The sequence below is a fragment of the Schistocerca gregaria genome, chromosome 6 (assembly GCF_023897955.1).
Source record: "Schistocerca gregaria isolate iqSchGreg1 chromosome 6, iqSchGreg1.2, whole genome shotgun sequence".
NCBI lineage: Eukaryota > Metazoa > Arthropoda > Insecta > Orthoptera > Acrididae > Schistocerca > Schistocerca gregaria.
In genome coordinates, this window is record NC_064925.1 from 503,696,067 (window position 1) to 503,984,424 (window position 288,358).

A 288,358-nucleotide genomic window follows, 5' to 3' on the forward strand; every position below is an offset into this window, starting at 1 on the left:
TTTAACAAATATGTACACTATTTACTCAATATGACTATAGAGATGGGTCAATTGCAGTGCTTCTGGTTATCATAACTCTTGTTATAAATTGTATGAAGGAGAGTTAGCTTGTATGAAATGACAAGCGATTTGAGTATAGCTGTACAATAGATATGCCCTCAACATTTAAATTAAAATAGCCTCTTAATATTACAATAGGTGCTGGTACTTGTGTCATTCTGCTTAAAGGTTAAAAACTTTAACAATGCATATAATTATTTAATACATAACTCAAAATCATAAGAGAGAGTTCTTTGTATCAGGACTATGAACTTCCCATCAATTCTTTTTCTATAGCACAAGCTTCAAAATGCCAAATGGGAGGGTACATTTCGTATTACTTCCATGAATAACTTTAACCTAAATTTCCTACTCAACGTGGGCAAGGCAAAATGAAACAAAACTGCACAACCGTGCTTAATAAAGAGAGAAGTGACCCATTGCCATATTGACACACACCGCTGCCATCAGTATTGCCAGGTCTCCATACATTGTTCAGCATGCTCGATAAGTCTCACTGTCAGAGTGTAAATTAATATAGTTTGTGTAGAAGTGTATGTAGTTATATAACAACTGGACATCAAAATGGAGGCAGACAGATGGACACTAACTGAAAAAAGCCGCTATACTGTCGCAAGCCAGCACCCAGCATTATGCTTGCAATAATGACGTAACTTCCTGAAAAACCAGTTCATGGAATAAAACATAATTATTCAAAAAAGTGGCTGGTTGCAGTTTTGTATAATTTATTTACATGTAAGTGTTTTTTACACCCCATATCTGTTGGTCAAAAAACATGTAGCTTGAGACTAGCTGATGACATATCAATAAGTTTAGGTTGCCTTTGCTGGGTACCAGAATTAATTACATGCTTCTTACCACCCTCGTGCTTTACTATATCACTTTTACCAGATACAGTTTTTAGATTACACCACATGCGAACAATAGCCATTCTGACCTTTCTTGCCATTTCCAAGCCAACCACTGAACACTGTTTCCGTTTCCTGTTGGGGATTATGTTGTTGTTGCGGTCTTCCATCCAAAACTTGGTTTGATGCAGCTCTCCATACTGATATATCCTGTGCAAGCCTCTTTATCCCCAAATAGTTAGCGCAACCTATTTTCTTCTGAATCGGCTTACTGTATTCATCTCTTGGCTCCCTCTAGGACCCCCCCCCCCCACACACACACACACTTCCATTCAATACTAAATTGGTGGTTCTCTGATGTCTCCGAATGTGCCCTAACAACAAATCCCTTCTTCTAGTCAGGTTGCTCCACAAATTTCTGTTCTCCCCAGTTTTATTCAGTACCACCTCATTAGTTATTTGATCCACCCATCCAATCTTCAACATTCTTCTGTAGCACCACATTTCAAAAGCTGCTGTTCTCTTCCTGTCTAAACTGTTTTTCATCCATGTTTCGCTTCCATATGTGGCTACACTCCATATAAATAGTTTCAGAAAAGACTTCCTACCACTTACATCTATATTCAATGTTAACAAAATTCTTTTCTTCAGAAATGCTTTTCTTGCAATTGCCGGCCTACACTTTATATCATCTCTACTTCAGCCATTATCAGTTATGTTGCTGCCCAAACGGCATAACTCATGTACAACTTCAAGTTTCTTTTTTCCTAATTTAATTCCCTCAGCATCACCTGATTTAATTCGACTACAGTCTGTTATTCTTGCTTTGCTTTTGTTAACCCTTTCGTGAGCTGTGGAAAACGCTTCCCACTACAAGGAACTCGCTCCTAGTCCTGTGGGATTCACAGTTCCCACCTCTGTACGGTGCTACCACCTAGTGAACAGTATAGGGTACTACTTCCAATCGGAAGTTCCCACCGTTTTTGCTGTACCTTCACACAGAGGCATTGTATAGCTGAGTGTTGCTCTGTAGAGGAGCCTTTCAGTGCTGTTTGCGTGAATTTTGTGATTTTTTCCTCAAAGCTATAGTATAGGGTAAATACTTTTAATTTACCCAAATTTATGAAGGAAAACTTAAAATTAGCCATTTCTGCAGTAAAATCGATGGATAACCGTCCAGTCACTTTCCTGTCCTCAATTCATGACCCATGAGAAACAGCCACACTGAAAAGGAAAAACAAGGATTGTACTAGTACAGAGATTTCTTGTCCTGAAGTTGTGGAAGAATACAACAAAATAATGTGTGGTGTCGCTAAGTTTGATCAATTACGAGAAAGGTATGCTATTGGCAGATGTTCTGTAAAATGGTGGCACAGAATATTTTATTTCCTGGTGGACGTTGCTGCAGTGAGCAGTTTTATCCTGTGGAAAATAAGTAAAAGAGAAAGTGGACAGCATGATGAGCTCACATACAGGATCCATCTAGCCAGACAATTGATCGCAGGCTTCTCATCCCAAAGAAGGCATGGACAAAAACCTGTCTTTCCGGCAAAAGGGGTAAAGTACCTGAAGATTTTCGTGATGCGGCTGTAGGGGAGCATCAACCCATTTTAGAAGAAACCTACTGGATGTGCCATCATTGTAGTACCAAAGCTGCGGAAAAGAGCACTTGCTCTGTTTGGAAATTTGTCAAATACCACTTTGCATAGACCCATGTTTCAGAAAATTTCATGGCAAGTAATTGTGAACAATCATTGTAACAAGAGAAATAAATTAATCAAATAAATATGACATATATTGAAAAAGTTGTTTTTGTCATTTAACTCCAAGGAAGGGCAGTGGGAAGAATACTTTCCACCTTGTTGTGTGATGTCACTTTCACAGTTGGAGCAAATTTGCTATTCTGTATGATAAGTATACCTATCTGTTAACTACTATCTGCTCTCCGTTAATTAAAAAAACTGCTCAATAATTTTGCCCACGAAAGGGTTAATGTTCATCTTGTACCCACCTTTCAAGACACTATCCATTCCATTCAACTGCTCTTCCATGTCGTTTGCTGTCTATGGCAGAATTACAGTGTCACTGGCAAACCTCAAAATTCTATTTCTTCTCTCTGAACTTTGATTCCTTCTCCAAATTTTTCTTTGGTTTCTTTTACTGCTTTCTCAATGTATAGATTGAGTAACATAGAGGATAAGCTACAATCCTGCATCACTCCCTTCTCAGTCGCTGGTGTTCCTCCCCCCCCCCCCCCCCCCCCTCCATCCTGCCCCTTGACTTATAACTGCCATCTGGTTTCTCTGAAAGTTGTAAGTAACACTTTTTTCCCTTTATTTAAACTGTGATACTTTCAGAATTTCAAAAGAGTAGTTCAGTCAACATTGTCAAAAGCTTTCTCTCAGTTTACAAATGCTATAAATGTGGGTTTGCCTTTCCGTAACCTATCTTGTGATATATGTCATAGGTACATCTACATCTACATCCATACTCCGCAAACCACCTGACAGTGTGTGGCAGAGGGTACTCTGAGTACCTCTATTGGTTCTCCCTTCTATTCCAGTCTCGTATTGTACGTGGAAAGAAGGATTGTCGGTATGCTTCTGTGTGGGCTCTAATCTCTCTGATTTTATCCTCCTGGTCTCTTCGCGAGATATACGTAGGAGGGAGCAATATACTGCTTGACTCTTCGGTGAAGGTATGTTCTCGGAGCTTTAACAAAAGCCCGTACCGAGCTACTGAGCGTCTCTCCTGCAGAGTCTTCCACTGGAGTTTATCTATCATCTCCGTAACACTTTCGCGATTACTAAATGATCCTGTAACGAAGTGCGCTGCTCTCCATTGGATCTTCTCTATCTCTTCTATCAACCCTATCTGGTGCGGATCCCACACTGCTGAGCATAATTCAAGCAGTGGGCGAACAAGCGTACTGTAACCTACTTCCTTTGTTGTCCGATTGCATTTCCTTAGGATTCTTCCAATGAATCTGTCTGGCATCTGCTTTACCGACGATCAACTTTATATGATCATTCCATTTTAAATCACTCCTAATGCTTACTCCCAGATAATTTATGGAATTAACTGCTTCCAGTTGCTGACCTGCTATTTTGTAGCTAAATGATAAGGGACCTATCTTTCTATATATTCGCATCACATTACACTTGTCTACATTGAGATTCAATTGCCATTCCGTGCACCATGCGTCAATTCGCTGCAGATCCTCCTGCATTTCAGTACAATTTTCCATTGTTGCAACCTTGCAATACACCACAGCATCATCTGCAAAAAGCCTCAGTGAACTTCCGATGTCATCCACCAGGTCATTTATGTATATTGTGAACAGCAACAGTTCTATGACACTCCCCTGCGGCACACCTGAAATCACTCTTACTTCGGAAGACTTCTCTCCATTGAGAATAACATGCTGCGTTCTGTTATCTAGGAACTCCTCAATCCAATCACACAATTGATCTGATAGTCCGTATGCTCTTACTTTGTTCATTAAACGACTGTGGGGAACTGTGTCAAACGCCTTGCGGAAGTCAAGAAACACGGCATCTACCTGTGAACCCGTGTCTACGGCCCTCTGAGTCTCGTGGACGAATAGTGCGAGCTGGGTAGAGGTTTGCACGGATAAGAAAAGTGCAATCCGCATCCGCACCGCATCCTCAAGGTTCTAATCTGCAACCGCATCCACAGCAATTAATCCGCATCCGCAAATTTCTTATCCACATTCGCATATATTTAAGTTTTGAATGAGTAATTAATAGTAATAGACAGTAGTACTTAGAATTATGGTATGTAATGACATAGTTATTGTTAGGGTGCCATTTCTGCGGCAACTTAACTACTTTTGACTTCTTAAATCACAGGAAATGCTCTATACGTACTCTAAAGCAGACCATTCCAAACAGGAAAGCATTGGCACTCTGGAACACACACAGTAGCGGCTCGGATCTCATGTGATTGGAAACGCTATTTAAAAAATTAAGATTCAGTGTAATAGTATTAAATGATGAAAATACGTGTATAGAAACAATTATATTTGGCTGCTATCGTGCCAAGGCAGCTGAAAATGACGATGGTTTTAAACTGTCACTAGCACATTGCATCATTTACCGACAGTTTTTTTGTACTCACTGCTTGGATGTGTCAAATTTTGAAGCCATTCAAGTCAGCTGATGATTATATTACAGCTTACGCGTTCAGTCCTCGTCATTTCCAGGTGAAAATATTTACAGTATTAGGCCTACAATGCAAAATGCTGGCGCAGCTGTGAGAAAGTTAAACTGCCAGCAATAATTAACGTCTGGAAGAAATAACTCGTCTTCCGAAGAGTGACAACAAAATCAGTGGTTATAGAAATTAGGAGTGGTTGGATGAGGTAGCAGTTCCTTAGCACTCACTGCACCATACTTGCCCCCACATCAATAAGAAACTGTGCTGTCTCGAGAAACCCAGATCAACATGCAACTTCGAATGGTAAAATGTCTTTGCTGACAAGATTAATAAGTTTTTCTGTCACGGCTGTCTTCAAATTTGGCGGAACTTCAGGAACTTTCACATCTCTCTTGGCATTTAAATAAGTAATTATGCTACTTCGTCGAGCCTCACACTAATGTTTTAGCAAATTTGAAGTTCCACTTTTGTGTCCAGTGTAGGAATATACTTTTTTACATGCAAAACAAGCCACTATATCTATTATCTTTTCGTTGGCATCAAATACGTATGCGAATTTTTTCCAAGTTGGCGATTTCAATTCGTTTCCCTTCACTAATGTAAAATCACCTTTTTTCACCTTACACGAAATTGTATCCATCGATATGGTGTTCATTTGAAGAAAGAACTCTCACTGATATTTGCTACGATGCACGTTGTCACTCGGTCACTACAAATCGCGAACTGAAGTCAGCGGAAAATTGCAACAGGCACCTGTCTGGTAGACAGTGGGCAGTTTTGCCACCCAGAGAGCTCTTCACAGGCCACACAAAAGACACGGTCGCGGAAACGGATTAGGCGCAGGTCTCTTGGGTACAGCTACATCGGTCGTAGCCAGGGGCTAAGGACAACAGACATCCGCTCTATCCCGGCCCTGCAAGATTCCAAGAATGTCAACACACTTGAAGTTTTCAACTAACATTGCAACATACGTACTGGGCAGATGCCTTGCTCATTATCCGCAGATGACCTACAGATATCCGCGCCAGTCGCGATTTTATCCGCCAAGTAACAAATACCCTGGATAACTGCGGATATCCGCATCCGCGCAGACCTCTAGTCATAGGTCAGTATTGCCTTGTGTATTCCTATTTTTCTCCATATTCCAAACTGATCTTCTTCAACGGCATCTTCTATCAGTTTTTCACTTCTTCAGTAAAGAATTCATGTTTAGTATCTAGCAAACATGACTTATTAAATTGATAGTTTGATAATATTCACAACTATCAACATATGCTTTCTTTGGAATTACTACATTTTTCATGAAGCCTGAAGTATTTTCCCTGTCTAATATATCTTGCATACCAGATGAAAAAGTTTTGTCACAGCTGGCTCTTCCAAGGCTATCATGACATCTGATGGAATGTCACATACTCCAAGGGCCTTGATTTTACTTGGTCTCTCAGTGCTCTGTCAAATTATTCTCACAATAGTGTGCCTCCCATTTCCTTTTCATCTACATCATCTTAGATTTTCATAATATTTCCTGCAAGTTCATCTCCTTCGTACGGACCTTCTATATACATAGATTGGAATTTAAATAGTGGCAACACTGCTGTGGAGACACTATGCAATGGAATCTACTATTTTCGCTGATTGCACACATTGTTGACATACCTACCTTACCTCCGAAGAAATGGATTCGCTCGTTCCATGTCACCGGCGTGCGCACAATCGAGGGAAACTCAGCCACTTGTGAGCAAGCGGTCTAACGTAGCGGTGTCACTATGTTTTTGAAACAGGAACAATGGAGTTGGATCAAGATTGAATGTGCCAGAGGCTGTATAGCACACCAGTGTCTTCAATGTTTTCAAGAGGCATGCAGGGAATCTGCATTGCCATACAGGACAGTGGTACGTTTGGTAAAAGCCTTCAACAAAGGTCAGCAAACTGTGGCAGACATGCACTGGGCAGGTCGTCCTAGCGTCTCTGAAGAAGAAGTGCAAGCTGTTGCCGGGCTAGTGGACAGTGATCGATGCCATACAATTCACGAGCTCACCCACGAAATCGGATTAGTGCATATGACTGTGCTTCACATCCCGAAGGAATGCCTGGGCATGCGAAAAACTGCATCGCGATGGGTTCCGGCATGACTTGATGGAAATGCAGAAACGGATGTGTTATGATGCTGCTCAGATGCACTTGGAGCTCTATGAGCACAAAGGAGAGGCTTTCTTAGACCGTATCGTAACACTGGATCAGACATGGGCCACATTGTACAAGCCAAAACTGAAATGCCAATACAACAAATGGTGTCATTATGGGTCGCTGCGAAAGTCGAAAGTGTGTCAGAGCCCCGTGTGGTGAATGTGCAACAGTGATGGTGTTATCCTAACGCATTACTTTCCTCCAGGGCAGACCGTCAACACATAGTGTTACCGTTCATTGTTGGAGCTTCGCCTGTGACCAGCTTTGCGAAAGAAGCAGCGACACTATCTGTGCAACCCACCCATCATTTTGCATGGCAATGCACGGGCGTATACAGTGCAAGCTGTGGCTGCTCTGTTTGGTCGATGGGACTGGGAAGTACTGTACCATCCACCATGCTCCCCAGACTTAAGTCCCTGTGACTTTGATCTGATTCCAAAGATTCGATCGTTCCATTTGCATCGTCAACAGAACAGGCTCTGCTAATGGTGTACTACGCATTCCACAATGCTGGTAACGGTATTCTTCTGACCAAAAGTCCTGTTCTTCCTGCTACCAAACTTCACAAATGCCTACTATATCTAGTTTCAACCTATCCATTTCCCTTTTTAAATTTTCTAACCTACCTTCCTGATTAAGGGATCTAACATTCCATGGTCATACACATAGAATGCCAGTTTTGTTTCTCTTTATGGCAATATCCTTCTGACAAAGCAAACTCCCCATTGCACCATCCTCAGATTAGTGGTAAGATTGCCCACTGGATAGCCTGTCAAAAACTGAACACAGATTACAAAAATTTAGCTGAAAGCTAAAACAATGAAAAATTTCTGGGTTCTCCCTGGCTGTCCCAAGATGTATATGCCCTGGCATAACATACAAGGACTACATGTAAGACTGGTAGAGAAGGTGGGGGGTTGGGAGGAAGAATAGCAATGGTTTAACTTGGTTTTATGACAAACTTTGTTGAAAGTTTGAATAAACCAAGTTGGGACAAAATACCTCGGATAGAATTCAACGCCATTTTCTCTCTTTTTGCATCTGCACAGATTACAACTCTGACAGTTAACCAACCCCAACTTTACTGTTTCCCAATTGGTGATTATATGTGTAGTTGCGAGCTTGATTGATACTACATTTTTGGTCTTTGGCTTGAGCATTTGAAGATAGACTTGTGAAAAACATGGAACATGCTGTACAGATTTTGATGGCTATAGGGTAATCATAAGGTAGTCAAATGACTGTTCACAATTATGAATGTATACCACACTACAGGCTGTAATTTGGATATTTGGTTTGAATATTTGAAGATAGACTTGTGAAACACCTGAAATTCGCAGTACAAATTTTTGACAGTCATGATCGATCACAATCATGATTGCACACCATGGTTTTGAGTCTATTGTTTTGAAATTTTGGAAGAAAAGCGTGTGAACCATCAGAGACTTGCTGTATAGACTTTAACGGCTGTGGACTTTCTTCAGATTGCCAAAGAGAGTGTCAGGAGCACATATGGATATCGTGCTATAGGCTGCAATTTATTTTGAGACACACTTGTGAGACACTCAGAATTTACTGTAAACTCGTTACGAGAATGAATGGATTACACTTTCCAGTTCACCATTGCTTCTCGCAATTACTTTTGCACTCAAAATTGTAAACTAGGGCTGTTGATAAAATATCGATATTTCCCCAAGAAACATCATATATATATATATGGGCGGTATTTTTCCCCCAATATATCGATATCAAAATGACAATATCGAGTGTCGATATTTCTATATTATATTATTATTTTCTCACAATCTTCGGTAAATATTTGAAGTTGTTCCTTTCAAATTGCAGTAGAACATAATTTTACTTTCACTATGTGAAGGAGTCTGACTACTGAGTTTTCATCATGTCCAATCTTTCACACCAGTGACATTAAAGAAAGGAACAAAGAAAAGGAAAAATAAAATAACCATAATTAGTGTGGTATTTCTTCACATCAGCATTTTAGAAACAGTATCTGAAAATTATTTACAAAGATCTAAATGACAAGATTGGTCTTTGCAGTGGACACACACATTTGATGGGAAATGCTGCCATAATCGGCATGCGCCGATGCCAACATAAACTGCAACACTTAGCTTCACCATGCAGTGGCAGAATATCAAAGTATCTCCATAGCTGTTCAAACTTCTATAAAAACTTTAAACTAAACAGTGGCCTGATGGCTCAAACAAACATAGTTCATCCTCGTTTAGTCAAGATTTGTTAATACATAAACTAGAATTTTTGCTTTCTCCTAGAAAAAAACTAAGATAGTCTACCTTATTTTTTAAGTATGATACTGACATGCAAAAATGCCATAGAGTTATAACAAAATAGGGGGAGTTTGTTCTGTCTCAATGCAGTACACTTTGTACTTTGTCACCACAGTCTGTCTCCACACTTAAACTAAAGAAGAGTGGTGAGAGTGTTGAGCCCATCCTAACATTATTTTCTGTGTATTTAGCATGTGAGGCTTGTTTACTATTACACAAAGCATTTTTTTGGTCACTAGACGTTTACCTACTCCATTTAAATGTAAGGCATGGGAAGTGTGAAATTGGTGTCCGAGTCCATTTCCACTTGATGGAATGACATTTTTGAAGTGTTTACATATATTTTAAGACTATTGGTTTGTTGCAGTTATTTCTTGGTTAACACAGGACCACCATAGCAGATCATAACTAGGAGGTTGGTATCTGTCAGTAGACCCAAACATTTCTTCAATTCTTGAGTGGTTATTTACAAAGAAAGTTGATGCATATTTCTGAGGAGGATACATATTTGTTTTATTCATACTTGAAGAATTTAGTACCATTTTTGAAGAATGGTGAGATTTGCCAGCTACAAATTTTATGCGTAAAGAAATATCCAACGGAGATGCCAGGCTGATCAGTCAAAAACCATATATGAGTCTGTGCTGAAAAGTAACACGTCTGAATTTTTTATTCTATTCTCAAAATCAGTTGACATGTTATGTGTCTTGCATTATTCAGTAGACTTTCCCACTTTACAGACTCACAAGTTGCAACCCTCTGCCACCACTGTGGAGCATAACTATGTTGGTGTGAGAAACAGCTTGCTGTAATCAAGCTTCTAACTGCAGAATGGTTCATCCACACATGAAGCACCTTCTTCTTCAGCATATGACAATGCCAGACTACTCAGGAATGCTGCCACATTTGCAACAATCTGACACTTTGGGTTCACTGTCATCATCATCCTCCATACAGTCCCATACGATTTTCATCAGTTTGCAAGACTTAAAGAACACGCTTGAGGACTTCACTCTGATGGTGATGAAACGATGCAAGCAGAGGTGAGGTTGTGGCTCCACCAACAGAGTCAAACATTCTACAGTGATGGTGTCAACAAACTTGTCTCTTGTTGGGAGAAATGTGTTCATTGCCGGGGTGACTATGTTGAGAAATAAAGATGTAGACTGGAAGAATAAAGATGGAGAATGTTGATAACATTTGTTCTATTTAAAAGGCATTACAAGTTTCTGCGTAAAAAACGTGGAGCCATTACTTTTCAGTGCTGCCTCCCTCCCCCCCCCCCCCCCCCCTGCTGACACTAGGCAAGTAAACAAATTCAAAAGAATGTGAAAATTCCTGATTATCAGCCTGCCCAATGGGAGTTACTCAGCAGTTGCTGAAAAAAGGGGCAAGACTAAAAAGTTAACACATCTCTAGGAAGGCCCTACTGAATAAGACACTTAATCTCACCAGTAAATTTGCAATTACAGCTGCCAGACCAAGTAGTTGTGATGCACTTTGGCTGCCTGCAAGCACTTTGACTGCCTGCAACTTCACACAACAAGACGGCAGTGTTTGGCAGAAATCAGCCAACACAGTGCCCCAGACCAATAAAAGGTCAGCCACACATTGTGAAACCACGCCTTAGGCAGCAGCACACGATTAAGTGTCGGTATAATCTATGATCGGCACTTCTGTATCATTTTCGTTCAAAGGACTGAACAGCTAGCAGGTGGGAGAGTATATTAGATTAATATAGTTACTGCTACCTTCCAGAAAAGTTACTATTTTTAACATATTTAATTAATGGTTAATACATACACAGTTACACAATGTGCAAAGTGTAACATACCTTTTTGGGGAAAGTTGTGTTTCACTCTCTTGCCTTTCTTGCCAGTAAATGATGATCATGACCTTCAGAATCATTGTTTCATGTTTGTTAAGTGTTACATTTTGAATAGCATATTATAGGAAATTACGTGCATGTTCATGAGTTGAGATAGAAGCAGTTTATTTGCTGGTTGGGGTGCTGTAGACAGTCTTCCCATGTTGCTGCACTTGGTGCTCACCTGATTACTCTGTGCCATCTCTGTCCCACCTAGGAAATGTTCTGCAGGCCATCAAAGAGTGGACTGTGATGTCCACACTATTGTCACGGGAACACAAGCTGAAGCTGTTATTACATTCAATGAGATATCTATGCTCTGCTTGGAAAAGAACTGTCAAACAAGTGGTAATAACTGTTTGACTTGCAAGCATATTTCATGTATATGAAATTGTACGAGGTGTTACAATGGTACAACATTTTTACTTATGAATAGTAGTTCTCAGTTGAAGAAATAGATGAGCACTTGTTTCCAACACAGACTGCAAACAAGAAGTCCATCAGAAGATTACATGGTTTAGGAGAACCAGAAAATCAAGAGATATTACTCTGGCTTTTTAAAAAGGGTCATAAATTGAAATTCAATGGCAGTACCACTTAGTACCAAGTGGCATTGCATCTAATGTGGTTTTCACTTTGTCCCTTATTTTTGTGTGTTAATGTTAAGTTAATAATGTTAAGTTAATAAATGTGGTGGACTTCCTTGCCAAAGATAAAGTAGATGAAATATTGTAATGAGATCTAATGTTTCACATTTGATGGATGTGCTCCTTTTATGTCTGATGCCTGTAATTGATGGGGACCAATAATGTCAGCTTTGTCACACACTGGCTGATGTAACAAATGCCTTTACCATACTACATTTTTTAGTGTAGAGTTCAATAGCATGTAGTATGGCTTTGTGGCAACAGAGACATGTCAGTGGATATTGGCACACGAAGTCTAAGCAAGCAATATCTTATTTATTTCTCCCCATCCTCACTCATTAATGAGTTATTGTGTTTCTTGCACATTTTACCTACCTTTTGGGATGCCGAATGCACGTAATGCTTATATACAAGCGTCTAGGAATATTTTATTACTTTCATGTTCATTTTAACAATGGTCTAGCTCAAGACTTTTTCTGCATCCATGTGCTTTCCTACAATGCCTCATTACTGAAGAAATCAGTTGCTTTCCTCTTATTTTGTCCCACGATTGGTTCTTGCAAGTTAGGTATCTGGAGGATGATGTCATGGCTATTATGACAGCTATAGTAGAAAACCTTTCCCGTTTTATTAGTTAAGTCCTGATGATAAGAATGATCATTTTGCTGCACTTAACATATTCCCAGATATGTAAATGAGGTCAATCTTAGTCTAGTTTGATGTAGTTAATTTGGAACCTAATAAGGCATTGGGAATATTTAGCTTGCTTTTTAGATGACTCAATGTACCATTTTATGATGAATCAAATATATTTGGTTTATGCCAATTTTTCAAACTTCCCAGAAATATGTTTACATTACTTACCTTTGATTTTTGTCACTGCTATTCTTACTGTAATAATGTGCAATCATTTTATTCTCAAAGCAAAAAAGTAAAAACAAAAGTAATTACTGTGAAGTTCTAACTTCCCTGTAGCAATTAAAAATTTTTAGTTATGATGTTCCATGGCCCAGCTGTAGGATGGTACCGGTAATGTAGTAATTTCCCCCCATCACTGTGCTCATACAAGTTACATGAGATTCAGCTCACCTTCATGTATGTATTATTACCAGCCTGGTAGCTACTCTGTCCCATCTACTGCTACTTTGGTGTCAATTATGTCTTCATCTTGTTACCTCTAAATTCAGAGCCTATCCTGTTACCTATACTTCTAGCTTTGCCATTCTGCACACTTTCAATAATACTAAGCTGTTTATGTGGCATGTAATGATGTCCAAATATATCACTGGCATGATTAACCAATGGCTGGTATCTGAGATAAGGAGCCATGGTGGCAATTGAAAAAGATGAGAAAGGTGACAAAATATTTGAAAAATATGATTAAAAGGCGATAAAATACTTTTAAAATGTGATTAAAAGGTGACAAATTATTTTAATACACATTTGTGGCATAAATGAATTGTTTTTATTTATGATAATCTCCTATAAAAAAGGCTGGTTAAGACCATAATAAATATTTCTATTATGATCCTTAATGGGATACAGCCATGTTTTTCTTCATACCTACTTATTAATCTATGCAGATACATTGATGATTCCATTTTGGTAATTGTATATTGGTGGTAGTAATAATACACAAACAAAACCTACATCACATTTTTAAAACTAACGACTCTCTACCCTTTAATACTGAAGAAAGATCAACATATATATTTCTGGATTACTGTTACTTTCAAATCTTAGCAATAAAAGAAATAATTGTACTAGATTTTATTTTCGCAAGATTTTTCCTAATAGTTTCCACCTCCCTTTCTTTCACTCTTTCTTCCACTTTTTTGATTTTTGCACCCTCAAGTACATCCTTGCTAATTTTGATGCTGTTAAATCATTAATTCGAGTGCTTTTTTTCAGTTTAGCTGAACCTCGAAAGAGAAGTTTTTTTTCATGCTTCCTTTAATTTACTATTATTATTATTATTATTATTGTTATTATTATTATTAAGTTTTCTTTTCCTTTCATAGTTTTTTTTTGTAAGGAGTATAAGCTGCATGTGCTTGTTGTCCATACCTAATGAGCAATGATTCAAAGGACACAGAAACAAATGGGGGTTTTTTCCTACAGCACCCCTCAGTCAAAACACTGTTCAAAAATGTTTTGGTCTTCACTACCTTGTCTTCTCCTAATGTGTGCTCTGAAATGGAATATCTTCATCTGTGTCTGCATTTCCATGGGGTTATGTAAGAGAAGCCTTTAAAAGTTTTTTAAACAGGGATCATGGGGCTCTTTCTGAGATGTGCTTGTATAGTTCACAATTCAGTAATTGTCAAAAATGGTTCAAATGGCTCTGAGCACTATGGGACTTAACATTTGAGGTCATCAGTTCCCTAGAACTTAGAACTACTTAAACCTAACTAATCCACACATCCATGCCCGAGGCACGATTCAAACACCGTAGCAGTCGCACAGTTCCGGACTGAAGCGCCTAGAACTGCTCGGCCAAAATGGCCGGCAGTAATTGTCAATGGCTTTATCATCTAAAGCGACGTTATCTTTTTGAAACTGAAGAACCTTCCACTCATCTAATACATAATCTTGCAGGACACTGAACTGCATCATTTTTGCAGCTTTTAATGAATCACTGCAGCTTCTGCTCTTTATTCTTTCTTTTGTGCTTAAAAACCTAAAACTTTTCAGTGATGCTCTTGATAAGCATGGCTTTTCCTTCTCATTTGCAAGGTGTGATGTACTGTCATTGGGCACTGTTTAGAAACCACAACTTTTCACTGTCTTTCAGTTCACTATGCTTTTTGGTTACTTGTTCACTAGCAACTAGTTGATAAAGAAAGAGCAGATTATTAAATGTAAGGGGTTCATTATGAAGAACTTCAGAAATACTCTCAATTTTCCTCAAAGCAGAAACCTTCAAAACATGAGCCAAAAAATTAAGTATCTTTTCTGTTTCTGTCTGCACCTTGTGAATCAAAGGTGTCTGGCTTTAAAAATGTTGCATGAACTTACTGGGTAGTTCTTTGGCTGAAATTAAAACATAAAGATTCACTTTCACTAAAGGCTTTTGAAGGTATTCACAGTGGCATTGTAAGATTTGGAGTGAACAATAGCAGAATTTTTCTTTTGAAGTATTTGCTTGAGAAACTAATATTGAATATGATCCCACTGTTCCAAAATCCTGTTGGCTGACAGTCTTAAAGTATGCCAGCTTGTTGTTGTATGTCTCAAAAATGTGTGATGCGGAATTTAAATTTAGACTCAATTCCTCTGAATTCTTCCCAATGAGCAGGCTAACTATCAAAATAATGTTAAATATTGTGCAGAAATTTGGATGCTTCTTCATACAAGCACTCCTAAGCTTTTACATGGGCATTATACAATGTATGAAAGTTCCAAGGTCTGATGTTTATAAGTTGTCTGCTTGGGTCACCTGGACATCACTATCTAAAAGCCTACACACTTTTTAATTGACATTCAACCTCTCTGAGTCCAGCATGAGACAAGTTGACTTCGGAAAGTGCTTCATATTACTTCTGAAACTTAAAAAAAATATTTTGTTCCTAAAAAAAAGGGAAAAAAGGTGACAAAAGATGACAACACTGAAAAAAGGTGACTACAGGTGAGGAAGATGAATGACTCCTCTCATTGGGTATCTGATACATGGGTCATAATCATGATGACCTGATGCTAGACACTTTCGCTATCACCAAGATAAGAGAGATTGATAAGACACCTATATCAGCGAGCAATATACATTTTGGCAAACAATGCAAATATCTGAGATGCAATATTGTGTTCCAATATGAAAGCATTGTAGATCTTTTGTTGAGCCCCATATTCCGTAACCATGCAATAAAACCTCTTATTGTGATATTCTTCCATTTTTATAAGGGCTGGACAAAGTAGCATCATGTTTGGATATAAACTGCTTAGCTGAGTGATTTGTTTCAGTGACAATCAGTTGAAGTAACACTACATTTAAAAATAACTGAAATATTTAATAGCAGGAGATCCCATCAGTGGGATATGCTTTGGTCCAGGCAGCGCGTGAGATGGTTATGGTAGTGACTGTAGAGCTTCAGGTACAATCAGTTCAGTGTACTGTGCACCTTCCATTTCATCTTCACTTTCATTCAACATATGAGCAAAATCATCACTGTCACTTTCTGAACCATTGCTACTTTCACTGAAATACTCTCTGCCACAAGTATTTTCTCGTACCTCATGAACTTCATTGGCAGTAAGTCCCCTACTTGGGCCACAGATTGGACTCACTCAAAAAAAAAAAAGTCGGTGACATAAACAAACTACAAAAAGTAACTTAAAGCAAAATAGCACAGAAATAATATTTAAATAACTATACTGCAGAAAACAACACTACAGTATGAAAAAACAGAATGTAAACAAGAATTATGAAGCATGATCTCAACAAATGGACAACACAGTTATATGCCATTGATATTTCACTGCAATGATGCTCAAAGGTCAATAACTATCAATGTACACATAAATAGAAGCATCAAGCTTCAATACTGGAGCATGATAGCACATTCTATGATGAATTTTGTAAGTTAAGCAAAACTAAATAGAATACAGATGAATCGGCACTCTGACAGTACTGATATCTGCAGGGAATGATTATTGTTATCTTGATATACAAAGTGTTAATGAAGGCCACCTGCAACAGTGGCTGACGGGTAGGAAAATTTCACACATGATGACTCACCTTCAAGAGCAAGATACAAGTGGCAACTGAGATAGTGAAGCAGTCAATTAGAATTGCAATAAAGCACACCGGTTGCCACTGTATTAGTTACATAACCCAAATTTCTTAATTTCCCAGTAAAAGTTCTACAGAATTTTCTCACATTGACATCGCGGTATCATTCACTCTTCTTATGGTGGACAATATTTTGAGGACCACCTTAACTTTTCTGTCACCTGTTCGCACAGCACTGTTGTTCCCCAAATGCTGTAGCTGAGATTTATAACAGTTTTTGTCTTGGAAATGCGCACACATAGTTAACAGCCAATGTCAATACTCCTTTTCACAAAAGTGGCACGTAAATTCGGCGACACACAAGGTACTCTAGCCATTGTTAACACTTTAAAGTGTCTTTTTTTTGTACACATTGCACTCAGTGAACTTATTATAGTAAATATGGATACAATTCCATGTGTGCCAGCTTACAATACATTGATTGCCAGACTGCATGACTGGGTTATCCTAAGCTAGAATATCTAAGAGGAGAAACTTCTCTTCTTTTCACATCTCCACTGTAAACCTGATCTTGAGATGAATATTATCTGTGATCAATGAACTACTGCAGTATCCCAGCTATCAGGCCATATCAAAACCCTATAATGAAGAAGAAAACAGCAGGTATATGCAAGCAGTGTTTGAGGCACACTCCAATCCATAAAAAATTTGGCTGTGACTACTGATAAAGAATAATTCATGATTACCACATTAGGAATTTATCACATACAGTGTGAACATTAATAAAAATGACAAATTGCAGGGGTGGATTTCTGACTGGAAATGGAGGAAGAAAGAACATGTGTCCAGAAATGGATGGTGTGTGTGCAGTGACAACAAATTGTTCTAGAACACAGTACAGAGCTGCACTGCATCCACATTACAACAGATGTTCAAAGTAAACTCCATGGTAGCAGTTCTCATGGAGGATGCGCATAATCGTCCTTTGGCTTACACCATGTAGGCAGGCCACTTGCCTGGAGCTCGTACTAGGATTCGTCTCAATATCCTGTAGAATCTGGTCCTCCAAATCTGGTGTACACTGTCGCATATTTAAAAATACAACGCTTGAAAGGCAACAGAACAGCAGCCAGAACAAATAAGTTTTTTTGAAAGTGTGCAGAGCATAAAGGACATGCCACAGGAAGGGTGTTGGTTTGGGCATTGGCTGGAAATGTTAGGTACACTCATGAGGTATCACATAAGCTCTTGTGTTGAGCCACGAGGCACGAACGTGCGTTGGCAGTGACCATATATGGTCATACACAAGGCCCCGCAGGGCGCTGTCCAGAAGTGCTATCGTGAAAGAGGCGCCATGGCTTGCCGCACCGTATAAATGCAGAAGCAGCGTAGCCCGAGAGAGAGAGAGAGAGAGAGAGAGAGAGAGAGAGAGAGAGAGAGAGAGAGAGAGAGAGAGAGAGAGAGCGGTACAGACAGACTGCAGTCCAGGAGGGATGTCTGTGTAGGTAAGGCCCGGGGCCTGGACTTCTAGTTTTTGTTCTGGCTCTGCTTGCACTCATACCTAGCAGCGTGCCTCCCTCCACGCAATTTTGCAATCAGGAGTAGTGTACATTCATTCAAGTCATTATCCAATTCTTGCTAAGATGAGCAATTAAAGATTATAGTTATTCAGGTCCTGGCCTTGTTCGATTATTTCGGGACTGAGTTCCATAACTCTTTCAAATTTCCAGTTATTCATCTTCACGTTAGTTGGCTGGATGGGTCATCTCCAGTATCCAATGTCACTGATTGTGTAGACAACTTGCTGGACATGACAACACACAGTCCACTGCCTCCCTACTTGTTTGTCTGTCTGAAAAGACCCATGATCACACAAGTACCCAAAAAAGGACTTGAAAAGTTGTGTGATGTGGTTGGTGTCTGCGAGGGTAGTTGTTTTGGTGTAGCCATACTGCCTCTCAACTGTTTCCATCTGCTTGGCTATACACAGACACAATCTTGGCTTGTTCCTGACTTGAACACCGGATCTTTCTGCTGCTTACAGTATTCTGTATCAATCACACACACCCCTGCAGGTTCGGGGGTAAGAATCGGCCCGTGGTATTCCTGCATGTCGTAAGAGGCAACTAAAAGGAGTCTCAACTGTTTCGGCCTTTAATGTGATGGTCCCCATTGGGGTTTGACCTCCATTTTCCAAATTCAACAGAAGTACGAGCCTTTTGGGGAAGGACACATTACGTAGTGCACCATCAGTCCTCTGTACCCTAAGACCTCGGCACTCTTTATCGTCTTGGCATCATAACTGCACCCTCCATCCCTCATTTTGGGCATACACACCTGATGGACTGTGTAAGTTACGCCCTTAGTGCATCGCCATCTGCACCCACGATCACTATGGACTACCCATGGCACCCAAAATCCAGCACGGTAGCCAGCCCGTTGTGGTGGGGCCGTCATGTACCCTCTAGGTTGTAGCCCCCTGACAACACAGGGATCGTACTGCCGATGCCTGAGCTGACACTTCCCCACGTAAGCCAAGGAGTAGATGCCTGTCTCTCTGGGGCATTGGGACTCCCTGCAACGGCCATCCTGCCAGGTGGCCTTTGCTGTGGCTGGGTGGCGCCCGTGGGGAGAGCCCCTGGTCGGAGTGGGTGGCATCGGGGCGGATGCCCCGCAATGAAGCAGGTGAAATCTCAAATCTCAATCTGGTGGTCCCCCGACTGCCAATGGCTCTAAGCGTGGTAAGGTGGAATTTAACGCTGTGACATATAACCCGAAATCATTCCCTTCCCTAGCCACACCATGGGAGGAACGTAGGGCTGCAGACAGACAGGAGCCGTATTCGCTGCAATACCTTGTACGCAGCAGAACTGATGGGGATTGGTTTTTGGGGACTAAGGCTCTTTTCTTTGTGCACAATCTTGAAGATAAGTTTGGGGAAGTGGTGTCTCTTTCCAAAATGAGGAGCGGGGCCATTCTGATACAAGCAGCTTCATCTGCACAGTCCCAGGCATTACTCGCCTGTGAGAAGCTCGGTGACATCCCCGTTACCGTCACTCCCCATAAGTCCTTAAATTTGGTCCAGGGGATTATTTTTCATAAAGATCTTCTGCTACAGTCTGATGACGAGCTACATGAGAACCTGGCATGACGAAGTGTACACTTTGTCCGTCGTGTCTTTAGGGGGCCGAAGGATAATAGGGTCACTACCGGTGCTATGTCAAGCCCTATGTCCCGCCCCCTATGCGATGCTTCCAGTGCTGGAAATTCGGACACATGTCCTCCAGGTGCACTGCCAGGTCCACATGTCGAGATTGTGGATGCCCTCTGCATCCTAATGCTCCATGTGCTCCGCCTCCCACCTGCGTTAATTGTGGGTAGCATCATTCTCCCTGCTCACCAGACTGTGCAGTCTATCAATGAGAGCGGAAGATACAAGAAATTAAGACCTTGGACCATTTAACTTTCCAAGAGGCAAAGAAGAAGCTAGAACGACTCAACCCCACACCTATGTTGAGGAGTTATGCTACCGTCACACTGCCGCCACCAGCTCTTGCAAAGACTCCCTTCTCCATTGGCCCACAGAGAAATCAAGTACCCGCCTGCCCCACCACTGGGACAGGCCTGTCTCTCTTCCACTACTCCCAAAACACCCAGTTTGGGAGCAGAGCGCCCCAAACAACCGGGGACATCAGTCCCCACCTCTCAGACGGAGCGGCGACCGCCCTCTCCGGCTCCTCAGCCGGGGAAGCAACAGCTCTCTCCAGATGCTCAGCCGGAGACGCAACAGCCTCCTCCGGCCTCACTTGTTTGGAAGGGATCCCTCGGGGGACTCCCTTCCAAGGACTTCACCAATGTCTCACAAGACACTAGCCAGTGGCTGAAGAAGCCACCAGCTGCTGGTCGAAGGGCTTCACGCTCTTCCTCTGTTCCTGATAATGTGTCAGGAAAGCCCTCCCAGCATGCCAACCCTCCTCCCAAAGACAAGAGAGAGAAGAGGAAGCTCGCCAAGAAGGATAAGGTCCCAGTGGTTCCCACACCACCGCTTCCTGTCAGCTCAGCCTCTGAGGATGAGGTCGAGCTCTTTGTGTCCCCTGATGTCCTGGATCTCGCCGTCTCCTCAGAAGCAATGGTCGTAGCGACGTCCGTCCCTCGGTGGCAGCATGTGACCCTGCGAAGTAATTTGCCTTTTCAGTGCCTGAATGCCCCTACAGGACACGCTTTGTACAATCCTCCAGTGGAATTGTAGTGGTTATTTTAGCCATCTACCTGAGCTACGTCAGCTTCTAAGCACGACACCTGCTTTATGCATTGCCCTTCAGGAAACGTGGTTCCCGGCTATGCAGACCCCTGTCCTCCATGGATACAGGGGTTATTACTGCAACCGTAGCACTTACAGTTGTGTGTCAGGTGGAGCCTGCGTGTATGTCCTTACCTCTGAATATAGTGCTCCTGTGCTCCTTCAAACATCATTGGAAGCTGTGGCTGTCCGCGTAAGGACTACCCAGGACATAACCGTCTGCAGTGTCTATCTCGCTCCAGGTGGTACAGTCTCCCTGACCGAATTGGCTACACTTGTCACCCAACTCCCCACGCCTTTTCTTCTCCTGGGGGATTTTAACACCCACAATCCCCTGTGGGGTGCAACGAAGATTACTGGCTGAGGCAGAGATGTCGAGAATCTCATCTCCCAACTCGACCTCTGCCTCTTAAACACTGGTACTGCCACACATTTCAGTGTGGCGCATGGCACGTTCTTGGCCATAGATCTGTCATTGTGCAGCCCAGGGCTTGTACCAGCGGTCCACTGGAGAGTCCATGATGACTTGTGTGGTAGTGACCATTTTCCCATCTTCCTTTCACTACCCAGCGTCGATCCCATGAACACTTGCCTACATGGGCATTTAGCAAGGCAAACTGGGAAACGTTCTCATTTGTTGCCACTGTTGAATCTTTCCCCCACGGTACCATCGATGTGGCGGTTGAGACACTGACTGCAGCGATTGTTTCCGCTGCAGAATGTACCATTCCTCGTTCGTTAGTGGGCCCAGGTGAAAGCCAGTGCCTTGGTGGTCTCCAGAGGTCGCTGAAGCCATTAAAGAACGTTGGCGGGCTCTTCAGCGACATAAGCGGCACCCGTCTTTGGAGAACCTCATTTTCTTCAAACGTCTCTGTGCTCAGGCACGGTGGCACATCAAGAGGTGGAAACAGGAGTGCTGGGAGAGGTACGTTTCCACCATTGGTTCCCGTACTTCACCCTCCCAGGTGTGGATGCAGATTTGGCGCATCTTTGGATTGCAGCACTCTACAGGTGTCCCAGGGCTTACCATCAACAGGGCACTATCCACCAATGCCGATGCAATCACCGAGCATTTCACACAGTACTATGTTCGGGCCTCTGTGTCGGGGAATTACCCGCCCGTGTTTCGCGCGCTAAAACTCCGGGAGGAATGCAAATGGCTTTCTTTTGCTTCTCGCCACCCTGAGGCGTATAACACCCCATTTAGTTTGTGGGAACTCCAAAGTGCCCTGGCACAGTGCCCTGATACAGCCTCTGGGCCAGATGGCATCCACAATCAAATGCTCACACACCTGTCCCCGGACTGTCAGCGGTGTGTTCTTGCTATCTCCAACCGCCTGTGGGGCGATGGTGTCTTTCCGTCGCAGTGGCAAGAGAGTGCCTTCATTCCAGTGTCGAAGCCTGGTAAGGACCCACTTAATGTGGATAGCTATCGGCCCATCAGCTTGACAAATACTCTGTGCAAGCTACTGGAACGTATGGTGAGTCGACGGCTGTGTTGGCTGCTCTAGTCTCGGGGTCTTCTGGCTCCATGCCAGAGTGGCTTCCGTCAGGGCCGTTCCACTGCCGATACTTTGGTCTTCCTTGAGTCTGCAATCCGTACTGCTTTTTCCAGGCGCCAACACCTCGCCTATGTCTTTTTCGATCTCTCCAGAGCATATGACATGACGTGGCAGCACCATATTCTCGCCACGTTGCACAGGTGGTATCTCAGGGGCTCTCTCCCAACTTTTATTCATAATTTTTTATCTGTTCGGACATTCTGCATTTTAATTGGCACATCCCGTAGTTCAATTCATATCCAGGAGAACGGCGTTCCACAGGGCTCTGTATTGAGCGTGCCCCTTTTCCTTGTGGCCATTAATGGCCTTGCAGCAGCAGTAGGGTTGTCTGTCTCACTCACTTTATATGCTGACGATTTCTGCATCTTTTTCAGCTCCTCCACCATTGGTGTTGCAGAACGTAGGTTGCAGGGAGCCATACGCAAGGCGCAGGCGTGGGCCCTAGCCCATGGGTTTCAATTTTCTCCTGCGAAGACTTGCGTTATGCACTTCTGTCAGCGTTGAACTGTCCATCCCCACCCTGAGCTCTATCTTCAGGATGCCATGCTCAGGGTTGTTGACACTTACTGTTTTCTGCGATTGCTGTTCAATGCCCAGCTTACATGGCTGTCACATATTCGTCAGCTCAAGCGTCATTGCTGGCAGCATCTGAATGCCCTCCGCTGCCTCAGCAACACAACTTGGGGTGCAGATCATAACACGCTGCTGCAGGTCTACAAAGCCTTTGTGCTGTCCTGACTGGATTATGGAAGTGTGGTGTATGGCTCAGCGTCGCCCTCAGCGTTGTAACTGCTGGATCCCGTTCACCACTGTGGGGTTCGACAGGCGACAGGAGCATTCCGCACCAGTCCTGTTAATAGCCTACTTGCTGAGGCTGGCATTCCTCCGCTTCGCGTTCGGCATCAACAACTGTTAGCCCTCTACGCTGCTCACATCCGTTGTTCGCCCCGTCACCTTAACTACCGTCTCCTTCTCGCTAATGCGGCAGTCCATATCCCACACCGGCAGCTGCGGTCAGGCCATACAATTAGGATCCATGTTAGGTCACTCCTTAATGAACTCGAGTCTTTGCCTCTTCCATCTGCTTTTCAGGTCTACCCACATACACCACCTTGGTGTATTCGTCGGCCGCAACTTCGGCTGGACCTCTCACTATGGTAAAAAGATTCAGTTCCTACTGCAGTCTTGCGCCGCCAATTTCTTGCTCTCCTCGGCACATTCCGAGACTCAGAGGCTATCTATACAGATGGCTCGATGGTTGATGGCCCTGTGGGGTACGCTTATGCTCATGCGCACTATGTACACCAGCACTCCTTGCCGGAAGGCTGCAGTGTTTACACTGCAGATCTAACAGCTATTTTTCATGCCCTTGAGCGTATTCGTACCAGCCCTGGAGAGTCTTTTGTCATTTGCAGTGATTCTCTCAGTAGTCTACAGGCTCTTGACCAGTGCTACCCACGCCATCCCATTGTTGTTGCCATCCAGGAGTCCGTTCATGCTCTTGAACAGCGGGGATGTTCAGTGGTGTTCATATGGACCCCGGGACACGTTGGGATAGCGGGAAACGAACTCGCCGACAAGTTAGCCAAAGACGCCACCCGCAAACTGCTGTTGAAGATCGGCCTCCCGGCAACTGATCTCCAATCAGTGTTACGCCATCGGGTCTTTGGGATGTGGGCAGACAAATGGCGCACTCTGTCTGTACCCAACAACCTGCGGTGAGTCAAGGAGACCATGACTGTGTGAGGTTCCTCCATGCGGGCCTCTCGCAGGGATTCTGTTATTCTCTGTAGGCTCCGCATTGGTCACTCTTGGCTAACGCATGGTCATCTGCTGCGTCGAGAGGACCCCCCTCATTGTCGCTGTGGTGTAATCATGACAGTGGCCCATCAGTTGTTGGAATGTCCTTTTTCAACCGCTATCAGGCGTGCTTTTAATCTCCAGGGTGATTTACCATCTCTTTTAGGTGACAATGTCTCTATGGCAGATCAGGTTTTAAGTTTTATTTGCGCAAGCGGCTTTTATAGGTCCATTTAATTTTATTCCATCACCCTCTTTTGAGCTGTATCTTTTAATTAGTTTTGTGTTGTAATTCGACTCCATCCTAATCTTTTAGGCTGGAGGTTTTAACGTGTTGCAGAGTGGCTGGCTCATCCTATTATTTTTGTAATCAGCCAGCCATGACCCTCTGCTGTACAGTTTTAATTTTTTCTGCCTTTCTTCTCTTTGTTGTTTTTGTTGCTGTGCTCCGTTTTCCATGTTTCTTTATTATTGACCTTGGGGATTTTCTTCCCCTGGAATTTTTATCTTGTGCTTCGAATGACTAATGGATGGTTTCACTGTGCTCTGTATGTTTATGAAACAAGGGACCGATGACCTGTGCAGTTTGGTCCCTTTAATCCTCAAAACAACCAACCAACCATCAATCACACAGCCTGCAACACAAGGAACACACAGCGCGTGATCAGAGGGATGTTCATTTGTCAGCACCATCTAATGTGGCAACAATGCATTTCCGGACACATGTTCATATGACCTTCTTTCCTCCATTTCCAGTCAGGAATGCATCCCTGCAGTTTATCCCTTTTATTAATGTTCACCTTGTATATCACTATAGGAAAAGTAAGTGGTGGTGAGAATATGCCAAAAAAATCTGATGATTGCGGGAGACAAATGGACTGCCAGCCGTTTCATGATCTACAGGCTCCTTCACAAAGAGCACATTGTGACTGATCAAAACTTCAACTGAGCCTATCTTCTGTCGTTTGATAATATCAACAAAAATTTGAGAGTTCCTAGTTTGGTGATCATAGCACTTGACAATAGGTACCAGTAACTTAATCCAATATTTGCTAATTCTGTAAATGAGATGTGCGAACTTGCAAGATTACCCATGATACACTGATTCTGTCAGCAGCTACTGTGCAGATGGAATCACTCGCACATGATTCATGCGTACGATCGCTTGGTGACAGAACTGGATGCATCCTATTTTCATCCTTATGAAGGTGTTCAACATGCGCAGATGACCGTGTGGGGAGTACAGCTGACAAACAGCGCAAAGTTTTTCTGTGGATTTTGTAGCGCTTTTCTGCTCAGTGAAACTTTGCAGTTTGTTAGTCTCATAAGTAGTTAACAGATGAAACATCCACTATTTTCTGTGAGCATTATTTGAAGCTTTGTATTAGTTACAGGTCTATGTGCAAACAGACTTTCACTGGAACTGGTTCATGTTTATTTTCAATTAAGAATACTTGTTCACTGTGTATATATGTATTTTGCAGAAATGGAGTGTAATAGAAGATTGGCCGAAATGTTAATTTCAGTGTACTAGGAGTAAGCATCACTGTTTAATACAATAGAATGAGGTAAGGCAGTGATAATTTTTCTATGAACTATTTTTAGGCTGGTGCATCAACAGATTAAATTCATAGTTGTTACAATTTCGTAAACTTTAAAAGTTAGATGAAGTTGTAGATGTGAGCACAAAGTGTTATAACACTATTTACATAAATTAACTTTTTTCAGCATCCAAGGAAAGAAAAAATCACAAGAGTGGCAAAGAAAGTAGGAGAAGTATTGTCCAGCGTCACAATGGAGGATTGCAGAATGAAGTTTTCAGTCCTTTCCCTCATCACTCCTGTGAAGCCATACTGAATCTAGCAGCTTCTATTTTTTCGGTGTTGTTCTTCTGGCTTTTTCTTTGTGATAATAGCCACAGCTATGGTAGTAAGAGCCAAAGTGACATTTTCTTCCACCCTACTGAGCCTCCTCAGCATTGTTTTCTGACAGTATTTAAAAGGCAATTATAATGAGGATGTTTACACATAGGAGCAACTTAGTTTCACAAAATGTAATTGAACAGATTAAAAAAATCTACTTACCAAGTAGTGGCAGGAGAAAACACAGACAAAGATAATGAAATTTTCAAGCTTTCAGAGCCAGTGGCTCCTACTCCTGGTAGAAGGGTTGAAGGGGAAAGAAGAGGAGTGAAGGAAAAGAACTGGAGACATTTAGGAAATGGAATGAGTTCAGAAAAGTCACACAGAAGACTGTGTCAGGATGCAAAGGAAAGACCAGTTGTTGGGAACTGCACTAGGCAAGATTTGAAAACCTGAGAGCTTAAAGATGGAAGATAGGGTAATATTAAGACACAAATTACTGCCAGAAAATCGTCCATGAGTTAATAAGAGCAGAAAGCTAAGTGCCTCGTATTTGCTAGAGGTGGAGGGTGGGAAAAAATAGACAGGCTAGAAAATAGCATAGGGTCTTACAAGGATATAGCGGAAATTGGGAGGGGACAAAACACTTTTCTATGTGTGGTGGGCAAAATGTTGGACAGAATGGACCTCACTTCAGGGCACAAGTTTAGGAAGTCATTGCCTTGTAGAAGTAGCTGATTAATACATCCGAGACCAGGAAAATACTGAGTGATAAGAGGTTTACTCCTAAGTTGTTTTTTGGAGGCATCAGCATTACCAGGATTGTATGTGATGGCCCATGAAATCTACTTTTGAACTAGGCTGGTGGAGCAGTTACATCCAGTAAAGGCTGAGGAGAGAATGGTGGTCTGTGGTCCACTGTTGTAAGGAGTCTGCACCTGAACAAATAAATTTGCCTTGAATGCTAAGGTTGTATGGAAGGAAAGATTTGAAATCAAAAAAAGGATGGCAAATGTCAAAATATAAGCACTGATGTTTGTTACCGGGTTTAATGTGAACAGAAGTGTGTGGCTAACTCTCAGTAAAGATGAGTTCAACATCAAGGAAAGTGGAAAGGGATTCGGTACAGGACCAAGTGAATTTTAATTGGAAGAATGTTTTTAGAGATTCCATAAACAGGCCAGCCTCACCAAAGTCCATATGGCAACAGTACTTACAGTTGCCATATTTTCCCCATCAGATGTTTCCTCTCCCCTACAGCCCTGGCATTCGACGCAAACATATTTGTTCAGATGCAGATTCTTTACAGCAATACAACACCATTCTCAATTTGGCCTTCACTTATCCCACCAGCCTAGTTCAAATGCAGTTTTCATATGCCATCACATCCAATCCTGGTACTGCTGATCTAAAAAAAAAGCTGGTTTGACAAGGGTATGATTTCCTGCAGTCATGCCCTGAAATGAAGTCACTCTGTTCAATATTTTGCCCACCACACTTAGAATAATGTTTTGTTGCCCTCCCAATCTTCACAATATTCTTGTCAGACCCTATGATCCTTCTGCACCTATTTCCCTACCCTATGGCTTCCACACCTATGACCATCCCCACTGTAAGACTTGCCCTATGCACCTTCCTCCCATCAACTACACCAGCCCTTTAATTGGCAAAATGTATTCCATCAAAGGGAGAGCCACCTGTGAAACAAACACATGTGCACAATTGTGTGATGAGAGTCAAAAACACCATACTATGCATAATATGAGATGTGAAATTTAATTGTTTGCCACTCACAGCACATATCATATGTTTTAGTGATGTCACTCTGTTTTATTGATTCTGTAGCAAAGGAGACTACCATCCAATTCTTATTTTGACATTGGCTTATCAATGGTTTGAGCCTATTTCACTTCTGAATATGAAAGTTTAAAATATCAAAACCAATAAAGTGAAGCAAGTAAAGGTTTTCTTGTGCAGCTGATGACTGAGTTTTTATCTTTGTTGAACAAAATCATTTCTGAAAATGACAAATACATCAATATCAAATATACATTTAAGCATTAGTAAGTACTTTCTGAAAGCATTGTCTAGAGTGTAGCCTTACATCAGGGCCGGCCGTGGTGTGCCAAACCACAGGCGAGATGGATGAGCTTGCAGGCCGAGGCTTGGTCTGTCTCAGCGTTGCTCAGTCCTCCTCAGAAGTACTCAGAACAGCACGACATTTCATTTAGTATTGCGGTGTGACATTTTTCGGTCACCACAGTGCTCTTCAGTTCAGCAGAACTGTGGGGTCAGTGCTGTTTGCCCTTCGCTATTTATTTGTGGTATGGAGGATGATCACAGATCCAGTGGTTGTTTGCACGAAAAGAGCAGCCTAGCAATCTATCATCACAAGCCTTTAAAAATGAATGGTAGTCATGGAAAAAAGGATGAGAATTCGCAATATCTATTATGCAGTTGTATAATTGTTTGGTACTGCAGACTTGCTATGAAATAACGTTACAACCCTATGCAGAAATAACGTAAGGATTTAGTTGACAAAAAGAGCAAAAAATTACAATGACCGACAAACAGGATTTGAGATCTGTACATTAACAAGCAGTTTGTGCCAAATTTGCAGGCATAGAGTGTGTGAAGAATTTGGTGGTATGAACAATAAAATTTCTATAGTTGCATGTATTGTTCTGCTGTCAGTTGCAACTGCTCTTTGTATATTACTGCACATGACATGCCTGTTATGATTTTTCAGTTTAAAACCTGCTATTATTGCACTTCTGGAGGAAGAAGTAGTGCAAACATAGAAATCAGATCATCTGGTATGGACTGCATACCACGCATTTTTAGTGGACTTTCCACAGTAAGACACTGGACTTCCCACAATAAGACACTGCAAATTGAGAAACAACTTATTTCTGATTTGATGGGGATGCATTTAAAAACTGAATTGTAGAAGGGGCAGATTCTGACAAACACAGTCCAGTTCCCTAAGCTCACTGGCATTAAAGAAAACACAAGGTCTGAAGAAATCACTGGGGCTTTGATAGTATTAGAAGAATAGTTTCCAAATTTTTGAGGGCACTGCCAATCTTACATCTGTTTTTGAGACCGTTTGTCATTGCAGTTGAAAATGCCACCCCTGTGCATGTGCAAATGTAACTGATTGATATGTAATGTAATTTTCATTTTAAAGATAAATCCTTTTATGTTAAAACTGTCCAGGACATCTACACTGTTTCCCTCAGTTGGTTTCCACAACTCCATAATGAGGTTGCAAAAGTGCTACAATATTTCAATCAATATATGCGTGTGATTATGTAGGAACTTGAGTGCAAAAATCTGTGAAATTGTTCGTTTCTGTCTGTGTACTGACAGTTTGCACCAGATAAAAATAATATTGTCTTAAAGAGTCCCAAAAATAATTTAATAATATTGAAAGTTTGTATTTTTTGTGATCTATGTTCCTGAGAAACATGAAACACACTATATTATGAAAAGTATGGATCACTGCTCACTGTAACGATAACAAGTTGAGCTGCAGACAGGCACAATGAAAAGACTGGTACACATTTACCTTTTGGACACATCTTCTCCAGAAAAGAAAAGAAAAACACACACACATTCACACAAGCAAGAACACCTCGTGTATGCAGGACTGCTATCTCCAGCCACTCTGGCTAGAATGCAACTGTCACATTGGACAAAAGCAACAATCTGGAGAAGGACAGGCAAGGGGGAGGGGTAGCACGGTACGGATGGGGTAAGTGAAGAATGCTGTCTGGCAGAGCACACAGGGACTAAATGTTGGCAGGACAAGGCAGCTGGGTGCAGTATTTGGAGACTGTGCGGGAGGAGCAGGAATGGGAAGCAGAAAAGCAGAGAAGGGGAAAAGACCAATGAGTGTGCTGACAGACAGTAGTGCACAAAGGAAGTCAAGGGATGTGAACTGGGAGGAGGTAATAGAACAGAGTGGGCAGAAACTTTTGGGCGAAGGGCGTACACAGTAGGTTACCCTAAGTTGAGGCTGGGAGTAACAATATATCCTTTTCATCAATAATCATCATCATCATCATCATCATCATCATCATCATCATCCGTATTCCTTCTAGCAAGCCAAGTAGAAACTCTGAACAATATGCCTTCAACGATTTCTGTCCTGGTATAGCTTTTCTCTCTCTCCACTGCATCCCATATTACTCTTCTCCTCATGAGATCTTCATTAAACTGATCTGCCCATCTTTTCCTAAGCTGTCCAACCGATCTTTTCCCAGGTACCTCCATACCCAAATACCAATGAGCAATTCAAGTCAGGTGCATTCACTTTAGGAACCCTTACCACTTCAATCTCACAGTGCTCATTCTTTCTTCCATGGTCAAGGTCAGCTTCAGGTCTCTCCTTACATATTCATTCCTCTCTCTCTCTCTCTCTCTCTCTCTCTCTCTCTCTCTCTCTCTCTCTCTCTCTCTCCTGGTTTTTTTGTAGTGCAAACCTAAGGAGCTTCATTTCACATTCTTGTATCTGACTCTCTTTTCTCTTATTTATAACACATGTCTCGAGAATAAATGTCATGACTGGCAGGAGACAGGCTTTATATATGTTGTTTGTTTTGCCCTTGAAGAGACTCCCTTGTTCCAGATAAGGTTTCGTACTTTGTGGAAGCTGTATCCTTTTGCTGCTCTATTCAAAATTTCTAGTTTGGCAGTTCCATTATTTGACATGACACTACCGTAATAATTAAAACTCTTCACACATTCAACCTTCTTTCCTTCCATTATGACATTACAAGATGTGGGTGTCCTACTCATTTCTATTGCGACTCTCTTGAACTTACAGTCAATTTGAATTCTTTGATTTTTTATTCAAGTAATATTGTCTCCTCTGAACCTCTGTTTCTGTCTCTCCATGAATGGCAATGTCATCAGCAAAAGCAACAGCCCTGAGATCTTCATTTACTACTTCCTTGATTTCTGTCATGATTGTGTCCATTAAGTGTAATGAAGAGTAATGGAGAAAGCAAACTACTTTACTGAACACCTCTCTGTCTTAAACCATTCTGAACTTCCATCTCCCATTTGTACATGGCTTTCAAAACCTTCATACAGTATCTGAAGTTTTTTAAATTAATGAATCAGGAACATTATGTTTTCTCAAGCATTTCCATTTTTACCCCTAGGTACACTGTTGTAATTTTTTTCCCCTTAAGTCATGAAACATTACTATCAGGCACATTCCTTTTTCCCAATACTGACAGAGGAAAAAAAATGAGGTCTATCACTACCCTGTTACAAACCATGATGTTGTCCTCAAATTGGTGTTCTAGGATATTTCATCCTGGACTCCCTGGTGACTAGTAATCTATCCTTTTCAAGATACTGTTGATATTCCAATCTGGCCTTTCCATTGTTTGAAATATGGATCCAAGATGTACGCACTGTGACTGGACTGCCATCTAAATACAGCATGTTCAAAGTTCCCCCCACCCCCTTCTTCTCCTTCAGACAACATGACATGGTAGTGGGGGATACGTGCAGCCAGACTGAGCACTATGGCATACAAGCCAGGGTGCAACTGGTGAGCCAAATTCTTGGCTGTCCCTGTCTTATGTGGAAGAAAAATATGGATGATAAGCAGTAAGACAAGAAATGAATACAAATTTTTGAAATGTGGTGCTACAGTAAAATGTTGAAGATTACACAAGTAGATCAGATTACCAATGAAGAGATACTCAACAGAATCAGAGAGAAAAGAAATTCATGGCATAACTTAAACCATTTGCAGGCACATTTTTTGTAGCAACTCAGCGAAGATATTTTTTTTGTTTTCCTATTAGAAATATGACAAACTGACAATATTTATTGTTTGATAATTTTATTTTTGTGATTTAGGACCAGAAACTATGTGGTACACATATCACCAAGGCACACTGAGAGATATTAAAACTGGTGGTAAATAGATTTCCCACTTCCCTTTTGTGTGCTGTTATGCATTGCCATTACACATAAAAAAAATAATGAACACTGTTTTCTGTTTCTATTTTGTTTTATTTTATTTTGTTTAAAAAATATTTGTTCCTGATATTAAAGTTCACTTACCACAATGTGAAAACAATCCCTGAAACTTTATAATGCAATAAAGGATCTACATCTACATCTACATCCATACTCCGCAAGCCACCTGACGGTGTGTGGCGGAGGGTGCCCTGAGTACCTCTATCGGTTCTCCCTTCTATTCCAGTCTCGTATTGTTCGTGGAAAGAAGGATTGTCGGTATGATTCTGTGTGGGCTCTAATCTCCCTGATTTTATCCTCATGGTCTCTTAGCGAGATATACATAGGAGGGAGCAATATACTGCTTGACTCTTCGGTGAAGGTATGTTCTCGAAACTTCAACAAAAGCCCGTACCGAACTACTGACTCCGTAACGCTTTCGCGATTACTAAATGATCCTGTAACGAAGCGCGCTGCTCTCGGTTGCATCTTCTCTATCTCTTCTATCAACCCTATCTGGTACGCATCCCACACTGCTGAGCAGTATTCAAACAGTGGGCGAACAAGCGTACTGTCACCTACTTCCTTTGTTTTCAGATTGCATTTCCTTAGGATTCTTCCAATGAATCTCAGTCTGGCATCTGCTTTACCGACGATCAACTTTATATGATCATTTCATTTTAAATCACTCCTAATGTCTACTCCCAAATAATTTATGGAATTAACTGCTTCCAGTTGCTGACCAGCTATTTTGTAGCTAAATGATAAGGTATCTATCTTTCTATGTATTCGCAGCACATTACACTTGTCTATATTGAGATTCAATTGCCATTCCCTGCACCATGCGTCAATTCGCTGCAGATCCTCCTGCATTTCAGTACAATTTTCTATTGTTACAGCCTCTCGATACACCGCAGCATCATCTGCAAAAAGCCTCAGTGAACTTCCGATGTCATCCACCAGGTCATTTATGTATATTGTGAATAGCAACGGTCCTATGACACTCCCCTGCGGCACACCTGAAATCACTCTTACTTCGGAAGACTTCTCTCCATTGAGAATGACATGCTGCGTTCTGTTATCTAGGAACTCCTCAATCCAATCACACAATTGGTCTGATAGTCCATATGCTCTTACTTTGTTCATTAAACGACTGTGGGGAACTGTGTCAAATGCGTTGCGGAAGTCAAGAAACACGGCATCTACCTGTGAACCCGTGTCTATGGCCCTCTGAGTCTCGTGGACGAATAGCGCGAGCTGGGTTTCACACGACCGTCTTTTTCGAAACCCATGCTGATTCCTACAGACTAGATTTCTAGTCTCCAGAAAAGTCATTATACTACAACATAATACGTGTTCCAAAATTCTACAACTGATCGACGTTAGAGATAAAGGGCTATAGTTGTGCACATCTGTTCGACATCCCTTCTTGAAAACGGGGATGACCTGTGCCCTTTTCCAATCCTTTGGAACGCTACGCTCTTCCAGAGACCTACGGTACAACGCTGCAAGATGGGGGGCAGGTTCCTTCGCGTACTCTGTGTAAAATCGATCTGGTATCCCATCAGGTCCAGCGGCCTTTCCTCTTTTGAGCGATTTTAATTGTTTCTCTATCCCTCTGTCGCCTATTTCGATATCTACCATTTTGTCATTTGTGCGACAATCTAGAAAAGGAACTACAGTGCAGTCTTCCTCTGTGAAACAGCTTTGGAAGAAGACATTAAGTATTTCGGCCTTTAGTCTGTCATCCTCTGTTTCAGTACCATTTTGGTCACAGAGTGTCTGGACATTTTGTTTTGATCCACCTACCGCTTTGACATAAGACCAAAATTTCTTACGATTTTCAGCCAAGTCAGTACATAGAACTATACTTTCGAATTCATTGAACGCCTCTCGCATAGCCCTCCTCACACTACATTTCGCTTCGCGTAATTTTTGTTTGTCTGCAGGGCTTTGGCTATGTTTATTTTTGCTGTGAAGTTCCCTTTGCTTCCACAGCAGTTTTCTAACTCGGTTGTTGTACCACGGTGGCTCTTTTCCATCTCTTACAATCTTGCTTGGCACATACTCATCTAACGCATATTGTACGATGGTTTTGAACTTTGTACACTGATCCTCAACACTATCTGTCCTTGAGACAAAACTTTTGTGTTGAGCCATCAGGTACTATGTAATCTGCTTATTGTCACTTTTGCTAAACAGAAAAATCTTCCTACTTTTTTTAATATTTCTATTTACGGCTGAAATCATTGATGCAGTAACCGCTTTATGATCGCTGATTTCCTGTTCCGCATTAACTGTTTCAAATAGTTCGGGTCTGTTTGTCACCAGAAGGTCTAATATATTATCACCACGAGTCGGTTCTCTGTTTAACTGCTCAAAGTAGTTTTCAGATAAAGCACTTTAAAAAATTTCACTGGATTCTTTGTCCCTACCACCCGTTATGAACGTTTGAGTCTCCCAGTCTATATCCGGCAAATTAAAATCTCCACCCAGAACTATAACATGGTGGGGAAATCTACTCGAAATATTTTCCAAATTATTCTTCAGGTGCTCAGCCACAACAGATGCTGAGCCCGGGGACCTATAGAGACATCCAATTACCATGTCTGAGCCTGCTTTAACCGTGACCTTTACCCAAATCATTTCACATTTCGGATCTCTGTCAATTTCCTTCGATGCTATTCCACTTCTTATCGCTATAAACACGCCTCCCCCTTCACTGTCCAGCCTGTCTCTGCGGTATACATTCCAATCTGAGTTTAGGATTTCATTACTGTTTACGTCTGGTATCAGCCAACTTTCTGTCCCTAGTACTATATGGGCGTTGTGACCGTTTATTAATGAGAGCAGTTCTGGGACCTTTCTATAGACGCTCCTGCAGTTTACTATTAGCACATTAATATTGTTATTCCCTGTTGCATTTTGCCTATTCCTACCTTGCCACGTCTCAGGAGGCGTCTTGTCGGGCCTAGGAAGGGAATTCTCTAACCTAAAAAACCCCCATGTGCACTCCACACGTACTCCACTACCCTTGTAGCCGCTTCCGGCGTGTAGTGCACGCCTGACCTGAATAGGGGGGACCCTATATTTCTCCACCCGATAGCAGAGGTCGAGAAATTTGCACCCCAGCTCTCCGCAGAATCGTCTGAGCCTTTGGTTTAAGCCTTCCACTCGGCTCCAAACCAGAGGACCGCAATCGGTTCTGGGAACGATACTACAAATAGTTAGCTCTGATTCCACCCCGCGAGCGAGGCTTTCCGCCTTCACCAATTCCGCCAACCGCCTGTACGAACTGAGGATGGCCTCTGAACCCAGACGGCAGGAGTCATTGGTGCCGACATGAGCAACAATTTGCAGTCAGGTGCACCCAGTGCTCTCTATCGCCGCCGGTAGGGCCTCCTCCACATCTCGGATGAGACCCTCAGGCAAGCAGACAGAGTGAACACTGGCCTTCTTCCCCGACCTTTCCGCTATTTCCCTAAGGGGCTCCATCACCCGCCTAACGTTGGAGCTCCCAATAACTAATAAACCCCTCCCCCCGTGTGCCTGCTCGGACCTTGCTGAAGGAGCAGCCACGTGTCCACTCACAGGCAGAGCGGGCGGTTCCACACGGCCAGCCTCCACATTTACCCTCCGTCTCGTGCGCCGCGAACGCCGCTGAACCCGCCACTCCCCTTGGGGAGATGGTGGCCCAACCGCGCCCGGTACCCGCGAAGATGTCTCGACAGCAGGGACAGTGGGTGAAGCATGTAACACCTGGGGTGTACCTTGCGACGCACCAGACTCCCCACTGTCGCTACACTCCGAGGCAGCAGCCTGAAGACGGCTGACTGTGGCCATCAACACGCTCAGCTATTCGCGAAGAGTGGCCAGCTCCTCCTGCGTCCGTTCACAGCAGTCACACATCCTATCCATCCTAAGGAATCAATTTACTGAAGAGACTTGATCAACTTTTAACTAGACTGCTAATTCACTAAAGGCGGCTGATTATTGACTAAACTGTGATTGCTAGCCACTTCTTGTAGAAAACAATGAAAATAGCACTACCTTTCTCTGGACTGTATCGAAAACAAACACTAGCACTACTAGCACTATGGCTGACTAAAGGGACTCTCTCTGACTGTATTCAAAACAAACACGAAATCTATGGAACACTATTAATAGCACTCGACAATTAAAGCTTCCTAAAAGCAAAAACATACGGAAGAAGAAGTGTCAAGTAAGAAAAATACAGTTAATACTTAAATTAAGGTAGCTCGCTACACAGCAAACTTGAAGCAGACGGCGGTTAGGACGACACTGACTACTGGCACTATGGCTGACTGAAGGGACTCTCTCCGACTGTATTCAAAACAAACATGAAATCTATGGAACACTATAATAGCACTTGACAATTAAAGCTTCCTAAAAGCAAAAACACATGGAAGAAGAAGTGACAAGTAAGAAAAATACTGTTAATACTTAAATTAAGGTAGCTCGCTGCACAGCAGACGTGAAGCAGACGGCGGTTAGGACGACACTGACTACTGGCACTATGGCTGACTAAAAGGTATGAGCTGAACAGGTCACAATAATGTCTATTGCAGAAGCAAAGCAATGTATTTTGACAATAGTAGTGATCCCATGACAAACAGAAACTGATTGCTGTAGCAGATTTCATACTCCTGGTCCAGTGTACTACCACAGGATGTCAGGTGTAGCCAGAGGAGGTAAAACATATTCCCAAAAGCTTTGGAATAACCCTAAAGTTGGTACATATGCTTCCCAGGACCAAAAATGACAGATTAATTTTGTAGATAGTATACTTCCTACACCCCTTCCAAAAGCTACACTGGTGGTAACCACACTTCCCAATAACCATCAAAACACTGTTGTTTGCTGGGATATACACTTCCCACAGTCTGAAAGCTATATTTCACAACAAACAGAAGCTACAGCTGGTGCAGGGGACTGCCACTGGATGTCAGGAGCGTACAGAAGTATTCCTTAAATACTGTAAAGAAATACCTTCAAAAGGGTTAATAAAAAGAATGCTGAGCATCAAGAAATATTTAAGTTGGTTTGGAGGGGGAGATTTTAGAGGGAAGCACCAAGGCTTGACTACTACAGTAAGCAGGTTAAAGTGGATGTGGACTACTGTATTAATGCAGAAATAGAGAGACTTTTACAGGATACACTAGCATTGAGAGCTGTATCAAGCCAGTCTTCAGTCTGAAGACAAAAAAAATGTCATGTTATATCATGCCTTATCAGTGAGGTAAAATAACTATTCACATATCAGTAATTTTATTTCTCTTCTTCTATATCTCCAAAGAGATTTACAATGAAAATTCTTCAAGTTTTATTACATGGTCCACCTTAAAAGTTACCCTTATGCAGTGTAGAAGGCACTATCACAATTCACCTGTTAAACGTGGGCCTCTCTTTATTTCTTTCTTTTTCTTCTTCTTCTTAGCTGGAACCTGTGAAACATATTCTTCTGCGTTTGATGAACGAATTTCCCTCCTGTAAGGGTTAATGTAATCAGGATGGCGCTCAGTTATATTAAGTTCCATACTGACCTGAAGCAAACAATTATTTCTAAGCAACCAGTTCAATTACACATTGGCAAAATTGAATGTTAGAATGGTAAAAAAATTATTTCTTACAAGATCAATAAGCTTTCTGGTACTATTGTCTAACAGTTGTGACTGATTTGCAAAATTCAAGCTCCATTCAAACATAACACGCCATTCATTATTGGAGTCAAGAATCTTCGTAGAAATTTCTGGAAGATGAAGTAAAATATCTCCAAACAGTGCTGTATTTTCCAGGATATTGGCCAGAGCTGTTGACAGTTCATAATGGAATGAAAGCATAATTTTAACTTACACAAAATTGAGCAGAATTTTGATAACATTGTTAATTAGGACGTTGATAAAACGCCGAATTTTTACAGTGTATGCAGATTGCCTTATCCGACATTTTTTCCAGACACAGCGGACAGTGTATCAGGTGGCTGCAACCTGACAATTTACATGGTATGTATACATTTGCATCAAATGGAACACTAGATCTCTATTAATTAAAAAACATGTAGTCAGAACAGAGATACCAAGACTTACCAAGCGGGAAAGCGCCGGCAGACAGGCACAATGAACAAAACACACAAACACACACACAGAATTACTAGCTTTCGCAACCGATGGTTGCTTCTTCAGGAAGGAGAGGGAAAGACGAAAGGAAATGGGTTTTAAGGGAGAGGGTAAGGAGTCAAGGAGTCATTCCAATCCCGGGAGCGACAAGACTTCCCTTAGGGGGAAAAAAAAGAACAGGTGTACACACACACACACACACACACACACACACACACACACACACACACACACACATCCATCCGCACATACACAGACACAAGCAGACATACTTAAAGGCAAGGCAAAAGCTTTGTGTGTGTGTGTGTGTGTGTGTGTGTGTGTGTGTGTGTGAGAGAGTGTACACCTGTCTTTTTTTTTCCCCCTAAGGGAAGTCTTGTCGCTCCCGGGATTGGAATGACTCCTTGACTCCTTACCCTCTCCCTTAAAACCCACTTCCTTTCGTCTTTCCCTCTCCTTCCTGAAGAAGCAACCATCGGTTGCGAAAGCTAGTAATTCTGTGTGTGTGTTTGTGTGTTTTGTTCATTGTGCCTGTCTGCCGGCGCTTTCCCACTTGGTAAGTCTTGGAATCTCTGTTTTTAATATATTTTTCCCATGTGGAAGTTTATTTCTATTTTATTTAAAACATGTAGTCAGTTAGATATTATTTATTAAAATCCACTACGGATAATTGCATAAGGAGGTGAAAGTATCAACACTGGTTTGATAATGTATCTAGTTTCTTAAATAACTGTTTATTAGAGACTTTTACTCTTATTACATGTTTTTTGATATCGAATAATAATGTTGGTGCACCCTATAACATTTCTTCTTAGTTATAAAAATGCAATGGACAGTATTTCACTGTCAAAATCAGCAGCAAGGACAGTGCAAATTTACTGCACTTAGGTGTTTAAGAATAATACCCAATTTATTCTTACTTGTGAACATATTCAAAACCCTTATTGTGTGTCAGTAATGATTTCTTCTAATTGAAGACAATGAGTTCCTTATACAAACTCATGGACATTCCCAGAATGACTATCTCATTACGCTAATCCCTTCATTAACGTACACAAATGTTTAGCTGGTAGCACTTCTAGAGAATGGTTTGGCACAGAAGTTTCCAGTGTCTACTAGACAGAAGATGCAGCAAGTTTTCTGGCAGTGAATGGACTATTGTTACCTTCCATAAGGATTTTAAGAAGTATCTCAACAGATATGCAACCACTATTCAATATCTTAGAGTAAATCGACACAGAAAATGAATAATGATGATGCACTCTCATGTGCTATTTAACTTACTTCTGGGTTAAATAATGCAAGGATGGGGAGAAAGAAGGCGCAACAGCCATAAAGCTTGGCCACAAGAAGGGAAATGTGAATACAAGCCGCTTAGCTTTTGTTGATGATTTAGTAATCTTAGATGAAAGAGAAGGCAAGCGAAGATGATACTACAAGAGCTACATAACAAACAAAGAGATAAATGTGATGGCACACTGGAAAACTGCATATGGTATAATGAAGAAAGTTGGACAACTCAAATTTTTGTTATTTATTTATTTATTTTGTGTTCCAGTGATCCTTGTTGTGAATGTATAACATATTATGGAACGTGTCTGTTTTACAAGTTTGTTGTGGTTGCATTCTATGTTGTTATGTAAACAGTATGCTACTAATTAGTTTCACATTAAAGTATCTAAAACTTAGGTTCTATTCCAGAAAAACAGAGAGTGATAAAAATTAAACTTTGAAACCACTGTAGAAATAGCACTACTGGTCAGAATGACGTCAAACCGCAACGGAATATTATCGGAGAAGGGGGGAAACGTATGGCAGAAGACAAATAAATAGTTACAAAAGGTAGCAATAGATGGTGCTGTAAGCATCATAATTTAATAGCAGTAGGCTACATATGACAAATGAATCATACAGCAATGCCTATGGTGTACGTTTGATGTTAAACAAACTGTACAGCTGTGTGCATAGGTGTACAGGATTGGTACTGTTAGTTACATAAGCCCACCCACCATCGCAAGATCATATCACATCAGATGGGAAAAATCAGTTTTTAATTGTTCTGAGGCCAAAAGCTGCATAAAAAGCATCACTCAGATTGGTTTTTAATTGTCCTGAGACCAAAAACCATATAATAAGCATCAATCAACATAAAATTGGATTATTAATTTCCACTCAGATTGGTTTTTAATTGTCCTGAGACCAAAAACCACATAATAAGCATCAATCAACATAAAATTGGATTATTAATTTCCATGTGACAGGCGCAAAACATGTTCAATATGCTGTCCATCGTTTTCTGCAACAAGTTGAAACCAAGAAACAGCGTGTACCACAACTGATCAAAGTGTTTTTAGGTTCACATTCAGAATGTGTTGCGCAGTGCGTGCCTTCAATGCAGCTAAGTTTGCAATCGGAGCACTGAACACAATATCTTTCAGATAGCCCCACAGCCATAAGTCACACAGATTACGATCAGGTGATCGGGATGGCTAGGCTGTAGGGAAATAGTGGTTGATAATTCTAGCATTTCCAAAATGGCGCTTCAGCAGGTGCTTACCTGAATTTGAAATGTGCGGATGTGTGCCATCTTGCATAAAAATGATCCATGCTGTTGGAGAGATGGACTGACGTGGTTGCACAAAAGATACTCATAATGCTTACCAGTGACAGTACAGGTAACACCACCTGTCTCTTCAAAAAAATATGGCCCTATCATAAATGATACCGTAAACCCACACCACACAGTGACCTATTCAGGATGAAGTGGTGATTTGCATTTGGATTTTCCATTGGCCATATTCGACAATTCTGTGTAGTGACATAGCCTGTCAGATGGAAGTGGGTTTCACCTGTCCCCAAAATCTTCCATGGCCAGTCATTATCCACTTTCATGTGAGCAAGAAATTCTAAAGCAGAGGTCTCTCTTGCTGGAAGGTGAACAGGAAGCAACTTGGCACATGGTTAATTTTGAATGGATAGCAAAGAAGGATGTTTCGTAGGATTTTACGCACCGTTCTCACGGGTATGTTCAATGTTCGGGCAACTGCCAGTACACTACACGTTTGCACACCACCACTCATCTCCTCCTACATTGCAAGTCGCCACTGCTTCCACTGACGTCGAATCAGTTCATTTCCTCCCTCTACCGGGATGCACACCAAATGAACCCGTCTTTTCGAATTTCTGAATCATTTTCTCCAGACTCACCACAGCCATCGGTCCAACGACTTTTTTCACAGCCTTCAGTGTCCAGAACTACTGCAGAGCAATGTGTGCACAGTCACCATTCTTGTAATACAGCATTTCAAGCAGAGCACAATCCTGCATTGAGACAATAATGGTGAACATCACAGATGCGAAAGGAGGAAAAGCCTTGCACCCAGGGCGTTTATACCAGCTTCAGAGGGTTGTGAGCATGACAGGTGTTTTTATTTACTATTCTGACACATCCAGCGCCATCTGTTGATCAATTTTCACACTATTTTCTTTTCTTCTACCATATGTTTTCCCTCTTCTCCGATAATATTCCATTGCAATTAGACATCATTCTGACCAGTGGTGTTATTTCTACAGTGTTCAATTATAATCATCCAGTACATCACATAAAATAAATATTACAGAAAGATAATATTTACAGAAAAATAAACATTTGTATAATAATAAACACACATGAACACAAATAAAGATCTGCAGATGCAGCTGAGTGCTATGATATACTAAACATTATGGCTAAGGAACTATGGCTAAGGAACTCTTCCATAATGTAAAATTACCCTTGGGAATAGAACTGCCTTAAGAATTTTTTTTAAGAGCTCATTATACACTAAATGCTTACTTTGTGAAGAGAGTGCACTACAAATTTTACAGCCACTGACCCCTTTCTGTACTCAGTTTTGTATCCTCACAGTGGGCATCATCTTTTATTCTAGTATCATCACTATGTGATATGCAATATTAGGTTTAAAAAGGAGCTTTCCCCCCCCCCCCCCCCCCCCCCCCCCCCCTTATGAAACACGTAAGTAAGAACACAGATAGTGAGGTGGATGTGAGGATTTCAAGTTCCTCAAAAGATTTCTGCAGGTGGCTGTAGGGTGGACTTCACTCATATTTTTAGAGTTCTTTTCTGTGCATTTAGCACTTCTGTAGTTAGTGGCAAATTTCCCCAAACTATGATTCCATGTGCGATAATGGCATAAAAATAACCATAATAATCTGATTTGATGGTTTCCATGTTTCTATAAGAGCAAAAAAAAGTGTAATGAACAAGTTGCAACACACAGTCTTTTCCAAAGAGCCAGGATGTGGTCTGACAATTTTAATTTGCTACCTATATGTAAGCCAAGGTATTTTGAAGTATCTGCCCTAGTTATCTGCCCATGACTTAGTTTTTCTCCTGTTTCTACATCTTTAGAGGTTGTATGACATGGATTTAGTTTAATGGATAGATAAAAATCTACTCATCACGCAACAGCAGGGGAACACAGAGTGGCAGGGGAGCACACACACAAAACGGTTTAACTTTTACAAGCTTTCAGAGCCAGTGGCTCCTTCTTGTGGAAGATGAGTTGAAGGGGAAGGAAGAAGTGTGAAGGAAAAGGGCTGGAGAGCTTTAGGGTAAGGGGTACAGTTCAGAAAAGTCACCCAGAACCCTGGGTTAGGGGACACTTACTAGACGTGATGAGAATGAAAGACTTTTTACGGTATGAGAAAGAAAGACTGATGGTTAGAGACTGCACCAGACAAGATTTGAAAACCTGAGAGCTTAGAGTTGGAAGACAGGGTAATATGCAAGACAGATGTTACTACTAAAACATTGTGCACGAGTTAGTAAGAGTGAAAAGCTAAGTGCATTGTCTGTGACAGAGGTGGGAGAGAGAATGGTGAAAAATAGACAGCTCAGAAAATGAAATATATAGAAAACTAAAATGGAATGAATAAATGAGTGGTTACTGTGAAGAAATGCTGAGGCAGAAGGAATTAACATTGGCTAGCAGAAAATTCATGAATTGATTTACAGAGCCTTGCAATCCTGTTTGTTGTGTTACTATTAAAAAAAGTATTAAATCACTATATCAGCAACTGTTGTTGAGTCACTAACTAGATGATTCTCACTTTTGTATAGATATTTACTCTACAAACTGCACTTTTCCCCACTTACTTCTTTATGAAATTCCAGACAGTTTTTATTTTATTGCTTGAGTTATCAATTTCTACATTCAAGAACATGTCCTTTGCTGCCTGTATGGTCTCATTAAGAATTCTATTTTACAGTTTATAATTTCTAATATTACTGGGATTATTTGATTTCTTGGCTGCCACATAAAAATTGCTTCTCGTTCTGCAAGAAATTTTGTTGCCCTTTGTAGTACAACATCCATATCCTGATTTAAAAAATGTTTTCTCTCACAAACCTTTTATGAAATGTTTCCTCAAATAGACATTTAAACTTACACATAAATATATTACATCAATACCAGTACATACATGAGGCCAGCCAACAAGCTGCTTCTGATGATTAAAGTGGTGTGTCTGTCTATGTCTGTTTATCCTCATGTTTCTCCAAATGAAATTTACTTTTCTATGTATATTTACTTGGTTTATGGTGAGAAACTGTCCCTCATGATCAAGAAGACCATTTATAATATTTTAATATTATTTATAATATTTTTGACAATTAAATTATTATATGTAACCATATCAGTAATTCTGTTATTTACTAAAGCACTAGAACTCAAACAATGGAAAATCCTGGATGGAATAATGACAATATTATGGGAAGTACAGACTGCTATTCACCATTGGGGTGCAGACAGGCAGAACAAAAAGACAGCAATACACTTGAGCTTCCGGCCAAAAGGCATCCTTTTAAAGTAGAATTTGGATAAGCAATAAATATGTCTGTAAATTTAAATGGAAGTGAAGTTGCCATACTGTAAAGAACATAAAAAGCTGTACAATGTCACTGTGTAATCAAAACATATAGTCTTGTATGTAATTATACAACATGCATCAATTGAAATACATCAAATGGCTGAATAAATAAACATGTGTTCCCAAAAGCACAACACAGACACACACAACCTTTGTCTTTGTCCACTGAGGCTGGGCTGTGTATAGCAACTGCAGTAGTTGGTATACGCAGTCCAGCATCAGCAGAGACAGTGGTCATCTGTGTGTGAGTTGAGTTTGTCCAAATGTATGTGTTTGTTTGTTTTCTACTATGGGTGAAGACCTTGTGGCTGCTAGCTCAAATATATAGCTGTCTTTTTGTTGTGCCTGTCTGCAACTCAGCATGTGCTCTATATAGTATGTAGCAATCTATTCTTTCCATAATATTATCATCAAAGCACTGGAACTGGCTTTTACCCTAGTTGGAAACTGTGCCACCGATACTAGATTGTAAGCGCACATCAGGTGTTCAGGACCCATTCTGCTTCTATTTTTTGTTACACATCACAGTCACCCATTACAAAGAATGAATTAGTTTTTCTAGACAGGTGGGAGAAAGTGATTCAGTGTGTCTCAGAGAAACATTCAGATTTCCAGCAGGTGCCCTGTAAATTGACAGCACAATAACTGTTGCACTCTCTGCTGTTATTTCGATGCCACACATCTGTTCAGCACAGTATTTGCTTAAATCTAGAGATATATATACATTATTTTGAACAAATATTGTGACTCCACCTTTTCCCATAATAGATTGATAATGATGAACAGCTAAACAATAGTTTTCAACAACATGTGATTTCCATTTGTAGTATGATATTCAGAGAAACATAGTGCATCAGGTTCACTTCCATATTCAGTAATACTACAAAAAGGGTAGACTGCTATTCACCATAAAGATAAATGCTGAGTTGCTACAAAATGACTGTTACACAAACACTCACACATGCATACACACATATGAGGTGGAATTCACAATTTTCAGGACTGGTGCTACCATTTGGAAAGTAGGAGTAGTAGATCTTTGCACTGCTAGGTGGAGAGAGCTGCATATCTGATGAGTCAGTGTGAAGAGTGGCATTCAGCTGGGAGGACATGTTGTGTAGCCACAGCGATTTCCGTAATACTCTGTATTTGGTGTGTGGTGATTTTACGATAGCTCCGCGAACAGAACAGTGTATGTTTATAAAATTCTGTGTGTATCTCAGGAAAAGTGCTATGGAGACCCTTGCTATGATTCAACAAGTGTTTGGGAGACAGAGCATGAGCTGTACGCATGTGTTTGGGAGGCATGCTCGGTTCAGGGCCGGCCGTACAGATGTCGAAGATGATGCTCACACTGGAAGGCTTGTTAGCTGCACAATGCCAGACATTTTTGCCAAACTCCAACAACTGGTTCGTGCGGATAGACGTCGAACCATTCAAGACCTTGTGGATGAAGTGGGTATTGGTTATGGGACATGTCAACGAATGTTGACTGATGAATTGGGCATGCATTGTGTCGCTACAAAATTTGTGCCAAGGATCTTGACTGCCGATCAGAAGGAACAGCATGTACAAGTGTGCATGGACCTTCGTCAGACAGCATCTGATGATCCAACCTTCTTGTCACAGGTTATCACCGGCAACAAGAGCTGAATTTACGGTTATGACCCAGAGACAAAGCAACAATCGTCCCAGTGGAAGAGCCCGGGCTCTCCAAGACCCAAAAAAGTGAAACAGGTGAAGAGCAAAGTGAAGAGTATGATCATCTTTTTCTTTGATACCCAGGGAATTCATCCCAACCAAACAGTGAATTCCGTGTACTACTGTGACGTTTTGCGACGGCTCCGTGAAAACGTGCAGCGACGACGGCCTGAACTTCGGCGTCAAGGGAACTGGCTGCTGCATCACAACAGCACGCACTGTCACACGTCCTTGCTCATCACGCACCGTACTCTCCAGATTTGGCATCTTGTGACTTCGCACTGTTCCCAAAACTGAAACTCCAGTTGAAAGGCCGTTGGTTCGAAACATTAGACAGAATTCAAGAAGCATCACTGGCGGTGATAAACACCCTCAAAGAACAGGACTTCCAGAATATGTTTGTTGACCAGTGGCAGAAGCGATGGGACCTGTGTACGTGCGGATGGGAACTACTTTGAGGGTAATGGTGACCATTAGTCCAAAGGTAAGGTTTTCAACAGATGGCAGCACCAGTCCCAAAAATTTTGGATAGCACCTCATACATACAAAGCAAGCACATCTCATGGATACATGACCCCTATCTCTGGCCACTTGGGCTAGAATGCTTTTGTAGATATGAATGAAAGTAGCAATCCGGAGTGGGGCAGGGAAGGGGGAGAGACAGCAGGGCACAGGTTTGGGGAGAGGATGTGGGATAGACATGAGCACTGTCTGGAAGAGCATGTAGGGCCTAGAATGTGGCACAACAGGGCTACCAGGCGCACCATCGGCAGGCTGTGGGGTAGTAGGCATGGAGTGGAAAAGGAGAGGAGCAGAGAAGAGGACTGGTGGAGTGTGCTGGGTACATGAATTTGGAGGAGGTTTGGGATACAGGGTGCTAAAACTGTTAGGTGGAAGGTGTGGGAACAGTAGGTTACTATAGGTTGAGGAAAAATAGTTTCAGGAGTAGAGAAAATGTTTTAAGTGAAACTTCCAATTGTGCAGTTAAGAAAAGCTGGTGGTGGAGGGCAGGATCCAAATAGCCTGGGTTGTGAAGCAACCACTGAAATCAAGCATGTCATGTTCAGCTAAATGTTGTGCAACTGGATGATCTATTCTGCTGTTCACTGCAGTTTGGCAGTGGCCATTCATCCTGGTGGACAGCTGGTTTGTAGCCATATCAATATGGAAAGCTGTGCAATGATCACAAGAGAGATGTTATAAGACATGGCTGCTTTCACAGATGTCCCAGCCTCCGATGGGGCAGAACAAGTCAGTGACAGGGCTGGAATATGATGTGCTGTGTGGGTGGATTGGGGAGGTCTTACACCTGGGTCTTCCACAGGGACATCGTCCCTGTGGCTAGGGGGTTGTGATTGGGTGTGGCATATTTAGGAATGGACTAGGATGTTGTAGAGATTGGACAGGTAACAGAATACCAGTTTAAAAGGGGTTGGAAAGATCTTGGATATGATGGTCCTCATTTCTTTGTGTGTGTGTGTGTGTGTGTGTGTGTGTGTGTGTGTGTGTGTGTGTGTGTGTGCTACTACACATTAAGAAGAAAATTATTTTAAGGAAAGTGAGGTGGCTCTTCACTACAAAACAAGAAACTGTTGGTGAAAACTAAGAACTATTCAACACAAGGCAAGTAGTTGCAAGAAAAGTTTAACATATACAGGGACGTACCTCTTCAATTGCCTTTCACACAAAATCAGCCAAATGAAGAACTTAAATGCCTTTGTGCATACAGCCAGAGAAAAATGCACTTTATTAAATGATTTTTTTCTGATTAGTGGAAGTTAAACCCAAAGAAATATGCATTCAAAAGGAAGAAAGTAGAAGCAACCATCATTCAATTTGGATAAGCAATAAATATGTCTGTAAATTTAAATGGAAGTGAAGTTGCCATACTGTAAAGAACATAAAAAGCTGTACAATGTCACTGTGTAATCAAAACATATAGTCTTGTATGTAATTATACAACATGCATCAATTGAAATACATCAAATGGCTGAATAAATAAATTAATAAATGATGTTGATTGTACTACAGTTTGAACAGACTGCCAATGATACCCTAAGAATTCACCACACCTTTTGTTTGCAGAACATTCCAAGCAAACACTAGAATATCACAGATATAATTATCACTTGATGCCTATATGGCATACTATAGTCAAAGCGTGACTGATGCAATTTCCTCCCAGCAGCACACAGGTAAATATTTCTGTTGCAGTTTTAGCTTGACATGTTGACTGCTCAGTGTACAAGGAACCACATGCAAAAGAATCACTGTATGTAGTCCACTGTCCAACAATGAATAAAGAAAAGTATTGTACATAGTACTGCTCCCTGCCAGGTTAATTTGAGAGGTATCTTGACAGTTCATCAACAGCCAAAAGCTAAAATGTATAGCAGTTTTTCACTTGCCAACATCCCCTCTACACAGTGAATGGCAGTATATCATTTTCATAATACTGTTGTCATTCATCTTGGACTTTCAAAGATTAGGATCAGTGTTTTCATTTTAAATGTGCCATCAGTGGTACTGGAATTTCACCTCCTGAAGTTAAATGATGGCCAGACACTTTTTTTTGCTTCCCAGTCCTTTACCTGCAAACCTCTAACACCATTCCAATAAAGCTAGGGAGCCTGGTAAGTACAGTTATTGTGTATGTTCTCCCTGCTTTTGAAATCATGATGTTCACAAAGGTTAACTCAGAGTTATACAAGTTACTCAGTACAATTAGTGGAATTCTGTATGAATTTAGCTGTAAAAACTAAGGAATATGGATTATTTTGTTGAAAGCTTTTGTCTGTGTAAATAAAAACCCATTACTGAGGGGGAAAATACACCCTACGATATCAAGGCTGTACCCACTATTTGGCTAAATTTTTATGAGTAAACAAGAGTACTTTTAAAAAATATGCATATAACACTAAATATTGTTAATATAAAATAAATACAGCATTCTCAGGGGGTTCAACCTACAACCAATAAAGAAATAATGTTTGTCAGGTGTAATAATTAACAGCAATGAAGCTTTAATGAACATTTTGTGAGATCTGTCTGTCGGCATTTTTTTTTTTTTTTTTGGGGTTTTTGGTTATTTGTCTTCCTGAAGTATGATAGCATGAGTGGCTGACAGTGTTGAAGATCTATTCTTGATTACTGATAGGCTTGAATCAAGCTGCAGATGGAGGTTTTAGACACTCACATGTGATCAAGGAAATGTGACTGTAATGTGAAAACTCAAGACTATGAGCAAAATGCACACAAATTATTGGATTAGAATACTTTCAGAAAACAGAACGCAGATACGACAAAGTGGGTTATAAAAAATATGAAGTGATTTATCAAGGTGTCTTATCCCACTGTAGAGTTACATAAAAATGTAGGTAGACAGAACACTCGATTTATCAAACACATTCATGTGCGCGACATTTCACAAGATTAATAACATCAAGGTGCCACTAAACATTTAAATGGAGTTTTATAGTTTCACTTTTATTCATGATTTCGCAAAGCAACTTCACACGAAATGCCATTTATGCCAACAGCTGTAGGACGATACTCTCTCTCTCTCTCTCTCTCTCTCACACACACACACACACACACACACACAAACACACACACACACACACACTCATGAGAAGTTTAAGATGCAAGTTCTCGGCTCAATGAATAAAAAAGTAATGGTGTGGTATATGGACAACACCACCTTTATTGCATGGAGTCATAATGAGAAAGGATTTGGTGACTTCCTCATACATATGAGCAGCCTCAATTCTACTATCCAATTTGCAGTGAAGCTGGAAAATGACAAACAACTACAAGCTGCACTAGCCACTGGCAATGGTACCGATATTGCTCAAAAAGTACATCTGCTAAAACTTTTGTATCACCATCTCATTAGCAAAAGGGGCATGGCCAATATTTTTGTGATGGTTGTAAGGCAAACACATGGGCCACAGCACTTCAAACAAGAGATGAAACGCTTGGGGATGTTCTGAGGAGCAATGGTTACCCAAATAATGATATTAGAATGCCATAAGTAGCCTGGGTGATCTGACATAATTAGTTGTATATTACACAAGCAAAATATAAGACAGTAAACACAGCAACATAGGACAGGTGGGACCCACATTGTCAAGAAAAACCTGAGAAAAAACATGCTGAAGGATCCACCAAAAACAGGAGCACTGAATGAAAATGGAACTACAAGCTGAAACACAAGGAGGAATTAGCCACAGATGGGCATATACTGAGTGGCCACAGTTATGTAGTAAAACCCAACAACATGCAAGTCTTGCTGTGCGGAGTATCTATAATGCCTGTTTAATCAGAGAAGCCACTGAAGTGCACAAGCATGGGGAAAACTCTCAAAATAACTGGACCCTGGGATCCCCTTTCACAGTGAACTCCTGTTGCACTTAGAAGACTGTAAACCACATTAGCAATATGCAGGAAAAGCTGAAGAATAGATAGTGCACTGACTGGGTGTCTGAATCCTTTCAAGAAGAACAAAATGCAGCACATCAAGAAATGGCCATGAAAGCCTTCACGATTTTAGCTTTTACTCTAAGCAAAACTTAAAATTCAAAAGCAATAACTGTTAATTACATCTTAAAATGGTTCCCATTTGATTATTAGTCTAACAGATGCAGCTCCTTGTAGTTTCAATACATATAAATAAAATTTGCATATTATCACAAACCATTAAGCAGTTCCTCATTCCTGGGAAAACTGCTAAGTCCAGGGACATAACCAGAACTTTCCAGTGTGACACGGCTGTTCTGAATTACCTGCAAAAGTAAAAACACTGATGAGTAAACAGTAATAAAATGTCAGAGAATACTTTCAAAATAGATCAACTAATATTTTCACCCTCATATCTCCAATAAGTATACAGTGGTGACATATCACCCTCCTACCACCACCTATACCAGCCCTGTAACTGGCAAAACATATAAGGTCGAAGGGAAAGCCACCTGTCAAATGACACATCATATACCAGCTGTTATGTAAACACTGTTCAGCCTTTTACAACAGCATGATTACCACCAAATTATCAGTTGGGACAAATGGACATAGGCAGAGGGAGTATACTGGCAACACACAATATACTGTTGCAGAACCTCCTGTACAACATGACAATCACGACCCTGGTGTCTGTTTCACCAAATGTGCCATCTGGATTCTTCCCCAGACACCAGTTTCTTAGAATTCCACAGGTGGGAACCAGCTCTACATGTCCTTGGTTCTCGCCACCTATCAGACCTTAATTTACATTAACTTCTTCCATCTTAGCATTTCTTCACAATGACTACTGCTTTCTTCACTCCATTTTAGTTTTCTACATCTTTAATTTTCTTACCTGTCTATTTTTTGACCCCCCCCCCCCCTCCCACCTGATATGTACAATGCACTCAGCTTTTCATTCTTATTAACTCGTGAATGATGTTTAAGCAGTAATTTCTGTTTCCATATTACAATGTCTTCCACCTTTAACCTCTCAGGCTTTCAAAACTCATGCAGTGCAGTCCCCAACGAACAGTCTTTCCTTCTCGTCCCGTCTGGTGAGTCTCCCCTGACCTGCGGTTCTCGGTGACTTTCCTGAAATCTACCCCTTTTGCTAGACCTCACTAGTCCTTTTCCTTCACTCCCCTTCCTTCCCCTTCAACCCTTCTGCCTGAAGGAGGAGCCACTGGCTCCAAAGCTTGCCTAGTTATAACCTTCTTTTATGTGCGAGTTCTTCAGCCACTTGATGAGTAGATTTTTTTATCTATCCCATTACATTTTGTATATATGCATAGCTGCATAGATGTAAAAATAATATATATGTAAAAATATCTTAGAAAATAGATTAAGAAAAGGCAAACCTATGTTTCTAGCATTTGTAGACTTAGAGAAAGCTTTTGACAATGTTGACTGAAATACACTCTTTCAAATTCTGAAGGTGGCAGGGGTAAAATAAAGGGAGCAAAAGGCCATTTACAATTTGTACAGAAACCAGATGGCAGTTATGAGTCGAGGGGCATGAAAGGGAAGCAGTGGTTGGGAAGGGAGTCAGACAGGGTTGTAGCCTCTCGCCGATGTTATTCAATCTGTATACTGAGCAAGCAGTAAAGGAAACAAAAGAAAAATTCAGAGTAGGTATTAAAATCCATGGAGAAGAAATAAAAACTTTGAGGTTCACCGATGATATTGTAATTCTGTCAGAGACAGCAAAGGACCTGGAAGAGTAGCTGAACAGAATGGACATGGTCTTGAAAGGAGGATATAAGATGAACATCAACAAAATCAAAACGAGAATAATGGAATGTAGTTGAATGAAATCGGGTGATGCTGCGGGAATTAGATTAGGAAATGACACACTTAAAGTAGTAAAGGAGTTTTGCTATTTGGGGTGCAAAATAACTGACAAAGGTCGAAGTAGAGAGGATATAAAATGTAGACTGGCAATGGCCAGGAAAGTGTTTCTGAAGAAGAGAAATTTGTTAACATCGAGTATAGATTTAAGTGTCAGGAAGTCGTTTCTGAAAGTATTTGTATGGAGTGTAGCCATGTATGGAAGTGAAACAAGGACAATAAATAGTTTAGACAAGAAGAGAACAGAAGCTTTCGAAATGTGGTGCTACAGAAGAATGCTGATGATTAGATGGGTAGATCATGTAACTAATGAGGAGGTACTGAAGAGAAATGGAGAGAAGAGAAATTTGTGGCACAACTTGACTAGAAGAAGGAATCGGTTGGTAGGGCATATTCTGAGGCATCAAGGGATCACCAATTTAGTATTGGAGGGCAGCGTGGAGGGTAAAAATCGCAGAGGGAGACCAAGAGATGAATACACTAAACAGATTCAGAAGGATGTAGGTTGCAGTAGGTACTGGGAGATGAAGAACCTTGCACAGGATAGAGTAGCATGGAGAGCTGCATCAAACCAGTCTCTGGACTGAAGACCACAACAACAACAACAACAACAATGTAAAAATAAAAACACAAACATAAATTACGTACCGTAAATCTAAACATATGTTTGCTAATTTAATATAACAGACTTCCAGTTACATCATTTTCATCTTCAAGTTTGGATCAATGAAAAATGTGCACACATGTATTGTCATATCACTTATTTCAGGCTGTTACTCAATTTTGTTCTTGAGTATAATATGCGGAAAATCTATGGATTTTTCCAATGAAATCAGCATGATTAGTTTGACATCTTATTAGTTTAAGATTCAGAAAGTATGACGGTGCTCGAATGTTTATCATATTTCTGGGAAATCTCCCTAAACATTCTCTCTACAAAAGCCTACAGAGCATCAACAATAGTTGCTTGAAGACTGTGACAAAACAGTACACAACCAACTGTATCCCAGGCACATTTGATGCGTGACATGTTAGGTGAAAATGCAGTCCAATGAGATGTGGTACCTGTTGTTCTTCAAAAGAAAGTTTGCAAACTCCTCATAACGTGAGGCTGGGCACTGACCTGAAATACGAAATGTGGAGTAGACTGGAGCAATTGCGGAACTTCACACTCTAAAACTTTGCTGTTACAGTGGTTGCTGTTTAGGATCTCCTTCATTCTTATAAGTCAATATCATAGTTTGTATCCAATGGTGTTGCAAACCAACACAGTTGGAGTTAGTTCATTACACTGTTCAACAGTGCAAATTGTGACAGCCATGATACCGTCTAACATGTTTGTAGTGACCACTGCAAAAACAGCTTAAAGCATGGCTCATATCAAATCAATATATTTTGCCAGTCAGCAAGTCAGTGAGGTCATTTACATATCAATTGCTATCTGAAGTACTTGTGATTTCTGTACAACAGAACTCCATGTAATAACATGTGTGCCACCAGTCTAGCAGACTGCACAGTCACTGCAATCAGGCTCCGACCTGTTACAGTGTTCTCGTGTCAAGTCAACTTCATAGATAAAAAATGTAGTTTTCATTACAGAAATGCAGACAAAATGGCAGTCCTCTGCTCTGACCACAACACAAGGTCCAATATCCTTTCACTCCTGTACACAATTCTCTTCAGGTTCTGCACATAAATCATTGTTGAAGCAGGATGCCCTGTAGGAGCTGAAATGTGATGGTTTTACTCACCTATTTTCCAAGGACAGATGATTCTATCTTGTTTGAACTACTCATTTACTGATATTGTGAATACTGACGTAGGAGTCCGTTCATCAACTGAGCTTAGTATTCAGAACGAGATTTTCACTCTGCAGCAGAGTGTGTGCTGATATGAAATTTCCTGGCAGATTAAAACTGTGTGCTGGACCGAGACTCGAACTTGGGACCTTTGCTTTCGCCGGCAAATGCTCTAGCATCTGAGCTACCCAAGCAAGACTCACGCCCCATCCTCACAGCTTTACTTCCTCCAGTACCTCGTCTCCTACTTTCCAAACTTCAGATAAGCTCTCCTGCGAACCTGCAGACCTAGCACTCCCGGAAGAAAGGATATTGCGGAGACATGCTTAGCCACAGCCTGGGGGATGTTTCCACAATGAGATTTTCATTCTGCAGTGGAGTGTGCGCTGATATGAAACTTCCTGGCGGATTAAAACTGTGTGCCGGACCGAGACTCGAACTCAAGACCTTTGCCTTTCGCGGGCAAGGCAAAGGTCGCGAGTTCAAGTCTCGGTCCGGCACACAGTTTTAATCCGCCAGGAAGTTTCGAACTTAGTATTGTTAGCTGCAAAACACAGAAGACGTGCTTTGTTGGTGCTGCACTTTTTAACGATTTTAATTGAGATAAACTCACTCTGAAAGGTTCTTCTTCAGCACCCCACAGCAGAAGTGTGCACAGAATCACCAAAGCGAAAAATCCACGCAATACGCACGTTTGTTTATATATAAAGGCTGACTTAGGAATTTTCCCTTGTAAGGGACTGCATGTATAAGGCTGTGAGCTGATTTAAAATCCTAGATTCGCATATTTTACTGTTCGCATCACTTCTGTATAATCTTTCCTTGATTGTATCAATACACATTTGTATTGTGATGTACTGTGAAATTTTGAAAATTCACGAATGCCATGATAAACTAATACTATTATTGTCAATTGTAGGCTTACATTTAACTGTACTCTTTTAAAATTTTTGAGAACAGCAGGCCTATTATCATTCAAAATGATCTTCCTCTAATTTCATTGTACAATTACATGAGAAACAGGTTAGTCTGAGAATGCCTACAAAACTACATTTTCGTAAATTAATGGTATGAGTGTTTTGGATACGTAATTTATTTCGTTGCAAATCAGTGTTTGCGATTCACAGTTCAGCCACAGAATGCATCATCCCTGAATTTGATTGTATATCAATGCAAATAAATGTGGATTTTTGAGAATTTTCAGAGGCTACCATTGTTCTTTACATAATCTAAGAGCAATTTGTAGCAAATCAGTGTTTGTGATTTACTGTAGCAGACTTTCTAACATGTTGTGCTACATCTAGTTCTCCCTTAAAGAGGAGCAGCCATATATATTGTGTGCATTTATAGCAAATGAACTCTGTTTTCAAGTTTTCTAACAACTATAATTAACAACAAAACGTTTTAGTACACTAGTCATTTTTACCATAGGTTTTTGTGTTGCCCTAAAAGAAATCTTGCTTTGCATATCTGCTTCAATTCTTACAAGAAATTAGCAACTTTTTAGTTCAACAGATTAAAAGATAGTCAGGGGGCTTAATTTAAAGTTATTTGTTCACTGCCTTGTGTTCATTGCACCTACCAAAATGCAGCCCCACTGTGAATGCTGTTCTCAAAGACGGGATGAGTTGGTTGATGTCCGTACACAGCTGGAAATCACCTTGACTATTGCCAGACGATTGTCAGCTGCTGTGAATTGGTGTGCTTGAAGAATTCCCGAGAGTCATGTCTCTGTGATTCCTGGACCAGAGGTAGCTCAAGTACTGTCCTCTATCGTGGATTTTGTCTCCTCTGCACAAAGTACACACTTGATCATTATCCGTCCACTTCACTGGAGTGGCATGTCAATAGTAGATCTAGGAGTTCTATACAGGGTGGTTAGGGTCCAGGGAGGACTCAGGGTGTTGTACTGATCGCCAAAACCAACAAGCAGCAAGTTTAAGATGCTGTCTTTGACTGAAACTGAACCACGGGATTCACTTCACCTGTTTTGGGGAAACGTGTTTTTTCTGGTGTCAGGAAAACTCAAACAGAAAAGGGTAGGGGTCTATTAATCTCCAGCAGTTCAAATGTATGCCGAATGAGGGTATCCCTTAGAGAAATGGCAGGAAGTGACAGGACAGTACACCAGGTGCACTCAGTGTGTATGCCTAGCGACCTCATTCAACACGTTGAAGAGGCTATTCTGGCGGTCAGTGAGGGAACAGATTGCAACCAACTGCAGATTGTGGTGCACGTTGGAACAAATGATGTCTGTTGTCTGGGCTCCAAGGTCGTTCTTAGGTCATTCCAGCCATTGGTAGAGAAGGTTGAGAAGACCAGCCTTGCAAATGGAGTTTCAACGAAGCTCAAAATTTTAAGCAATGTCACCAGAACTGGTTGTGGCCCTTTGGTTTTGAGTCGAGTGGAAGGGATGAACCAGAAACTTCGAAGGTTCTGTGATAAGTTAGGCAGCAACTTCCTGGACTTGTGCCGTAGGGCTAAGAACTACAGGGTTTCCCTAAATAGGTCAAGTGAGCACTACACATCAGAGGCTGCTACTCAGGTAGCTGACTAATGTGGAGTACACACAGGGCTTTTTTTTATTATTATTATTAGGTGACTCTCCATCCAATTTAAATATTATAGCTGTAGGAATCCCAGAAGTATCAGTGTAAGGTCGAAAGAACTGCCTCCCAAAGATGAGAGTATTAAAATCCTAATGATAAGCTGCCAAAGCATTCAAAACAAAGTGCCAGAGTTTGAAGCACTCATGAAAAACAGTGAAACTCACATAATACTGGTTGAAACCTGAAATTCATGGCAGTGAGATTTTTGGAGGAAATTTAAGCATATGTCAAAAGGATAGGCAAATGGGATATACAAGAAACACAAATCTGATGAGACAGAAATTGAAGATGAATGTGAGGTGGTTTGGGAGTCGCAGAAACGCACAGCAAAAAGACTCTCACAATTAAAACTTTCAGCCATTAAGGCATTGGGCAACAATAGATGACACACACAAACACACACACACAAACACACACACACACACACACACACACACACACACACACACACACACACACAAACTCGCACACATGACTGCAGTCTCAGCCAAATGAAACCACAGTGTGGTTTCGGTTGCCTGAGACTGCCGCTGTGTGTGCAAATTGCATTTGTGTGTGTGTGTGTGTGTGTGTGTGTGTGTGTGTGTTTGGAGGGGGGGGGGGGGGGGGGTGTCTACAGTTGACGAAGGCCTCAATGGCCGAAAGCTTTTATTGTGAGAGTCTTTGTTGTGCCTATCTGCAACTTCCCTTTACATAATATTGTCCAATATATTTGATATCAATTTCTTGTAGACTCTTAGAACATATTCTGAGCTCGAACATAATGACGTATCTTCAACAGAATGACCTCCTCAATGCCAACCAGCATGGATTTCAAAAACAACGACCATGCGAAACCCAATTCACACTTTTCTCACATAACATACTGAAAGCTTTGGATCAAGGCATCAAATAGATGTAGTATCTCTTGATTTCTGAAAAGTATTTGACTCAGTAGCAATCTTACACTAATTGTCAAAAGTATGATCATATGGGGTATCAAGTGAAATTTGTGACTGGATTGAGGACTTTAGGTAGGACATAACATGTCATCTAGGATGGAGAGTCATCATCAGATGGAGAAGTAATATTGGATGTGCCCCCTGGAAGTGTGTTGGGGCCCTTGCTGTTAATTCTGTATATTAATGACCTTGCAGACAATATTAATAGTCACATCAGGCTTTTTGCAGATGATGCAGTTATCTGTAAATAAGTACTATCTGAAAGAAGCTTTATATACAGTCAGATCTTTATATAAGATTTCAACATGGTGCAGAGACTGACAACTTGCTCTAAATGTTTGTAAATGTAACAGTCTGCATTTGAGAGGGGGGGGGGGGGGCTTAGTATCCTATGACTATAATATCAATGAGTCACTGTCGGAATCAACCAGCTCATACAAATACCTGGGATATGAAGTGGAATGACTGCTTAGCAGGTGGTAGACTTCAGTTTATTGATAGAATACCGGGAAAGTGCAATCAGTCTAAAAAGAAGATTGCTTACAAATTACTTGTGTGACTGGCTACTGCTCAAGTGTGTGGGACTCAAACCAGATAGAACTAACACAGGGTATTGGATGTATATGGAGAAGGGCACCATGAATGGCTGAATCCATGGGAGGGAGTCACAGATATACTGAAGGAACCAAGACTCTTGAAAATAGACACAAACTATCCTGAGAAAGTCTACTAACAAAATTTCATGAACCGTCTTTAGATTATTACTCTAGAAATATACTAAAACTTCCAATGTAGTGCTCGCATATGGATCGTGAGGATTGCTCACAGAGGGAACATGAGGATAAAATTAGAATAGTTACTGCATGTAGAGAGGCATTCAAACAATCATTCTTCCTACACTCCATATGTGAATGAAACAGGAATAAACCCTAATAACTGGTACAATGGAATGTACCCTCTGCCATGCACCTCACGGTTATTCGCAAAGTATAGCTGTAGATGTAAACTCTGCCCTGATCCGTCACACAAGTAAAGGAGGAGGGAAAGAAGAAAGATTAGGATTGACAATGAATTCATTACAGTAATATCAAAAGCATGGATTGCTGAAGGATTGGAAAGAAAACTGGGCATACATTTTTCAAAGACACTTTCCACAATTTGCATTGAAAATTTTAGAGCAATTAAAGAAAACCTTAATTTAGATGGCCAATGGGTGATGGGGAACCCCTACAACTGAGTGTCTGTCTAGGGCTTTAACCACTGTGCCAGTTGATGGACACAGAAGAAAGTGTTGTTGGATAAATACATACACCATCAACGTGTGATTCTTTATCATTTATTTTTGGTACATTGCTCAATACATCCCACGAGTCTGAATTCATTTGCACCACTTTCTATGAGTGTTGTAATTTTCACAAATGTTGCTGTATTTGCTCAAGGATCTGCAATCTATTGCAAGTAATAAGCATAGCTAGTACATAATTTACTGAATTTCAACTGTTAAGAAACTAGGTATACCTTTGATACCCATTCATATTAGTGTAACTCTAAAAATCATTGGTATCTTCAAGTTCCTTGGCTGTGCGTGGTATTTGGGACTATATGTGTTGCCTTAAACATAGTTTTCTAACATTTCGGCAATCAGTAAACACAACCAAATGGCACCATAGCACGTGATGGCCAAAGCATACATAACATCATGTCCGACAAGAAGAATATGTGACTGATTTATACAAGTGTTTGTTCATTTCTGTGCTAACAAATTTCAAATAAATCTGAATGAATTATTATGGTCTCAGTTCATGTGTGTTTTGCCCATTGTGATATGGTGGCTTTTTACTTGTGCTAACCCAACTTAAGATTCTCAAAAGATCTCCATAAAATGCAAAGCATCTTGCATTCATGCTGTGAATGGCAGCTATATAATCTTTTTCGCATGGAACATTCCTAAGTACTTCTAAAAACCCCAAGTGGATATGAAATGAAATATAAGTGTACAAGCCTCCTACAGATGAAAGCTGTATATTCATACCACTCCAATGTAAATAATCACATGAACTGTCATTGCTTCAGAAACTGTAAATCAATTTACATAATGCTTTTAAGACGGTATAGGAAAGGTTACAGTGCCAATGGGTAAATTAAGATAAACTGTTTATTGGTTAAAATCATATTACCCACAGGATCATACTACCACTAAGTCTAAGTTCCACAAGTTGGTCAAAAGTTGTTCACTGAATGAATGTCATCAGCGGTAGAGCGTCTGTAAGACTAAGGAACTGAAACCCTAGACATTACACTCGAGCTATGCAAATGAAGTTATCTTTGAACGACACAGCGCTCCTGCTTATTCTCCAGCTGCTGCACAGAAATCCAATAATTTTATCTCCAACTGGAACAGAGAACACATTTTACCAGATATGAACAATGGGGGCAGGTCATGGTCCGACTGTATAAATCAAACAATCATTTTTTATTACTTACAATAAACTGCAACTGTGTTCAAAATGTGTGTGAGTGATGTGGTGCTACAGTCATTACAGTTCTAGTATAAGACATCCTCGGGGGAAAAAGGAGGTCACTGGCAAATGATGATGTGTAAGGCAAAAGCAAGTACCAGAAATCAAAGCTTCAGTCAAAGATAAGCAATATAACATTTAATCCATTCAAAGAACAGTGATAAAGCAGGGCTTATCAATGGAACTAATATGGCACAGTATGTGGAGCTTATAACAGACCTTTTAAAGGAAATGAAAGAGTCTGTATGGAATAAATATACCGAGTAGCAGCAAAGAATTAATTTATATACATGTGAGAGGTGAAAGAGATAGGTCTCAGATAATTTTTAAAGCAAAAGACAAAAACTTTCAATTATTATTCTTCTGTTCTGTTTATTAGTGTTGTAAGAGGAATATCTTAGCATAATCTACCAGATGCTGTACAAAAGTTGATAAAGTAAGTAGTCAAACATATTGGTGCTTTATTTCAAATGACAATATACCGACTCTAATTGCTTCTGTCTTAAACAATTTGTATTTGTTTAGTAACATTTTGCAGCAATCAGTGTGAAGATAATTTCTGTTAACTATCATTTTATTAGCAGCAGTCTCTTATTGTCATGTATGTTGCTTCAGACCAGCAACCTGTATCTTCTAAATATCGAAGTATGATGTTTCCTTGTTCACCAATTGAAAGTTACAAAACAACATTTTTAATGTTTTAATTATGAGAGCCATTATTCCTTTGAGGTTTTGCAAAAATTATTAAAAAGAAAGTCTCCATAAAAGTCAGGCAAAGTAAAATTAAAATTAAAACTGGAATTCTATTTGAGAGACCACAAATCGAACCTGTAATACGAATATTTATCTCATTTCAGGAATAAGCCAACCTTTATTGGTGACCATGACAGGACCCGAACATGCAATAAGGGCAAACCAGTCTGCCACTCGCACTTCCAGCTTTACACACTTCTCACCACCAGACGGCTCCTCTAAAACTGACATTTCCAGTGGCCCCTAAAGCTCTCATGTCAGTTTCTGCATTGGTGCATAATAGCGGTGCCAATCCCAAAGGTCACAGTTGGCTTTGTTTTGTAGTAGTCCATTATTGTCATAAAACATTTACTTGAATTATCTGGTGAGGTTATCAAAAAGTTTAGTATATCAAGTATTCTACAAAATAACTCTAGCTTGCAAAGTATTTTAACACTGCATTAAGCCATTCATTCATAAATCGTATTTCATTTGCTCATCATGGAAGAGAAACTTCAGGGCTGTGGAATGAGTCATGTTTTACATTAACAGACAGATGCAACCACTGAAAGATTTTTCTGTAAAGTATACTAACAACATATTACAACTAAGCTGATTTACTAGCAGTGATAATTATGGGAACTTCTTCCAGATTACTTTATGTATGTATATTAGGAGGTACTTCACATACTGCTGGGCTTCTGTCAAACAGAGCGTTTATGTAACTCGAAATGTCTACTAATACATTAGATACAACTCACTGAAAACTATATACTATTCTAATAAAGGTGGTTCACAATAATCAGTACTCTATGGGCTGAGCTGATACTCGTTATGTTGCAGATTGTATAATTGCACAACTGACAAGCAAACTTCTACTTGCCATAAAACAACCCAAAGATTATATAAAAAAAGATAACAATACCCAGAAAATTTCACTGTTAAATGTCAACCTGCTGTACATGGAGAATTTTATGTCTAATGAAAATTTCTTCTGACCTTTCCATCTCCCTCTTAGTACACAGAAGAATGTCACGTTCTACAAACAATTAATCTTTCAGCATCTCATTGTACCCACATGCAGCCTCTTCATAAGAGTAGGAAGATAAATTATTATTTTTTTGTAACAATATAACTCTCCACATTATACCCTGAGGACTGGTTAAAACAGAGAAAGTATGTAACACCACAGATGAAAGAAAATAGTATTAAAAATAGAGCTTCATATCAACTTACATTGAATAACTTATCGACAATTACAGAAATCATTCTGTATTGTTTTTCGTAGCTATCCATTGTGAGTAAGCCCTTTACAGCTTGTATTTGTTCAGCTCTCCGCTTCTTAAATAGGCGCCTGACTGTTATGTTAAGGAAGAAAGCCGCAAATTTTACATTTTCATATCTTAACAATATTTTATTTAGAAGAGAAGTACTTACATACAAACTGCTGTTACAGAAACACCAATAGCATGAACACCACCAATATGAATGAGGAACAAAATGTTGAATTTACTGTTAAAGCAGTGCATTTGTCAGAAGAAAGCATCAGACAGGAAATACAAAAACACTACAAAAGAAAAGGAAATACTGTGAGATGGGGAGGGAGAAGAGTCAGAAGAGAAGGCCAAAGCTAGTTCCTTGTCACTTCTTACTTTCTTCTCATTATTCTTGTCCCTCCTGAAAGAAAAGGTTCAGGAGGGAAGGCCAAATGCTAGTTCCGTTTTGCCTGCTACTCTCCTTCATAACTTATTTCTCCTGAGGGTATTCCCCCCCATCCATCCATCCAATATCTATGCATCTTTCTATTATTATTTTTTATTTCCTGGCTCTTTCTCCTGTCAAAGCAACTTCGGTATATCATATGACAAAATTACGAACTAGTTATTGTGTGAACAATGTCAATTTGTTTAGTCTTCTTTGTTTTGAAGAAACAAAATTGTTCAAAGCTAGGAATCATCTCATTTTTATTTCCTTACCTGTGGTAGCATAAATACAACCTTTTAGATGACTGGCAATCAAACATTATCATTGCTAACACCAACAAAGATTTATGGATAATCCATCACTCATTATCATGCCCTTGGACAACAAATCTGCTACAGAAAACCCAGTTCTCAAGTAAGGTACTATGTTTAATGAGACCACAAAAAAGGGACTTTCAATCAATTACATTAGCTAATTAATGATGAGTGTCTTGTATGGTTGTGATAACCAATTTCAGTTGCTGGTGAATCGCCTGCTTTACTTACCATGAGACATGACAAGAGGGCAGGCCGTAAGAATTGTAGAACATCACTATGAGTCACTTGTATAGAAGAGGGAATAAAGGGAAGGATGATTACATTTTAATGTCCCATTGATGTCAACATCATTACAGACTGCTGTAATGAGGACATACAGATAGATTGGTTTCTTTCTGTGACTGACAAATGAACGTTTAACCCTCTTAAAGAATGTTACAACTGGAACACAGCTGCATTACACAACAAAAGCAATGCTTGGGAAAACTAAACATATGAGCCATGTCAGCTTGTTCTATGGTTTACATCTTTGGCTACTGGTGCAATCCATCTCTGTTTAGTCGCTGGGTGGTGTTTCGGTCGCCTGTTAGTTGAGTCTTTGGTTGTAGTTCCTTGGAATAGCTTGTTGACCATGCGGGCAGGCAATCAGAGAGAGAGAGAGAGAGAGAGAGAGAGAGAGAGAGAGAGAGAGAGAGAGAGAGAGAAGAAGCACATGTGACATACAGTGAGCTGTACATAGAGCTTATGGGTGCACGATTGTCTAAGTGGCTAGTTATCGGTAGAGTTGTGTTGGTGGGTCTAATGTTGACACAGGCGCTTTACCCCAGATTAAGGAGGCATAGTTACTGATATGGGTGTTGAAGTGTTGTTCATTTTATGGTGCTGTCTTTTCTGTCCTTTGAGGATAAGGTACTCATTATGTGACGAAAAAAATGTCGGGTGAACAGCCTGGTATGAGTGTGCATGTACAGTACATCAGCACACCTGATGATGGCAACGTGGTCGATTGGCGAAATATTGTGTCCTATGCACACTCATACCAGGCTGTTCACCCAAGATTTATTTTGTCATAAAATACGCCTGGAGAAATTGAAGAATCACATAGTCATTATGTGACTGACACATGTGCTCCTACGTTGAAGTTGCTCCCACTATGGTGGATTGCCTGTGGTTTTCCATCACTCTGTCTCAAGTGATAAAATTACCTTGTGGTGCCTCTGTTTGAAATTATCTGAGTATCATATTTGTGTATTTTCAATTTCCTGTAATTGTAACTTGTTCAACAAATGCTTATCTTATCATTCGGGCCTGAAATTAATTGTGTAATATGTCCTAGGCTGCCATTTGTATTAGTGACCACTGAGGTTGAGTTTTATTTGTATTGGAAATTGTTGCTTCCCTGACTGATGTTGTTGTTGTTGTTGTTGTTGTTGTTGTTGTCTTCAGTCCTGAGACTGGTTTGACGCAGCTCTCCACGCTACTCTATCCTGTGCAAGCTTCTTCATCTTACTGCAACCTACATCTTTCTGAATCTGCTTAGTGTATTCATCTCTTAGTCTCCCTCTACAATTTTTATCCTCCACACTGCCCTCCAATGCTAAATTTGTGATCCCTCGATGCCTCAGAACATGTCCTATCAACTGGTCCCTTCTTCTTGTCAAGTTGTGCCACAAACTCCTCTTCTCCCCCAATTCTATTCAATAACTCCTCATTAGTTATATGATCTACCCATCTAATCTTCAGCATTCTTCTGTAGCACCACATTTCGAAAGCATCCATTCTCTTATTGTCCAAACTGATGTAGCGACTATAAAATTGCCCTCATCCATGGTAAGAAAATGCTAGCGGCCCAGTGAATCTTGGTTCATTTGGGTGGTTAAGTTCCACAATTCTGGTGAGATTTTGCCCCTTTCAAGAAAATTAATACTTCTTGCTTTAAATGTATTTACTATTGTAGTTGTTTGAGTGTTAGCCCTCAAGATTTTAAGTCACTCAAGTTAATGTGTTGAATACCCTGTGATTCCTTGGTTATTAAATAAACTTGTCTTATTTTATTGTAAGATTAACTGGTTAACCCTTTTAGTAGTTATTATAATATTTTTGTTGTAATACGTCAGGTTAGACTGGGGCTTGGGGCCATGCTCACACAGAGCTCTTGTCTTGGTCTGAGCATTTTCATATGTTCTATGATCAATATGTCTGAATTATTCACTTGCTTGTTAGCTCTTGTCTTTCCAAGCTGTTCGTAGCATTTGGAGACGCTTCCCCCTGGTGTTATCTCTTACCTGCTCGTTCATTTGGTGTAGTCTGTCCGGGTTGGCTGTGTATGTGTGGGCAGGCGGTGCATCACTTTCCATCTCACTATAGCCTCTAAGACGTTGCGGCCTCATGGCTTGCTAATGCATCCCTCCTATGTTTAGTTTCTATTCCCTAGCAATTGGGTGTTAATTTAACTAGTAGTGCCCTTATTTTAAACTGTCTTATTCATACCTGGCCTGCTGTACCTGCCCCTTCCATGTTTTTCCTGTCTGAAGTTTGGTTTTAACGTAATAGTTTTAATATTGGTGTAATGCAGTAATGCACATTTGTTAAATTGTATTTTATTATTTTTCCACGTCGGAATCTTGTTTATGCCCAGGGGGCTTATCTGATTGAACAAATATTGGATATCTGTGTTGATATCAGACTTGTGTAATTTTATGTTACTGCACTTTTTGTAAGTTTTATTCATTAATGTCAAGCACCCCCTTGGGCTAGTCATATGTTTGAATTGTAATCTTTAGCATCATTGCTGGCATTGTTTTCCCACCGCTAAGCACATGTTTGAGTTATATTCCATTGTACTACGTGCTTGTCAGTCCTTCCCAAATTGGTGCATTTTGTTCATTTAGATTAACTAATTAATCATCAATATATTCAATTGAAGAAATTTTGCAGTAACTGCCAAAATCATTTGTATTTTATTAGTGTTTTTGGTATCTGTGCAATACAAGATTGTTGGACTTTTGTGAAGTAACAAATGACTTGTGATAAATGGCCTGCATCTTTACCTTGCCTGTTTAGTTGTTTTCTTATCATAGGGCATCCTCTGATATTTCACATAGAGAAAATTTTTCACTAAACATTAGGTCAAACTGTATAACTACAAGATAACTGTCACATTGCTCCAGTGTCGAATGACTATGTGAAGACATCCACACAGCCTTTGAATATCCTGATTAACAAGCCTAACCATAACAAAGGATCACTACATACGATCATATAGTAAGTAACATTTTCACTTCTACAAAACCCTGTATGTTGCACGTAATGGCTACTGTGGGATCCTGTGTCATCCTAAAGGGTCCACTGAACCTACCAATACTGCAGGTTGGCTTCATCCTGTAACGTAATTATGATGCAGCTTGTGATGCCATATGTGTGTAAACAGAAAGAGAACAGGAAACTGACAATACTTCTTTTGAATGTATATAAGTTTTCTCAATGTTGGCTGTGGTGGCAGAAGGGTTTGTAACAAATCCTGAGGTCTATATTACTTTGAAATTTATGGTTTGGTTGGGAGTTGGCTGAATAGTATTGAACACTTCAGTTAATCCAAATGAGAAATTTTTCTGTATCATTTGAGAGAGAAAAGTAACCATTTCTGCTGCCCTTCCTTTGTATACATTGAATATCCCTTTTTGGTACAATCAAACAATGGAAAATTCACAATGGAGTAATGACAAAGCTGTCTGTGACTCAATTTTCCCTTTTTGGTACAAATCACACTACCTGACCAATACACTAAAATGGATCATGCGAGTATTTTGTAAGGCATCTCCTTAGCAGACTGACTGCAATTTCCTGGGACCCTGCAAATGAACCAAAGCCTGCCACCTGCTTTACTTGCAATAGTGCTTATGTAATCGTTCCATTTCATACCCCATATTGTTACACCCAGATATTTGAGTTGACTGATTCCAATTGTTACTCATTGATGTGTAATAAAATGAAATACCTGCAGCCGTCCTTTCACTGTTATTTATTATATAGCAACCAGTTTCAGTGACAGACACAACACTGTTGTTACAGCAGTCTACAGAAGCCAGTTCACAGATGTTGGCCACTGATGGGATCGTGTATACGACTGGAGTTCACCCACTTCAGCATCAGTTAAGGCCTGACGATGTTATAGTGAGTCACCAAAACTGGTCACAATATAATAAATAACATCAAAAGGATGGCTACAGGTGAAACATTTTATTACACAAGTGAAAACAGCCGAAGTCTCACCATCCTTAAATGAGAAGGATGGATATACAAAAACATTGATAGTGCAGCCATAGGCTGCTTTTCTGAAATCCATTTAGGAGAAATTTTTCATTTAAGAATACTTAAAAAAGTTTCCAATCTTTGCACCACTTCAAAACCTATCAGATTTCACTGACTATTGATGTGTTTTTCAGTCAGTATTTCATTATAGAGAACAGCATCATCTACAAAAAGCCAACAATAGACTGGCAACCCCAAGACTCAACTTGTGGTCACTCCCACGCCAACTCTATACCCACCACCGGAGACTCTCCCTTTTGCAGATGACGCAGCTATCTGCGATTAAGTTCTACCTGAAGATAGCTTTACAAATATCCAGTGAGATTTTGATAAAATTTTAAAGTGATGCAAAGACTGGCAGCTTGCTTTATATGTTGAGAAATGTAAAATTTTGTACTTCACAAAATACAAAAATGTAATATGCTATGTGAGACAGCTGGAATTAGTTTACTTATACAGGGTGTTTGGAAATTCCCGCTACAAGCTTCTAGGAATTTTAGAGGAGAGCGAGTACATAATATTTTGAATATGAACCCATGTGGGGAACTAACATCCAATGATGCTAAGAGCATCAAGGAGATTCCACTATTATTTTACAAACTTTCTAGGGTGATGGAGAAGGAAAAATGTATCACTTTGAGGCAAGGGACCCTGTAACAGAAACAAACTAGTCAAAAGCTCTAAGTGAAAATCATTGTGATACCTCTGACAGTGGAATATGTGTACTGGTACTGCCGTTGCTAAGACTGTAGGGTTTGCAACTTTCAGAGGTGGTAGTATGGAACAAAACAAGAAAAAAATGTCTAGTAAGCGTGGGCTTTAAAATTCATACCTGAGGAGCTGAGAGCACTTGTTAATCTTCACTAGCATTAAACACATCTCCTTTATTGAACAAGTGTTCTTAAATGCAGTTTAGAGCCCATGTTCATTAGAAATTTTTTCTTGTTTTGGCCCATACTACCACCCCTGAAAGTTGCCTACCCTACAATCTAAGCAACAACAGTACCAGTACAGGTATTCCACTGTCAAAAGATATCAGAATGGTTTTCATTTATAACTTTTGACTTGTTCATTTCTGGCACAGAGACCCTTATCCCAAATTGATACATTTATACTTCTCCATCATTCTTGAAAGTCTGTATCATCATCAAGAAATCACCCTACGTATGGATACATTATTTGCTGGTGCATTTTGGTGCACTTGTCGATTGCTTTTGGCTGCTGTTTAAACTGGTAAACAGCTTAATATTGCTAAGGGTGATGCTGAACTCTACCACTACATTACTGCACTCCAAACAGTACCATCTACAGACGGAAAGAAGATTATATCCATACTAGTGCACTTATGTTAACATTCTGGAAATTGGATTACTTACTGACAACACTGACACACATAACAACCTGTGGATAAGAATAAAATCACAGTAAAGGTAATATCCCCACCCCAGGAACCACAGAGCTTGCCAAGGCAGGATGGCCTTCGTGCCCCAACGATACACAGCCCCGTATCAATGGTGGATTGCCTATGGAGAGGCCAGACAAATGTGTGGTTCCTGAAAATAGGCAACAGCCTGTTCAGTAGATGCAGTGTCAACAATCTGGATGACTGACTGATCTGGTTTGTAACAGCACCCAGTATGGCCTTACTGTGCTGGTACTGCAAATGACTGACAGCTATGGGAAACTACAGCCATTACTTTTGTGGAGGGCATGTAGCTCTGCTATATGGTTAAACTGAATGAAGTTCAAGTCTTGGAGGCAACATTCTGGAAAAGGACAAGGAAGCAGATGAAGATGGGGGGGGGGGGGGGGGGGGGATATAACACTCTGATATGAATTTGACAGAGCACCAAAAGATGCCAAGTTGAAACAAGGCCTCTGGAGTAGATGACGTTCCCTCAGAACTACCAATATCTTTGAGAGAGCCAATCGTGACAAAAATATTTCACCCAATGTGTAAGATAAATGAGAGTGGCAAAATACCCTCATACTTAAGGGAGAATGTAATAATTCCATTTCAGAAGATAGCTAGTGCTGTTCAGTAACTCATGGCTGCAAAATACTGACACAGATTATTTACAGGAGAATGAGACAACTGGCAGTGTCTGACCTTGGGAGAGATCAGTTCAGGTTCTAGAGAAATGTACAAACACACAAGACAATACTAACTGAACAAATTATTTCTGGGGTTAAGCAAACCTACATATAAAAAATATGTACATGTAGAGACACCTTTTGATAACCCGGACTTTTGGAATTCTAAAGGAAGCAGGGGTTGAACATAGGGACCAAAATACTATAAGTTGTACAGAAACTAGATTTCAGTTATGAGTCCAAGGACACAAAAGGGAAGCGATGGTTACAAAAGGAATGAGACAGTGTTTCAGCATCCTTGTTACTTTTTGGCAACTCAAAACCAAATTGTTACCTTTCAACTTGAGCAAGCTGTGAAGAAAACTAGAGCAAAATTTGGAAAGGGAATTAAAGTTCTGGAAGAGGAAATAAAAACTTTGAGGTTAGCAATGACATTGTGATTCTGTCAGGAATGAATAAGCACTCTGAAGAGCAATTGAAGGAATTCAGGGAATTCGTAATGTCTTAAAAGACATTATAAGATGACATCAACAAAGTAAAATAGTAAAGTCACGTAATGGACCAACCCCTTTGCATTTTCAATGTGGCACAGATGTAAAATTAGGCTTTCCTATCAGCCAATTTGTTAGGACAACCTTCACTTGGCTTTTAGATTTGTTGGCTTTGCCAACTCACAACCAAATTGATGTCTTTCAATCTAAACTAGGTGTAGGCTGTGCTACAGGTCAGTCTGTCACCACAACCAGGATTTCAGGGGAACCAATACCACACTTTAACCCTAAAATTCTTAGGTGAATTTTGTTATTTGGGCATCAAAATAACTAATGATAATCATACAATTCAGGTATTCATATGTTTTTTTTATATTTATTTTTACATCATTAGGCTGTAGTCCAAGGCATATTACTCTTCCTAATGTTTCAACTTCCAGTGCTAATGATGTCACCAACATTTGAAGATGAAACTGTGGGTGGAGAAATTTGCCTTGGGCCATGATCTAATGCCAATAAAACAAGTATCACCACAAATGTAACTGACAACAGCCAAAGTAGGGCAGATACAAAATGTAAACTTGCAACTGCAAAAACAGCATTTCTGAAGAAGAGAAATTTGTGACAATAAGTGGTTCTGACAAGAAGAGTATGGTAGTTCAAGTCTTTCAAATGTGGTGTGCCAGAAGAGTGCTGAAGGTTTAGATAATAGATTGTGTAATACTGAACAGAATAATTGGAAAGGAAAGAATTTTCTGTAATAAACCAACCAAAAAAATGGATTGGTTTAAAGAACACATTCTGATACATCAAGAAATCATTCATTTAATACTTGTGTGTGTGTGTGTGGGGGGGGGGGGGGGGGGAGGATTGTTGTAGTAGACCAGTAGATGAATACAGTAAACAGGCTGAAATACATGTAGGCTGCAGTAGTTATTCTGAGATAGATGAGCTTGCACAGGACAGAGTGGTGTGGAGAGCTGCATCAAACAAGTCTTCTGACTGAAGACCATAACAAATGTAATATACATTTGGAACACTGGTCATATAACAAGTGCCCTTTTCTATTCATCATTGACGAAAACACAAATAAGTAGTGGAATCTGCTTGAAACCTGAAATTGATAGCAGCGAGATTTTTCAGGAAAACTTAATTAGATATCAAAAGGATAGGTTAATGTGAAATGGAGGTGGTGCATTTGTCACAGTAAACAAGTAACTCAAATCCACATAGATCTGAGATTGTTTGGGCAAGACACAGATTACGGAGGGCATAAAATGGTAATTGGATCCTTCTATTGCCACCAGACTCATCTTCTGATGCAACCGAAAATTTTAGAGAAAGCCTCAGTTCACTTGTATGTAATTCCCCGATTGCACTGTAATCATAGGTGGAGAGTTTAATCATCCAACAATCAATTGGGAAAAATTACAGTTTTGTTAGTGGTGGGTGTGATAAGACATCCTATGAAACATGACTAAATGTCTTCTCTGAAAACTACTTAGAACAGACAGATTGGAATACCACTCATGATCGGAAAAAAATTAGATCGAAATGGCAACAGACAGACTTGACATCTTTCAGGTTGTCCACACCAAAACTGGTACAAGTGACCATGACACAGTTGTGGCAACAATGATTACCAAAGTACAAAGGACAACTAAAACAAGCAGAAAGATATATAACTTCAGTAAACTAGATTTTAAAAAATCAGTAGTGTAACATTTCAATAAGGAACTTGAAACTTTCAGCATAAAACAGGAGCACATGGAGGAACTTTGGCTCAAGTTTAAAAGAATAGCTGACTAGGCACTGGATAGATACATACCCAGTAGAACCATTCATAATGGAAGGGATTCTCCATGGAATGCAGTCACTGGACACACACATCTAAGGAAACAGAGATTACTGCATAGTATGTGAAAATTACCGAACTATCAGTTTAATAAGCCACGGCTGCAAAATACTAACGCGAATTCTTTACAGACGAATGGAAAAACTGGTAGATGCAGACCTCAGGGAGGATCAGTTTGGATTCCGTCGAAATGTTGGAACACGTGAGGCAATACTGACCTTACGACTTATCTTAGAAGAAAGATTAAGAAAAGGCAAACCTACGTTTCTAGCATTTGTAGACTTAGAGAAAGCTTTTGACAATGTTGACTGGAATACTCTTTTTCAAATTCTAAAGGGGGCAGGGGTAAAATACAGGGAGCAAAAGGCTATTTATAATTTGTACAGAAACCAGATGGCAGTAATAAGAGTCGAGGGGCATGAAAGGGAAGCAGTGGTTGGGAAAGGAGTGAGACAGGGTTGTAGCCTCTCCCCGATGTTATTCAATCTGTATATTGAGCAAGCAGTAAAGGAAACAAAAGAAAAATTTGGAGTAGGTATTAAAATTCATGGAGACGAAGTAAAAACTTTGAGGTTCGCCGATGACATTGTAATTCTATCAGAGACGGCAAAGGACTTGGAAGAGCAGTTGAACGGAATGGACAGTATCTTGAAAGGAGGATATAAGATGAACATTAACAAAAGCAAAACGAGGATAATGGAATGTAGTCAAATTAAATCGGGTGATGCTGAGGGAATTAGATTAGGAAATGAGACACTTAAAGTAGTAAAGGAGTTTTGCTATTTAGGAAGTAAAATAACTGATGATGGTCGAAGTAGAGAGGATATAAAATGTAGACTGGCAATGGCAAGGAAAGCGTTTCTGAAGAAGAGAAATTTGTTAACATCGAATATAGATTTATGTATCAGGAAGTCGTTTCTGAAAGTATTTGTTTGGAGTGTAGCCATGTATGGAAGTGAAACATGGACGATAACTAGTTTGGACAAGAAGAGAATAGAAGCTTTCGAAATGTGGTGCTACAGAAGAATACTGAAGATAAGGTGGATAGATCACGTAACTAATGAGGAGGTATTGAATAGGATTGGGGAGAAGAGAAGTTTGTGGCACAACTTGACTAGAAGAAGGGATCGGTTGGTAGGACATGTTTTGAGGCATCAAGGGATCACAAATTTAGCATTGGAGGGCAGCGTGGAGGGTAAAAATCGTAGAGGGAGACCGAGAGATGAGTACACTAAGCAGATTCAAAAGGATGTAGGTTGCAGTAGGTACTGGGAGATGAAGCAGCTTGCACAGGATAGAGTAGCATGGAGAGCTGCATCAAACCAGTCTCAGGACTGAAGACAACAACAACAACAACATGTGTAAAACAAAGTGTAGGGCTGTAGATAGAGAGATGCTGGATGAAACACATTTGGCTGTCAAGAGAGCAATGCATGAAGCCTTCAATGGCTACCATAGAAGAATATTGTCAAATGATCTTTCATAGAACACAAAGAAATTCTGGTCGCATGTAAAGGCTGTTAGTGACACCAATGTTAAGAGTCTAGTCCTCAGCAAATGAGAGAGGAACTGAAACTGAGAGTAGCAAAGCGAAAGTTGAAACACTTAACTCTGTTTCCAAATGTACCTTTACAAAGGAAAACCCTGGAGAATTGCCACAATTTAATCCTTGCACCACTGGAAAGATTAGTGAAATCAGTATTAGTGTACATAGTCTTGAGAATCAGCTGAAGTCTTTAAAATTGAACAAAACTTCAGGCCAGTTCATATTCTATACTAAATTTGCATCTGATTTAGTCCCTCTTCTAAATACAATCTATCATAGAGCCCCCGAGGAAAAAACTGTGTCCAGTTCTTGGAAAAAGGCACAGTTCACACACATCTACAAGATGGGTAATAGAAGTAATCCACAAAACTACTGTCCAATAATCTTGTTGTAGAACCTTAGAACATATTCTAAGTTCAAACATAATGAGGTACCTTGAACAGAATGACCTCCTTCACAACAACTAGACTCAATTTTGAAAACATCGATCATGTGAAACTCAACTCGTACTTTTTCACAGGACATCCGAAAGATTTGGGTGAAGGCAGTCGGTAGATGCAATATTTCTTGACTTCCAAAAAGCATTTGACTCAGTACCACAGCTATGCTTATTGCCAAAAGTTCAATCATGTAGTGAGAAGATGGAATCAAGAGACATTTGTGAATAGAATGAGAACTTTTTGTATAGGGAGAACACAGCATGTCATCTTGGATGGATTGTCAGATGTATAAATAATTTCGAGTGTACCCCTGGGAAGTGTCAGGACCCTTACTGTTCATGCTGTATATTAATGGCCTTGCAGACAATATTAGTAACAGCCTCAGACTGTTCGCAGATGATGCGTTATCTGAAAGAGGCTGCATAAATATTCTGTCATATCTTGACAAGATTTCAAAGTGGTGCAAAGATTGGCACCTTGCTTTAAATGTTCGTAAATGTAAAATTGTGCACTGCACAAAACAAAAAAGCGTAGTATCCTATAACATCGAGTCACAGTTAGAACTGGCCAACTGATACAAATGCATGGGTGTAACACTTTGTGGGCTTATGAAATGGAACGAACATACACAGAAAGAAGTTGGTAGGCTTTAGTTCATTGGTAGAATACTGGGCAAGTGCAACCAGGCTACAAGGGAGACTGCTTACAAATCAATTGTGCAACTAATTCTAGAATATTACTTAAGTGTGTGGCACCTTATTAAATAGGACTGAAACTGAACTAAAAGACTCTTGAAGATAGAAATGCTCTATCCCAAGATAGTCTACCAACAAAGTATCAAGGTCCAGCTTTAAATTAAGATTCTACAAATATACCACAAACGCCTACAAATCGCTCACAAAGGGATTGTGAAGACAAGAACAGAATACTTACTGCACACATAGAGACATTCAAACAACCATTCTTCCCATGCTCCATACATGAACAAAATGGGAAGGAACAATGGGACATACCCTCTGCCATGCACTTCACAGTGGCTTCCAGAGCATGGATGTGGATGAAGATTTAAATTAAATCCACAGATGGTAGCGGATTCTTCCTCGTTTCTTGGTAGAACAACATAGGATTATAAAAGAAAAATGAAATAATGCATATGTTCTACATTATGGCCTTCTAATCCGAAAACTGGCCAACTAAATAAATTAATCCTGTAGAACACACACAATATTGTGCTTTTCAGTTATAAATCTAGTAACATCAGGGCCTATTCAGTGTGTAAAACAACTACAGATAATTATCAATGAACGAAGACTTTAACTAGATACTTATACGCTGTTAATTATAAAAATATTGCGTGTATTACCTTAAAAATACTACAACTTTAGGCAGAAACACACTATAAGACAGCGTGAAACACGTCCAACAGCTCAAACGTAAAAGAAATGACCTGACACCACCAGAACTGTTTTGTAAGTGCTACAATAAGTGAGATGTCAAAAAGGCTTTAGCTGCAACTATCATTTTTGCAGAAGGGTAGACGACAATTACTTAGTTGCTATGCATCTATTCTGACATCCGCTGCAGTTTTGGAAACATCCTGAAGTTTTCATTAAATAGTTTTCAGAACTGGCCGCAAACAACATTTTAGAGGAAATGTATTGCACACTGCTCTTTTAAGAAGTAGACTGAGACTTATTGACGTAACTTTTGTTGCTCCCATTTACACACACAAATTGGCAGCGCCAAGGTATATTGAAGGATACATAGTAATTCGTCGGGGTCATCGTTTTTAAATGGTTGACTATCAACCGTACCTTTGTTTTCATCAGTTTCAGGGTCCACAGCAATGATTAAAGGCACATACACCAGACTTAAAATTAATAATGAAATAATCACGTCCATCGATACGGGGTTACGTTAAACTCTTGCAACAACTATAAACTCAATCTTAGTTTCACTTTGGCATTCGCAAAACACGTGGCCTGCACTTGAGTTCTACAAGGAGTACTTTGTAAAATTGATACACTTTCATATGTTTGGCGGCGAGCGATAGTCCAATGTTTTTTGTCTGCTGCTTGCACACGTAGACGACGATGTAAACAGCTAGGCTGGCCGGTTTGTTACAAGCGGAATAAACGAACTTTTCAATCATGGCATCGGGCGGCGAAGCAAAACTAGATGTATGTTAAAAAGTGTTTAGAATATTTATTGTTAACTTTGATATAAGACTTATGTGGTGTTTAGACATGCAGAGAAAACGTAACCTCAAATGTAATCTGTCATCCTGTAATTTTGAGGACGTTTGGCATTTATATGGAAATTATTGGGAACTGAAGCTTGCAACTGTAGATACACATCGTGTTGTATGACCAAAGCAGACTATAAAAAGCGTTTTCTTGTTTACTGGCTAAAACTAGGTACCTTGGTCGGGATTTGGAACTGTAACTATTAATTTATGACAGGTGATAGTAACCCAGTATTGTGACTTACAATTGCTGTATGCAAATCATGACATAAAAGTGTTCAGTCTAGTACTAATCGGTAGCATGACAAGGGTGATGCTAAATAACAAATGAAATGACGTGTACAAAATGTGTGTGTGTGTTTTAGTGCAATAATGTAGTGGGAAATAGCGGTTCCAAAGTTTTGTAGAAATAAATGGAAAGTAATTGTACATGGGACATAGTTTTGATAGTATGAAAATAGTGCAACATGTGGCCACTTGACATTGGTAATGCCAAACACTATTTTAATCATGCCTGCTGCGACCTTTGGAGTTAAAGCACATCTGTTTGGAAGGGATCATGCGTAACAGGTCTATTTTTTTCGAAAAACAAAGCCTATACACTTTGAATATGTTTATATTCAGTATGTTGAACCAATGAGATCTTTTCCCATAATCCCAACCTTACACAACCAATTGTGGGAAGCTCTAGATAGAATTAATGAGATGTGCTACATTCAGTACATGCCCTGTTGGCTCTTAGATATGAGATGAGAGTGTCTGCACCATGCCATTTTCTATATCTTCTCTTTGATGTTTCATTCCATATGAAGTTACATGCCTTTTACTATGTCTTCCCTTTGATCTTCCCATCCATATAAAATTACTTATGGCAGTAAATGTTGCTCCATAAAATATCCACATTTGGACACTATAGACACAAACAGGTCTTCAATATTACCTCTGTAGTGAAGGTCACTAATATATGTTATGCGTAGACCCTTGACTCAGTTCAAGTTCTGGCTGCAGAAGGAATCTTCATGACTGGAAGGGGAAAATACATAGTGCTATAAAGTACTTGACCCTTAAACTGTTTGTTAATATCCTAGGTTAAAGTTTATACCTCTCAGTAGTGTTTGTCGAGAAGGGGCATACAAAACTTGACATTGTGACAATGATCCATTTGATGAGTACCTTAAGCTCAGTGACCCCTCGATTTGCTGCGAGACACTGAGAACACTAGTGTTCTGTGACAACATTGCCATGGGCGTGGGAGATGTTAATGTACTGCATCTGTAGTGACAAGTAAGGAATCTGCTGGTAATGGGACAGGATATGTGGGGAAATGATGGATGAAGTAGGCTAATTAGTTTCTGAGTGTACTTTTGTTCAGGCATTACAACTACAAGAGAATGTGTTTTCCTCACTACACACATTTTGCATTATTGAGCTAAAGCATTGTCAGTGGTGGTAATTTCTGCTTTATTTATTTATTTTCCTAAATCACGAAATGCGATCTTCTAGCACATTTTTGTTTCCTTCCTTCATTAGGCACTGATAATTGTGGTATAAGTTTTCATTTCTTTGCAGAACTATGCATTTCTGACATTTGACTCAGTATAGTTTTGTACACCGCAGAGTTGTAAAATTATACCACAATTATCAGTGACTTACTAAGAAAGGAACCAAATAGATATCTAGCAGACAACATTTCCTGGTGTAAGTGAAAAACAAAAGCAGAAATTACCACCACTGATGATGCTTTACTCCAAAAAAGTGAAATGCATCTGTTGAGAAAAACATGCGTTTGCTTGTAATTCTAATGATTGAACAAAAATACTCACAGAAACTGTAAAGCAGCTACATGCAATGTGGCCACACAAATCAAGAAATAATTAGTGTCTTAGATGTTGGTAAATCCATCACAAATTGATTTTGAAGATGGACAACAAAGGCAGGGGCTGTATCTGATGGAGCATCATTAGTAGTAAAATTGGGGTGCCCACCAGGGGGACCAGTGGAGTTAAGTTTGATGTGAAGGTACAAAGTGGATGTAGAAGGTGTTAAACCAGATGTCTGCAGCTCGTGGTCATGCGGTTGCGGTCTCACTTCCCGCGCCCGTGTTCCTGGCGGGTCAGGGATTTTCTCTGCCTCGTGATGACTGGGTGTTGTGTGCTGTCCTTAGGTTAGTTAGGTTTAAGTAGTTCTAAGTTCTAGGGGACTGATGACCATAGATGTTAAGTCCTATAGTGCTCAGAGCCATTTTGTTAAACCAAATGTTTTGAGACTAGTCTGGGGTTCATATTGGACCTTAGGGAGGGGGGAGTTGTCATTGTGGTAAGGTTTGTAAGTTGTATTGTTGGAAAGCAAATGAATATCCTCTGTCATGTTGTCATTATAGTTTATGACTGCGTTGGTGGGGTCCTTGCCTGTAAGAAGGCTATTTGCATCTGGATTGATTTTACACTGTGAGCACCTCTCTCTTCTGTTTACATACCCTATGTTGAGCTTGTCGTGAAGGAATTTGGGGAGTAAAGATGAAGTCAGATTTAAAGTGAGGAATTCTGGGAAGATTATCAAAGGATGGCTGGGTATTAGAGGTAATGCATTGTGTTTGGTGGGAGCTTGAATTGCTTGAGTCCATGATCTAGGCATGCTTTACACTAAGGGGACAAAAATAATGAGGTTGTGGTATGAACATTTACAGGTGGCAGTAGTATTGCATACTCAAGGTATAAAAGGGCAGTGCATTGGTAGAGCTATTATTTGCACTCAGGTGATTCATGTGAAAAGGTTTACAATGTGATTGTGGCCATACTAAAGGAATTAAGAGACTTTGAACATGGAATGGAAGTTGGAACTAGATGCGTGGGACATTCAATTTTGGAAATCATTAGGGAATTCACTATTTACAAATCCACACTGTCAAGCGTGTTCTAAGAATACCAGATTTCAGGCATTACCTCTCACCATGAACAATGCAGTAGCTGACAGCCTTCACGTAATGGCAGAGAACAGCGGCATTTGCAGCATTGTCAGTGCTAAGAGACAAGCGGCACTGCATGAAATGTGGGATATAGATGAACATATTTGTTAGGGCAGTGTGGTGAAATTTTGTGTTACCGGGCTGTGGCAGCAGATGACCAATGCGAGTACCTTTCTTAACAATACAACCACCTGCAGCACCTCTCCTGGGCTTATGACCATATCAAGTGGACGCTGGACAATTGGACAACTGTGGCCTGGTCAGATGAGTCCCAATTTCGGTTAGTAAAAGCTGTTGTTAGGGTTCGAGTGTAATGTAGACCCCATGAAGCCATGGCCTCTTGTTGTCAACAAGGCACTGTGCAAGCTGCTGGTGGCGCTATAATGGTGTGGGCTGTGTTTAACGTGGAATTGGCTGGGTCCTCTGGTCCAGCCAAACCAATCACTGACTGGAAATGGTTAGGTTCGGCTACTTGATCATTTTCAGCCCTCCATGGCTCTCGTGTTCCCAAACAACAATGGAGTTCTTGTGGATGACCATGTGTCATGTCACTGGGCCATAGTTGTTTGCGACTGGTTGGGGAACATTTTGGATGGTTTAGTGAATGATTTGGCCATCCAAATTCTCCAGCATTGATTCCATGAAACATTTATGGGACGTAACTGAGAGGTCAGTTAGTGCACAAAACCCTGGCCTATCAACACTTTCGCATTTATCATTAGCTACAGAGGTAGGATGGCTCATTATTTCTGCAGGGGACTTTCAACAACTTGTTGCGACCTTACCACATTGAGATTGTGCACTGCACTGGGCAAAAGGTGGCCTGACACAGTATCAGGAGATATCCCATGACTTTTGTTGCCTCAGTGTAAGCTTGCTGTTGTCAGTAGGGTGGGTGGCAAAGAAATAATTCCACTGAAGTGAATGAGTAAAGCAAAGCTGACATTTTACTACTCGTGCAGGGTTAAATCTTATTTTGAGACTAAAGTTGTTTCAGTAGGAATGAGGCTTCTGTAGGTGTAAGGATTTTAAAAGCTAGATTGATTTCAGTGGGGGGAACTTGAAGGAGGTGCTCAGAACCTGTGTGTTATATGAGAAAAGTTTACAGAGAATAAGTTAAAAATATAGGGTATGGAGTGTTTAATGGGGTTGAGGGGAGGATGTTTAGTTGGGAGTGATAGGTTCTTTGTTAGAAAGAGAGAATTCTGGATAAAAATTGGGCATAAGCAGCTAAGAGAGCTCCTCAGATGTTAGAAATTTTATCCCAGCAGTTATAGGGCAAATGCTCTGTCACAAAAATGGGATGCAGGAAATTATTGTCACAGTGTAAAATATTTTGTGAATGGAGTGAAACCGATTAATTATGGTGATGTTGGACTGAATTATTGAAGCGATAGTGTGGAAAGGATAAGAACCATGGAAATGTGCAAAAAATAACGGACTCGCATCCCTGCCCCACCCCTACAATCCTCATACTGAGTTCTTATTCATTACAGAATTGTTATACACTATGGATAACCATTAGTTTTTTTTCTGTAACTTATAAAATTTAGTACCTGTGGCATGTATAGCCTATAATATTTAGCTCTTGTGGCACGACAAATCTCAAAAGTGAACAATTCATTTATGTGAAAAAATGGCTATTTTAGAGTCCCCCCCCCCCCCCCCCCCCACACACACACACACACACACATCACTCACGTGCTCTAGATAAATTTCTGTAGTTGCCCATGCCAGGAACTAAGAAATTTGTGAAAGGACGGGTGGTAGCAGGAGATTCTGATTCTGATTGTTTTCGGAGACCAAACAGATAAGGTCATCAGTCTTCTATTTATGAACTTGTAGCATGCTGCAGGTGAAAACTAGGTCCACAACTTGTGTAATAATTGAAATAAATTGTTGTAGCTCCATCATAACTTGCATTGAGAAGTATCTTTCTTTTTATTTCTTGATGGTAACTAGTTTTGGACACCCATGTTACTTTCAAATCATTCATATTGCAAGTGTGACAATATAGGCAATAGCCTATGTACAAAAACTGTCCCTGCAGTGATTATCAGATCAGCACTATGGCCGACGCAACAACAGTAAATAGACAACAACACAGGAAAGACATTAGAGAATGTCCATCCTACTTGGTCTAATTACTGTTGTTGAGTCTGGCATGGTGCTGCTTTGATCATCACGGCAGGGACAGTTTTTGTACATAGGTTATTGCCTGTATTGTTTCATCTACAATATCGATGATCTGAAAATGGACACAGCTGTCCAAAACTAGTTATAATTATGAAAAAAAAGAAAGATACTTCTCACTGAAACGTATGACAGGGCTACAATGATTTGTTGTAGTCTGCTTATAGAGTAAATTCTGTGTGCCAATGTGAGAAAGTTTTCTAAATGTTTGTGTAGTGGATGTCTTAGGTATAACATGGGAACCAGACCAGTATACACCTAGTGGGGCATGGGAATCTGCGTAAAAACCACAGCCAAGCTGGCTAGCACATCGCCCCCTTGTTCTTAAGGTCCCAGAATCGGTCATATTAAGATGCGTGGCTAAGTAGGTGCATCAAGATATAATATTTTTAAGTATAAACCCATCAGGGAAAATACCTTCAAGCTACAGTGGGCTTTTTTCCTTCTATCTTGCAGCAGATCACATAATGTAATCCACGTGTTTTCATTTTGCTGTGTGGTGCTATCAGTTCACTATTTTTTGTGACACGTATTATTCTCCTATTTAACATGTTGATTTTATCAAGTTTTTTCTAGAATTACAAGAAACAATATACAGTAGACGTGAGTCCATTTTCCTCTCCTTCTGGTGTTTGTTTATGAATCATTAAAAGACACCTGTAAAATATATCTTCTATGAAATTTAAAATTAAATGCTTGTTGCAGATGTACGATGACTTCAGTGGGTCTGTTGAAGGGGAAATGATAGTCCCAAACCAGCAACAGAACCAACAGCAAGGAAAACCTGACTTCAACACTTTAGATGAACCAATCAGGGATACTGTGGTAAGATGGCAAATGAGTTTCTTTTGAAACCAATGAAGAAACAATGCCTTCAATTGACAAAATTTTTGTGTTATTTGTGGAATATCATAGAAGGAGCAGCCAGTAGTTTAAACTAGCCATTGACTGTCATGCCTCACTTAAAGCTGACCACTTTGTTACATGTATTAGTAATACGCAGTACACCCTTCAGTGATGATTTTTGGGTGTCAGGTAGTAGCTCTGTTAGTTATAAAATCAGATATAATAAATATCACAGGTTGAGACTTGCATGTTGGCAGTTGGAATGGGTGATATGGATGCAAAAACCAATATTAATAAAATCTACAGTATTTTATTATGAATTTGTTGTTCTGGGAACAGCAAAAGTCTGAATGTAACAATGAAATCAAACAATTTTTGCCAATGTAATCTAATTGGATGTATACTCACTCATGTTCTATACAACTGTAGTGCCCTTAGTGGCATATTTATATATTGTTTAAAATTTTGACCATACCTGTTATGTATTCGGGTGGAAAATGTTTTAATTGTGGTTTTAATGATTTGACTAGAACGATGACACTCAAATTTCCTTTTAACCCCATGTAAGGTAACAGTTTCTTCTGAAGAAGGCGCCCCTAGTTGGCATTGAAAACTAGTTAAAGAATTTTAATTCCATTTGCAACCGTTTGGCTGGAAATTTGTGACATTATAATTAATTACGGTTGCTAATCACAGCCATGTTCAAAACACATAAAAAAAATCTATTCATCAAGCAGCGGCACAACATGCACATAAAAGGAGGTTATAATTTTGCAAGCCTTCAGAGCCAGTGGCTCCTTCTTCTGACAGAAGGGTTGAAGGGGAACGAAGAGGGGTGAAGGAAAAGGTCTAAGTCTTCCCTTCCCATCCCGTCCAGTAAGTCTCCCCTGACTCGCAGTTCTGGGTGTCTTTTCCAAAATTTATCCTTTTCCTAGACCTTCCCAGTCCTTTTCCTTTGCCCAGCTTCCTTCCCCTTCAGTCCTTCTGCTGGAAGAAAGAGCCACTAGCTCCGAAAGATTGCACAATTATAACCTCCTTTTATGTGTGTGTGTTGTGTCGTCATGTAGTGAGTAGGTTTTTTATATATCGAATTACATTAAAAGTTTGACTGTACTACACAAAATTTGCATCCATTGGGATATATTGTGGGTTCAGATAGATAGATCCACTAGATATGCAGGGTGAATCACCTAGAACTTGCACCTCAAATACTGCAGTAATGGAAAGTGCTATTGATGTACAGTCTTGACAGAATGGATTGGTAGCCCATCAACAGACAGTAATAACACTTGGAAAGTGTTATTTTTTGTGCAAACATATATCTTTTTAAATGGATCAATGCTAACTGACATTAAAAGACTAAAAGCTGGATAAATTAGGATTTCAGTGGTGTTTGTTACAGGCTTCTAGTGTGAGTTGTTTACAAGATATTGTATTTTGAAAAAATTCCACACTGACTATTGTTTGTGGCATCCAACCTCCATAATTGCTAGGTACAATGTTGTTATGTTTGCTCAGAGCATGCTTGTGTGTTCCACGAGTGCATTGCAACTTGCTAATTAGTCAGTGTGTGACAGTTCAAACAGTAGATCATGTGTGGGTGGTGGGATTTACTAATGCAGAAAAATCAGACATGCTTATTGTGTATGGAAAGTGTAGGAAGAATGCAGTTAATTCTTATACAGTGTATGCAGTGAAATACTCCAATAGGTCTCAACAATCTTGGTAGTTACTTATTAACCTCTTCAACCAGTTTACATGAAAGTGAAGTGTAGCACTTAGACGACATAACAAAAGAAAACAAGTGACAACAGACGAGGGGGAAATTAATGTTCTTGCTGCTGTTGCAGTTGACCCAAAAATTAGATCCTGCACAATCACACAAGGAAGTGACATGAGTCAGGCAAGTGGCCTCCGCATTTTCCATTGAAATAGATTACACCACTATCACATCTCTCTCTTAATCAAGAACTGCGTGGAAACGATTATGAGAATCATGTAAACTTATGTACATTGGCATTTAGTTATGAAGCCACTTTTACCAATCATGGCCAGGTAAACCATCAAAATGTGCACTGTTGGTCTGTTGGCAATCCTTATTGGATTCATCAGATGAAACATCAGTGTCCATGGAGTGTAAACATGTGGTGTGGGATAGTAAACCATCAGCTCATAGGCCCATTTTCCATAGACAGAACACTGAATGCACACAAGTATTGCAGCTTCCTAACAGACCATCTTCCACAGATACTAGATGATGATCCTCTGCAGACTAGGAGAAACTTGTGTACCAACACTAAGTACTACAGCATTTCTTTATGAACTGCTTCAAAATCATTGGATTGGATTCAGAAGACCTGTATGTTGGCCAGCCTGTTCCCCTGATTTGATGCCTGTAGACTTTTCTCTGTGGGGAAGGCTAAAAGATGCTGCCTACAAGGACATACCAACTTCATTCAATGATATATGACGTTTTACTGCAGCTTTCTCTGTAATCTTTACTGAAATGCTAGCATGTGTGCAGCCATTGTTCTGTTCAAGACTGGAAGTGTGTATTATCACTGCCGGTGGTCATTGTGAACACATCCTATGATGGTCAGGTGTCTTGTTACTGTTCAGAATCCACATGACTAGTGTATGCAGTTGTATTGCTCTTTAGTGTGTGCTACCACAGTCATTGTACAAGTGTTAGTGTGGGAACTTCTCAAAATATGATATCTTTTAAACAACTCACCCTAGACTCCTGCAACGAAATCCACTGATATTCTAATTCACCCTACTTTTAGTTTGGTCATGTCAATAGGCACTGTTCCATTTTTTAAAAAAAGTGCATGTTTGTACAAAAAAATACTTTCTAAGTGTTATCTGTTGAGTGTCTAACAATACGAACCCCTAGCATTTTCCATTTCTGCAATATCTGCGGTGCCAGTTTTAAGTGATTCACAGTGTATATCACAATCCCTGGAAATTATGATGATGCCTATGCAGAGCCCTGAGCAGATGTTTGAATGCATTCTTTGTGTATCTAGTACAATTCATAGTTGTCAATTTAGAGGCCAGGACATAAGCTACAATTGATTAGTATTCTTCTTATACCACAACTCCATGCTTCTGACAATGTCATGTGGATAGTTGAAAATATGATGCAACCAAGACACAAATATCAAACAATGGAAAATCCAGGCTGGAATGTTACAGTATTGTGAAAATATATTAAGACAAAAATATGTATCTTGAAACTTTTTGAGAGAAAGAGAGAGAGAGAGAGAGAGAGAGAGAGAGAGATTCCCTTATTATATTTTCTTATTATCCGCTGGCTCACTACTGCAAATTGGTGTTCTCAGAATCAAATGTGTGTTCTTCAGTTTGGCTGTGTTCTGCCACTGCTGATTTCTCTGTCCATTCCAGATGTACAAACCAAACATTTTCACTGGAGTTATTAAATAACAATCAGAGGGTCGCCAGATGAAGAATTTTTGATGGACCAAGCAAATTGGGTACAGACTGTGTGGACAGTGAATTGCCCCATAACCAGGATTGGTCGGTTGTTATAAATGACTGAATGATATCGAGAAAGTAACAGTAGTGGAGATCTCAAAATGATGGCACATTTCTAGATACATTATGATATGTGCCATTGTATCTGTGTAGGAGTTGTACTTGCAGCTTGATGTAAAGCTTTTATTGCAGTGGTTTCCAACCTTTTTGAGGCCATTATTCCTGAGTGCAATCAGATATTAGACAATACCCCCCCCCCCCCCCCTGTTCACCACTCCATGAACAACATTATTGCTTTTAGAATGAAAAGGAATTTTCTTTGAACACTTCCCTTTTTAAAACAACAAAAGATAAATGATATTTAGTTTTTGTAGAGGTTTTATTTAACCATGAACTAATGAGTCAATGAGAAATTGGCACTGCTTATTTCTAACAACCTATGAAGCAATTCTTACTGCATCATGAGTGCTACCTGTAGCTGCTCCTCAGAAAAGAAAGCTAACTATCCATATTGAAGCTAGACTTTTGTTACAGAAACATACTGCCTCTCCACTAGTCTGTTCCCCAGAAGCACTTTCTTTACCCACACCTTGAACCACCATTCTGAAATAAGCCAAATTGAAATGTGTACACTGTACTTACCATTTGTAGCTCACTTGATTGTTGGACTCCTTAATACACTGCTTAAAGTGGAAGACTTTGTGTTGCCAATGCTTTTTGCCTGACAACTGCCACTAACAACAACGACAACAATAACAATAGAGCAAAACTACAGAGGGACATCCCTGCTACCGGTAACAAATAAAAATTTTTGGCGTGCCCTGCTGGAGCATTTGAAGTCCAAGTTGAACATAAAATAGGGAGCTACCAAAGGGTTTCAGGAAAGATTGTTCAGCAGCCAAAGGGAGATCAATAATCTCAATAGAATCATCAGCCATTATACTCTAAGATCAAAGCAGTATGTGCCAGTCTTAGTGGACTTCAAGAAAGCCTTTGAATCAGTAGACCTTGAAGTCCTGTTACACACCCTTAATTGTAACTGCTGGCATTAATTAGAGCTACCTTGATGAATACAAAATCCAAGCTAAAGTTCCTGGGATACCCTCAAAATTCTCTGAGGTCTTACAACAGTCAGACAAGATGATGGGCTGCCTCTTATCCTTTTAACTGTGTTCTCGCGTAAATCATTAGGACCTGGTGAAAGAGATTGAAACCAAATATACCCCAGTGAGATTGGGAACTAAATCCAAGGAGATCACGATAGGCCATCTGTCTAGTTTTCCTGATAGTACCTATTCTGTCAAATGACATAGAAACTACAAGGACTCAAATCAAACAGTTACATGGAACCGCCGAGCAAACTGCCCTGCAGAAATCAGTTAAAAAACAGAAGTAATGACTAACATAAAAAATGCCCCCCCCCCAATTCCCAAAACTCTGGACAAAATATATGGGAACTGGCCAACGAGTCATCACAAGAAAGTTACAAATCACTATGCAAGTGATTACAATTTAGACTTGAAAGTCAAAGAATTAACCCAAAGGAGAAGTTTATTTAATTGCACAGCACGCTATCTGACATTACTACGTTCACTCTGCTGTACAACTAACTGGAGTGTGACCAGTTTTTTTATAACCTTCCAAAATTAATGATTGGTGGGAGCCAAGGAATGGATATTATGAACAGATAATTGCTGTGAGTACCAGAATAATTATTAAATTTATTCAGTTCAGCAGAGACAACTTAATTAGAATACTATTAAAAGTAAGAAGAGAAATCTATACAGTACAATTGGAAAAGAGCTTTTGTGATGGGTGGAACTCTCCCTATCCAGATATAAAGCACAAAATTCCGTGTATATTCTATCACAAGTCTAACAGAATAAATTATGTAAAGTGGTGATTATGACAAGTGTGCTGCATATATTTACCGATAATAATTGCAGCTGTACCTGGTGTTGTTGTCGAATGCTTGCACTGCTCGATTGGTTGCTATGTAGATGGCCCATGGAGCCGCAACTCCGATGATGCACTATCGCAGTAAACAACATTTTCCTGTCCAGGCTACCAGACAGGTAAATCTACTGTCTTTGTGCTCCATAGCAGACAATACAGACTAATACGACTGCTAGCTAAAGCAGTGAGAATACAAATTGCCTTTTTTCAGATCAAATGTAGCATCAGTTTCTCCTACTCTGCACCAGCGGCTGCCCAATCGTCATCTTGCAACAAAATTTCCGCCAGTTCCCTGACTTCCCTCCAAACATTGTGTACATGAGAATCATCATCCTGCATCACACAGTTTCAGCCAGTGGCTCACTCCTGGGAGGCATTTTAAGATGAAACATTCTCGAGGCTTCTCCAGTGCTAATGGAACCATTGGAATGTTTCTGCAGAATCAAACACCAAGAGCAGGGATGGCTTTTAAGGAGTGCATCTCACCAACGTGGCCCATAGCATTACTGTAAATGTCTTTTGTGCCTTGGCTGTGAAAAACTGAGTCTGGGCCAGCTTTCCACATAGTGGAAAAATCACAGCTTTGAGTTTTACAGTGTGTGACGAGTGCGCCACCCCACCCCCATCCTACACAAAGCCTGCCACCACCAGGGGTGGCATGTCAGCTGTCTTTCTTTCGGGCAACCCGTGTTGGCCACTATAAACCACCCCTATTTGGTCATTCCCCATTTCATTCTGTAAGGCGCATTTTGGCTCGCTTACAGAAACTGAAGCTAATTGAATTAGTTTCATCTGCTTTAAAATTTGCTATTTGCATGAAATATGACATTTAATCCCCATTTGCTTCACTTAATTACTCCCAGGTGAAGATAGCTAGAAATAGTTAGAATGATTCCGCAAAACGATATGCAAATTGCATTGTTGTGTATTAAAAATGTAAGGTGGGCAAGTGATGTGGCTCTTACACTCAGTGTGGAGGGGCCACATTGGTTGCCACCTTGCATGTAGATACATCAACGGTGTAGAAAAATTTAATTACCTGAGTGTCAATATTATGAAAAATGGACTAGATGGTCCCAGCAAAATAATAATACGAGGTCTGTTAGAAAAGTATCTGACTTGAGAACAGGGAAAGAAAATTGGCCTACCTGAAGTGTTGGACCTCTAATCACCCTCAAAGTACTTCCATTGTGACTCTACACACTTCTCCCAGATATGCTGCCAGTGTTGGAAGAATGCCGAAAAAGCCTCTTTTGCAAAGGAATTTAGCTCAGCTGTCATTGCTGCTATAATGCTCTCTCTTGTTTGTAACTGCTTTCCTTACGGTTGCCTCTTGAGTTGAGGGGACAGCCAGAAGTTGCAGGGGGCCATATCAGGAGAGTAATGTGCCTGTTGCAGCACAGGAATCTTGTTTTTCGTCATAAATTCTGAAATAAGTGCAAGGAATGTGCTGGAGCATTGTTGTGATGGAGGTGCCAATTTCCTGTTGACCACAATCCTGGTACCTTGTGCCACACAGCATTATTATCATTTTAATATTTTTTGGTGGTTGTTTGACCCTGTGGCACATATTCGTGGTGTACTACAGTGCAAGAGTCAAGAAGAGCAGTCAGCATCACTTTGACATATTGCTGCACTCTTTGGCAGTCCTTCTTTGGTCTTGTTGACAAGAAATGCTTTCACTGTGACAACTGGGGATTTGGTTACCAGGTTGTACCTGTACACCCAGGACTCGTCATCAGTGATTATGGTGTTCACGAAGTAAGGGTCACTGTTTATGGAGTCCAGTATGTCCTCAGCACACAGTTGCTTTTGCTTCACCATCAGCAGCTTAAGCACGAGTTTCAGCGACACTCTGTAAGGCTAAATCTTTAGTCACAATGGAATGTGCCGAAAAAGTGCTGATGCCCACATGTTCTACAATTTCCCTGATATGACATGAGAGTCCCTCATCATTGTAACATTCAGTTTGGCTATGACCTGGTTATTTCGACATGTTGATTCCCGACTGGAGCTTGACTCACTCTCCACCAATGTGGAGATGTCTTTAAACTGTTTTTACCACTCCTTAATGTGTGTAATACCCATAGCATTGTCACCAAATGCAGCATGAATCTTCCGAATGGTTTCCACCTGGTGTTCGCCCACTTTCTGGCAATATTTGCTGCAGTAGCGCTGCTACACTTGTTCTGTCATTTCTTTTGTAATGAAAAACCAATGCAAGCACTACATGCTACCTCACTCCACTGCTGCTTGGCAGCAACTGACACTATGGACAGGTGGGGAAAAATTCACACATGCACATGAAGGTTCAAGGTCGTGCAAGTGCACTAGATTCAAATCCATTGGATATTCACAAAAATTAGTAAGGTCAGATGCTTTTCTAACAGACCTAATTATGATAATAATAATAATAATAATAATAATAATATGGTGTAGGTCATATAGCAGTATAGTAGTCATTACTTAGTTACTGGTGTGTTGTTCTCTCAATTAGTTTTTTTTTTTTTTTTTTTTTTTGTTATAGAGATGGTAATGAAGCAATTTCTAATCTATTGCGGGAACTACCTGCAACTGGGAGAAGAGATTCTAATGAGAGATTTGACCTTACAATTTGCTTGTGTCTCAGTTATTCTGTCATAGATGCATGGTAAAAAGTATGTCTATAGTATGTGATATGAGGAAGAGGATTAGTTATGAATAGAAAGGTAGGACAGAGTGTGTGTCACTGTGAACAGTTCAATGGTAGGGTTGTTCTTACCAGAATCGACAGCAAACCAATGTCAACAGCGATAGTTGTGATGTCGCAAGCTGAAGATGAAGCTGTAGTGGAAGTGCATGGGGATATTGAAAGAGTAACACAGTACATAAATCGAGATGAAAATCTAATAGTCATGGGGGACTGGAATGCAGTTGTGGGGAAAGAGTAGAAGAAACAGTTACAGGAGAATATGGGCTTGGGATAAGGAATGAGACAAGAGAAAGACCATTTGAGTTCTGTAACAAATTTCAACTAGTAATAGTGAGTTTTCTGTGCAAGAATCACAATCACAAGAGGAGGAGGTATACTTGGAAAAGGCCGAGTGATATGGGAAGATTTCAGTTAGGTTACATCATGGTCAGACAGAGATTATGAAATCAGATACTGTATTGTAAGGCATACATAGGAGCAGATAGACTCAAATCACAATGTGGTGGTGATGAATCATAGGCTGAAGTTTAAGAGATTAGCCGGAAAGAATCAGTATGCAAAGAAGTGGGATATGGAATTACTAAGGAATGACAAGATGTGCTTGAAGTTCTCTAAGGCTATATATTCAGCAATAACGAATAGCTCAGTAGGCAGTACAGTTGCAGAGGAATGGACGACTCTAAAAAGGGCATTCACAGAAATCGGAAAGGAAACATACATACAAAGAAAGTAACTGCGAAGAAACCATGGGTAACTGAGGAAATATTTCAGTTGATTGATGAAAGAAGGAAATACAAAAATGTTAAGGGAAATTCAGGAATACAGAAATGGAAGTCGCTGAGTAAAAAATAAATAGGTAGTGCAGGGACACTAAAATGAAATGGCTGCATAAAAAATATAAAGAAATTGAAAAAGAAATGATTGTTGGAAGCAGTGACTGAGCATATAGGAAAGCCAAAACAACCTGTTAAATGTAGAGGAAAGAGTGGATGGGTGGAAAGGCCTCTATGAGGGGGAAGATTTGTCTGATTTGATAGAAGAAGAAATGGGAGTCAATTTAGAAGAGAGAGGGAATCCAGTATTAGAATCAGAATTTAAAAGAGCTTTGAAGGACTTAAGATCAAATAAGGCAGAAGGGGTTGATAACATTCCAAGAAGTAGCAACAAAATGACTGACATCTTGGATATTCGGGAATCCAGCCGGATATTCGCATCGTTCTGGCACAATATTTCAACTGCGTGCCTTGCTGTCGTCTTCAGGTGCTACCTGAGACTGGTCCTTGGGTCAATCGAGTACAGTATTTATGCCTGGAAGGCATGCCTGGCAGTGCGTTCCGTCTCTGGTCCACGCCGAGTAGTGTGTTCCCTCTGTGGTCCGCGCCCGCCAGACTCGGCTTCAATGGACACCTCCAGTCACAGATGTTCTGACTGCCATCCACGCCCGTTTTGGCCGTCCCCAATGGTTGTGGACATCATATGAGGTGTGTCAGACCCGAACTGAGATGTTGGGTATGCTGTCTCATGACTGTTACAATCATAGTAACGGTCATGAGACAACTTACCCAACATCTCAGTTTGGGTCTGACACACCTCAGATGACGTCCACAACCGTTGGGAATGGCCAAAACGGGCGTGGACGGCAGTCAGAACATCCACGACTGGAGGTGTTCATTGAAGCCGAGTCTGGCAGGTGTGGACTACAGAGGGAATACTCGACTCTGCGTGGACCGAAGACAGAATGCCCAGTTCCTTCCAGGCATAAATACAGGATTCGATTGACCCAAGGACCAGTCTCAGGTAGCACCTGAAGAAGACAGCAAGGCATCCTGTTGAAATATCGTGCCAGAACGACGCAAATATCCGGCTGGATTCCCGAATATCCAAGATGTCAACAGATCGCCGAGAAAGCATGAAGAATTACAACAAAATGACTATTCACATTGGTGAGTAGAGTGTATGAGCCTGATGACGTACCATCTGACTTTCGGGAAAATATCTTCCACACAATTCCGAAGACTGCAAGAGCTGCCAGGTGCGAGAATTATTGCACAGTCAGTGTAATAGCTCATGCATCCAAGTTTCTGACAGGAATAATATACAGAAGAATGGAAAGGAAAATTGATGATGTGTTAGATGACATTCAGTTTCATTTTAGGAAAAGTAAAAGCACCAGAGAGGCAATTCTGACGTAGTGGTTGATAGCAGAAGCAAGACTAAAGAAAAATCAAGAAATGTTCATAGGATTTTTCATTCGACAGTGTAAAATGGTGCAAGATGTTAAAAATTCTGTGAGAAAAAGGGGTAAGCTATAGAGAGAGATGTGTAATATACAATATGTACAAGAGCCAAGAGGGAATAGTAAGAGTGGATGACCAAGAACGAGGTGCTCACATTAAAAAGTGTGTAAGACAGGGATGTAGTCTTTTTGCCCATACTTTTCAATCTGTACATCAAAGAAGCAAATGATAAAGATAATGAAAGGTTTAGCAGTGGGATTAAAATCCAAGGTGAAAGGATATCAGTGATGCGATTCACTGATGACATTTCTATCCTGAGTGAAAGTGGCATGGAATCAACATTCTAATGAGTACAGAATATGGAACGAGAGTAAATCAAAGAAAGGCGAAAGTAATGAGAATTAGCATAAATGAGAAACTTAACATCAGGATTGTTGGTAATGAAGTAGATGAAATTAAATAATTCTGTTACGTAGGCAGCAAAATAGCCAATGACAACTGAGCAAGGAGGACATAAAAAAAGCACTGGCAAGTCTACTAGTATCAAACATAGCCCCTAATTTGAGGAAGAAATTTCTGAGAATGTATGTTTGGGGCAAATCATGGTATGGTTGTGCAACATGGACTGTGGGAAAACCAGAACAGACGATCTGAGATGTGGTGCTACAGACATATGTTGAAAATTAGGTGGACTGATAAGGTAAGGAGTAAGGAGGCTCTGTGCAGAATTGGAGAGAAAGGAGTATGTTTAAAACTCTGACAAGCAGAAGGGATAGGTGATAGGACATCTGTTAAGACATCAGGGAATGACTTCCACGGTACCAGAGGGAGCTGTAGAGAAAGACATAGATTGTAATATGTCCAGTAAATACACTATGTGATCAAAAGTATCAGGACACCCCCCAAAAAACATAAGTTTTTCATATTAGGTGCATTGTGCTGCCACCTACGGCCATGTACTCTATATCAGTGACCTCAGTAGTTAGTAATTAGACATTGTGAGAGAGCAGAGTGGAGTGCTCTGCGTAACTCACAGACTTCGAATGGGGTCATGTGATTTGGATGTCACTTGTGTCATATGTCTGTACGTGAGATTTCCACACTCCTAAACATCCTTATACTTCTTACGTCGAGAGAAGAGCTCTGACAGCTGGCAGCGCAGTTACCAGTATTTGACACGGATGAGCAGCGAGCCAGTAGCCGTCGCCCAGCACTACGGCAACACCGGGGTGTTGCCATGGTAATGTAAACAAAAGCTCACAATCTGATTGGCTGTTGTGGATGCACGAAGCACATGCACTAAGGCTGCATCAACTGTCAGTGCTCTTCTCTTGCCGTATGCACTGTAGGTCCACTGTTTCCAATGTGATAGTGGATTGGAAACCTGAAGGGACACGTAGGGCACAAAAGCATACAGGTTGGCCTCATCTGTTGACTGAAACACTGCTGGCAGTTGAAGAGGTTCATAATGAGTAATAGGCAGACATCTGTTGAGACCGTCACACAGGAATTCCAAACTGCATCAGGATCAACTGCAAGTACTATGACAGCTAGGCGGGACGTGAGAAAACTTGATTTCATGGTCAAGTGGCTGCTCACAAGCCCTCACATCACGATGGTAAATGGCAAATGATGCTTCGCTTGATGTAAGGAGTGTAAACATTGGATGATTGGACAGTGGAAAAATGTTGTGTGGAGTCACACAATGTGGCTATCCAATGGCAGGCTGTGGGTATGGTGAATGCCCAGTGAATGCCATCTGGCAGTGTGTGTAGTGCCAGCAAAAAAATTTGGAGGCAGTGGTGTTATGGTGTGGTCATGTTTCCCATGGAGCTGGCTTGCACCCCTTGTTGTTTTGCATGACACTATCACAGCACAGGCCTACAGTGATGTTTTAAGCACCTTCTTACTTCTCACTGTTGGAGAGGATGGCGAGTGCATCTTTCAACACAATCGATCACCTGTGCGTAATGCATGGCCTGTGACGGAGTGGTTACACAACAATAACATCCCTGTAATGGACTTACCTGCACGATTCCTGGCTTCTGACCTGAATCCTATAGAACACATTTGGGATGTTTTGGAACTCCGACTTTGTGCCAGACCTCACCAACCAACATTTGATACCTCTCCTCGGTGCAGCACTCCATGAAGAATGCGCTGCCATTCCCCAAGAAACCTTCCAGACCTGATTGAATGTATGCCTGCGAGAGTGGAAGGTGTCAAGGCTATGGGTGGGCCAACACCATATTGAATTCCAGCATTATCAATGAAGGGCGTCACGAATTTGTAAGTCATTTTCAGCCAGGTGTCTAGATACTTTTGATCACATAGTCAATTGAGGACATAGGTTGCAAGTGCTACTCTGAGATGTCATGAGAGAAGAATTTGTGGTGTGGTGCATCAAACCAGCTAGAAGATTGATGACTCAAGAAAAGAAATGGACATTATGTTGACTCTCTGAGGGAGACATTGTTCATTCATTCATTTTGCAAGCTGCAGTGTCCACCATCTAGTCCAAAAAGTAATTGTTGGTAACTTAAATAATTGAAATTACAATTTTAACAAGCAGTGATTGCTATGGCTTTGATTACCTATTATCATGTTGTGGAATGAGGGTCTTCCTACCTGAGATCCTTCCCACCCCTCCTAAAGTGGGGTTCCATTGCCACCTAAACCTTAGAACATCCTAGTCCATCGCTATGCCACTCCCAATCCCAACCCCCTGCTACGAGGATCTTATCCCTGTGGAAGACACAGGTTCAAGACATGCCCAATCCAGGCATCCAGCACTTCCTATTCCAGTAGTCACAGGTTTATCCTACCCATAGGGGCTGGGCTACCCGTGAATGCAGCCATGTCATTTACCAGCTGTGCAGCAGCCATTGCACAACTTTTTATATTGGTATGACTATCAACCAGCTGTCCAACAGTTTAAACGGTCATTGTCAAATTGTGGCCAAGGACAGTGTAAAAAACTCTGTGTCACAATATGCAGCTGAGCATAAAATGCTTGATTTCAGTGGCTGCTTTACTACCCAAGCCATCTCGTTCCTCCTCTGCACCATCAGCTTTTCTGACCTCTGTAGATGGGAATCATCCTTGCAATACATTCTCTGCTCCCATAATTATCCCAGCCTGAACCTATGGTAACATACTGTTTCCACACAGTCCACTTAACACTTTCCACCCCCTCTGTCGTATCATTTCTTCTCCATTCTCTTCTCCCAGCCTCTTTGTTTGTCACTCTCTGCCAGTGCATTCCATTCACCCCTCTTTCCCACCTCCTGTCATTTTTCCCCCACCTCCCTGCCCCACAATCTCCTGAGACTGCGCCTGTTCGCATTCTAGTCATTGCACACTCTGCCAGACAGCGTTCCTCTGTCCCTCCACTTGTACACTACTATCTCATTCCCTTCCACTCGACCCCCACCCAGATTGCTGCTGCCATTTCACATGATAGCTGTATTCTGGCCTGAGCTGCTGGGGTTGGTGGTCATGTGCGTGTGAGGTGTGCTTGCTTGTGTGTATAAATGATGTCTGCTTCCCTGTTTCTCTTTTGCTGATGAAGGCTGTGGCCAAAAGCTTTGTCTAAGTGTCTTTTAATTGTGCCTGTCTGCAACGTAATGTGTGTTCTTTATGTCAAGTAGCAATCTATCTTTTCCTACAATAGTGATAATTGTAATGATTTTTAAAAGTAATTTAGTTTCATAGCTTCCACCACTGTGGCCAGGCTGAGTCATAACTGTGCTTGGTGGGAGCAGCAATCTGATAGTGGGGTTGAGGAGGCAGCATGTGTGTGTGTGTGTGGGGGGGGGGAGGTAGTTCAAACCCCGGCAAAGAATGTGATTCAGATGCTACAGTCCTGGGTGGCACTGAGTCACGAGGGGAGTGCTCCTTGGTGGATGGACAGTGGATATGTGGGAGCTGGTAGGTGACTGGTGAGACAAGGCACGGGAGATATATTTCTGGACAAGGTTGGGATGGTCTGGAATACCCTACCCACTATTTTTCCCACCCCTCACACAGTGGTATTCTGCTGCCCAAAACCTAAGCAGTATCCTTATCCATTACTTTATCTTTGAACTCTTTCATTTGGTCCATGTTTGCATAGAAAAACAACAATATCAGAATTGAGTCTGCCACGATGCAACACACCTTGTTATTTGTTCACTTATTTATTTCCCAAACTAGTTTTGGCAATAAATACCATCATCAGTGTTTTTTTTAATATAAAAAATGTAGAAAATAGCATAGTTATACAAACACAGTAACACATTATCAACATTTTTACTGTTCATTTTTTGAAATATAGTTTTCTATGGATACTTTCAAACCACCTTACTTATTGTACGTTATGGCATGTTTTTTAAGAATTATTGTCTTAAATGAGGAATACCATACTATACTTCCACCCCTTCCACAATGGTATTCTGCCATCCACCAAACCTACACAAAATCCTTGTCCATACCTAGTTCATCCCTGTCCCCAACCTCTTGCCTCATGGCTCAGGTCACTGCAATAGACCTAACTGCAAGACCTATCCCATACATAGTTCCACCATCACCCACTACAGTTTGACCACATGAATTTTCTATCCCGTCAAAGACAGGGCTACCTTGAAAGCAGTCATGTACTTTACAAACTAAGCTGCAACCACAGCACTGCTCTCTATGTGGGTATGATGACTAACAAGCTACCTGTCCACATGAATAGCCACTGACAAACAGTGGCCAAGAGACAGCTGGACTACACAGTTGCTGAACATGCTGCTCAACACAGTGTTCTTCACTTCAGTGACTGCTTCACAGTCTGTTCCATCTGGATCCTAACTACCAACAACAGCTTTTCTGAATTGCGCAGGTGGGAGTTCTCTGTATAATATATCCTACATTCCTGTAAAATCCCTGGCCTCAACCTCTGCTAGTCCCTGCCCTCCCTTTACCTGTTCTCATTCATTTGCATATCCAACAGGCAGACTAAGTCTGCTATCAAAATATGATCTATCATCAGCACTTGTGCTACATGTAGGCTGCTGTACTTTGCATAGTTTTATTTCTTGCTGTTACACGCACATAACATTTTGAGGCGTTTCATTACAACTGCAGAGAATATTTTTGTCTGAAAAGTGTTCCAGTCATTTTAAACATGGATTAAAAACAGTCTTGACTGTAATAAAATGTTTATTTCAGTGGTTACTGGTTTCAGTCAGTATGTGACCATCCTCGGATCCTTATACTATGATGGTAGACATTGGCAGTGAATGGAATAGGTATTATGACTCAATGAACATCAATTGCTCCTGGAATCATAATGCCTGCTCTGTTCACCACCACTGCCTACCAGCAAGGTACGAGGGTTGTAGGATGATCATATACTGACCAAAACCAGTAACCATTGAAATAACTATCTTTGTCATGGTTGAGGCTGTTTGTAATCCATTTTAAAGTACTTTTAGCCAGATCACTGTTTCATCATGAGAAATGTTCTGAAAAGTTACTCTTTGGTCCAAGTTGTAGCTGACATCAGTTCAAGAATCATATGTAACCCTTACACAGTGTTTTATATAGAAATGACCACCATTAAACTGGCTGAATGCGCCCAGTACCCAAATGTTGAATATGCTGTATGGCATGACTTAAGGGATGTTGGTGCCTGCTGTGCCATAGTTCCTCTGAACTTTTAAAATCCTTGCATTGGACATTTGTTTGGACTTAATCTCTATTAGCACATTCTGTCCTCTTTTTTTTTCTTCATGATCGTCTTTTTTAGGATTCTGTACCTTAATCAGTGAAAATAGAACCCTTATATGCTCACTTCATTGTATGTCTATCTGCCCAAATGTTAAGGTCATGTTTTCTCAAGAAAGGATAGAAGTATCAAGTTTGAATTTATGTCACATACTAATGTCTATGGTCCCTTGGCGACGTAAAAAGAATTAACCTTCTAAGTCAATGCAATCAAAAGATACAGCCATCTGTAAAGATCCCTTTTTCTTAAGAATGGGCAAAGATATTAAGTTGAAATCTATGTCAAATACTAAACCCAGTGGACTCTTGGCAGTGGAAAAAAATTTAAGCTTCTATGTCAATGCAATCAATGATATGGCCATATATGTTACATATTTTGAGACTCACTGACTCACTCATCAAAGCCTGTAGATATACCTTCTATATATATGCTGTTACCTGGTGGTCTAGCAGTAAAGCCCATACCTGGAAACCGAGAGATCACTGTGTTGAATCTTGGTTAGACCACAGATTTTTCTATCCGTGTTTTAACCACACTTTCACTTTTCAATGATATGACAAGTCACCAGAAATAACACATGGTTTGGATTCTATGCTAAACCAAAAGTCCCCATTTCTCGGTTGGATAATTGGGTTAGGTTAGGGACACATAAGTCACAGAAGTGGTGTCCAAGAGAAGACTTGCATCAGGCCATTGAGCCACAAATAATAATAATAATAATAATAATAATAATAATAATAATAATAATAATAATTTGAATATACCAAGGAGGCTCATTAAGTCCTTTCTGGTTCTGCCTTGCTCTGAACCCACTATCCACCGTGCTAAATAATACAAATTATGGATGCAATATTACTGGAACATACCCACACAAAATCACACATTTGCTATACATGGATGATCTAAAACTACTGGTAGCAACAAATCAACAACTCAACTAATTACTAAAGATAACAGAAGTATTCAGCAATGATATAAATATGGCTTTTGGAACAGACAAATGTAAGAAAAATAGCATAGTCAAGGGAAAACACACTAAACAGAAAGATTACATATTGGATAACCACAGCGACTGCATAGAAGCAATGAAAAAAAAAAAAAAAAAAAAAAAAAACAGATGCCTATAAATGTCTAGGATACAGACAAAAAATAGGAATAGATAATACAAATATTAAAGAAGAACTAAAAGAAAAATATAGACAAAGACTAACAAAAATACTGAAAACAGAATTGACAGCAAGAAACAAGACAAAAGCTATAAATACTTATGCTATACCAATATTGACCTACTCATTTGGAATAGTGAAATGGAGTAACACAGACCTAGAAGCACTCAATACACTTACACGATCACAATGCCACAAATATAGAATACATCACATACATTCAGCAACTGAAAGATTCACATTAAGCAGAAAGGAAGGAGGAAGGGGATTTATTGACATAAAAAACCTGCATTATGGACATAAAATAGAAAGAAACTTTCACATGGGAAAAATATATTAAAAACAAAGATTCCAAGACTTACCAAGCGGGAAAGCGCTGGTAGACAGGCACAATAAAATAACACACACACACAAAACTTCGAGCTTTCACAACCGGCGGCTGCTTCGTCAGGAAAGAGGGAAGGAAAAGGAAAGATGAAAGGATGTGAGTTTTAAGGGAGAGGGTAAGGAGTCATTCCAATCCCGGGAGCGGAAAGACTTACCTTAGGGGGAAAAAAGGATAGGTATATAACCGCGCGCGCGCGCGCACACACACACATATCCATCCATACATACACAGATGTATGTATGTGTGGGTGCGCGAGTATATACCTATCCTTTTTTCCTCCTAAGGTAAGTCTTTCCGCTCCCGGGATTGGAATGACTCCTTACCCTCTCCCTTAAAACTCACATCCTTTCATCTTTCCTTTTCCTTCCCTCTTTCCCGACAAAGCAGCCGCCGGTTGCGAAAGCTCGAAATTTTGTGTGTGTGTGTTTGTGTGTTATTTTATTGTGCCTGTCTACCGGCTACATTATGGACAGGTAGACAATTTAAGAAAATTCTTTATAGAACGAGCAGAAACTAGTAAAATACACAAAGCAGTCACTCATATAAATACATCGGCTACACCACTGCAATTTCATAACCACTTCTACAATCCTTCAGATCACATAACATCTACAGATACGAAGAAAGTAAATTGGAAAAAGAAAACACTACATGGCAAGCACCCGTATCATCTAACGCAGCCACACATCGATCAAGACGCATCCAACACATGGCTAAGAAAAGGCAATATATATATAGTGAGACGGAAGGATTCATGATTGCAATACAGGAGCAAACAATAAACACCAGATATTACAGCAAGCATATTATTAAAGATCCCAATACCACAACAGATAAATGCAGACTTTGCAAACAACAAATAGAAACAGTAGATCACATCACAAGCGGGTGTACAATACTAGCAAATACAGAATACCCCAGAAGACATGACAATGTAGCAAAAATAATACATCAACAGCTTGCCTTACAACATAAACTTACGAAACAACACGTTCCCACTTACAAGTATGCACCACAAAATGTACTGGAGAATGATGAATACAAATTATACAGGAACAGAACCATTATAACAGATAAAAGAACACTACATAACAAACCTGACATCATACTCACCAATAAAAAGAAGAAATTAACACAGCTAATCGAAATATCCATACCAAATACAACAAATATACAAAAGAAAACAGGAGAAAAAATTGAAAAATACATCCAACTGGCTGAGGAAGTCAAGGACATGTAGTATCAGGATAAAGTTGACATTATACCAATTATACTATCTACTACAGGAGTCATACCACACAATATCCACCAGTACATCAATGCAATACAGCTACACCCAAACTTATATACACAACTACAGAAATCCATAGTTATTGATACATGTTCAATTACCCGAAAGTTCCTAAATGCAATATAACATATACCGTGCAGTTAAAAGGAAGTCACGCTTGATCAAGGACCGCGTCACTTTCCATTTTTGACCAGACATAACGCCTGAGAAAAGAAAGAAAGAATAATAATAATAATTATTATTATTGTTGTTGTTGTTGATAACAACAACAACAACATCATCTATATACATGGAAATATCACTTTGTCACGAAGAAAAATAATCCTGATCCCACTCCTAATGATCCAACTCCCCAGGACACTATCCAAATTGAACCCTGCCTGGAACAGTTCCGTCCTCCATCACAGCGGGACCCACCTCCTCTTCCTCAAAATCACCCTCTCCAAACTTTCCAGGAATTTCTCACTTCCAGCCTTGTCTCTCAATCTTTCTTGAAAAACCTTAATCCTACTCCCAACATCACCACAGCCAAAGCCCAGGCTATCCGTGATCTGAAAGCTGACCGATCCATCATCATTCTTCCGGCGGACAAGGTTTCCACGACCGTGGTACTTGATCGTCGGGAGTATGTGGCTGAGGGACTGCGTCAGCTTTTAGACAACTCTACATACAAAGTTTGCCAAGGTAATCTCATTCCTGATGTCCAGGCGGAGCTTCAAGGAATCCTCAGAACCTTAGGCCCCCTACAGAACCTTTCACCTGACTCCATCAAACTCCTGACCCCACCGACACCTCGCACTCCTACCTTCTACCTACTTCCTAAAATTCACAAACCCAAACATCCCGGCCGCCCCATTGTAGCTGGTTACCAAGCCCCCACAGAACGTATCTCTGCCTACGTAGATCAACACCTTCAACCCGTTACATGCAGTCTCCCATCCTTCATCAAAGACACCAACCACTTTCTTGAATGCCTGGAATCCTTACCCAGTCTGTTACCCCCGGAAACCATCCTTGTAACCATTGATGCCACTTCCCTATACACAAATATCCCGCACGTCCTGGGCCTCACTGCAATGGAGCACTTCCTTTCACGCCGATCACCTGCCACCCTACCTAAAACCTCTTTCCTCGTCACCTTAGCCAGCTTCATCCTGACCCACAACTTCTTCACTTTTGAAGGCCAGACATACCAACAATTAAAGGGAACAGCCATGGGTACCAGGATGGCCCCCTCGTATGCCAACCTATTTATGGGTCGCTTAGAGGAAGCCTTCTTGGTTACCCAAGCCTGCCAACCCAAAGTTTGGTACAGATTTATTGACGACATCTTCATGATCTGGACTCACAGTGAACAACTACTCCTGAATTTCCTCTCCAACCTCAACTCCTTTGGTTCCATCAGATTCACCTGGTCCTACTCCAAATCCCATGCCACTTTCATTGACGTTGACCTCCATCTGTCCAATGGCCAGCTTCACACATCCGTCCACATCAAACCCACCAACAAGCAACAGTACCTCCATTATGACAGCTGCCACCCATTCCATATCAAACGGTCCCTTCCCTACAGCCTAGGCCTTCGTGGCAAACGAATCTGCTCCAGTCCTGAATCCCTGAACCATTACACCAACAACCTGAAAACAGCTTTCGCATCCCCGACCTGCTACAGAAGCAAATAACCAGAGCCACTTCCTCATCTCCTCAAACCCAGAACCTCACACAGAAGAACCCTAAAAGTGCCCCACTTGTGACAGGATACTTCCCGGGACTGGATCAGATTCTGAATGTGGCTCTCCAGCAGGGATACGACTTCCTAAAATCCTGCCCCGAAATGAGATCCATCCTTCATGAAATCCTCCCCACTCCACCAAGAGTGTCTTTCCGCCGTCCACCTAACCTTCGTAACCTCCTGGTTCATCCCTATGAAATCCCCAAACCACCTTCCCTACCCTCTGGCTCCTACCCTTGTAACCGCCCCCGGTGTAAAACCTGTCCTATGCACCCTCCCACCACCACCTACTCCAGTCCTGTAACCCGGAAGGTGTACACGATCAAAGGAAGAGCCACGTGTGAAAGCACCCACGTGATTTACCAACTGACCTGCCTACACTGTGACGCTTTCTATGTGGGAATGACCAGCAGCAAACTGTCCATTCGCATGAATGGACACAGGCAGACAGTGTTTGTTGGTAATGAGGATCACCCTGCAGCTAAACATGCCTTGGTGCACGGCCAGCACATCTTGGCACAGTGTTACACCGTCCGGGTTATCTGGATACTTCCCACCAACACCAACCCATCCGAACTCTGGAGATGGGAACTCGTCCTTCAGTATATCCTCTCTTCTCGATATCCGCCAGGCCTCAACCTCCGCTAATTTCAAGTTGCCGCTGCTCATACCTCACCTGTCTTTCAACAACTGCTTTGCCTCTCTACTTCCGCCTCGACTGACATCTCTGCCCGAACTCTTTGCCTTTACAAATGTCAGCTTGTGTCTGTGTATGTGCGGATGGATATGTGTGTGTGTGTGTGTGAGTGTACACCTGTCCTTTTTTCCCCCTAAGGGAAGTCTTTCCGCTCCCGGGATTGGAATGACTCCTTACCCTCTCCCTTAAAACCCACATCCTTTCGTCTTTCCCTCTCCTTCCTGAAGAAGCAACCATCGGTTGCGAAAGCTAGCAATTCTGTGTGTGTGTTTGTGTGTTTTGTTCATGTGCCTATCTGCCGGCGCTTTCCCGCTTGGTAAGTCTTGGAATCTTTGTTTTTAATATATTTTTCCCATGTGGAAGTTTCTTTCTATTTTATTTACATCATCATTAATTTGAACCCAACAATTATATATACATAATTAAGTTAATATGGAACCCTCGTAGCATGAGTCCGTCTGGCACTTATGTGGATTGTCAGCCTCATCATTCCTATTCTCTTAATATATATTTACTTTGTACTCTGTCATGATTACCTCTGGACTGTAGATGGAACAGTGCACACCAATGTGCAATTGTTAACCTCCTACTCTGTTGGACGCATCTCTCTTCATCTTTGTCATGTTTCATCCTCACATGAGGTGAGTCCCACTCATCCTGAGATCTGAGTGATCTGACTTTCCTTTTTAGCCTTCCCCATCCAAACCCTCTCTCCTCCTAGAGGATGGAAAATATAGTTTCAAAAGCTAGGCTAGTGTCATGTAATTTTATGCATGTATTGGCAGTACTAAATTTTCACATCTGAAGATACACCAGCAATTATGTCTCATCATTTTATAGTTTTCCCAAGTGAATTTTTCACTGTGTACTTGCTCTCATTAACAGATCTCTATGTGACAGATTTTGAAGGATGCGTAAAGTAGGCTTATACAGAAGTAAGCCCCATAAGATTTATTTGATACCTCTTAAACACTGTCCTTTTGGCTATGATTTATCCTAATGTTTTTTCTGCATTTGAGTTAGTGATTGAGGATTTAGAAGGACACAACTTCTGTAATGATGAAACCAATGAGTGGCATGTGTGCTATATTCATCTGTTTTTTTCCTCTTCAGTGAAAGGATCTAGAAGCTGTCTGTTGGAAAAGCTATTTGTATTGAAGGAGACTTTGTAGAATAATTGCAGACTGCTGTTTTTCTTTGTTTGTCATCAGCAGGTTCAATAAGAACAGTCCTGTTTTATGTTCAATTTCAAATTCTTACATGTACTATTGTAATATTTATGCTTACCATAATTATATTGTAAAATCAATTTAGACTGTGTGTACTGTTGTAAAAAAGTGGAAACATTTACTAGAGTTTCTTATTATTCACAGTTACGTGACCTCAAGGCTGTTGGTATTAAGTTCTTTCATGTCCTCTACCCCAAAGAAAAGAAAAGCCTGTTAAAAGAATGTGAGTAAAATTTCCTTACTGCATGTTTGTAAATCTCTCGTATATATTTTTTCATTACAATCTCTGAAATTAATTTCAGGGGATCTTTGGGGACCATTACTTCTCTGCACTTTTATGGCTATGTAAGTAATTAGTTTAAATAAAGTAAAATGCAGAAAGGGAAATAAGCATACTTCATTTACTAAAATTTTATGAAAAATATTATACGAAAATGGAAGTAAATATTGAGCCTAACTGCATAAAGCTAAATATTGAGAGTTCAGAATAGTTTGAAATCACTACTTCAAGGAATAAAAAATCCAGGATGGAATAACAATAATATTTTTGTTACTTCATCAAGAGCTTTTCTTTACTATTTGCCTTTTGTGTGTCTGGAATATAATATCTGTTCCATTACATTTGAATCTTTGCCTTACTTTCTGTAATGTGTCCATTTAGTGTCATTTTGTTGATTGTAAGTACAAAAGTGAAGGCTACCAGTTCAGTTATTGGTTTGGAATAACTGTCAGCCATATCACAGTTTCCATTTTCGTGAATTGAACATTTTTATCACTTCACATTCAGGTATATGGATCATTTATTTGACTCTCCTGTGTAAGTTTTGCATTGAATTTGCACATTATTATACTATACATATTATTTGCTGCAGCTGATGACAAATTGTAGCTTTGAGTCATTCCATGTGGAGAACTCAAATGCCATAACTGGTAGCACACTGCCTTGGAAATGGTAGGGACCTGGGTTCAAATCTTGATCACAACACACAGTCTTAACTTTCGCATATAATCATTGCACATTGTTTGTAATTCGTATTTATTGTTCATTCTTCATTCAACATTACTTCTATTTAGGATTCTTCAAGGCTCATCTGAAGTGGCAAATGATTCAAAAGATGGAGGGCCAGAATTTGCAGAGGTTTTTGTGATTGTCTGGATTGGATCAATGATAGTAACAGTGAATTCAAAGCTCCTTGGGGGAAATATGTGAGTACAGTGTGGCTTCATGTAACTCTTTCGCCTAATATTCATTTCATGTCTGCTATTTAATTGTTGTTTGTTTATTTATTTATGTGCTTTACCAAATTTAATATTAAAGCACCAGGAAACATATGATCATTGTGAAGACAGTTATAAAAAATTGCTCTTTTTTGTTATTAAATGCTCTGCCTCGATGATGATATGTCTCAACTAATTATAATTCGTATCTGAAATTGACTTTTAATCATTAGAATTTTAGCCCAACTAATAAACATAAATGTTCCAACATCTTAGACCATGTTGAAACACTGCTAATACAGGTTGATTTTGTAGGTAGTAGGTATTTATTCACCCCCCCACCCCCAATGATCCATGGACCTTGCCATTGGTGGGGAGGCTTGTGTGCCTCAGCGATACAGTGATAAACAGTTAGCCGTACTGTAGGTGCAACCACAATGGAGGGATATCTGTTGAGAGGCCTGACGAGCATGTGGTTCTTGAAGAGGGGCAGCAGCCTTTACAGCAGTTGCAGGGGCAACAGTCTGGATGAATGACTGATCTGGCCTTGTAACACTAACCCAAACGGCCTTGCTGTGCTGGTACTGCAAACGGCTGAAAGCAAGGGGAAACCACAGTCGTAATTTTTCCCGAGGGCATGCAGCTTTACTGTATGGTTAAAGGATGATGGCATCCTCTTGCGTAAAATATTCCCGAGGTAAAATAGTCCCCCATTCTGATCTCCGGGCGGGGACTAATCAAGAGAATGTCATTATCAGGAGAAAGAAAACTGGTGTTCTACGGATTGGAGCGTGGAATGTCAGATCCCTTAATCGGGCAGGTAGGTTAGAAAATTTAAAAATTGCAATGGATAGATTAAAGTTAGATATAGTGGGAATTAGCGAAGTTCGGTGGCAGGAGGAACAAGACTTTTGGTCACGTGAATACAGGGTTATAAATACAAAATCAAATAGGGGTAATGCAGGAGTAGGTTTAATAATGAATTTAAAAAAAATAGGAGTGTGGGTAAGCTACTACCAACAGCATAGTGAATGCATTATTGCAGCAAAGATAGACACGAAGCCCACACCCACCACAGTAGTAAAAGTTTATTTGCCAACTAACTCTGCAGATGACGAAGAGATTGATCAAATGTATGATGAGATAAAAGAAATTATTCAGACAGTGAAGGGAGATGAGGATTTAATAGTCATGGTAGACTAGAATTCAATAGTAGGAAAAGGAAGAGTAGGAAAAGTAGTAGGTGAATATGGAATGGGGGTAAGGAATGAAAGAGGAAGCCGCATGGTAGAATTTTGCACAGAGCATAACTTAATTGTAGCTAACACTTGGTTCAAGAATCATGAAAGAAGGTTGTATACATGGAAGAGGCCTGGAGACACTGGAAGGTTTCAGATAGATTATATGATAATAAGACAGAGATTTAGAACCAGGTTTTAAATTGTAAGATATTTCCAGGGGCAGATGTGGCCTCTGAACTGTTGATTAAAACCGAAGAAACTGCAAAAAGATAGGAATTTAAGGAGATGGGACCTGGATAAACTGAAAGAACCAGAGGTTGTAGAGAGTTTCAGAGAGAGCATTAGGGAACGACTGACAAGAATGGGGGAAAGAAATACAGTAGATGAAGAGTGGGTAGCTTTGAGAGATGAAATAGTGAAGGCAGCAGAGGCTCAAGTAGGTAAAAAGACGAGGGCTAGTAGAAATCCGTGGGGAACAGAAGAAATATTGAATTTAATTGACGAAAAGAGAAAATATAAAAATGCAGTAAATGAAGCAGGCAAAAAGAAATAAAAATGTCTCAAAAATGAGATTGACAGGAAGTGCAAAATGCCTAAGCAGGGATGGCTAAAAGATAAATGTAAGGATGTAGAGGCATATATCACTAGGGGTAAAGTAGTATCTGCGTACAGGAAAATAGAGAGACCTATGGTGAAAAGAGAACCACTTGCATGAATATCAAGAGCTCAGACGGAAACCCAGTTCTAAGCAAAGAAGGGAAAGCAGAAAGGTGTAAGGGGTATATAGAGGGTCCATACTAGTAAGCTTTCAGCCAAAAAAGGCCTTCATCCAAATTAGACAACATACACATATACACTCATGTGAACGCAGCTTCCATGCATGTGACCACAGTCTCTGGCTGCCAAGACCTCTAATTCGGTAGAAGGCCTTTTTGATGTGAAAACTTAGTGTTTGACAGCCTTTCTGTTGTGCCTATCTGCCACTCAGCATCTCTGCTATACGGTGAGTAGCAATCTATCTTTTTCATAATATTGTCATTACTCCATCCTGGATTTTCCATTGTTTCATTCATTTATTCACTCATTTATACATTCTTCCTTCATGTTCCACTCCCAGATCTTGCCATGAAGGTGATCCTTAATAGATGTGGTCTGAGTCTATACATTAACAAAAGGCACAATAATATTCACAATAAACTATCACTATAAGTTTAATATTATTCATGATTGTGCTAGCTTAATTTAATCAAGGAAATCTGAAAGAAATCTGTTGCTTTGGCAAAAGCTGCAGCTTCGTTAGTTATATTTATCAGGGAGGTGTATTCGTGCTTTCCACACGAAACACAATCAGCCAGGGCTTCGTACAGTTATGTCACTGGGGAGAGAGGGCAGCACAAAGTCTGCAAGTAATGCTTGTTTAGTATGTGGGTAGGGTCATTGTTTGTGTTATAATTATTACTTTTTCACTGAAAACTGAATTGCCAATGAAACAAATCAGAACAGGCATTGCTAGTTGTAAGAACATACCTACTTGGGATGTTATGAGTTACTGTTTCTTGAAAAAGTTACTGTTCAGTGCATTTTGGTATCTTGGCGCAAATGAGAGCCTAAAATAAATGTTCGTTTTGCAAGGATATGCTCACACTGTTTCTTCCATGATGATTATATGTGAGATTTGAAAAATGAGCCATTAGGTCTGCCTCAAAGTAAGACATAGAAACCGCACATTGCCCCTTCACAGAATATATCCAGTTGAGAGATAAAATTCTGAATGCTGTAATAGATTTTAGCAACTTTGTTATAACATGTCATTTGTGGATATTAAATCGTATGTTTTTTACTAGTTAGTAATTGTATATCACTGAGAATCTGTAAGCACATACTTACAATTTTTTTTGCCTCTTGGTCATCACAAAAAGAGAGCATCACTTGGATGCAATACCTGTGTGAAAAAGTGTCTTAATGGCTTTATATTCATTATCTCTAGTAAATTAGAAACATTGACTTCGTAGGTAGCACTGAATGTACTTCACATTACACTATATTAGCGAAAGTAAGTAAAATGTGGACCCCAGGAAGCGACTAGTAGAAATAAAGTTAAGGCTAATGGCCATGCCATGTCATGTCTTGCAGAAGTTCATGAAATGAAACTTTAGACTGTTAATTATGATGTGAAAGTTATTTTGTCATCTCCTTTCATGTCAGAGCAGATTAGATGCTTACTGAGAAAGGAGAAGCATATTGTGTGGAACACAGTTTTCCACAGTTTTTAAATCTTCAGCTGGAATAGAGATAGTTGACAGACTTTAGTCCTCAGCAACTATTGCTCATTCATGTTTATGCAGTAGGTCCTAACTTATACTTTGAATACTGTGGGAATGTTGGTGATCGCAAAATCTGTACAAATAGTTGTCTGGACAATCTTTAATTAATCTAGCAGTCAATCTGTAAGAATGGTCCATGTTTCTTTGATCACCAACAAAACCAGTGGATGAGTTTACAGAAATAAAAAATTCTTTTTAAAATATCAAGAGACTTGCTCTTATTTCTACAATTGTAATGAAACAACCTTCAAAAACTTCTTAAAATATCCTGCATTAATAATAATAAAAAAGAATCACTCTTCTGATGATCCAATAGAACTTTTATTAAATTCTTTGTCAAAGTCATGACATCTGGTGAAATGAGTCCTTCATCTACTAACTGGTTCATTAGAAATTCCAGTAATGGCTACATCCAAGAATACTCACACTTTCCTGACACAGTCTGCAGGTATTAATTTCTCCAAGTTTGGAAGATGCTGATTCCACAACTGTTGTTCAATTAATCGAAAGCCTCTCCAGTTGTTTAATTAGAACTTTATTAAGTCCACACAAATGGTTTCAGCCTTTATGTTAGGCCGTTATCAAGCATATCTGACGCTACCAATGTTAATAGATAATATGGTGGGGATGTAGAATTTTTTTAAATAGGAGATAAGAGACAATGCTTATATATGTACAGCACTCATTCAGAAAGAATACACAACTTACATTATGCTGTAGACAAGAAATGACAGATGATAAAAACAGCTGTGCACTATTGTGTAAGGTAACATCAGTGGCGTTTTTTTTTTTTTATTAATTTTCTGACCATCTGATGTGAAACCTTCTTCTTCTTCTTCTTCTTCTTCTTCTTCCTGGCCTTGTCTCATGCCCTCACAGGGTCAGCATTTTATTTTGGTTTGGCACTGTTTGTGGCAGTGGGTGGCCAGATGCCCTTCTTGACACCACCACTTCCCAAGGGAAAAAATTAGTGTATTCCATGTGTCTGTGTCTAGTGTAATTTCAAGTACAGGTGTGACAATGTTTTCTAAATGTTTGCAAGTTATGTATGTAGTAACCAAGTAACACACAAAACTGATCCAAGTTACACAAATATCACTTTATTCATACCTCTGAACTATAGTGAAAATAGCCTCTCAGGACTCGACAAGTCACAGCACACTGATATGACCGATACAAACTAGAATAATTTAGAGAGAGACAGTCCGCACTGCTCCGCATGTATATATATGTGAGTCTCCGGTAGACTGCGCCGCACAGCGGCCTCCAGCGGCTGGCCCACATTGGTACAGTTGGTGACCAATTCAAACAAACATGTGTGTGACACTACTCTCAGTACACTCACACTCATACGCATTAGTAGCAGAATACAGCAATGTAACTGAGATGGGTCATGGGTACCAGTCCTGTATTCACCTTGTCATATGTGGGAAACAACATAAATAGTCACTGTGGGAACCACTTAAAACACACATCTAGGTTGGATGGCACAGCAGCCTACATCATTAATGCTAGAAACATAGGTTTGCCTTTCCTTAATCTTTCTTCTAAGATAAGTTGTAAGGTCAGTATTGCCTCACGTGTTCCAGTATTTCTACAGAATCCAAACTGATCTTCCCCGAGGTCGGCTTCTACCAGTTTTTCCATTCGTCTGTAAATAATTTGTGTTAGTATTTTGCAGCTGTGACTTATTAAACTGATAGTTCGGTAATCTGTCAACACCTGCATTCTTTGGGATTGGAATTATTATATTCTTCTTGAAGTCTGAGGGTATTTCGCCTGTCTCATACATCTTGCTCACCAAATGGTAGAGTTTTGTCAGGACTGGCTCTCCCAAGGCCGTCAGTAGTTCTAATGGAATGTACCAAAGCTAAAATTTATAGTTGTTTATGATTGATACAAAAAATACAGTACCCAGAAACAACATTGGAGTCAGCACTTAGCACGGCAGAGAACTGTAGTCTGCAGCACTGCTGTCTTCCTGGTGATGTCAGGGGGTGCTGATCAGTAGCAGCATATTATCTGAGACTGGCAGCCTGCTAAATTTCTACCTATCTCAATGTTTAATAGCTTTTGGTTACCTTAGCTCAATATTTACTTTGGTATTTTTCAAATAAAATAAAAAAGAACAAATAAAAACCTATAAATCCACCGAGCGGGGTGGCGCAGTGGTTAGACGCTGGACTCGCATTCGGAAGGACGACGGTTCAATCCCGCGTCCGGCCATCCTGATTTAGGTTTTCCATGATTTCCCTAAATCACTCCAGGCAAATGCCGGGATGGTTCCTCTGAAAGGGCACGGCCGACATCCTTCCCCAATCCGATGAAACCGATGACCACACTGTCTGGTCTCCTTCCCCAAACAACCAAACCAAACCTATAAATCCAGAATACCATGTGCAGTACAGTACTACTGCTGAAACTGTGTCCATACCATTTTGCCTGGGGCCAGACTTTAAGAGGCTCTTATATTTGATACATGGTTGTTTACATTCTGTAGTCTAATAGAACTGCACCTTAATTAGAACATGTAGGAATATGGTGAGTTAGTTGTTTTAAAAATCTTTGTAATGTTGTGAGAATTATGATCATCATTATCATTTAAGACTGATTATGCCTTTCAGCGTTCAGTCTGGAGCATAGCCCCCTTATAAAATTCCTCCACGATCCCCTATTCAGTGCTAACATTGGTGCCTCTTCTGATGTTAAACCTATTACTTCAAAATAATTCTTAACCGAATCCAGGTGCCTTCTCCTTGGTCTGCCCCGACTCCTCCTACCCTCTACTGCTGAACCCATGAGTCTCTTGGGTAACCTTGCTTCTCCCATGCGTGTAACATGACCCCACCATCTAAGCCTGTTCGCCCTGACTGCTACATCTATAGAGTTCATTCCCAGATTTTCTTTGATTTCCTCATTGTGGACACCCTCCTGCCATTGTTCCCATCTACTAGTACCTGCAATCATCCTAGCTACTTTCATATCCGTAACCTCAACCTTGTTGATAAGGTAACCTGAATCCACCCAGCTTTCGCTCCCATACAACAAAGTTGGTCGAAAGATTGAACGGTGCACAGATAACTTAGTCTTGGCACTGACTTCCTTCTTGCAGAAGAGAGTAGATCGTAGCTGAGCGCTCAATGCATTAGCTTTGCTACACCTCACTTCCAGTTCTTTCACTATGTTGCCATCCTGTGAGAATATGCATCCTAAGTACTTGAAACCGTCCACCTGTTCTAACTTTGTTCTTCCTATTTGCCACTCAATCCATTTATATTTCTTTCCCACTGACATTACTTTCGTTTTGGAGATGCTAATCTTCATACCATAGTCCTTACATTTCTGATCTAGCTCTGAAATATTACTTTGCAAACTTTCAATCGAATCTGCCATCACAGCTAAGTCATCCGGATATGCAAGACTGCTTATTTTGTGTTCACATATTTTAATCTCACCCAGCCAGTCTATTGTTTTCAACATATGATCCATAAAGTGATCCATAAATAATATGAACAACAGTGGCAACAGGTTGCAGCCTTGTCTTACCCCTGAAACTACTCTGAACCATGAACTCAATTTACCGTCAACTCTAACTGCTGCCTGACTATCCATGTAAAGACCTTTAATTGCTTGCAAAAGTTTGCCTCCTATTCCATAATCTCGTAGAACAGACAATAACTTCCTCCTAGGAACCCAGTCATATGCCTTTTCTAGATCTATAAAGCATAGATGCAATTCCCTGTCCTACTTATAACACTTCTCCATTATTTGTCGCAAGCTAAAGATCTATCCTGACAACCTCTAAGAGGCCTAAATCCACACTGATTTTCATCCAATTGGTCCTCAACTAATACTTGCACTTTCCTTTCAACAATACCTGAGAAGATTTTACCCACAACGCTGATTAAAGAGATACCTCTGTAGTTGTTACAATCTTTTCTGTTTCCATGTTTAAAGATTGGTGTGATTACTGCTTTTGTCCAGTCTGATGGAACCTGTCCCGACTCCCAGGCTATTTCAATTATCCTGTGTAGCCATTTAAGACCTGACATTCCACTGTATTTGATGAGTTCCGACTTAATTTCATCCATCCCAGCTGCTTTATTGCACTGCAATTTATTGACCATTTTCTCCACTTCCTCAAATGTGATCCTATTTCTGTCATCATTCTTATACCATTCTACCTCGAAATCTGAAACATTACTGATTGTATTTTCACCTACATTGAGCAACTCTTCAAAATATTCCCTCCATCTGCCCAAGGCATCCACAGGATTCACCAGCAGTTTTCCTGACCTGTCCACAATACTTGTCATTTCCTTCTTACCTCCCTTTCGAAGACTGCTAATTACACTCCAGAATGTATTTTTTCCAGCAGCTTGACCCATAGTCTCCAACCTGTTTCCAAAGTCTTCCCAAGATTTTGTGGTGTCACCGCCAGACACCATACTTGCTAGGTGGTAGCCTTTAAATCGGCCGCGGTCCGGTAGTATACGTCGGACCCGCGTGTCGCCACTATCAGTGATTGCAGACCGAGCGCCGCCACATGGCAGGTCTAGAGAGACTTCGTAGCACTCGCCCCAGTTGTACAGCCGACTTTGCTAGCGATGGTTCACTGACTTCTACGCTCTCATTTGCCGAGACGATAGTTAGCATAGCATTCAGCTACGTTATTTGCTACAACGTAGCAAGGCGCCAGTGTATCCGCACTAATGATATTGTAAATCATGTACCATAAAGAGCGACGTTCTCCATTAATGGATTAATGTTAAGTATTCCACCAGCTACGTCCGTTTTTCTCAATTCTAATTCCCTTGTCATGTTCCAGACCTCATGCCAGCCTGCGTGAGATAAAACGCATGCATTTCGGCCTCCTTTAGGAACATGGTTGGCTCTCCTGCCAACCACAAAAGATTTCTCCTTGGATGCTGCAATTATCTGTTTGGCTTTGTTTCTTTCTTCAACATAACTTTCTCTGTCTACCTGAGTTCTAGTATGTAGCCATTTTTGATACGCCTTCTTCTTCCTTTTACAGGCTGCCGTGACTGTGTCATTCCACCAAGCCGTTTGCTTCTTCCTGCTTTTACACACTACTGTTCCAAGACATTCTTTAGCCACTTCTAGTACTGTGTCCCTGTACCTTGTTCATTCCTTTTCCAATGACTGTAATTGACTACATTCAACTAACTGGTACCTTTCTGAGATCGCTGTTATGTACTTGTGCCTGATTTCCTTATCCTGAAGTTTCTCCACTCTTATCCTGCTACATATGGACCTGACCACTTGCACTTTCGGCCTCGCAATCCCAACTTCACTGCAGATGAAATAATGATCAATGTCATCAAAGAATCCCCTGAATACACGTGTGTCCCTCACAGCCTTCCTGAATTCCTGATCTGTTGTTATATAGTCAATGACAGATCTGGTTCCCCTGCCTTCCCAAGTATATCGGTGAATGTTCTTATGTTTAAAAAAAGAGTTTGTGATTACTAAGCCCATACTGCCACAGAAATCCAAGAGTTGTTTCCCGTTCCTGTTGGCCTCCATATCCTCTCCAAATTTACCCATAACTTTTTCATACCCTTCTGTTCGATTTCCAATCCTGGCGTTAAAATCACCCATGAGCAGAACACTGTCCTTGTCCTTCACTCTAACAACTACATCACTGAGTGCCTCATAAAAACTATCCATCTTATCTTGATCTGTCCCTTCACAATGTGAATATACTGACACAATCCTAATTTTCTTGCTAGACACTGTCAAATCTATCCACATCAGTCGTTCGTTTACATACTTTATTGCAACTACGCTGGGTTCCATTTCTTTCCTGATGTAAAGCCCTACACCCCATTGTGCTATTCCTGCTTTGACTCCTGACAGGTAGACCTTGTATTCTCCCACTTCCTCTTCTTTCTCACCTCTTACCCGAATGTCACTAGCAGCTAAAACGTCCAGCCCCATCTTACTTGCAGCCTCTGCCAGCTGTTCCTTCTTCCCAGAGTAGCCCCCATTGATATTAATAGCTCCCCATCTCATTACCATTTGTTTGCCAAGTCGTATCATAGGAGTCCCCGGTTTGTCAGTTAGAGGTGGGACTCTGTCACCTACCAAGGTCCGAGGCATTTTGCTCTGATTGTTGCCAGCATCATATTTAAAGTACCAGGGGAGCAGGTTGCTAGCCTTACTTGCCCTGAGTCCCATTGGGTATTACCCCTAACAGTTGAGGGACTAACCGGTGGATTTGGTAGTATTTGCCGTATAATCACAAAGGTGACCACGACTCAGAATATGTCCGAGATGCCCACCCTTATTCCAAAGTAACTGGTATCCCGACTGCCGGGACCACTTACTTGGCCACTCATACATTGCCCGTGGTTCATGAACTAGGACATGACTACAGGAACCCACACCATGAACCATTATGATACGATTCAGAATTACTAAAAATTTTAGGGATGCTTCATTGTATTCAGTTCAGGATGGTCCAGCCATTACTGGTCTCATAGCTGGATGTCGTTGAAGGTGGTAGTAGTGGCAACATGATTTATTCAGCTGAATTCATACTGTCGGTCTGGACAGAGTCCTAGTGGCATGTGAGGACCCTGGGCACAGATGCGTGCTGAGCTAAGTATTTGGCAGTAGGAGGTGGGCGTCAGGCTGGGGAAGGCTGATGTAACAAATGAGCAGTGTCTGCACCTCTGTTAGTGTAGAGCTGCGTCAGGCCTGCAATCAGTAGGTGCAGAGCGGCAGAAACCTTGGGTGTGGACTGACGATGCCATTAAGCATTGATGTAGAGACCAGCCATCAGCTTGTAGCAGGTCAATTACACGAGGCAACCAAGCATAGGCAACAAACCAAGGACCCCTGGAAGGCAACCTGGAGTCAGTTGACATGAACCAGCAGTTGTCTCCAGTTAAAATGTTCCAGTTCAGGTCTTGGCAGTGTCAGGGCTAGGCACAGTCCATAGACAAGCGGATAACAAGGCAGCATTTAGTTGTACTTCAGAGTATATGGCCCATATTAGGTCTACAGCAGGTGTGGGTTACTTCTTGGTCTTGGTAGCTGTAGGGTCTGGGTGGCCTGTATTTATACTGGTCCATCTTAAATTTATTGTGAAAAGGCATTGCTTTCACTCATGTCCAAGTCCAGCAACAGTTGACAGGGGCCAGAATGTTGTAATCTGCACTTGGCAGAGTGGAGGCTTTCTTTCACCTTGCCAGCTCAGGCATTTTTATGTCACAGGCAGCAGAATATGGTGAGCTGCCTCCCATCATTATCTGGCTGCAGACCATTGACACTAATTTGGAAAGTTACTGGTGTAACTGTTGCCTCGTAACTGAAGGTAATTGTTAGCCAAGTCTGCCCCTCCCTCTACCCCATTTTTATTATTTTGTTCTTCCAGATGAGGAATAGGATAAATGTCTATTTGTGATTAGGCCTTCATGGTTGATCTGAAACTTGCACAGGTTTGAACTGTTACTAATGGAGTTGACCATTCATTGGATGTTACTGATTCTGTAACACTTTCATTTAGCAGCCTGTCTAATTCCAATTTGACAGCTTTTCAGTATGCAAACTGCATATGTTGGTGTAGGTATAAATGTGGAACTGAGTTCTGTAGAAAATATTATGTGAGCTTCAAAGTTATTTGGACAGGTTGATCCAAGGCAAAATATTGGTGGGAATTCATGGTCTATAAAATTATCAGTTTCCTGACAGCAGCAGATGCGCCTAGAATAAAAGTATTCTCAGCTGAAGAGCTGCTTGGGACAGAAAATGGGTTTGTTCTGACTACTTATTGAAAGATTCTACCTGAACTTGACCTTTTATGGGGGTTTGTTGGTTGTATGTGTGACTGATCAGCTATGTTGATGGCAACAACAGAAAACTTGAAAGTTAAATAAATTGATGAGAAGTTTCAGAAAGTGAAGCCTCAATTACTGCTTGAAATTAAACTTCCTATTGTTAGGTTTTGTGGAGGGGGACTACATGCTAATTGCAACTCATTGAGCTCATTTGTGCTAAAAGACAGAGGACACAGACATTTGTGTGGTTGGATTTCAAAGTTTCAACAAACCTTAATGATATATTTCCATTTTAAGTTGGTCAAGTTCCCAGAGATGTGGCTAATCAGCCTGAGTGAGTTTTCTGAAAAATGCCAAGTTCCCACAGATGCGGCTAATCAACCCTAGTGAGTTTTCTGAAACACGTCAAACATGATGATAGCATGCATATATGCTGAAGAGCCAAAGAAACTGGTACACCTGCCTAATATCGTGTAGGGACCCCGCGAGCATGCAGAAGTGCTGCAGTGTGACACGGTGTGGACTTGACTGATTTCTGAAGTAGTGCTGGATGGAATTAATACCATGAATCCTGCAGGGCTGTCCATAAATCCATAAAAGGACGAGAGGGTGATTTCTTCTGAACAGCATGCTGCGAAGCATCCCAGATATGCTCAATAATGTTCACGTCTGGGGTGTTTGGTGGCCAGTGAAAGTGTTTAAACTCAGAAGATTGTTCCTGGAGCCACTCTGTAGCAATTTTGGACATTGGGGTGTTGCATTGTCCTGCTGGAATTGCCCAAGTCCGTTGGAATGCACCACGGACATGATTGGCTGCAGGTGATCAGACAAGATGCTTATGTACATGTCACCTGTCCGCCGTATCTAGCAGTACCAAGGGTCCCATATAACTCCAATTGCACATGCCCAACACCATTACCGAGCCTCCACCAGCTTGAACAGTCCACTGCTGGGTCCCTGGATTCATGAGGTTGTCTCCATGCCCGTACATGTCGATCTACTCGATACAATTTGGAATAAGACTCGTCTGACCAGGCAACATGTTTCCAATCATCAGCAGACCAATTTCGGTGTTGACGGGCCCAGATGAGGCTAAAGCTTTGTGTCACACAGTCATCAGGGGCTCCTGCCCTTATTGATGATGTTTCGTTGAATGGTTCAAACGCTGATACATGCTGATGGACCTGTACTGAAATCTGCAGCAATTTGTGGCAGGGTTGCACTTCTGTCACCCTGAACAATTCTCATCAGTTGTTGTTGGTCCCATTCTTGCAGAATTCTTTTCTGGATGCAGCGATGTCGGAGATTTGATGTTTGACTGGTTTCCTGATATTCTCAGTACATTCGTGAAATGGTTGTACGGGAAAATCTCCACTTCATCGCTACCTCGAAGATGCTGTGTCCCATCGCTTGTGCGCTGACTATAACACTATATTCAAACTCGCTTAAATCTTGATAACTTACCATTGTAGCAGCAGTAACTGATCTAACAACTACACCAGACACTTTTTGTCTTATATAGGCGTTTCTGACTGCAGTTTCTTTGGTGCTTCAGTGTGTAATGATGAGAGTTGTTGGCAGGAAGTGATTCTACTGCAGATTTGGAAAAAAAATCAAACAATGGAAAATCAAGGCTGGACTGTAACAATATTATGATAAGGAAAGTTGTTACTCACCATATAGTGGAGATGCTGAGTCACAGATAGGCACAACAAAAAGACTCTCACAATTATAGCTTTTGGCCATTAAAGCCTTCATGAACAATAGAAAAGACATACGTGCACACCCATGTGTACAAACACACACACACACACACACACACACACACACACACACACACACGCCTTTAGTCTCAGGCAACTGAAACCACCACTTTCAGTTGCCTGAGACTACAGTTTTGTGTGTGTGTGTGTGTGTGTGTGTGTGTGTGTGTGTGTGTGTGTTGTTGACAAAGGCCTTATTGGCCAAAAGGGTTTGGATAACATTGACAAACAACACAGTGATGGGCATCAAAAGCTGTAGCATTTAGGCATGTCTTATGCTAGGGGATATTGGTTAGATTATTACACCTGGGATGTTCCTTGAAATTGGTTGGCTGTCTGAATTGTTTTGAATGCGTAGTGCAAATTATCTCATTTAGGTCATCAAGTTTTAATGCTTCATTGTGAATTTCCTGATTGGAAGTTAAGAAGTAACAATGTGTTATCAGTAAGTTATATATAGGAAAGTTTAAATTCTTTTTGCGCACAGGAAATTTTACTTCCTGCTAAGTCCATGAAAATTTGTGATCCACAAGCATGAGACTGGACTGATTACTTATGGTATTAATGATATTCTAACACCTATGGCATGTTGTTTATACAAATAAAAATAGTTGTTGTGGTCTTCAGTCTTGAGACTGCTTTGATGCAGCTCTATATGCTACTCTATCCAGTGCAAGCTTCTTCATCTGCCAGTACTTACTGCAACCTACATCCTTCTCAATCTGCTTATTGTATTCATCTCTCGGTCTCCCTCTATGATTTTTACCCTCCACGCTGCCCTACTATACTAAATTGGTGACCCCTTGATGCCTCAAAACATGTCCTACCAACCGATCACTACTTCTAGTCAAGTTGTGCCACAAATTTCTCTTCTCCCCAAATGTATTCAGTACCTCCTCACTAGTTATGTGATCTACCCATCTAATCTTCAGCATTTTTCTGTAGCACCACATTTCAAAACCTTCTTGTCCAAACTACTTATTGCCCATGTTTCACTTCCACACATGGCTACACTCCATACAAATACTTTCAGAAACGACTTCCTGACACTTAAATCTATACTCTCTTCTTCAGAAACGCTTTCCTTGCCATTGCGAGGCTACATTTTATATCCTCTCTACTTCGACCATCATCAGTTATTTTGCTCCCCAAATAGCAAAACTCTTTTACTACTGTAAGTGTCTCATTTCCTAATGTAATTCCCTCAGCATCACCTGATTTAATTCGACTACATTCCATTATCCTCGTTTTGCTTTTGTTGATGTTCATCTTATATCCTCTTTTCAAGACACTGTCCATTCCGTTCAACTGCCCTTCCAAGTCATTTGCTGTCTCTGACAGAATTACAATGTCATCGGCGTGCCTCAAAGTTTTATTTCTTCTCCATGGATTTAAATTCCTACTCCAAATTTTTCATTTGTTTCCTTTACTGCTTGCTCAATATACAGATTGATTAACATCGTGGAGAGGCTACAAACCTGTCTCACTCCCTTCCCAACCACTGCTGCCTTTTCATGTCCCTCAACTCTTATAACTGCCATCTGGTTTCTGTACGATTTGTAAATATCCTTTTGCTCCCTGTATTTTACCCTTGCCACCTTCAGAATTTGAAAGAGAGTATTCCACTCAACATTATGAAAAGCTTTCTCTGAGTCTACAAATGCTAGATACATAGGTTTGCTTTTTCTTAATCTAGCTTCTAAGATAAGTCATAGGGTTAGTATTGCCTCACGTTTTCCAATATTTCTGCGGAATCCAAACTGATCTTCCCTGAGGTCATCTTCTACCAGTCGTTCCATTTGTCTGTAAAGAATTTGCGTTAGTATTTTGCAGCCCTGACTTATTAAACTGATAGTTTGGTAATTTTCACATCTGTCAACGCCTGCTTTCTTTGGTATTGGAATTGGTTGGTTAAAATGGCTCTGAGCACTATGGGACTTAACTGCTCAGGTCATCGGTCCCCTAGAACATAGAAGTACTTAAACCTAACTGACCTAAGGACATCACACACATCAATGCCCGAGACAGGATTCGAACCTGCGACTATAGCGGTCGCGCAGTTCCAGACTGTAGCACCTAGAACCGCTCGGCCACTCCAGCCGGCCTATTGGAATTATTATATTCTTTTGAAGTCTAAGGGTATTTCGCCTTTCTCATACATTTTGCTCACCAGATGGTACAGTTTTGTCAGGACTGGCTCTCCCAAGGCTGTCAGCAGTTCTAATGGAATGTTGTCTACTCCCGGGGCCTTGTTCCAACTTGGGTGTTTCAGTGCTCTGTCAAACTCTTCACGTAGTATCCTATCTCCCATTTCATCTTCATCTACATCCTCTTCCATTTCCATAATATTGCCCTCAAGTACATCACTCTTGTATAGACCCTCCATATACTCCCTCCTCATTTCTCCTTTCCCTTGTTTCCTTAGAACTGGGTTTCTAGCTGAGCTCTTGATAATTATACAAGTGGTTCTCTTTTCTCCAAAGGTCTCTTTAATTTTCCTGTAGGCAGTATCTATCTTACCCGTAGTAAGATAAGCCTCTACATCCTTGCATTTGTCCTCTAGCCATCCCTGCTTAGCCATTTTGCACTTCCTTTCATCTAATTTTTGAGATGTTTGTATTCCTTTTTGCCTGCTTCATTTACTGCATTTTTATACTTTTTCCTTTCATCAATTACATTCAATCCTTCTTCTGTTACCCAAGGGTTTCTACTAGCCCTTGTCTTTTTAGCTACTTGAGCCTCTGCTACCTTTACTACTTCAACCCTCAAAGTCACCCATTCTTCTTCTACTGTATTTCTTTCCCCCATTCTTGTCAATTGTTCCCATATACTCTCCCTGAAATTCTGTACAACCTCTGGTTTAATCAGTTTATTCAGGTCCCATCTCCTTAAATTCCCACCTTTTTGCAGTTTCTTCAGTTTTAATCTACAGTTCATAACCAATAGTTTGTGGTCAGAGTCCACATCTGCCCCTGGAAATGTCTTACAATTTAAAACCTGGTTCCTAAATCTCTGTCGTACCATTATATAATCTATCTGATACCTTCTATTATCTCCAGGATTCTTCCATGTATACAACCTTCTTGTATGATTCTTGAACCAAGTGTTACCTATGATTAAGTTATGCTCTGTGCAAAATTCTACCAGCCAGCTACCTCTTTCATTTCTTACCACAATCCATATTCACTTACTATGTTTCATCTCTACCTTTTCTTACTATTGAATTCCAGTCACCCATGGCTATTCAATTTTGTCTCCCTTCACTAACTGAATAATTTATTTCACCATACATTTCTTCAATTTCTTCATCATCTGCAAAGCTAGTTGGCATATACACTTGTACTACTGTAGTAGGCATGGGCTTCGTGTCTATGTTGGCCACAATAAGGCATTCACTATGTTGTTTGTAATAGCTTACCTGCACTCCTATTTTTTTATTCATTATTAAACCTACTCCTGCATTACCCCTATTTGATTTTGTATTTATAACCCTGTATTCACGTGACCAAAAGTCTTGTTCCTCCTGCCACCGAACTTCGCTAATTCCCACTATATTTAACTTTAATCTATCCATTGCCCTTTTCAAATTTTCTAACCTACCTGCCCGATTAAGGGTTCTGACATTTCACGCCCAATTCGTAGAACACCAGTTTTCTTTCTTCTGATAATGACATTCTCTTGATTAGTCCCCGCCTGGAGATCCGAATGGGGGACTATTTTACCTCGGGAATATTTTACCCAAGAGGACGCCATCATCCTTTAACCATACAGTAAAGCTGCATGCACTTGGGAAAAATTACGGCTGTAGTTCCCCTTGCTTTCAGCCATTCACAGTACCAGCACAGCATGGCCGTTTGGGTTAGTGTTACAAGGCCAGATCAGTCAGTCATCCAGACTGTTGCCCCTGCAACTGCTGTAAAGGCTGATGCCCCTCTTCAGGAACCACACATTTGTCTGGCCTCTCAACAGATACCCATCTGCTGTGGTTGCACCTACTGTATGGCCATCTGTATCGCTGAGGCACGCAAGCCTCCCCACCGACGGCAAGGTCTGTGGTTCACGGGGAGGGGGGATAGAAATAGTAATTCAACCAAATTAGGCACACCAGCAGAAAACTTGACGAGTATCAACACTATGGAATTTATAACTTGATATCGCCGATAAGAGCAGAGGTGGGGGCAAAAACATGTATTTTCACTCTGTGCGATATAGGCTGCCCAGTGTGACAGGTGTGTCAGGAGTAGTATCTCCTGCTTATTTTCCCTTACATTGTTACTCAGCTTTACTCAAGTTGGGTAGTTCGTATGTTAACCATAGTGTGATGTGGTAGTGAAACGGTTAGCGTTTCTGCCAAGCAAGCAAGAAGACCCAGGTTTGAGTCCTGGCTGCAGCACAAATTTTAATTCATTTCTTCTGCTTCAGTCATTATCATAGATAAGGAAGAGACTTAAATGTCGCAGGGAAAAATATAATTATAAGACCTTCTGGACAACATTTATCATGAAACAACATATCCATCGGATTCTACGAGGTCAGTCGCCATTCAGTGTTATGGTGGTAACATCGTGCCCTTACGTCTGAATAATGGTCCTCTCTTTTTGATATTACACAGGGCATGCCCTGTCCTTCCTTGCTTTGGGCAACTCGTGCCTACTCTAGACCTTAGAAACATAATAGCCATTTAATTACTTTCAATGTGAGTTCATGAGAGATATCATAATTGCACTGTTGGTTATCTTAACTTGTTAAAGGTGGCAATAAAACAGGTTTTCCTATAATAGGTATTTTTGAATGCTGAGATGGCTTATTATACTACTTGGTAGGATATTATCCTTAGGACAGTTGCACCAACTTCGCTTCATGAGACTTCATCGTTGTTGGTGTTTTTTTTAAATGGCCATTCCTTTTCCAATGACATCCACAATAAAGACCCCCATTCATTGTTGTTGATAAGTGAATGACTCATCAGATTTGTACTCTGACCTTCCAGTAACAACACTCTAGTAACGACTTACAATTAAATGCTACAGGAATGGCCAAAAAACATTAATTTTAAATTTTTCTGACGAAAATTTGTTCTTTTAAACAGTTCATTTTCTTTTGATCCTCCAGAAATTATAGTGAGAGACGTGATTTTAAATTTAAACAATTGTCCATGGTATCATTTTTGATCCTAAACTTATGTAGTTGCCACACCTGGTGGTTCTGAAATTGCTGTCCCCCATAATACTCATTTTAAATTAAATCAGTCACAGGAGTTGGGGAGCATGTGAAACCCATGTGGTGCATCTAGTTTTCTCCATGTTTTGCAGTTGTGGATGTGACTGTATTAAATACACTGGAAATCCGAATAATTATGCCTTCAGTCACAAATTTTTGTATTTTATTAAATCACATGACACATTTCAGACCATGTGGATCCATCATCAGGTGCAAATCATGTTAATACATTATTTACTTCAGCTCTTGAGAGGGATGATGTGAAATGTATGTTCCTAAAGATCCAGAAAGAACATTTTTATCATTCCTCGATCTTTTGGAACATACATTTCACATCACCTTATTCAAAAGCAGAAGTAAATAATGTATTAAATTCATTTGCCTCTGGTGATGGATCCAAAGGGTCTGAAAAACATCATGCAGTGGAATAAAACCCAAAAATTTGTGACCAAAGGCATTCTCACTCACTCTTCATTTATTGTAGTTTTGTGAGCCCCTGTATTATTTTGTCGCAGTTGGTGAAAAACATATGGTGGTTTATGGATCAGATAGTTCATCTTACCTGTATATACTTGCAACAGTCCACCATGAAGTTACTACACTAGTGATATAAACCTTTAGTACATCCACCATTTCCAGGACACACAGGGTGTCAACTCCTCATGATGTAATGAGTCTACAGAATTTATGGAATCCCACAGATACCAGAGCATCCTACCATTGTTTGGTCTTCAATGGAATAACATTGTAACATCAGTAAATTTAAAGATCTCTGGAACCATAATGCACACAGTACATAATATACTATTGCTTGTCCCCACTTTTGCTAAGAAGGAGACAACACGGTATTCAGATTTTTTATTTTTGTGGCATGGGAAGTTCAGAACACAAATATCAATCATCTAAAGCAGTTAGATGCAGCTCTCAAAATTTCTTGGGAGAAAATCGACCTTGAAGTTTTCCAAGCATCTTTAATACACTCCTGGAAATTGAAATAAGAACACCGTGAATTCATTGTCCCAGGAAGGGGAAACTTTATTGACACATTTCTGGGGTCAGATACATCACATGATCACACTGACAGAACCACAGGCACATAGACACAGGCAACAGAGCATGCACAATGTCGCCAATAGTACAGTGTATATCCACCTTTCGCAGCAATGCAGGCTGCTATTCTCCCATGGAGACGATCGTAGAGATGCTGGATGTAGTCCTGTGGAACGGCTTGCCATGCCATTTCCACCTGGCGCCTCAGTTGGACCAGCGTTCGTGCTGGACGTGCAGACCGCGTGAGACGACGCTTCATCCAGTCCCAAACATGCTCAATGGGGGACAGATCCGGAGATCTTGCTGGCCAGGGTAGTTGAATTACACCTTCTAGAGCACGTTGGGTGGCACGGGATACATGCGGACGTGCATTGTCCTGTTGGAACAGCAAGTTCCCTTGCCGGTCTAGGAATGGTAGAACGATGGGTTCGATGACGGTTTGGATGTACAGTGCACTATTCAGTGTCCCCTCGACGATCACCAGAGGTGTACGGCCAGTGTAGGAGATCGCTCCCCACACCATGATGCCGGGTGTTGGCCCTGTGTGCCTCGGTCATATGCAGTCCTGATTGTGGCGCTCACCTGCACGGCACCAAACGTGCATACGACCATCATTGGCACCAAGGCAGAAGCGACTCTCATCGCTGAAGACGACACGTCTCCATTCGTCCCTCCATTCACGCCTGTCGCGACACCACTGGAGGCGGGCTGCACGATGTTGGGGCGTGAGCGGAAGACGGCCTAACGGTGTGCGGGACCGTAGCCCATCTTCATGAAGACGGTTGCGAATGGTCCTCGCCGATACCCCAGGAGCAACAGTGTCCCTAATTTGCTGGGAAGTGGCGGTGCGGTCCCCTACGGCACTGCGTAGGATCCTACGGTCTTGGCGCGCATCCGTGCGTCGCTGCGGTCCGGTCCCAGGTCGACGGGCACGTGCACCTTCCGCCGACCACTGGCGACAACATCGATGTACTGTGGAGACCTCACGCCCCACGTGTTGAGCAATTCGGCAGTACGTCCACCCGGCCTCCCGCATGCCCACTATACGCCCTCGCTCAAAGTCCGTCAACTGCACATACGGTTCACGTCCACGCTGTCGCGGCATGCTACCAGTGTTAAAGGCTGCGATGGAGCTCCGTATGCCACGGCAAACTGGCTGACACTGACGGCGGCGGTGGCAAATGCTGCGCAGCTGGCGCCATTCGACGGCCAACACCGCGGTTCCTGGTGTGTCCGCTGTGCCGTGCGTGTGATCATTGCTTGTACAGCCCTCTCGCAGTGTCCGGAGCAAGTATGGTGGGTCTGACACATCGGTGTCAATGTGTTCTTTTTTCCATTTCCAGGAGTGTATGTTAAAGCAAGGTCACTTTTCTGGTGGACCATGTGGCTCAACAGTAGAATGCTCATCTACCAAGAGGGAAGTCTGGGTTCAATTTCTGGCTGCAGTAAATTTTTAAACAAAGATGCATGTTTGATCCATGAAGCATAAAATACAGAAAGACGAAAAAATGATTTATGATGTTTTTTGATTTAACCAACTTTATTAACAGTCATTTGTAGAAGATCTGTAATTAAGAATTTTATATTTGCACAATGAAAACTGGGCTGTTGCGCATGATACATAATTAGAAATATGAACATAGATTTTTCATAAAAATTACCATTAAATATGTATTAATTAGCATATACTTGATGAATTTGTATTTAATCCTTTCAGACCCAATTTTTTTCTGGAAGAAAGAAAATTTTTACTTATGTGGTATTGCTCTTAGGTAATTTGTGGTAGTGCTCTTAGGTAATTTTTAAAAATTATTTTAGATGCAAGATTCATACAAAAATATGTACTTGGTTTCAAAAAAACATATTGTTTCTCTTGGCGTCATTTTATGAACTAAAATAACTAATTACAAATATTCTCTATTGTAATAAATAGTAAATGATCATTCAATAATTACCATGCAAAATAACGACAACAATATTCAGTAGTATGAAAGAAATCAATTTTTGACAAAATAAGGTAATTGGATAGATAAGAAAAGAAAACTACTTACCAAGCGGCAGCAGAACACACATATAAAAGATTATAATGAGGCAAGCTTTCACAGCCAGTGGCTCCTTCTTCAGACAGAAGGGTTGAAGGGGAAGGAAAGGCATGAAGGAAAAGGACTGAAGATTTCTAGGAAAAGAGGTAGATTTTGGGAAAGTCATCCAGAACGGCATGTAAGGGGAGACTTGCTGGACAGTAATTCTGCCACCGCTTGGTGAGTAGATTTTCTTTTCTTTTATGTATCCAATTACCTTATATTGTCCAATGTAATGAATGGATAGTTGCTTCTCACCATATAACGGAGATGCTGAGTCGCAGATAGGCACAAAAAAAACTGTCACAAAATAAGCTTTCGGCCAACAAAGCCTTTGTCCAAAACAGACCAAACAGTCACACACATGTGACCACAGTCTCTGGCAGCTGAAGCCAGACTGTGAGCAGTAGTAGCAGCAGCAGCAGCAGCAGTGCATGTTGGTAGAGGCAACTGAGTGGGGGTAAGAAGGAGGCTGGGGCAGGCAGGGGGAGGGATAGCAGGTTAGGGGTGGAAGACGGTAAAGTGCTGCTTGGGAGCATGCAGGGATAAGGTGGAGAGATGGTAGGTGGCGGGGGTGAGGGGGAGGGGTGTAGCAGGACTGGGTGCACTGGTGGAATAGAGGGCTGTGTCATGCTGGAATAGGAACAGGGAAGGAATGATGATTTTACATTCCATCCTGAATTTTCCATTGTACAGGGTTTTTATAAATGAATATTGGAGTTTTAACGCTTTATATTTATTACATTAAACTTACAGTTATAAATGATATGTCAAATGAAGCAACTCAGTTTTACCATGAACCTTATAAATTTTCAATGTGAGCATTGGCATAGCGAAGTACGTGATTGGTTGAACTTCACTGTAGCCAAGCACTGGATAGGCCGCAGGGTGCCCAATGACAGGGCTTGCTTTGCATGTGATTTTTTCCTTTGGGGCTTCATCAAGGATTGTGTGTACATGCCTCTGCTACCAGCAGACCTCACTGAATTAAGAGAGCAGATTGAAGCAGCTGTTGCTACAATCACTGAAGACACACTTACGACATTTGGGAAGAATTCAGCTATAGACTTGATGTGTGCCGTGTGACAAATTGTGCTCACATTGAACATTTAATAAGGTTCTTCATAAAACTATTTGAGTTGCTCTTTCATTTGACATATCATTTATAACTGTAAGTTTAATAAAATAAATATTATAAAGCATTAAAACCCCAATATTCATTTATAAACACCCTGTATAATAACAATATTCAGTTATACCATGGAATATAGTGAACCAATCACATCTGTGTATTCTGATGGGCACGAGATGCTGCACACTATTACGAGCTTCTGCACTCTGCTGTATTGCCTTACTGGTATTTTCATAGTGATGCCCAACAGCTGGCAGTACTTCCACATGATGAAAAGATTGAACATTCACAAATGTGTACTGCTGGTTTCCACTGGAAAATAATACTTACGTTGCAGATGACACAGTAAATATTAACATACACAGTTGTAGCCAGAGGGTCGAAAAGGTTAAATGATGTAGGTATTCAAACTGAATGGAAAAAAAAGAAAGAAGTTATTACTGAAACTAGACTCAAACCAGCAATTGCCAGTCTGACACACTACTCATTTCCTGCCATCTTTACACTTCATGGAAATCCTCATAGAATGTGCAACATTGCTTAAAAATTCCTTTTCGCTGAGAGCTGAGTCTAGCCTTCCTGCCTAGCAGGCAAGAATTCTACCAAGGAGCCTCACAACCAACTGAAAAATGAAACCTACTTTGTAGTTTTCAGTTTGCTCAGAAAACTTCAAATATGGTTTTCTTGTGATTTTTTTTTTTATTTTAATTAATTGGATGAACTGGTTTGCCAGACTGATATTTGTTTTCTGAACTTCATACACCATAAATATAATAATTTACAAAAATCTGATTGCCATGTGGTCTCCTTGTAAGTTTCACTTTTAGTTGTTACGAAGATACTATTTTTTTTTTTTTCAAAATTCAAGAAATTACAAGACAAGCACACAATTTAAAAATATCAACAATTAAATAGAGATGGGCTACCATCAGTGAGAAATACCAGAGTTCCAGTATGGTGTCTATCTCATTCCTGGGGATACAGCACACAATGTTAATATAAAGCACAGCAACTGATCCAATCAAGTCTGCAGCCAATAAAGAGTCATGTACTTCATTCCCTAGTATACATTAAGGTAGGCAGCCAGTGTGGGAGCAAGAACAGCCCGGTACCAAAGCTGTGTTTTTAAGATCTGTCACTGGTAATGGTATTGGCCTATGTAATTATCTCCCACTGACCTGACCAAGTGAATGACACTTTCTGCAGGAAGTTAGTCTCTGTATGGGAACCAAGATATTCCTCTCCAACTGAGATACCAGTTCACCTTTAATGTCCTTAATGCCTAAACCACTACTTCCTCTAATCTCAGTAATAGAATGATGTGACTACCATGGATGTCATGAGTAATATAAAGGGAACATAATGAAACAATAACAACAGTGTGGTAGGAACACTTCATTGAACTATCATGCCCTACTGAAAGAGTGGAGAGACAGGTGAAGGTTACACTTTCCCTCAACTCTAACCAGTTCTTTCATGTCTCCCAAGTTTCAGTTGGTATGATCTTAAAAAAAGGGGGGGGGGGGTCTTCTATGACTGATTAATAATATTAAGGTGACTGATTAATAATATTAAGGATGTTGTTAATTCTTGTGTCTATAGACAGACATAATCATAATTTAACCATTGTGTAAACTTGTGTGTGGTCTGCCATTGGTCATCAACTGCATTGCTCAAGCATTTGGTGTCTTAAGACCACCGGAAGGAAGCCTTACTTACGCATATTAGTTGTTTTTGTGTGTGTGTAATGTGAATGAAACTCTTAAGACAGGTGGAAACATCAAAACTCTTGTTTCTTTGCTAGTCACAGTTCTTGTTTCAAATCTTATTGAACTAGCAGTTTTGTTGTGCCTGTTCATCTTACTCTTGTGGATGTGTCTTATGAATGCAGTTACAGTGAGATAAGGATTACTGAAATCTACTCAAGCTTGAATGTGGGCAAAAATAGACTGTCAAATTGGGTATCTTGTCAATAGAAACAACACAGATGCTAAACATGACTTCATTAAAATAATCAAAGGATTTGCTTCATCAAGAGCAAATAAAAGCAAATTAAAATTATAATAATAATAAAAACACATCTCCAGGAAAGGGACTTTTTTCAACTCTTAATTATAACCCATTTTCTTTTATTCCTAATTATTAATAATTTATGACGAGCAATTAAAATCTGTTGTTTATTATATGTCATGCTAAAACCAATTTACAGTAGTGCCATAAACAATAACACATTGGTTTGACCCTGTTTTTGCTGTAGATTGCTTAATGATTTGTATGTAGCAGGATTATATTATTTGTAAACACTTGTTCATTACTTAATTTCTAGTAGCTTGTTACACCAAACGTAGACCTTCAGTACTCTGTTACAGCAGCACTCAGGTCTTGTGTTGTACTGTTGTTGGACCACAATATTGTGATCTGTGTATGGTATTTTAAGAACGCTGCTCGCTCAAAGGGCCCCATCCAAATGTATCATGGGCCACAATATTTCTTGATCTGCGAGCTTCCTATCAATCGAGAACTGGGCTGGGTTCACATGAGAGCAACACATGGATGTCTCACTTGGTAGGTGCTGCCATCTTTTGTCAGTTTATAGAATTACTTTGAAAGAAGCAGTAGTGGATGTAAGTGTTGCTGTTGTGACAGACTGAGCTTTTGTGTGCTTGCATTGTCATGAGATTCGCTGATTTTCTCATTGGGTTTGCCATTGGCTGTAATTCTGCCACAAATGTGTTACATCTATTGAGTTGTCAAAAAAATTTGGAAGCTTTAGAGGAAGAATTTATTGATGCTCGCTCAATGGTAGGAATATCTGAGTGGTAACAATCTGAAGATGATTCATATTCAGGTAAGCTTCAATCTGCTAGAACTTTTTGTCCATAATACCACTGCTATAGATACTGCTGCTACAATTACAACTTTGCTGTGTTCTATTTGTCTTCATCTCATCTCTTTTACAGAGAAACCTGATGACACACTTGCTGTTCTCCAAAGATACTGCAATCAACAAAATACATCTGTAACACAGTCTTCTGCAGTGATCTCAAAAAAAGGCAACTGATGTTAGATTAGACTCGACATACAAGGACGTGCAGCCTGCTGTGACACAGTTCTCAGGAATAAGTGGAATAAGAGCATTAGTTTGTGAAAGATCAAAGCTGCAGAATGTGTTTTAAATTTTCTTTCCCTGTTCTGTGGTGAAACTCGTTAAATCAGAAATTGACAGGTGTGCAAATTTGGCTTATGACGAACTGAAGACAGGGTGTAACTGACTTTCAAGAGATCAACCTCAGCATGATACCATGCATAAAATCAGGCCTTCTTTTGATCATTTATGATAAGAATTTTAAAAGGCACTTTACCCACACAAAAACCTCACCATTGATGACAGCATGTGTGAATTTTGTAGGCAAGTGGTATTTTGAGTATGCATGAAAAACAAGTGAGACAAGTGAGGAATATAAATATTTTCTGTGTCATTCTAAGATTGGCCATGTTCTTGGATTTGATGTGTACACTGGTAAAGGGCCAAAAGACAATTTCATATTACCATTCTTTCAGAGATTTCTTGCTGATTGTTTGGGTAAAGACCATGCTGCACACCAAATCTGAAGGAAATGCCAAAAGAAAATGTTGTTTTGAAGAAATTCAGAAGGCACGAGTCTGCATCAGTGAAGGTAATCACCTGTTTCGTTTGAAGTAAAAGGACAAAAGGGATGTACTCTCCTCTCCTATTTATACAAAAAGACAGCCTCTGATATTTCTCTTTGTACAGAGGATAGTGTCAAGATCAAGTCAAAACCAGATGCTTTTCTGAACTATAACGAGTACAAAACAGCGGTTGATAGAAGTGATCAGATGATCTGTTGTTATACATTTAAGAGGAAAGAAATGAAGATATTGATAAAACTATTCTCCCACATGTTCATAATTGCTGCAACAAATGCTTTTGTTCTGTATTATGAGACTAAAAATCCCTTCGAGAAGAAAAGCTTCCATTCTTCCACTTTTGTTGCCAAATTGGTGAAGAACTCTTCCAGAAAGTCACAACACTGGCTGAAGAAATTGTTCCTAGTGCAACCATCAGCAGTGGGGTAGTAGGATGACACTTTCCTGAGAAAATTCCTGCAACTGAGAAGCAGCAGAACATGGTTTTGCAGTATTTGTTCAGAGGAGACAAAATAATCTACAGACAAAGCAAGCAGAAAGGAAATGAGCTGGTATTGCCAAGATTGCAATGACCTCTCTGCATGCCAGAAAACTTTAGACTTAACCACTCAAAATTCAGTTACATGTCAAAGTGCTCAAGAACTCACCTCACACTTTTTTTTTTGTAAAGACAAAGGAAAATTATACTTTCTGGTGTCATTGTAAAATACGTAATGTGTCAGAGAACTACAATAAAGATGGAAAAATAAACACTGAAGCTTCGTGTTTTGAAATATGTATTGCCTTGTTAAGATGTATCGAGCACAGATGTACCAGTAACATTTTAAATAATGACATAAATGGCTCATTTTATGGGCCCAACATTTTTCTAAGTGTTTGGACCTTGAAGTGTTACAGACAGTTTCTTCACAATGAATGCTATTGAGTTTCTCAGGCTACCATTCCCATGATTTGTATCCATCAATCCTCATGAAGATTCCAGCTGTATGCACTTGTTAGAAAACTATTTTTGTTGTCATGGCCAACTTCTGTGTGACTCTTGTAGGTTAGTTTTCATATCGCTATCCATTCTCTTCTGTTTGCTGACTTTGAGTGAGCAAATATTGAAGTGTCTTAGAAGAAACAGTATGAAAATTACTTAACACCACTGAAGTTATGTGACTTCCCTGATTTTGCTATTAACTTACAAATTCTCAAATTTACAACAGTGTTGACTTACCATTGTACTTTGGTTGGTGATAGGTCTTATTCATGAGGTGCTAGCTGATTTACTAATCCATCTAGTAAACCACACTCACCTCCTTTGCTACTACCAGATCATAGGTAGTGAGTGTAGAGTTCACTTTCCCTCCTGCCATCAAGTGACCATCCACATTTTAATTAGACTGTTTCTTTTTGGAGTGCAATAGCTGGAGTGTAATACTCCAGCATCAATGAATAGACTGACAGTTTCTATCTAGTTATATGAAACTAACAGTGGAAGGAAAACAGTACACTAAATATTTGTTGTTATTCCCAGATCAGTATAACAAAGTGATTTGTAGTTACCCATTTTCAAAATAGCTACCATAGCATTCATTTTTGTCATATGCTTTGTTTCTTTGTGTTGACTTGTTTTATATGTGTGAAAGAATGTCTGCTGCCAATAGTGAATGTGAACAGAAAAGAGATAAGAGTATTATGTGCCTACAAGGTGAACTCAACTCTTGGTTAAAGGGAAAAAGGAATTCAGTAGTGAACTGCAAAGCTGTTGCTGCTGCGGCCATATTGCTTGTGTGGGTAATGGTGAACTGATAACATTGTCCCTTTCCATATCTGTTAATTACTTTGTGATTCAGGTATAACTCCCTTGTTTCACCATCAAAGATATTTTCATAAATGCACGGTAATGTTTTTGTAAAATCTATCAGAAAAGTGCAATTATGCAGTATCAGAAATTGTACAAAATGTTTTCTTCTAAAATGTCTTTAACAAAGCTATTTTACAGTGTGATATGTAGCAACAGCTGTTGTAGGAGAGAGCAGAAAGTCTGATGGAGATACAGACATTCAACACATCAGTTAGCACGTGATTCTTACTATAAGAAGCCACTGACATTTTGTGCATATAAACTTTAAAACACATTTTTACGCTATGGCATTATGAAATACAGTGTTGCTGCCTCTTGGCAGTGTTTCAAACAATGACAAGATTCCCACTTATCCTTTCTTGAGTATACTTGGGAAAATATTTCACATCAGAGTGTTGTATGTAGATGACTGATTATCTATACTAATATTCTTTGCAATGTTGCCTGATTTTGCATAGCATTATCGAGCAATGGAACCCGCCAGGTTAGCTGACAGTGCTGATGTGCTGCTTCCTGGACTCGGGTATGCATGCCGACCCCAGATCGAACCTACCCAACAGATTAACAATGAGGGCAGGCATGCCAGCCAGCCTGGATGTGGTTTTTAGGCGGTTTTCCACATCCCACTAGGTAAATACTGGTCTGGTCCCCACGTCCTGCCTTAGTTACACAACTGGCAGACATTAAAAAAAAAATGTTTGCATTATTTCATGGCTTACACTAGACGCAGACACCTGGGGTACACTAATTCGGCCCCGGGGGGGGGGGGGTTACAGGTTGGCGACAGGAATGGCATCCGGCCACCCTCTGATACTAACGTTGCCACATCCATATTAACAAGGCCGACCCCATGTTGAAGTGGGACAAAGACCCAAAGCGAACGATTATTGAGCAATGTAAATGACATGTCTTTTGTTAATAATACCCCATCAAGATTTTTCCTTGTACCAGCAGTGTTACTCGGTTTCACTGCACAATTATTCTTGTTTTTCTATAGACACTTATTGAACATGCAAGCAGAAAAATTTACATCCAACAGAGTAGGGAACATTAATCAAATTTCTGCAGTGGATAAGTTATCAGATGAAACTATAATGCTCATGAGCAATGCTCATTAGTAAAATAGACTGTTACAAAACTGCAAAATTGTGGTTAGACTTACTACTGTTTCAAGTTGTAGTATTGATTTATGACATTGGTAGTGATGGAGTCTAGCTCCATTCCTCATTTACCACTTGCCAGCAAGCTGAAATAGCTCTCCATTTGAAAATGCTGCTCCTGCTATAACTATATCTTTCTTGCAACTCTTTACAGAGCAGAATTATCATTTTGGCATGTATTTCTGTGTATGATTCACCACAAAGCAAAAACATTTAAATTTATTAATATTTTAACTACTAGGGAGGATTTCTTTCAGTTTCCTTCTTTTGGGAACAAAAACTGGTTCAATAAATGCATTGAATATTTACGTAGTTAATTTTTTCAGGAATGTGGGGTTTCATAAATGGAAACAATCCTGTATAGAAAGGCTTTCCATCAGCAGATATTGTATGCATGGCTTTACTACCACACTGTCCTCACTTCTTTACCTCGAGAAAGCAGTGTCGTCAGGTGTGTTGATTGTTATTGCCTGTAATGACACATGCTTTATAGTGTAGTACAAAGGCATGCTATAAATGATTGGCACATAGAACTAGGACAGTTTCCCTGGCAAAGTTCTTTTTTCAGTAATTAGATTATTCTTCTGCTTGTGACTGCTTTTATGTATGTCCTAGAATAGATTCCGGAAATTACATACATTGCCTGCAGTGAATGAATGTATTCATAAATTAAATGCCCATTCTCACCCATTCTGTATGAGAAAATATAATAATAAGACCTTCCTGAGCTAATTATAACAGCACAGTTTGCTGCCATGAAATACTGTGCTCCTTACAAAATAAAAGAGATGACATTATTTTACAAGTCTATAGCAGTGCATATTTTCAGTTTTTGCTTCACTTTCAAATTTTTCTTTGGACAGGTTGGTGAGTAGTGTAATGCCCACAAAAATTAATTAATCACATAGACCACACAGTGCTCCATCTAAAGAATGCATGGCCTTATTGAGTTTGTTTTGGTAGATAACATTTGATCCTGATATTAGTAAAATGCACTGCACATCTGGATCATTGCCAGGGCACATCATTACCACTTCATTATAGGGGCTCATGCTGTCACATAACTCATTGCCTTAACATTTTGCCATGCCATTATTTTTCCACTTTTATCTGATTTTTTGAGATTTTGGCTTACTACCTTCAAGCTATGCTTTTGTGTGAGTCACTTGTTTCAAGCTGCTATCGGTTTGTAAGAATATTTTCATTCTTTTTGTATGAGTTTTCTTATACCTCTTTTTTTCCCAATGTGGTGCAAGTTTCATTTTCTGAGTCTGTCTATAGACAGAATTTTTAGACTCTGTTGGCATAAAATTAATACTGACTCACCTACAGGAACACAATGGTTCGAACTCGCGTCTGGCCATCCTGATTCGGGTTTTCCGTTGTTTACCAAAATCATTTAAGGCAAATGCCAAGATGGTTCCTTCGAAATGGTACAGCCCCTCTCTTCCTCCATCCTTTCCTAATGCGAGGTTGTGCTCCGTCTCTAATGACCTCGTTGTCAATGGGATGTGAATATCTAGTCGTCCTCCCCCCTCCCTCAAATTTTTGCAGGTTAAATCAGAACTCCTGTCTCTTTTCCCTCATAGGACGAACATAGATACTTTTAATCTTTTGACTTGCCTGTTTAAACATCAGTTACTCTTCTGTATTGTATCATATTTGTATTTTAAACTTTGTATCTCATTGAGTAATTGAGGAAAAAGTTCATTGAGTCAGATTATAGATTTTCATAACAGTTATGACGCAGCCAGATTTTCTGGCTTGGGCTAGCCTCAGCACAACTATAATGATGTACCACTTTGCAGTTTACACATATCACACCTTTTGCAACTTGTTTTCTACAACAGCAGTAATTTAAGTTTAAACATTGAAAACCCCATGTATGAATATCAACAATGTAGGAAAAGATAGATTGCTACTTACTGAAAAGAAGACAGGTTAAGCTGCAAACAGGCACAATAAAAGACTCTTGCACAAAGCATTCGGCCACAGCTTTCATCAGCAAAATAGAAACACGTACCATTCATACATACAAGTAAACACCCCTCATGCACACACGACCGCCAACTCCGGCATCTTGGACCAGCCCTGTCTGCAGCTTAACATGTCTTCTTTACAGTAAGTAGCAATCTGTCTTTTCATACATTGTTAGTAATTTAAGTTTATTATTTCTGTCATCTTTTTTATGGAATCATTATATAATGTGGACAATACGTATGCTCTCTCTTCATTATAATTTATCATTGTCACACAAGTTTCTACTTTTTGTAAAATTTCAGTGAAAAAATACACTGCTGTATTGAAATTAGTACCTATTCTTTACTTATTATCACCAGATTTAACTATATTCACCAGATTATCATGCTGGGTGTTTTCACTTGCCATCTTGTTTTCCAACATTATCTACCAAACCATATGAAAGACATCTCAGCAGTCACATAAATCTTGATGTGAAAGTTTTTGGTCATGATACTTTAATGAAGGAATATAATAGCTTATAACAGGAAAGGTTTCTGTGACTATTTGAAAACACTGACTGTTGGAAACAACTGATGATTAAACCATTACATCATATAAGAAAAACTGAAAAACCTTATAAAATAAATGTATGCAAAAATAGATGCACTGAGAAGAAAAATGCATATAAATTTGCAGCAACACATGTTTCTCTGTTGGACTTAAAGGGCTTTTGCACCAGATGCGTAAGTTCTTTTTTTACATCATTTTCTATAAATTGCAAACCATATATTAACAAGAATGAAGCTTCCACTCTGTAGTGGAGTGTGTACTGAACGAAACTTCCTGGCAGATTAAAACTGTGTGCCGGACCGAGAGTTGAACTTGGGAGTTTGAGTCTCAGTCCAGCACACAGTTGTAATCTGCCAGGAAGTGTCATATACTAACCAGCTCGCTTTCTCTCCAAACGATGTGTGAGCTTTGAGTCATCATTTAGAAGACGTATGTTAATTATAGTGTAAGAACATGAGGCATCATGTGGCACAAAAATTATAATCTTCTTAGTATCATTTTTCCAGCTGAGTTGAAAATTCCATTTCTACACACAATATTTGTGATAGCTGCCAGCAGCCAGATTCCAGAGATAGTGCAGCATGCAAAGGACCACTGCTTGAACCACTTGAAAACTATATCAGCCATCAGATATTGTGGACAAAAGCTTAAGAACATGCCTAAACATCAGTGTTGTCTTGTCACCCACATAGTCATTGTGGGAGCATATGGAGCCCTGTTACACATCCATTTAAAGATGTACAACACAGACCATGCCTCCTCTGCAGGCACCTATTTTGAGGATGGTTGGCAGATGCTAAAATTTTCCAGCTTCTCACTAAATTAAATCATGTCATTTATTATCATGCAGGCTAATCTGAGACCCATCCTTTAGGATAACAGCCTTTCATTAATCTAGTCTTTTCTACATATTGATGTGCAGACTGCAAACATTCTCTTCTGTGACGAGCACTGAGCAGCACACATGTGACTGGTCACCTTGTAAGTTTCCATCCTCTCTTGTTATATATTTCAATGGGTTTTATCTGTCATAAATTGAATTAAAGGCAATCTTTGATATATGTTCAGGATCACAGACATGCAAAATATGCAAATATAATCAATGTTTCCAGTCACCATGTAGTGGAGATGCTGATTCGCAGATAGGCTTTCCATATACTGTTACGTTCCACCCTGGATTTTCCATTGTGTGATATAGTCACTGTTTATTAAACAAGTGACAAGCATTTTTACTGTAACAGTTCCAGTTTACTCTTACGCTCATCATTACTCGTACAGTATTATTTTTATTCTAGTTAGTGTCACAAGAAATATTTCTTTTCAGAATAATGAAAATTTAGACGAAAGGTACTGTGTAGAGACTTTACTATTTTTTATCATTAATGTGCAATTGTTAACTTAAATCACTTGAGCCACTTTAATTAGCACCCTGTTAATTTGATAAGTAATTATCATAACATTTTCATCCATATGATTCATTGATATTATTCCTCTCATCACGTTTCCCCTGCTTGATGTACCCTGTGCATTAATCTTACATTTATATTAATTTATGGGTGCCAATCTCTCCCCACCCCCAAAAAAAAATCTCTTCAGCTCTTAACAAAAGGAAAAAAATACAGTGAACTCAGGTGTTTTTCTTCTGCATTACATAGGTCTTTGACAGGGTCACAACTGGAACTTTTTTGTGGCTATTTATAAGTCGCCATAAGTCTCCAAAATTATTAAAAATACACCCTACCCTCAGGCCGTGTGCAGGTGCCCCCTACAAACTAGTGTATATGTGCTCTTGTATTCATTAATATCCTACATGAAACTGTTCCTCAAATTTCAACCCTGCAATGTCCAGTGCTAATTGGACTACTAAAGAACTTGTGCGTTGTGGATACAATATGCTTAAAACCTCATATGCAATCATTCTATACATATCAATCAATTATATTAACCTATTTGTGACTGTGGCATGGGTGTTCTGAGGTTGAAATAAAGTTGTATATTATATTCTGTGGCAAGTGTAACAGCAAATATTGGTGACTGGAAAATATTGGAGTTGTCATCTAAATATTGAACATGTGATTAGTAGTTGCTGTCTTAACATATTAACAACATGGGGATAAACATGTGATCATCTAACCCCTGTATGTTCATATGTACTTGATGTAGACAAAAACACTTCTTCCATATTTTTCTGAATCTTTAATAAGTTATTAATCCATACATTTTCAGCTGAGATAAATTGGACGCTGTTTTCAGTGACAGTAGGAGGAAGAATAAGTGATAGAGCTCATATATTACACCTGTAACAGCGAATAGTCTCATGTCATATATGGTCAGAAAGTATCATAGTCTATGGAGTGCTGACTAAAGAGAGAATATGGCTACTCCCTTATGAATCCTTACATTTATATTATCAGTGTCTGGTACTTGTATTGCATATACAAATTAAATTATCAAAAAATAGCTGTCACCATACTAATGGATGCAAACATTGAAACACAATGCACAGTAAAAATATCATTATCAATGAATAATTATTCTCAGGTTTTCTGGTTCTCCATATTAACTTTTTCAGAAAGAGAAATTTAATTTGTATATACACTCACCATTGAGAACAACATACGAGGTTCTTTTAGTTAAGAAGTTTTTGAGCCACTCACATACCTGGAAACTTACTCCTATGCTTGTATCTTCGTTAATAATTGGCAGTGTGGCACTGTGCCGAACGCTTTACAGAAATCTAGGAATATAGAATCCGCCTGTTGCCCTTTATCCATGGTTCACAGTAATCATGCCAGGAAAGGGAAGCCGAGGTTCATACGAGTAATACGTTCTAAAACTATGGTTTGTGGGCAGAAGCTTTTTCCTCTCAAGGAAAATTATTATATTTGAACTGAAAATATGTTCAAGGATTCTGCAAACAAACTGATGCTAAAGATACTGGTCTGTAATTTTGCTTGGTCTGCTCTTTTACCTTTCGTATGTACAGGAGGCACATGTGCTTTTTTCCAGTCGCTGGAGACTTTGTGCTGGATTCATTATAAATTCAAGCTAATTCAGGGGCCAATGCTGTACTCTTTGTAAAACCAAGTTGGGATTCCATCAAAATCTGGTGACTTATTTGCTTTCAACTCTTTCAGTTGTTTCTCTACACCAGTGCTGTTTACTACTATCACAGTTTGCAGTAATTGGTGAAAAGTAATCAAATGAAACAGAAGTGATTTCTGGCATTTTGCAAGGTAGTGATAGAGCCCTCAGCTGTTCCTGATCTATAGAAACGATTTAGGAGACAATGTGAGCAGCTGTCTTAGGTTGTTTGCAGATGATACTGTCGTCTATCATCTAGTAAAGTCATCAGAAGTTCAAAACCAATAGGAAAAGATATCTGTATGGTGCAAAAGTTGGTAATTGACCCTAAATAATGAAAAGTGTGAGGTCATCCATATGAATGTTAAAAGTGATCTGTTAAACTTCGTTTACACAATACATCAATCAAATCTAAAGGCTGTAAATTCAACTAAATACCTAGGAATTAAGTTACAAACACCTTAAATTGGAAAGTACGTGTAGAAAATGTTGTGGGGAAGGTGAATCAAAGAATGCATTTTATTTGCAGAACACACAGAAGATGCAACAGATCTGCTAAAGAAACTGCCTACACTATCCTTGTCCATCATCTTTTTGAGTACTGCTGTGGGTGTGGGATCCTTACCAGATAGTATTAATGGAGTACACCAAGAAATAGAGAAGAGAGTGTCATGGGCATGATACAGGATTTGGAGTGGATATCATTTAAAAAAAGGTGTTTCTCTGTGATCTTCTTACGATATTTCAATCACCACCTTTCTCCTTCAGAGCAAAAATATTTTGTTGATGCGAGCTTACATAGGGAGAAATGATCATCATAATAAAATTAGGGAAATCATTGCTTGCATGGAAAGATATAGCTGTTAATTTCTTTCTGCACACTGTTTGAGAGTGAAATAATAGAGAATTATTATGAAGGTGCTTTGATGAACCCTCTGACAGCCACTTAAATGTGATTTGCAGAGTATCGCTGTAGATGTATTTGCTCGTGTACATATACATGTACACAAACAATGTTATTTTTGCATGATTCTCCTATGTGGACAAGTTCTTAAATGCAAAATTTAAAACTTTGAATTTCCTTTTGCTGTCTTGTAATGCCACACCAGGTTGGTCAATGTGTGACTGGGTAGGAGCCTTAGACTCACTTAGCAATTTTATGTAGGACCAGAATTTTCTCAGGTTCTTGAAAGATATATTGGTAAGGTATGACAGTGGTAGCTGTTGTAAGCTTTGCACATTGACCTTTTTACACACACACAAATTTCTGTTAACTATTGCCTGTTGTCAGCCCTTTTTTGAGCTGAGGGTGCAACAGCTTTTGCTTCCTTAGCAATTTGTGAATTTTGTTATTGAACCGTTGTGGGTCTTTTCCAGCCTACAATTCAAGAGTACTATTTGCTGATGACAATAAGACTCTAGTCAGTGATGAGTCTCTAAGTGTATTAGGACACAAAGCTGAAGAAACATTGATGCATGTGTACTCGTCCAGCTGGATAGAAAACAACGTATTAACCCTGCATGTAAAAAAGAAAGGAAAAAATAGTTTCCACAGGAGCAGAAAATGCAATAGTTACACACTAAAAGTATAAATGGGTTCATAGAGTGTGTATCAAGAACAAAGTTTCTAGGGATGCATGTTGATTCACAGCTGAAGTGGACTGAACATATTGGGTCCTTGGAAAATTAATAGCTTCAGCATGCAGAGAACTTTGAATAGTAACTTCAGTGCATTGTAGCTCATACACTAGAACAACATATTTTGCTTACATTCATTGTCGACTTAATTACAGCATAAGCTTCTGGGGAACAAATCAATAGAATATACTAACAACTTCATCTGCTACATATCTGACATCTACTACATATCTGAAATATACAGCATGTTGCAGAAGGATATTTTAAAAATTTGTGAAGTAGGCTGAGTAAAGGGGGAACTATGAGCTGACTACAGGGCTTCCCAGTATTCTCTCCACATCTCATTAATTTTGAAGCTGTCCCTCAAAACTAGTCCTGTTACTAGTAGTGGGGGAGTTCCAGACTTTGGCATCTGCACTGTAACGTTACCCAGGCAATTATGAAGTGGAAGGTGGGGAATGGCAAAAGTTTTGTTGTATTCCTTAACTAATGTTTCCCGTGTATGAATATGAAGAGGAGCAAGCAGGTAGTCAAAAGGGAGACTGCTAAAGATTCTTATGGGCATACAATTTATGGATTATATATTGTTCCTGGTTTTGATTTTTTTCTGCAGTGTTTTCCAGATTTTTTTAAGATAATATTCGGTCCATTGTTACCCCTAAATATTTTGGGAAAGGATTACACTGAACTAAGTTGTTGTTATTGATGTATGCTTGGGGCTCTTGATAAGTTTGTTTATTATTGAGGTGAAAGCATGACACTTTAATTTTATTCTTGTTTGGAATTAGTCTCCAGTCTTGATGACTGTTACTGGCTTCCTCTATGAAATTATTGCAGTCAGCAAGGACTAGGCTGTCAGCATATATAAATTTTGCAGATGTCATATTTGGTATACTCAAAAGTTAAACAGGACCAAGACAAGTACTTGAGTAATTTTTTGTTGGAATAAATATAAATTAATTAAAAGAGTGCCTTAGCAGAGGCAACCCATTATTTATATGTCAAACAATGGAAAATCCAGGACAGAATGTAACAATATTATGAAAAGGATAGTTGCTACTCACCATATAGCGGAGATACTGAGTTTCAGATAGGCACAACAAAAAGACTGTCAGAAAGTGAGCTTTCAGCCAACAAAGCGTTCGTCAAAAATAGGCAAAACGCTCGCTCTCGCACTCACGCTCCTGCTCACACACACACACACACACACACACACACACACACACACACACACACACACACACACTCACAATTTCTGGTTGCTGAGCGCAGCAGCCACAGACTGTGGTCGCGAGCGCGTGTGTGTGTGTGTGTGTGTGTGTGTGTGTGTGTGAAAGAGAGAGAGAGAGATCAATTTTTGATGAAGGCTTTTTGACCAAAAGCTCACTTCCTTACAGTCTTTTTGTAATATTTATCTGCAACTCAGCGTCTCCACTATATGCTGAGTGACAACTATCCTTTCCATAGTATCTTTATTTAGAAGGCTAATTTTATTCTTACTGTTCCTTAATATTATATTAAAAACAAAGATTCCAAGACTTACCAAGCGGGAAAGCGCCGGCAGACAGGCACATGAACAAAACACACAAACACACACACAGAATTACTAGCTTTCGCAACCGATGGTTGCGTCTTCAGGAAGGAGAGGGAAAGACGAAAGGATGTGGGTTTTAAGGGAGAGGGTAAGGAGTCATTCCAATCCCGGGAGTGGAAAGTCTTCCCTTAGGGGAAAAAAAGGACAGGTGTACACTCGCGCACGCACACACACACACCACACACACACACACACACACACACACACACACACACACATATCCATCCGCACATACACATACACAGACACCAGACACATTGGTGTCTGTGTATGTGCGGATGGATATGTGTGTATGTGTGTGTGTACACCTGTCCTTTTTTTCCCCTAAGGGAAGTCTTTCCGCTCCCGGGATTGGAATGACTCCTTACCCTCTCCCTTAAAACCCACATCCTTTCGTCTTTCCCTCTCCTTCCTGAAGAAGCAACCATCGGTTGCGAAAGCTAGTAATTCTGTGAGTGTGTTTGTGTGTTTTGTTCATGTGCCTGTCTGCCGGCGCTTTCCCGCTTGGTAAGTCTTGGAATCTTTGTTTTTAATATATTTTTCCCATGTGGAAGTTTCTTTCTATTTTATTTACATGTTCCTTAATATTAATTGATAAAGCCTGTCACAGAGCAAATTATTTAACAAATATGTTATCTGGCCACATGCTACTACATTAATAAGGTTGTGAAGAAGACCTTTCCTCCAAACCATGTCGTGTGTCAAGTCAGTATACACCACTGTGGTTTTCAACCATTTCTGAAACACAGTCTCAATGTGTATTGTTAGGCTGCGCATGTAGTTGAAACAATTGCAGTGGCTTATAATCCAGCTTGTTCATCTGGAATTTGTTCATGTATTAATGGTCCTATTCACTCTACAATCATTCTTTCTGGGAGTTTGTAACATGAACTTGGTTGGGCTATAGTGTGGTAGCTTTCAGGTAGGCTCTTTGGTCTGGTCTGTTTCATTGGTAATGTCAGAGCATGAACTGGCAGGTAAGATCTTTCTGGAAGTTGTGAGATTTGCAACACATCATCCAGAGTATTTGGAATGTTGTAGAAAATGGTGTTACGCTTTCAAATCCTTGGTTTTTGGCAAGGAGGAAAGAAGGTAGTGATTTACTATCCCATTAACAACACAACTATTAGAGACAAAACACAAGACAGAATGGGGAAGGAAATTGCAAAAGGCATTTTTTGAAGGAACTATTCTGGCATTAACATTAAACAGTTGAGGGAAACCACAGAAAATATTAAAACAGAGAAGTCTTCTGGCCTTTTACAGATTAACTAAGAAAGAGAGCCATACCTCACAGACAAAATTTCATCATATGGCCCTCTTCATGATAGACGTGCTTTCTTACAACTTTCTTTTGTAAATATATGGTGCACCTCCGTATCCTACCATACAAATCTTGGAAGTTGAAATGGTTTACAAAACTTGCAAACATTGAGACAACTGTAAGTTTTGAAGGTTTATTGAATATTTTTTTTTATATTAAGAATTGAGAATCTTAGATCAGGAAATGTAATTCAGTTTAACTAAAATTTGTGTCTGTAATTCCTTTACACTGAAATGAGTGAATGCCTGAGTGATTCAAAATGACAGTGGCACAGTGACCCAAGTACAGGCAGATTTAACAGTGCCTGAATGATAATGGCACCTTGTCAGCCACAAAGAAAGAGGATGTACATATAGCCATAATAACATTCATTTTATTGGATAGCATTCTTCAGAATCAAAGTATGTTTTCAAACTAAGGATTGTACTTTTATGACCAATATTTTTATCTGATGCAACACACTTTGAAAGAAAATAGTCATACTGCAATTTTTAGTTTCTCATTTTCTACATAATTTATTAATAATGTTCTTTCTTTTGTTTGTTTATGTTTCAGATCATTTTTCCAGAGTGTTTGCGTCCTTGGTTATTGCTTACTTCCTACAACAATTGCTCTTATCATGTGTAGAATAATTCTTCTCATGGAACAAACAACATTTCTATTTGCTATCAGATTTATAGTGACAGTTGTAGGCTTTGCCTGGGCAACATTTGGTGAGTTTGTGAAACTAATTATTTGATTTAATATGAAGTAAATATTCACTTTTTTCAGGTAGCTGCAAGTTCGGTTATTCTGTATGGGCATGCCATATACAATAGACTTTTAGGTACTGTCCTAGTCAGTGAACAATCTTTGCTTATAGCCACAAAGTGAAATACTGCAAAGCTTTTCAATGAGATAAATTTTTACTCTGAAAATGATCTCACTCTAAAAGTATTACCAATCAATCAGAACCAACATTGACATGTGTGTCTATTAGCATATAGTCTGTTTTGGTTTCATGAATTCATCGATCATATTCTGTATACCCTGTCAAGAAGGAGAACCTTGATGTATTTGGAATGAGTCATGGCATACCAAACATTAACAGAAGATACACAAATCAAAGAAACTTAATCCATGTACTTCATTGACTCTAAACTACCTCTATACTGCTTAAAGCTATTCATGCTTCTGCCAGCGAAATTTAATCAAGAAAATTGGGAAGAATGCTGCCACTTAAAAAGCAACTGCTACCTTCTCCATTATATTAAATAGCTGCTGTTTACCTCCTATTGCTAGCTCAACATTTTGTGGATTATATTAATATTTTTCAAAGAAAATAGTTACCAGATACAGAGTCCTCTTTACTGTACACTTCTATTTATCATGCAGCTTTCCAATGAACACTGCTACTTTCTATGTAGCTAACAGACTATCCAAGTTTTGAATCCATATATTTGGATAATTTCAGTTACTTATGTGTCTTGTATTGTGATAGTGTACAGCACAGTTCAACTGAGACTTTTTTTTTTCAGGAACAAAAACTGTATAAGACTAAAAATGTATTGGGAAGTGAGAGTAAGAATTCGCAATTCCTTAATAAGGTTTCCGCAACATGTGAAGTTATCTACTAGGCACAATAGTTTTACTTGTTTCTGCTGCTGTAGAAACACTTTATTTACTTTGGATACACTGCCTAGAAGATAATTATGTAAGACAAGAGGGAGTGAAAATGTGGACAATGTGCCAGTTCTCATCTTTAGCTCAAAACTGAGCTGCTTGATTAGTTATCTGTGTGTTGACTCCAACAAATTTGTCATTGACTGGACCTAGGAAACTTTTCACATGATGTTTCTAGTGTAATACCATCGTTGCTTAGCTATGGTGCTAGCAGGTCATTTTTTCACGTTTGAAATTACGTAATATGAACCTTATGATATTAAGATGTAATTGTTAGCTGTGAATCACTTGTAGGCCAGTTCAGCTGTCATCCGAGCTGTGTTTGGTAGAGAATGTTAGTGTTCTACATGTGAGACAGATCAACACATATGATCTTCTCATTGAGCCATTTTTCACTGAATGGTTCATTGAATGTCAACAGATATGTCAGTTTCCTAACAGAATGTGTACTGCCACTAGTAACAGTTTGGTGACTAAATGCTTGATAGACAGAATGTTGTACTACCTAACATGCACCACAAGCTCATATCACTGATGTGTGATACTGCCATTTACAGTCCGCCAGCAAACATTTTCCCACCCAAAATATTTTTTTCTTTTGTATGTGTGTGATCTTCATTTCAAATGATGTGGAGGCAACCAACAATGGGGAAAATCAACTGATGATCAGTTACAAAGTGTTTTAAAAGAGAGTGATTATAAATTTAGTGACAACAAGACAGAGGCATAAAGTTCGTATCCTGAGAATGTGAATGCTCAGCTGAATTTTAGGGTAGCAAAACAGAAGCAGAAATGCTGAGTTCCTTCAGGTATTCCTTTCCGAACCTAAGCATAAGAGTACTGCCTCAGTTCCATTCTCAGACTATTAGAAAAATTAGTGCTGTGTAAGTGTTAGCAGCAGCACCCGAAATTGGTAAAATTGAACAAATCTCCAGGGCCCGATAGACTCTCTGTTAGATTCCACACAGAACTTGGCTCTTAATCGTAATGTTCTGCAGATCACTTGAACCAAAAACTGTGCCAGGTAGGATGGAAGCAAAGGTCACACTGATCTGCAAGAACAGTAGCAACACTCACCTACAAAACTGCTGTCCGATCTGGTGTAGAATCCTGTAACACTTTCTGAGCTCAAATGTAATGAGGAATCTCAAACGAATGACCTCCTCCATACCAACCAGAAAGAATTCTGAAAACAGTCATGAGAAACCCCGTACTTTTCTCACATGACATTCTGAAAGCCATGGATCAAGGCAATCGTGCAGATGCAGCTCATCTTGACTCAGTACCACACCAGTGCTTATTAATGAAAGTGATAGTATAGGGCACCAAACGAAATTTGTTGCTGGATTGAGTATCTCTTGCTAGAGAGAACACAGTGTGTGTGGAGTCATCAACAGATGTACACGTAACATGACATGGGACCCGGGAAATTGTGTTGGAACCCTGTTTGTGTTCTATATTAATTACCTAGCAGACATTATTAACAGTAACCTCAGATATTTGCAGTAATCTATAACAAAGTACTCTCTGAAAATAGGTGCAGAAATATCCAGTGATACCTTGATAAGATTTTCAAGTGGGTTAGATATTAACAACTTGCTGTATTCATTCCTACATTTAAAACTGAGCACTTTAGGAAGTGCAGAAAAGTAGTATTCAATGAATACAATATAATGAGTCTCAGTTGGAGCAGCCAACTCATAGAAATATATGTTTGCGACAGTGGGGATATAAAATGGATTGATGACAGGTTCGATTGTAGGTAGCAGATGACGGTCTTTGATTGATTGGCAGTTTAGTTATTTGCATTTTCCTGGATTGACAGTGCAGCCAGTCACCAAAATGGGGCAACAAGTGTTTCTTCAAAAACAGCTGACAACTGGCATCTATTGCAGCAGGAGGAAGTGTAAAACTTTGCCAATGGAAGATTTCCCTTAAGGATTAAATGGTTCATTGGCTAGAAAAAGGCTGGACTGGACTGGCTAGCCAAGGTATAGAATTGCAGACCTGGTGTGTTGCTCAGTGAAGGGCTATTTTAGTGTTGAATGCCAGTAAAGATCACATCATACCTGAAATAAAGAACAACGTTGATGCATTGAAGACATAGTAGTTTAAGTATAATCTCAAAATGATAGGTGCTTAATGTTTTTGTAAACAAGCTATTTAAAGACAGTATCTAAAAACTCTGGCAAGTATAAGGTAACATGCATTCCGTCCATCTGCCAAGATTAAAGTGTCACCAGTGGGCCCTATGTCTGAGTGATTCTTTCTTCATGGCATACAATGCCACCACATTCTATCATCAAAGAGTTCAAGACGTGCTGCACGTCCAATGCTCTGGATGGTAGCAAGGACAATGTACTTGGGGAGAAGAGTAACAAAAATCCTGAAAGTGATGGAACAAATAACAGTAGTGAAGATAACAGTGATATCAGTGAAGACATATTAGAATGCTGGTATTAGATAAATTTATATATGTTCCAGCAACTAAACTAAGACTCCCCATATTGTGAACAGTCTTGGTAATTTGACACTTTTTTTTCCATTGAGTCTATCCCCCTCCCCCTTAAAAAGAAAGAAAAGAAGAAAAAAAGAGTGAGGCTAATATCAGGCCATACAGTAATTAAGATTTGTAACTCAAGCTGTTTTGCTATCATGTTTTTGAAGTGCGTTAGATTCAACAATTGTTTAACATCAAAGCATGTCCAAGCTTCAATATTTTCTGTTTTCTAGTGTAAAATAAACGTTCCAGATAACTGATTGTAAAATTTGTATGATCACTGCAAAGACATTTTGTACCAAAACATGGAACAACGCCAGCCAGACTAAAAAAATTAAAATGTCAATTTCTTTTTTTGTTTACAAAATTTGACATTGCAGAGGAAGTTATTGACAAATGGCAATGAAACTACTCTAAAGCTGGTAATAACATAATTCCAGAAGCAAAGTGCTGTATATCAGCAGCAGTATACCGCAAGTGAGAGCGATGGAAATGCAAAGCACATGAGGGAATGGAAGGTGGAATTAAGATTTGCGAGGAGGAGGGGAGAGAATTACCGGAGGTGAAAGGTATTTGTTGTGGGCAAGAAAAGGAAATGCACCAAAAAGAGAAAAAAAAAAGTATCCACAAATAAAGGAAACAGGTGTAATACGAAGAAGAAAAATGATGTTTGTGTTAATTGAAATCACTTAAAAGCTCTTTAAAATTTTTCTCAGCCCTAATTCTGCTTGTGTTACATATGTGCAGATGTGTTCATTTTAACCCCTTAACTTAAAATCTCGAGGTATCTCGTTTTTATTATTTTGACAGAAACTTAAAATCCTGAGTATACTCTGGCAACTTAATGAAAGGCCCTCGAAAAATAGAACCCTGCTTATGTCCATTTCATCACTGATAGTTAAGTGTTCAGTCACTAGATAGCATCTCATACTACATTTGTAATCTAGCTGTTGTGTTTTGGTTGAGGTGATTGCCACTAGGTATTGTCTTTACTGTGTGCAGCTGTGGGTACTTGACAACAAAATGCACACTGTCAGACTCCATCTTGTATTGTTGTTTAGCAATGCTTTCAAAACCAAGGATGGCTATAATGATCCTGAGTTTGACATTGAATTTAGTGGCGCAGAAAGTGAAATAGTATGTGATGTTACTTCATTAGAGGCTGAAAGACACAGCATTTCAGCAGTTTAATGACAAGTGGTTGCTGGTGGTATGAGATATATACATCCACTGTGCTCCAGCCAGCTCCCCCAAGATTAATGTTCACAGGAAACTATTGGTAAATGCATGATTAGACTTCATAGTTACACAGAAATGAAGTCATTTTTTAAAGTTTCAGGATAATTTGATGAAGTCCAGTGCATGAGCATATCCAGCATTTTATTATTGGCAATCTTCAAAATTATGTGATTTCATTCACAATAAATATTTTGCAACATAACTTGGAAAAAAAGGTTAAGGGGATGATTTGGCAATTCATTTCTTTAGCACATTATTGAATTTTCCTTTTGTCTCATCCGAACCCTGAACTTAAAGGCCTCAGATTCAGATTTTGAATGGTTGATGTATATTCCTGCCCCCCCCCCCCCCCACCTCTGTTTCATCTGAAAGCTTCCTGATAATTCTCATTTCAAAGACTCAATAATATGTTTTTATATTCATTTCTTAAACTTTCTTTACTATATAATGTTTGTGTGGCATTTAGTGATAACTTGGAGACCACAAATGTCTTAATACTGATTTGTCTTTCTTTTTGTCAGCTTCCATGGTTTTCCTCGGTGACAGCCAGCCACCGGGAAGGAAGGCTCTTGCAGTGTATCCAATGTTCTTGTTCTATTTCATTATATCATGGCTTGTGATTTCCCATACGACAACATAAATGTTATTTATAGATACAATTGATCATGTGATGAAGGTGCAAACATTCCAGATTGATTTGTATATTTTGTACAGCTACTGAGAAAACTGATTAAATATGCCAGACTTTTAGGCAATCAACTTGTCAGTTTATTTCTGTGCTACTTGCCAAAATGGTATAGTTGCTAGTTACTCAAAAATGAATAATGTGGCAATTGAAGAAATATCTAGTCTTTGTCTAATGAAATTTTATGCCTTTTTTGTACCTTTTAACTATAAATATTTTCCAGCTCAGTATAAGTATATAGTGACATATATAATGAAACCTTGACTTTATTACATAAGGGACTGGCCAGATATACAAGGGTTGTCCAGAAAGTAAGTTCCCATCAGTCGCTAAATGGAAACCACAGTGAAAATCAGAAACATTTTATTTGCAAGAGTTAGCTACACTTTCCAGATACTTAGACATTTGTTGGATCATTGTACCAAATTTCAAATACCGTTGTCATAGAAGGCAGCCTCCTGTGCTTTCCAATAAATCTCTACGCTGGTCTATAGCGCGTAGCCTGTGCCCAAGCATTGTATTTGTATTCAACGCTTCATGTGAACAGAGATGATACTCAGGACAAGCCAATGAGGGCTGTGTTGTGGGTGATTGAACACTTCCCATTGAAAAGGTGCAGGAGAGTCTTCACTGTCCCTGCAGAGTGTGGCTGAGAATTGCACATGAAGAAGGAAGTGTGTGGCAGTTGTGTTAGGTGGGCAGCATTCATTAAGGCGAAGCCTCTCAGTGGGCCCTCCTACTTGGCGAGAGACATCATTGTTCTAGGCACCTTTACTCGCTAACAGTGCGCTCACAACTGAAGAGAGTGTCTCGATGCGATTGATGGTCATACTAGAGACACACCTGTGCAAAGCTTCATTGGGTTCTCACTGTGGTGTCCATTTCAACCGATCGGATCTTATGGTCTGGACAACCCTCGTATTATAACAGAATAAAGAAAAATACTTGTTAATAGTTAACTCGGGCCAGGAGACATGAACGGTGGTAGCCACCTTATTCATGTTGGTACAGCAATCCTGTGTGACACAAGAAAATATACATTCGTTAATGGATAAAAAAAATTACATAGGTATCAAGGTTTCACTATATTACCTCTCATTGTCATATTATATAATTTATGCTGAATATGTTAGTGCCATAAGGAACAAAATGGTAGTTTTAAGTTGGTGCGTAATAAATTATTTGCCCGATTCCCATGTGGAATCGGGATGTAAAAGTGATGCAGTATTTGAAGATATTTCTTGCTGTACATGTATGATAGTAAATTTAGTAACTGTTAACAATTACACTGTCTTTTAATGTTTCATTTACATTTAAAAAATCACAAATGACTACTGCATGTATATACATTCACATTTCACTTTTATTTCATAAATAAACTGATCACAAACATATTCAATTATGCAAATTTTTTACTGCTTCCTGAGCCCTTTCCAATGAAGATAAAAGATTCTTCAGTTCATTTCTGTCCATTTCAACATTCACGGTATTATTGCTCATTTCACCTTGTGATTTACCTTGAGAAAGGTGGAAATCCATTTGCAGCAGAGGTTCTCTTAAGGATGACATCTTGCTGCTGCCCATGACCCACTGGAAAAAGAAAGTATTCAGTACTGCCACCGACATTCCCTCCAACAACTGAAAATTATTACTTGTCTTTAATAAATACATTGCCAAACACACAATCAGTAGTAAGTGAATTTTGATACTGAAATTAAAAATGAATAAGATATTTACTTTTCTCTTTGTCCACAAATAAAAAATTTAATTAATTTACTTGCTGCAACTCTCACAGAAAAATGACTCGAGTGCATAGTGCATCTCATTTAAGGCATAGTCCAATCAAAGTCATAGTTATAGACGTCCCTGCTCCTCCAATATACCATAATTAAAGTAGTCTACATTGTTCTATTAACAAACAAGACATAGTTAATAAATCAATGTTGAAACCTCTGTCATCAGAAGTCAGTACCAGGAACAGTTACTTCTGAATGAATGGTGCAGTATCAGCAGTGCTGACCTTTTACATAACTGTGCAAGTGATTGACATATTTATGGTTCCTGATGTGTAGTTATCTATCTATTTATATAGTAGGGAAGTTCTTGTTAATGTAAATAATTTAGGAATAAACAAGACTACACACACACACACACACACACACAAGCATGCATGCACATGTGTGTGCGGACCTTTGTCTGTGCTCCTACACGATACTGGCTGAATACACATTCAACTGTATAACCAGCTGACACCATGTAGGGACACAAGCACATGTGTGTATTCTAGCTCAAGCTCAAGAATGGATTTATTTCTTAAATCCAGGAAGTTTTTCTTCTCCTTTGTATGTGCTCGTCGACAACTGGACACAGAATTACAATGTCATTGGCAAACCTCAAAGTTTTTATTTCTTCTCCACGGATTTTAATTCCTACTCCGAACTTTTCTTTTGTTTCCTTTACTGTTTGCTCATTATACAGATTGAATAACATCGGGGATAGGCTACAACTCTCTCTCACTCCCTTCCCAACCATGCCCCTCGACTCTTATTACTGCCGTCTGGTTTCTGTACAAATTGTAAATAGCCTTTCGCTCCCTGTATTTTACCCCTGCCACCTTCAGAATTTTAAAAGAGAGTATTTCAGTCAACATTGTCAAAAGTTTTCTCTAAGTCTACAAATTCTGTAAACATAGGTTTTGCCTTTCCTTAATCTATTTTCTAAGAAAAGTTGTAGGGTCAGTATTGCCTCATGTGTTCCAACATTTCTGCAGAATCCAAACTATATTCCCCGAAGTTGGCTTCTACCAGTTCTTCCATTCGTCTGTCAAGAATTCTTGTTAGTAGTTTGCAGCCGTGGCTCACTAAACCGATAGTTCAGTAATTTTCAAATCTGTCAACACCTGCTTTCTTTCAGATTGGAATTACTATATTCTTCTTGAAGCCTGAGGGTATTTTGCCTGTCTCATACATCTTGCGCACCCGATGGTAGAGCTTTATCGGGGCTGGCTCTCCCAAGACTATCAGTAATTGTACTAACACCAAATGTTTGCTATAATTAAATTATGCTCTGTGCAAACTTCTAAAATGTGGCTGCCCCCCCCCCCCCCCCCCCCCCCCGGTCCATTTGTAATATTTTTCCTTTTCCTACTGAATCCTAGTCACTCATTACAATTAAATTTTCATCTCCTTTAACCATCTGAATAATTTACTTTATTTCATCACCCATTCCTTCTACCTCATCCTAATTTTCAAAGCTAGTTGGTGTCTAAACTTGTACTACTGTGGTGGGTGTTGGCTTTTTGCCTATCTTACCTACTATAATGCATTCACTAGCCTGTTCATAGTAGCTGTCTGCATTTGTATTTTCTTATTCATTATTAGGCATACTTCTGCTTTACCCCTTTATGATTTTTTGTTGATACCTGAGCTGAGCTGACCTGATCTTTTTACAGGTTGAGTAACAGCTCAGCAAAACCTCCATAAGACTGCATGGTAACAGATATTTAATTTCAGCACGTAATTGCAGTCTTGTACATTGCTCTCATAATGAAACTGAAAGCTCTTTAAATGAAGGCACAATTATTCCACATACACAGTACTTATTTAGATCTCCTTTTCAGGCAACAAAAAGTCTGAATAAATAGGATCTAGTGTATTTACTCGAATCAAAACCACCTGAAAAATGAGACTCAAAATCAAGGATAAAAACATTTCCTGAACCTAAGCCACACTTGAAATTTGAGATTCGAAATTCAAGGGGAGAGAAAAGTTTTAGACCGCAGCTCCAAATCTAAACAAAGTTGGTCGATTGCAGCATGAGACACAATTTAGGTCAAATGGATGAAGATACAGCTACAGCAGTTAAGCTTTACCAGATAGCCATTGCTATGTGTCAGGCGCTCCATCCTTTTTCACGTGCTTCGTCTGGTTTGAATCAATCGCTTATTTTGCTTTGATCTGATAAGTGCCGTTCTCTTTGTTATAGGTGTTTATATGATGCATTGTTTGTTGCATTCTGATAATGAGTGTTTATGACTTGTCGCCACTCGCAGCATGGCTTGCTTTTGTGCACACTACTGCCGCTTACAATAAAAAACAGAAGAATTGTGTTATTCATTTAAAATCACTTCTAGTGCAAGACATCAGCCACAATTTGGCTCACTAAATGCTTTCCTCCTACTTCAACATTCAAATAATTTGTCTCTCTGCAGTCACCATTGCCTGACATTGCTCTCATCAATCCCGTATCGCAGACTTGCAGCACGATTAAAACTTTGTTCTGCAAAAGAAATAACTCCCCTCTTGAATTTGGCACTATAATGAAAGCGCTTCATTGTGGTTCACTAACACCAACAAGCACTTCACAAAATTCCACGAAGCAATAAGTGCCGCTACGTGAAATCTTAATGAGCCCCAGCGTATCAACTCGTGCAACAATCCAAAAGCCTTGTGCATTGCTGGTATTTTTGTGTAAAGAAATTTATTTTTGTTGCTACGAATATTTAAAAAGCTGCTACATTCGAAGATGAACAGTACGGAATTTCAATTTACTTCATTGGATAATGTATGAAAATGCAGTGGTCAAAACTCGGAGAGAAAAAAGCTCATCATCTACTTACTTTTTTAATTTATTTACTGATGCAGAGGTTTTGGCACCAGTATCTTTGTGCCTGCAAAGCATGCCTGTGTAGCACTACATATATTTGACAGCAGAAGTTAGTTGTGGCAGCACCTACCAACATTTTTCACAACTTCTACTTACTTTGCACACAATTCTAAGCTGCAGGCGGTTTTTTGGATTGCAAAGTGGAAAAAAAGTGCGGCTTAGATTTGAGTAAATACAGTATATGAAAAAATGTCATCTTGACTCTGACTTTGGTGCCTACTATGAAGATGATAGTGTTTTATTTGTACTGTCTTCAGAATGCAGGTACTGAATCCAAAACATGCGTTCTCTGCAACCCATGGTGTTTTATGTGTAACAGTGATTGCTACAGAAGAGACGGATCAGCAAATACTGCAAGTCAACTCCCAGCTCAAATATCTCATCTTCACCATATAAAAAGCAGCCAGTAATGGATGAGATGCCAGAGGTTTACGGCTTCTTTCACCAGGATGTGTAGAATTAAGTCTACTGCAGGTGTGATGAAAATGATCCTCCTCCCTGCCGCCCTCACCTGCCAAACCCAACCCTGCTACAAGCATTATTATATTAAAGATGATTTTCTGATCTAAAAATTAACATCAAATGACCATTTTACTAGTCACAAATAGAATTTTTCTTTGCAAAAAAGTATCACAATATCAGTATAAGTCTCATTTATAACACTGAATAATCTTAATAAACATAACATTCTCATATGACCTACAAAATACAAACACTGAATTTACCATAACTAGTCTCGTGATAGTAGTGCCACAAATACATCATCTAATTTTTTTGGAACTATTAACACTGATACAATATCACCCTCACCCTCATCTTATATTTTATCCTGATCAGTTAGTTAAATCTGCTAACTGTTTCTTTAGCTAAAAGTTGTCATGCTATCAATGTTTCAGTTTGATTCTCTTCTTGCAATTCTTGCGATCTCCTGCAAAATTTTAGTGCCCATTCTGCTGTGCCAAAAGTATTTATCGCCATTATTAATGCTGATAAGACATAAAGTAAGGTGTTTACAGAAGTTTAATCACTAAATAGAGAGTGCATTCAGTCTACACTTTTTAATGAGCTGCACAAAAGTAACATGTCTTCAAAGCACCGTGCACCCTAGTATGAGGTAAATATGAAACTTTTTAATCAAAAGTTGTCTTAACGAGTTTATGATTTAAACATTCATTTTCAGATGGATTTCAGAGATTTGTGACCTCACCTTGTAATTATAGCTATATCACATCCTTGAAATCACATTTTCCATTTCTTACGTGAACTGTAGCATCTATTGAGAATTCTGATGTAGCGTTTGGTGCCCAAGAAGAATTATGTATTACCTTATTATTTAACTGCACAGCTACATCTTCAGTGCACATGTATCTAAAATTCTGGAAAGCTATATTTGTACCATATGTTATGACTGCGTATATCAGGAACATAATATGTTGCACCACAAAATGAGGCTCTTCAAAACTGGTTATGTTGACTTTTGCACATTTTCAACAAGATAATAGAAAATGTAACTAATAATAGAGACCTTTAGTTTCCAGTCAAAATCCTTCAGTACTGGGCCTGATATGGAAGCTAAATCTGCAATTAAAGTTCTCTTGATATCTTTCCTGTGTATGTCTAAGCAATCTAGAAGACACTTCCGATGGGACGCATCCAACTCTGGTGCATTTGCAAGTACCTGAAATATACAGTCACATTACTCTAAACCCAGTAACTGAAGAGACAGATAATACATAGAACAATGATTGGACATAATATTTAATAATTATCTGCAAACACTTTAATTTTCCTTTTCTAGATCACAAGCAGAAATGTGAATTAATGTTACTGACTACTAGTTCTCAATCTCTACTGCAAAAATTAATGAAAAATGCTGGTGTAAAATTGCAATCTTCAAACAAAAATTGTATCAGTTGCTGATGAATGATCTAGAGAGCATGACACAGAGGCACCATCGCAGACAGAGGCTCCCCTCGTCATTTGGGGAATACACTCTGATGATGTTCTGGCTGCAACATATTGGTTTTGGCTTTATAATTTAGAGAGAGTGTGCACTTTCCAGAATAAACAATGTCACATAATGAAGCTGAACACATGACGAATGGCAACAGGTTTGTGTCAGTGTAAGCATAGAACATCCGAGAGGTACTGCAAATGAATTGTGGAGATTATGGGCGCTCAAGGTTATCTGAGCGCAAATGAATTGAATGGACAGGGCATGGACTGTATCCCCAATATCTACATGGAATGACCACCAGTGTTTTGTAACTGTTGAAGTTCAAGATCTGCTGAGAAGGTGGTTTCCTGATAATCTCTTGTGCTCTCTCAAAGTGGAAATTAGAAGGCATTGACCTGCTAAAATAATTTTCTTTACTCAACATATCCAGGAATGAACTAAAAAAAGTTTATAAGCAATACCAACAACAGTGAAAGAGAAGCAGGTCGGAGAGATGTTAATAGAACAGAGGAGGCGAGTTATAACGTAGATTCCGATGATGAGAAAGATGTGTGTCTCGAAGGAGTGAATGCAGCAAGAGTAGTGCTAATATCAGCTAACAGAAAAGGTATCAGAAGGAGATCTTACAGTCTCTGCAACAGTAGCATGTGTAATTGTAATTTAGGTTAGCAATAACACATTAATAACTATTATTAAAGCAATATGCAACTATTTAGATGGAAGGAAGATTAAATTTTGACATCCCATTAAGGTCTTTAAGAGACAGAGCACCAGCTCATGTTGGGGAAGAATGGAGTAGGGAATCATCCTAGGATTCACCATAAATGATTTACAGAAATTGAGGGAAATGTAAATTTGGATGGCCACATGGGTATTATAATAGTCGCCCGTCCCGATTACAAGTCCAGTGTATTACTACAGTGCCACCTCACTCAGCTATAGTATGTTTAATCTTCATATACTGGTGAGGACTCAAGATTTTTCCAAGTTGCACAGTATTTGTAGAGTTACTTATAGTATAATGTTAAGTGAAACATAGAAAAGTATTATGCAAATGGGATTATGTATATACGGAACTGCTGTGACTCAAGACATACTGAACCACACACTAATCAAAGAGCTATTCATGCTGCATTCTCCAAATAGTGTAATTTAGGGGCAACACCTATAGAAAATGTAAATGTAACTATAAGTTTAGAAGATTTTTCTATTATAAGCAGTCAAACTCAAGACATACTACAAACCAAAATACATAAACCAAATTCCATACATATATAGATTCTAAACGAAGCTTATCACTTTACATTTTTGTTGTATTAATTAAATTTATTCCAAATTAACTAAGACTGGCATTTTTGAACACACTTATTCTTAAGGTATCAATTAAAGAAAAAAGATTATGCAGAGGATAATGCCTGTATCAAGCATATTGTACGACCTGCTTCAGACAAGCAGAAAGACAGGTTTTTACAAATCAGTAAATAAATAAAATATGACAAGACATGATAAACAGTGACAGTGAGCTGTTCCTTTCAGAAATCAACTATCGGACACCACTACTAAAGGCATCGGACACTACTACTAACGGCCAGAGGAATCTATTGTATTGTATTTGTGCTAAAAGATTTCATAGAATTATCATCATTAGGCATGAATACAATAGAGAGAGTAAATTTTCTGCATAGTGAGTATAAAAATGAAAGATTTTTGTGATAATTCTGCTCTACCTTACATTATTCCTGATCAGTTTTAGAAATAAATACGCAATTGATTTTATATTAAAAACAAAGATTCCAAGACTTACCAAGCGGGAAAGCGCCGGCAGACAGGCACATGAACAAAACACACACACAGAATTACTAGCTTTCGCAACCGATGGTTGCTTCTTCAGGAAGGAGAGGGAAAGACGAAAGGATGTGGGTTTTAAGGGAGAGGGTAAGGAGTCATTCCAATCCCGGGAGCGGAAAGACTTCCCTTAGGGGGTAAAAAAAGGACAGGTGCGCACACACACACACACACACACACACACACACACACACACACACACACACACATATCCTTCCGCACACCTGTCCTTTTTTCCCCCTAAGGGAAGTCTTTCCGCTCCCGGGATTGGAATGACTCCTTACCCTCTCCCTTAAAACCCACATCCTTTCGTCTTTCCCTCTCCTTCCTGAAGAAGCAACCATCAGTTGCGAAAGCTAGTAATTCTGTGTGTGTGTTTGTGTGTTTTGTTCATTGTGCCTGTCTGCCGGCATTTTCCCGCTTGGTAAGTCTTGGAATCTTTGTTTTTAATATATTTTTAAAATATTAATTTTATTGCCTTTTTGTAGCAAAAAATACAGCCAATATTCTGAAGTTTTTCAGTCCAACTATGACTAATCAGATGATCCTTGCAATACACAAGGAAAAAAGGAATATATACAAATGCATTAGTGAAAAACAATATTCAAGTGAAATTCAAAAGTCTCACATGAAAGTTAGTACGCTTAGAACTACACTTAAAAATGTAAAACACATTCCATTTTTTACACAATTTTACCATTTCATTTCCAAGTGAATTACCAACAACTTCTGAAAATAATTTCTTTATTTCATTACAGATACAACTGTGTTCTTCTGCTGTCCAGTCAGTTGATGCCTTAACAGCTTCATATTTCATTGCATTTCTGCCACATAGCTCATCTGCACAGGAATGAAGGACCTGAAAATCATATATGTATTAATAATGAATTAACAAATAATGTAGAAAAAGACAGATTGCTACTTACCGTAAAGAAGACACATTAAGTTGCGAACAGACACAATTAAAAGACAATATTAGAGAAGGAATGTTGCTACTCACCATATAGCGGAGATGCTGAGTTGCGATAGGCACAACAAAAAGATTCACACAATTATAGCTTTTGGCCATTAAGGCCTTTGTCAGCAGTAGCCCCTACACACAGGAGGTAAGGGATTGGGAGCCCTACACACAGGAGGTAAGGGATTGGGAGCAGGGGTTGTGTAAGGATGGATGAGTATATTTTGTAGGTTCGGTGGATGGTGGAATACCACTGTAGGAGGGGTGGGAAGAATAGTGGGCAGGACATAACCACTGTAATAGGCCTAGATGCAAGACCAGTCCCATACATCCTCCTACCACCACCTACTCCAGTCCGGTCACTAATATCACCTATCCCATCAAAGGCAGAGCTATCTGTGAAACCAGCCATGTGATTTACAAGCCACCACCACTGTGCTCCATTCTATGTAGGGATGACAACCAACAAGCTGTCTGTCCACATGAATGGTTACCAATAGCTGAACACGCTGCCAAACATGATATCTCTCATCTCAATGACTACTTCACAGCCTGTGCCATATGGATTCTCCACACCATCACCAGCTTTTCTGAATTGCGCAGGTGGGAACTTTCCCTGCAATACATCCCCGTAACATTCCCGTAACCCTCCTGGCTTCAGCCTTCATTAGTCACTGTCCTCACACATCCAGCCTCCTCCCTGTTCCCATTCCAGCACTACACAGCTGTCATTTCACCACCACACCCAGTCTTTCAATTTCTCTCCTTTCTGCTACTTACCCCCCACCCCCTTCTCTCCTGACATTCGTCTAAACTGCAGCATTTCACTGTCAGCCACCCCAACGAACCTACCCCTCCCTCCCTCTGCCCCAGCCTCCTCCTTACTCCCACCCGGTCGCCACTTCTATCATGCACTGGTGCTGCTGCTCGCAGTGGGTTTCAGTTGTCTGAGACAGCAAACGTGTGCAAGTTGTGTTTGCATTCTCTCTCTCTCTCTCTCTCTCTCTCTCTCTCTCTCTCTCTGTGTGTGTGTGTGTGTGTGTGTGTGTGTGTGTGTGTGTGTGTGCACCCCAAGAGCTATAATTGTGTGAATCTCTTCGTTCTGCCTATCGCGACTCCACTATGTGGTGAGTAGCAACTTTCCTTCTCTAATATTGTTACATTCCATCCTAGATTTTCCATTGTTTGACAGTTAAAAGACACTTGCATAAAGCTTTTGGCCACTGTCTTCGTCAGATAAGAGAAACAGACATCATTTAACCACAGAAGCAAGCACACCTCATGCACACATGACTGCCAACTCCAGCAGCTTGGGCTGAGCTTCTGGAGTTGGCAGTAATGTGTTCATGAGGTGTGCTGGCTTGTGTATATGAGTAGTGTGTTTTTCTCTTATCTGATGAAGGCTGTGGCTGAAAGCTTTGTGTCTCTTTTAATTGTGTCTGCCTGCAACTTAATGTCTTTTTTCGTACATTGTTGATATTCCTACCTGGAGTTTCTATTGTGTGAATTACCAGACAGCTTTACATGTACAAAATGTGTCCCAAAAGTTCATTAAATTGATCACTATACAAACTAAGTGTGTATTAGGAGCAGATGAATGCACATGGACGCACATACTAAGAAGCAACAGCTCATGCTGAATGCACAGGCTGAAGCTGATTTGTCAGTTGCAGCCAGATGAACATATTTAATGTGAAGATTGAAGTTTTATGCTGTACGGTGAAAAACTATGATGAAGATACATGTGACAGAAGTCATGATGAATAGACTCATTCTGAGCACTAAACATCTTTGTCTTCAGTGCCCATATGACCATTTGTTCAATCACAAGGTGAAGCCAAGAGTAGCTATTCCCGGAATGGGCTAACTGCAGTATACCTGTAAGTGTGCATTTACAACACCATTTTATTCACTCTAATGCTTGGAATAGTGTTCCCATTCAGTTGTCCAAACTGATATAGTATTTTTCATGTGGAAGTTATGATGTCCAGTTGATTTTGCAATCATCTGAAGGAACATGAATTGTAAACATTAGGAAGAGGCACCCAAAATGTCAGAATTATGGCCTTGCAGACACTCTGAGACTAGTGGACAGTGTTCAAGAAGCTTCTGAAAATAAGGGAGTTGATACTGCAACATCCACTGAACAGATTAATGAGAAACATTTAACTGAGTTTGTAAATAACGTTTATATATTCTAATTAGTCAGTGGCATGTTCTGTGAATCACAATTGCATACCCTTGCTAAAGAGTGAAGAGAGTCAAATTTACAATTATAGTATGCTTTCTCAGTGAAAAATGTGGCAACATACTGGTCATATACATTACTGTCTTAAGCATAAATAATTGTGCAAAGAGAGAAAGATAAAAAAAGTAGCTTGACATTCAAGTCTCAAGAGAAACATTCCACGTGGAAAAATATATATAAAAAACAAAGATGCTTTAACTTACCAAATGAGAAAGTGCTGGTATGTTGATAGACACAATAAAATAAAAAATAAAAAACACACAAACACCACAAATGTTCAAGTTTTCGCAACCCATGGTTGCTTCATCAGGAAAGAGGGAAAGACAAAAGGATGTGGGTTTTAAGGGAGAGGGTAAGGAGTAATTCCAGTCCCGGGAGCGGAAAGACTTACCTTAGGGGGAAAAAAGGGCACGTATACACTCGAGCACACACACGCGGATGGATGTTTGTCAATATGGCGAACTCTATGTTCTGAATTTTTTCCAATTTGTGAGAAGAGATGGTTGCTAATAGGAACTTTTATGAATTGTGAATCACATGCAGCATTCTCTTCACCACAAGAATAATATGAATATAAACGTTCTGCCATGTATTGTTTCGTGTTTACTGCTAGCTCATTTAAATCCTGTCTGCCTAATAAACTACGAAACTAGAGTGAGACAACAGCAAACGCGGAAGAATATACATATCATATCATGTTTATATTCGTATTATTCTTATGCCTTATAGTGATACAGTCAGAAATGAAGCATGGAAATTGACTAGATTTTTAAATCTAAGATGACTCTAATTTCTGGGCAGAATTTAATGTACAAAAGAGGCGCCTGCAAAGATTTTCAAACGGAGAAAAAGTTTCGCTAAACTCTCGTCCAGAACATCATCTATCATACACAGTCTATTTTTTTCGTTCTTGTTGATCGTTATCAAAGAAAGCAGCAGTGTAAGTAACAACAAATAGCAGTCTCTTGCCGACAGGCCGTAAACACTATTATCAGAATGCGACAAACAATGCATGACACAGTACAGTAATGCATTTTCAGCTTAGAGTGATGTAAACACCTATAACAAAGAGAACGGCACTTCTCAGATCAAAGAAAAGTAAGCAATCAATTCAAACCAGACGAAGCACGTGAAAAAGGAAGGGTACCCGTATAAAAATGGATGGAGTGCCTGACGCTTAGCAATGGCTACCTGGTAAAGCTTAACTGCTAAGCTTACGACTCGAACCAAACTACTGTAGCTACATCGTCATTCATTCGACCTAAATTGTGTCTCATATTACAATGGACCAACTTTGTTTCGATTTGGTGGTGCAGCCTAAAACTTCTTTCTCCCCTTGAATTTCGAGTACAAATTTCAGGTGCGGCTTAGATTCGGGAAATTTTTTTTTCCTTGGTTTCGAGTCGTGATTTTCCAGGTGTGGCTTAGATTTGAGTAAATACAGTATATTTACACATTAATTTGCAATGCAAAAGTAAAATTACTCATTCCATATCATTATGATGTATTATGTGAATGATCCAGAGAACATTCTAGTTATAAGGCCAGGGCTTATGCAGTACTGAATTGCATATACTGTATTTTATCAGAGAACCAATTTTAATTTTTCTAGAAGCCTTGTGTTCTAGGCTAGTTCTTCTGACAAAACTTATCATAGCTTATTTCTGAAGCAAACTATAGATGGACTCACTGGCTCCTTGTACATTTTAGATAAAATGATAAAAGTCAATTACCACCAAAGGATGTATAAAACTTGGCCTGTGCAGTGTATGCGTATCACTTTTCTTGAGGTGCTGGTACGGGTGTTACTGGTGTGAAAAAGCTGGCTTGAAGCCCAACCAAAGAGAAATTTCCTCTGTGGTTGCCAAGCCCTTGCACAAGAGCTCTTAGTACAAGAGAAGTATGCCATTATTCCATGTGCTTATCCCTTTAAACCCTTCTCTATTTTGTCATGATTAGTTATATTTTTCCATCTAGATTGTAAATATGTTTTGTGATCAAGACAGAATAATAACACAAATATTCTACAGTATCACTGCATTCTCCATTGACCATACTGACATTTCTAATAATTGTGACTGCTTCAGTGTGAGGCATGGAGCTCAAGTTTGTGTTCGTTCACAGGAACAAGAACTGCCAACTCCTATATTGAGTTTGGCATGCACATGCAGTGACTTGATCTGGGTACCAGTATACTAACTTTGTTAATTATAGGCTCATGATAAACTATAAATCCTACATTTTCACACAGATCTCTCCTTTTTGCAACTCACAATAACATGAAGTTTTCCAGAACAACGGGTTATTTTACATGATATTACTGTGCACAAATATGAATATTTTATGCTTTTCATCAGAGTGCTGAAACAAATTTGAAATAGGTCTAGAGCACTAATAAAAAATAGAGAACATAGTGTACAGTTAATATGTTGTCAGCATTAAAGCACTAGTCATTTTTAAGTGTTGACTGCAATCCAACATATTGGGTTACAGATTCCTCAGTGTAAGAACAGAAAACATTGATCAAGTCGTATTTAACTTGGCTCAAACTGGAGAGAAATCTTAGTTTTACCATCTAATGGTGGATCAATACTGTTGTTATGACAACATTCAAATACCAGACTACATGTGCCATGACAGCTGAAGAGCATGACAGTAATTGGTTAGTGACTGATGATTATTGTGATAGTTATGACTTGAAAGAGAGAGGTTGAAATGATAAATGAGTGGTCTCAAACCCTTAGTGGCCACAAGGGGCTCTGGACTTCCAGGGTTTGTTCCTTTTAGACGCCTCGAGGCTACAGGTGGACCAGTTTCAAAACATGCTACAGGAAAGATAAAAATTGGTAACTACTGTCTTGCATCACCGGAGGAATTGTGAGACAGCTGCTTCATGGACAAAACAGAAATCTTAATGAAAAATGGGATGTAAAACACTCACCAAAAAGCTATGTTCTGAAGCAGGTGCAGCCTATGTATCTTGTCTGAATTGGCGTGGCCCTGCTCGGGACAAGCATACTCCAAATTTAAGCGATATCAGTTGAAACAACAATTCGCAGTTATTACCCAATACAACTGTGAGACACTACTGTTAGGTTTGTTCTATGAAGCTTTCGCTAAATTTGACCAACTCTACAAGAGTTGAACATAAGAAACTTTTTTAATTCTTCCAACTGTTAATTTAAATTCAACTGAGATCACAGCATGAGCAGTGAATATTATGAACAAACATTATATTATTTTTACACACCCAACCAACTTTTAATAACCAGAAAACTATTTATTGGGAAATGGGCCTCATGATGGGAATAACAGAAAATAACATAAATGGCAGGGAAACACAAAATCTGGGAATGTAAAAACATGAAGTATTTCATGTTTTAAGAGGTGGTAATATGGACCAAACCAAGTAAACGCAGTCTCTAAAATGCATAACCTAAGAGCTACGAACATTTGTTGATCTTCACTACTGTGAATCATATCTCTTCTACTGCAGGCTCTACACTGTTTCGAATGACTTACAGAATGCGGTAAACATATGACAACACGTTCCCCATTATGTGTGGGCTGATACAAACCCACACACAGTTGAAGATGAAAGGCATCAGTGCCAATTTTCATTGACTGTATGTCCTAAAACAGTGTACACTGTCAGCCAATTGCACGTTCTACTGCGTAGAGAAGCATTCTTCAATAATACAAAATCAGTATCTCACTGTGCAGTCAGCGGTTGCTGTTTGTGATAATCATGAGAGAGCATTTCAGAACTAATCCAAGCTTTCTGTTATAAGTTTCTCCTGAGCTGAGACCACGTTAGTTTACAAAACAGGTAAGACCTTTTCTATTTGTGATTGGGAAACTCTAACTTAGCAATATACATGCCTGTAATGTTTTGCAAAGTGCCTAGCATCCACGGCACATTGGTCTATTGATTATTCAAATAACTTTGAAACGCATCCCTGTCGATTTTTGAACACATTTTAAGTTGATTTCTTAATAAATCATAAGTTGATTTGTGAATGCGTGCATAATGTACGTGATGTCTCTGCCAGGGGAATCAAGAAACAAACATGCCTGCAGACAAAAGGGGCTATACGAGCTGAGCAGAGTAAAGCCGAACGGATGAATGCCAAGTGCTGTCTCATTATGCGGTTGATTGGGTTTGCGAATGATCAGTGTTGTTGTAATTACTAGAGAAATCCATAGATTCAGAGTACCAGAGTGGAAATAAACAAGGTAAGAAAGATTACGTATTATCTTCTTGGGGTATCCAAGAAAATGAAATTTTGATAGAAAATTTTTGGCCAGGTTGCTGACTTGTAAGGGCCAATTGTATGGTCCCCGACTAGCAGACACTCAAGTTCTATTCTGAAGTAGCGCGGAAAACGCGTTGAACGAATATGTAACAATGTCTAACCGGAGAATAATCGTGGGATAACTAAACCGATGATTCTGGCAGAGTTAGTTAAGTTAACCGGCTAATAAGCTTTGAAATTTCAAGTGAACGTTTTCTTCTTCTAGCACATTATATATAGAAAGAAACTTCCACATGGGAAAAATATTTAAAACAAAGATTCCAAGACTTACCAAGCGGGAAAGCGCCGGCAGACAGGCACATGAACAAAACACACGAACACACACACAGAATTACGAGCTTTCGCAACTGGCAGTTGCTTCGTCAGGAAAGAGGGAAGGAGAGGGAAAAATGAAAGGATGTGGGTTTTAAGGGAGAGGGTAAGGAGTCATTCCAATCCCGGGAGCGGAAAGACTTCCCTTAGGGGAAAAAAAGGACAGGTGTACACTCGCACACACACACATTGAAATATGTCTGCTTGTGTCTGTGTATGTGCGGATGGATATGTGTGTGTGTGTGCGCGCGAGTGTACACCTGTCCTTTTTTTCCCCTAAGGGAAGTCTTTCCGCTCCCGGGATTGGAATGACTCCTTACCCTCTCCCTTAAAACCCACATCCTTTCATTTTTCCCTCTCCTTCCCTCTTTCCTGACGAAGCAACTGCCAGTTGCGAAAGCTCGTAATTATGTGTGTGTGTTTGTGTGTTTTGTTCATGTGCCTGTCTGCCGGCGCTTTCCCGCTTGGTAAGTCTTGGAATCTTTATATATATATATATATAAAATAGAAAGAAACTTCCACATGGGAAAAATATATTAAAAACAAAGATTCCAAGAATTACCAAGCGGGAAAGCGCCGGCAGACAGGCACATGAACAAAACACACAAACACACACACACAGAATTACGAGCTTTCGCAACTGGCAGTTGCTTCGTCAGGAAAGAGGGAAGGAGAGGGAAAAATGAAAGGATGTGGGTTTTAAGGGAGAGGGTAAGGAGTCATTCCAATCCCGGGAGCGGAAAGACTTCCCTTAGGGGAAAAAAAGGGATAGGTGTACACTCGCACACACACACCCACACACATATCCATCCGCACATACACAGACACAAGCAGACATATTTAAAGGCAAGGAGTAAGGGCAGAGATGTCAGTCGAGGCGGAAGTACAGAGGCAAAGAAGTTGTTGAAAGACAGGTGAGGTATGAGCGGCGGCAACTTGAAATTAGCGGAGGTTGAGGCCTGGCGGATATCGAGAAGAGAGGATATACTGAAGGGCGAGTTCCCATCTCCGGAGTTCGGATAGGTTGGTGTTGGTGGGAAGTATCCAGATAACTCGGACGGTGTAACACTGTGCCAAGGTGTGCTGGCCGTGCATCAAGGCATGTTTAGCCACAGGGTGATCCTCATTACCAACAAACACTGTCTGCCTGTGTCCATTCATGCGAATGGACAGTTTGTTGCTGGTCATTCCCACATAGAAAGCGTCACAGTGCAGGCAGGTCAGTTGGTAAATCACGTGGGTGCTTTCACATGTGGCTCTCCCTTTGATCGTGTACACCTTCTGGGTTACAGGACTGGAGTAGGTGGTGGTGGGAGGGTGCATAGGACAGGTTTTACACCGGGGGCGGTTGCAAGGGTAGGAGCCAGAAGGTAGGGAAGGTGGTTTGGGGATTTCATAGGGATGAACCAAGAGGTTAAGAAGGTTAGGTGGACGGCGGAAAGACACTCTTGGTGGAGTGGGGAGGATTTCATGAAGGATGGATCTCATTTCGGGGCAGGATTTTAGGAAGTCGTATCCCTGCTGGAGAGCCACATTCAAGGTCTGATCCAGTCCCGGGAAGTATTCTGTCACAAGTGGGGCACTTTTGGGGTTCTTCTGTGAGAGGTTCTGGGTTTGAGGGGATGAGGAAGAGGCTCTGGTTATCTGCTTCTGTACCAGGTTGGGAGGGTAGTTGCGGGATGCGAAAGCTGTTTTCAGGTTGTTGGTGTAATGGTCGAGGGATTCAGGACTGGAGCAGATTCGTTTGCCACGAAGGCCTAGGCTGTAGGGAAGGGACCGTTTGATATGGAATGGGTGGCAGCTGTCATAATGGAGGTACTGTTGCTTGTTGGTGGGTTTGATGTGGACGGATGTGTGCAGCTGGCCATTGGACAGATGGAGGTCAACGTCTAGGAAAGTGGCATGGGATTTGGAGTAGGACCAGGTGAATCTGATGGAACCAAAGGAGTTGAGGTTGGAGAGGAAATTCTGGAGTTGTTCTTCACTGTGAGTCCAGATCATGAAGATGTCATCAATAAATCTGTACCAAACTTTGGGTTGGCAGGCTTGAGTAACCAATAAGGCTTCCTCTAAGCGACCCATAAATAGGTTGGCATACGAGGGGGCCATCCTGGTACCCATGGCTGTTCCCTTTAATTGTTGGTATGTCTGGCCTTCAAAAGTGAAGAAGTTATGGGTCAGGATGAAGCTGGCTAAGGTGACGAGGAAAGAGGTTTTAGGTAGGGTGGCAGGTGATCGGCGTGAAAGGAAGTGCTCCATTGCAGCGAGGCCCTGGACGTGTGGGATATTCGTGTATAGGGAAGTGCCATCAATGGTTACAAGGATGGTTTCCGGGGGTAACAGACTGGGTACGGATTCCAGGCGTTCGAGAAAGTGGTTGGTGTCTTTGATGAAGGATGGGAGACTGCATGTAATGGGTTGAAGGTGTTGATCTACATAGGCAGAGATACGTTCTGTGGGGGCTTGGTAACCAGCTACAATGGGGCGGCCAGGATGTTTGGGTTTGTTTCCTAAAATTCACAAACCCAAACATCCTGGCCGCCCCATTGTAGCTGGTTACCAAGCCCCCACAGAACGTATCTCTGCCTACGTAGATCAACACCTTCAACCCATTACATGCAGTCTCCCATCCTTCATCAAAGACACCAACCACTTTCTCGAACGCCTGGAATCCGTACCCAGTCTGTTACCCCCGGAAACCATCCTTGTAACCATTGATGGCACTTCCCTATACACGAATATCCCGCACGTCCAGGGCCTCGCTGCAATGGAGCACTTCCTTTCACGCCGATCACCTGCCACCCTACCTAAAACCTCTTTCCTCGTCACCTTAGCCAGCTTCATCCTGACCCATAACTTCTTCACTTTTGAAGGCCAGACATACCAACAATTAAAGGGAACAGCCATGGGTACCAGGATGGCCCCCTCGTATGCCAACCTATTTATGGGTCGCTTAGAGGAAGCCTTCTTGGTTACCCAAGCCTGCCAACCCAAAGTTTGGTACAGATTTATTGATGACATCTTCATGATCTGGACTCACAGTGAAGAACAATTCCAGAATTTCCTCTCCAACCTCAACTCCTTTGGTTCCATCAGATTCATCTGGTCCTACTCCAAATCCCATGCCACTTTCCTAGACGTTGACCTCCATCTGTCCAATGGCCAGCTGCACACATCCGTCCACATCAAACCCACCAACAAGCAACAGTACCTCCATTATGACAGCTGCCACCCATTCCATATCAAACGGTCCCTTCCCTACAGCCTAGGCCTTCGCGGGAAACGAATCTGCTCCAGTCCTGAATCCCTCGACCATTACACCAACAACCGGAAAACAGCTTTCGCATCCCGCAACTACCCTCCCAACCTGGTACAGAAGCAGATAACCAGAGCCACTTCCTCATCCCCTCAAACCCAGAACCTCTCACAGAAGAACCCCAAAAGTGCCCCACTTGTGACAGAATACTTCCCGGGACTGGATCAGACCTTGAATGTGGCTCTCCAGCAGGGATACGACTTCCTAAAATCCTGCCCCGAAATGAGATCCATCCTTCATGAAATCCTCCCCACTCCACCAAGAGTGTCTTTCCGCCGTCCACCTAACCTTCGTAACCTCTTGGTTCATCCCTATGAAATCCCCAAACCACCTTCCCTACCTTCTGGCTCCTACCCTTGCAACCGCCCCCGGTGTAAAACCTGTCCTATGCACCCTCCCACCACCACCTACTCCAGTCCTGTAACCCGGAAGGTGTACACGATCAAAGGGAGAGCCACATGTGAAAGCACCCACGTGATTTACCAACTGACCTGCCTGCACTGTGACGCTTTCTATGTGGGAATGACCAGCAACAAACTGTCCATTCGCATGAATGGACACAGGCAGACAGTGTTTGTTGGTAATGAGGATCACCCTGTGGCTAAACATGCCTTGATGCACGGCCAGCACACCTTGGCACAGTGTTACACCGTCCGAGTTATCTGGATACTTCCCACCAACACCAACCTATCCGAACTCCGGAGATGGGAACTCGCCCTTCAGTATATCCTCTCTTCTCGATATCCGCCAGGCCTCAACCTCCGCTAATTTCAAGTTGCCGCCGCTCATACCTCACCTGTCTTTCAACAACTTCTTTGCCTCTGTACTTCCGCCTCGACTGACATCTCTGCCCTTACTCTTTGCCTTTAAATATGTCTGCTTGTGTCTGTGTATGTGCGGATGGATATGTGTGTGGGTGTGTGTGTGCGAGTGTACACCTATCCCTTTTTTTCCCCTAAGGGAAGTCTTTCCGCTCCCGGGATTGGAATGACTCCTTACCCTCTCCCTTAAAACCCACATCCTTTCATTTTTCCCTCTCCTTCCCTCTTTCCTGACGAAGCAACTGCCAGTTGCGAAAGCTCGTAATTCTGTGTGTGTGTTTGTGTGTTTTGTTCATGTGCCTGTCTGCCGGCGCTTTCCCGCTTGGTAAGTCTTATATAATAAAGAACCCACATAATACAATACTGGTACTCCAAGAATATTTACATCCCGAAAACCTCACAGAAAAGCTGACTATCAGTTCGAGGCCTACTGCACTGGGAATCTTGACATACGAATGTGCACTTTAAATGCGCACATTTCAGTATTGGTCAGGAAATTCCGATGCTCTTGGAGTATCCTCTGATGTCTTGTTTCTTTTGTGACATAATGAAGATCTTTTAATGTTTAACACGTACGAACATAGGCCTCCCACGTCATCGTAGCTGTGCAGGCGCGGTGGCGCCTGTTACCTGGCGCCCTCTTGGCAAATGCTGAAACGAACCTATTTCTAACAGGTCGCGGGAAAATATTGCGGATGGTGGTTTGAAAAGCGTTACTTTCAAAGTAAATTTCCTTTTATGCAAGTTTAACTATTAGCGAGAATATACGATGAATTTCGTAAATCAGAGAGCGTTTGACTCCAATTTAAAAATCAATCCTTTGATGACTAGCCATTTACATGACTTTCGAGCCCAGAAGATTGGTTGGTTGGTTGGTTGGTTTGGGGAAGGAGACCCGACAGCGAGGTCATCGGTCTCATCGGATTAGGGAAGGACGGGGAAGGAAGCCGGCCGTGCCCTTTCAAAGGAACCATCCCGGCATTTGCCTGGAGCGATTTAGGGAAATCACGGTAAACCTAAATCAGGATGGCCGGATGCAGGATTGAACTGTCGTCCTTCTGAATGCAAGTCCAGTGTTTAACCACTGCGACACCTCGCTCAGTAGCCTAAAAGATCAGACATTTATGTCGTTATTGAAATTTTACTGGCGCATTTGTGATATATATATCTTAATGTGTAATACGCGCATAAAAGACCAACATTATATGTGAAAGCTTAACTTCTCTTGCAGCGTATTAACCTTAGAAACTAATATTGTATGTGAAAGCTTTTCTTTTCTTCTAGCAACTCTATGTATATTAATTTAAACCATTAACATTTCCTGTTAGTGTGTTCGCGTTACTCAAAAGTGATGTTGCTATTGGCTGACTACATCACCTGTCCAAAGCTCTGAATATCTGCTGCCATCGGTTGGCGAGATCACGTTGCGTTAGCTATGACTGGCTTACAAAAGCGCATCGCAGTCTCGATTTCAATGCTTCGGAAAGTAAAATGCGGTGTTTGGTGGAAATCTAATTTATACTTTTGTAATATGAAAATGTGCAGTGTACATGTTGCTGTACATCAAAGATCTTTAAAAAACGTGTCTACTTCCTTGAGTTTCGTTTTTTAATGCACTGGGAAATTCTACGCCCGTGTATAAAACCATAACCATTCAAAGATATGATAAGTTATACAGTTCCGAGAGAAAACATACAGTCAGTTAAGAGGAAAAAATATGTTTTCACCCGGGAGAAAGTGTATTTTTAACTGGGGATTTTTTTCCCTTGTGCGCGTATACACCCTGTCATAGTAGATCCACCAAAAACCAGTGTCAGCATATAAAATGCAGTACTGTACTTTATTTCATTTTTTGAACAAAATTTAATGCAAATTCTTTTATCCATCTTTCTCAAAAGTAGAAATTCGCAGAGCGCTCAAAAACACATATAGCCTTTCCGACCGTCAACAATAAACTACATATTCAGTACAGCTGAAAATGCAAACACACATCAGGCAAACGTTTACTGGTAAAGTTGAAACTCATAAGTCTGTAGCATGACTGTTTACAACTAAAATAAAATAACTGACCATTACAGTAACTATCTTTTACAGAAAAACACAGAAAAAAAATAAATAAAAAACGCTAAGAACAAATTGTAAACACATCGATTAGAAATGGGACATTTTTGTCCCGACTGCAGTTCTAGGGGATTCAAAAGATTCAGTGGTTCTAAAGCTAAAGATGCTTCCATACTGACAATGTATTGTACATGATCATGGTCATCTAAACAAGTTGATCATTTCAAAACTTCATAACGCTAAACCAGATGTGCTGTAAGACAGTTCTGCTGTCCAGAACCAACCCTCTCATGACCAACTTTACAATTTTAGTTTCTGTAATAGAAATTTATTATCTACACAGTTGAAAGCCTTGGCAAGATCATAGAAAATGCCAACATAGTAATGGTTGGTTGGTTGGTTGGTTTGGGGAAGGAGACCAGACAGCGTGGCCATGGTCTTATCGGATTAGGGAAGGATGGGGAAGGAAGTTGGCCATGCCCTTTCAGAGGAACCATCCCGGCATTTACCTGGAGTGATTTAGGGAAATCACGGAAAACCTAAATCAGGATGGCCGGACGTGGGATTGAACCGTCGTCCTCCCGAATGCGAGTCCAGTGTCTAATCACTGCGCCACCTCGCTAGGTGCCAACACAGTAATCTTTATTGTTGAGTTCGACCAGAACTGAGATTGCGAGATTGCATATTTCCTGTTCTGCAGAGAATCCTTATCCAAAGTAACCCATGACAGTGGCTGTGCTTCTTGGAAGTATTATACAGGATAGTGCAAATGAAAGTACCCCATATAAGTATAAAGAAAATGCAGTGAAATTACAGAAATTAAGAGCTGAAGTGGACTTACCATTTATTTACAATGAAAAGTACATTTATAGAAGATGTTGAAAGTGACCCCATGCAACATCAATAGTCAGCCCTGCATGTCTAAACATATTCAGATACACCCAGTATAAAATTTGGAAGTCAGTGGCAGCAACTTCATGGCTGATGTCTTTCCGCTCGTGTATTATGTGTGTGGATGTGTTTCATAAACCTTGCTCTTCATGTGATCCCGAAGGAAAAAATCACATGTTGTTTGATCCAGCGAACCTGGTGGCAGTAAATGCTTACTGACAGTTTGTTCCTGAGTGAAGACATCACAAACTCCTTGCAGGGAAACCACAGACGCGTGACGTGTTGCCCTATCTTGCTAGAAGAAGCAGTTTTATCTTCCATATTCAGTGAGTTGAGCACAAAAAGTATCATAAATTTCCGCATATGACACTATGTTGTAGGTACTGTCAAAAAATATTGGTCAAATGGTGCTGCAAGTTCCTGTTACACTGCACCAAATACTGATTTTTTTCATCGTGAAGCAGTTACTGACACACAGTGTTAGGGTTCTCCGTTGCCCAGTACCTCGTGTTCTGTAAATTCACATGACCAGTAAGATGAAACCATTCTTCATCACTCAAATGATGTAATGGTAAGGGTCTAACAAACCATCACTGATGTTATGTGCCACATGCAGTAATCTAGATGTTTCTGACGCTCATCATCCCATAATTGCTGCACAACTGTCACACAATATGGTTTCAAATTAAGGCTTTTCAATATCCACTGGTTGCTGCTGCTGCTGCTGCTGCTACTACTACTACTACTACTACTACTACTACTACTACTACCACCACCATCACCACCACCACCACCACCACCACCACCACCACCATGCACCTTTAGGGACAGTTTACATGTAGACTTCTTTGGGGTCTGAATAATTCTTCAGTGAATGTCTGCAGTAATTTCTGGTGTGTAAACTGAAGGATTTCTGTGTCATTTTACATTTTCGTAGATCTGTAGATGCACCAGTTTTTATAAAGAATCTATATTTCTCTCTTTGCTGGTAGTCTTCTATCTAGATAGCTGACCATGAAAATTTGTAACTTTCCTTCATCGAACCTGTTTTCATGTATGCTTCCACAATTTCAATTCTTTCTTTTATTGAGAAAGTTGTTTTGGAGACTGCAAAGAGAAATGTCTAACTTCACTGATAAAATAAACTGAAATATTGACAGAAGAATGCTGACAATAAGTCATTGCATAAAACTGTCCATTGTTGTAGCTATTTAATCTATTTCAGAGGCAAAATATTGCATTTGCATTCAAAAGTGAGGCGGGCTGCTTTTAACTGTACCATCCTGTAGAATCCATGCATGTTCTAATAAAGCATGCATTTGCAAAAATTCCACAAGATTGTCTTCAGTTAGCAGATGACTGACATTGGAAATGACCAATGGAACATTGCAGAAGCAATCAGCAGCGAGTGTGTGTTATGCAGAATGTGATAACTGGGCAATGTGTCATGTTGGTGGGAACAAACCAGACAAACTGAGGAGTATAGGTGACCACGTACTATGTATTTGAAGTGATAGACAATAAACAGGCACACAAACATATTACTCATTGTAGTTTTCAATTTTTGAACTTATAGTATTCTTGAGAGCACAGAAAGAAATAGTTTTGGTTTGCATGTGGCTCCATTATGGTAGCATCCCACCCAAAATATGTGTCAGTTGATTTATACTTTCACAAGCTTACACAATGTTTTACGTCCCTAATTTATGAAAACAAATGTATTTGTGTTGATTACTTTTGGCTGAGCTGTAAGAGACTTCTATGTGGGAACTGTTCTCTAATTTTGACCAGAATTTGCACATTCTTACATTCTTAACACTTTCCAAAATGACATTATGTGCATGACAATAATACACAAAGTATCAGAATGATAAGTTAAATTGTTTTGGCCTTATTCAAGCATTCTTTGTTATACGTGGATGCAAGGGTGCTCACAGGTTTTCATGTCGGTAGAGGCAGAAAATTTTTCCCATAGATGTGATTTAGAAAGTGTGAGGACATTATCATCTGCTCATCATTATAGCTATATGTTGTTGTTGTCAGTTGTCATCTTCAGTCTGAAGACTGGTTTGATGCAGCTCTCCATGCTACTTTATCCTGTACAAACCTCTTCAAGTCTGAATAAATACTGCAACCGAACCTCCTTAGTGTATTCATCTCATGGTGTCCTCCTACAATTTTTACCCCGACACTTCCCTCTGGTACTTAATTGGTGATCTCTTGACACATCTTGGAGTGTGACCTATCAATTGATCCCTTGTTTTAGTCAAGTTGTGACACAAATATCTTTTCTCCCCAATTGTATTCACTACCTCATCTTTAGTTACATGGTCTACCCATCTAATCTTCAGCATTCTTCTGTAGCACCACATTTCAAAAGCTTCTGTTCTCTTATTATGTGAACTATTTATCATACACATTTCACTTCTACACAAGGCTACTCTCCAGGCAAATACCTTCAGAAAAGACTTCCTAACACTGAAATCTACGTCCAGTGTTAACAAATTTCTCTTCTTCAAAAATGCTTTTCTTGGAATTACCAGTCTTTTGGCCATCATCAGTTGTTTTACTGCCCAGATAGCAAAACACATATGATGCTTTTAGTATCTTGTTTCTTAATCTAATTCCCTTAGTAGCATCTGATTAATTCATCTACATTCTGTTAATGTGTTTCCTGGGATCCCAAACACTCGAGTAATATTCAGCAATGGGTCGCACTAGTGTTCTATAGATTGTCGTCTTTATAGATGATCTACGCTTTTTGTAAAATTCTGCCAATAAACCCAAGTCAACAATTCACATTACTTGCTACCATCCTTACATGCTTATTCCACTTCAAATTATTTCACAATGTTACACCCAGATATTTAGTCAATGTGGCTGTGTCAAATAGCACAGCACTAATACTGTGTTCAAAGATTTTTTTCCTACTCACATGCATTAACTTACATTTTTTGAGATTTAGAGCAAACTGCCACTCATCATCAACCCAAACAGAAATTTTGTCCGTCGTCCTGTCTCCTTATACTGTGACTTGTGAGCCATCATTACTGGAGGTTCTCGATAAGGTCTCCGCTTACAGTAAGGCATGTGTCTGTCCATCATAGATAATCACACACTGTCTGAAAAACTCCAGGTTGGTTGTGGATGCATTTCGACACTCCTGCCAACATCAACTGCTATTCTTCGTTATGTCAGAAAGCAACTACGGCTGCTACAACTTTCACCTCTCTCGGATTTTCTTTTTTTTTTTATAAGTTGATTGAATATGTACAATTTGAATTCATAATCTGCACAAAACAAATGACACAAACATATACTATCAGAAGGGCATTAATTATCCTAATGAACAGACATATCAGATGTTACACAAGATGAACAGTGTAGCAAAATATTTGCAGTTTAATCAGCAACTATCTTGGGCATATAGAACAGAAGACAATTCAAGTTTTGGGAATTCTCACTAGGAATTGTTCAGCTTATAACTAGAAACTTATTGGTCTGAGATTAATGAGAATTTAATAGGTTACAGGCATGTATATTGCTAAGTTAGAGTTTTCCAATCACAAATAGAAAAGGTCTTACCTGTTTTGTAAACTAACGTGGTCTCAGCTAAGGAGAAACTTATAAAAGAAAGCTTGGATTAGTTCTGAAATGCTCTCTCATGATTATCACAAACAGCACAGTTGGGCTTCTTGCAACACATTCTCCCGAAATTATCTCGGCCTCAATCTATGGTAACCTACAGTCCCCACACACACCACCCAAAAGTTTCCACCACCTCTGTCCTATAATCACCTCCCCATTCTCATCTCCCAGCCTCTTTGTTTTCCACTCTCTGCCAGTGTACCCACCGATCTTTCCCCACTCCTCTCCTTTTCGATCTTTTTTTTTGTTTTTTCCTAGATATATTGTTTTCTCAAGTCTGTCTTTTGTGTATGCTTTCTACCTACATCAGTTTTGTCCATTTGAGAAAATCTATTATCTGTTTGGAAATTTTTTTCGTGTATTTGAGCAAATTTATTGTTCACTTCTGCTTTTATGTTTAATGCTTGATTTAAAATTGTCTGCTTCAATCTGACTGATTGTTATGCAATCATCTGTGCATTGTTTATAAAGTAATATTATCATCTATGAGCGTCCGGCCCCGGTAGCTGAGTGGTCAGCGTGACGGAACGTCAATCCTAAGGTCCCGGGTTCGATTCCTGGCTGGGTCTGAGATTTTTTCCCCTCAGGGACTGGGTGTTGTGTTTTCCTAATCATCATCATCTCATCTCCATCGGCGCGCAGGTCGCCGAAGTGGCGTCAACTTGAAAGACCTGCACCAGGCGAACGGTCTACCCGACGGGAGGCCCTAGCCACACGACATTTCATTTCATTTTATCTACGAGAGATAATATGCCAATTTCCTGGCAAATATCAATGTAAAAGTCACAACTGATGTTGCAAAACATTACTAATAACAAATTATTTGGTGTTCTTTTGTTTGCATCTTTCCGCAATAAAATAAATTTCCTCAACTAGTTTTCTTAGCTGAATTGAAAAGCGTTGGACAAATTGAGTTTGTAACTGGTTACTCCCATAACTGACCAAATAAATTGCAATTAAGAAATTAGTCCACAGTGTATTGTATTTTAAAGTAACAGAACCCCTCAAGTTTTAATAGTCTGACACTCCGTTGTTTCTTGCTGTTGTATTGCTGACTCACTTCTGGCTGTCATTGCTTTTAGTCGACTTTTTTCTTGTAGGGATATGTTAGATACAGGGATATGTTAGATACGCGCAAGACTTACTCAAAGTGACGACAAAATGACGTTAATGAGTAAGCCATGCTTATGTGTCACAAACAAGCAGCACTCTTGTCGACTGCTAAGGTGACTTTGACACCAGCTCTTTCCATTGGGGAGAGGACCCTCAGAAATAGCAGAAAAACACCTAAATATTTCACTCACTATTCTCTTAGGTTCCTGCGTAACCATTTGTTGTTGTGGTCTTCAGTCCTGAGACTGGTTTGATGCAGCTCTCCATGCTACCCTATCCTGTGCAAGCTTCTTCATCTCCCAGTATTTACTGCAACCTACATCCTTCTGAATCTGCTTAGTGTATTCATCTCTTGGTCTCCCTCTACAATTTTTACCCCACGCTGCCCTCCAATGCTAAATTTGTGATCCCTTGATGCCTCAAAACATGTCCTACCAACCGGTCCCTCCTTCTTGTTAAGTTGTGCCACAAACTTCCTCTTCTCCCCAATTCTATTCAATACCTTCTCATTAGTTATGTGATCTACCCATCTAATCTTCAGCATTCTTAACGATGTCCTCCTGAGTAGTCCCCGCTCGGAGATCCGAATTGGGGACTATTTTACCTCCGGAATATTTTACCGAAAAGGATGCCGTCATCATTTGACCATACAGTAAACTGCATGCCCTCGGGAAAAATTACGGCTGTGGTTTCCCCTTGCTTTCAGCCGTTTACAGTGCCAGCACAGCAAGGCCGTTTTGGTTAGTGTTACAAGGCCAGATCAGTCAATCATCCAGACTGTTGCTCCTGCAACTACTGAAAAGGCTGCTGCCCCTCTTCAGGAACCATACGTTTGTCTGGCCTCTCAACAGATACCCCTCCGTTGTGGTTGCACCTTAGCTACGGCCATCTGTATCGCAGAGGCATGCAAGCCTCTCCACCAACGACAAGGTCCATGGTTCATGTGGGGGGACTAAAAGATTTATTGAAGAATAATTGATTTATGATTTGGTTTATTAAGATTTAAGGTTATTTTGTTACATGTGGAAGACAACAAATGCAAACAAGTTAAAGCAATTACAGCCATCAAGGGCTGTGATTGCTTTAACTTTAATATGTAAATGGTCACTGACTATGCAGTTTTGCTATTTGGGGAGCAAAATAACTGATGATGGTCAAAGTAGAGAGGATATAAAATGTAGACTGGCAATGGCAAGGAAAGCGTTTCTGAAGAAGAGAAATTTGTTAACATCGAGTGTAGATTTAAGTGTCAGGAAGTGGTTTCTGAAAGTATTTGAATGGACTGTAGCTATGTATGGAAGTGAAACATGTACTGTTGTGATAGTGCCACGACATTTAACAGTGCCGCCACGACAGTACGCACAAATGGCAATAGAGGCGCTCCGCAAATTGGATGAGCGCGGGAGCGCCAACTAGCTACAAACGGCGCCGGCCGCATGTCACGGCACGGCAGTCGAATACGAGAGACTGAGTTGTAACCATGTGATCAGCTATTGTTCTAAGAGAGAGTGTGAATATCCAAGCAATTATTGTGATTAAAGGTTATAACACTTTTTGGCGACGAGGTCGGGATATTTTCACTGCGTTGTGGATTTGTGTGTTCGTGACGGGGCTGACGGCTACTATTCAGGCTCAACAAACACAGCTGACGGCAGCGATTCAGGCGTTGTCGACGTCGCTTACTCATCGTCTGTCTTCCTCTTCTCCGCCTCCATTCCCTCCTTACGACGAGGCCGCTGAACACTGGGAGGATTGTGAGAAGCGTTTGCGGCAACACTTCTTGGCTTTCAGCGTTGTCGACGCTCCTATGTGTAAGTCGTTATTTCTATCTTGGATTTCCCCTCGAGTCTATCAGCTGCTATTTCAGTTAGCCCCTCTGCGGGAACCTACCTCCCTGTCCTTCCAAGAAATGTGTGACTTACTGTCTGACTATTATCGAAGAAACACCCACGTCGTTGCCGCCCATGTGGCGTTCTACCGGTGTCATATACAGCCCCATCAATCTTACCGGGCTTGGGCGGCGGAACTACACGGTCTGAGTAGGAAATGTCAGTTTGTCACGGACACACATCACGAGTCTTATGCTGACTCAGTGGTTAGGGATGCTACTCTAAGGCTTGCTCCTGATAAAGAAGTTTGGCAACGTGCCCTTCAACTGCCAAACCCGTCGTTGTCGGAAGTTCTAAGCATCGCTCAATCCTTTGAAGTATCTCACGCTGCTGGCGCGCAAATCGACGCGTGGTGTGATGTAGGCGCTGTACAGTCAACTCTCGACACGGGCAATTTGCCTGTTTCACAGGAGAACGACGATGTGGCGGCGGTTCACTCGCGTCAACGACGTCGCGTTGGGCCGCAACGCTCGCAGCGAAACCAGCAACCACAGAAGCCGGTTCGTTCCGCACTTCCTTCTTGCCCCCGTTGTTTCGTACAGCACGACAGGGCAGCGTGTCCAAAACGTTGGGCCACGTGTAATTCATGTAGGAAAAAAGGCCACATTGCTTCTGTGTTTCAGTCCCATAAAGTTCCTGTCGACGAGGACGAGGCGTCGGACATGGATGTTCACTGTGTGCTTTCTCAAACAAATAAGCTGTTTGTTACTGTTTGTGTTCTGAATAAAGACATCCACATGCAAGTGGACACTGGCTATGCAGTAACTCTCATGAATTCTCGTACGTATTTGGCGTTGGGCTCCCCTCCTTTGTCTCCAGTTACGCAAAATCTGAGGACTTATAATAAACAGAAAATTCCTATCATGGGCCAGTTTGATGCTTCCACTGCCTACAAGTCTGTTGTTCGGCCCCTCACGTTTATTGTGGTGGATCATGCGGGCACTGAAAACCTGTTCGGTTATGATGCTTTCCAGTTGTTCGGGTTCTCCATTGATGATGATGTGCACCTCATATCTGAGGATATTCCGTATCAAGAGCTGGATGGATTGTGTTCTGAATTTTCGTCCGTGTTCTCTGCTGGTCTGGGTTGTGCCAAGGATTTTGAAGCCCACATTACTCTTAAACCTACGGCTCGCCCTAAGTTTTTCCGGGCACGCCCTATTCCGGTGGCGTTGCTTGCACCTGTCAAGGCTGAGCCAGACAGGTTAACAGCTTCAGGGATTCTCCTTCCGGTTACCTCCAGCGAATGGGCATCGCCGATCGTGGAGGTTTCTACACCAAACGGGAGTCTGCGATTGTGTGGTGACTTTAAAGCCACCGTCAACGCTCAGAGCCTCATTGACACTTATCCTCTTCCCCGTCCTGAAGAGTTGTTTACCAAGCTCGCTGGGGGTCAGTTCTTTTCCAAACTTGACTTATCGGAGGCATACCATCAGTTGCCGTTGGACGCTACTTCCAAGGAATTTCTCGTTATCAACACTCCTTGTGGGTTGTATCAGTACCAGCGATTACCATTTGGCGTCGCTAGCGCACCGGCCATTTTTCAGTGGTTTTTGGAACAACTCACGGCTTCCGTTCCCGGCTGCATCAACTATCTGGATGACATTGTTGTCACAGGAGCCTCCACTGAGGAGCACCTTCGTAATTTACGTTCACTGTTTCGGGTTTTGCATTCGGCTGGGTTGAGGTGCAATCTGGACAAGTCACAGTTCTTCCAACCCTCCATTGAGTATCTTGGTTTCCACTTGTCCTGTGAGGGTATACGTCCTCTCCGTCAAATCATTGCGGCCGTTAACGCTCTACCCTGGCCGTCTACGGTCAAAGAACTTCAGGCATTTCTAGGCAAGATTGCTTATTATCACAAATTCATTGCATCCGCAGCGGCGGTAGCTTATCCTCTGCATCAGCTGTTACGCAAAAACTTCCCCTTCTGTTGGTTCGACGGGTGTGAGCAGGCTTTTGCCCGCCTGAAGGCTCATTTGCAGTCGGCGCCTTGTCTTGCCACATTCCGTCCGGGTCAGCACTTGGTTCTGGCGACTGACACGTCACAGTATGGCCTAGGGGCTGTTCTCGCCCATCGGTATGAGGATGGGTCGGAACGACCCATCGCCTATGCTTCCAAGACCCTCAACGAGGCGCAACGGCGTTACTCTCAAATCGAAAAGGAGGCGCTCGCTATCATTTATGCTCTAAAAAAGTTCAGCGTTTTTTTGTATGGTTCTAAGTTTCACCTCATCACCGACCACAAACTGCTGGTCTCTCTGTTCAGTCCATCGGCGTCACTTCCGGATAAGGCAGCTCACCGCCTGCAAAGTTGGGCCTTATACTTGTCTCGTTTTCATTATGAGATTCACTATCGCCCCACAGCCCAGCACGCCAACGCTGATGCATTGTCACGATTACCGATGGGCCCCGACCCTGTTTTCGATCGCGATGAACTCCTCTGTTTCCACATTGATGAGGAAGAACGTCGTGCGGTCGAAGGCTTTCCACTTACAGGTTCGCAGGTCGCGTCGGCTACTGTGCGGGGCCCGGTCCTGTGTCGGGTGATCAGTTTTGTTCAACGAGGTTGGCTGGACAGGACCAAGGGCCGGGCATCGAATCCCCTTTGCAACTACCATGCCTTGCGCTTTCGTCTGTCTGTTCGTGATGGTGTTGTTCTTCTGGCCACGGATGGCGCATCTCCATGGGTCGTGGTGCCAGCCTCTCTTTGCAAAGATGTTCTCAAACTGTTGCACGAAGGCCATTGGGATATTTCTCGGACTAAGTCCCTGGCCCGCAGGCACGTTTATTGGCCCGGTATTGATTCGGACATCGCCCAAATGGTTGCTGTGTGTGGCCAGTGTGCTCAACAATTGGCGGCACCTCGTACAATGCCCTCTCCATGGCCTGATCCAGCTCAGCCATGGGAACGGGTGCACACCGACTTTGCTGGCCCCTTCCTCGGTACTTATTGGCTACTGTTGATTGATGCCTTCTCGAAGTTACCCTTTGTTGTTAGATGTCCGTCACCCACCACTGCGGCGACACGCTGGCTTTGTCCAAAATCTTTGCGCTAGAAGGCCTTCCATCCACAATCGTCACGGACAATGGCCCTCTGTTCTCTTCACAGGCCTTCTGTGATTTTTGTACTGGACAAGGGATTCATCATGTTACAGCACCTCCTTTCCATCCGCAATCGAATGGGGAGGTCGAGCGCCTTTTCCGCACTTTCAAATGCCAGATGAAAAAATTCCTTAGTGATTTTTCCACAGATGACGCCCTGCTGCAATTTCTGAGTTCTTATCGCTCCACGCCTCTGGGTGATCGCAGCCCTGCTGAACTCTTGCATGGCCGCCAACCGCGCACTCTACTGCACCTGCTTCACCCTGTCAGGCCTTGTACTGTGTCCCCTAGTGCGGGAAAATACTCGGTGGGCGCCGACGTGTGGGCATGAGGGTATGGATCTCGCCCTAAATGGATTCCAGGGGTGGTCAAGGCTCTTTGCGGCCGCCGGCTTTGTGAAATCCGTACGGGCGATGGCACAGTTGTTCGCCATTACGACCAGATGCGCCCACGAGTGGTGGCCACGCCGGTGCCACCACCCCATCCTTCGCCTCCACCAGCCCGAGACGCCAGTCCTGTCGCTGCTGCTGATCTACCGTCCGTGTTGATGCAGTCGACATCGCTGCCGCTTCTGAGTATGCCGGAACCGGCCCCAGTCGCGACGCCGCCTTCTCCGGGACCCATCTCGCTGGAGTACACTCCCAGGTCCATGACACCTATGGATGCTGCTCCGGAGTTTTCACCCATCATCTCATCCAGGAGGCATGTTCCACACACGAGCTTCCGTCCTGGACATTTGCGACCATACTCTCGTGTCTCTGCGCGGGATCTCCTCGGGGCCTCACAAGAGTCCATGGATGTCTCCGCACTGTCCATGTCTCCAAGGAAGTGAGTGTTTTTTTTTTTTTTTTTTTTTTTTTTTTTTTTTTTTTTTTTTCCCCCCCAAGGGGGGAAAAGTAAAAGTGTTGTGATAGTGCCACGACATTTAACAGTGCTGCCACGACAGTACGCACAAATGGCGATAGAGGCGCTCCGCAAATTGGCTGAGCGCGGGAGCGCCACCTAGATACGAACGGCGCCGGCCGCATGTCACGGCACGGCAGTCGAATACGAGAGACTGAGTTGTAATCATGTGATCAGCTATTGTTCTAAGAGAGAGTGTGAATATCCCCGCAATTATTGTGATTAAAGGTTATAACATGTACGATAAATAATTTGGACAAGAAGAGAATAGAAGCTTTTGAAATGTGGTGCTACAGAAGAATGTTGATGATTAGATGGGTAGATCACATAACTAATGAGGAGGTATTGAATAGAATTGGGGAGAAGTGGAGTTTGTTTCACAACTTGACAAGAAGAAGGGACCAGTTGGTACGGCATGTTCTCAGGCATCAAGGGATCACAAATTTAGCATTGGAGGGCAGCGTGGAGGGTAAAAATCGTAGAGGGAGACCAAGAGAGGAATACACTAAGCAGATTCAGAAGGATGTAGGTTGCAGTAAGTACTGGGAGATGAAGGAGCTTACACAGGATAGAGTAGCATGGAGAGCTGCATCAAACCAATCTCAGGACTGAAGACCTCAACAACAACAGCAAATCTTTTAGTAGGATGAAATGCATTGGAAATTAATGTTTTAATCTTTCAAGTTCTTCACAACAGATTCATACCTTACTCGAGGGCTGCCATAGGAGAGGGTATGTGCTGACGAAAAATGTAATAAAGTCTTGTAGCAAAGTTGTTCATATTTGCATCTTGTGTTTTAATTTTCAGTTCAAACTTCTTTCCTCCTAGATTCATATCTTACACCTGGTTTCTGGGTGGCAAAATCATAAAAAAATAACCTTGAAATACATTTCATTTGGTATATTATTCACTGACTATTCTTCTAAAGCTTTGAAATGATCTTCAACTTGTTTATAAGACCACAGCATTTTATTACATGAACATGTACAATATGTTGTCAGTGCGGAAGCATCCTTAATGATCTTCACAATGAACTGCCAATTTTACAAATTTTTTTCATAATTTTATTGTTGTATAATATCTTCATTGACAAAGCTTAATGTTGCTTATTTTGAGAGGCTCCTTATGCAGCCCATACAAAAGTGGAACCTCTGTGCCAAACTTGTTGTGATGCAAAGGCATCTGCTGGAAAAGTCCAACTCCTGCACACTGTCTAAGCAGTACCTCAAACAAATAACAACACAACACACATACATGATGCAAGGATATATTGTTTAATGTGCACAAAGCTTAACACAACATTCAATAAACAATAGGTTTACTCATTTATTAATATGATGAGCGTACCCAAAAATTTGGGATCCTTGAATCTTGATGGAAGAAATTCCCCAATTTAATTAAAAACCTATACCTCACAGATGGAACAATTTTGGATCAAAACATTTAAAAAAATTTTAATGTGCAAGTTTTTTTTAAAAAAAAAGGGGGGGGGGGCTGCGTGTTCCGAGAATTCCTTCTGTTTTTATAAGCATTTTAAGCCTTTTTATTCATGTTATATAAACATATGGGGAACTTTATCTCTTTATTGGAAAGATGAGATTTTTCAGAAAACCATCATATTGGAAAAATCAAATACTGACAAAAACTGTAGGTGCTTAGAAACTTTTTCTAAGCACACCAGCAAAATTTTCAATTAATCTTAAGAAATCATACTGAAACATCTTGGGTACAACAGCACAGTGGGTAAGACTGTGTATTTACATACAAATTATTTTGCCTCCTGGCACATTAAATTGTGTGCCAGATCAGAACTTGAACCTGAGTTCTTTGTCTTGTGCAGGCAAATGCTCTACCAACTGAGCTATCCAAACACAACTCACTATTTGCCTTCATTGATTTACTTCTGACGGTGTCACCGCCTACCTTCCAAAGCTGTGAAGGCAATCTTGTGTTGTGCTTGGATAGCTCAGTCAGTAGAGCACTTTCCTGCAAAAGGAAAAGGTTCTAGGTTCAAGGTTCAAGTTCCAGACCAGCATACACTTTAATCTACCAGGAAGTTTCACATCAGCCCTTACTTAACTAAAAAGCAAAAATTCACTCTGGAAACCATCCCCCCTACCAAGGCTGTGGCTAAGCCATGTCTCTACAATATCCTTTCTTCCATGAGTGCTGGTCTTGCTAGCTATGCAAGAGAACTTCTTGGAAGGTAGGATATGAGGTACTGGCAGAAGTAAAACTTTGAGGGCAGGTCATGAGTCTTGCTTGGATGACTCAGACAGTAGAGCACTTTCTGATGAAAGGCAAAGATCCTAGCTTTGGGTCCAAGTCCAGCACACAGTTTTAATCTGCCAGAAAGTATCATACCAGCACATATTATGCTGCAACAAAAATACTGAAAAATTTGGCATTCATTAAAATACAACCAATTTTCAGTAACATTAGCAAAAGCGTAACACACTGTAATAACCAAACTACATGAAAATGTGCGAACAATTAATTTATTGCAAGTTATAGGCAGAAAATTTTGTTTTGGACACCACCTAACAACTTTCTGTCCATGATGTACTCATGAAGAGCCTTTAAAATGGGAGATCATGCTCAATAACATCACTTTCCTTTAGGAAATTGTCTACCTCTTCTTTCACAGGCTAAGCAAATGTGTTCATCCACATCTTGCCTATATAACTGAATAATTGTCATGATTTTCAGCCAAAATGTCTTACAAAGTGAGGGACAGGCTTTTTGCTTGCATGACGCTGTACAAGCTCCCAGTTTTAACTTCTTCTTCATCAGCATATAGGTCTAACACCAACAAAGACACATCTATCTCTGAGCAACTGTCACCAACTGACCCTCCTATATAACAATGAGGAGAACTTATTTCTTCATTCTTTTCTAAAGTTTTTTATTATAATATGGAGACTTGTTGATGAAACTGGAACTACAGCTGTTCCATCCTGAACACTTAAGTCATCATCTGCAACCCTTGATTCAAGGAGTAACATTCAATTCTGCTTTCCTCTTATATTTAAATATAAGAATGACACTCTTTGTCTCAGGTTCTTCAGCAAAGCAATTATTAATTTTTTTCTTTGAGCCGTCAGCCTTCTGGCAGGAATAAATTAGCCCATCAAGAATTCCTCTATTGCACGAATTTCTTTATTTCAGAGTAGCACTTGCATCCTACATCCTCAATTATTTGATGCATGTGTTCCAATCTCTATCTTCCTCTACAGTTTTTACTGTTTACAGCACCCTCTAGTTCCAAGAAAGTTATTTCCTGATGTACTGCCACATGTCCTATGTACCTGTCCCCTTCTTCTTGTCAGTGTTTTCCATATGTTGCTTTCTTCACCGATTCTGCAAAACACCATCTCATCTTATTAGTCTACTCAATTTTCAACATTTTTCTGCAGCACCACATCTAAAACATTTGATTCTCTTCTGTTCTTGTTTATCTGCTGTCCATGATTCACTGCCTCACAATGCTGTGCTCCAAACATTCATTCTCAGAAATTTACTCCTCAAATTAAAGCCTAGGTTTGATAACCAGTAAATTTCTCTTGGCTAGGAATACCCTCTTTGCATGTGCTAATCTTCAGTTTATATCCTCCTACCTTTGTACATCATGGCTTATTTTGCTTCAAAGATACGAGAATTTGTTAACTTCAGTTACTTCATAATAACCTGTTTCGAAGTGTACAGTTTCTCACTACTCCCGTTTTGCTACTTCTCAATACTTTGTCTCTTTCTGGTTTACCCTCAATCCATATTCTGTACTCATTAAGATGGTTCATTCAATTCAACAGATCCTGTAATTCATTTTCACTGAGGAAATCAATATCATCAGCGAATCTTATCATTAGTATTGTTTCATCCTGAATTTTAATCCCACTCTTCAGCCTCTTTTTTTATTTCTGACATTACTTCTTTGGTGTATAGATTGAACAGTAGGAAATACTGAATCCCTGTCTTGCACAATTTTTAATCCGAGCACTTAATTCTTGTCTTGAAATCTTATGTTACCCTGGGTAATATCTTCTGGTAAACCTTCCGGGATGTAAGGTCGTGGTCCATTCATACTATGATTACCCTGGGTTCTTGTACCAGGTGGGCGTAATTAAAGTGACAGTGTTCTGAGTGCTGTATTATGGGCTGTACACATCACAAGACACATAAACATGATAGCTATGTTTATTAATTGGTGTGCTCACGAAGTATTCTGAAAAAAATAACACTGCAACTTTTCGCCACCAGGAGAAAATATGGTGCTGTAACTAGCTTTAGGCTCTGATGGAATCCCTGTTAGATTCTGCACTGAATTTTTGAGTTAGCCCCTCTTGTCACTACAATCTATCATAGACCCCTGGAACAATAAACTGTGGCCAATTCTTGAAAAAGGCAAAGGTCACACCTGTCTTCAAGAAAGGTAGTAGAAGTGATCCACAAAACTACCGTCCAGTTTCCTTGTGATCCACATAAGTACTGTCAAATATCCTTGGCACTGGTTTGTTATAGAATCTTGGGGCATATTCTGAGCTCACACATAATGAGGGATTTTGAACAGAATGACCTCCTCAGAGCCAACCAGCTTGGTTTTCAAAAAGATCGATCATGCGAAACCAAACTCGCACTTTTCTCAAATGACACACTGAAAAGTAGATGCAGTCTTTCTTGACATTTGAAAAGCATTTGATGCTGTAACACACACACGCTTATCACCAAAGAATGATCAATCACATGGGGTATCAAGTGAAATTAGTGATTGGATTGAGGACTTTTTGGTAGGGAGGACACAGATTGTTATCTTGGATGGAGAGTCATTGTCAGATGTAGAAGTACCTTTGGGTGTACCCCAGAGAAGTGTGTTGGAACCCCTGCTGTTCATGTTGTATATTAAAGATCTAGCAGATAATGTTAATAGTAAAAGCTTTTTGCAGATGATGCAGTTATCTATAATGAAGTACTATCTGAGAGAAGCTGCATAAATATTCAGTCAGGTCTTGATAAGATTTCTACATTGCACAGAGGTTGGCAACTTGCACTAAATGTTCAGAAATATAAAATTTTGCACTTCACAAAATGAAAAAGACGTAGTATCTTATGACTATAATGTGGGTAAAGCAGGTGGTACACTTCGGTTTATTGGTAGGATACTGGGAAAGTGCAATCTGTCTACAAAAGAGATTGTTTAAATAACTTGTGCAACCTATGCTAGAATACTGCTCTAGTGTGTGGGATGTATACAGAGAAGGGCAGCACAAATGGTCACAGGTTTGTTTGAACCATAAGAGAGAGAGTCACAGAGATACTGAAGGCAGTGAAATTGCAGACTGTTGAAGACTGACGTCAACAACCCCGAGAAAGTCTATTAACAAAGTTTCAAAAACAAGCTTTAAATATCTGTAATGACATACAACAACCTCCTATATGTCGTTCACACAGGAATTGTGGTGATAAGATTATGATAATTACTGCATGCACAGAGGCATTCAAACAACCATTCTTCCCACGCTAAATACATGAATGAAACAGGAAGAAACCCTAACAACTGGTACAAAGAGACATATCCTCTGCTATGCACCTCATGGTGGTTTACAGAGTACTGATGTAGATGCAGATAAGAATGGTAAATGTTTCCTGTTTTGATGTAAGTATGCCGTTTGTCACTTAGTGATAAGTGTCGATTCCTTTCGTGAAATTACTGTTCATGTAAAGTGTTAACAAGGTGGAAGTTTTCCATATAAAACTCAATGGCTATTGAGACAAAAGACCATGAACATGTAAAATAAAGGAAACATTATATTCAACTTCAGTGAAGCTCTAAAATTTTAATTATGCAGTATATTTTTCTCCAAAGTTAATTGCATCTTTTCCAACGAAGTATGTAATGAAGGAGTGACATGGAGTCATACTTACATACAAACATAGTGTGTCACATAAACATGTGACACTATAGGAACACGACTAAATTTATAGTATAGAAACATTAAATATGGTGTCCAGCAAGGTTCAGTGCTTGGCCCACTCCTATCCTTCAGCTACATAAATGATTTGCCCAAGACATTGGAGGACTTTCAAAAACTGTGATGTTAGCTGATTACACAAGCATACTTATAAAGTGCGCAAACACATCCATACCAGTCAAAATTGCTTCATCCTCCATTGTACAAAAACAGATATTACACAATTAGAAACAAATAAAAATTAGTTACACATACTGGAAGTAGAGATCAATTGGCACTCTCTGACTGAGAAAGAAACATTTGTGCTGTAACCATCTCTGACAGCAATATGGAATTACTGCAGCTGGCAGAGATCAACCACCACTCACGGTGCTCATATCAGGCAGTGCCACAATAAACGTGAGTTCACCACAGTCGGCACTATCAGCATACATCAAATCCCTGGCCCAGACGTCTTGTCACATGGCAGGCCCCACGATTGCCAGATGTTTTCAATGGAACTCCCCAGCCCAGAGTGGTCATTTCTACTGAGATCACACCCATCTCCTATATGAAATTGCTGTCTTGACATGGCCAGCCATTGATGAAGACATCCTGCACCAAGTAGGTTTGGCAGCAAACTATGTCACCAAATTAGTATCTCCATAGCCACCATCGGGTTATAAGAAATGTTTCCACATTGACTTTGAAGGTTGTTTGGTTGGTGAATGCATACTCTAAATTGGGGTATGTCACAACTATGTGCTCAGTGAGGGCCTTCCAAAGGCCATTGTCTCAGATAACAGGTCCCAGCTTGCATTCACCCAGTTTCCACAACAGCATAAGCAACAAGAGATTCAACACTGTTTCAGGGCACCATTTAACCTCCAATCAAATGGAGAGGTGGAAAATGTGGTGCATACTTTCAAAGAGAAAGTGGGGCAATAATGAAATTCTCACCATCAGAAGATGCCTTTATGTTGTTTCAGCCACCTCCAGAGCCATAACAGTAGCAGGGAAAACCTCAGCTCTGTTGTTCCATGGTAGGCACCCTCCCTTTGAGTGGCTTCTGACACACCCCGATTCACCATCCTTCATCAGATTGGTGTCAGATATGCTGACAGAGGCTGCAATTACTGCACCAGCCATGTATATGTTGCACCTGGATTTTTCCTCTTCCACTGTCCTATTTTTCATTATGTCAGGTAGAGATATAGTTGCAGTACCTGAGAAGGGCCCATGAGATGAGCCAATGAGACTGGTTGTGTGAACACAGTTTAGCCTAACAGGCTGTGTGGACTTGTGCACAAAAAATTACAAAATGTGATGTACTGGGGTTGCTGGTGAGAATGTGATGTATTAGGTTTGCTGGTGAGAAGGGCAATATACCAGGAAGTGTAGGAAGATAGTTTAGTTCAGATGAAGAAAACTGTGGGTACCAGGAAAATTTAGGCCAATGTAGATAGTAGGCGACTGTAGGCATAGTTTGTTATAAATAGTATTGTTACGTGTACTTAATAGTTCTCCAAGAGTTTGCACTAGTAGGTACATAGTTAGATGTACACAGAGCACCTCAGTCATGTATAAAGCTCTTCTCTACATTCATGTTTCTGTGGCACACTCATTCTCCTTCTCCTATTCTCTTGTGAAGTAGTTGTACACTGTGGTACAGTGCTGGCAAAGTAAAACTTAGATCAAGATTGCAACACTGTCTTATGGCTAGGGTTTTTGGCTCATCATCATCAATACTGACTCAAAGCAGCCTAGCAGGGCACTGAGACACCATGAATGTGAGATGGGTCACTGGCAGTAATGTCATTCTTATACTGCTCCAGGTGCCTCGAAGTTCAGTGGACACAATAGCAGAATAAACAAATAACTGTCTGAACTAGTATATGGCATAACAGGAGAACATAACAGGTACCAAGAGATTATGACAAAGAGAGAATTAAAGGGCACAGGTGCAGCTGGTAAAGCAACTGTGGTTGTTTAAATATGTCAGCTGTACTACAGAGCTCATGAAGCATGATACAATTTTCATGCCTCTCACGGATGAGAAGTGAGTCTTTCAATCATTATTATCAGAATTGCTACTGTAGTAACTTTTTCATCAATTCCTTCCTTCTTGTAAATAGTTCATGAAAAGCTTTTCTTTCGGAAATTGTGTGTTTATTTTTAATGACATAGTGTTAGGAACAATATGCCATTAGAATAGCGAGTTCCCATTATACCTATGGACAAACATCCTGTGCAATGTTGTTTTCTCCTGGACTGTGAGGAGGACTTAGTTTTTCCCAACACTGACATTTGGTTCGCATACAGACTTGCCTGTTTGCCTATTTTGGTTCCGTCTTCACTCACTGTTCAATGGACAGTTGTGTTTTCAGTACATGAAACAATGGCAGACGAGCGCCCAAGAGTGCGGTTTGTGTTCGAGTGCCCCCTTACCAAAAACTACAAACATTGCACATCTGCACTAACATGTAATTTATTAAACAAACTTCCACAGTATTTTGTTGGCCAAGAGGCACCCACCACCAGAAGCTTTTCATTTAGAGTACTTCTAGAAGACTCAAGAACTATTACTTTATGCGATTTATTTGTAAATAATTTTTGCTTGATAAAATCTGTGTTGTTTAAAAAAAAAAGACTTACAACAATGATAATGAGGATTTTTGGAACTGCAACCTATCCTGTCCTGGAATTGGACTCTTCAGGCCATTTTGCTTAGTGTCCCAACCATGATGGACAAGGAGTTTTCAAACTCTAGAAAAAATAGGTTGAGCAGCACCACAAGTTTGTACAGAAGCTTATCGATCCAGAACACTTACAATCGCTTCTGGCAATCTTGGCTTTCCAGCCATTCAACGAAGCTCGAGAGTACTGGGAAATATATCAGAAGTCTTTAGCATATTTTCAGGCAAATGACAGTGAGTGTCCTGAGTGGCACAAGCCTTTCTGTAAGCCACAAACTCACTGGCTCTTTTATCTAACCGATGAGGGCTGCCCCTCAACACTATTCACTTACTTTTAAGTGAATATTTTGCCCACTTCTTTAGAATTCCTTCAAAACTGTAAGGCAACAGCAGACGGTAATGCAGCATGGGTTGCAGACCTACAAGGACTGAGTTGAAAATGTAAGTTTATGTATTCTTGTAGACTGTCATTCACACAATCAGTAATACATGACCTGGTGATTAGGTTAGCACTGGTCAAGTGTAACGGCAGTCAGATCCTCCTTTAGCCAAAGTTTGGCATGTTTTCAGGGCTTTTAAGGTTTTTTTGAAGATAACTCAAGCATCTCAGGCTTCCATTTCCATGGACTGTGAGATACCAGAACTGTCACCGTGATTGACAAATGCATCATAACCTAGTCTGACCAGTGGTGACATTTTAAATTGTTGTATAGTCCAGGCAACAGTACACGACATGTTAGTTGGTTTAATGATTAAAGGGACCAAAATAAGAGGTCATTAGTCCCTCTTACCTGGAACAGGCAAGCCAACAAAACTACATACCAAAGAAAGGCCTAGTACAGGGAACCCAAGAAAAGAAAACCCCAAGATCTAATGAAGGTCAACAAAGCCTACAGAAAAGAAAGAAGAAAGATGAAGAAGAAAAGGGGAAGGGGGGAAGAGGAAAGAAACTCAGATTAGGCACCCCATTCAGGGAGCAGCCAGAGGTCCCAATGGCAGAAAGCGCAAAGGGGGCAACCCCCCCCCCCCCCACACACACACACACACTTATCAGGGGCACCCCACCCGACAATATACAGAAGAGACTCGTGACAAGGCCAGGGCGAGAGAAGCACAGGAAAACAGAGGAAGAACACAAGGTCAAGCAGAACCTGTACGAAGAAGGAAGAAGAGCAAAAGAGCAGGCACGGTGATGGCTAGGGTGGACCACCAGTCCCCAGACAGCTGCTGTCCGTTCAGAGTAGAGGAGGCAGCAGGACATCCTGCCAACCCCTCTATGGGCCAGCAAGGCTGAGGCATCCTTCCTTAGAGATAGTGTAAACACCCCCTTTGCAAATAAACTGTAAAACCAGGTCAGCTGCTGAGGCATTGTCCACTGACACCTGGGGTAGTGAGCAGGAAGCAGAGTTCATTCCATCCTGTGAAAATAAACACAAAACCCACATAACCATCAAGCCATCAGTATAGACTACTTCTGTATCTCGAAACCTGCTGAGAATGGCGGAGAATTGGCGGCAGAGGGCCTAAGGGTAAGCCGAGTTTTTCGGACCTCCTGATAGGTCAAGACAGAGCTGTGGATGGGGGATGTACCACTGAGATGTATGTGAGTGGGCCCAGAGAAGAGGTTGTAGAGGGGAAAGCTGGAGCTCAGAAAAAAGGGACCAGTCGCACATAGTGATCATAACCCCAAAACTGGGCCACTGTTGTGGGTTATGGATCTCCATACCTGGAAAGAGTTGGCAGTAGTTCGGGTGCTCCAGGGGACAGTGGATGAGTAATGCTGCTTGAGTGATCAACTGTTGTTGGTGCAGAACCCACAACAGTGGAACCCCTGCCTGATCAGGCTGATCATGGGGCTAGTCTGAAAGGTACCAGCTGCCACTCAAATCCCACAATGATGTATTGGGTTCAGCATCTGTAACATTGAAGGTGATGCCGAACCATATGCAAAACTCCCATAATCTAGACAGGACTGGACCAATGCTGTATAGAGCTGTATCGAGCAGATCAGTCTGCACTCCAGTTGGTGTTGCTGAGGCATCGAGGTGTGGCCAACACGTCTGCTATAGTTGAGGAAGATGGGGAAGCCGTGACAACTGAGTATCAAAGACCAGACATGAAAAACGAGAGGGTCCATCACATTGAGGTGCTGGCCATCAACTTACAGATCTGGATGGGGATGGACTGTGCAATGAGGACAGAAATGCGTAGCGCAGGTGTTGGCAGCTAAAAAATGGAAAACATGAGTGAGAGCCCAAGATTGCACTCAGTGCATTGCTCCCTGCAATCTGTATTCAGCAACACTCATCACAGACAAACAAAAATAAATGCTAAAAGCATCAGCACACAGAGATGGATACCGTAGGCCCCACAGCTGCCACCAAGCCACTGACAGCCACTAAAAAGAGAGGGACACTCAAAATAGAGCCCTGCAGGATGCCATTCTCCTGTAGATGGGAGGTACTATGGGAGGCACCAGCCTGTAGGCCTACCTGAAAAGTGCAATAGGAAAGAAAGTTATGAATAAAAATTGGGAGCAGGCCAAGGAGGTACCACTTATGCACAGTGGCAAGGATGTGGTAGAGCCATGTAGAATCAGAAGCTTTATGCACATCAAAGAAGACTGCTACAGGGTGCTGACAGCACGCAAAAGCCATTCGGATAGCAGACTAAATTATTCGTAGTAATGTGGCCTCAGTGAAAACCACCCTGGCTGAAGCTAAAAGGTCCTGGAATTCAACACTCCAATACAGACTTTGACTCACCCTAAGTTCAAGTAACTTGCAGAGGACATTAGTTAAATTGACTGGATGATACCTATCCATCTGATGATGCGGTTTACCCAATTTCAAAACCGGTTTACCCAATTTCAAAACCAGTATAAGGGCACTTTCAAGCCACTGGGAGGGCAATTTCCCCTCATTCCAGAGATGGTTAAAAAGGGCAAGTATATGACATTGGTTTGCTGCCAATACGTGTTGAAGCATTTGGCTGTGCACCCAATCTGGTCCAGGAGCCACGTTGGGGCAGAGGAGCAAGGGCACTGGTGAAATCCCACTTACTAAAAGGGGCGTAATAAGACTCCAGGCAGTGAGGAACGAAAGATACAGGAGTTTTGAGGAGACACAGCATGGGTGGATAGTGGACGACACTGGGGCCTGGGCAAAATGCCAAACAAAATGTCCAGCGATGGAGTCCAGGCTGGTGAGGGAAACACCATTCAGGGAAATTCCTGGGATGCCTTTAGGAGAATGGTGCCCAAAAATGCACCTGATCTATGCCTATACTTGCGAAAAGGGAGTATGTAGCCCTATGGCAGTGACATATCCTTCCCAACACATCCTTTACTGGTGTTTACGAGGACAACAGGCCCGGGCATGAAGCTGTTGCAAGGCCACGAGGTAGTCAAGAGATGGCTGCCATTTGTAGAACTGGAGGGTATGTCAGCAGTCTTTAATAGCCAGAGCTATTTGAGGGTCCACCAAAGAACTCTCTACCATCAGGGAGAACCACAGGACGAAGGAATCACTGAAGCAGCTGACGAGAGAATGATCAAGTGGAGTAGCGCAGTGGTTAGCAAACTGGTCTCGCATTTGGGAGGATGACGGTTCAAACCTGAGTCCAGCAATCCTGATTTAGGTTTTCCATTATTTCCCTAATTTGCTTCAGGCAAATATCTGGAATGTCCTTTGGAAGGGCACAGCCACTTTCATTCTCTATTCTTCCATAGTTCAAGCTTGTTTTCTATCTCTAATGACCTTGTTGTCAAAGGGACATTAAAACTCTAATCTCTTACTCCCTCGAAACCGGTTCAAACTCCATATGGACTCATCAAGGCCATGTAGTGGAGTGGTTGGGATGGCAGCTAAGGAAAAGGCATCCCAATCCACATTAGTAAAGGCCCATCTGGAAGAGTGTCCCTGTGAATGATGCTGGAGTGAAGATAAGACAATCAAAAAATGATTGCTGTTGCACAAATCATCATGAATTACCCATTGAACAGAGGGGAGGAATTCAGGGCTACAGGTGGGAACATCAATGGCTGAGAAAGTGCCATGGGCCACACTAGAATATGTGGCGGTTCCAGAGTTGAGGAGATAGAGTTCAAGCCCTGCCAGCAAGTCTTCAACAGTTCTGCCCTAGTCAGCACCACCCCACAGACGGTTATACATTTTAACCCATTTCTACCTAGCTTAACATATATGTCAAGGAACAGCCTGTCATTGTTTTCTCTCGTTGGCGACAATGCCTGCATTTGGAGTGGCTATTGTTGTATGGCTTTCAGATAAGGAGGCTTTATTGTTCATGTTTAGGTAGGTTGCAAGTATTAAGTGGTCAGTGACTGGTGCTTCAAGTACGGAAGACTTTTCTGAGTGAAATTATGTCTTGGATAAGAAGTAAGTATCATTTTTTATCGCAAATTGTAATACAATTTGTTTAAATTATGGTTGATTATAATGTTAGATGTACTGAAATTTATGTTAATGGTTATCTACAAAATGCAATTCTTATTTTTGTGGCTCCAAATACAGTTTTGATTTTGTGTTGCATATATGTCACACACTAGGCAAAACAGTGAAAATAATGATTCATTCTGTTTAGAGGTCTATCTCTCCACGAGATCCTGGCTATTTTTGAAGGGGAGGAAGAAGATGCAACAGACATATTTATTGAACCTCCTGAAGCTAATGTGGATTCGGATGAAGATTCTGGGGAAGAAGATGGGGGAGGAAACATTGATAATCTTGGACCAAGGCAACTCCAGGCTGGTACAGAAGTGGTTTTAGCAAGTAAAAACAGATCAGGTTGTGAACCTGAGATTAATTTCTCTCCTGATGATAAACGAGATGAACAGGAAAAGTCATAGATCTTAAAAACTGTAATCAGAGATTGGGAAAAAGACGATCTGTATAATGTTAGTTCTGTATTTCCTGAGAGTGATTATAGTAAATACAGAAAATTGTCTCCAGTTCAGTGCTTCGAATTATTTTGGAAGGATGAAGTAATTGAATTTCTCCTCACTGAATCGACGAAATACCTGCTCAGGTCCAAAAATAAAATATGAAGAGGTAAAAGGTTTTCTAGGAATTCTGATTCTTTCTGGCTATAATCCTGTACCTAGCAGAAGATATTACTGGGATTCTGGATTGGACATGAGAAATGAAATAGTTCACAGCACTATGAGAAGGGACAGGTTTGAAACAATTATGAGATTCATTCATTCATGTGACAACATAAAAATTGATGCTAATGATAGAATGTGGAAACTTCGTCCATTAATAAATATGCAAAGAAAAAAGTTTGCTCTCCACTTTCAGCCTGAGCAAGATTTGTCTTACGATGAGAGCATGACAAAGTATTTTGGCAGACACGAATGTAAACAGTTTCTGAAAGGTAAGCCCATCAGATTTAGGTGCAAAGCATGGTGTCTAAACACAACCATGTGTTATCTAGTGGACTTTCAAATATACCAAGGAGCTGATCCTCAGAGGAATGAAAAATATGAGAAAGCATTTGGAAAATGTGCTGCTCCTTTGATTCAAATGATCGATTCTCTTCCTGAAAAGAACAAACATCTTCCCTACTGGTTTTATTTTGACAACCTGTTTACATCACAAACATCGTTGATTTACCTGAAGCAACGAGGTTTTGGTGCAACTGGGACTATTCGTGAAAATTGTCTGCCTAAAGAGTGTCATCTCATACCTTCTAACACCATGTCCAAAAGGAACAAGAGAGGAGAGTTTGATTACAAGAGCAGCACGGAAAGTGGAGTAATCATTGCCAGATGGCTAGATAATTCTACAGTAACAATTGCTTCCACAAGCCATGGTATCAGTCTAGTCAGCCCCGTAGCCCCATACTCTAGACAAGAGAAGAAAAGAATACTTGTACCTCGACCTAATGTAATTGGAGAATACAACAAAAATATGGGAGGAACTGACCAAATGGATGAAAATGTAGTGTTATATAGAGTGAGTGTCAGAGGAAAGAAATGGTGGTGGCCAATTTTTACATGGCTTCTAGATATCTCTATACATAATGGGTGGCTTCTTCATAGGAAGACTGGTATAAATATGTCTCAGCTGCACTTCCGGTACATTGTGATGTTTTCAATGCTGCAGTACCAAGAGGTCCTAGACGCCCAGCAGGTAATTCAAACCAAGGCAGAATGCTGCATGATATTAGATATGATGAAACAAATCACCTGGTAGCCATGGTGCCACAGAAAGAAAAGATGACGCTATGCGGCGGAAAAATGCAAAGCAACCCCAAGAACAACGTGCCGCAAATGTGATGTTGGTTTGTGCATAGAATGTTTTGTGCCATATCTCAGAAAGTGAGTACTTTCACCTGAACTTGATGTCAATCACATACAGTGTAATATTTTACTTGCTGTCATATAGTGTGCCTGAAATGTATGTTCTGCCTAGCGTGACATATATGTTACGCCCTTTTTTGTTTCAATTATTGATGATTTTTTGTTTTTATTGTCGCATTACCTTTCTTTGATGACAATAAGCACATAAATATCTAATTTGTGAAAATCAGAAGAAAAAAATAATTCAGGCAGAAATGGGTTGAAAACCCCAAGGAAAGGAAGGGGGAGGGACCTTCTAAAGGAGGGCAAGAAGAGCAGGAAGCACAGGAGGCCGATCTGGGGAGAGATAAAGATTGCATATCATTATACTTTACAAAGAGTACTCTACGGCATTGGCCCCTTACCTAGATTGCACATATCATGAATCTCTCACCGAACAAAGTCCCGAGCGACTGGGAAAAAGTGCAGGTAACTCCACAATATAAGAAAGGTAGAACAACGGACCTGCATCATAACAGACCACAGACCACTATCAATATAACTTCTGTTTGCTGCAGAATCCTTGAGTGCATTATTAGTTACAATATAATAAACTATCGTGAGGCTAAGCAGCTTCCGCAAATCAGCATGATTTTAGAAAGCATCGCTGGTGCAAAACTCAGCTTGCCCTTTTCTCACATGATATACTGAGAATTGTGGATGAAGGGGAACAGACAGATTCCATATTTCTAGATTTATGGAAAGCACTGACACAATGCCTCGTTGCAGACTGTTAACAAAGGTACAAGCATATGGAATAAGTTCACAGTTATGGGAGTGGCTCGAAGACTTCTTAACTAACAGGACCCAGTATGTTGTCTTCGACAATGAGTGTTGATCAGAGAAAAGGATATCGTCAGGAGTGCCCCAGGGAAGTGTGATAGGATCGCTGTTCTCTATATAAGGAAATGATTTGATGAACAGGGTGGGCAGTAGTCTGCAGTTGTTTGCTGATGATGCCATGGAGTACGGTAAGGTGTCAAAGCTGAATGACTGTAGGAAAATACAAGACAAGTTAGACAAAATTTCCAGTTGGCATGATGAATGGCAGCTAGCTTTAAATATGGAAAAATGTAAGTTAATGCGGATGAGTAGGAAAAACAAACCTGTAATGTTCGGATACAGTATTACCAGTGTCCAGCTTGACACAGTCAAGTTGTTTAAATATCTGGGGATAACAGTGCTAAGTGATGTGAGGTGGAACAAGTATATGAAAACCATGGTAGGGAAGGTAAATAAATGGCCATTGGTTTATTGGGAAAATTTTAAGAAAGAGTGGTTCATCTGTAATGGAGCATGCATACAGGATGCTGGTGCAACCTATTCTGCTGCTCGAGTGTTTCGGATTCGTACCAGGCTGGATTAAAGGAAGGCAGCAAAGCAATTCAAAGAAGGGCTGCTAGATTTGTTACCAGTAGCTTCGAGCAAAATGTAGGAGTTATGATGTTTTGGGAACTCAAATGGGAATCCCTGGAGGGAAGGTGCTTTTCGGGAAACACTATTAAGAAAATTTAGAGAACTGGTGTGTGAAGCTGACTGCTGAACAATTCTGCTCCCGCCAACATACATCACGGATAAGGACCATGAAGATAAGATACGAGAAATTATGGGTCATCGAGAGGCATACAGACAGTTGTTTCTCCCTCGCTCTATTTGCGAGTGGAACAGGAGGGGTACAAGATATTTGGAGTCATCGAGAGGCATACAGACAGTCGTTTCTCCCTCGCTCTATTTGCGAGTGGAACAAGAGGGGTACTGACAAGTAGTGGTGCAGGGTACCCTCCACTACACATCTTATGGTGGCTTGTGGAACATCTATGCAGATGTAGATGTAAATGTAGATTACTGTGGGGTCTAAATAAATCTGAACGGCCACTGCTTCAACTAACAATGTCTATGTGGACCACCATACAGATACCACCGGAGGCTCACAAATGGGTGACCCGGTTTTTGCATAAGGCTTGGAAACTTTGAAGAGTCAGCGAATGAGTACCCAAAAAGGATATGCGTGCAATACAACACAAACTACGGAGTTAGATAGATAGATAGATAGATAGATAGATAGATAGATAGATAGATAGATAGATAGGAGATTGCAGTTCCGGAAGGTGATAAAAGCAACCATTACTGTTCCACTGGAGGAGAGTAGTACAAGAGGCTGCATGGAGGTCGAATGGGCCACAATTGGTCATAGTGCCAAGTCAGTGTCCATCACTAGTAAAGACAGAGGGACATCCCTGAACGTAAGATCAGACCCTGATTGAGTGGGAGGGGTAGGTACCCCCTGGGATGTCAGGGAGAGAGGAGGGGGCACTCATTCCAAGACTTATGCAACTTCTTCTGTTTTAGTGGGAGGGGTAGGTACCCCCTGGGATGTCAGGGAGAGAGGAGGGGGCACTCATTCCAAGACTTATGCAACTTCTTCTGTTTTGGAGACTTATGCAACTTCTTCTGTTTTGGAGGGCAAGAGGAGATGTGGTCGGGAAGAGAGCAAGACACAGCAATATCATGATCGGAAAGAGAACTAGCGGCCCCGAGACCCAAAAAGTTTTGGTCTCAAGTCCAATTTGAAGTAACAGGCTTTTTTGTCCTCGAGTTGCAGGAAGGGGGCTTCCTAGAGGGAGTCCCATCCCCAAAAGGTGCTGGAGAAGAGGGTTTTTTTTCTTTGGCTGATGAGGAGTAGTTCAATGAAGGGAAGGATCAGGCACTGTCAGGGAGGAGGGAAGGGGGAAAGAACAGAGGTAAGGATGAGGGGGGGGGGGGGGGGGGAGGAGGAGGAGTAGGGGGGTGGAAAGGACATAACAGAGGCAAGAAGGAAGGTGGGGGGGGGGGGGGGGGGAGGAGGAGGATGTAACAGAAGCAAAGGTAGATGTTAAAGATACCGGGTGGAGATGGTTGAATTTCTGTGAGGCCTTAGAGTATGGTATACGGTCAAGAGTTCTGAATGCCTGAATCTTCCTTTCATTTTCATAGATAGGGCAATCTGGTGAGCAAGGACAATTTGGGGTGGAACAGTTCATGCACTTTGGTGGTAGGGTGCAAGGACACCTCACGTGGAGGGAGCAGCTACGGTCGCTGCAAGTATGATTTGTCTCATATCACAAAGACATGAGAGCAAAACGAAGACACCAGAAATGATGTATGGGAGGTGGGATATAGGGCAAGGATATCCCCCTCAAAAGTCAGGATGATAGTGCTGATATCACCACGATTGCCCTTAGAATCTATCTGGATTTGCTGCATAAAATGAATGCCGTGCCATGCCAGATTAGTCCTGAGTTCCTCATCAGATTGAAGGATGATCTTACCTTGACCTACAAAAAAAGAGTGGTGATTTCTTCCTGTCCTTGAACAAACCAAGTAATGGAAAAAGGGTTTCACCCCAAGCTGGTGGGCCTGTCCTCCTGCAGGTGGTCGCCAGTTTGGGGAGGGCTGAGGTAAGAACAGACAGAGAACCGTTCCTGTCTGAAGAAATGACTGCGGAAGAGTGGCCAGACGTATGGAGCTTAGTAAGCTTCATGTGCAGAGTGTCTGCCCTGGTATCACCCACTCCGATCAGGGGGCTCACCCTGTGAGTGCCAACCAGCTGTGGAAGATCGGCCTGGCATGGCAGTCATTGCCAGGAATTCTGATGCCCCAAAAATATGAGCAATTGCATACACGAGGAGGTGACACTCCTATATTGACAGGGGTGAAGCCAGTTGGGTACACAACAACCCCACCACATGGATTGGCTCCACGTGCTGGTCATCTAGTGTGGGAGGGGGAGGGTCCTATGGTGGGGAAGGAACGGGGGATGGGGGGGCCTGCAAGTACCCATGCTGTAGATGGTGGAGACCTAGGGAGTTTTTCCCCAAATGGCTCACACTACATAAACAGAATTCAGAAAGTGAGTTCATACCCTAAGGAGAGCGTACACACAAGACTGGAAAGGAATAGCAGTACTGAGGGAATAGCCAGGTCATCATAAACGGAAATGTTGAGGGAGAAAGGGGGGGGGGGGGGAGGGGCAGGAGAGGGAGGAACTAGGATGGGAAGGAGTGGATATGAAGAAGGGAATGCAGCTTGGGAGACAAGAAAGGCTGCAATAGCTTGGGCACTGTACGCACCACATAAGTACTCAGAGAAGAGCTGTGGACCCCCCTGCAGGATGTGGGTACAGGACAGGAATCAAACTCAGCACTATAACATTTTACCACTTGGTCATTGCAGAAATGTCACAGACTGCTCAGTTGTTCTCACTGTTCTTCCATACATGCTAGACATAGTTGCCCACATTACAATCACACCTGTCAACAATGTCTTCACCAGTCTCATATAGCGAAAGTTTGTCAGGGCCTGCTGTGCCATCATCAGCCGAGTGTACTTATGCAAATAAGCAAATTATGATAAGGTAAGGAACGAGGAGGTTCTGTGCAGAATCAGAGACGAAAGGAATATGTGGAAAACACTGACAAGGAGAAGGGACAGAATGATATGATGTTTGTTAAGACAACAGGGAATGACTTCCATGGTATTAAAGGGAGTTGTAGAGGGCAAAAACTGCAGAGGAAGACAAGAGATTGGAATACATCCAGCAAATAATAGAGGAAAAGGGGGGGGGGGAGAAGGACCTGAATCAATCAATATAACAGGTTACTTTTTGGTATTGCTAGTGCAAAAGCAACTTTTCAGAAATTTTTAGAACAAACTATAGCCAATATTCCACAATGTATCAATTATCTGTATGACATAGTGGTTATAGGACGGACTCAGGAGGAGCATATGTTGAATCTTTGGTGAGTATTTTCTGTCCTTATGCAAGCCACGTTAAAGTGTAACTTCTCCTTCTCTCTGAGCCTTCGATTATGTATAAAGGATAGATCCTTGAGTGGAACGGTCTTAAACTGGTGTCAGATTAAGTGGCAGTCATTTCTCATGTTACTTCATCAAAGAGCATAAAGGATATGCAGATTTATGGGAAGTGTTATATATTAGGTCACATTTAGCCTCCAAATTGAACATGTTGAATTTACTGCGGAGAAAGGGGTCCTTTTCCAATGGTCCTTGGGCTCTCACCAAGCATTTTTTAAGGTGAAGCAATGTCACCAAAGTGATTTTACCCGACTCTCTATCAGTCTTATTTATCTCTTGTGCTGACCATGTTCATTTTCCCTTATAGTATCATACCTATCCCATGGCATAAGCATCTGAATGGATCAGAACAGCCTACTGCATTCTCCTCTAAGATGCTGATTGCAGGATAAGAAAATTATTTCTACATAGAGGAGGTGGCATTGGCAATTATATTTGGTATCAAGAAGCTCTGCATTTTCCTGTATGGTAACCAATTTCACCTAGTTACAGATGTTGTCTGAAAAGACATCTCAGAGTTTACAACCCTGGGCTCTTTTCGTATCTAATTACCACTGTTCCATTCATTATCAGACATCTGCCCATCACATGAAGGTAGGTGTGCAGCCACAGTTCTCTATGGGTCCCGATGAGGAATTTCATAAACAAGAGACTGTTTGCTTTCACTATGACTCACTATTGGGGCAGTCAGTGGTAGAATTTCCCACCACTTCCAGGGATGTCACAGCAGTTATACATAAGGATCTACTCTTGTTACAGGTGCGTCAGTTCGTACAAACTGGCTGGCAATAGGTCCTTCCCTTGGCACCCTCATAGAACTTCATTGTTTCATTTCACAATGCCATGTCTTTCATCTTTTCAGAGGTGTCCTATTACTGAATCAAGATGCCATGGCAAACGATAATTCCAGAGATTTGCACTGCTCTATACTGCAACTCCTGCATCAGTCCCATGGGGGCATTTCCAGACTGAAGAATCTAGCTCAGTAATGTGTATTTTCCACACATTGGTGAGAATATTGCACATGTGGCTCAACATTGCCCAGTTTGTCAGACACAGCAATGTTTGAAACAATACCAAGCTTGAGTTGTTCCTTCCTTCCATGGGGTTGGAAGCATGCAGATTCTGTGGGTCCACTCCATGGGATCATATGGAAGATTTTAGTAGATATTTATTCTCACTTCCCACACATCATCAGTTTGCACCTGACCACAATGGAGGACATCACTGAGGACCTCACCATAGTTTTTTCTACTGAAGAAGCTCCACATGCTCTTGTCACTGATAATAGACCGCAGTTTGAACTTGCTGCTTTTCAGTGGTTTTGCATCTGAAATGGAATCAAATGTATTATGGCACCATACTTCTACTGACATGGCAAAAATGTTTGTGCAGACATGCAACCACACATACCAATGCTGCACTGCTTTCATTTTCATCCTCTCAGCGGGAGACACTGATCCACAATTGGAGCTCAGTGGAACTCTTGCACAGACCTGTGTTGTCAGATCTGTTGTAGCCTCTGTTGCTACAAAAAACAGAAGGCCACTGGGCATCTACACCCGGGCCACACTGGACATATGCCTGGATGGATAAGTGACTCCATCAATGCCCAGCAAAGAAACAAGCTGATCCTAAAGGCCACACTTCAAGGCATTCTTCACCAGCAGGAGCAGTTCCTCTACATCTACATCTACATCTACATCTACATCCCAACTCCGCAAGCCACCTGACGGTGTGTGGCGGAGGGTACCCTGAGTACCTCTATCGGTTCTCCCTTCTATTCCAGTCTCGTATTGTACGTGGAAAGAAGGATTGTCGGTATGCTTCTGTGTGGGCTCTAATCTCTCTGATTTTATCCTCATGGTCTCTTCGCGAGATATACGTAGGAGGGAGCAATATACTGCTTGACTCTTCGGTGAAGGTATGTTCTCGAAACTTCAACAAAAGCCCGTACCGAGCTACTGAGCGTCTCTCCTGCAGAGTCTTCCACTGGAGTTTATCTATCATCTCCGTAACGCTTTCGCAATTACTAAATGATCCTGTAACGAAGCGCGCTGCTCTCCGTTGGATCTTCTCTATCTCTTCTATCAACCCTACCTGGTGCGGATCCCACACTGCTGAGCAGTATTCAAGCATTGAGAGAACAAGCGTACTGTAACCTACTTCCTTTGTTGTCGTATTGCATTTCCTTAGGATTCTTCCAATGAATCTCAGTCTGGCATCTGCTTTACCGACGATCAACTTTATATGATCATTCCATTTTAAATCACTCCTAATGCGTACTCCCAGATAATTTATGGAATTAACTGCTTCCAGTTGCTGACCTGCTATTTTGTAGCTAAATGATAAGGGACCTATCTTTCTATGTATTCGCATCACATTACACTTCGCTACATTGAGATTCAATTGCCATTCCATGCACCATGCGTCAATTCGCTGCAGATCCTCCTGCATTTCAGTACAATTTTCCATTGTTGCAACCTCTCGATACACCACAGCATCATCTGCAAAAAGCCTCAGTGAACTTCCGATGTCATCCACCAGGTCATTTATGTATATTGTGAATAGCAACGGTCCTATGACACTCCCCTGCGGCACACCTGAAATCACTCTTACTTCGGAAGACTTCTCTCCATTGAGAATGTTATCTGTTATCTAGGAACTCCTCAATCCAATCACACAATTGATCTGATAGTCCGTATGCTCTTACTTTGTTCATTAAACGACTGTGGGGAACTGTGTCAAACGCCTTGCGGAAGTCAAGAAACACGGCATCTACCTGTGAACCCGTGTCTAAGGCCCTCTGAGTCTCGTGGACGAATAGCGCGAGCTGGGTTTCACACGATCGTCTTTTTTGAAACCCATGCTGATTCCTACAGAGTAGATTTCTAGTCTCCAGAAAAGACATTATACTCGAACATAATACGTGTTCCAAAATTCTACAACTGATCGACGTTAGAGATATAGGTCTATAGTTCTGCACATCTGTTCGACGTCCCTTCTTGAGAACGGGGATGACCTGTGCCCTTTTCCAATCCTTTGGAACGCTTCGCTCTTCTAGAGACCTACGGTACACCGCTGCAAGAAGGGGGGCAAGTTCCTTCGCGTACTCTGTGTAAAATCGAACTGGTATCCCATCAGGACCAGCGGCCTTTCCTCTTTTGAGCGATTTTAATTGTTTCTCTATCCCTCTGTCGTCTACTTCGATATCTACCATTTTGTCAACTGTGCGACAATCTAGAGAAGGAAGCACAGTGCAGTCTTCCTCTGTGAAACAGCTTTGAAAGAAGACATTTAGTAATTCGGCCTTTAGTCTGTCATCCTCTGTTTCAGTACCATTTTGGTCACAGAGTGTCTGGACATTTTGTTTTGATCCACCTACCGCTTTGACATAGGACCAAAATTTCTTAGGATTTTCTGCCAAGTCAGTACATAGAACTTTACTTTCGAATTCATTGAAAGCCTCTCGCATAGCCCTCCTCACACTACATTTCGCTTCGAGTAATTTTCGTTTGTCTGCAAGGCTTTGGCTATGTTTATGTTTGCTGTGAAGTTCCCTTTGCTTCCGCAGCAGTTTTCTAACTCGGTTGTTGTACCACGGTGGCTCTTTTCCATCTCTTACGATCTTGCTTGGCACATACTTATCTAACGCATATTGTACTATGGTTTTGAACTTTGTCCACTGATCCTCAACACTAATCTGCACTTGAGACAAAACTTTTGTGTTGAGCCGTCAGGTACTCTGTAATCTGCTTTTTGTCACTTTTGCTAAACAGAAAAATCTTCCTACCTTTTTTAATATTTCTATTTACGGCTGAAATCATTGACGCAGTAACCGCTTTATGATCGCTGATTCCCTGTTCTGCATTAACTGATTCAAATTGTTCGGGTCTGTTTGTCACCAGAAGGTCTAATATATTATCTCCACGAGTCGGTTTTCTGTTTAACTGCTCAAGGTAGTTTTCAGATAAAGCACTTAAAAATATTTCACTGGATTCTTTGTCCCTGCCACCCGTTATGAACTTGCAGCATCCGAGGCCATACCCCTGCCTCCCCCGAATACGCCAGGATGGTTCCAGACCTCTGGGACGATTCAAAAGGGGGAAGAAATCCTGAAATTCTGCTGGATGTATTAATGGATCAATTTATACAATTATACATCTCCTGGTGTGGCACAGAAGGATACACATACTGCCGTCAGGACACATGGCGAAACACCTGCAGCAAATTTAAGAGCTGCTATGGGTCACCTGTTGCAACAGCCAATGTTTACAGCAAGATCTCTGGTGTACCTACTGGTAATGACCCTGCCATAGGTGGTTTTTCCTGGGCTGTGACCTGGACTTTGTTGTTACCTAGCATCAATGCTTGGTTAACAAACAGACTAGCCTGTCTGCCTAATGCAGTACTGTCTTGATTCATCATTCAAACCTCAGTTGTGTTTTCGCTGAACAAACTTATGGCCTACCAGTGCGCAGTTCATATTTAAGTGCCTCCCAGAGGAATCTATAAACAGTCCCACTTGCACTAATTCACGAGTTATTCAAAAAAAGTCCCAATTACTGTAATCAACCATTTACCAATAGTGGATCAATGCATGGAACACAACAACACATAACAGAAAACAGTATTCACTTTAGCTTTGGAGCATTAGCTTTTATCCAGAAACTGCTGGTTGTGTTTGTGTGTGTGTGAATTTGTGTGTACCATTGTTAGAAAAAGAGCTACTTCTCAAAAGATAGTATGAAGGCTGTTTTCTGTTAAGAAACACTATACTTGTTGATCTGCTACAGGTGAATGGCTGCCTTTCCCTTATTTTATTTAATGCTCCTTTCACGAATTTCCATTACAGATACCAAGATTACTGTGTTGATCACCTCCGTAAGTTTTTCATTTTGAGTCAGGAACTACTACTTTATATGATTTATTTGTGAATATTTTGTGCTTAACATAATCTCTGTTGCAAACTTACAACAGTAAGGATTTATGGAAAATGTAGGAACACATTGAAACCATGGATACACAACCAAGTTTTGGATGACTCTGACTCATGGCAAAATGTGGAGGTTGGAGGCTTGACAGCTTTTAAAGCTGCATAGTTAATCTTATGTGGTAGATATGATAAGACACAATGTAGGTGCAGGCACAAACGTTTCACAGTTCTTCATTCGACTCCACAGCAGATAACCCCTATGTATTCTCTTGTTGACCCCAACGACATCATCGATAATGATTTTGGGCATGGTATCATTTAAATTGGATCATGAATCAATGGAAATGTGTTGTCTGGTTTGCTGAATCACATTTCTCACTATGCTATAACTCTCTCCCTCGCTTTGACAGATTTGGGTCTGTAGTTCGTATGATAATATCTTATAATTTCCAGTTCTTGGATAGAATGTCAAACTTGACCATATTTCCTCAGATGAAATCAAAACAATGGACTACACTGTGGTTAGTATTGACCTGGCAGCTACTATTTTTAGGGTTCCATACCTGAATCAGTAAAAACAGATAGCATCACTGTGCAGCTTACGTTACAAATTTCAATACTTGCAAACTCACTCATCAAAATCTGTAGATGAACTATCCATATACATAATTAAGTTTGTACAGATCCCTCAGAGTGAAAGTCCTTCTCGGATTTGTCCATTCCTTCTTTTTTTCTTCTTCTTCTCCTTCTAATTGGTTGCAGAATAACCACTTTTCACTGTACATGTAAACTATGATTGTCACAAAAACCCACCAGCATCCATTCTATAAGCAAAGAACAGAATGATTACCTCCATGCCAACCAGCATGGATTCTGTAAACAATGGTCTGTGAAACCAACTCATACTTTTTTCATGACACCCTTAAAGAAATGGCTTAAGGCAATCAAATGAATATGTTATTTAACTTCCTGGCAGAATAAAACTATGTGTCGGATCGAAACTTGAACTTGAGGCCTTTGCCTTTCGCGGACAAGTGCTCTACTGACTGAGCTATCCAAGCACGGCTCACAACTTGTCCTCACAGCTCTTCTTCCAACAGGAAGTTTCACATCAGTGCACACACTGCTGAAGAGTGAAAATTTTATATTATTTTAGGCTTACTTCTATATAACACTTGATTTGGTACCATGCCAATGTTTGTTATCAAAAGTACATTCAAACAGGATATCAAGCATAGATGCCCACATTTGCCGAGAGGCAATATTTTAGAACTAGCAAATTTTTGACATGCTGTAATTGATTCCAATAGTCTGAAAATGTGTTGCGTCCCAAGAAATAAATTTGACAAGAAGTACATAAAACTTACTGTATCTCAAAAGATAGTTCTATCTTTAGTAGTTTTAAGATGGATTACTTTAGTAAAAGAACAGTAGGCCTACATATATTTCAATAGTATGTGTGAAATACATTATTTAATGTTAGTAATACCACCTTTTTTATTCAAGAATATGAAACTATGTCCTCAAATGACTGAATCCAGAATATTCAAGGTGTTATGAAAGGAAGCTAAAAAAACAGCAACAAAAAGTTTATTCATACTCCAATAGTGTTAGTTTGAAACTGAAAATTAAAAATCTGATATAGGAAAAAAATGTGAGCATGATGAGAAAATCCTCTGGATATCAACAAAAATGTGACATTAATATCCTTTACAAAGGGGAAACAGGAGACGTACTATAAAAAAAAGACTTATTCAACCTTAACGCCATCTATAACACTTCATTTGCTTATAAAACTTTATATCTGTTCACATTAATAATTTTATTGCATTACAGCATTAACTGCAGTTGATCAAAATGTATTGTGATATCTACAAAGGTTTTGGGTTGGTTACATAAAGTATAGTACAGGGTCAATATACAACCAGGTTAGAAACCTTCCAAAACCATCTTCAAACTGGCCAGCAGAACCACCTTTTAACAGCACCTTGTTGTCTGAGTTTGTCACATTACTGTGCAGCATGCCTACAGCAATGAAGAATTCGTGGCTTTGTGACTGCATGTGGCACCACGTTGCACCCAACGACTTTGAGAAGGTTCTCTTACAGAAGAGCACTTTTTTTTTTAACCCTTATAGTTTCAAACTTTTTTCTCCCTCTTCTAATGCACAAAATGTATTTGGCATTAATTATGGATGTAAAGAACTACAATATAGCATGGCTGTATTTTTCCACATGTACTATAAAAAGGCTGTAATGTAAGACGGAACACAGACTCAGTTCATCTTGGTTTTTCTTTTCCCACACACAACTCGTAAATTAGTGGTGTGATTTCATTGTGCACCATAGGGAGGGAGTGTCCTTAGGGGATGGATGACTAGTATATATACTGCCGTCATATTTATGTGTAGGGAATGGATGACAGAATATGTGCACCACCATGTTAGACTGGCTTCTTTTTGGAACTCAGTAAGGGGTGAACAAGGAAGTTACAGAAGAAAATTGAAGATGTTATTTCAGCACAATTCTGTAAAGCTTTGTATCCACCTTTATAATAGATCAGCATCAAACACACACCACAGACTTAGCATATTTTCCTACAAACAGGATGACAACTAAGAAAACAAATGATTTATCAGGTGTACACAATAAACTTACCACAGTGGTGAAGAAGTTGAGACTAAGAATTCTATATAGCATAGTTACAGTCTGTTAAGTTGGGAAAAATACCTCATATTAGGCTACAAAAGTCACCTAAGCTACAGTGCATCCTTTGCGAGCTTCTTTCTCAATTATTTTTTAGGAGAAAAAGGAGAGAAATGGATCAACAATAGCAGGTCTGTTGCTTATCTTCAGTTTTGTTTACTAACATTCCTACTGCACACTTCAATCTTTCAGGAAATATAGTGTGACTCACTGACTGCCTCCAAAGGAAACTCAAGGATTGGACTACCAAATCAGGACAGGATTTTAGTGCCTGGGCTGAGATACCATGATAGTCCTAAGAGTTAGTAGTATAGTAATTTTTGTGATCACTCTTAACACAACTATGGTAGACCTATGGAAATAAATAATGATAACAAGGAATCTACAATCAATGAAACAACACAAAATCAATATGTGAATAACATTTCTTTTAACAAAACAAAAACTGATATCAGTAATGATAAAAATGCAAGTCTTTCAGAAGAGAAGAATGTTGTGATAAGGCATTTTTATTCCAGGGATCAACCAATGCTCCACCAAAATAGACACTGAAATTAAAACTCAGGGTCACAGATTATCATACAGTGTTAATGTGCTGTGTTCAAGAACGAAAGTAGATCTTTTGTCATTTTTTGTCGAAGAATCAAGACCCGATGCTTTATGTAAGCTACCTGTAAGCACAGTTTGACTGGGGCAGAAGGTGAGCAGTAACTTGTAACAGCATATTATGCACTATTTCATTGCCATAGTAATTATTGCCAGCCATTATGAAAACACTGTTCTGGTTGCATGAATGTGTTAATGCTTATGTAATATCTTAGGATCACTACATCATGTGAAAGATTGGAGCACTGTAAGCCTGTATTCATCTGGTTACAACTCATGACCATCTTCCGTCAGTATTTGTTTTTTTGTCTCATCAGTGTAAAAGAAAACAGAAGACGATGCGGCCATTAACATACAGGGTACACCAAAAAGAATCCTCCGATTTGGCACATCTATATTTCTCAAACAAACATACATATACAATGAATTTTGTTTTTTGATAAATGGGAAACTCAAAAAGTTTTTTTTTCATCCCTTTTCATAGGTGTTCAGTAGCCCCCCCCCCCCCCCCCCCTTGAGATGCACAGCATATGTCAATGTGGCATTCAAATTGTTTCCACATTGCAGCGAGCATGTCTTGAATTACAGCTTTCACAGCTGCTGTTATGTGACGTCTCAGTTCATTCACTGTTGTTGGTAACAGTGGCACATAAACAGAGTCTTTTATAAACCCCTACAAGAAATAATCACATACAGTCAGGTACAGTGACCTTGGACACCAGTAATGTAAGGCTGAATCATTTGGTCCAGTGTTCGGTAATCGTTCGATTTAAAAATTGCCGGTGCCCCAACAGTGACAAAAGTAATTTCTCAAGCATATCAAGGTACGTGCTTCCTGTGACAATGTTCTTGGCAAAGAAAAATGGACCATACACCTTTCCCAAGAAACTGCACAAAAAAACATTAAATTTTGGAGAGTCAAAACAGGAACCATGTAAAATTCAAGAGTTTGTTCTTTACAACAGTATATTGTTCACACACATATCTCAAACAACATAATAGTTATGATTTTTTTTTTTTTAAATCTGATGATTCTTTTTGATACACCTTGTATAATGACGACACCCACAACAAGAGGAACGCTAAATACCAAGCTATTACCAGTGTATCCATTGGTTGCTCTAAAAATTATCAACAGACAGTCATTTTTCTCTCATTCTATTTGCAAGTTGAATGGGAAAAAAATTACTAGTGATGGTACAGGGCACCCTCCATCATGTACCATATGGTGGTTTGTGGAGTATCTATATAGATGTGTTCCTATTAAATTGTTCATGTGTAAAAATGCAGAAATGCCTGCTGAAATGCATTATCATAACTTTATTTTTCTTAAAGTAATAGGATGTGTCTCCGGTACAAAAATTTTTGGTTTGTAACTATACATTATGAGATGAATAAACTGCAGTCTACATTCTAGAAGTATCAACACACTGCCTCAAGAACTGCAATGTCTATGACTACCATTATTCAAAAGGAAAATTGTAATGGGTTTGAAACAGCACTCATTACACTCCAGTGGAGAATTTTTCAACAGTGATCAAACTGATTGGGCAAAATAATAATTTTCATCTATTATATGTATGTTATTATTGTAAACAATTTTCTTAACATGTTATACAAAAAGTCGCTGACAGGGCAAATCTATATAGCCTATTCTGATGCAGTCTGTCCAGCCATAACGGATAAATGAGGCATATCTAACTATAAGGTTTGGCAAAATTGATGTCTGCTGGTGAAGTTTGCTTTGTCTATGTAAGTAACTCTAGTGGATCCAAAATGTTTCCAGGTATTATAAGCAAAAACACAGAATCTTGTGACTACAATAATGATGAGTCACAATTAGAATCAAATAATTTGCAGGGATATTAAATGGTATGTTCACACTGGGTCAATCGCAGGTAAAGCAAACGAAACCATGAATTGTGACGAAAATGTTGAAAATCTAAATTGGCAGACGCTTGTACATCGGTAACTACCCAGTTAAAGTCTGCTCACAAAAAAACTTTCAAGAACTGTTACGAAACGAGGACTCTACGTACAATGGCTAACGGGAAGTACCACCCACTGGCATTACAGTGGGATGCCAAGTATGGAAATAGATATATATTTTGCCGTGGTAACAGTCCTGTTGTTGGATGTAGCATCTATCAAACTTGAGTACAATACAATGTCATAAACTACTTTTGTGGTGAATTTACGGTGGCATTTGAGCTTTACAGTTACCTTGTTTAGGAGTTGGCAATCGAGTTTTTGGAGTTTCTCTTGGCAATTCACGCTCAACATTTCTGACAAATCTTTCAATAGAAATAAACGAGCTAGTTTTTTTATTTAATCATTTATTTATCACAAAATGTTAGTTCGAAACTACTCATAGCTCCAATCCATCGTAAACACTAAACTAGTAAACTACGCTTCTCAAAGATAATATTACTGCAAAGTCTACGGCCACTTTCCTGTCGCTTCAAACACCCAAATTTACTCCAAACTTCTTTAGTAATCCGTGTGAATACTAGATACGAGCGTTCAGGAGAACCCTTCTACACAATAAAAAAAAAAAAGAATGTGACAAGATCAGAAAACGGAAAGAAAGGTGATAAGTCCTATAACGATAGGAACTTCATTCTAAAAACAATATTGTAACATTTGCTCAGTTACTGGCTTTGTGCCCTTTACGTTGAGTAGCAATATTACATGATTCCCCTTCAGTGTTAGATAACTATAGAATCGTTATTCAGAATCAGAGAGTAAGCAAAGCACATTTTGCAATCACAAAAATTTTTCCATAGATAACGATAGAAATCGGTAGTCATGTGTTTTCTACCCGGCTGAAAAGAATTAAAATGAGTAGTACGAGGAATGTTGTTTTGAAATTATACAAAACAATGTTGAGGGAAGCTGAGAAGTTTCCATCATATAATTACAGGTGCACTATGCAGACAATGGTGTTTGAAGACGAATCACGTTTTGCATTAAAAAATCTCTTAAGGTTAAACTAGGTACATGATTTTCTTATCGCTAAGTGTACCCGTCTTTACAATTGTTTCAGGACCTATGCCCTGAGAAGGATAAGAGCGTCGTTTCGAGAGAATAAAAGTCAAACAAATCCAGCAGAAATAGATAAGGCAATACAATATGCCACAGATAATTTGGGTGCCATTCGAAGACAGGTTTGTAGCTTTCAAACAGCTCTACGGAATTAATGTCTAATTATGAGTAAGGCATCACGTACAAATGTTCACGTTGTAATAATGTATGTTTTTTGTTAAGTGAGGTACGGTAGCTATTTCCAGCCCAAGATTGTTAGTCAAATTTCGAATTATTTACAGCTGTTATCAGGCGGTTCTACCCTAGATTCTGGTATATGAGACGATGAGAAATACAGACACCAAGAAATAAACTCTTATTTATATCCAATACTTTTGTTTGGGAAGGTGGCTATGTTTTCTCCAGTAGACCTTCCACCTGCTTTGATTAGTTTCGCCTTAGATTGCACGTAGATATTTGTCTTTAAAGTAAAACTTCGGTAAAGATGATGATGTCAAAAAATCACCAAAAATGATATGTTGATTGTAAGAAGGTGATCTTCCATTAATAGTTGCTAAAGGACTATTACTATGAAGCATCTGTGTTCTGATTTACATGAAGCCCCTTTGTGTAAGATTTTGGACAGTAGAGGTTCTGCTTTTTGGATTACATCGCCGTTATAATTCATAAGCATCGTGTACCTCACAAAAAGTTTTCGCTAGCCGTAGTTAAAGAAATTTGAAGACTGAAGGGAAGTAATATTGCACAGTTGTTGGTTGCTGCTACACGCAATTCACGAACTATGCACTATTGGGAGTAGTTGTTTAGGAAGCAAACTCTTATCTTTGGCAAATCTGCATCTATATGCTGTTGTAATTTGTGCTTCATAACATATGCTATGTGCACCAGAAGTAACATCCAGGGGTTACAAGTGCATAAATATGTTAAAATTGGAAGTGCTTTGTTCAAAACTACAATACTGCTGTACAGACAAGTACAATATTGCGAAGATCAACAGTTACTGGATGAGAAAAAGGAGTGACCTGAAGTCTTACAAAGATGGAGCAGATGCTGTATATGACTAATTTCACTCTGTATGAACAGAGCACCCAGAAATACATTTGACAGTTATGTGTGAGCAGATTAAGATCATGTACATTCTGGAGGTTCGCCCAATAAATGGCAAAATAATCTCGGTACAGCCCTGTTAATGACAACGTTTTTCGTTTTTTATACATTTCACTTGTACCTCATGATCTGCATGTGTGATATGTAGGGGTTTGTAGTATATTTCTAGAGTCATCATTTAAAGCAGTTCTTGAAACTTTAGAGAATCTGCCACTTCACTTTCTTCAGTCTCTCTGTGACACTCTCGTATGGGTCAAACAAACCTGTGACCATTCTTGTTGCCCGTCTCTGTACACGGCCAATATCTCTTGTTAGTCGTATTTGGTATGTGTCCCGCACTTGAGCAATATTCTAGACGTTGTCACACAAGTAATTTCTGTGCACTCTCCTCTGTAGACTGATTGCATTGCCACAGTATTCTATCACTGAACTGAAGTCTACCACCTGCACCCATGACTGAGCTTATGTGCTGATTCCATTTCATATCCCTCCAAATTGTAATACCAAAGTATTTGTGTGGGTTGGGTGATTCCAACAGTGACTTGTTGATGTTATACTCATAGACTACTACCTTTTTTTTTCTTTATGTGAAGTTCACAGGTTTACATTTTTGAACACCTGAAGCAAGTTGCCAATCTTTCATTGCTCTGAAATCTTATCAAGATTTGGCTGAATATTTATGCAGCTTCTTTCACACAGTACTTCATTGTAGATAACTGCATCATCTGCAAAAAGTCTGAGAGTACTATTAATGTTGTGTGCAAGGTCATTAATGTAAAACCTGAACAGCGAAGATCCCAACACACCACCTGAAATTACTTCTGCATCTGATGATGACTCTCCATCTAACATAACATGCTGTGTCCTCCCTGGCAAAAAGTCCTCAATCCTATCATAAATTTCACTTGAGACCCCCATATGATTGTACTGCCGACACTAAGTGTAGGTGTGGTACTGACTCAAATGCTTTTCGGAAATAGAGAAACACTGCACCTACCTGCCTGCCTTGATCCAAAGCTTTCAGTATATTGTGTGAGAAACATGCCTGTTGGGTTTCACGTGATTGATGTTTTTGGAATCCATGCTGGTTGGCATTTGATACCTCATTATGTTTGAGCTTAGAATGTGTTCTAAGATTCTACAACAAATCATTGTCAGCGATACTGGACGGTAGGTTTGTGGATCATTTCTACTACCCTTCTTGTATAATGGGTGCTAATTGTCAAAGAACTGTGTGTGGTTTTTTATCCAAGAGACCTGCATTAGATTATAGTTAGAAGAGGGGCTAACTCGGCCACAAATTCGGTATAGAATCTGATTGGGATTCTGTCAGGCCCTGGAGCTCTGTTTAGTTTTAACGATTTCAGCAGTTTCTCAACACCACAGGCACATTCTTATTTCACTAATCTTTTCAGTGGTACTAGGATTAAATTGTGGCCATTCTCCAGGGCTCTCCTTTGTAAAGTAGCATTTGAAAACATAGGTAAGCATTTCAGCTTTTTGCTTTGCTACTCTGTTTCAGTTCCTGTTTTATTAGGTAGAGACTGGATGCTAACTTTGGTGCCAACAGACTTTACGTACAGTCAGAATTTCTCAGGATTTGTGAATGATCATTCAACAGTATTCTGCAATGGTAGTCATTCAAAGCTTCCTGCAGTTTTCTCCTGACAGCGGATTTTGGTTCATTCAGCATTTCCCTATCTGTAGCCCTACACTTTGTTTTACACCTATTGCATAGTAATGTCTGTTTCACCAGTTTCGACGGGACATCCTCAAAGAGGTCAGGTTTATTTGTTGTCATTAGCTGCAATATATTTCCATTATGAGTGGGTTTCCAAACTATCTGTTCTAGGTAGTTTTTACCAAAGGCATTTAGTAATGTTTCACAGGATGTCTTGTCACACTCACCACCAACAAAACTGTGATTTTCCCAGTGGACTGTTGCACGATTAAGGCTTCCACCTATGATTACAGTATGGTTAGGGAACTTATGTACAAGTGACCTGAGGTTTTCTCTAAGGTTTTTGGTTACATCAGGAGATGAGTGTCGTGGGCAATAGAAGAATGCAGTAATCATTTTATCCCCACCCTGATACATTGTCTTGCCCAAACAACCTCACAGTTAGCTTCAGTTTCTTTCTCGCTGGATATGAGTTTCTTGTTTACTGCGACAAATACACCATGAAATTATCCTTTCAATGTGAACTTCGCTGCTTTTGAGGCGTGCTTCAAGCTCTGGCAATTTGTTGCGAATGTTTCAGCAGTTAACCATTAGGATTTTAATGTACTCACCTGTGGATGGCATTTCCACTATCTTTCACTAATACTTCTGAGTTTTCTACAGCTGTTTGTTTTTGGATTGGGCAGAGAGTCGCCTAATCTGGAAAAAACCTTCTGTGCTTCCACAAACAGTCAGCTATCGGAGTAACTGCCTCTGATGTGTGGTACACACCTGACCCATTTAGGAGTGCCCTACATTTCTCATCCCTATAGCTCAAGTCCAGGAAGTTGCATCCCAGCTTGTACAGAACCTTCAAAGTCTTATTCAGTCCTTCCACTCAACTCAGAACCAAAGGGCCACGATCAGTTCTTGGGACAATGCTGGAAGTTTTGAGCATTATTGAAACTGTTATGTGCAAGGCTTATGTTCCCAACCCTCTCTGCCAGTCACTGTAATGACCCAAGTATGACCTCGGAGCCCAGACGACAGGCATCATTTGTTCCATCGTGCACCACAGTCTGCAGTTGGTTGCTTGTGTTCCCTCAGTGACGGCTGGAACAACCTGTTCAGCATCTTGAATGAGGTCCCGAGAATACACACTGAATGCGCCTGGTGTCCTGGTTTCCCTTGCTGCTCTTTCCCTAAGAGGTACCATCATTTGTACATTTGAACTACCACTCTTTTGCATTTGCATCCTCTTGACACTGGACAAAACAGGTTTCCCCAAGGCGATGCAGAGGCAATAGTGTGGATGATTGACTGATCTGACCATGTAATGTCAGCCAACATTGCCGTACTGTGCTGGTACTTCTAATGACTAAAATCAAGAGGAAACTGCATACATTACTTTCCATTACTTTACCAGAGGGCATGGAGCTCTGCAGTATGAATTAATGATGGCATTCTCATGGGTAAAATGTTCCGGAGATAAAATAGTTTGAATATTGGGGTGCGAACTACTCAGGAGCAAGTACTTTGCCAGCTTCAGAAGTACGTATGCATCCTCATTGGTTTGGTTTGAAGCTGGCACAGTACTTACAGTAGAATATCCTTGGCTTCCCTCTGACACCCATGCCTCCATCTTTGCTACCCTCCTGTTAACCTTTCCCCTATTGCTTCATAACCTGGGTTGTGAGTAACTGAATCCACTTTCCCTTCTTCTCCTTTTTTTCCTCTCTCTCCTCCCTGACGAAGGAACAAAGTTCTGAAAGCTAGTAAATTTTCTGTTCTGTTTTGTGTATCTATCGGCTGTACTTAGCTGAGATAAGTACTGGCTAGCCCCTCTATCTCTTTCTAGGTATTAAATGTCACGCATATTATTCAGTTGACTTTCCCATTTCATTGAGATAGTTTCAAGCCTCTGTTGGTCTCCAAATTGTACCATATTGCGGTGTGCAACATAATTGTGTCGGTGTGTGGAAATAGTGTGTGGTAATTGACTTTCTGAAAGCATGAATCCAAATAGTTCCTCCACACATGGAGTACCATCTCCTTCAGTAGAAAATGTCAGGCCACACACAGGTACTGCACCATCTGCAACAATCCTATGCCTTGGGTTCACAGTCTGTCCAGTATCCTAGGTACTGCCCTGACTTTGCCCCATTCTATTTTCATTTGTTTCCAAAATTTAAAGAACATCTTCAAGGACAACAATGTAACAATACCAGAGAAAGAAAGTTGCTACTCACCATATAGCGGAGGTGCTGAGTCGCAATAGGCGCAATAAAAAGATTCACACAATTAAAGCTTTCGGTTCTATGTCAGCAGTAGACACACACACACACACACACACACACACACACCTGCAGTCTCAGAGAACTGAGACCACACTGCGAACAGCAACACTAGTGCATGATGGGAGTGGCGATTGGGTGGGGGTAAGGAGGAGGCTGGGGCGGGGAGGGGGAGGTATAGTATGGTGGGAGTGGTGGACAGTCAAGTGTTGCAGTTTAGATGGAGTGCAGGAGAGAAGGTGCGGAGGGGGGAGGGAGTAAGTAACAGAAAGGAGAGAAATAAAGGAAATTAAAAGACTGGGTGTGGTAGTGAAATGACGGCTGTGTAGTGCTGGAATGGAAGCAAGGAGGGGGCTGGATGGGTGAGGACAGTGACTAATGAAGGTTGAGGCCAGGAGGGTTATGGGGACGTAGGATGTATTGCGGGGAAACTTCCCACCTGTGCAGTTCAGAAAAGCTGGTGTTGGTGGGAAGGATCTATATGGCACAAGATGTGAAGCAGTCATTAAGATGAGGGATATCATGTTTGGCAGACTGTTCAGCAACAGGGTGGTCCACTTGTTTCTTGATCTTAGTTTGTTGGTGGCCGTTCATGTGGACAGACAGCTTGTTGGTTGTCATGCCTACATAAAATATAGCACAGAGGTTGCAGCTTAGCTTGTAAATTACATGACTGGTTTCACAGGTAGCCCTGCCTTTGATGAGATAGGTGATGTTAGGTACCAGACTGAAGTAGGTGGTGGTAGGAGGATGTATGGGACAGGTCTTGCATCTAGGTCTATTGCAGGTGTATGAGCCATGAGGTAAGGGATCGGGGGTTGTGTAAGGATGGATGAGTATATTGTGTAGGTTTGGTGGACAGTGGAATACCACGGTAGGAGGGGTGGGAAGGATAGTGGGCAGGACATTTCTCATTTCAGGGCGTGACGAGAGGTAATCGAAACCCTGGCGGAGAATGTAATTCAGTTGCTCCAGTCCCAGATGGTACTGAGTTTAGAGGGGAATGCTCCTCTGTAGTCAGACTGTGGGACTTTGGGAGGTAGTGGGAGACTGGAAAGATAAGGCATGGGAGATTTGTTTTTGTACAAGGATGGGAGGATAATTACGGTCAGTGACAGCTTCAGTGAGACCCTCAGTATATTATAAGAGGGACTGCTCGTCACTGCAAATGTGACGACCACGGGTGGCTATGCTGTATGGAAGGGACTTCTTGGTATGGAATATCACCATTACCACCAACAATACCTCCACTTTGACAGCTGCCACCCATTCCATCCGTGTCCACCAGTTTCCATCGGTGACACAGTGTAAATAGGAACTTGAAAGTTCCATCACAGTCTCCATGCATATGAAAAATCCTGAGTTCCTTACAGAGTTTGAAAAATCTTGACAATAGTGTACTTATTGATAGCCACGGAACTTCACAGTGAAGTAAAAACTGTGTTTTCATTGACCACTTCATCAAACAAACACCAGACAGTTGAGTTTTAGACCTTTCTTTAGTAAATTTGATGATTTTTACTGCATTGTCAGGAGGTTTTTGTGACACTCATCCAAACATTTAACAACAAGAGCCTCAATATGTATGCTGCAAAGTATTCACTGAACTGAGGGTGCAAATTTCCTAAGTTTAGCAACTAAGCCAGAATGAATACAAGCTCATGCCCCATTAACTGTCAAACCTACACACTTTGATGAATCTAACTGATTTTTCTTTGATAAATTTGTAATCACATTTGAAAATCTCTTTGTCAATAATTTTGTCAAAGACCAGTAAAACAATAGCTCTTCTTCAATACCACAATTCAACTCATAATGACCAAAAGCTATAAATTATCTTGACCAACAACTTCTGTACTTTTATCAAGCTGCAGCAAAATATAATCCCTTTGTTTTGAGCCTGTAATGACAGTTTCTTTCACATTTTTTGACATTTCAGCAGTTCTTTTCTTCACAGTTATATTTGATAACTGAATTTCGTTTATTATCTGTGTACATTTTTCCTGAAACAATATTCATTGGATAGCATTTCGAAACAAATCACACATCAGTTGTCATCATAGCAACATTGATGTTTTCTCTGAGCTGTTCCGTTGTTCATGGCAGTGAGGTACGTAAACATGGTACTTTGTGTGTCCCCAAAGGAAAAATTCTCAAGGCATTAGGTCAGGCGACATGGGAGGCAAGGGAACAGAACCAATTCATCTTCACCAGTATGCACAATCCAGAAGTGTGGAAGTTCGTTACTTAGGTAGTGACAAATATCAATGCTCCAATTAGGGGATCTCCGTGTAGTTGGGAGATGATGATCTCGGAATCAGCAGTCAGTTGTAGAAACAACTGCAACACTTCAATATAAGAGGTACCCATTACAGTCTTTTCACAGTAGAAAAATGACCCATACAACTTTGTCTCAAACTCACAGAAAATATTAACATTTGGTGACTATTGTCTACACACCACAGTTTCATGAGAATTTTCAGTGGCCCACACTCTTACATTGTGGTGATTAACCTTTCCAGATGATGGTAGGTTGTTTCATCACTGTGTTGCAGTGCCACGTGGTTCCATTGAGTATCAGATGGAAGGTTCATTTTTTACTTTGTTGTCATTTTATCAAGGCACTGTACTCTTGATGCAGACTTGTAGGCCACAATACAAACTTGATGAGTTTACGGTGTATCAGTCATATTTACAAGTGTTATACTTCAGGAAATACAGAGCTTTGAAAATGAATCATTTATAATAGCCATGTATTATGAAGACCGTAATAATTAACAGATGGGAACTGGAAGTGCTGGTCAACATAAAGATACCAAGAGCCTTAAACCGTATCAAGTCTATTGTTTTGAGTTTAGCTACAAACACAAAAAAGCTGTCCGCAGTATATCTTAACAAATAAACAGTTCTATGATTAAAAAAAAAAAAAAAGAGCAGCAAGAAAAATCAGCTAGAGGAAATGTACCCTCAGATGAACTGGAATATTATCTAGAGAAACTTTCACAGTAACATTCTGTCGTCCATTGTTAAAGCCATGTGGTACATGAATGTCAATGAAGAAATAGCAGTGAATGAAAAAGTATACAACATTCAACTCAGCACTACTTTCACATGTGAACATGTGGTCTCATTGACAGTTAACTCACAGGTTCACCTGTGGGACTACACCCAAGATCTGGTCTTATATATGAAATAACCGTGCAATCTTAGATCACACAGCCCCAAACTACATTGGTATGTTATTACTCACACATTACGATTATTACTCATAGATATAATTAGAACATCAAACAATAAGATCCCATAAGAACTATGCAGAATTATTCATGACAGAGTTTGTATTATACTTCTGAATGCTAATTATTTGTTGTAATTCAATATGCACTGTAATTTGTAAGATAATTCGTCACAAATTTTGTTAAAAAAGGTGCATTGTAAGGCAATGGATGTGATTGAAATAAGAATGTAAAATAATTGATGTCGTTGCCAGAGTTGATAGGATCAGAATATAAAGAACAAAAATCGTTGTTAAAGTGGCAGGGATATCCAAAAAGGTTCAAGAGAGAAGACTGCAATTATGTGAAAGTGTAATGAGAAGAAGCAACACCTACATTGGCAGCATAATGTTAGAAATGGTAGTGAAAGGTGATTTGGCAAAAGCAAGACCAAGGAGAAGACAGATGGGCTGTGTATTGAGGATGTGGGGGAGGAGACATCTAAGGAAAGTGTGGGACCAAGTAAAAACGAGAAGACTTGCCAAGAATGTTTATCCCACGTGAGTGGGTAAAGAAGATTAGCCATGCCAACACTGACTGTAGGCAGGGCAAAAAAAAAATTGAATGCCTGGTTGCAATAATTTTGGGATTTTAATACCTCTGCATGATAAGCCCTGAAACACTCATCATGTTTCCTGATTTAACAATTGCAAGTCTTATCTGATTTTCTGCTTCATCTTGCAAAGTTGAATTGAGGTAATGGAATTTCTACAGGCCATTGAGTTGTTTTTCGTATTACGCATAATCAGACTCAAATACGCACTTGTGTATGGTGACCACATAAGGTAGTCACATTTGAAAATCGGCAAGTTAATCGCCAGTAACATCAAAGAGCTTCACAGTTCACAAGGCATGGTAGTTCAATGTGTGTCTTCTTAGACTGTAGTACTATATTGTATGCAATCCCAGGGACTCTTTAAGTGTACTATTATCTCTGATGATTCATCTTCAATTTCTAGTCATGCGTGAGTTGATACAAAATCAATATTAATCTATTAATCTGCATCTGTTTACAAAATTTTACCCCAAGAAATTCAATATCAGAGCTCTCTGTAGCTTGTGGTGTAAAAAAAAAAAAAAAAAAAAAAAAAAAACCTTGCGGCCTTTGGAACAAATCTTTGTTCAACCAACCTTGTCCTCTGATGAATTATTTTGAAAATGGGCAGGTGGTAGTAGAAAGCCAACAATAACAGCTACAAGAATCCCATATGATCTTCCTCTCACAGATTTGATTCATATTGACAGAGCCTGTAGGGCATGACTAGGACTTGAGCAGTCCAGGTCCAGTCACATTAATGTGACAACCTGTGTTCGACATCAATGAGCGCTAACCACTCACAGGTGGCAGTACTAGCAGTGGAGGGTATGTAAAGCATGTTGGGGGAAGCGGAAAACAGGGCAGTCGTTTTTGTACTGTGGAAACAGAATGATTTATCTGATGTCAAAAAGGGTAAGATCATTGACTTTTGGGCATAAGGTTTAAGCATTTCTGAAATAAACTGTTCCTATGCCACCCTGGTTAAAGTATGCTGTGCATGCCAAGATAGCACTATCCAAAACTGGCACTGAGGAAACTTTGGTGCTCCGGGGGCCATAGATGCCAGGACTGCATGGCGATTGCGGACATGTGTACAGGTGACTAGATGTGCAGCTGTTGACTGACTGACTGCCCAGATGAACCAAGGGCTACCAATAGTGTCTCACCAACAACTGTTCAGTTAATGTTGCTGCATATCGGCCTCTGCAGCAGGCATCTGGTTAGTGCGCCCATCCTGATTGCTGTTTGTCGACAATGAAGGCTGGAATTTGCACTCCAGTTCCACAGCTGGGCGTCCATAGATTGGCGATAGCTGACTGTTTCAGGACAAACTGTGTTTTATGCTCCATTAGTGTGAAACATCTGAAAAGAACCACCTTCCAACAATTATCAGAAGGTTAGGTTCAAGGCTGGAGAACCCCCCTGCGGGTTCAGGGGTAAGACTAGGCCCGCGGTATTTCTGCCTGTCGTAAGAGGCGACTAAAAGGAGTCCCAGCTGTTTCGGCCTTTAATGTGATGGTCCCCATTGGGGTTTGACCTCCATTTTTCCAAATTCAACAGAAGTACGAGCCTTTTGGGGAAGTACACCTTACGTGGTGCACAATGAGTCCTCTGTGCCCTAAGACCTTGGCACTCTTTATCGTCTTGGCGTTGTAACTACACCTTCCATCCCTTATTTTGGGCATACACCCCTGATGGATTGTGTAAGTTACATCATTAGTGCATCACTATCTGCACCCAAAATACCTATGGACCTCCCATGGCACCCGAAATCCAGGACGGTAGCCAGCCCGTTGTGGTGGGGTCGTCATGTACCCTCTAGGTTGTAGCCCCCTGACAACACAGGGATCGTACTGCCGATGCCTGAGCTGACACCTCCCCACGTAAGCCAAGGAGTAGATGCTCCAGGTGCCAACACCTCGTATCCATCTTTTTCGACCTCTCCAGAGCATATGAAACGACGTGGCGGCACCATATTCTCGCCACGTTGCACGGGTGGGGTCTCTGGGGCTCTCTCCCCATTTTTATTCAGAATTTTTTATCTGTTCGGACATTCCGCGTTTTATCTGGCACATCCCATAGTTCACTTCATATCCAGGAAAATGGCGTTCCACAGGGCTCTGTATTGAGCGTGCCCCTTTTTCTTGAGGCCATTAATGGCCTTGCAGCAGCAGTAGGGTCGTCCGTTTCATCCACGTTATATGCTGACGATTTCTGCATCTTTTTCAGCTCCTCCACCATTAGTGTTGCAGAACGTAGGTTGCAGGGAGCCATACGCAAAGTGCAGGAGTGTGTCCTAGCCCATGGGTTTCAATTTTCTCCTGCGAAGACTTGTGTTATGCACTTTTGTCGGTGTCGAACCGTCCATCCCCACCCTGAGCTTTATCTCCAGGATGCCATGCTCAGGGTTGTTGATTCTTACCGTTTTCTGGGATTGCTGTTCGATGCCCAGCTTACATGGCTGTCACATATTCGTCAGCTCAAGCGTCAGTGCTGGCAGCATCTGAATGCCCTCTGCTGCCTCAGCAACACAACTTGGGGTGCAGATCATAACACGCTGCTGCAGGTCTACAAAGCCCTTGTGCTGTCCTGACTGGATTATGGGAGTGTTGCGTATGGCTCAGCGTCGCCCTCAGCGTTGCAACTGCTGGACCCCATTCACCACTGTGGGGTTCGGCAGGCAACAGGAACATTCCGCACCAGTCCTGTTAATAGTCTCATTACTGAGGCTGGGGTTCCTCCGCTCCACATTCGGCGTCAACAACTCTTAGCCAACTATGCTGCCCACGTCCGTTGTTCGCCCCGTCACCCTAACTACCGTCTCCTTTTCGATAATGAGGCAGTCCTTATTCCACACCGGCGGCCGCGATCGGGCCATACCATTGGCATTCGTGTTTGATCACTCCTTAGTGCACTCGAGTCTTTGCCTCTTCCATCTGCTTTTCAGGTCCACCCACATACAGCACCTTGGTGTATTCGTCGGCCGCAGTTTCAGCTGGAACTTTCCCGATGGCCAAAAGGTTCAGTTCCTCCTGCAGTCTGCCAATTTCTTACTCTCCTTGACGCATACCATGACTTGGAGGTTCTTTATACTGATGGCTCGATGGTTGATGGCCGTGTGGGGTACGCTTATGCTCATGCGGACTATGTCGACCAGCGCTCCTTGCCGGAAGGCTGCAGTGTTTACACCGCAGAACTGGCAGCCATTTTTCGTGCTCTTGAGCGTATTCGTACCAGCACTGGAGAGTCCTTTGTCATTTGCAGTGACTCGCTCAGTAGTCTGCAGGCTCTTGACCAGTGCTACCCACGCCATCCCATTGTTGGTGCCATACAGGGGTCCATTCACTCTCTTGAACAGCGTGGTCGTTCGGTGGTGTTCATATGGACCCCGGGACACGTTGGGATTGCGGGAAATGAACTCGCTGACAAGTTAGCCAAAGAGGCTACCCGCAAACAGACGCTGGAGATCGGCCTACCGGCAACTGATCTCCGAAAAGGTTTTGCACTGTCGGGTCTTTGGGATGTGGGGAGACAAATGGCGCTCTCTGTCGGCACCTAATAAGCTGCGGCAAGTAAAGGAGACCACGACTGTGTGGGGTTCCTCCATGCGGGCCTCTCGCACGGATTCTGTTGTTCTGTGTAGGCTCTGCATTGGTCACTCTTGGCTGACGCATGGTCATCTGCTGCGTCGAGAGGACCCCCCTCATTGTCGCTGTGGTGAAAACATGACGGTGGCCCATATATTGTTGGAATGTCCTCTTTTAACCACCCTCAGGTGAACTTTTAATCTCCTGGGTGATTTATCATCTCTTTTAGGTGACGATGTCTCTATGGCAGATCGTGTATTAAATTTTATTCGAGCAAGTGGCTTTTATAGGTCCCTCTAATTTTATTGTGCCACCCTCTTTTGTGCTGTATATTTTTCTTTGTTTTGTCTTGTAATTCGACTCCACCCTAATCTTTTAGGCTGGAGGTTTAAATGTGTTGCAGAGTGGCTGGCTCATCCTATTATTTTCGTGATCAGCCAGCCACAGTCCTCTGCTGTACAGTTTTAATTCCTTCTGCCTTTCTTCTCTGTGTTGTTTTTGTTGCTGTGCTCAGTTTTCTGTGTTGTCTTACCATTGACCTTGGGGCTTTTCTTCCCTCAGAATTTTTATTTTAGTGCTTCGCCTGACTGGTGGATAGTTTCGCTGTGCTCTGTGTTTTTATGAAACAAGGGACCAATGACCTTTGCAGTTTGGTCCCTTTAATCTTTAAACCAACCAACCAAGGCTGGAGAAGGGAGTGCTGTAGTCTGGGTCATCCTGCCAGTCTGGAAGGCCCTGTGATCAAGGCAAGTATGCCTCTGTCCTCAAGGATTATGTATTATGTCCACCCTTACATGCAGTTTGTTTTTCCTCGTCAGGACGGCATCTACCGACAGGACAGTGCAATGTGTCGTGCAGCTTGCCGTGTACAAGTATGATTAGAAGAGCACCAGGTTGAGTTTACCGTGCATCCCTTTCCACCTCCTCCGTGATTGATACATCACTCCCAATACAGTTTCCACTTCCGAAAGCAGTCTTGGTATGCTTCTTGCTGGACCATGTGAAGTGCCGTCTGCGAATTTTCTTTTATCTCGACTGTCGTTGCAAATCTTCATCGTTTCAATCAGGTTTTCAACTTAGGAAGTAAAAGAAAGTCTGCAGGAGCCAGATCTGGAGAGTATGGAGGATAAAGCAGCACAGTGATTTCATTTTTTGTGCAGTTATCATGCAATAAGAGGGATGAATCTGCAGGTTCATTATCCTGATGCAAGAGCCCTGAATTGTGTCGCCACAAGTTAGGCCATATCCTTCTCACATTTTCTCGTAGGCATCGCAACACATCCCAATGCTACCACCGGTTAACAGTTTGTCCCTGTGGCACGAATTTGTGGTGAAGTAATCCTTCAAAGTCAAAGACAACTATCAGCATGGTTTTGACCAGACCTGATGAGTTTTTTTTGGTCGTGAAGAACATTTCCCAACCCATTGTGAAGTATGAACCTTGGTCTGAACATCATAATTGTAGACCCAGATCTCATCACCAGTTATGATTTTCTTGAGGAACATCTCTTTCTCCTTTTGCGCTTTCCAAAAGCTCTTCAGAGACTGCGAGGTGAAGGTCTTTCTGGTCTTGCCTCATGAGCCGTGGGATGAACTGACCAGAAGTTTTGTTCCTCCTGCCACCGAACTTCACTAATTCCCACTCTATCTAACTTTAACCTATCCATTTCTCTGTTTAAATTTTCTAACCTCCCTGGCCGATTAAGGGATCTAACATTCCACGCTCCGATCCGTAGAATGCCAGTTTTCTTTCTCCTGATAACGACATCCTCTTAAGTAGTCCTCTCCCTGAGATCCGAATAGGTGACTATTTTACCTCTGGAATATTTTACCCAAGAGGACGCCATCATCATTTAACCATACAGTAAAGCTGCATGCCCTGGGGAAAAGTTACGGCCATAGTTTCCCCTTGCTTTCAGCTATTCGCAGTACCAGCACAGCAAGGCCGTTTTGGTTGTTGTTGCAAGGCCAGATCAGTCAATCATCCAGACTGTTGCCCTTGCAACTACTGAAAAAGCTGCTGCCCCTCTTCAGGAACCATACGTTTGTCTGGCCTCTAAACAGATACCCCTTTGTTGTGGTTGCACCTACGGTACGGCTATCTGTATCGCTGAGGCACGCAAGCCACTTCACCAACGGCAAGGTCCATGGTTCATGGGGGGAGGGGGGGGGGGGGGGCAAACTATATTAGCATGCCTAAAATTTTCTAACTTGATTGTCTCGAAAATGGTTGAGAGTTGCATCTTCCTGTCTGCATGTGTGGAAGTCCAAGTTGTGCCCTACATACTGTGACAATATGAATCAAATCAGTGAGGGGAAGTTTTTATGGTCCCCTTGTTAGTGGTTGCAGTTGGTCTAAGAGGGCAGTATTAATTGGAACAGCAGAGACATCGTGGATGCTGAGAGATGTTGTACAAGGTGCTGCAAAGCTTTGGTGGGAACAGGTGGTGACATTACATAAATGAGTAGATGGTAGTTGGCACCTTCCGTGTCTGTACTCCTCATGATTAGCTTGACAAGATGTATCACCTGTCAGTAATTAATAGTTTTGGTCACTAGTTAGCTAGTTATGTGTTCCGTGGATAGTTTGAACAAATCTTTTATCAAAATGATGTGGAATGAGCCAGTTTATAGGATATGTTTTCATGATAAGTGTTAACAGTAATGAAAATAAAATTTTATAGTCCTAATCATGAAACTGCACTCAAAAACTAGTTTTTTTTACAGACTTCTAAATAAAAATTCATTTGTGCAATAGAAGAAGTCGTCCAAGAGAAATGATTGTAGGTTACATTTTAAATGTGCTTTGCTACCTATCGTGCATTTTATGTTATTGGATAAATGAGCAGAAATTTTGGTTGCTTCACATACAGGGTGAATCACCTGAAATTTGCACCACAAATATTGTCAAAGTGGAAGGTGCTATTGATGTTCAGTTTTCACAGAATGGATTGGTAGTCATGGGCTCATTTCGTTAGTCAATTAACAGATTGCAATAGTACTTACAAAATGTATTTGTTGTACAAACATAGTCCTTTTATTAAATGAAACAGTACTTATTTGACATTAGCAAACTAAAAGTAGGGTAAATCAGAATGTCAGTGGTGTTTGTTTGTGTTTAATTCATGTTCAAGTGCCTGGCAGAGGGTTCATCGAACCATTTTCATACTACTTCTCTACCATTCCACTCTCGAATGGCATGTGGGAAAAAGGAACACCTAAATCTTTCCGTTTGAGCTCTGATTTCTCTTATTATATTATGATGATCATTTGTCCCTACGAAGGTGGGTGTCAACAAAATATTTACGCATTCGGAAGAGAAAGTTGGTGATTGAAATTTCGTAAATAGATCTTGCTGCAAAGAAAACCACCTTTGTTTCAGTGACTGCCACTCCAACTCGCGTATCATATCAGTGACACACTCATTCCTATTGCGCGATAACACGAAACAAGCTGCCCTTCTTTGCTGCACTTTTTAGATGTCCTCCGTCAATCCTACCTGGTAAGGATCCCATACTGCACAGCAATATTCCAGCAGAGGACGGGCAGTTATAATGTAGGCTGTCTCTTTAGTGGGTTTGTCGCATTTTCTAAGTGTTCTGCCAACAAAGCTCAGTCTTTGTTTCACCTTCCCCACAATATTATCTATGTGGTCTTTCCAATTTAAGTTGCTCGTAATTGTAAGTGATGTGGGAGCTAGTTGTTTTGTGATACTTATATTTGAATAATATTGCTTGAGAGCATCCGACATTTATTTCATATCAGACTAGACTAGACTAGACATTGTTAAAATGCAATCACAAATCCTGTACAGTTTCTTTTAAACAATCTGTTCATGCATCCACAAGTGTGTCTGCTGCAGAACACTGTGCAGAATTGTAATATGTATACTTGAATCGGTAGTACACTCATATCACTGCTGCCTCAACAATACTGTCTGTGTGTAGCAATTTTTTAGGAACACCTAACTGTAAACAGCCATTTAGCCTGTCCTCAGTTTGTACACCAAATATTTATAATTATTTGTGATACCTCATAACGTAGTGTTTAAGAGTTCAAGTCTCTGTCCTCATTCTAAAGTTGTGTGTCCACACCAACACACTTATAATTCCAGAGCCACAAATGCTTATGCTTTAAAACTCCAGTCAGTGAACTACTTTAACTTCATTTTCCATTGAGCAGTTGTACCAGTGGTCTACTCCATCGAGAAGATAGGTGATGATCATGAGTATAAAGTTACATAATTTATTACAATTTACCAATTGAGAGAGACTGGCCCCCAAATTACATATGGATACAGCATACTTTCTTTAGTGAACCACGTGTATAAGTGACCTCAAATCAATGAAATTTCTTAAGATCCCTCATTAACATCAGTAGACTTCTGCTGCAGGGACGCTCCTATACAGGACACCAATTACTGAGCGCATGTGTCCCTTAGAAAGGACAAACATTGCTAGAGCATCATCTAATATCACATTTATTCCTATGTAACCACCCAGACTTGTACTAAGTTTAGCAGTGTGTTTATAACAAGAGCATCCCATTAATCGTGAAAAGTTGCATGATAAGCTCCCAAAGGCATGTGATCAAACAACTAGGGCAACACCATTTGTGTGGCTCTTTTTTGTTATCATAAGATGGTTCATAATCTGATTAATACTGCTCAGACAGACACCCACCCACCCCCCAACCCAAAAAAAAAAAAAAAAAAAAAAAAAAAAAAAAAAAAAAAAAAAAAAAAAAAACCACAACTTGGTTGGAGTGCTGACATCGCAGTTACAGATATTCTGCGTAAACCAGTTACGTTGGCCATTGATGCAGTTTATATATGGATCATGACAACCCCTTCAGCATAAACCAAGTCCTGAAGATGGCACGCACAGTGAAGTGTCGAAACTGGTAGGTATACAATAAATAAGAGCATAAGGACAGCTCGAGGCATTTCATTTTCTTACAGTAGTGAATGACATTGGTTCCCCAAGACCTCCAGTAAAAAAAACGGACATACAGAAACTTAATGGATGTTAGGAGCCAACATGCAGCTGAACTGCAACTCCGATGATCATCTAGTGGGGATTAAGCACAGACAAATAATCTCACCATTGAGTAAACAAAAAGGCCAAAAACAAAAGAGTTATGACATTAAGAAACTGAAATTAGAAAAAATACGGAGAGCATATCAGACGAAAATAGAAGAGGGGATTAAGAATGATACCAACACGTCAAGTGAACATAGAGAAATAATGTAAAAATGATGTAAGACTGCAATCCTCAAGGCAGCTGAAGAGGTTTTGGGACATATACGGGCACAAAGGAAGATAAAGAATGTATGAGAAGAGTTGAGGAGCATAACATAGCACAAATGAAATTATTTCAGAGAAGAACTAGAGCAAATCTGAATGAATATAATGAGAAATGCTGTGTAACTAAGGGGGTTTGCAGGCAGAAGGAAAGAGTACTGGGGGGGGGGAATAATAATGGAAGAAATTGAACAGTTAGGAGAAGAGAAGCAAGTACGGGAAATTTACCAAAAGATTAAAGAAGGAAAGGCCTGGTTTCAAGCCAGAACAAGTATATGTAGGGGTAAAGAAGAGGATTTGATAAGGGGAAAGTAATAAAATACTTGACAGATGGGCAGAATACTTCCAAGTGTTCCTGAACCCAGATGTAGAAGGATTACAGCAAGAACAACTGATGGAAATAACTTATTATGGACCAGAGGTCTTAACACCAGAACCCACACTGGAGGAAGTTATAAAAGTCTTAAAAAAAACAATAGGGCACCGGGAGAAGATCAGATCCAGGTGGAACTTCTCAAACATGGTGGGGAAACACTGTGGAAAACGGTACGTAAAGTAATACTGAACATCTGCCAGGGGGAAAACACACCAATGGAGTGGAAAGTGGCTACTATGTGCCCAATATATAAAAAAGGAAATAAATTAAAGTGCCAGAACTAGCAAGGAATCTCCCTGCTAAATACTACATGTAAAGTGTTCTCCAACATTCTAGCGAGGAGACTTACTCCCTATGTGGAAGAGAGAATTGGAGACTGTCACAGTGGCTTTAGAAGAAATAGGTCAACAACTGGTGAAATATTCACATTACACATACTACTTGAAAAAATGGAACCATTTTTAATTGTTTACATGCACGAAACACTGCTGTGCTGGCCTGTGCCTATCAACAGCTGGAGAGAGGTACAAGGGAACTTATCTGGGTAATCAATGCCGGAAAGACCAAATATATGGCAATGACCAACCAGCAAAACCTGGGAAATCTCAGGATAGCCAACAAGGAGATAGAAAGGCTGAGAGACTTCAAGTACCTTGGATTGACCATCACAGAGAAAAGTGATATCAGCAGTGAGGTAAAAGCTGGAATAGCAGCAGGCAACAGATGTTACTTTGCTGAACTACCCATGCTTAGGAGTTTGCTTCTATCATGAAAATCTAAAATCTTCATTTACAAAACAGTTAAAAGAAATGGGCCATGACTGCAAATGAGGAAAGGATGCTTAGCATTTGGGAGAGAGGGGTTCTTAGTAAAATACAATCAAGAAGGTTGGCACATCCGTATGAATGCAGAATTAGAACAACTTTTTGAAGAACCTGACAATGACACTACCATTAAAATAAGATGACTATGGTGAGCAGGATATGTTGTCAGAATGGAGGAAGACAGAATGTGTAAGAAGATTTTTAGTGGCAAGGCTGGAGGCAGACGACGGAAGGGATGCCCCAGAAAGAGATGAGTGGATAGAATTGAAGAAGACATGAAAAAGCTGGGTATCAGAAAATGGAGACAGAAAGCTATGGACCAGATATAATGGCAGGATGTTGTGATGCAGTCCAAGCCCCTTCAAGGGCTGTATAGACAAGTGAGCGAACAATGCGTTGGATGGCGGAGCAGGGCTTCATACAAGCCATTTAGTCCAAAACTGGCTCTCTGGTGACGTTGACATGGTCTGGTCGAAGGAGTTGTCGCCCCCGAATAGCCCGGATTTGAACCCCGTCAACTACCATTTTTAGAGCATAGTTGAGAGAGTCACCAATGAAACAAGGCACCCCTATGTTGCATCACTATGCACTGCTATTGAAGCAGTGTTTGTGAATGTGGACAGCGCTGTTTTAAAAAGTGTGTGCTCGCGTCGGGATGAGATTGCTGGTGGTCATTGTGGCTGGAGGGGGTTACATCAAGTAATGTTACTCTTGAAAGATACCACTACTTACATGTAGAAGGATTTTCATTTTCTTTTGTATTTAATTTTTAATAAATTTGCTTAAAAAATAAGTTTCATTTGTCCAGATTTAACAGCCGCACCCTGTACTTCGTTTTTCCAAGTGGCACAGAAAGAGTCAATGGGCATAACAGTTGCAGTTAAGTTTTCATTGTATATTTTAACATACCTCCCCCCATGAACCATGGGCCTTGCCGTTGGAGGGGAGGCTTGCGTGCCTCAGCGATGCAGATGGCCGTACCGTAGTTGCAACCACAACAAAGGGGTATCTGTTGAGAGGCCAGACAAACATGTGGTTCCTGAAGAGGGGCAACAGTCTTTTCAGTAGTTGCAGGGGCAACAATCTGGATGATTGACTGATCTGGCCTTGCAATAATAACCAAAACGGCCTTGCTGTGCTGGTACTGCGAACAGCTGAAAGCAAGGGGAAACTACAGCCGTAACTTTTCCTGATGACATGCAGTTTTACTGTATGATTAAATGATGATGGCGTCCTCTTGGGTAAAATATTCCGGAGGTAAAATAGTCCCCCATTCGGATCTCCGGGCGAGGACTACTCAGGAGGACGTCATTATCAGGAGAAAGAAAACTGGCATTCTACGGATCGGAGCATGGAATGTCAGATCCCTTAATCGGGCAGGTAGGTTAGAAAATTTAAAAAGGGAAATGGATAGGTTAAAGTTAGATATAGTGGGAATTAGTGAAGTTCGGTGGCAGAAGGAACAAGACTTCTGGTCAGGTGAGTACAGGGTTATAAATACAAAATCAAATAGGGGTAATGCAAGAGTAGGTTCAATAATGAATAAAAAAAATAGGAGTGTGGGTAAGCTACTACAAACAGCATAGTGAACGCATTATTGTGGCCAAGATAGACACAAAGCCCATGCCTACTACAGTAGTACAAGTTTATATGCCAACTAGCTCTGCAGGTGATGAAGAAATTGATGAAATGTATGGTGAGATAAAAGAAATTATTCAAGTAGTGAAGGGAGGCGAAAATTTAATAGTCATGGGTGACTGGAATTCGTCAGTAGGAAAAGGGAGAGAAGGAAACATAGTGGGTGAATATGGATTGGGGCTAAGAAATGAAAGAGGAAGCCATCTGTTAGAATTTTGCACAGAGCATAACTTAATCATAGCTAACACTTGGTTCAAGAATCATAAAAGAGGGTTGTATACATGGAGGAATCTTGGAGATACTAAAAGGTAGCAGATAGATTATATAATGGTAAGGCAGCGGTTTAGGAATCAGGTTTTAAATTGTAGGAAATTTCCAGGGGCAGATGTGGACTCTGACCACAATCTATTGGTTATGACCTGTAGATAAAAACTGAAGAAACTGCAAAAAGGTGGGAATTTAAGGACATGGGATCTGGATAAGCTGAAAGAACCAGAGGTTGTAGAGTTTCAAAGAGAGCATAAGGGAACAATGACAGGAATGAGGGAAATAAATACAGTAGAAGAAGAATGGGTAGCTCTGAGGGATGAAGTTGTGAAGGCAGCAGAGGATAAAGTAGGAAAAAAGGTGAGGGCTAGTAGAAATCCTTGGGTAACAGAAGAAATATTGAATTTAATTGATGAAAGGAGAAAATATAAAAATGCAATAAATGAAGCAGGCAAAAATGAATACACACGTCTCAAAAATGAGACCGACAGGAAGTGCAAAATGGCTAAGCAGGGATGGCTAGAGGACAAATGTAAGGATGTAGTAGCTTATCTCACTAGGAGTAAGATAGATACTGCCTACAGGAAAATTAGAGAGACCTTTGGAGATAAGAGAACCACTTGTATGAACATCAAGAGCTCAGATGGAAACCCAGTTCTAAGGAAAGAGGGGAAAGCAGAAAGGTGGAAGGAGTATATAGAGGGTCTATACAAGTGCGATGTACTTGAGGACAATATTATGGAAATGGAAGAGGATGTAGATGAAGATGAAATGGGAGATAAGATACTGCGTGAAGAGTTTGACAGAGCACTGAAAGACCCAAGTCGAAACAAGGCCCCTGTAGTAGACAACATTCCATTGGAACTACTGACGGCCTTGGGAGAGCCAGCCCTGACAAAACTCTACCATCTGGTGAGCAAGATGTATGAAACAGGCGAAATACCCTCAGACTTCAAGAAGAATATAATAATTCCAATCCCAAAGAAAGCAGGTGTTGACAGATGTGAAAATTACCGAACAATCAGTTTAATAAGCCACAGCTGCAATTTCTTTACAGACGAATGGAAAAACTGGTAGAAGCCGACCTCGGGGAAGATCAGTTTGGATTCCGTAGAAACACTGGAAAACGTGAGGCATTACTGACCTTAAGAGTTATCTTAGAAGAAAGATTAAGAAAAGGCAAACCTACGTTTCTAGCATTTGTAGACTTAGAGAAAGCTTTTGACAATGTTGACTGGCCTACTCTCTTTCAAATTCTGAAGGTGCAAGGGTAAAATACAGATAGCGAATGGCTATTTACAATTTGTATAGAAACCAGATGGCAGTCATAAGAGTCGAGCGGCATGAAAGGGAAGCAGTGGTTGGGAAAGGAGTGAGACAGGGTTGTAGCCTCTCCCCAATGTTATTCAATCTGTATATTGAGCAAGCAGTAAAGGAAACAAAAGAAAAATTCGGAGTGGGTATTAAAATTCATGGAGAAGAAGTAAAAACTTTGAGGTTTGCCGATCACATTGTAATTCTGTCAGAGACAGCAAAGGATCTGGAAGAGCAGTTGAACGGAATGGACAGTGTCTTGAAAGGAGGATATAAGATGAACTTCAACAAAAGCAAAACGAGGATAATGGAATGTAGTCGAATTAAATCAGGTGATGCTGAGGGAATTACATTAGGAAATGAGACACTTACAGTAGTAAAAGAGTTTTGCTATTTGGGGAGCAAAATAACTGATGATGGTCGAAGTAGAGAGGATATAAAATGTAGACTGGCAATGGCAAGAAAAGCGTTTCTGAAGAAGAGAAATTTGTTAATATCGAATATAGATTTAAGTGTCAGGAAGTCGTTTCTGAAAGTATTTGTATGGAGTGTAGCCATGTATGGAAGTGAAACATGGATGATAATTAGTTTGGACAAGAAGAGAATAGAAGCTTTCGAAATGTGGTGCTACAGAAGAATGCTGAAGATAAGGTGGATAGATCTCGTAACTAATGAGGAGGTATTGAATAGGGTTGGGGAGAAGAGAAGTTTGTGGCACAATTTGACTAGAAGAAGGGATCGGTTGGTAGGACATGTTTTGAGGCATCAAGGGATCACAAATTTAGCATTGGAGGGCAGCGTGGACGGTAAAAATCGTAGAGGGAGACCAAGAGATGAATACACTAAGCAGATTCAGAAGGATGTAGGTTTCAGTAGGTACTGGGAGATGAAGAAGCTTGAACAGGACAGAGTAGCATGGATAGCTGCATCAAACCAGTCTCAGGACTGAAGACCGCAACAACAACATTTTAACATAGCCAGAACTGGACATGACCATATTGTAATTACTTCTTTTCACTGCTGTAAGAGATTATATGACAAAAAACTTGACATGTTATATTACATTATTGTTATTTTTGAAACTTTGAACTTCTGAAACATAACTTGGTATAATGTTATTAACACTAGCAATCATTATTATTATTATTATTATTATTATTATTATTATTATAGGCATTGATGGTATGCCACTTCAAAAGTCGTTCACCAAAACATAACTCCATATAATATTAAGGTATTACAGTTAATCATCATTATTGCAGGTATTTGTGGTAGGCCTCTGCAAGAGTCTTTCATAAAAGTCTGTATTTCAATGTTGGGTGGAATGTATTGAGTCAGTTTCTTAAGATCAACAAGTTTTTTTATGATTATTTGTGACATTACCAATTTCGTAGCATTGTTGAAGATGCCAGAGTTTCTGGCTTAGGATGTGCCCCCAATTGCACATTCCCATTTTCATTGCGTTGTTGAAGGGTTCCAGGCATCCAGTTGCTCTGGCTGAAAAGTGTGGTACAAAAAGCTGCTTGTGTACAGGTAGGCTCATGCTGTCCCACTGTGTTTCCTTGGGTATTCGAACTGCTTGATCAACTTTGTGAAGAACTGTTTGTGGTGATTAGTACAATGTAGGAATAGGATTCCTTGAAAGACATTATTTTCTGTATAAAGATGGCCACTATTGATTGAAGTCAAGGATTTCATCATCTTGTATTATACTGCTGTCTTGGTCTTTATAGCATGTTTTATTATACCAAATGTTGTATTACATTCAGAGAATAAATGCTCTCTGACAGGAAAACAATAAACAATATCCTCAAATTTTCCAGATTCATAGATCCTAAGCAGAATTATATGGCAGTATGATTCCTTTTTTGTCTAGGGAATGACTCAGAGAATAGATGTTTTGGCCCTAGCCAGGACTTATTTTTTCAGTATAATGGTACAAAATCATACAAATTACATTAACGCCTTTCTTCACATTGCCTTTGGTGTGCAACTCAATAACAGAACTGTTGTCCTTCAGATTTGTTATGCAAAAAACGAACACAGATAACAGTCTCAGGTGCAGTTCTTGCATTGGAATGCATGGCACAGACAATTTCTGCATAAAGTTGAACAAGAGTAGACACACTGAATCATTCCTGGCAGCTATCTACAATTCTGTAGATACTTGTAGAACTTCTGGCTTCTTCATTTGTGAATGTCGAGTTCACCCTTTGCCACCTGTTTAACAGACATGAACAGGGGAGTGATTTCAGTTTGTACATGTGTTGTAGACGTTCATTTGTGTTCTCCCAAACTGTAACTTAAAATTGTTATTGAAGTATGATAAATGGAAGTTTTATTTAACTGTTGTTCTGGGATGAGACATTTTAAAGAGGTTGTACATCATCGCCACCTTCAATTCGGAGAGCAAATAATTTCTTTTCCTCCTTAGTGTGACATTTTAACAGGAAATGACTGTAGGTGGTGACAAATATCTTTGCAGATATGTCCTGGAACTTGCGTGGGACATTTTGATGAAACACATGCCAACTTATGGTTTGGAGCCTGAGATTAAAAGTAAACCTAACATGAAAAACCTTTTATGTGATATACAGTGAAGATTTATGAAAGCTGTTGTACAAATTTCTTTGCAGTTTGAGTTATGCGGTACATAGAACTTAGAGCTTGTTCTTCTTTGTTTTGATTGTTCAGCATGATCAGGATGGTGCTTAATGTCAAAAACTTCCATGAGCCATCGTAGATGAAGGTTTTACTCATTTTTGTTGTTAAAATCACGAAATTTTGATAGAATGTCTTCATTTTATCATGGCTTCACAACATTGCATGTGACTTTGCCTTCTTAACAATTTTCTTCCATTCTGCCCTCTCGCTTACTTTCTTTCTCCATCATCTGATTCCTTATGTTTTCTTCCATGTAACCTAGTCATTGTTTGCACTGTCTTCCTTTTAATCTTCTCCCTGTCGGTTTCCAGTGGAAGAAATGCTTTGTAGTTCTTGAGCCCTCCATAGTTTAGATGTACCCAACCAGACAATTCTTTTAATTGGCTTCACAATATCAGCTCCTTGTATGAGCCATCCAATGCCTAATTGGTCCTTGTGCTCCAGATGTTATCATTATTTTGGACCTCTCCATAAATTTGCTGTAGTATTCTTTGTTCACATATTCTGAGTCAATCATCGGAGCTGATTAGTGTCCATGCTTCACATCCAGTTTACCATCCTAGATGTCACTATCTTTTTAAATGTAATAAATCTGTTACCACTCAAAATACGGGCTATTATTTTAGTGGACGTAGAATTTACTTTGTTAATATTAGCTCCTAGACATTCAAAATCATATACATGTTGCAAATTAAAATCTGTTTCTGACTAGTTATCCAAGTTACTGTCCCCTGTTCTATGAAATTTCATATATTTAGTTTTTGATTTGTTAATTCCCACTTTTCTATGCTGTGCAGCTTCTTTCAGTTCTACCACTGTGCCCAGATACTTGCAGTTTTCATATAATTTCGTCTAGGTCAAATTGGAGAGCATTGTGGAATGAGCATCACCATGTCTGACTCTATTATTGATGTTGAAACAGTCAGTTAATCCCAATCCAATCTCACCATTGCCTTGGAACCTGCCCAGATTGCCTTAATAACTGAAATTAGTTGGATGATATGCCAAGCGGGTTTATATCTTCTAACATCTTTTCTCTATTTAGACTACAAAATCCACATAGATATCGTTGAGTTCTGTATTATATTCTTATATGTTTTCCTGTATTTGTTTTCCTATGAATATCTGGCTTCACAATTTATCTATTAGGCCTAAATCCATACTGATAATCACCCAATATATCTTCCAAGCATTAGACTAGTGTATTGTATAGGATTCCAGATAAAACCTTTTACGCCACGTTCAGCAGAGTGAACATGCTTTGTCACCTTTCTTATGCATGGACTCGGTTACAAGTATAGTCCATTCTTCTGGAATTCTTTTTTGCTTCCATAACCAAGAAAGTTATGTATCCATTTTTGTAAAATAATGCCTTCTCTCTTCAGCAGCTCAGCAATTATTCCATCATTTCTTGAATATTTGTAATATTTTTGACATTTCACACCTTTCGTTTTTCTGCAAGAGTAGGCTCTTCTGTTTTTGGTTTTACTGTATGGTATATCCGTTGCTCCCCATCAGAGGAATCACCCTCCAGTATTTCTTTGAAATATTCTCTCCATCTGTTCATCACTTTCCCCTTTTGTGTCAGCCGATTTTCATCTTTATCCTTGCACCTATTATTTTTACTCTATTGCCTTGTGTTTCTTCTTTTGACTTCTTATGAAACTTTTTACTCTCATTCCCACTACAATTCTCTTTCATATCTTCTTTTTTTCTTTTTAAGGCCTGATAGAATATCTGTTGTATCATTTTCTGTGAATGAACTTCAGATAACATTTTTGTGATTTGCACTCGTGTATTGGAATAAATTTTTTCCGTCAGTTACTTTTCGTGAACAACTATTGTAGGTTTCCACTTCCACAATCTTTTCTTCCCTAATATTGCACTACCTTCATGTAGAAAATTTAGTTCATCTTTCATGTGTTCCAATTCCATAATTTTGCTGAAAGAGTTTCAGCAAGTCATGCTCAATATTATTTCAGACACAGCAAACTCTGCAAAATGGAAAATATGGAGATACTAACAAAGAGATAGAGGGGCTGGCCAGTACTTACCTCAGCTCAGCACAGCCGATAGATACACAAAACAGAACATAAAATTTTTTTATCCTAGCTTTCGGAACTTCGTTCCTTCGTCAGGGAGGAGAGAGGGGAAAAAAGGGGAAGAAGGGAAAGTGGATTCTGTTACTCACAACCCAGATTATGAAGCAACAGGGGAAAGGTAAACAGGGAGGGTAGCAAAGATGGAGGCATGGGTGTCAGAGGGAAGCCAAAGATATTCTACTGTAAGTACTGTGCCAGCTTCAAACCAAAGAGGATGCATACAGAAGTAAAGAGGTATATAGTATAAAGATACACACAATTATGTAGGCTGAAAAGATGCATGAATTGCTAAAGAGGAAAGGGAAAGAGGAGAAGACTGAAGAGTAAAAGGGGAGTGAGGTGGTTTAACATAGGTTCAGTCCAGGGGGACTAAACTGGCTGAGCGCATGGACGGGCACAGACGAACTGTCCTCCTAGGAGATGTCCAATACCCAGTAGCAGAGCATGCCCTCCAGCATAATTCTAGGGACCTAGGAACCTGCTACACCGTACGTGCCATTTGGCTTCTCCCACCCAAAACCAGTCCCTCAGAACTGCAGAGATGGGAACTTGCACTCCAACACATCCTTTCATCCCGTTTCATGCTTTGAATCACTTCTTAGATCATTTTAATTGTCTACATCCAAGTATTAAATTTACTATGGAAATTGAAAGTGATGGTAAACTTCCATTTCTTGATGTTTTGGTGCAAAGAAAGGATGTGGGACTTTTGAACATAGGATGTATCGGAAACCCACTCATACTGACCGCTATCTTCATGCGACCAGCTGTCATCCACCACACCAACATAGTGGAGTATTGCGGACTCTGGTCAAAGGCCTTATGCAATTTCTGATGACGAACATTTGAAAGAAGAACTTGATCATTTGAAGATTGTTTTTAGACAGCTGGTCCGCCAAAATATTGTGTCTAGATGACGACATGATCCAGCTGCAAACCCGTGAAGAATATCAGAAGTTATTACGCTGTTAAGTCTACGAAATCACAGCAGTAGAATCGTTTGAAGGTCAGCCTCAAATGCCGGTTCTCTAAATTTTCTCAGTGCTGTTTCTCGGAAAGAATGTTGCCTTCCAGCCAGGGGTTCTCATTTCAGTTCCCTAAGCATCTCCGTAACACTTAGGTGTTCTTTGAACCTAGCGGTAACAAATCTAGCAGCCTGCCTCTGAATTGCTTCTATGTCTTCCATCAATTGGACCTGGTACAGATCTCAAACACTTGAGCAGTACTCAAAAATAGGTTGCACCAGCATTATATATGTGGTCTCCTTTACATGTGAGCCACCCTTTTTCAAAATTCTCCCAATAAACCAAAATTGAAAATTTGCCTTCCCTACCACAGTTCTCACATGCTTACATATCGTTTTGCAGCATTACGCCCAGATATATAAATGACTTGCTGTATCAAGCAGGACACTACTGATACTATATCTGAACATTACAAGTATGTTCTCCCTACTTAGATTTTTCCACATTAAGAGTTTGCTGCCTTTCATCACACCAACTAGAAATATTGTGTAAGTTGTCTTGTGTCTTCCTACAGTCACTCAAATTCGACATCTTACTGTACACAATAGCATTGTCAGCAAAGAACCAGATTGCTGCCCACCCCGTCCACCAAATCATTTATGTATAGAGAGAACAGCAGCAGTCCTATCACACTTCCCTGGAGCACTCCTGATGCTGTCGAAGGGCAACATACTGGGTTCTATTACTTAAGAAGTCCTTGAGCCACTCAGACATCTCTGTTTGTTACCAGCCTGCAGTGGGGCACTGTGTCAAATGCATTCTGGAAATCTAGAAACATGAAATCTGCCTGTTGCCCTTCATCCATAGTTTGCAGTTTATCATATGAGAAAAGGGCAAGCTGTGTTTTGCATGAGCAATGCTTTCTAAAACCACACTGATTTGTGCACATAAGCTTTTCAGTATTAGGAATATGTTCAAGGATTCTACAGCAAACTGAAGTTAGGAATACTGGTCTGTAATTTTTCGGGTTCATTCTTTTACCCTTCTTATATACTGGAGTCACCTGCACTTTTTCCAGTCACTTGGAATTTTTCATTGCATCATAGATTCACAATAAATGCAGGCTAGGCAAGGGGCCAATGCTGTAGAATACTCTTTGTAAACCTGAATTAGGATTCCTTCCAGACCTGGAGATTTATTTGCTTTCAAATCTTGCAGTTGTTTCTCTACATCAGGGATGCTTATTACTATGTCTTCTATGGGGGAGTCTATCTGATGGTCAAGTGGCAGTATGTTTGCATGATACTCATGTGGGAATGATTTCTTGAACATGTAATTTAAAACTTTGGCTTTTGTTTTGCTGTTGTGAATTGGCACACTGGAACGATCAAAAAGGGAAGTTTCATACCAGCGCGCACTCCGCTGCAGAGTGAAAATATCATTCTGGGATCAAAAAGGGATTGAATGGAAGCCTTAGACCTGCTTAGTGATTTTACATAATATCAGAAGTTTCTCAGGTTCCTGGCAGGTATTTTCCTAAGGTATGGTGGTGGTGGTAGTAGTAGTTGTATGCTTTATGTATAGATCTTCTCACAGACACACGAATCTGTGCTAACCTGTGCTTGTCGTTGTTTATGCATTCTCTTTTGATCTGAGAGTGCGACAGCCTCTGCTTCCTCAGCATCTTCCGAATTTCATTATTAAACCATGGTAGATCTTTTTCATCCTCTGTCCACTTACTAGGTGCATAATTCCTCTACTTCCATCTTACTGGAACTAAGTGCTGTCAGTTCACTGTCTAATTGGGATGCTAACAACTACTTATATGCTCTACCTAACAGAAATTCTCTCCTAGCCTTCTTGACTCATTTATTAACTTCCGTAATCATAGTTGCTACACTGACATCATGATCGCTAATCCCCGTTTCTGTACTTGCATTGCTGATATGATCTGGCCTATTTGTAGCCATAGGGTCTAAGATATTTCCATTGTGTGTGGGCTGCTGAGCTAGCTGCTCGAGGCAGTTTTCAGAAAACATGTTCAAAGTGTTCTCATGACTGTCTATCTGTACTTCTGTACTCGCTGCAATGAATCCATAGACATAGGATGTTGCTACACGGCACCCTGCTCGTCAGTATTGATGCCACCACAATCTGCACTTACATCCCTAATGCACAAGGCCTTGCTGCTTTTGAACACTAACTTCCTCAGTGCTAGACTTACTCCAGAAATACAGTGTCCTTCCTAACCACCATGACCAGCTACATCCTCACCGACAATTACTTCACCTTTGAAGGCATCACCTACAAACAAATCCTTGGTACAGTAATGGGCTGCCATGTGCCACCATCCTATATCATCCTATTCATGGGACATCTAGAGGAATCATCCCTAACCATCCAGAATCCCAAGCCCATCATCAGGGTTAGATTTGTTGATATCTTCATGACCTGGAATCAGGGTGAGGACACCACTCCACATTCCTCCAGAACCTCAACATGTTCTCCCATATTCACTTCAGCTGGTCCACCTCAACCCAAAAAGCCACCTTTCTCGTTCCTCAATGTCGATCACCTCAAAGATGGCTGCATCATCCAAATCAAAAGTCCGCAGCAATACCTCCACTTCAGTAGCTGCCACTCATTCCACACCAGGAAGTATGCCACCCGTGGCCATCACATTTGTAGTGACAAGCAGTCCCTATCCAAATACACCAAGGATCTCACTGAAATTGTCCTACCAACCTCCGACAGAAACTGATCTCTTGTGCCTCATCTCCCCAGTCCCCCCCCCCCCCTCCCCATCCCCCCTCTCACTTGCCATTTTCCCACCATTCGGCCACAAAAGAGCACTCCCCTCGTGACTCTGTACCACACCGGACTGTGGCATCTGAATCCTATTATTGACCAGGGTTTCAACTCTTTCTCTTGCCCTGAAATAAGGAACATGATACCCACTGTCCTTCCCACCTCTCCCACACTAGTATTGCCCCACCCACTGAACGTACACATTATCCTTGTCCATCCCTACTCCACCCATGCTCCCAAACCTGTGCCTCAGGCTCGTCTTCGTGCAATAGAACTACATGCAAGACCTATCCCATACATCCTCCCATGACCACCTACACCACTACAGTCAAAAGTGTCACATGTCCCATCAAAAACAGGGTTACCTGTGGAACAAGTCATATGATCTACAAGCTAAGCTGCAACCACTATGCTGCATTCTAGATGAGCACGAAAAACTACAAACTGTTTGACCGCATAAATGGTCACCAACAAACTGTGACCAAGATACAGCAGGGCCACCCAGCTGCTGAGCACTCTATCCAACACAACATTCTTCACTTTAATGACTGTTTCACAGCCTGCACTGTCTGGATTCTTCCTACCAACACCAACTTTACTGAAATGTGCAGGTGGGAATCCTTCTGTAATATATCCTACATTCATGTAACTCCCCTGGCCTAAGCCTTTGTTAGTCACTGTCCTTCACCTGTCTATCCCCTTCCCAGCCCCCACTCCAGCACTATGCATTCTGCTATTCCACCAATGCATCCACTAGTCTTTTTCCCCTCCTCCACTCCTCGCCTTTTCCAATCTCCTCCTTCCCTTTACAGTCCTGGCCTCACTGGCCAGAGACACAGTAGTCGTGTTTGAGTTGTGCTTGTGTGTGTTTTCTAAATCAGGAGGAGCTCTTTTGGCCGAAAGATCACATGTATAGTAGTCTTTTTCTTGTGCCTGTCTGTGACTCAGTCTCCTCTGAGGCGAGTAGTAATCTATCCTTTTCATAATATTGTTTTTATTCCATCCTTTATTTTCCATTGTTTGATATTTTCAATTAACTTATGATTTATATCCTTACAAGTCACATTGTAACACATTGTTATAATTATGCATGAGCCACATTTGGTAAATTATTGTACGCTGTGGAATCTTTGTATTAGTTCATCAGCAGTTTTGGAATGAGTTATGACCTGAACTATGATAGGTTAATTACTCTGGCATCGAACAACACAAGTCTCACATTTCCTCCAGGTTTAGGCACTACTAACAGTGGCCTGCAGTATGGATTGTTTGATGATTCAATAATGTCCCACTCAAGTTTTCTCTTTATCTCCTTATTCACTGCTGGTCTCTCTGACTACAAAATGGGGTATGATTTATGGCAGAAAGCTTTGTGTGGTGCTACATAAAGTTTGCTCACACTCCCTCAGATTACTCCAGACTTCAGTTCAAGGACATCAGCATAACTGAGCAATAGGTCCTATGATTCCATTGTTGGGGTCATGTCAAATTACATGACTTTTCTATCTTCAACTTTATCTGTTCATTGGTTTTAGGGAGTGTAACGGACTGAGGCAGGTGTTTTCTGATTGCGCAGTTGTCAGAAACAGTCAAGTTTATTTTAATGCCCTGGCAATATTTACCATGAACACCTTCTTTCTTTACCAGATCCACCAAAATCTGGACTCCATTGATTGTCATATAGCATTTTCCCAAGGAAAAGTCAATTTTGGTGCCCCTTTCTCTTAGAAAATCAATGCTAATTGTATAGTCCACTGCCAACTCACCTGCAATTGGGAAGATCATCTTTCTCGTGAAATGAGGAATCTCCTACCCACTATTTCTTGTTCTTACTTCCAGGTGTGTCTGTACATTTACATTTTTCGAATAGATCCCAACAGCTCCAAGGATGCAACAGCTCTTTATTAGAAAAGTAGGTGGTTCTACACTTTCACAGGTTTTCTGAAAAACTGTGACAAGATGATGTTCACAGTAGATCTTGTGTCCAAGATAATTGTGTAATCCTGCATTTATTGCTGATCATGAAATTCTCTGCATTGCAAGGACTCATATCAGAACAAAGTTCTTCATGGATATCCATATCGTTACATGTCAGGGAGTTGATCATTTCAACAAAGTCCCTGTCTCATTGTATTACTGATATTTCAGAACTAGATATGACCATTTTTAGTTTTCTAGGGTTGGTTCAACTGGACAATTGCTATCATCAATAACCTTCATAATGACCATTGGCTTATTTCTCCAGTCATTATTGTTTGTCAGTTGCTGCTGGTTATTTTGCCAGGGGCTGTTATTTGCTGGTGTGTAACATGAATTGAACTGACATTCCCATTTTTTCTGTTTCTGTCTGTTACTGTTGTAAGTAGGATTGTAACCATTTTCCTTATGTTGATTTGGGGGACTGATCAGCACCTTAGTGCACACATTATAATAGTCATTGGATTTATTGAATCAACAGCTATCGCTTGTGTATTAAAGCAAGAAATACCAAACACACAATACATATACAAGTGAATGATTGCAATGAATACGCTATAATGTTATGTTAAAGAAAAAAAGAAAACCTAGGAGCTCTTTGCATTACTGCTACACAACGTAGAGATTTTTGAGAAAAAAGCAATCTCGGTAAGAATATTTTCAGAGAAAAATCTCCTACAGCTGGCTGGGACAAGCAGTGCAGAGGGTAGGGGGTAGGGATAAATGTAATATATTTATTACTTATAGCTGCAACAATGAATTCTCATATGATGGACCAGTCGGCTATGTAGGTCTCCTACCTCTTCTCCTCCACTTGTACGGAGTTGCATCTAACAGGAAAAAGTACAACAGTGTAATACAGTATAATGCAATTTGAAGTCCTATAGCAAAGGGGACCACTAAAGCGTGAATTGCCTAAGTTTAGATGCAGACATTGATATATTTTCTCACGTAAAGAAATCTTTAAAGTGCCGACACACGTAAAAAAAAGTAAGTATACTTTTATATTAAGTTGTCAAATGTAAAAGCTTTAATTACCAATGTTTTCAATAGTAGAGAAGATCTTTTGTATGTACTCGTGGTCAGATCAGCATGTGTGTGTGATGCCATGCGCGATACTCTTGTACAGCTAATGGTTAGTGACAAATGAAAGTGTTTATATTTTTATTTTTTATTTCATATATGAAATTAGTGAAAACAAGTCCAATGATTGCAGATTCTCACTTGCTTGACTGTGAACCAGCAGACAAATCAGAACCACAAAAGTTAGGTAAAATGTCATGAAAGGATTTATTATATATTGAGAAAAGTTCAATGATGGTATGAAACCACTCCATCAATTTAGTGTAGCCAGTTCTTGATAAATCAGTAGCGGAAAGTGTGACACATTCAGCGTGGAAATTACAATTGAATTGCCTGGAAACAGTCTCCTCTCTTTTCATTTTGTATAGACCATGCAGAACAAAAAAAATTGGTTGTAAAATCAGAGATAACAATATGCATCCTGCACACTTACAATATCTACTAACACAGTATATACTCTGAGCCAATTAATTCAAGATGTATTATTGCAACATTGCATATGGAGTACATGAAATGAGTACATTTGCAGATCATATTAGTATGTGGTGTAGCCTCCACAGGTGATGATTCTGGCATCCACTCGATTTTACAGATGGTAAATACTGTCATGGGATCGTTATGCCATGCTCACTTGAGCTGTCCATATAGTTCTGTGAGAGTTGTTGGTTGATGAGGCACACAAGTCACTTCTCGTCCCTTTGCATCCCATACGTGCTCGATTGGAGAAAAGTCAGGAGAAGTTGCTGCACATCTTACAGAGCACTTTGGATCAGATAAACTACAACAATGGTGGTACAAAATTATCTATTACAACATGTAGTATTAATGTGTGGATTAGGTAATATAAATTACTGAATATGTCCTTATCAACATTTCTCATTGTAGTAGTACTGTATAAATTGTGAAATAAAATAAAACATACATACTTTATTTAGAGTCTATCTTTGTCACAGGCTGTATTTCGCCTACTCCTAAATTCCATTCTATGTAGTAATAATTGTAACCAAACCAGTTTGACTTCTTTGGAAAAGAACCACTCTTTTTTTGTTGCAGAGCTTCTTGTGTTCTATCTTGAATTTTGAATCTAAATTGAAAGGCAAGAAGAAACTGACTCAGAAAACATACAGACTATAATAAGCTGTGAGAAATTGTTGAATGTTCCCTCCTGTGTGTGTGTGTGTGTGTGTGTGTGTGTGTGTGTGTGTGTGTGTGTGTGTGTGTAGGGGGGGGGAATGGGTGTATGGCATTGTTGATTGTTGGCCGCCGTATTGAAAGTCCCCTGTAGTTGACACCCCTTCGTTAACTTGCGGGCCAGTGATGATGAAAATGATGATTGAAGACACACAACACCCAGTTCCCTGCAGGGAATCGAACCGGGGCCACTTGTGTGATAGGCAGAAATGCTACTGCTACACTAGAGAGGCGGACAGGTAGAGTTTACTAGGGGCAGGTATAGAAGCTGATATGTCAGTTAGCTCTTTGTCTGTTGGTTAGCTGTTTGTGTTTGGGTGAGTGCTTGCCAGAGAATGGAATGTTTGATAAAGCACAATCAAACATCATTATTTGTCCTGCTTAAAGGAAGTTGACAGTAGCTGAGTTGAGCATGTCAGCATAGATGTCTTTATTTCCGAAGAAGTAAAGCTATCACATGATATGCAGATAACCAGCTGAGAATTACTGTATGAGGATGAATTAAATAAGGATTTTGTGTCAGTCTTTACGATGCCAGAACAGTCTGTCAATTTAACTGCATTGAGAAGGAAAGTGTGACATTTAGGGGGAGCGTAATAAGGAACACATGGAGTGAGTGTTGAAGAATACACTAAGTATTTTATCCTCATGGACTAGTACCTGCCATGCCACTCAGTCATATTCCCACTGGGAATGACCCATTCATCTATAAGAAACCTTACAAGAGTTCCACACCATTGGGAGCCTGTAGTGGAAGAGTTTTTCAATTTACAGCTTTGTGATGGGCACATAGAAAAGAGTAATAGCCCCTGGGCTGCACTGGTTGTGCTGAAGAAATCATCAGATGATATAAAGCATATAGTTTTTTTGTACAACTACCATTTTTTAAACCAGTTGATGGTCACAGAAACCTGCCCCATACCTAATATAAGAGAGACCTTAGATAACCTAGGCCAATGTTGTTATTCTACAGCCATGGAGTACGAACTTCATACCATGAATTAGAGGCAGAACTAGGGGATCATCTGAGAACTACATTCTCAGTACTAACATACAACTTTCCATGCTTATTTGGTTGGGTATTATGGAGATTAAAACTTAGGTGACTGCCGACTACGTTGTGTTCTCCAGGGATAGCCAGGAGCATGTAGTATGTTTATGTGAAATCTTTGATTGTTTGCATGCAGTGTGAACTAACTCACAGTCTGGGAAAGTATTACAGGACCATATTATTGGCTTGGAAGGTGTATGCTCCAATACATGACTTGTTGACACCATGAAAAACTTCCAGATGCCCATTACAGAAAAGGAATTGCAGTCAAATCTAGGCTTAGCTGATTTCTATAGAAAATTTATTTCAAAATTTGCTGAAATCACAAAACCCCTCACGTGATTATTGAAGAAAGGAGTAAAATTCCAATGGCTTTTGGATTGTGAAACAGCATTGGTAAAAACTAAAATAATAACTGAGCACTAGTCCAGTTGTTGCTTTTCCTACTAAAAGCAATTTATACTATCATGTTGTTGTGCCTTCAGTGCTTAAAGTTCAGTGATCTGTCTTGAAAACACGTAGGTCATTTATTTTAAGTAAGTTGTATTGAATCCCTCTAGAGTTACAAAATAGTACTTTTCTTGTTATTTCATTGGTTACCTCGTGGGATATGGTACTGGTCTAGTAACTCATTTCTGACATGAAGAAATGTTAACTGTCAAAGGATTGTGTTATTCAGGTGGCTTTCTATGATTACTCAATTAAATAAAGTTCCTGGACTTTCCAACAACTGCATTCGCCAATATTTGCACACACTGAGCTATTAACAAAATTTTCTTTTGGCTTAAGCAGTAGGTCAGAAACACATTACCTCCATTTACAATAGCTCTTCTGCCAAGACTGTCCATTTCATTATCACATTCCCACCAAGACAGAACAACAGATAAATAATATAAACTTAAAGAGTTTGAAACTTTATATGAAGATAGTAACTGTTCTCGAAAGAACAGATACCATTGATGACCACACAGGTTCTCTAGAATAAATGATAATTAATTGAAACCCTCAGGTGCCAGCAGGTGTTGTTGATATTCCTCGATGGGGACAGCTGAAAATGTATGCCTCGACCGTCACTCGAACCCGGGATCTCCTGCTTACATGGCAGACCCTCTATCCATCTGAGCCACTACATTGTGGACAGTTGGGAACTGGATCTCACAGGAAGCATGCAAGGGATAAGTCCCTGCAGTTGTGCTATAAGTCCCTGCAGTTGTGCTATTCATCTGTGTCCTCGGTGGCTCAGATGGATAGAGCGTCTGCTATGTAAGCAGGAGATCCCAGGTTCGAGCCCTGGTCGAGACGCACATTTTCAACTGTCCCCATCGAGGTATATCAACACCACCTGTTGGCAGCTGAGGGTTTCTATTAATTATTGTTTACAACTTTGTCAATAATAATCACTGATTTATCATTGAAACAATTAATAAAAATGAATTTGCAGAAATTAAAATAAAATTCTTCAACATTAATTCAACTATGTATAATATGAATTTTTAGCAATGAAGCAACTAATTTTTTATGAATATGTTAACACAGAGGTATTTATATCCAACGGCAGATATTGATACCTATTGAGTAAACATATCATTCTGTGTTATAGACTTGAATACATTATAGTGTGATGTCTGTAATTTTACCTTGGGTTGCATTTTAAGCCAGGAGATAGATGGAGGAGAACATCCAGTAGCATATGCACAGAGACAACTCAGTAGAATTAATCTATGATCTCACTCACGTCCACTTTCCCTTTTTTAAGAGCTAGTTGTCTTTCATAAGAATAATATTTTTTGAATCCCTGTTGCCTATTTGTCAATAAATCATTTTCTTCAAGATAATTCACAGTGTTTAAATGTAGTGCATGTTCCAAAATTCTACTGCAAGTCGACATTAGTGAAATGGGATGTAATTCATCAGATTACTCCTATCTTCTAACTTGAGCATTGTTATTTGTCTTTTGTCTTTTGACAAGTGGACGGTTGTGTATGATTTCTAAAAATGGAGCTATTGTATCAGCATACTCTGAAAGGAACCTAGCTGGTATACAATCTGGACTGGAGGCCTTGCCTTTATTAAGTGATTTAAGCTGCTTTGCCACACTGAGGATATCTGCTTCTAAGTTACTCATGTTGGCAGTTATTCTTGATTCAAATTCTGAAATATTTTCTTCATCTTCTTTGGTTAAGGAATTTCGAAAAATTGTGTAGTAACTCTGCATTAATGGCACAGGTTTTAGGACAGTTTGGTTGTGGAAACTATTAAAAGCATCTCACATTAAAGATTGCACTAAATTTAGAGTTTCATGGGGATTTTGCATTCTTTTAAATTTGGCAGGCTTCTTTTGTCGCTTCTGCAACAATGTTCTGATCTGTTTAGTACGTCATGGGGCCTCAGAACTATCTCTTATTAATTTATTTGGTATAAATCTCTCAGCAATCGATACTATTTCTTTGAATCTGATCCACATCTGGTCTGTGCTTACATGTCAGACTGGAAGGAGTGGAGACTGTCTGTTAGGAAAGTGTCAAGCATGTTTTATCTGCTATTATAAACAGTTGTATTTTGCATTTCAAAGTTTTAAACATGGCTGTTTAGAAATTTAGATTGAAACAAATGAGCCCTCGGTCACAGTTTTTTAGTCTTATTAACCAGGTTTCAATACTTCTAAGAGTGCCTTCATCATAATTTAGACATTTAATGTAGTCTATAACATAATTACAAATTTATGGGGAAAAAATTTTCTGTAAAAAAGTGTAAGTACTGACTAATAACTATAAAAGGCAGAGAAAGTACTTACATGTCACATATAAAATAAATAACAGGCCAGAAGGGCTTTGGTCACAAAATATTTAAAAGGAATGTGTGAAAGCAAGCCTCATACCTATACAGCCACAGGTTGCAACGGACTCCTGGTGTGTTTTTTGTTTTTTTTTTACCTAATGAATAAATTAAAATAAAAACAATTTGCCCATTACTCCTTGCAGACATTTCTGAGAAGTAATTCAGCTAAACTTCAGAAAGATACTGTGCCCATAATCAATTCCATCAGACTGTTATACGCTTTAGAAAGTTTGAGTTAATTGGATCTTTTCAATTATTTTGATGAACATTATCATATCTGTTTCAGGTAGTTGTTGGTAAACTGTACAGCACAGAAAAATTAGTTATTGAAGATCGTCCTGAGCGGAAGTGATTTTACATTTCATGAAAAGCATTTGTAAAGTAATGGGTTGCAGCTTCCATGGATATATTTCTTGGATCTCAGCAATGGTGGAAATACATGATCCATCACAACATTAAAAGCTGTAGCTCTAGGTAAGTTGTGAAAAATGTAGTAGCAAATATATCTTAATGTATGCAGGAGGACCATCATTAGCTTTGATAAAACAAGCAGTTTGACCTAACTCCTACCCATGGATAACTATTGATCAACTGATTCAAGACCATGTGCAGGATACTTCTGAGGGGAATCTGTCACTAGTGCTCCTACATGTGCAGAAAAGAAATTCTGTTTTAATTTGGGATCTTCTTACTATTTTAGTGACAATTAGATCTGTGTCATTATCGTGAGTGACTCAGTCTCTGTTATTTCTGCTTCCAGAAGTGCACTTCAATCAAACCTGAAATCTTTACTCTTGTGGATTGAGATTGGTTATGGATGGGATGCCTACATCTATTGAAGGTCTCAGTAGCATTATTAGCTTTGTTATTGAACACAGATAAATTACATGGTGTATACTTATATGCATGATTAATTAAATTTAAATGATTCAGCATCTTAGAGGCTTGCAAATCATTTTGTATAAACATATTTGTTAATAAATTTAGTATTCATTGAAAATTTGCTCTGTTTATTGTATAAGTGCTGCATGTTCTGAACAGTCGGTTGGGAATGTAAGAGGATGCTGAGTTATTCAGCTGAAGTTTTATATTTTGTATTTATAATATTTATAAAGTTAATATTTGTTTTGTGAGGACTTATTTGTGATGTTTCTTTTTGAGTGTACAAATAAAGTGGTATTTTGTCTTGCTTAAACATCAGCTACTTTTCTGAATGTATACAGGAAATGCACCACCATTCGTGTTGTTTTGTTGAGTGTCACTGAAATTAGTTTAGTGTGTATTTGTTGAGTATGTCCACAGAGTGTGTGTACATCACTATTAATAACTAAATAAGAAATGTATGTACACCATCTGAAGGGTATGTTAGAAGTGTAAAACGTTACATATTTGTTTTGAAATTGTGCAATTATAATAGTAAAACACTATTATTTGCCACATAAGTGAATATTATGATGTCAGTATCACTAAAGAAAGTGCACTTGATGATCATCATAGAAGTCAGTATACTTTGATACTGATACAACTGGTTATAAGGGATTCTGAGATCTTGAGAAGAAAGACAAAAGTGAAAGTTAAAACAACATAAAACAATGGTGAATGGAAACTGTGAATCAGATTTGTGTTTGCAGTAACAGTGTATTGTGTAGAAAACCAGAAAGCCCAATGAAAATTGATGTTTATAAATATGTATTTTAGATCACTTATATGGCTTTTCCAAAATAAAAACAAAATATTTTTCTTAAGTATAAATTTCTTTTTCTAGCTGAAGACACACATATATTGCATTTTATGTCAATCATATGAAATGCAGAACCTGTGTTACACTCACAGTAGGCAGTGCTTTACAGCTTATGTTTGGTCACCACTGAGTAGAAATTGCTGCAACAATATTCTTGAAACATGCTCTTACATACATTCTTTGAAAACACTCTGGAAAGAATAATACTTAAGATGTTTACCAGCACACAAAAAAAAATGCCTTAAGTAACTGTAAGAGATGAGCACTGTACGTAAAAGTTTTGTGGTGTAGGAGGCACAGATAACACAAGTAGAATTAAAATCAGGCCATGCTGAAGAAATTAGATGAGGAAATAAGACACTAAAAGTAGTACTGGTAGAGGAGTTTTACTATTTGGACAGGAAATTAATTGGCAATGGCTAAAGTAGAGTAGCGAGAAAGGTCCTAGAAAAGTGTAATTTGTTAACACGTAATAAAACTTTGTGTTAGGAAGGCTTTTCTGAAGGGATTTGTGTGGAGATTAGCCTTGTACAGAAGTGAAATATGGATAATAAACAGTTCTGGGCAGACAGAAGCTTTTGAAATGTTGTGCTACAGAAGAATACCAAAGATTAGTTGAGAGATGAAAATGTAGAGATCACAATGTTGACATTGCATGTATCCAAGAAACCCACAGAGAGGCATATCCCAGAATTCAGTTCATGCAACTCGTAGCCAAAATAGCTCATAGCAAGTGTGCAAGTACCATTTTCACAAAATCTGAAACCCTGATCCTGTATCAGCATATACATTGGAGAATGAGATTGAAATTTTAACAATCTAACTTCCCAACTACACAGTATCTTTCTATAGACATCATCAGTTTTCTACTTCAGTGAACCATGTAATTTTAGGAACCAGATTGTAAAATTTGTGGTGGAAGATTTTAGTTGCTACAGCACCTCATGGGGATATGAACACAGTGAAATGCTTCAGCAATGGCAGTTGGTGAAGAGGACCTAACCCAGGCCTGAGATTCATCGCTAAGAGCATAATACAGTAGTGGACTAAAACAGTATGCAGCCTGACCCCAACACAGGTCAATCCTGTGTCAGTTTCATTTGGTTATCCAGCCACAATATGTTCCCTCTTGTTGTAGATACAACAGCGCAAAAAAAAAAAAAAAAATAAAATAAAAATAAAAATAAAAATAAAAATAAAAGGTTGGGGGGGGGGGGGGGGGGGGCAGACTGACCAAAAGTCTCTTATGTACAGGATGTCTTGGTTGAGTACTTCAAACCAATTCCTTAAGCATACAACTAGTTGACCAAGCCTGACAGGAAGAGTTCACTGTGGATATCACACCAGCTGCATCGAGGATCTCAGTTCTGATGTGATAACTCAACTACAAGACCACCACTGTCTAGTTGAACAGAACCCAATTGGGGAGGAAATCAATAAACCAGCACATGCCTTAACTTCTCTAAGAGCGTTGGGAGTAAGAGGGAGAGAGAGAGAGAGAGAGAGAGAGAGAGAGAGAGAGAGAGAGTAGTTCCAGATCGATGGAAGAACTGAACATGATGTAGAGTAGTCAGAAGATGTGAAGACTGTTAACCCTAATTAAGCAGTGAGTTATGAGTTATCTCATATAATATTAGTTTAATTTATTGTTGTTTAAACTGTGATTTTGCTCGTACATGTTTACCTTTGTAACCTAAAGGCAGCTACCCTTTGTATGTGTCTAAAGTACAGCACGTGCCCTATGTATAAAGTATGCCAATCACAAATAACATTGTTCTGTATCGTTCCATTGTGGTTTTGCAACTGCAAGCCCACTTCTGTTCCTTCATTATTGCTTAAGCTACCACAGTGATAATCTGTGTTGTTGTACACCCAAGTGAGCAGCAGTAGTATACAATAAACTGTGAGCGAGGTGAGAAAAAATGTACGAACCTTGCAAGAAAATGGCCCAGATTCTGAGCTATCGCCATAACACACTAATTAGGCAGTTGCCTATTAGATAATTAGTAATTGACTAAGTGTTTGGCAGGGATATGATGCAGTTGTGCTGTTCAATGCTCCGAGTGGATCATTACTGTGTGATAACACTTGAACATGGCAACAGAGTGATACAATGAAAGGTAGTTTATTAGTGTTTAATTAAACAGTGAGTTATCTCATATAATATTAGTTTAATTTATTGTTGCTTGAACTGAGATTAAACTGTGATTTTGCTCGTACATATTTACCTTTGTAACCTAAAGGCAGCTACCCTTTGCATGTGTCTAAAGTACAGCACGTGCCCACTCATCTTATGAAAATCAGCATGTCTGCTTGAGGGTTAATCAAGCTCAAGAGGGATCTAGCTATTGGTATCACCCACTCAGTTGTAACAACCCATCATCTTATCATGAATGGAAAGTTGTATAAGAAACTAAAATGTATTATTGGTATTTGTAACGTGGTCAATGCAATATTGTGAGTTCGGTGGTTTTGCCTTCTTGGGCCCACTCTAAAGGCTGAATTATGATGCATAGTCATTGCTCAGAATGTTCGCTTTCATAATGGAGACTCCCATATTAAGACTTACACTTGCTTACAGTTTTAAACAAATCATTCCTTGAATACTTTTTTTTTACGATGTTTCTTAGTTTCTTGCCCCCCTTTATTACTGTTAGTTTCCCTAGCTTCGTAGAATTTTGCACAAATCAATAAACATTTTGTTGAAAGTTATGGAATGTAGCATGTTTTGATGCAATCCATCCTGTGCCCTACAATCTTCACTAATAAACTTGTTGAAGTCTAAAAAATATTGCTCCTAATCCACTACATGGATCAAGGATGCTGCAGTTTATTCTGTCCATATATTTGTTACTCACTGATTTTCTGTGCAATATGCCGCTTATTACAATGTGGGTGGAGACATACTATTTGCCGATTCAATCACATTCTATTTTTCATTGGCCAGGTGATTTTCATCATAACTTAAAACAGCACTGGTGCTGATGTGTACAAATACACATTTATAGTTTTCATTGTTGATTAAGTTTCCAAGTTTTCCTTAGCATTCATAATATTCTTGAATAGTTATTTAACTGATGCGTTCTTATTCTTGGGTACACATCGACTTCCCAGTTCGAAATCACAACATTTTTAGCAGTGAATCACAGATTATTAAAAAGTCATTTTCATCACAATTTTTTCACCTTTTTTAGGCCTGTCTTTCTATTTCTGATGTAAGACAGTCCATTTACATTGGTTTGTTGTGACAATACACTGATGAGCCAGAACACTGTGACCACTGACCTACTATCGATATAAAACTGTCCAGTTGAAAGCAGCATCACCTGGTCAGGAATGACTGCTAGTTAAGACACACGCATGGTGCATGTAGTATCGGTGAGTGTACTGTCTGTGTGTAGAATGGGGAAGGCACGCCATTTATGTGAGTTTGACTGAGAGCAAATTGTGATGGCTCGGCACGAGCATTTCGCAAACTGCACGACTTTTCAGGTGTTTGTGGAGCACTGTGGTGAGTGTTTTCAAGACGTGGAAAAACCAAGGTGAAACTGTGTCCAGATGCCGTGGGGATAGACAGCCACTGCCCATTACAGTTGTCGGACGTCTAGATTGGGCAGACTGGTAAAACAGGACAGGCAGCGTGTGGCAGAACTAAAATTAGACTTTTATGTGGGGCAGAGTTCAAATGTGTCTGAACACACAGTGCACTGATCATTCCTAACAATGAGCCCCTGCAGCTGACAACCCATGCATGTGCCAATGTTAACACCCCGACATCGACGACTATGACTGAAATGGGCACATGGCCAGTGGCACTGGATGCTGGTGCAGTGGCAGAGCACAGCGTGGTCTGATGAAACCCGACAATTACTTCATCATGCTGGTGGAAGGACGCCTATCCATTGACTTCCAGGGGAACAGCTCCTTCACACCCATACTGCAGGACGGAGACAGCCTGGCGATGGCTCCATTATGCTCTGGGGAACATCCATGTGGGCATCCATGGGTCCAATGGAGCTCGTGCAAGGCACTGTGATGGGCAAGGTGCATCACACAGAAGTTGCAGACTAGATACACCCCTTGATGTCGATCATGCTTCCCGATGGCTGTGGCACACTTTTCAACAAGGTAATGCACCATGTCACAAGCCAGGAGTGTGGTGGAGTGGTGTGAGGAACACAGTGGCGAGTTCAAATTGATGTGCTGGCCCCCAACTCACCAGACCTGAATCCAAACACATCTGGGATGCGATTGAACATGACAGCAGAGCTCATAATCCCCCTTCCCAGAGGTTACGGGAATTTTATGACTTTATATGTAGATGTGGTGCCAACTGCCTCCAGTGACCTACCAAGGCCTCATTACTTCCATGCCACAATGCGTCGCTGCTGTTCTGTGTGCCAAAGGTGGACATACCAGCTATTAGGTAGGTGGTTATAATGTTCAAACTGGTCAGTGAATATTTAGTATCCTTACCACTTTTCATGAACATTGGATTTGTTTTGTGTTACATGAATCTGAAACATGCAGATCTTCGTAGTTTTTTTTCGTTCGTAGATGTACTGTTCCACACTTAATTTATTTTAATAATGTTCAAGCTTCACATTTCTAAATGCAAGGCAGCTCTTTCACTTTTTGGTGTCTCTGGCGCGAAGCGCCCTCTCTTTGACTCCTCTTTCAACTGCTTTTTGTTTTATGTCTCACTCAGGGTACAACTTTGTTGTTCTTGCTTTGTGTCTGATAAATGCATTTATGATATTTATAGTGTGTTGTTATCAATCAGCATAATGTGATAACCACAGAGGTGACCCCAACATTGTATGATTGCAAGTTATTTTGTTCTTCTCTTCATCATTAATGGGCTTCATGTGCCAGCCCTCATTGTCTTTGGAACAATGGATGTACCAGTATCTTTCGGTATTCGTATCCCCGCGGGCGAATCTCCAGGACGCACCTACTCGCACTACTCCAGATTCCTCCTGCACCATGCCTTCCGTTGTCAACTACAACCGACGCCTCGCCTACGCTGCCCTGATCTGGCAAAGTCAATGAACTGATGTTGCTTCCAGGCCCTCTCTTGACCCATCTTGCCAGCCTTCCTTCGCAGGTATCAGCCATCAGTAATGGCACTTGTCATAGGATTTGCACCACAGACGGCCCATCTGTACGTTATATGGCCAGATGCATTAACACTTGTAAACTTCGTGCAAAAGAAACCGTTCAAGATTTGTTGGCTACAGGCGTGCTCCACCCCTCCAATAGCAACTGGTCTTCACCTATTCACATAGTTCCTAAAAAGGATGGCTCCTTTCGCATGTGCGGGGACTGCAGGTCTCTTAATGCTTGCACAAGAACTAGCCCATTCCTTACATCCAGGATATCACACAACTACTACATGTTTCTAAGTTTTTCTGTGTTTTGGACTGTTCAAAGGCATTCTGAAGACAGCTATCATCACACCCTTTAGCCTATTTGAATACTGTTACATGCGTCATGGATTGAAAAATGCTGCACTGACGTGGCAATGGTTCATTGATTCCATTTTGCTACCTTTTGCCATATGCTTACACTTACTTAGATGGTATAGTGATCTTTTCATCTTCTGCTGAGGAACATCGAGTTCACCTTGTTGCAGTCCGTTCAGCTCTCACTGCCAACGGTGTGGTCATCAAGTATGATAAATCTCAATTCTCTTCCCCATCTGTCACATTGCTAGGCCATATTGTCTCTGCGACGGCCTCCAACCTATGAGTTCTCATGTCAAAACCATACTTGATCTCCCTCTTCCTGAAGATTACAATCAACATCATCATCTTCTGGGTATGGCAAACTTTTACCACTGCCATTTTCCTCAGGCTGCCTCTGTCCAATTGGCCATCACCGACATCCTCTCTGGCAAAAACGCCACAGGGAAACAGAAGTTGGACTGGACCAAATCCATGCTCGGCGCATTTGGTATCCTTAAACCTGCCCTCACCAAAGCCGTTACACTCGCCCACCCTGACCCTGAGGCCTGTGTTTCAATCATGACTGACGCCACTGACTCACCTGTTGACGCTGTTTTACAACAGCACACAGCCGACTCAAGCCATCTGCTCCGTTTCTTTTCCAACAAACTGTCTAAGAGCCAGTGTAAATTGTCGGCTTTCGATCGTGAGCTTCTCATTGTGTACGAGACGATAAAACACTTCCGTAGTGACCTTGAGGGGCAACCTTTCTCGATCTACTCAGATCACAAGCCTCTCGTGGACACTATTCGTAATCCAACTAAGGACCTTCTGCCGAAGCGTCAGCACTCTTCCGACGCATGCTATATCTGCAACACGGAGAATGTTCTGGCAGACTACCTATTCTGCATCTGCGTGCTAACCGCACTGTTTAACTTGGAAGAGCTCGCCCGACTTCAGGCTGTAGACGATAATATACAACAATTAATTTCGGACAATGAGTCATTGCTCTCTGTCCAACCCCACATCCTACATTGGTCGACGATGCTGGTCCTTTGCGACATCTCTACGGGCACTCCCCACCCCCTGGTCCCTACGGCTCTTCGATACAGGGTCTTTACTGCTTTGCACGGTTTGGTCCACTCGGGAATGTGGGACACAACAAGGCTGGTTACTGAGCTCTTCATCTGGCCTGGCGTGAAGTACAACTGCCACACTTGAACCCGCGCGTGTGTACCTTGCCAGCATAGCAAGGTTGGCAGGCATTCTCAACCTCCATTAGGCAATTTTGACGTTCCAAGAGGACGTCTTTGGCACGTCCACATCGACATTGTTGGACCCCTCCCCCCTTCTGAGGGGTACAGATACATCTTATCAATCGTCGACTGTGTAACCTGCTGGGTCAAGGTGGTCCCTCTTGTCGACATCACAGCGGAGACCATTGCTCGTTCTTTCGTGTCCACATGGGTCATGTGATTCAGTTGTCCTCTTTCCTTCACAACTGACCAGGGACGACAGTTCAGGTCCATCCTCTTTGCACAGCAGTGCGAACTCTGCAGTGTTGCTAAATTCCGCACCACAGCCTACCATCCACAGGCAAACGGTCTGGTGGAACAGTGGCACCACACCCACAAGGTCGCACTTAGGTGTCACAGCAGCTGATACTGTGGACATTCTGGTTCTGGTTCAATAGGATGGTGTGCATGTCTCATGCCTCCACACCCCCTGCCTCACCGTCATTCCACCCCGTCTGTGTTCATCCACAAGGACCTTGCATCTTGTGAAGTTGATACTGCATGATGACTCTGTGTGAGTGGCCTTGCAACCACCTTATTCAGGGCCTCAGGGGTGAACATGCTTGTAATTCATCTACAGGAATGACCACAGACCGTGTCTGTTCATCGCCTGAAACCGGTGTGGTCACCCTCCGACCTCCCTTCCGATGCTTACCATCTGCCTCCTGTCGCTGCTTCCCCGCTTCCCGATGCCACCGATCTGCCCTCGACCAACGCCTCTCCGCATATGCAGCAGTTGGCCACATGGCAGTGCAGTTTCTGATGTGCCTACTTATCGCACCAGCGTCTTTGGCGCGGAGTGCCCTACCTTTGACTCTGACCTCTTTGTTTGAACTGCTTTGTTCTATGTCTAGGCATGCAACTTGTATACTGCCATGCTTTGTTCTTGCTTCGTGTCTAATAAATGCATTTATGATATTTAAAGTGTGTTATTACCAACCAGCATAACGTGATAACGACACCATTTAAATGCTTCCATATCATTATTTAGTACATTAATGATTTCATATTTTGAGATTATTGTATTGAATAGTCCTGCACATGGTGAAAGTTCTTGCTGCTTGTCTTCATGCTTGCCAAACCCGATGAGGTCGCTGGCTCTCTCCCCACTTGAGAATGTTTGAAGCATTATGGGCAAGACCCTCCAACCATTGTGGCATTTTAACGATCTAATGCATCAGTTGGACAGAATTTGGTACATTATCACTCAGGAGGACAGCTAATAATTCTGTCAGTCAATGTCAAACTGAATAACTGCTTGCATCAGGGCCAGAGGTGGGCTAATGCACTACTGACTTGCTCAGTTTGTGAATAACTTTCTCTTGAATGAATGATCCAACTTTTCTGAAATGGTAATCGTTTGTTTGTACGTGTGCAACACATCTTTCATGGTGCATTTTGTTTTCTTAGATGTATTTGTACTTGACTGGCATCGCTCAACACAACCTAACAGTGTTTGCCATGATTCATCGTAAACTCTCGCACCACTAGTTGAGCGATTCCATGTTTAAAACTAATTAATCATTAATTAATTTACATTGGATGCTCAAGCATCTTGTTCCATTTTATGAACTGATTTGACTACATATACATCATCTTGTGTGTTAAGTCCATTTGTGTCAATCTGTCTTAACCACTTTACTTTGTCCAGCAGCTGTCCTTTCAATACATGAAGTTACACGATGGGTATTCATAATGTTTATCAGCATATCAGTGCTATATTAACTTAGACCTCCTCCCCCTCCCCCCCCCCCCCCCCCCCCCATGAACCATGGACCTTGCCGTTGGTGGGGAGGCTTGCGTGCCTCAACGATACAGATAGCGGTACCGTAGGTGCAACCACAACAGAGGCGTATCTGTTGAGAGGCCAGACAAACGTGTGGTTCCTAAAGAGGGGCAGCAGCCTTTTCAGTAGTTGCAGGGGCAACAGTCTGGATGATTGACTGATCTGGCCTTGTAACACTAACCAAAACGGCCTTGCTGTGCTGGTACTGCTAACGGCTGAAAGCAGGGGGAAACTACGGCCATAATTTTTCCCAAGGGCATGCAGCTTTACTGTATGGTTAAATGATGATGGCGTCCTCTTGGGTAAAATATTCCGGAGGTAAAATAGTCCCCCATTCGGATCTCCGGGCGGGGGACTACTCAAGAGGATGTCGTTATCAGAAGAATGAAAACTGGCATTCTACGGATCGGAGTGTGGAATGTCAGATCCCTTAATCGGGCAGCTGGTTAGAAAATTTAAAAAGGGAAATGGATAGGTTAAAGTTAGATATAGTGGGAATTTGTGAAGTTCGGTGGCAGGAGGAACAAGACTTCTGGTCAGGTGAATAAAGGGTTATAAATACAAAATCAAATAGGGGTAATGCAGGAGTAGGTTTAATAATGAATAAAAAAATAGGAGTGTTGGTAAGCTACTACAAACAGCATAGTGAATGTATTATAGTGGCCAAGATAGACACGAAGCCCATGCCTACTACAGTAGCACAAGTTTATAACCCAACTAGCTCTGCAGATGACAAAGAAATTGAAGAAATGTATGATGAGATAAAAGAAATTATTCAGGTAGTGAAGGGAGACGGAAATTAAATAGTCATGGGTGACTGGAATTTGACAGTAGGAAAAGGGAGAGAAGGAAACATAGTGGGTGAATATGGATTGGGGCTAAGAAATGAAAGAGGAAGCTGTCTGTTAGAATTTTGCAGAGAGCATAACTTGATCATAGCAAACACTTGGTTCAAGAATCATAAAAGAAGGTTGTATACATGGAAGAATCTTGGAGATACTAAAAGGTATCAGATAGATTATATAATCGTAAGACAGAGATTTAGGAACCAGGTTTTAAATTGTAAGACATTTCCAGGGGCAGATGTGGACTCTGACCACAATCTATTGGTTATGAACTGTAGATTAAAACTGAAGAAATTGCAAAAAGGTGGGAATTTAAGGAGGTAGGAGCTGGATAAACTGACTAAACCAGAGGTTGTACAGTGTTTCAGGGACAGCATAAGGGAACAATTAACAGGAATGGGGGAAAGAAATACAGTAGAAGAGTGGGTAGCTCTGAGGGATGAAGTTGTGAAGGCAGCAGAGGATAAAGTAGGAAAAAAGGCGAGGGCTAGTAGAAATCCTTGGGTAACAGAAGAAATATTGAATTTAACTGATGAAAGGAGAAAATATAAAAATGCAATAAATGAAGCAGGCAAAAAGGAATACAAACGTCTCAAAAATGAGATCGACAGGAAGTGCAAAATGGCTAAGCAGGCATGGCTAGAGGACAAATGTAAGGATATAGAGGCTTATCTCACTAGGGGTAAGATAGATACTGCCTACAGGAAAATTAAAGAGACCTTTGGAGATAAGAGAACCACTTGTATGAACATCAAGAGCTCAGATGGAAACCCAGTTCTAAGGAAAGAGGGGAAAGCAGAAAGGTGGAAGGAGTATATAGAGGGTCTATACAAGTGCGATGTACTTGAGGACAATATTATGGAAATGGAAGAGGATGTAGATGAAGATGAAATGGGAGATAAGATACTGCGTGAAGAGTTTGACAGAGCACTGAAAGACCCAAGTCGAAACAAGGCCCCTGTAGTAGACAACATTCCATTAGAACTACTGATGGCCTTGGGAGAGCCAGTCCTGACAAAACTCTACCATCTGATGAGCAAGATGTATGAAACAGGCGAAATACCCTCAGACTTCAAGAAGAATATAATAATTCCAATCCTAAAGAAAGCAGGTGTTGACAGATGTGAAAATTAGCGAACAATCAGTTTAATAAGCCACAGCTGCAATTTCTTTACAGACGAATGGAAAAACTGGTAGAAGCTGACCTTGGGGAAGATCAGTTTGGATTCTGTAGAAATGTTGGAACACGTGAGGCAATACTGACCTTATGACTTATCTTAGAAGAAAGATTAAGGAAAGGCAAACCTACGTTTCTAGCATTTGTAGACTTAGAGAAAGCATTTGACAATATTGACTGGAAAACTCTCTTTCAAATTCTAAAGGGGGCAGCGGTAAAATACAGGGAGCGAAAGGCTATTTATAATTTGTACAGAAACCAGATGGTAGTTATAAGAGTCGAGGGACATGACAAGGAAGCAGCAGTTGTGAAGGGAGTGAGACAGAGTTGTAGCCTGTCCTCGATGTTATTCAATCTGCATATTGAGCAAGCAGTAAAGGAAACAAAAGAAAAAATTGGAATAGGTATTAAAATCCAGGGAGAAGAAATTAAAATTTTGAGGTTCGCCGATGACATTGTAATTCTGTCAGAGACAGCAAAGGACTTGGAAGAGCAGTTGAACGGAATGGACAGTGTCTTGAAAGGAGGGTATAAGATGAACATCAACAAAAGCAAAACGAGGATAATGGAATGTAGTCAAATTAAGTCGGGTGATGCTGAGGGAATTAGATTAGGAAATGAGACACTTAAAGTAGTAAAGGAGTTTCACTATTTGGGGAGCAAAATAACTGATGATGGTCGAAGTAGAGAGGATATAAAATGTAGACTGGCAATGGCAAGGAAAGCGTTTCTGAAGAAGAGAAATTTGATAACATCCGAGTATAGATTTAAATGTCAGGAGGTCATTCCTGAAAGTATTTGTATGGAGTGTAGCCATGTATGGAAGTGAAACATGGACGATAAATAGTTTGGACAAGAAGAGAATAGAAGCTTTCGAAATGTGGTGCTAAGAAGGATGTTGAATATTAGGTGGGTAGATCACGTAACTAAAGAGGAGGTATTGAATAGGTTTGGGGAGAAGAGAAGTTTGTGGCACAACTTGACTGGAAGATGGGATCCGTTGGTAGGACATGTTCTGAGGCATCAAGGGATCACAAATTTAGCATTGGACGGCAGCGTGGAAGGTAAAAATCGTAGAGGGAGACCAAGAGATGAATACACTAAGCAGATTCAGAAAGATGTAGGTTCCAGTAGGTACTGGGAGATGAAGGAGCTTGCACAGGATAGATTAGCATGAAGAGCTGCATCAAACCAGTCTCAGCACTGAAGACCACAACAAGCAACATTAACTTAGAGTTCAGGTGTATTAATTTTTGCTTTCTCATATCATGACTACAGGTTATAAGTTGTGTTAGCATTCATTTTCATTTTACTTACTTAAAGTACTATAAATTGTTACAAACTATGTTATCTATTGATAGTACTAATTTTCTTTAAATTCCTGACTAAACAAGTGCATCTAAGATGTTTTTTTGTAAATGTACAATATTTTCGTGTTCAGTGGTCTTCCCGCCTGCTGACATTCCCTTCAACTAACTGCCTTATTGGTAGCTATTTGTTGTGTAGTACATTCGTATTTCCCTTCACTCAGAGATCTTATACCTCTATATTAGTCTTTGGTGAAACAGTTGATGTGTCATATTATCCATCACGTGACCATCTCCCGTCCTAATTTGGTATGCATGGATTATGAGCTTTCCGTCATGAGTGTAGTTGAAACTTCGTTTTTTTGCACTAAAATAAAATGTAATTTCAAACTTTCTTATAAACATTGAAAATCACCAGATGGTACCATTTATTTCGCCATAATCTTTGTCAACCAGAACTATTTGTTTCCGCTTGAGAAACAATACAGTTACCTTATCGATGTTTCCCTTAGAGGACATGGGAAGACATCACTTCTCCCCTTACGATTAACCACAAATTACTCCTCCTTTATCTTTTCATCATACCTCTAGTAGAGCTCTAGATTTTTGTTCCCATTCTAAGCGTGTTCATAAACAGGTGCATGGGAACTTCCAACAACAAATACTATGGGAGACTATGACCCCTTTGTAACATATTACTAACACCTCTAACTGAGCACATGGGCTATGTTAACACTACATATGCACACATGCCAGTTAGGGTCTGTGTACCATACAGCCCTGGATACTATGAAGCCAAACTCTGAGACCACAATTTGGGTAGGTCATTAATACCATGCTACCCATGGACTAAAAGGATATTTTTGTGTCACTTCCCTGTATCACTTAATCTGATAAATATTTGCCTGATAGTGCTACTGACCTATGATTATTGATTTTTGTAACTTCCTCCATCTTATCATGGATGCTCATGATATAACCATTCTTGTTGCTGAATGAGGTCTAGTAATCACTGTTACAGCTATATCTATGGTCTCAATCTTTCTTACGGCAGCTTATGTCCCTTTAGATTTCTACTTGCATGTATAATTATTATATAACGGGTAGTTTACCATGCTTTATATTAGGTAGTCTTCTACAACTCTGTTTATGCCTTTTTCCTCATTAGTTATCTTTAACATCAACTGAGTTTAGCTTGCAGGCTTTACTATATTCTTCATAGTTTTACAGCTGTAATATTTCCAGGCAGTTAGCTTAGCTTAGGTGTTTCTTTAATGTCGGCATTACTTATAGTTCCTCACAATATATATCTGTGATACATTATACAAGCTTTTAAATCCAAGAGTTGGGTCCCATAGCACTGCATGGGATATTTCTAACACCTCCCATGGCCCTTGAAAAAGTGAAAAGATTTTCCCAAGTTCTTTACATAATTCAGAACTCTACCCATGGGTTTGACCCATTACTTCATCTCCTATCTTGGGACTAGGCACCTGTGCTCCTTCATTATGTTTCCTTAATTGCCGAATAGCATTACATTTCAACTCCTTTACCCTAAAGTTATGGCCATTTTGGCTTTTTGTCCACCAGGCCAGTCCAACCAACAAGGACAACAGTCAACTGTTCTACCAATTCATTTCCTGTAATGTCCATAGGCTCTAGCCCTGTACTGATATGAGATATTTCATTCAATGTAATCTCAAATTCAGGGATAATATGCACCTATTGTGTATGTCATTCAGAGCAATATGGCCTCCAAAGCCATCCCAGCTCTTGCATAATATGTTCTGTGTGATTACTTTGTGGGTAATATTTCAAATTCATTACTTAATTGATATCATATTTTTCTAACAATTCCTTTAAGTTCTTACTAAAAAAAAATGGCTATCATTATAAGACAAAATCCGTTTATGAACTCCTACATTTACTAAGTAATCGTCTTCTATACATCAACCACACTTTCAGTTGTAGCTATTTTTAACACATACAACCATACGTAATTTGTTCAACATTCGTGCATGATAAATTTATATTGTAACCCTCTTTTGCCATGTGGCACTGCAGAAATCGAGACGCGAGGTTCCAGTGACATTTAAGTATGATAGGATACATTTTCTTTTGTAATTTACTCAGTTTCTTGCACTAATAATACTTAATCTTCCAAGGCTTTAGATGCCATTTAAAGTATTTTCTGAATCCACCACATCTTTGATTACAGAGACTTGGATCGAGTAATTTCAAAATAACAATTTTTGTTGTTCACCTTCTGACCAATACATTTCTTTAAGCTGTGAGCAGAAATCTTCCCAATAAATAAACACATCTCTCTGTAAAATCCCCCACTCTGAGGCTTTTTTTCCTAAATAACCCACTGACAATGTCTCTAACCTCCTGTCATCCCACAAGGTTGGTAATGTGTTCTCAAAAACTCTCAGGAAAAAAATAAGATGTATATCGCCCTTAGGCTTAAAATGCGGGAAGCGACTGGCCACGTGGCCTGCACTTTACGGGCAGAAGGAACTTTTCCCACAAATCTCTGGCCAATATAACAGACAAATATTCAGTATCAACAATGCTATTGTTACATTCTGTTCTCTCTCACCCATTCGAGCCATTTCCAACTGTTCTTTCCAACCCAAGTACGTGGTCTGTTAGCCATATACTATCACATGGTGAAGGTTCTCTGTTATATAGGTGAGACAACCAAAGCACTTACGTATATCCAGCCTCAACTTATTCCCTCTCAGTTTTGTTTGCTTGTTTCAATGTAGATCCTTCTCCCATAACTGTTGTTATTTGGTAGTCCTCCTCTTTTCAAATTGTAGCTTCTTCTTTAAAGCTTGGAGTTCCTTATGTTCTTTACCAATTTCCTCTCTCAAATTTGAAAAGTTTTCTTCCTGTTTCTTCTGAAGGTCTAACTCCACTTTTCTCAACGAAGTCAGCCAACATGTTTTGGGCTAATTCTAAAGTATCTCTCATGTCCTTTTGTATTTCTTTACTTTTTACCATTTAGACCTCCAAACAACATGACCCTTGAATTAGATATTGAATTTCCTGATGTAACTGCACCTTTCCAGACTGCGATCGACAAATGTGATGTTCGAGTTCTTTGCTGATCTCAGATATTTGACCTGTTATCTCCTTCTTTAACTCCTGATTATCCTTTGTAATTTCAGTTACATCCTGCCTTCACAACTGATTAGCCTTTTTAAGTTCCCTGTTAGTATTTCGTAATTCTTGGCTACTTTTGTCCTGTTGCTCCTTTAAACATTTTCACATATGGAACATTTCACCCTCTATATTTAAATGATGAGGTAAATTTCTATATTGTGACAAGCAATTACTTATGACACACAGGTGAAACACTTCCCCTACATAACTCACAGTTTAACACCTTCTGTATTCCGCTACGCATCCTGTCACCACACAAACACTCAGAATAGTTGCCATTATGAAAACAACTGAGCGTTAACAAACTTATTTTATTGTATTCTCGCAGCTGTAAAGAGGAACCGTTGCGGCTGGTCTCAGACATGCAGATGCTTGCTGTCTGCACTCGGATATTGGAAACCCGGCTGCAACTGCTGCCAGTTTGCACCTGATAATGTTACATATCATTTACTATCAAAATGTTAATAGATGTACAGAAAGTAAATACGAGGTGCGGCAATAAAGTAATGAGACTGATGTGAAATAAAATGTTACTTACCGATTTAGTCAAGTTTAGTGTCTCCATCAAAGTAGTTCCCTTCTGACTGAACACACTTTTTCCAGCGCTTCTGCTATTGATGGTAACATTTCTGGAACTCATCTTCTGTAATATCCTCCAAGACCCTCGTCACAGCTTTTTGGAGATCTTGTGTTGTCTGAAAATGGTGTTCCTAGGCTGCTGATTAGACTCTTGGAAATAGAAAAAAGTTGCATGGAGCGATATCTGGTGAATAAGGTGGCTGTGGTAGTACTGAAATTTGTTTTGAGGTTAAAAATTACTGTACTGACAGAGCAGTATGGGATGGTGCATTATGGTGATGCAGAATCCAATTATCAGCAACGTTGGCACGGACATGAAGAACTCTATTGTTCAGTCTTTCTAAAATTTCTTTGTAGAAATATAGGTTAACTGTTTGTCCAGGAGGCACTCTCACTTTATGAAGAATTCCCTTGGAATCAAAGAAGCACACAAGCATTTATTTCACTTTTGACTTTGACATGCGAGCTTTTTTTGGTCTGGGTGATCACTTTGAGCACCATTGCGAACTGTGGCATTTTGTCTCTGGATCATACCGAAAAAACCAACTTTCATCACCAGTGATAACACGGCTCAACAATTCTGAATTGATTTCTGTTTGCTCTAACAAATTGGCTGCCACATTTTTCCGTGTTTCTTGCTGTTGTGGTGTGAAATTTTTGGGGACGATTTTTGGGAAGAAAATCAGTTTCATTACTTTATTGTCACACCTCGTATCCTATGTTGAACTAACTTTTCTAGTGTTGTCAAGGTTTATATAGTTTCATAAGGGTAGAAACATTATATTAGCAGATAAATATTACTTATCTTGTATGGATATCTCATTGTCTAGGTTGTCAGTTCCTGTTTATGCTTTCAAATTAACAGGTCCAAGGTTTTTTGTTTCAGCAAAAGTCACTGGAAAATTTTTGCTTTTTGACTTCATCAGTTGTTGTTCATAAATTTTTGACACTTTCTACACCACCACTTGTCAAGTAAATTCATTATGCAACATTTCAACACAAGGAACTCTATAGCATTGTCCAATTTCAACAACAACTCAAACTATTATGGTGCGTTCTGGTGCCTAAAATTTCTGTAGATATTATGTACATACCTTCCAGATCCTTCTAGACGAGGATGTAGTTCAAATGAATTTTATTATGCCTGTCTTAATTGAAATTCCTTTTCAGGTATAATTTACATAATGTTTCCTGGAAATGATTAGTTACATAAAGATTTATGAGCATAGTAATAATGAAGGCTGCAAATTCTGACTGTACAAGAACTATCAGCTTCCTGTCTTTGTGTAATTGTCGATTGAATTATCGATAATAAAATGAGAAAAATTAAAAATGAGAACATTCTGTTTGCATGAAAACTAAAGCATAATAATAATAATTATAATAATAATAATAGTATGCAAAAAACTGGTGATTTCTCAAACTGGGAAATAATCAAGAACGGGGTGCCACAAGGTTCGGTCTTGGGTCCTCTGCTGGTCTTAATATATATTAATGACTTGGCATTCTACACTCCTGGAAATTGAAATAAGAACACCGTGAATTCATTGTCCCAGGAAGGGGAAACTTTATTGACACATTCCTGGGGTCAGATACATCACATGATCACACTGACAGAACCACAGGCACATAGACACAGGCAACAGAGCATGCACAATGTCGGCACTAGTACAGTGTATATCCACCTTTCGCAGCAATGCAGGCTGCTATTCTCCCATGGAGACGATCGTAGAGATGCTGGATGTAGTCCTGTGGAACGGCTTGCCATGCCATTTTCACCTGGCGCCTCAGTTGGACCAGCGTTCGTGCTGGACGTGCAGACCGCGTGAGCGACGCTTCATCCAGTCCCAAACATGCTCAATGGGGGACAGATCCGGAGATCTTGCTGGCCAGGGTAGTTGACTTACACCTTCTAGAGCACGTTGGGTGGCACTGGATACATGCGGACGTGCATTGTCCTGTTGGAACAGCAAGTTCCCTTGCCGGTCTAGGAATTGTAGAACGATGGGTTCGATGACGGTTTGGATGTACCGTGCACTATTCAGTGTCCCCTCGACGATCACCAGAGGTGTACGGCCAGTGTAGGAGATTGCTCCCCACACCATGATGCCGAGTGTTGGCCCTGTGTGCCTCGGTCGTATGCAGTCCTGATTGTGGCGCTCACCTGCATGGCGCCAAACATGCATACGACCATCATTGGCACCAAGGCAGAAGCGACTCTCATCGCTGAAGACGACACGTCTCCATTCGTCCCTCCATTCACGCCTGTCGCGACACCACTGGAGGCGGGCTGCACGATGTTGGGGCGTGAGCGGAAGACGGCCTAACGGTGTGCGGGACCGTCGCCCAGCTTCATGGAGACAGTTGCGAATGGTCCTCGCCGATACCCCAGGAGCAACAGTGTCCCTAATTTGCTGGGAAGTGGCGGTGCGGTCCCCTACGGCACTGCGTAGGATCCTACGGTCTTGGCGTGCATCCGTGCGTCGCTGCGGTCCGGTCCCAGGTCGACGGGCACGTGCACCTTCCGCCGACCACTGGCGACAACATCGATGTACTGTGGTTTTTCAGAAAATCATTAAGTGGTTCTCTGCAAATGGGCTCTCATTAAACTTTGACAAAACACAGTATATTCAGTTCCACACAGTAAATGGAATGACCCCATTAATGTAGACGCACGGCACAGCGGACACACCAGGAACCGCGGTGTTGGCCGTCGAATGGCGCTAGCTGCGCAGCATTTGTGCACCGCCGCCGTCAGTGTCAGCCAGTTTGCCGTGGCATACAGAGCTCCATCGCAGTCTTTAACACTGGTAGCATGCCGCGACAACGTGGACGTGAACCGTATGTGCAGCTGACGGACTTTGAGCGAGGGCGTATAGTGGGCATGCGGGAGGCCGGGTAGATGTGGGGCGTGAGGTCTCCACAGTACATCGATGTTGTCGCCAGTGGTCGGCGGAAGGTGCACGTGCCCGTCGACCTGGGACCGGACCGCAGCGACGCACGGATGCACGCCAAGACCGTAGGATCCTACGCAGTGCCGTAGGGGACCACACCGCCACTTCCCAGCAAATTAGGGACACTGTTGCTCCTGGGGTATCGGCGAGGACCATTCGCAACCGTCTCCATGAAGCTGGGCGACGGTCCCGCACACCGTTAGGCCGTCTTCCGCTCACGCCCCAACATCGTGCAGCCCGCCTCCAGTGGTGTCGCGACAGGCGTGAATGGAGGGACGAATGGAGACGTGTCGTCTTCAGCGATGAGAGTCGCTTCTGCCTTGGTGCCAATGATGGTCGTATGCATGTTTGGCGCCGTGCAGGTGAGCACCACAATCGGGACTGCATATGACCGAGGCACACAGGGCCAACACTCAGCATCATGGTGTGGGGAGCGATGTCCTACACTGGCCGTACACCTCTGGTGATCGTCGAGGGGACACTGAATAGTGCACGGTACATCCAAACCGTCATCGAACCCATCGTTCTACCATTCCTAGACCGGCAAGAAAACTTGCTGTTCCAACAGGACAATGCACGTCCGCATGTATCCCGTGCCACCCAACGTGCTCTAGAAGGTGTAAGTCAACTACCCTGGCCAGCAAGATCTCCGGATCTGTCCCCCATTGAGCATGTTTGGGACCGGATGAAGCGTCGTCTCACGCGGTCTGCACGTCCAGCACGAACGCTGGTCCAACTGAGGTGCCAGGTGGAAATGGCATGGCAAGCCGTTCCACAGGACTACATCCAGCATTTCTACGATCGTCTCCATGGGAGAATAGCAGCCTGCATTGCTGCGAAAGGTGGATATACACTGTACTAGTGCCGACATTGTGCATGCTCTGTTGCCTGTGTCTATGTGCCTGTGGTTCTGTCAGTGTGATCATGTGATGTATCTGACCCCAGGAATGTGTCAATAAAGTTTCCCCTTCCTGGGACAATGAATTCACGGTGTTCTTATTTCAATTTCCAGGAGTGTATAACAAAGAATAAAAGACAGTATCTGTTTTCTTTCTCGCGGAATAAACAACGATGCGCACTGTGCACTCAATCTGGTGACGGCTACACCCACATATCTTACCGCCCCCCCCCCCCCCCCTTTCTCGTCATTGGTTGGGCGGAACTCCGGGAACGGATGCTTGTATGCTGTGCGCCTGCCAGCTTCAGAACGTCTCAGGTGCATCTGTGGCTCCTCCTTTAAAGCTGCGGCTCGTTGAGGGTAGTGGGCTCTCTACCCACGTCGTCTCTTCTTCCTACGATTCCAGTGGTACAGGGATCATCTCTATCTGTCGTTGCTGTCCAGCCTCTCCCTCGGGAAACAGTGTATGGACAGGTTTCACTCGCTCCATGGAGGTGCTTTACTGCTTTCCGTGAAACTCTACCTTCATCGTGTGGGTCTCTCTTGCTAATAACTTGCACTGCCAATAGTAACGTGGTTGCAGGAATGGTCGTACTGCATCTGTATGAACCAGATATGGGAACAGTGTCCCTGGTCATTGTGTACAAACTGGGTGCCCTTCTCAATGCCGAGAACCCGGTGCTGGACGTAGTGATCTCGCATTTGTGCAGGACATAGGACATGTCTCTTGCCTTTGCTTCCAATGGTTCAGCAAAAAATTCTGCTGGCAGGTGTAGGGCTTCCCCATAAACTAACATTGCTGTGGAAGCTCGTAAATCTGGTTTTGAAGTGGCCCATAATCCAACAACACCACTGGTGAAGCTGAAGTCCAGCTTTTGGCATCGCACATCGAGGCAGCCTTCAAGGTACTGTGCCAATGGCTGAGCGTGCCATTACTTTCAGGGTTGTAGGTTGTTGTGTGGTGGTGCTGGATTCCATGCAACTTGCCAGTTCTAAAAATAAGATCCATTCAAGTAGATAGCCGTGGTCTGTGGTCACATGTTGAGGGCAAGCGAAAGGAGCAATGCCAATCCCAACAAACATTCTTGTCACAGTCTCCGCCGATATGCCAGTCAACAGCTCTGCTTCTGCCCATCGCATGAACATGTCTACAGCAGTAACAAATAACGGTACCATTCTGAGGGTGGCAGCGTTGCTGCGATGTCTAGGTGAACATGTGCAAACTGCTCTGTAGATGGAAACACTCCTACTGGTTTGTGCACATGTCGTCCGACCTTACATTTTTGGTATACCCTGCACCTATGGCAATCTTTCTTAGTACTTGGCCACACAAAATGGTCCATCAGCAATTTTACAGGACGGTTCACACTGGGGTGCGCCAGCCTGTGGATGCTATCAAAGGTCGCCTTCTGCAGTTTTTTAAGAACAAAAGGTCGATGTTTTGACTCGTGTCATGTCGCACTAAATACTAACCTTTGTCCCCGATAGCCTCACTTATTGAAGTTTCAGCCCAGTAGTGACGTCCTGCTGGTACTCTCATAGCTGTGGGTCTGAGAGGCCTGTGCACCTGCCAAATTTTCATAAGTTGTCGTCTGCAAGATGTTATTGAACCTTGACCGGAAAAATCCCATGACGTTTTCCGCTCCCTTAATATGACGCAAGTCTGTCGTGAACTGGGCAATGAACTCTAGTTGTCGGGCTTGTCGTGGAGAGCAGTCGTCATTAGATTTACTGAATGTGAATGTAATAGGTTTATGGTCCATATAAATAGTGAGCGATCTGGCCTCACTGTAGGGGCGAAAATACTTCACAGCTTCATACATTGCCAGAAGCTCTTTGTCGTATGCACTCCATTTGACCTGCACAGCCGCGAGTTTGCTTGAGAAGAAACCCAGAGGCTGCCAGTGGTTTTCTGCAAACTGATGTAGGGCTGCACATATTACCTGTTGACTTGCGTCGACCACTATAGCGAACGGTGCAGGTAATACCAGGTGTACCAAGAAAACCACTTTCCTCATATCTGTTTTCACTTGGTGATTGCCTTTTGTATTTATGAGATCCACTTTAGGGGGCGCTTGCCAGTCGTGTTTTTTTTTTTCCCCGCCGCTGTCAACGGTGCCTGAACCTCGGCTGCCTGTGGCAGGTATCGATGGCAGAAATTTACTGCCCCTAAAAAATCTTGGAAGTTCTTGGTAAACGGTTGGTCGAGGTATTTCTTCAATAATGGCTATTTTATCCGTCAGTGGGTGTATTCTGTCCGCCGAAACCATGTGACTGATAAACGTCATCTGCTACTGTCGGAAGATGCATTTCTCCTTGTTTATAACTATTCCATATTGCTTAATTCTTTCGAAATGGACTTGAGGTGTTCTTCATGCAACTGTTTTGTCTCTGAGTACACCGTAGATGATCTAGGTGCACGTAACAACACTTTAAACCCCATAGTACCTCGTCCACAAACTTCTGCCACGTTGTGCCGCGTTTTTAAGGCCGAAAGGCATTCAGACGTACTCGAACAACCCGAGAAGTGTTGTAACTGCTGTATTTGGTATATCTGCCACTGCGACTGGTATCTGATGGTATGCCTTCCGACAGTAATCACATGCTGCGAGGACATTAGCAAAATCCCTGAAGTTGGCTACCGGGTAACGGCCTTGGACTGTGCAAGTGTTTAACTTCCGATAGTCACCGCAAGGTCTCGAAGTAACGTCCTTCTTTTTTCACTAAGTGTAATGGTGATGCCGATAGGCTATCGGAAATACATAGCTCAGCTGCTTTTAACAAACCCTCGAATACGGCCTTTGCCGCTATAAAGCGGTCTGGGGCTAACCTTCTTGATCGTTGTGATGCTGGTTGACCGGCCGTGGTTCTAATGTGATGTAGCCTACTGTGTTATGTGACACCGTCGGCTGAAGTGCCCTTGTGCTGCCATTTTCGCCCGTTGTCCCTTCTTTGTGCACGCAGCCTGTGGTGCGATGTATGTCTCGTCCAAGTGTACTTATGACGACTTCATCATCTCTTTTAATCTGTGCAGCATTGATCGTTATCTCGATTTTCATATTACAGAGGAAGTCGGCCCCTAATATGGCCTCTGACACCTCTGCTAGCACAAAAGTTCCAATGGCAACTCTGTCTAAATCCTAAATCCATCTTCATTTCGTAGATGCCTCAAGTCGTTATCGGTGATGCGTTTGCCACCGTGAGGTGCATCCGTGAGGTTGTGGTAGTTGTCTGATAATCCTTGACTGGCAGCGCACATCGTGTGACCCCGATTCGTTCCAATAGTAACGACCTGGCCCTGGTCCTCAACAAACAACGTCTCTAAATGGGTGGATAATGACCACAAATTACTCACCATCCTGCTGGGTCCCTTGTCTTGCTCACCTCCTTGCTGAAGGCGCTTCTGCTGGTTCTCGCAGCCTGCCGCGCCTACTGCCGGCTACCACCGCCGTTTGGGTACGAACACGATCTTGCACATCGCGTTGCCGTCTTGCCGAAAAGTCGGTGGTACCAACACGTCTTCTCCAGCTGGACGCTGCCGTTAGTCCCGTCATTATCTTCCTTCTGACCACTTGAGCTCTTTGTGTACTGCAGCAACTGCGACACTTGTCCTTGTAACTTGTCAACTTGACCCTAAGTTCATGCAGCTGTCTGTCTGAATCCCCTCGCTGGCTCTTCCATATAGCTGCAGTCTATTGTTGTACACAACCTTCCACAACCAGTATCATACATGTTGTTTGCGTGTTGTGCATTGTCGTAAACTTTGTCTGCCATCGTTACCAATGTCTGGACATCGTCTTTTGCGCAGGTAACCACCGCTGCCTTGACTGCACCGTGCGGCTGTTCCGTCCAAATGTGGCGTAGTGTCATTTCTGATAAGTCGTCTTCTCCGACGATGACCCGTCGGCGTCGCCAATACTTTAAAAATGTATTTTGCCGTTCCCTCGTGGGTCAAAGTATTATGTACGAGGCTGTAACAGCAGCTTTGGCGTCTAATGAGTGTACCGCCACCGCAAACCTCGTGTGTTCATTAGTTATTTCATTCTGCTCAAAAAAATGGTTCAAATTGCTCTGAGCACAATGGGACTTAACATCTGAGGTCATCAGTCCCCTAGAACTTAGAACTACTTAAACCTAACTAACCTAAGGGCAGCACATACATCCATGCCGGAGGAAGGATTCGGACCTGCCACCGTAGCAGTCGCGCCGTTCCAGACTGAAGCGCCTAGAACCGCTCGGCCACAGCGGTCGGCTCATTTTGCTCCAGTGCCAGTTCAAGCATTGCGGTTTTTCGCGGCCTAATACGAGAGTGTTGATCGTAAGGGTAACGAATAAGAAAACAAAATATTCTTGCATAAAAACTTTAATGATTTATGCACACAGCCCAGTTGTGTGTCTCTGCTATGTAACGGTTGTGAGAACAATTTCTGTGTCTCTGACTAAGGAGGAGAACACGACAAGTGCCATAACTCTATTTCCCAGAAACTTGGCTCAGCGGAAGAGGGGTAAAAATAAGCGATCATGTATCTCTGTTTATCCGTTGATTACAGTCCTGCGAAAACGACGGTCAAAGTTTTCGAGATACTTCATGTGCCTTTTAGCGAGTAAGTAGTTATCCGGATAGGTGGCACAGTGGCTAGTGTCGCTGCTTCACACTTTTGCGTCCTGTGTTCGAAACCTTTTATTTTAATTTTGTTTTTCATTTACCTTCCCATGTCCCTCAGGGGCTCAACATTCATTTGTTGGGTACGGGCTTGGCGACCCCGGGGTTCCTGAGCTGGGGACTGTTAACACCTGCAGTCTTCATCCCACGGCCACATTCGCTGGGGAGGGATCACGGCCTGAGCCGGCAAAGGCTCATCGCCGTGAACGGGATGACCCGGACACGTTCCGTCAAGCTAGGGCGTGGTGACATGTCCCTGGCTAGGTTAGATGGGGCCAAACCCCCGAAAGTCTGGGGGACCGACCCAGCACCTGGGTAGGACTGGGTCCCTGGCCGTTAGGTGGAAACTCGGCCAAGTAGGGGGCGAAGGCCGAGAGGTGAATTCGTCTCTCTGGAATGCGGTGGGCATTTGCCGGGGAGGGACGGGTGAAATCTCTAGTGATGTGGTCGTGGAAGGGGACTAGTGCGCTGGAAATGGCGTGCTAAACCCAGCAGCTCACAAGGCTCTTGGTCAAGGGGCAGGACTGGTGAGCGAGCTGCAATTTGCCCCCCCCCCCCCCCCCCCCCATGCCAGAGAGGCCGGTCCGGGCTGAGAGACGGGCCTCCAATTTTTCACTCTTCTAAATATAAATATGGCGGAACAACAGGAGAGTGATCTAGCGCTTTCGGAGCAAGATGCTCCAATCGATATGAATACAACCGTGATTGAGAGACATGCGCACTTTCTCCGATTAATTGACCGGAGTTGTAAGCATGGAAAGATTACAGCGGAACAGATAAGGATCCTCAAAGAGGAAATTGCCAATTGGGCGTTGGCCCATGCGAAACTTGAAGGCCAATATGAAGAAGTAAAAGCAGAAAATGAAAGACTGCGTAAAGAGATTCAGAAGCCCACAAAGACTTATGCTGCAGCTGTTGCAATGGTATCAGCACCCAAGTTAAGTGTAAAAGAAACAAACAAAATCAAGAAAAGGCTATGCCTACAATATTTTTTAAACCAAAAAAAGGAGAAGACATCAAAAAAGCGAAAGAGAAATTCGAAAAGAGCATCAATCCAAGGGTAGACAAAATAAAAATAAATCATGTCAGATCAATAAAAAACATATTAATAGTTGAACTGGCCTCGCAAGAGGATAGCGAGAAGTTGCTAAGGAATGCAAAATTGAAAGAGTATTTTACTTGTGAAAAACCGAGGAAAAGACGTCCATTAATGATGATGTATGACGTACCGTCATACATGTCACAAGATGATATCGTGGACTGTGTCTATGCACAAAATTTTGAGAACCAGATGACAAAAGAGCAATTCATGGAACAATTTAAACTGAGATTTAAAGCAGATCCAAGAGACCACTACACAGTACATCATGCAGTTGAAATATCACCAGAACTGCGAAAGCAAATTATTCAAAGTAACAGATTGTATATTGGCTACAATGCCATATCAGTAAAAGACTACACAGCATTGGCCAAGTGCTCCAAATGCCATGACTACGGTCATGTTGCAAAGTACTGCACCTTTATGAAACCAGTGTGTGGAAACTGTGGCTGTGATAGCCACGACAAACAAAAGTGTGATAAGCCAGCCCCAGTTTGCATCCCCTGCAAGTACAGGAAAAGGACCTGTCACACTCCTGGAAAGGAATGTGCAACGTATAAATTACTTATACAACGCCTGATACAAAGGACTGACTATGGCGACTAGCTACCGAGTAACTAGACGCAAGTCACCTAGCAAGCTGGCGAGGGATGCGGGGCGATGGCGAAAGTTACACTCAGAAGACGGGGATGAGGGTGTGGGGAATATTAATCGTGTTCATGTTACATATCCAGATGAGCAGCCGGGAGCGGACTCCGTCTGCCAGGAGGGGCCGGGTATGACGGCTAGGCGGAGTTCGTCAGCGGCATCAGTGGCGGAGTGGACCAGGACCGGGGGCGGCACCCCCTCGGAGAGTGGGGTGGGGCCCCTGGGGCCTGTCACGGATGGTTCTGCCAGTGAAACTGAGACACCATCACAGCTGTCTCAGTCACACGACGATGACGAGGGTGAAGGAAGAGTGTACACTGTTCCAATGCCTGAAGTGCCGCCGCAGACAGCGGACTTCTCCTGCCAGGTGGGAGTCTACCTGGCGGCTAGGGGAGGTCCCTCGGCGGCGCCAGCTGCTGGGGCGACACGTTCGGCGGAAGTCTCCTCCGAAGGGGGAGAGTCGTCGAGCAGTGCGGCGGGTCCAGCGGCAATGGCAGAGAACACCAAAGACTGTAAAGACTGTAAAGATGGTGATGGAACAGTAGATAGTAGTAAAGTAGATAGGAAAGTAGAGGAGCTTGGTGATACAAAGGTAGATGGGACAGTAGATGGTAAAACTTATAATAAATGTCCACCAAATGATATATATGACTTTTGTGAGGAAACACTATGGGCAGATTAGAGGAAAAGACCTTGATGATGGCAGCGTTGAGGCAGCTGGTTCGGGCCGGGCATCCAAGAGGACAAAGAGTAACATTCCCAACTCTGGAGGATGTAGATTGTGTCCAGCTAGCATCGGTAAATATCCCCACCGATCATGATAAACTAAAAGAACTAGTTCAGAAAGTCTACTCCCGAAGGGGAAGGGTGTTTGATCTGAATAAGACCTATGAAGAAATGGTCAAAATGTACGGCAGGATTGCCTTTAATCCGGCTCAGCCATGGCCTGACTGCTATATACATAGTCGATATCCTGTCTAGTTTAAATGTTTTGCAATTAAGTGCAATGCGGAGCTCCTTGATAACCCACGAGCTCCGTAAACTGGCTGAAGAAAAAGACGCGGACATACTATTAATACAAGAGCCGAACTCTGCCTCGGGGGCGATCTCTGGCTTCCCTGTAACAGCCCAAGTGGTCTCAACCGGTTTGAACCCAATGTCGGCAATTGTAGTTTTGAACAGAATGATCAAAGTCACGGTACTAACACATTTTTGTACTACACATTGAACAGTTGTGCAGATTAATCATTGTAATTCATTCTGTTATTTTGTTAATATATACTGTCAGTACAGGGATGAAATAGAAACGTACTTGAGGCAATTAACTACTGTATTGTGTGCCTTACGAGGAAAGTCAATAATCATTACTATGGACAGCAATGCAAAGTCCCCGCTCTGGCACAGTCAAGCGCAGGACCAACGTGGCCAAGCGCTAGAAGATGTTATCATGGAACACAATTTACATGTTGTAAATTTTCCCGGCAATCCCCCCACAATTAGGGGAAGAGCTGGAGTGTCATCTTACATTGACGTCACATTAAGTACAATCGAGATAGCTAATTACATTCAAAATTGGAAAGTTCTAGATAACGTAACAACAAGTGATCATAATGTAATCGAATTTTCTATAACTCAAGAAAATGAGCAAGTGCCAGAGGGGTGGGCGATGCGGTACGACTACGGGAAAGCCAATTGGGAGCTCCTCGAGGCGGAGTTTGATCCTCCGGAGTTGGGAGACGGGCCTTTTGATGTTGACGAGGCCGTTGAGGCCTTAACTGCTTCCATTAGGGCAGCTGTAGCTGTCTCGATACCGATGCGAAGGCGCCTCATGCGCAAAGCGGCAACTCCATGGACTCCAGAGCTGACGAGGCTCCGGCAGTCTATGAGAAGGGCTCGTCGCAATTATCAGAGGTCTTTCACCCAGGAGGAAAGACAATACCATCTTGCTCAATATCGCAGGCAGAAGTGGGTCTTTAAAGAAACCCTTATACAACATCGTCAGCAGAGTTGGGAGGATTTTGTGAAATCCCAACTGACCCTGGACCCCTGGGGGACACCATACAAGATCGTACGAGAAAAGATACACTCTCCTATGCATCTCTCGACAGTAAAAATTCATGACACAGATAGAATGACAAAGGACTGGACAGAAACAGCGGAAGAGCTACTAAATGTGCTCCTCCCTGACGACCGTCCGGAGACTGACAACGAGATGCAGAGAGACATAAGACAACAGGATCAGGAAGAATACAACAATGAACTTCAAGTGTACCCCTTCTCTCCGGAGGAGGTGGAAGCAGCCATTCGCACTTTCAAAGCACGCAAGGCGCCCGGGCCGGATGCAATTCCTGCAGAAGTTCTGCAGAGTATTGCAACCAAGCTGGCCCCGGTACTTGCACAAATCTTCAGTAGATGTCTTGAAACGCAGTGCTTCCCAACCTGCTGGAAAACTGCAGAGGTAATTATAATAAAAAAGGCTACAGACAAGGATCCAACGCTGCCTAAATCATATAGGCCTATTTGCCTATTAAATGTTCTGGGGAAGACCTTTGAAAAATTGCTAATGTCAAGACTGTCGAGTCATAGAATTCTACGTGGAATGAGTGAAATGCAATACGGTTTTCGCAAGGGCAAATCAACATCTGATGCCATCAATCGTGTAGCGAGTACTGTACACTCATCCACGACGAAATATGTTCTGGGGCTCATGGTGGACATTTCTGGTGCCTTCGACAATCTGTGGTGGCCGGCGCTCTTCTCCCGGCTTCGGGAGATGGAGTGTCCGGCAATGCTATACGGTTGTCTGAAGGACTACTGCCGGAACAGAGTCGCCAAAATCACGGCTCCTGGTGCCGTGGTGTTCAAAAACATTTCAAAGGGCTGCCCGCAGGGTTCTGTGTGTGGCCCTTTGTTCTGGGATGTTAACATGGATCCGTTATTGGAAACACTAAATACGAACAATATGGTACTGGGAGTCGTAGCATATGCGGGTGACCTTCTCGTCCTTGCCGGGGGCGATAGTCGTGCCGAAATAGAAATGATGGCAGTTAATATATCCGACATATTAGTAAATTGGTGTCAATATTCAAAATTAGAAATCGCTCCACACAAATCCAATTATGTGTTACTAAAAGGAAGATTAGCTCGTGATCCGATAGTAAGGCTGAACAATCGAATAGTCGCGAGGGCGCGTACGGCCAGATACTTGGGCGTCCTTATTGACGAGGCCTGGAGTTATGGTCCGCACATCGGCCATGTTGCTGCCAGAGCACTGGCAGTACTAAATAAATTAATAAGTATTGCTCAAAGGCGATTTCATTTACAACCAACAGTAACCAAGATGTATCATAATTCCATCTTGGTGCCGATTGTGGGGTATGGCTGCAGTGCCTGGGCACACAGACTGATTCAGGTCAGGCCAGCCTTAATGGTAAGGAGAATACAGAGAAATGTAATTCTAAGATGTGTCGGTGCTTTTGGCACCACTCCAACGGACGCACTTTGTGTAATAATGGGGCTTTGTCCCCTGGACCTTGCATTAAGGCAGCAAGCGGCTACCTACTGACTAAATAAGAGAGACCATAATCGGGTAAACGACATCATGGGACAATACCTCAATAACATCAGAGAAATCAAGAGCAAAATAAATGAACTGTGGCAACAGCAATGGCAGCTTTCAAATACGGGAAGGCGAGTCTTTGACTTCCTCCCAAGTATACAAGAAAGACAAAAGTTGAGACATTTCATACCAACGCAGGGAATAGTACATTTTCTGACGGGACATGGTCCCTATCTTCACAGGATAGGGAGCCAAGAAACACCTGAATGTGTCTGTGATGCCCCTGTAGGGACGCCCGAGCATGTTGTATTGGAATGCCCGGCCTTCGAGCCAGTTGCCTTGGAGGCAAGGCAACAATTACAGAATATACCGATATTTGAAATACTAAGAAATCCAGAAACATACCAAACATTACAAGTTCTGGTTGATGAAGTTTCTAAGTATTCAAGGTTGGTATTTGAATAGACCTAGAGTTAACTAGGGAAAAGCCGTACTCCTCAGACAATGTTTGAGGAGTATTGTGCAGCAAATAGTGGCAAAACAACAGAAGAAACCAGCCTGGGAAGGAATGGAGGCGTCCTCATCTTCTGGTTACCGTTGATGGGGGTTGCTGCCCGCCATCCAGATCAAATACGAATTGAATTGAAGGATCGCAAAGAGGGCAAGTAGGAAGACGTTGGGGGGGCTCCCGGGTCTATGGAAACATAGACGCTGTGGATGCCCAGGGGTGGTTCCTTTGGCAAGGTTGCCTTCTAGCGAATCCACAACATATACATAAATATATACAAATAAATCAAACCAGACCAAACAGATAATTGCAAATAGTTACAGAAGTTGATGTTTATCTACTCCATGCTTAGTTAGTTTTATTATCCTATTGTAAACTAATAGCGCAGAGGCGTAAGTTTTGTAATCAATCTTGTAGAAGTAGTTTTTGTAGTTGTATTGTAGACTTGTATAATAAAGGGTGGTGGAGGGTAACAAAACAAATGTAAATACGGCAGTGGTTTCCAAATAGTAGTCGGCCCACCTCCTCGTGGTTAGGGATGGGCAACGCTCCTGGTAACCCGGAGTGGCTAAGTGGCCGAAACTTGTAATATCAATTGTGTTAATTAATACTAGAAAAAAGAAACCAATGTCATGTAACATACAGTAGTAATGTTTAGAAGTAGCACCCACTTTTGTTACTAGGTAGTGGGTTTTGTAACTTAAATAAAGCTGTAAAAAAAAAAAAAGAAAAAAAAGGCTGTCCATAGATCACTACACAAATGTTTTCCTATGTATATCGAAATAACTTTGTCCTTATTCGTCTACTAATTGTATGCTGAATGAATTTAAGAAAAAAATAAATGAACGAGAAAATCATTAGGGAATGAAACTTCCTGGCAGGTTAAAACTGTGTTCCCGACCGAGACTCGAACTCGGGACCTTTGCCTTTCGCGGGCAAGTGCTCTACCATCTGAGCTACCGAAGCACGACTCACGCCCGGTACTCACAGCTTTACTTCTGCCAGTATCTTGTCTTCTACCTTCCAAACTTTACAGAAGCTCTCCTGCAAACCTTGCAGAACTAGCACTCCTGAAAGAAAAGATATAGCGGAGACATGGCTTAGCCACAGCCTGGGGGATGTTTCCAGAATGAGATTTTCACTCTGTGAGTA

General features: G+C 40.8%; 3 protein-coding genes, 1 long non-coding RNA gene and 1 other non-coding gene across 9 annotated transcripts; 3 read left to right on the plus strand and 2 right to left on the minus strand.

Annotated features, from left to right (window-relative positions):
* Positions 1–37,607: 37,607 nt before the first annotated feature.
* On the minus strand, positions 37,608–75,715 carry LOC126277915 (coiled-coil domain-containing protein 134-like). 3 transcript variants are annotated; one of them, XM_049977483.1, is made up of 5 exons: positions 75,577–75,715; positions 62,292–62,413; positions 50,801–50,888; positions 37,987–38,165; positions 37,608–37,899 (listed from the first exon to the last, which is right to left on the minus strand). In XM_049977483.1, the coding sequence occupies exons 1-5, from the start codon at positions 75,713–75,715 to the stop codon at positions 37,732–37,734; spliced, it is 696 nt and encodes a 231-aa protein (XP_049833440.1). In that variant the 3' UTR covers positions 37,608–37,731. The 3 variants fall into 3 exon arrangements, with proteins under 3 accessions (XP_049833440.1, XP_049833441.1, XP_049833442.1); XM_049977484.1 differs by having other exon boundaries at positions 62,292–62,409; positions 75,577–75,713; XM_049977485.1 differs by lacking the exon at positions 62,292–62,413 and having other exon boundaries at positions 75,628–75,713.
* A 186-nt stretch (positions 75,716–75,901) lies between these two features.
* LOC126277917 (protein YIPF6) lies at positions 75,902–152,864 on the plus strand. Of its 2 annotated transcripts, none has more exons than XM_049977486.1 (7): positions 75,902–75,993; positions 81,922–82,041; positions 104,845–104,923; positions 105,003–105,045; positions 105,775–105,906; positions 145,940–146,097; positions 151,307–152,864. In XM_049977486.1, the coding sequence occupies exons 1-7, from the start codon at positions 75,964–75,966 to the stop codon at positions 151,423–151,425; spliced, it is 681 nt and encodes a 226-aa protein (XP_049833443.1). In that variant the 5' UTR covers positions 75,902–75,963; the 3' UTR covers positions 151,426–152,864. The 2 variants fall into 2 exon arrangements, with proteins under 2 accessions (XP_049833443.1, XP_049833444.1); XM_049977487.1 differs by lacking the exon at positions 151,307–152,864 and adding an exon at positions 135,539–135,663 and having other exon boundaries at positions 145,940–146,091.
* LOC126277914 (COMM domain-containing protein 8-like) lies at positions 152,816–216,154 on the minus strand. Of its 2 annotated transcripts, none has more exons than XM_049977482.1 (4): positions 215,846–216,154; positions 160,635–160,796; positions 157,661–157,813; positions 152,816–153,060 (listed from the first exon to the last, which is right to left on the minus strand). In XM_049977482.1, the coding sequence occupies exons 1-4, from the start codon at positions 215,903–215,905 to the stop codon at positions 152,866–152,868; spliced, it is 570 nt and encodes a 189-aa protein (XP_049833439.1). In that variant the 5' UTR covers positions 215,906–216,154; the 3' UTR covers positions 152,816–152,865. The 2 variants fall into 2 exon arrangements, with proteins under 2 accessions (XP_049833439.1, XP_049833438.1); XM_049977481.1 differs by lacking the exon at positions 215,846–216,154 and adding an exon at positions 163,535–163,929.
* Positions 216,155–253,918: 37,764 nt separating this feature from the next.
* Positions 253,919–253,993, plus strand: Trnat-ugu (transfer RNA threonine (anticodon UGU)). The gene has a single exon. It is a non-coding gene; the product is annotated as a tRNA-Thr (tRNA).
* A 1,884-nt stretch (positions 253,994–255,877) lies between these two features.
* Positions 255,878–257,274, plus strand: LOC126277919 (uncharacterized). The gene is made up of 2 exons (XR_007550621.1): positions 255,878–256,003; positions 256,290–257,274. It is a non-coding gene; the product is annotated as an uncharacterized LOC126277919 (long non-coding RNA).
* Positions 257,275–288,358: the final 31,084 nt, after the last annotated feature.

Bases quoted from the DNA above. Each gene is read 5' to 3' on its own strand.
- LOC126277915 (XM_049977483.1), bottom strand. From the start codon at position 75,715: ATGGACGTGATTATTTCATTATTAATTTTAAGTCTGGTGTATGTGCCT. The intron at 50,889-62,291 runs GTAAGTTGATAT...TTACTTTTGCAG, and splicing joins TTGTCGATAAGTTATTCAAT to GTAATTCAGAACAGCCGTGT. The intron at 38,166-50,800 runs GTTTGTGATAAT...AACTGTCAACAG, and splicing joins GAATGAGGAACTGCTTAATG to CTCTGGCCAATATCCTGGAA.
- LOC126277917 (XM_049977486.1), top strand. From the start codon at position 75,964: ATGGCATCGGGCGGCGAAGCAAAACTAGAT. The intron at 75,994-81,921 runs GTATGTTAAAAA...TGCTTGTTGCAG, and splicing joins GCGGCGAAGCAAAACTAGAT to ATGTACGATGACTTCAGTGG. The intron at 105,046-105,774 runs GTAAGTAATTAG...ACTTCTATTTAG, and splicing joins CTCTGCACTTTTATGGCTAT to GATTCTTCAAGGCTCATCTG.
- LOC126277914 (XM_049977481.1), bottom strand. From the start codon at position 163,732: ATGGCAGAACGTTTATATTCATATTATTCTTGTGGTGAAGAGAATGCT. The intron at 160,797-163,534 runs GTAAGTCTTTCC...TATGATTTTCAG, and splicing joins TGCCCTTTTTTCCCCCTAAG to GTCCTTCATTCCTGTGCAGA. The intron at 153,061-157,660 runs GTCTCTATTATT...TTCTTTTTCCAG, and splicing joins ATTTTGACTGGAAACTAAAG to TGGGTCATGGGCAGCAGCAA.